The 279,538-nt window shown below is 47.4% G+C and overlaps 3 protein-coding genes and 1 non-coding gene across 6 annotated transcripts; 2 read left to right on the top strand and 2 right to left on the bottom strand.

The window, feature by feature from the left end:
* Nucleotides 1-21,012: 21,012 nt before the first annotated feature.
* Nucleotides 21,013-22,431, top strand: LOC115320402. Its single transcript, XM_040211342.2, has one exon. It carries the CDS (start codon nucleotides 21,029-21,031, stop codon nucleotides 22,328-22,330), a length of 1,302 nt encoding a protein of 433 aa, XP_040067276.1. The 5' UTR covers nucleotides 21,013-21,028; the 3' UTR covers nucleotides 22,331-22,431.
* Nucleotides 22,432-27,549: 5,118 nt separating this feature from the next.
* Trnas-gga lies at nucleotides 27,550-27,622 on the bottom strand. Its single transcript has one exon. It is a non-coding gene; the product is annotated as a tRNA-Ser (tRNA).
* A 27,656-nt stretch (nucleotides 27,623-55,278) lies between these two features.
* Nucleotides 55,279-263,293, top strand: LOC8052388 (rho GTPase-activating protein 7). 3 transcript variants are annotated; one of them, XM_029979522.4, is made up of 16 exons: nucleotides 55,279-55,319; nucleotides 225,015-225,086; nucleotides 232,840-232,921; nucleotides 234,655-234,715; nucleotides 235,376-235,763; nucleotides 241,539-241,784; nucleotides 243,363-243,501; nucleotides 247,760-247,998; nucleotides 249,354-249,665; nucleotides 250,535-250,665; nucleotides 251,379-251,570; nucleotides 251,857-251,970; nucleotides 254,632-254,792; nucleotides 259,675-259,800; nucleotides 260,279-260,458; nucleotides 261,332-263,293. In XM_029979522.4, the coding sequence occupies exons 2-16, from the start codon at nucleotides 225,077-225,079 to the stop codon at nucleotides 261,444-261,446; spliced, it is 2,496 nt and encodes an 831-aa protein (XP_029835382.4). In that variant the 5' UTR covers nucleotides 55,279-55,319; nucleotides 225,015-225,076; the 3' UTR covers nucleotides 261,447-263,293. The 3 variants fall into 3 exon arrangements, with proteins under 3 accessions (XP_029835382.4, XP_042145955.1, XP_042145954.1); XM_042290021.1 differs by lacking the exon at nucleotides 55,279-55,319 and adding an exon at nucleotides 71,657-71,677; XM_042290020.1 differs by lacking the exon at nucleotides 55,279-55,319 and adding an exon at nucleotides 164,587-164,844.
* Nucleotides 263,294-263,327: 34 nt separating this feature from the next.
* On the bottom strand, nucleotides 263,328-270,976 carry LOC8052383 (lipoyl synthase, mitochondrial). Its single transcript, XM_042289705.1, has 12 exons — nucleotides 270,972-270,976; nucleotides 269,604-269,760; nucleotides 268,486-268,658; nucleotides 268,281-268,374; nucleotides 267,004-267,084; nucleotides 266,767-266,923; nucleotides 265,988-266,045; nucleotides 265,765-265,893; nucleotides 264,971-265,116; nucleotides 264,167-264,237; nucleotides 263,975-264,086; nucleotides 263,328-263,429 (listed from the first exon to the last, which is right to left on the bottom strand). Exons 1-12 carry the CDS (start codon nucleotides 270,974-270,976, stop codon nucleotides 263,368-263,370), a joined length of 1,245 nt encoding a protein of 414 aa, XP_042145639.1. The 3' UTR covers nucleotides 263,328-263,367.
* Between the last annotated feature and the right edge of the window lie 8,562 nt (nucleotides 270,977-279,538).

The following is a 279,538-nucleotide window of genomic DNA, read 5'->3' as shown; positions in this document are numbered from 1 at the left end:
CATATCAATTTTGTTCATCGAATATGAAATTCGGGACTCGAAAATGGGTTTGGTGGCGGACCTTCTGAAATGCCTGTTGCTCACTGCAGTGCCATAGCGGCTAGAGGGAAGCTTCAAAATTGTGATATCAACGACCGACCAAGCAAAATGACAGCATACTTTCTGTTTCAAGGTGTGTTGGTTACGCTCATTGGGCTGATTTTTGGTAGCTGTACCACGTTTGCTTGGCGAAGCTTGATTGCTTGCATATATAGTCCTGAAATCCCCACTTTTGCAAAGACTTGAAGCAAGATTTCAGTCAACCCTCTGAACTTCCGCATCTGTATTGTCACACCATACAAAATGAATATACGTAGACATGTTCCTAAGATCGCCATGTCTGACATATGCGGCCATGGCTGATCATCATAACCATCGTAGCCTCCTCATCTGCTCATCTGAAGTTTTATATTGGCATATCCTAGTCTTACCTAGAGTGGTACTTCCAACTTACTTGAGGACAAGACTCAAGAACATAAACGTGGCGTTTGAGACTTCACCGGGTTTGTTGATCCTCGGAAATACCTTGATTACTGTTAAAGATAACCATTCTGGATGGCAGTGTTCACGGGGGTCGCCTTCAGTTCCAAGAACACTTCGGAGATTCAAAGCAGTCTTTGTATTAGTGTCTCCATGAAAACAATTAAGAAAACTTAGAAAAGCGCATGATGAGGACCGTACGTTTGTCTATACATTTATATAGTTTGATGTTTGAAACTGATTCATCGACGTCCCGTCACCATCACATTGCTAAATCCCTTGGCTCTTGTCACTGTAGCATCGATTAATAAATTACGCATTCGATGGACGCCGACGCACCACGGTAGACCATGTGGTCGTCTTGGGAAGAAGACACCGCTCCAGAACTATGGCTTCGTTCCCGTGCGAACGAAGCCACGGCTACAAGCGCGAGCATCTTGTCCTGAACAGTGCTTGCGCTGCACGAGTGTGTTTTGTTCTTGTCGCTTTGACTACAGTGGCACTTAAAGGAGCGGTGCAACGATATTCAATTGGAATGTTTTTCACTTGACACGACCTTACTGGCACTAGTGGGACTCAAGGATACTCACACGCAACGCCACTGGCCAAGAAACTCCTTTGGTGCGGTGTAATTTCAAGGACAAAAGCGATCATTTTCATTCAGTCTCTCCTTTGAAAAATTTGATGACGTAACGTGGGGATCGCAGTACACCCAAGTGACGATATTTGAACGCGGTTCATGGATTGGACCCGAGCATTGCGTGGGCACTCGACTTGGGCTCGTGATAATTGCCAGCTCGAGAAGCATTCGGGTAGTGACCCGTGTACAATCGCTGCAACGACGACAACAGCCGAGCCATAACAATGTCTGGAACTCAGCGCGTGTCCTGCGCTTTGCCAACCCCAGCGCGTGGCTATGATCAACACTGGCGGCATATAATCGGCTCCAGATCACGTGGCCGCTTGTTCTGGCTGCGAGTTGAGGGGGTGAACGCTGCTCGTTTTTCTTTAATTTTTTTCTGGGACTTCTATTGAGTGGGGTGAAAAACGAGCGCGTGTTTCATAGGTCGTTAACGTTAGGGATCCGTTTTAAGCGGTATTTGCGCAAATTACAAAAATTGTTGCATCGCTCCTTTAAAGCGAAACGGACTACTGTGGAAGATCGTCGCACCCAAGCAGCAAGTAGCAGGACGCGCAGGTATGGTTGGTCAGGTAACACTAAACTGTGCAGCTTTCAGAGGCATGTAACGTCCAGTACCTTTCGTGGGAGTGTTCAGGGTGCACGAAGAATTAAAAATATACATTTAAGGACTGCTTGACAAATGGGCGCGAGATGAGTGAGGTGAGTAAGAGATAACATGGAGCCAAGAACTAAAGTAATCAATATTACAAAGAAAAAGAAAAGCGTTTCATCGTGCCTCTAAGGATGGCAAAGATGTATGCTCTCACTGCCGATCAGCGTCGTCACGAGCCCACAGAGATTACTGTACGGCGAGCATGTGTTCTAAAGTGAGTCCCTGGGGCATCGAAGTGTAAGGAGGAGCACGCCAATCGGAGGGAAGCATACGGAACGCGCCCGGAACTCGCGATGACGATGCAGCCAAGCGTGCGCCGTCGTCGGTTCAGGCCGGGGGTAAACAAAAGCGCGTGCGCGGGTTTTGGGGGGTAAACAAACGCGTAAGGTGCGCAAGGGGCTGATGAACTTGCACGCCGTATACCCTGTTGCCGACTAAGAAATGCAGGACAAGCACCTCCCGCAAAGCCTTCTACTCTTACCACTTTAGCGAGCGAATGCTGAAGAAGAGGTGAGAAAGGGGGCGTGTCCACTTAATTCCTATCCAACGTAATAGCTATCTATCGTTCTGTCATTAAAATCAGTCAATAAAAAAGATACGGTACCTTCTAATGGATTCGGCACTTTCTAGTGGCAGTCATGCGTGGTACTCATGAAACGTCAATAATATCGTGCGGAAAAAACAAGTTGAATGTGGCGCTCTGTTGCAGGGCGTACGTAATTGTTCGACCAGTTCGGAGATGGCGCCACCGTCCAAGGGGGCGTCGGAACCTTGACGCGCGCGCTTGTTTTTTCTTGTTTTGGCTTCGGCGATATATCGATTTTCCGTCCGGCCGCCGCAATGGTCCAGGACAAGATAATCCCCGACCAAGTTTAAAACTGCGCAGTTCCGGTTTCTGACCTTAACTCGCGTACTCATTGGCCTCGAAAGGCGAGCAACCGTCCGGAAATCTACAACCAAAGTATCTGGACGAATCTTTTGCTCACTTGTGGAGAAGCAATAGGCAAGAGGGCACAACGAGCAACAATTTCTTTTCCCTCGCCGCAACTGTTTCTTCTGTTCGTCGAAGTTGCGTGGAACGGCTCCTTGCTCGGCGGGCGGTCGTGTATGGTCGGAGGCAATCTCGGGGTCATGTGCGTCTTCTTATGAATCTAATTTGGATGCAAATGCGGCCAAAAGAACCTTACGCTGCCCAGTGACCTTTCCTGAAGCGAGGGGTCGCGGGTGTTCCAGCCTCGCAAGGTTCGATCTGCGCTAGACGCGGAGTTAGATTTCCGCTGCTTCCTTCCGGAACATAGCTTCCGGATCAGTCCGTGTCTGGTTCGTTTGAAGATAAGATCTCCGGACGAAAAAACCCCCGGGTGCGAGCAAGCTAGTGTAAGTTAAACACGAAGAATGTACTCGAGACTAGGGCCCGCTAAAAGACGACGCACAAACAAAGGGAAGACAAGTCTCCAATTACGGCTCGGAGAACGCTCAAACGCACATTTGTGCATTTGAACATATGTGTGTGTGTTTGTGTCGTCCTTTACCCCTTGTATCGATGCTTTTTCGCTTGTTTTCCCCGGATTTTTTTTTCCCCCTAACGTTCTGTTTTCCGGTTCCAGCGCGTTCTTTCAGCTCTGTTTGATCTCGAAGCTTGACGATTGACTCGTTTTGAACATTTGATGGAATATGGCCTTGATTTGTAGTGAACTTCTTGTCAATCGAAGGTTCAACTCAGATGACGTAATACCACGTAAAATACAAGACCCCCCCCCCCCCCCCACACACACACACACAGACACACGCACAAAAGTTCTTATGAGTGAATGTGCGCAGCATGTGTGAGCATCGCCGCCAGCGCCTCTTGCAATGTCTCACGACGAGCGGGACGCTACCACGCGGTTTCGCCAAGCCGCGCGCCTCTGCCGCTCGGTGGCGTCTCTCGTCGAGTTTCGGCGCGTTTGCCGCTTGAGGCGGGTCCACTAACGATGACGTCACGCCTTGTCTTCTACGTGCTATGCGGAGCGCAAATTCGTTTGCTTCTTTTGCTGGGGCTGTGATGACGTCAGAACGCCGAGCTGTGCAGAGTTGGCTCTGGTTGAAGGTGGATAGTGGGTAGACCCCAAGGCAGCTTGCATTGAGGTCTACTCACTGTCCTCCAATCAGAATTCAGCGTCGTTCTGACGTCACCGCAACTCCTGCAAAAAAGAAGCAGACGAACTTTCGCTCCGCGGAGTTGCTTACAATGAGCGATCGATATCAGTCGTTAGCTCTCCTTGGGGAAGTATAGTATTGGAATCGAACGTGCTTTCGATGAACCACGCGGTGTTCAGCTGGGGGATATTGGTGTTCGCGGATTTAGAAGCATGAAATGATTTTCAACGCTACCGCCCCCCTGCCCCCAATCCCAAAATTTTGTCCGTTCGTGCATTTTCCGCTACATTTAGTGGGGAAAGTTGCGTCACGTGACGTCACCTGACCTCACGTCACCTGTAGCCTTCGGGGAAATTGACGGCACGTGACCTATACGTCAGCTCAGTTTCCCCGCTAAATTTAGCTGGAAAATTCACGTTTTGCCAAAAAACATAAATTCAGTTTCCCCGCTAAATATAGCGGGGAAAATCGACGTCACGTGACCTGACGTCATGTGACCTACAAAACCATTTAGTTTTCCCGCTAAATTTAGCGGGAAAATTTACGTCGTGTGACACACCAATTCCCTCACCAGTTGTATCTAAAGACATTGGGTTGGCTGTAGTATTAACTATCAGAGAACCCAAAAACAGTCAGAATATGACAGGATCACAAACAAGGCAGCGCTGGGGTGTCTCAAGGCGCTCGTGTATCTTCTCCGTGTCACGCCATCGGCTCGAACCTTGGGAAAGGGAGTTCCGTTCCCGTGGAATCTCGTTAGTTTAGGAAGACGAACGCCACGCGCTGTCGCCGACGTTGGATCGGGCTAATTCGTCGTTAATTGACACTTTGATCGAAACCAGGCGGGGGTGTTTTTTCTGCGCTTAACGTTTTCGTTTTGTTTCTTTGAAAGAGAAAGTTAAGTTTCCTAAGTTGTAGTTCTTGGGCGCTACGCGGTGCAGCCCTTTCGAAATGTCGTATATTTTCTTTGCGGTTTTGTTTATCCGCGACGTGCTACTATAGAGCGCGCAGCAGCCGCCCTCTATCTTAGCCCCCCAAAGTTGTTTGTGACGTCTTGTCTAGTGTTCGATTATTTCGGCATTAGGTGATACAGGACCAAAAGAACCGGGACGCGAACTGCGAGCTTGACGAAGCTACGGTACCCTAGAACGGGTCTCCCACCGGTTCGTATAGCATCCTACCCCCGCCCCTGCGTCCAAGGTGGTCCCAAAGTGGCGACAAACGACCTCACAGAAGTCGACGTGTGGTGCTGTCAGATGTCGTGATCCTGGCTGTCTGTGCCAGAAATCCCGCCAAAAAGACTCGGAAGAGTCCTCGGGGAGTCTCAACTCTTGGCTGCTTAAGTTTCCGTGGACTGTCAAGCTAGAGAGTAAGAGGCCTGCAGCAGGACAGGCGTCTGCTATATCCACTGCTGTGACACACTTCTTTGACGTCATCAGGCGGAGATCGAGGAACCACTTCTGAGGACGACGCGGGAAATACGCGATTCGGAGACGCGTAACAAAATATGTCGTCGTCATCGCAAAATTCAAACAGATATAATATAGTAAGGGTGCAGGCGACCTGGTGAATGTTAACCATGCTGAATAAACCTGAGACTGGCGCAGAAATGAACATATAAGTCCAAGGAACAGAAAAGGACAGGACGAAGGTTCTGTCCTTTTCTGTTCCTTCGACTTGTAGGTTCATTTCTGCCCTAGTCTCAGGTTTATTCAACATGGTTTTCAAACAGAGCATGGGACGTGTCCCGGGCTTCTGTAGAGTGTCTTGAGTCTTCTAACATAGACCATAAGGAAGTCCAATAGGAACATTTCCTTTAGTGGCATGTTACCTGCCTTCACTGATCTTGTTTTTATCTAATGGGCCCCACTAAAAAGAACATTGTTTGCGGGGAGTTATTTTGTAGCGCTTATCACAGCGAAAGCAGTGATGGAAGTGCTGCGCCAATTGCGCCGAATTGCGCCAAGGACGCAATCCTGCTACACGTAGCGCCGAATTCTCATTTTACCGAACAATTGCGCCATGCCTGCGCCGAGATGAGGTGTAGCAATAAAAAAGAAAAATTGAAGTCTTATCAGAGCGCGTGGCGGTACCGCGGTATTTTCCGCGCCGCAACTGTTACGCAAACCGAAACTGCGAGGGCGCATTATCATCATCATCATTGAAAGGAACAACGTTAGCAACATCTGAGACCAAAGCCGCAGAGGCTAAGCGAAGAACCATCCCACTGAGCAATCTATTTAAAAAAAAAGAAAAAAGGCAGAGCTTGTGGATGTTTTTAATGTTGGCCCGCACTGTTCCCGTGCGCTAGCTACCAGCGAAGTCAAAGCTAGCGCGAGCTCAATGCTCCGTTAATTCCTGACTCGCGCGTGGGCTCGTGCAGTGTGGGCACCGTTACGGGCTCCATGCGGGCGCTTGTAGCTTTGGCTGCGCTCGCACCGAAGCTGAAATGAAGTATAGTTGAGTTGCACCAAACTCTGGATGTAGTGCCGGGGTGCTGTGTTGCGCTTTTTGCACTCCCAGGAGACTTGGAAGAAGGAAGTGACGTCACCAACGCATTAGCTGCGTTGGTGACGTCACTTCCTTCTCCCTAGTCTCCTGGGGGTGCAAAAAGCGCAACATAGCCCCCCTGGTTAAGCCTCACCGTCCTTTTCGGAGCATAAAGCACTGCGCGACTCGCGCGACTGCGGTGTCTGCTCCGCGGGTGTCGCTTCTCTGCAGCGCGTCGGTGCGTGCCAAGGAGCGCACTCAACGGGTTAACTCGCCGTGATCCGATCGTGACTTCGCCAGCACATCGAAAATGAATCGGAATTTTTGAAGCGCTACGGATGAAGAGAAGGGAGAAGGGATTGCTGATAGCTAGTCGGGGTGTTCCCAGGCCACACTGATGATGTCTCCCGCATAGGAGACGAAACGTCCGATAAATTGTTGGTATTGTTATGCAAGTCGGAGGTATTTCTTTTTAGTCATGAATCCCGGCTTTTGGAACATTTTTGCGTTTAAAAGAAGTGCAGGCTGATAAAACTAAATATCCTCTACCATCAGAACTCGGTGTGATATATTTAATTGTATTTTTTTATCTGACGAGCAGATAAACTTTATTTAAAAAAAAAATGTTTTTTTTTGTGTTTACTTTGTTGAATTTTATATATCCTGTCTTAAAAAGGCGACAGGCGCTGTGCTCCAATAATAGAGATGGGCTTTATATAGCAATGCAGCATTATTTCATTTTCAATATGCCAACATATGCCGGACCCTGCTTCAAAAGGGCCACTACCTGCTCCAAAACAACATTTTGCCTGCTACAAGGCCTGCTCCAAAATGTCAAATGGCACTTCCATCACTGCAAAAGGCACAAAAAAAAAAAAGGAACTTTGCACGCGTACCCTTTTTGAGCTTCTCTTGTTGACTTCTTCCGGTGATCTGATTGGTGCGCCATTTTGCGCCAAACTGCGCGAAAGGCTTACCCTGCTACATTAAGACCAAAATGTGAGGAACTTGCGCCAACGTTGCGTCAGAACTTGATTTTTTTTTTTTTCGCTTTATGAATACTAGCTGCGTTCGATTTACCTCCGGTGCAGAAAAGTGTAGGGCGGTCTACTTCCGGTCGTATCTCAATACACGTACCGGAAGTACACTGGCGTACACTTTTTTGCCCCGGTGCTGAAGGTGCGGTTAGATCGAACGCAGCTACGGAACATATAATTGCTCAGGCACCGCTACACGTCCGGATCGTAATGGTAGGCTTGTGCGAAGTTTCGCAACTTTCGTCTTTAGCCGAAAATAACGTCCTATCCCATTTGGTCTCGCAGGTCAGTGCCAAACACTGACAGTGCTCGGAAGTTTCGCAACATCTCTTATGTTCCCAGCCTGCTCTGGCGTGTAAGTTAACACCTTGTTGAGTTCGCTTCTCATTGCACTCTTTTGCAGTCCAGTGAAGCGGAAACAGCGAAGTGGGCATCGCAATTTTGCTCATTTTGCTCTGCCGCAGTGCATTCGATTGCTAAAGGGAAAGCATTCCCCCAAGAGCGGGTCGTTAAACACGCGAGCGTCGCGTATATAAAAAAAAAAAAAAAAAGAACATCGTGAGTGTTAATGTAACAGGTCTTAGTTGTAGTGAAAATTTCTGAATGAAACTGCGGCTATTGTTTATGATAGACTGCGGTGTTCTGGCGATATCTTGTTCAAATTCGGAACGCAATGAGAGTATACTAGCAAGAATATTTATAGACCTTTTCATTTTTGTAGTTGCCTGACCGGCAGGTAGAGGGCGCTGGCGCACTCGCCGCCATTAGGTTGCTTCAATTTGGTCGGTTTCGGTTTCAACGTGCACGCGATTGTGACGCTGTTTCATGCCACTTTCGATTAATTTTACGATATAAATTTCTTTCTTGTAGCACGCAGCGAATGAAACAATAGTATTGAGCCACTTGGCAACCATGAAGTAATTTCGTGCCTAAATTGCGATCTTTTTTTACGAACACTATATGCGTCTGATTCCGTCCATCGTTAATTTCGGCCAGGTTCGGCGGTGAAACAACTGCGCTGATGCACAGGGCGGAGTACCATTGTCCACGGCCGTAACCGCGGACACTAATTTCCACAAAAAAAAATAAAGAGCAGGACAACCCCTTGCCTGCAGCGTGCGCTCGTTGCCTGCCGCCGTGCTTTGGCTGTGCGTGCACCGAGCGGTACGGAAGGTAGATAGCTCGCGCTCAAGTCAGATATTGAACTGATTATCTTATATTCCAACAGACTATATTGCACCAGTGTTTAGTGAAAAAGCAGGTCGACAACATGATTAACAATCTGCTGAATCACCAAGAACAGATGAGCTAACAAGTTTACTGTTCGATGTTTGGTTTCCGTACACCAACCTTTTCTAACTTCGAGACTGGAAACGTTTTCTATAATGACTAAAAAAGTTTCATATAATCATGTAGATAATATGAAAAAGTGATATGGCCTCGGCCTGGTTTTGTTTAAAGAAATTAAGCGCTCGAGAAATATTTTGATAGACCAGCCTAGGCTGACTAAAAAATTTCTTTAACTAAAGTACTCATTAACAGCATTTCAAAATATTGGCCTTATGAAATAAACTTTTTGTTATATGGGCATTTGCTTACGACGTTCTCAAGGTATAAGAATGATGAGATAAGTGAATGCCAGACTTCAAATAAAGTCTAATATTCATCTTCCGTAAAATTTGCCGAATGAAATTGAAGAGCGCAAAAGAAATGATCTCCGATAAGTTTCGCTGAAGTCGAACGCCAGGCGCCAACCAATGGACCTTTGTAGTAGGCTGTTCACTGATTTGAAACGATGCACTTTGCACATTTTGACGTCGCCAGCTACTGAAAGTAACTCCCTATTCACCGTCGACTACCGGCTGCACTCAAGTGATTTTCATGCAGAAGGATTCTTTTCGGCGTCACATTTTTTTTAATCATAGGCACTATCAAGCTGTCTGTGACAGTTTCTTACGCGGGGAGTCCAAATATTTGTGTTGAAATAAATTAATTGAAACTACATGGTTATATTAAAAAAATGACTTAAGCAACTATGGGACCAAGCACGATATACAATTCCGTGGAATTCGTAAATAAACCGATAAAGCGAGCGCTGATCGTGATTAAGAACGTAAAACAGATATAGGTGTGATATGGCGAACTAACAAGTCGCCTAATGTTAAGGTACCGTTATTTCTAGCATAAAAAAAAATAATTCAAACTAAACTTGGAATACATTTTAGCGCTCAAAAAACAGGGACAAAGAGGCGAGAAACAGACAGCACAGTGCGCTTCCAAAACCAACTAGCCCAGCAATCGACTCTACTCAAACTAAACGTTTGTTCCCGCGTCGTGTCCACAAGTTCCCTAGTGTAATCAAAATAAACTGTTTTCGATCTGTTGTAACTACAAAACACCATGCTTTGAGGAAAAACACGTGCCTAATTACGCTGAGTGTTTTTGTTTCCTTCCTTAACACCAATGCGCACTCATATATATAATAACGTTGGGCTTCCTATTGCAAACGTTCCGCCCTTATTAGTAACCAAACCACAGTTCTCATAAATTATTGGTTTTTGAACCCTCGAGGCTCTCTTCAAGTCATATATGTATTCAATGTGCGCAAGGGCTAACAACTATAAAGCCTTTTCACGCGTATCCCGCACGCCCACAGTAAAAAAAAATATTCAAAACGTGTTACAAAATTAACTACAGAAGTTGCGCGCATAATTTTGTAATGCAATTGCATGGTAAGTATAAGTATCGGACGACACTTAACGGAGTAAGCAAGAGACGCGGTGAAACGCGACGAAAAACACGAATTCAACGCATCCGCCAAGGCGCGGACGGGAGAGCGGAGCAACAAGTTGAAGCAACCTAATGGCGGCAGCATCACGTGATTCCAAGATGGCAGCGCCCATGCGGCGGAGGGTGAAAAGGTCTATATGAACTGCTCTGTAGGTTTATTTTTATTTGAACCCCGTTGTTTAGTTGTCACCTGTATATATGTTTTATTTGTTCGAGGGACAATCAATGCGGAGGGCAAGTTCGTCTGCTTCGTGCGCAGGGGGCAACGTTACTAGATTACCTCAGTTGTGGAACTCCCGCGGAGGGGGGTACCCCCCCTCACTCACTTCAATCCGCCAGCCGTCGTTCGAAGTGCCATCTATATTTTCGTTTCATTACTGTGTGTTCCAAAGAGCACAGCTGAAGCGACAAATGGCGACTACAACAACGCCATTTTTCCCTCAGCGGTCATTCGAGGAACTGCACGTGACATCTATTTTAGCTTCAATCGGCCATTTTGGAGCCGAAACAGATACGGTGGAAAGGGTTACAGGGTGCTACCCCAGCGGACGCGCCGCGGAATACCACTGAAGTTAAGATGCGCCTAGGTCGGGACGCGCTACCTGAAATCGCCGCTGAGGCATGGTTGTATAAAAACAATATCAGTTGCGCTGCAAAACCTTCCAAACTAAAGATTTTAGAAAACATCACGCGCCCCTCATTTTGTACTAAACTCAAATAAAAGTTACTACAATTTTTTTTCCCCGTTGGTTTTTACGTTTCTAGTAACGTTGAAACGTACGTATCCCGATTCAGTTACCGAAGCGGCCGTCTGGCGGCGCGTCGAGCGACACCGGGCGAGTCGTGGTGAGTGAGGGGGGGGGGGGGGGGGGTGTACAGCTCGTGCATGCAGCGTCTATGAGCAGTTCCGTAACTGAGCTAATCTAATAACGTTGGCTGGGGGTAGCGGTGACGTCAGAACGCCGAGCCCTGATTGGCTGATCGCGACCCCCTATCTGAGCGTAGTGTGCTCCTTCGCAACGTCGTCTGCGTCTGTCTTACCCAGGGTGTAAGATAGACAGGTGGGGAAACGAGAGCCAAACGAGCGACCGGATTGTGTCCCCCTCGGGTTTCTCTTTTTCTGTGGCGCCATCTATGTGGAGCACCGCGAACTCTAACTCCGGGTGGGCGAACGCTGGCGACCGACTAAACTGACGGAGATGATTTCTCTTGGATTTTCAATGAAGGAATGTCGTGATCTCGGTTTATTTTACGTGCTCTCCCATAAAGTTCCATGCAAATTCAATTCCAATTTTTTTCCTCTCGCCGCAGCGCCATCTGTTGCAAATCGGCGGTACCCGCAAGCTGACGAGTACACAATCCGGTCACGGCGCTGCGGTAGGTTTCTATGGGCCGTTTGGGCCGTTTCGCCACCTGTCTATCTTACACCCTGGTCTTACCTTTCCCGCGACTTCCGGAAGTGCAGGTCTTTACGAGCGAGCTCGACTTCGCTTTTCAGAGAGGGCAGACGAAATAACTCGAGCGGTACGTTGTTTTTGTCTAACAACTAGCAGACGTGCACCAAGGAGGGAAGTCAAAGAACTCACTGGCGAGGTTTCCCGAGGCGCCGAGGTTTATTTGCTAAGAACTGATTGGGGTGAGGGTGGTTAGAGTCCGCAAGTTCCCTCCCAAACACCTTTTCCCTCCTTTCGTGTGCGGCGAGACTCCTCATTCTTTAACGGCGTCGGCGGGTTGGCGCGGTTAATGTCGTCTGCTTTACGTCTGCTAGTCAAAGCGATGGCTGCTTTACCGTTCCTGCGTCTGTCAGAGATTCACCGCTTTTTCACCGGCGAAAACGTGGAATACATTGCACGTTTTTTAGTTGGATAGGCCAACAGACGAATCTTAACATATAATATTCACGGCGGTATGAACAAAAATGAAGTGTGTGCTTGTGCTCTGAGAGTACTTTTTGCTGCTCCATAATGGACGTTTGCCTGCTCCAAAGGGTACTACAAAATGACCCGGGTTACTCGCCTCACTGCTGTTTCTAACTTATTCCTCTAGAAACTATCATCGGGAAACTTGTGACATCACGTGCTTCGAGCTAATATTCGAAGCAAGTTATTATTGGTTCGCAGGGAATACTTCACACACATATGGGCTGTTTCGTAGCATAGTACTATCTTTTCTCGAGACTAAGCAATCATTATTTTTTTGTCGAATGTATAAAGATTAAAACGATGATGGTTCTAGCTTAAACATGCGAGCTGCAAACAGCTAAGGAAATAGATGCACGACATGTAGTTGTACCACCCCATCGCGATTATCGTGCATTCACCCGGAATCGCTCTTCGTTTCAACCCCGTCGATTACGCTTGAATTAGCGACTGTGTTTTTACACGGTGCAGATTTTGTGCAAACGGCGTTCCGAAGAAGTCTCGCACCTCTTTCTGTTATCTATTTTTTTTCCGAGAAGACAAAGGAATGAGCAATAAAGCCTATTGCAACACTTGCGTACATTACCGCATCCCCCTGGAATGGGGATTTCTTCACTGGCACAGGGAAGCACTGCGGGAAAGTTGCACGGATCCGTTCAATAATAATAATTAAAAAAAAAAAAAAGCTTTAACAGCCGTTATTATTTTCGAAAATGTTTTTTTTTTTTTTTTGTCACAGTTTATTTACAAGGGTTTAACGAGAGGAAACGCTGAACGCTCATTCAGTGGCAGTGCGCTCCCACGTTGCGTATTCACGCTCCTCTGCGACCCACATCTTCGTTGCGAGGAAACTCACGGAACTATCGGTAAGGCGGCATACAGCTCGCGGATCGCAACAAGTGGGCATTCCGATTAGACAATTACTGTCTTTATTTCCTATGGAAACGGGGGAGTATTTATGGGTCAGACGAAAATAATTGCCATTTTACCCAGAACGAGCCACTTCTACGCCCCCTTTCTTTTCTTTTTTTTTTTATAGAAAAAAGACACACTTGGGGACTGCCCCCCCCCCCCCCCCCCGTCCTCCTCCCTCGCTTAAAGGGATACTGAAATAAACATTTTAGTGTCCATAATAAGTGGCGAGCGACCTTTCCACGAGCCAGCAGCTGCCGGTGTGCGCGAACAGAAACAAGGAAATCGGCGTCATCATATCCCCCATTCTCGCTTAAGATGACAGTGAAATGTATGGGCCTCGGGCAAAAGGAGAATAAAGACAGGATTTTCATCTCCACAAGTGAAAGCTACGTTTTTTTTACGCGAATTAACCAGACCCCCCCCCCCCCCCCCCCTCCTCCCCCCGTGGAGATGAAAAGCCCGTCTTTATTCTCCTTTTCTCTGGAGCAAACACATTTCACTGTCATCTTAAGCGTAAATGGGGGACTATGACGTCGATTTCCTTGTTTGTGTTCGCGCACACCGGCGGCTGCTGGCTCGTGGAAAGAACGTGCGCCACTTATTATGGACAGTGAAATGTTTCATTCAGCATCCCTTTAAGTCCGCCATTGTGTGAGAATGCGGAAGGGCTCGGGGGAAAGCGCGGAGGTTGAAAGGACATCACATCTAAGAAAGTCTAAGAAAACAAGACCCAAATGAATTGGGATAAAAGATGCAAACTCAATTCGAGACTGGAGCGGGCGCAGTCTCGTTACCCCAGTCTGGGTGGAGCGACCGCGCCCGTGGCTAGAAAGAAAATGCGGATATTAGGGAACCTAGTACTGTAGGTGCGATCTTGGATGGGGAGAAAGGTGCGAGAGATAAAGCATTCATTACGACCGCGCGTACGGGTTTACTGCTTTCGCCAGCCCCCACGGGCATGCGAGCGTTTTGAAGGAAAAGCTGAAGAAAAAAAAAGCTCGCCATGTTTGTCTGGATTACGACGTCTTCCCAAACTACCGTGGAGTTTCGCGAGACTCGTTCCCTGGCGAATTATTTGAATCTCCGAGAAAGGCTCGAGCAGCTAAGGCGAGCTTTTCTTTAGGCGGGAGTTAATGCGAGAGCGATGCACCATACACACGGGGACGAATTTGCATCCGTATGCCCGCGTTCTTGGTCGGCCGATTCGCCGAAACAGACTCCATGTCGATTCCCCATTTTGAAATTCGGCGTCCCCTCCCGTTCTTCCCTAAGCTGATAGTGCGGTGGGAGCTATGCTCTTGCCGGGACCAATCAAGCGCCTCCTTCTGATCACGTGACCCCGCACTCTGCGCGTGGTTGTGGGGCGGGAGCGCGTGGCATGGCATGGACGTGTGACTGGCCCGTCGAGCGCGTAGCTTCCTCGCCACCGCGGGCTAAGGTGCGAACGGACAGTGATCCACGAGTGGTGTCGCTACATGTACGGCGGGTGCATTGCTAATGAGACTGTGTCTCGAGAAACTGTTCCGTCATTTTCTGATTTGGCCGCTTTAGTTCGGGAGTTCGGACGAACTCATTGAATCGTCGGTATTGACCCAACGGAACGCTTTGAATCTGTACTTTTTTTTCAGGGATTTGAGACGTAACTTTAGTTTCCTCTCGTAATAACGGCGGTTACCATGGCTTCGTCTGACATCGCATCCATAGTACTAAGCTTTCCGAACCTCCAGACACCGTTACCGGTTGCAGGTCTAAAAAGAAGAGGCCAGTGATGCGCGTGCAAATGTCTCTATTCAGATACGCTCATATTCGTGCCTTGCACGGGATGTTACATCACACCGTACAGGCCGCCATTCCTTTCTTACCATGCAGCAGTGCCCGCACCTTCTGCGGCATACACATTGCAACATCTACTTAGTTTTTCTCGACAACGTTCGCCGAGAAGAAGAAATTCGATGGTCCCAAATGCACGCTACAGAAGCCGGTGCGGGCAGCGGAGCACTGTCCGTAGCAATGGCGGCTGACGTGAGGTCGATGCAAGCCATGTCTACCAGCAGCAATGACTGACGTCACGAGCAAGCGAGTGAACACTTGCCCAACACCGCCTAGATACCAACGCACTGTTTACAAAAGCAAGTCCGCGTATGCCCACACAACACCTCCTAGACAGCTTTGAAGCCTGCGCGTCACGTGACATCACGTCACGTCCCTGAGGCGTGGACGGACGCTGATTGGATGCGAGTGCCGCGTCAGCCTTCGCGTAGGACTATGATAGGAAACGAGTCTCGCGCGAACGCTGACGCGGCGCTCGCATCCAATCAGCGCCCATGCAGGCCTCCGGGAAGTGACGTCATGTGACGTGACGCGCAGGCTCTGAAGGCTGTCTAGGTGTTGGCCTACACTGGGTGTGGGCACTGGGCGCGCGCAGAAACCACATTCGCGTGAGGTGCAGCTTCTGCGCATGCGCGATGGCGGGACGTCAGGCGTGAGAGCGTAGCCAACGCTACGGTCCGATGAAAGCAATCGAGCGTCGTCAAAAGTGCATCGTCACGGCACTCGTCGCCTTTCGCGCGTCTGCTTACAATGGTTAAAGCGAGAACGCGCAGTCAATGCGCCGTGTTCCCCCGCTTTCTTTTTTGTTGTTGTTGCGAGTGATTGGTAATTATGCCCTGCTCGGTTGGCTCCATTGGCATTCTAGCGTCGGCTATGCTCCGACTTGGTGAGAGCATAGAGATGGAACGCCGAGGGTGGCGAATTTTCTACGCCACCGAGTGAGGACCGGCGGGGGTCGCGATTAGAAGGGAGCGCTGTGTCTCAGCGATCGGCTGCTGCTCATGTTCTCACTAATCGAACGCTCCAGCTTTAGCCGAAACCTGACGTAGCTCTCGTGTCTCGTCCGTTCCTCCACGTCGGCCTGCATCCGGCTGGTTTTACGTGGAAAATGCAGCACTACCGTGTTCGATCTATACTCGCTGTCACGTTTAGTGAAAAAAAATAGAAACAAATAAATAACTACTGATAATAAATAAATTTTTCGCATTCTTTATGCGCTGCACGAGGTAGTTTTCACGAAATTTAGTTGTCGGGGAAAGAAACGATCCTTTTGGCGGTTGGAGCGTGTACAGTCTCCTGCAGGATATGGAAGATCCACTGGAAGCGCGTTGCCGAGGCATTGGCCGGCGGAAACGCTGTGCGCTTTCCTGGCGATTCCATTCTGTCTCCTCTAGGGAAGGACTCCCTCGTGTAGGTGTGAAAAGCCTGGCCCTTTCGCGTAGAGTGGTGTCATGGCGTCCGAGATTTTTCTCGCACTGGCTGAGCTCCTCAGGCCATTGCATTCGCGCGGTAGAGACTGTTACTGCGAGGCGCATGGTGGCGTTCGCAACAAAACTGAACTAAAGCAACTAAACAACACAAAGGAATAGCCGCGAATTATCAACATTACCATTATTGTCGGTCTACGGAACTTTAAAGCAGCGCGCAATGTGCTTCCCGCCTCTCGCCGCAACACACACCTTTGACAAGGAAGGAGTTCATTGAGATTTGAAGGTGAATCTTTTCGATGCGCGAAAGGTGTAGAACAAATGCTCGCGATGTTGTTTTCGAACAAACTGCTCGTCTAATCATTTCAGTAAAAACAGGGAGTTGAGTCAAAGAAAATCAGGAAGGCGAGTCAAAATATAGATTCGCACTAAATAGTGATCGTGATTTATTTCGGCTCAGAAGAGGCACGGCGCCTCAGAAAGGCAAGTCGCCCACTCCACGAAGGCGTGCGTCGCCGCGTCCAACGATTATGAGATGTTAGAAAACATTATTGCGCTTTGAAGACTGGGACATAGGAAGAACAGACACCACAGAGCACTCTGTGGTGTCTGTTCTTCCTATGTCCCCGTCTTCAAAGCGCAATCATGTTTTCTAACGTACCATACCAACTCGCCCAACAATCAGCACTTGTCGATCATGAGTTGGTATTGCAAAGATGCATTTTGACAAAAAAAAATTGCGATGATCATTTGATTGGAGATTATGGACGAGACTGGAGGGTTGATGATGCGATTGAAGAGGGTTGAGAGCGTTAGGCTTGCAGCGGTCTTCGCGACGGTGGTCTTCGTGGGGCCGCCAAGGGGCTGCTGACTTCTAGCAGGCCGGTCTCGAACGCCTGGCGAGGGCCCCCTGCGTGCAAGTCCAGCACCCCCGTGGTGGGGCTCCAGGGGTCGGCGCCGGTGTTGGCCGGGCGGCGGTCTTCGCGAAAGCGGTCTTTGAAGTCTCCCAGCTTGTGGTCTAGCTTCTGCCGAGCAGTGTAACCACCCTGTCGATCGAAGACATGGTGTGTGCCACTGGTCCGGCTGGCTCTCTGGCGATGGGAAAAACACGTCTTAAGCCCAGCTGGCTCCCTCCTCTTCCGATTTGAAGTATCCTGGAGCGAAACAGCGCAAAGACCGGAGCAACGAATACAAATTACGAATCAACAGAGATAGACTTACCTTTCTCTATTCTGGTGCTGAGAACAATGAAGACGCGAGCTTCATGCTGCGGGTTCAAACTTGACAGCGTGATGTGAGGCGACTCCGTTTCTGGTTCGGTTCTAAGCGCCGCATGCGGAGATCAAGAGGACTGACTCGGCTCGCTTTTTCTGCTGGGCAGCCGAGCGTTTGGAAAGGCCGAAGCGGAGCGCGGGAAAATTCTCGGAGGCCATGGCGGTGTGGTCCCTTCGCGCGTTCATGCCACTAGGGGTAAATTTGGCGCTTTACCTTGGGGCGCCGTACGCGGTCAAGTTGCTCCATGGTAGAGTGTAGTAAAACACCTTACCCCTTCTAGAACGCCTTTTCGGTAACTCCTGAAGCTGTCAGGCTTACGGTCGCATGCAGTGGTGTTTACTCGGCTTTCTTGTGGTGGTATGCCACGCCTTCCACGAAAAAAAAAGAAAACGCAACGCTGGTGTTTCGTGCCGGGGTGCGATGGATGATACAAGCCGTGTTGGGATAAGCTATCCCTTTTTCGAGCACTGAGAAACCCCGACGGGTTTCAGAAGGGGGACCACGCTATCTCCAGGGCGGACAAGCCTCTCGAAGAAACAACCGCCGTATCCGAAAGACATTTTGACGGCAGGTGGGTACATCTGCGCAACGCCTCCCGCTAATGAAATAGGTTTAGTCACTGGAATTGTTTTAGCAAAAAGCAAAAGTGCGACGTTGATAGCACTCACGAAAAATAATACTCCCAATGTTAGGTAGGCCGATGTAACCAAGAGCTGTAAAACACACGAACAATAGCAGCCGCTGCGCTTTCGCTCGCTGCGTTTTCCAAGACGTTTACAGCGCCCTTCTCCAAGGCGCCACCATGCGGCTTCCGGGCGCACCAGGACCAAGCTTCGGCCTTCGCTTTACACACCACCCCTTCTAGATTGCCTTAACTCGGGGCTCAGGTAAAGCGCTACGCGCGCTTATCAGTTGCTAGCTTCGGTTTCGTGGCGGGGAGCACTTCGTCCACGTCATGCAGCCTCTCAAGAAGGAAAGCCGAACTACTTAAGAGAATTGAGGACTACAAGTTCGACATATTACTCTTGCAAGAAACACGCACTGATGAAATTGACCTCTCTGGCTACCACAAGATAGCAAACCCAGCAATAAAACGCGCCGTTCCTGCGGGGCGACGTAACAATGATGGGGAAAAGGAGGTGAAGGCTCAGGTTAATGTGTTTATCAGTCGAAAGTTAGCCTTCATTGTCATAAATACAGACAACTGGTGCACTGACTACCAAGAGGTGGTAGCAGTACGAGTCGCACTCCAGACCACTCAAAGAAGACTAACGATTGCATCTGCATACGCCTGTCCCTCGAAACCATATGATCACTCATGGCTTAATTATCTCAAGGATCAATATCCAGACGACTACCTCATCATGGGAGGGGATCTCAATGCCAGAATCGAGGACTGGGCTAATCTACAGCAAAACCGCAGGACCAAAGAACTTATGGAAGCAATAGAAGCCGGAGGTCTCGAACTCATCAACGATGTTACTAGACCAACGAGACACTCTCTAACTAGCTGTCAGTTAGACACCATAATCGACGTCACCCTGGCCACACCGACAACAGCTCGCAAGATAACCTGGGATATGACGCAGGACGCTTGGGGCAGCGACCACTTCCCCATCATTACGGACGTCGCCATTGGAGGCAATAATCTTAAGCAAAAAAGGCCAACGAGAACAATAATCTGGGACAAATATAGGCAAAACCTCAAAGAACAAGGAGATGTCTTGGAACCATGTCAAATCACCGCACTACTCGCAACAGCTACAAAGATTGCCACAGAAGTAAGGCAAGTCTATGAAGACATGCCAGAACCAGACTACCATCTCCTCGCATTATGGGACAAAAGGACCAGAGCCTTAGAAAAGTACCGACAAGGGAAAGAGAAAAAACACCTAGACAAGGTCAACCGTTTAACGGAAGAAGCAAGCAAATACGCAAACAAATTATCCATCGACAGATGGCTAGGGTATTGCGAGTCCTTCGACGAGAAAACCAACCTTAGAGACGTGTGGAAGACATTCAACTCCATGTCAGGAAAAAAGAAAGGAGTCAGCCCTGTCCCGGTCATCGCACTCCTCTCCAATGAAAAAACTGAAGAAATTCTCAACAAATTGGGAGACATCTTCTTTCCACAACCCCCAACGAAACCGGAGGAAATCATTTACCACCCAACCCATTCGGGACCTGCACACAAGCCGGAAGACTTCCCCTTCACAGAGTGGGAACTCGGAGCGGCGATACAACAGTGCAGAAGCAAGAGTGCACCTGGAGAAGACGGAATTACAGTGCCCATGCTCAGAAACGCACCCCTGGCCACCCGTCTTGTTATCCTCAAATGGTTTAACGAAATCTGGGAAAGCGGGCAACTTCCCGAAGAATGGAAGGTGTCCCTGGTCACACCAATACCTAAACCAGGGAAGCCAGCAACTGACCCCAAAAACGTCCGACCTATTTCCTTGACCTCAATCATGGGAAAACTTATGGAAAGAATGGTACTCGCACGGATTCAGCACAACGCTGAAACCCTCGGCATCTTTCATCCAACGCAAACCGGATTTAGACCGAACTTGTGCATACAGGACAGTCTGCAGATGATATACACAGACGTCGTGGACATGCACCCAGGAAAAAAACAAATGCGAGTGATTGCATCTATCGATATAAAGAAGGCTTTCGATTCTGTCCCCCATCAATCAGTCATTGGCAAGATGGAGCAGCAAGACCTCACGGGTAAACAACTAGACTTTGTGAAATCATTTCTCTCGGGACGGGTCTACAAAATCCGAGCTGGATATGACAAAGAGTGTGGAGAAGGAACCCTTCAAGAAAATAACATTGGAGTTCCTCAGGGCGCAGTGTTGTCACCTACACTTTTCAACATCGTTATGGCACCACTCCTCTGGAAACTTTATAAAATACCCAACCTCAGGGCGACGATTTACGCAGATGATATCACGATCTGGACGCATCAAGGGCCTCCCGAAGCCCAAGTTGTCGCCTTGCAGAAGGGACTCGACACCATTGAAGAATATCTTGCTGATGTGGGAATGTTCCCATCGCCAGAAAAAACTAAATATACCATCTACGGCCGCAATCAAGACAACAAAAACCTAGGTCTTACCTTTGCGGGAGACCCAGTCCAAAAAGCGGACTCTGTTAAAATCCTTGGAATTAACTTTGGGTACAAGCCAAGAATAAGCAAAGCTTGGCTGGCCGAGATCTCCAAGAAATGGAAACAAGGTATCAATCTCGTCCGAAGAATATCCACGAAAATGGGAGGAGCCGGGGAAAAAACAGCCAAAAAACTCGTGACTGCAGTGCTAGTATCCAAAATAGCCTATGCGGCGAGATTCTACCGGCTCACGGAGACCCATCTTTCCAGATTTAAAAGCATGATCAACGGAGCAAGAAAAGCCATCCTTGGGCTCCCACGCCACACTTCGGCAGAGGAAGTAAGCAAGTGCATCTTCCTCCCAGAACTCACAGACCTTATGAACCAACAGAAGGAGGCTCAACTATCCCGTCTACAACATACAACCGAGGGAAGAAAAATTGCTAAGTACATGGGAATCGAGATACAAGAAGAGGCCCCCATATCGCCGAGCAAAGCGCCGTGGGAACTCATTGACGTAACTCACGGGTGCAAACCTCTCCCAAGAAAGATGGACGCTGCGCGGCACAAGAAAAGGCGAGAACACTACGCTCGCATGCACAAGAAGGAGCTGGCTAAGCTTGTTGAGGACGAAAAAAACATGATCGCCTATGTGGACGCCAGCATCTCCTCTATGGGTTGGGCAACAGCAGCCACATACATCCAAGGGAATGCGACCTGGACAGAGACTCAAGGTAACCCTCGAGGCCACCACACGCCGGGCTTCGCCGAACGGGTGGCGGTGTTGCAAGCCATCCGAGGGGCAGTACCCCATCTACAAGACGAACAACAGCTAATCGTCTATACCGACTCGCAAGACACCATCAGAGAACTCAAGAAATACAGGTCCTCTTCTAGCCCCACCATTGACGCTATCTTCGCCTTCGCAATCTCACTATACAGATCCAAGAAAATTCAAATTAATGTCAAGTGGACTCCCGGGCACGAAGGCATTTCGGGCAACGAGCTAGCCCATGAGGCTGCACAGCAGGCGATGAGGAATCTCACACAACCGTCCCTGTTGTCTCAGTCCTCCACGGCAGGCTCAACACCACAGCAACAAGACTCTGAGCTTCCCCCATACGATCCAAGGGAGGAACTCAGGTTAGCCCAGAAGACACGAAAACATCTTCTGGCAAGATCATGGACCCCAGAACAACATCCTCTCCCTAGGGAAGAATTCAAGAGAAAAGAATCGGTGATCCTCCGCCGCATACGCACAGGAGGAGCAGTCACACCCAGGTTCAGATACCAAATGGACCTGGCAAGACTTAAGAAACAACAACCCTACGCTGTCCCTCCCGACCCCAGATGCCAGCGGTGTCAAGCCGAGGAATCCATTCCCAGACTTAAACACATACTCTGGGAATGTGTGGCCCTCGCCACCCTCAGAACACTCATCTTCAGTAAGATGGCGAATGACGAAAGACCTTCAAAACTGCAGGACTGGACGCACCCAGCGGGCGACACCTCTCGCAAGACCAGGATCCTCAGATCTCTCTTAGAGTATATTTCTGAGGGAGACCTGGGAAACTCCATCTAACACCTTTAACCGAGGAGACGATGCCAAGCCTTGAGGCCACCGCGTCATGAAAACTTCGAGTCTCCAGAGATATATATATTTTTTTTCTCTTTAAATAAACGTATTCACCACCACCACCATAGTTGCAACCGCATTCTACTTCGGCTGCATTTTTTTTTATAACGAACGAACACGCCTTTTAAGGCACTTTCTTTTTAAACTTCGTTCATTTATCAGTGCCTCTTCTGACATTTTACACCCAAACAACCGATAAAAAATCGGATAGTGATGACTATGCTTTTTTCAAGCTTGGGCATGAGGCCGATGAAGCGCGCGTTCCCCCGCCTGAGTGTCCTCCCCTCGAGGCGGAATAGAATCACTAGGAGCGCGCGCAGCGCTCCCGCCTCCCGCCGTCTCGGCCACGCGTTCCCAGTCGGACTGTACGTCTTGATGAAAACGAAAAATTCCGAAGACACCTCAGCACTTCTTATGAGTTGTGAAAACGAAAGCAGGAATGTCGTTCTTTCCGCTCGCGTAGTTCGTCTGCGGTGTACTGGCGTGGACGGACACGTTTTTACTCCCGAGGTTGCGGCTGCCGACAATAGGGAGTTGTAGTAGATCGTTTTGCTCCTCCGCTACGGTATCCCCGAAGAAAACGCCGCAGCTGCGCATGCGCGCCGCCAGCCTTGTCTGCATAGTTCAAGGTCTTGTGGCGGATTACGGAGCGCTATCCGGGTGCTTAGCGGGCTGCGGGAACGGTCTACTACAATGGCTCAATATAGATACCTCAGGCGCGCCGAGAAGCGGCCGCAGTACCCCCTCCCCCCTCTCCTCCGGCAACGCCTGACACGAAAGCGGCGCCCGAGCGCGCGCTCTGCTGAAGTGGCCGCCAATGGCTATCTAGGAGCCGTTTCGCTCAGCCAATGGGAGGATGGGCATTTGTTTCGTTTTTTTTTTTTTTTTTTTCGGTTACACACGCCGTCGGCTCCGCTTCGTGGGATTGTTAATGCTTTCGAATTAATAACGGCAGATCATCGGCAATTTACCCACGTATCTTAACTTCCCCCACAGAGGAGTAAATCAGTAATTCTTTGCAAGAAGCCGTACTTTCTTTTTTACTGTGTTTGCTGAAGTGAATGCGGGTATAGTTGGTGTTGACATTCCAAGGAAAACGTCTTGGCGCAAGAGTAAAATTTTTTTTTTTTTTTTGTATTTTTGCGCATTAGCATTGTTGCTTTGAACCCATGGTTTTTCTTCGCCCGGGTTGAAGGTCGCTTCGTTTTGCGTTTATAGCGAGGTAACGTTTTCCTCGTTAGCTTCTTAAGGAATCCAACTAAAATAAAATTGTTACTCTTGGTTTTTCTTATCTTGGAGAGGGGAGGCTAAAACAAAGCCGATCAGATGTTGCTTTACAAGCCTCTGCCTCCTCTCATAGTAGCAGAGAAAGCAGCGTGAATATACGCGGTGCTCGAAACAATAATACACTTACAGACAAAACTATAAACGAATATGCAGGTGTATAGAAAAAATAACATTACGCGAAGGGAAAAAAAAAAAAGAAACGTAGGAGAATAGTGCCGAGAAAATAAGAATCAAGAAAGGAACAGATGGTCAACTACAAAAAGGTGGGCGGCATTGTTGAAAGGGAACGCGTGCCAGCGATCTGCATCGTCTCGGGTGCATACGAATGGCGTTAAACTGGTCGTTCTGCCTTGCAATGCTGCCCTCGCGTGTCCCTTGCCGGTAGAATCCCTGAACGAGCGAAGAAACGAGCAGGGTGTATACGATTGAAACGGACGCGTGAATATAGGCGAAAAATGCGATCGCACAAAGGCGCCGCCTTCACCTTCGCACATGCATGTGTGTGTGTGCGTGTGTGTGCTTTTGTGTGCGCGCGCGCGTGCGTGTGTGAGCGTGCGCCTCTGTGTCTGTGCGTGTGTTTCTGTCTGTCTGCGCACAAAGGCGCCGCCTTCACCTTCGCACATGCATGCATGTATGTCCGTGTGTCTATGTGTGTGCGTGCGTGTGTGAGCGTGCGCGTGTGTGTCTGCATGTCTGTCTTTGTGTGTATGTATGTGTGTTTGAATGAGCGTGTGTGTATGTCTGTCTGTGTTTGTACGTTTGCGCTGTCTATCCGCACGCGCGCGAGGGCGCGCGTGGGTTTGTGTGTTTGATAAAGAGGTGAGAGTTTTTTCTATATTGTTTGGAGCCTTTTTTGCACGCGGGAATTCATTTCGGGATGCTTCGCAGTTTGCCTTTTCTGGGTCTGGAACGAAGGGATCTTGTTTCCTTCCAAGACGGCTACATTTTGTTGCAATAAGCACGCTTTTTGTTCTTTTCTCTCCGGCAGCACGAAGACCGAAATTGCTACACGTTTGGATCAATATCGTTGAGACCTTGTGTACGGGGGTATCCGTCTTCCTTCATGTTGTCCGCCTTAATTAAAATGTGGGTTCTATGTGTGTCATGCACGTGTCTTCTAAATTCTTGGTGCATAAAATACCCCCTCTTGGCCCCTTTAAAAAAAAAGTGTGCGAGGTTTTTTTCTATGTCTTCTAATGGACATACGACTGAACTTCTGCCTTCCGTAATATCTTTCATTTCATTTGCCTAGTAATATCTAATGTGCGGAAATATCCTTTTTCTTACGTATTAAGCGGTTGTTTTTTTCGTCCATCTTTTTTCCTTTAATTCCCTCCTCGCCTACTCAGAGTAGTCTGCCAGTAGCTTAAATGAGTAGCTCAAGAACCTAGCGTAGAGCGCTTTTAATCAATCAGTTAATCATTTGATCAGTTAGTCAACCAATCTATCATCACTTAATCAACAAACACACCAATGAACCAATCGATGTTTATTTTTTTCTTGCTCTTACCAACAGCTTGGAAGCATTCACGATAAAGTACACAAGCATGCATAAAAGATTTCCTAAAAAAAGTATCGATGTTATAATGACCTGCGTATCAGAAACGTGTTGGATTTGGAGTACCTGCATGTGACGCTTGCTGCGCAACACGTGGTAGCTCTTCTTACGAGTTGCTTGAAGAGGCAGTCACCTCTTCTCCATTGTTTTAGGAACCCTCATTCGCTACGTAGATGTAAATTCTATAGCATTTCTGAGTGAATCTTCTGCCTTTTTTTTTTGTGTGTGTGTGTGTGTGTGTGTGTGTGTGTGTGTGCGCGTGCGTGCGTGCGTGCGCGTGCGCGTGCGCGCGCGCGCGCGCGCGTTTGCACCCTCTAATTAACGAAGCAGGCGGTGCGCCTTTGTTACACATACCTAGTTCAGTTATGCGATATGATATATATAGTTACCAAGGTCCCGATTTTGTTTATATTGCTACGGAATACTACAGAAACATTTCAATCGCAGTAATGCTACCACAGAAGTCGTTCGTTGGCCTTACAGAACAGAAACTTGTGGGAATTGGGTTGAAACGTGACAGGAGACTTAATAAAACGTCGACAAAAACATTCCCTAGAGGTTAATAATAATAATAATAATAATAATAAAAAAAGAGAAACGTTTACGCGGTACAAGACGCGTGCAGATATGATATGGCATTTCAACGACGGTCTGCGATGCAATTTTGGTAACAATGTTTCTGTTTACGTGTATGTTTTAAGCCTATAAAGTGAACTGTGCGATAAAGTTGAGTGCGGTCTGCCAGTAGCACCTTTAAAAATCAAGGCCTGTTACTGCCCCAAACGTCATCACTAGTGGTTCCACGCAGTTTCGCCTAGACGCCAAGATAGTCTCGTTGAACTTCTTTGTGTTTGCCGCTTGGTGGGTGGGGGTCCGAGATGCACAAACGATGACGTCATTCGGAGGCCTTGTGTCTTGTAGGTGGTGCTGTGTCTGCTCGCTTTGTCCGCGCCCGGAGGCGGTGTCCTATCAGCAGTAGGAGAGAATGGACGAGCCCAAGATTGCGATCAGATAATTGAATTCGGTGAATAGTTTGTTCGCGAATTCGGTGTTGCCAACCCGATCCAATTATATACCCGGAGCGTTTCTCGGGAACCAAGGAGCTAATTGCCTGGACGTGTGGGTCATCGACCCGGCGATGGCCCGATTGGAACACCACTTCTGAATGTACTTTATTCAAAAAAGCTTTCATTATCCTCGGGGTTGTAATCGCTGCGTGCGGGATAGAAATTACGTGCTTCTTAAAATTTCATATTACATTTTTTTTTTGTACCATTGTGATGCGAAACATTTGCAGTCTTCCTCATTTGCATATAACATTTCAGCTGTCATATTCACTATACAATTTATTTGCCGTTACCGCGGATAGTTTGTGCGCCCGTCTTCCTTAGACATATGGATAGTTGGGCGAGTCGGTGGGAATTCATCGTGCAAATGGCGCGAAATCTTCTCGCTATTTAGTGAAGCGAGGGCTTCATCTGAAAACGAATGTGAGATCATTTGTGCGTTAAATGAGATCGAATAAAGACTCTATATAGTCGGTGACAGGTTAATCACACGGTACAAGCTCCGCCTCCAGCGCGCGTTCGTTGCCTTCCATCGTGCTTTGACTGCGCGTGTGACGAAGCGTCATCAAAGGCAGGAAGTTCTCACTTGGTCCTTACCACCGACAACAAGAACGTTTCGACATGTAGTCACTGACGGGATGAGAACTGCAGGGCGTTTCTTTTAAGGAGGTCCGGCCTCAGGCATGCGCTCCTTGCCTTCTGCCGTGCTTTTGGCTGCGCGTGCACGCTCGAAGCTCACCGGTGGCCCGAGTGTTACGGAAGGCAGGAAGCTCTCGTTGGAGGCCGTGACAACGGAAAGACCTCTTCGCTGTTGTCATCCTTTCGGCGACTGTACCCGGTCCGTGGCGGAAAACGAAACCCTGTTTCTCGTTTATAAACTTCGCGTTCTGGACAGCCGAAAATCCATCAGCATATCCCTCTTGTGGTGGTGATACAGAATGCGAAAGTTCGAGAACGTGACTTCGCTGGGATAAAAAAATAAGAGAAAAACAAATTATCTATATCTGCCAACTACGTTTTGTGCCGACGGCCAACTTAGCCTAATAGTCGTCAAAAAACAAAATATTGCAAGTCGTCTTTTTAGAAAAAATAAAGTTTGACATTAGAGAAAGACAATATTGTTTTCTTTTTGATTGAGATGCAGTTCAATGCAAAGATACAAGCGAGCTGGACAAGAATGTCAAAAATAATCCCTGGAGAAGGGGAACAAAGGACAAACACAGCTAGGTGAGTGGTGCGCGACCGACAATATCCGCCCGGTCCTGGTATCGAACCAGGGACCTCTCCATTTCCAGTGGAGCGCTCTACTAACTGAGCTAACCAGGAGTTAGACGTGAGTAGAGCAAACGGGTTTCATCGGCTGCCACCAGTCTAACACCAACAAGGGTGAACGGCTCGCATTTCTAAGGTGGCAGCTGATAAAACCCGTTTGCTCTACTCACGTCTAACTCCTGGTTAGCTCAGTTAGTAGAGCGCTCCACCTGTAATGGAGGGGTCCTGGTTCGATACCAGGACCGGGCGGATTTTTTTCGGTCGCGCACCAGTCACCTAGCTGTGCTTGGAAATTTGTGTTGGTCCTTTGTCCGCCTTGTCCCCTTTCACCAGAGATTATTTTCGTCATTGTTTTTCTTTCCTGCTAGCAAATGGGGCTTTTTTTTCCCTTTTTTAAATTAAAATACGCGCTACAGGCACCCACAGTTCCGTGGTTAGGTTTTATGAATATTAGGCGGCAGACGTAGGCTCTCAAAAACACTTCGTCTTTTCCCTTTCGATCCAGTGCATTGTCAGACCATCGTATTTATCACCTCCGCGAGCGCCACATTCACAAAGAGTCTCCGCCTCGTTCGATGTGGATTTTACGTATGCTTGCCGAAAAACCGTGTTCCATTTTCTCCCACGAACCGGTATGTCTCGAAAGACGCTTCATTGTCTGTAACAATTCGGAAATCGAACGGGATGGCGCATCTCTTGGAGATACGAAAGCGGTCGATAGATCCCCCATTGTTCTAAAAAACAAAATGTAAATAATTTTCCGTTTTCGTTTTTTAATGTTTCTTTCGTCTGCCGGTGTAAAATGACTGTCTCCCCCGCCTCCTTTTTTCCGATACTCCGTTTCATCTTACGATGGACCGCAGTGGACGCTACGAGCCATCCCAGCCAATCCCGCGCGGTGAACATGTCACGTGACTACGCATCCTGTTCGTCGATGCGCCCACCCTCCCGAGGGACACGCGACACTCACACGGCGTTGGATTGGCTTTGATGTCTCGCAGCCTCCTGGGCGGTCCATCGTGAGGCGTATACGGAGCGCAAGTTCGTCCGCTTCTTTTGCAGTGGTTGTGGTGACGTCAGAGTGCTGAGCTCTGATTGGCTCGGATCGACAAATAGTGGGTAGACCTCAAGGCAGCACCCCCCTCCCCCGAAGTGGTGTGTCACCAGAGCCGTGCGGTGGTGTATATACTAGTTTTTGTTACGTCGATGCCGTTCATTATCTTTCTTTATACTTCACAGGCCCGTTAGCATTCGTTGCGATTGAATTGGATTGTGGCGGCTTAACCTCTTGTACCGGGCGAGCGCAATGTAAAAAACTGGATGTAGAAAAAAACAAAACAAAAAAAAACAAAAAAAAAACAACAACGAGATTTCAACGTTTGCAGTGTTGCCGACTTGTCGGCAGGGCTCCAAAGTAGAGAGCCTGATTATAATGCAATTAGTTGCAAAGGTGCACGCGAGCTGGACTAGAATGACGAAAATAATCCCTGGAGATTCGTGTTTGTCCTTTGTCCCTCTCGTTCCCCTTCTCCTAAAATTTTTTTGTCGTCATTGCAGAGCCTAGATTGAAGAAAGGAAGCAGCTCAAACCGTGGGCAGCGTTTGCAATTGAATGGCGGACGTCTCATCCGCAGATTGGGTGCATGTGCGCGTGCGCGCGTTGTGGAATGGCGAGAAGGATAGCGGGAACGGAAAGACTGGAGCAAGACGGAGACGCTTGGAGACACTTTCGCGGCTTGCATCGCAGACGGGAGTCCATAAACCACGTGACCTCGGTCCAGCAGTCGGGAAACCCTCTGACATCTAGGCACGCTAATCCAAGCTCTCCACAGCGGTCAACGTCCTACTTAAGAGGAGCTTTCCCGTTCTTCCAACGCCGCAGCTCTCGTATCTTTTCCAAGCTTTCCTAATGGGCCAATCGCTCGCGGATCTTTCTGCGTGCCTTGGCGGGGATGCGTGTCTTCCCCGGGAAGCCTTTGTTTCGACTCGGCCCTCTCGGACCCTTTCGGAGTCTTTCTCCCATTTTCGAGGCCGAGTGTTGTTTTGCGAAATGGCTGCTGCTGCTCGCTGCGGAATCCTCCGGGCTTTGCGGTCAGCGCGGGAACCTCGATGGCGCTTTGCGGCGGGTGAACGACACTTGGACGCGTGGCACACCGTTTTTATTTATTTCGTTTACTTTTTGTGTATTCTGCACTGGCGCGGATATTGTTGCGCAGCATCCGTACGTGTTTTGAAATTTTTTTTGCAGAGTGCGCGCGTAGCTTTCCGAAGTACGCGCAGTTCTCCGAGCTTTAGAACCCAAGGGACAATAGAGTGGTATGTTTCGCTCGGCCAGGTTGCACTGAAAAAGCATGCTTTTTTTCTTCTTTGGAAGGGTAGAAGTTTTAACGAACATGAACGAAATTTTTCATTTTTAATTTACATTACGTTGCGTGTGCGCAGCCGGCGAAGTTAAAACTGGATACGCAATTATATTTTGCAAGGAAAAAAAAAGGGGGGGGGGGTTAGAACGTATAAACAAATTGTTTTCTTCACCGTTTAATTTTGAACATTTTGCACGGGACGTCGGGTGCTCCGACGTTACGGTGTGACGTGGCGACGTCACGGTAACAATACAACTTGTTACCATGACGTCACGTCTCCCAAGCATGTCGCTTCACATGACGTCAATCAATGAACATTATATTCTTCTGCACTTCCAGATGTAAAGCGATATAAGTACTGCTTGCCATGCGTCGGAGAACTTTGTGCAGCTAAAGGTCGCTGCCAATTGTTTTCTTTATTAATGGCGTGCACAGTAGCAAAGCTGCGTCTAATGTCCATCGAATCTCGATGCGTTGGACATTGACGGGAGCGTCTCTTGCAGTCTGTATGCAGGGTGTTTCAGGAAACTCCGGCAAAGTTAATTTTGCAAAATCTACGCATCGCACACAAAAAAAAAAAGTTGATGTTTTTTTTTGGTTTTTGTTCAAGAAAATTAAGAAAGCTCAGAATACCTTAGTCATTCTAAATTACAAATAGCGCTAAGACAAGGACAGATGAAGAAGTGGACAGGACACGCGCTAACTTACAACTGACGTAGAGTCACTAAATAAGATTATAATGCAATTAAATGCAAAGGTGCAAGCGAGCTGGACAAGAATGACGAAAATAATCCCTGGAGAAGGGGAACAAGAGGGACAAAGGACAAACACAAATCTCCAAACACAGCTAGGTGACTGGTGCGCGACCGAAAAAATCCGCCTGGTCCGGGTATCGAACCCGGGACCTCTCCATTACAGGTGGAGCGCTCTACCAATTGAGCTAACCAGGGGTTAGACATCGGTTAGACCCGTTTGCTCTACCGATGTCTAACCCCTGGTTAGCTCAATTGGTAGAGCGCTCCACCTGTAATGGAGAGGTCCCGGGTTCGATACCCGGACCAGGCGGATTTTTTCGGTCGCGCACCAGTCACCTAGCTGTGTTTGGAGATTTGTGTTTGTCCTTTGTCCCTCTTGTTCCCCTTCTCCAGGGATTATTTTCGTCACTAAATAAGCTACGCTTTCAGGGTACCGCATTCCTTTTCTTTGGCATTTTGCCGACAATACAGTCGCTCTATCCAACAATATTCGGATTCGCTGCGGCGTCATTGGTCAGCTGCAGTCACGTGAGTCGCTATCATCATCATCGCGTTTTCTCAGCGCCACCATTTTGGGTCCAGCGGTCCTCTGCCTGCTGCTGTTTACTGTTTAGTGCGCGCGCACGCTGAATTCCGTCGCTCAGCACGCTTGTTTTCCGTGTTACGTCGAGATACGAACAACTGCCGCAACCGCCAGCTGCGGTTGCGGCAGCTGGCGGAGGCGACGGCTACAGCTCGGCTTGACTTGGCTAGAGTCACCCCTCCGTCTGCGCGTGGACCCAAGATGGCGGCGCCACACACAAGCACAAACAATTATTTTTTTTGTGCTTGTGTGTGTGTGTGGGGGGGGGGGGGGAGGGGGGAACTAAAGTAAGACAAACAGGTAGCCGGTTGCGCCTTTTGTTTTAGCCGCCGCAGAACCACACTGCGCCGACAGCCCCTAGATGTGCGCCGCTGCGCCGACTTATTGGCTCCAAAACGTGCTTTGGGATCACCGCCGCGGACTTCAGTCTCGGTTGAAGCGACGGAGTGGTTCTCCAAGTTCAGAGTACAAGTGTGCCTGCTAGGGTGCGACCTACCCTATTTTGAACCCTCGTCCTTGAGTACCGAGCCTTCTACCATCTGGCAGGCCGGTAGTCGGTTTTATTTCGAAAAAGGGGGGGGGGGGGGGGGCGGCCGCCCCCGTCGCCCCCCCTCCCCCCCCCCCCTTGGATCCGCGCCTGCACCGAACCCACACCGTGCAGATCAAACAAACGGTCGCCATATTTGTTTCTCCGCCGCCCGCCGCTGGGCGCACTATACGGCGAGTTTTAGTAGACCGTGTTTCCCCCTCCGCTTAGCCGTTCCGCCACCCGTCTGCAGCCAAGGCCATCGGCACGCAAAGCGCAATGGCGGTTTCTTCGTTGCGGAGGGTTAGCGGAGGGGGAAACACGGTCTACTAAAACTCGCCAGATTGGAGCGGCGCCGCGCCGCTTGGCGCGTACGTCACAGTGACGTAGAGACGCCAGCACCGGTTGCGATGGATACTGCCGCGCTGCGCCCGTTTTCATCGCTCGGCTCGTGTGTCCCTCTGCTTTACGAGGGGTGCGAAGCTGTAGCTTCGCGCCTCGGCCACAGGAGGGCGGGACTGTTGGCGCCCAAATGCCAATCTATGTCTATAGACTGTCTATCTATAGATAGACAATCTATAAATAAAAAATCTATAGACAATCTATAGATTGCCTACCTATAGATTGTCTTCGGCCCACCGAAGACAATCTATGTTGTCTTCGGTGGGCCGAAGACAATATAGATTTAATAAAGCCATTGGGTTTTAGAGACAGCGAAGGAAAAGTGGATTTCAAGACAGTAGAGATTACCAAGCAAAGATTAAGTGAATGGTGGCAGAAAGCGAGAGAAAACTAGGTATTTTCTTATTAACTAATGGCAATGGGTTTTTATAGCCTCACTTTCTTTTCATTGCGGAGTAGATATAGTTTTCACATTTAAATATTCTAAGCTTAAATGGCAAAACAAAATGGTTAGGTGGCGCAAGCTACCGCCCGACCCAAAGGGCTCAGCCGGATTCATTCATTCATCCATCCATGCATCCAAATGCATTCTGATGGTTTTGGTGAACTCGAGTTTGTCGGAGTTCGTGAAGCAGCCTGCATATCAAGCCACTACAGGCACTGACAGCTTAATGAGATGCGGGGCGTAGTTTGTTATGTTCTCGCTTTCTGATTTATCGTTCGGCGTTCTACTCGGCTGTTCCCCCTCATGTAATGCCCCTAAATGAGGCCTTTAAGGCTACAATAAATAATCAAATAATGACGCCGTAATTTCATTGGCTGCGAAGCGATAAGAAAATGCTCGGCCCTCGCCTCGCCCCGCGTTTCTCAAGTTATCAGTGAGTTTAGCAGATGTGCACAGAGTCGGCGATACGGAGCTCCTAACGCGTTTTTCTGTTCAATCGATCGCGTGGTTCATCATCCGTCGCAAAGTTTCCATGATGCATAATCTCGTTACGAAGATCTTGATTGCCCATATTTTCTCCTCCTATAAAGAAAAAAACAAACAAACATTAAAACCGAGCTATAAACATGTGGCTGTCATTTGCAGCCATTTTGTAATACTTTGTGGAGAGCTTTACTCGCTAGAAAGTGTCACCTACGCAGCTTAATGCCGAGATGGATCACACGTTAGCCTCTCTTTTGTTATCTTTTCGTGTCGTTTTACGTTGTTGCAAGTATTCGTTGTATTTTGTTTTTTAATCTCGGAAATTTCGTTATTAACCCTCTCCTTTATGTAGCCTCGAAGGTCGTCAATCACTGTAGACGGGAGAAGGATTGGGGGGGGGGGGGGGGGGGGGGGGGGGGGGGGGGGGGGTTACGAACGAAGGAGGACATGCAAGAAACGTAAATTAAGCAGTTCTAAATAGTATTAGTTTTTACAAAAGAATAAGAACAACGACTAAATTAAAAGATGAACGTAACCTCGAAGCTCGTAAAAATAGCGAACGAAAAGTGTAAGTACGTGAAACTAGATCTAAATTTCGAAATTTCCAGAACACTTTGGAACGCGAGAGTTCAGGTCTGATGGCTGTACAAAAACCTTCCGTTTAGAAGGAATAACAGGATTGCTCTTCGAAGCAGGACTCGGCGAGAGACCGTCAATTAGATTTGTGTGAGGGGGTTATTTCTTTTTATTTATTTATTGTTTCTGCCAGGCCGTACAGAGCACGAGTGGTACAAAATTGAATACAGAACGCAACGAGGGTACTTATTTCAGGCATAGAAAATATCGAGTTCTTTGGTGAATGACGCGACATCTTTTGAATTAACAGCACAGGACGGTAGCTTGTTCCTCCATTCATTATTACATCGAACGAAAATGAGTAATGCTAAAGTTGAGGCTTGGGCGAGTTGGTACATACTTCGGAAATTAAAAACAGCGCGGAAAGACGAGGACCAGACAAAGAAGTGACACGGACGCAGCGCTACGTCCGTGTCACTTCTTTGTCTGGTCCTCGTCTTTCCGCGCTGTTTTTAATTTCCGAAAATGAGTACTTAAAACGATCTGTTGAGCACCAGTACGGTTGGATATAGCGATCATGCTTTGTTCTTTGCAGCATAGGCTTGGGTATTGTTATATATAATAGTAGTAGCATTCAACGCCTACTCTGTACGCGATATATGGTAAAGTACACGGGCTTCTTGTGTGGACTGCCGAGCATGTGGGTTGAGTTGAGGAACACCGAAAGAATAAGAGACAGGTGGGACGAGGAACAACTTCTTTCACAAGTGTGCGAAGGAAAGTGTACCTCTCTTATTCTTTCGGGGCTTATTAGGGCTCCACATATTTTTTCCGAACCTGAATTACTGAACCTTTTGTCACTGCGAAAAAGAGAAAAGCGCCGAGGAGTATTAGTTTTCTAAGAGTGCCTTGTGTTTAATTTGCTTAATGCCAGCATACTGATTTTTTCTTCCTTTTTTTTTTAGGGGGGGGGGGGGTTGAAGTATGGTTATCGTTGAACATCCTTGAACGTCCCCGGACACTCCCTTTTATGGTCAACGTGCACCATAATTGGATCTGCCATTGCTGGGTGTTTTCTTGTTTTTATTTTAAGCTTTTTTACCTTTTTTTTTCATACGCAAATAATTATTTTATTGTCGAGTAGATTTTGTCCTTTGTATCGGACGCTCGCTTTTGTGTAAGTGTATACATATATTTTTTATATGGGGATATAAGTAATATTTATATAAACGTTTTCCAAATTTTTCTGCATTTTTTTTTAAATTTATTGTGCAGGAAGTACAATCTCGACGGTGGCATCCCACAAGCCTCTTGGAGGCTTCGGTGCACACGTTTCTCTAAGTATGGCCTATGTTTGTAGGAATAATAATAATAATAATAAACAGCGCCGCGCATTTAGTTCCCTTTGCTCTGTTTTATAATTCCACCGCCAGGCCGAGCCAGCTTTCTTCTGCACTCTTGGGCAGGTGGTAGCTCTCCGCTTCTCTCGTTCAGGACTTTTCCGCTTGGCATCTTCTCATCTAGAGTCGGAAATAACCCATGCTGGTTTTTGTTTTGCTTTTGTTTCTTCAGATAGCTTTTTACACTTTCCGTAAAATTAACTTAAGAATAATTAACCAGCACGTGGCCGTTTTTTTTCTTTTTCTCTCTGCATTATTTCAGTTGATTAAAAAAATATATATATCGTAACTTGTCGCATAAGCCTCGAATGCGCGTCTCTTATATTATCCGTGTAGCGTTTGGTTCTGGAATAGCTGTTTATAGAAGCAACGATGCGTTATTTTGGCTATATTTGGAGCCTTACAAGCGTCGTGCGTTTCAACTGCTGAAAGCGTTCTTTTTTTTTTTTCTTCTTTTTTTAAAGCTGTGTTATTTTAGGGAAGGCGTTAGCCCATCCTCCAAGAGTATTGGATGGAAAGTAACCGTCGACCGTTAACAATTAAAAAAAAAAAAACAAATAAGAAAGAACGTACACATTAATATATATATTTCTATGTCCGGAGTCAAGACGATGCTGAATGTGAAACAGGCTGGAATGATTACGATGAAAAATAATCAGTTAGGGAAGGCAGCAGCTGGAGCGCGCCGATGAAGGGATCTGATAAATGGGGACGGGGAAATTCCGAATTCAACTACGGACCGCCCGATTGGGTTGGAGAGCACGCGTGGGAGTTACATCGATTTTGTGTCACCTCAGCGTCAGAGGAAAAACAGGCCGAGCCTCCTTGTCGCTCCTTTCTTCGAAATCCTCGATTCATTCGCTGTTACAATCCTGTCGGACGTCTCGAACATCGCTGTGCACCACAACGAAAGGAAGGGTATGTCTTTGTGTGTGTGTGTGTGCATGCGTGGGAGAGTCTGAATATCTGTATGTGTGTTTGTGTATATGTGCGTATCAGTGTGGGCGGTAACGCGTTAAAAGTAACGGCGTTACCGGCAACAAGTAGTTTTTTTTTGGTAACGTAGTAACGTACTGGTTACTTTTTCAAAACAGTAACGGGTAACGTACTTACGTTACTTATTTTAAGTAATGGATAACATAGTTACGTTACTGGTAACTTCTTTTCCCCAAGATTAAAAAACAAATTACACTTCAATTGTTTTCGTGTTTTTAGGCACCAAGCCATGTGATTGTAGAGATTTTGGAGTCTTTCTTTGAGTTTTTTCCGGTAAATATTTAGGTGAAGCCGTAAAAAAAATGGAAGTAATGTTTCTGCATGAACATAATGCTTCTTGAAATACGGCGCTTCTGCATGTCTGTACCGCCACAAGAGGGAAACGTTTTAATTAATATTAAAAAAAAAAGTGAAAGCCGTTTACAACTTCCTGTAACGCCGAATTGGAGCGCAGCTCTTGAGGAGGAGGAGTGGAGGGTATATTCCTCCTCCTCCCTCGTGATCATGCCTGCTAGTCCTCCTCCCCTCCTGCTCCCCCTCCCTCTCCTTTACCACCTCCTCGTCCTTCAAGCTCCTCCCCTCCCCTCGCCTCCGCCTCCTCGTCTCTCCTCCCCCCCTCCTCCACCTTCGTACTGCTTTCCTCCTCGCCGCTGAAGTCATGTGACCCCCTCCCCCCGAGGTCACGTGACCCCCCCGAACCATACTAGACAATGAGGGGAGGAGGAGGAGGGGGAGGAGGAGGAGGGCAGAGGTCCGGGGGGTCACGTGACCTCGAGGGGACGGGATCACATGACCTTGGGCGGGCCGTCACGTGACCGGCGGGGGGAGGGGAGTCACCCCCCGGGGTCACGTGACCTTGGCGGGGGAGGAGGAGGAGGGGGAGGGGCGACGCCGACGCCAACGCCGACGCCGCACAGGCTGGAAACGGGTCATGGGACCCCCTCCCCCAAGGTCCCGTGACCCGCCCGGACCATACTACACAATGAGGGGAGGAGGAGAAGGAGGGGGAGGAAGAGGAGGAGGAGAGGGAGGGGCGCGGTTACGCCGACGCCGACGCCGACGCCGACGGCGACGCCGACGCCGCTCAGGCTGGAAACGGGCCCCTAAGAGCTGCGCTCTAAAAGTGACGCAGAAGTAACGTGCGTTACTTTTTATCGGTAGCTGTAACTCGTTCCTTTCTTTTTGAGGTAGCGTAGGTCGGTAACGGGTTACTTTTATTTGCAAGTAACGGGTAACGTATTTCGTTACTTTTTTTCCGGTAGCGCCTACAACACTGGTGCGTGCGTATGTATGTGCGTGCGTGTGAACGTTTGCTTGTGTGTGTGTGTGCGCGTGCGTGAGTGTGTATATGTCTTTGCCTACGAGAAAGAAATATTAGATATAAAGAGAAGAGAGAAACGATATTGATTGTGACGTCGCCAGCGTTCCTCTGACACGCGAGAATCATTAAACAATCATACACGTCTATATATAGATTTTCTCTGAAGTTACTTACGTTCACGTGACGCACATAGAAGTAGGAACGATAGAAACTGCTAAAAGTAGCAACTACAGGCCACCTGTCACTGGTGTCACGATAATTGACCCGAAGGCATTACGTTCTCAAGAGCTTAGTTTTTGAGTCTTGAAACTTGACGTTACCTGCGGGCGGCCCTCGTAGTGACGCGCCGATGCTACCTGGCATAACGCGAGCATTCACAGTTGATTACTGTCGGCATAAGTATTACGACTGTGGTCACGTGACAGCTTCCACATCTTGTCGTGTACAATATTGTTAAAACGGTGCACTGACAATTATTTTTTTTAACAGACGAGGGACAGGCAGTTTGATAGCTATCGCTGGCTATCACCATTGTAATAAATATATAATGAAGTAAAGTGTATGGAGATGTGGACAACTGCAGAAATGTAGCCGACCATTTCATTATCATTAGAAATGGTCTAGCGTGTCACGATATCTTCGACAAAAATGCAGGCGGGGTGAAAACGTACCCCACTAACTAGACCTAAAATACAGGTTAGGGTAGTGCCACTAAATGAGCTACGCTTCAGAGTAACGACACTTGGCCATATTGTGGCTTAAAATCATGGTTGCCAGTTATCTGAAGCTTTATCTGAAATCACAGGAAAGGCTTTTCCGTCCTCCGCAAATGTTTAAACAGTTCGCGACAAGGCGAAGCAAAATTACTCGAGCTTCCTAACACCGAATCTGATGCTGAGGAAGTCGCACTTTTGAATCATGACGATCGGCAGTTGCGTCTGCTGTGCACAAGCACCAAAATGGCGGCGCCCACAACAATATCGGGAAACAGAGTGTCGATACTCTAAGCGCAGCTCATTTAGTGGCTCTAGGTTAGGTTATTCTGAGCGGGCTCGACTTAAAGAAGCGTGTACGAGCGGTTTCTAAAGAACAGTGTCGGTTTACGAAGAATGGATAAAGATATTTTACGAATTTTGGTTCCTTCGGTTTTCGCTCGAATTAATTATTAATCTCTCGAGGCTGTCTTTGCAGGTTCTCGTTGTGTGTCGTCTCGCAAGCGCGTGCATTTGACAAATTAAGTTCGCTCGTTTTTCCTCAACATGGTTTTTGGGATAAAGGGACGGGTTTATCGACATCCTCTTGTTTACTCTCCCTTTCTCTTTATCTCTCTTTGTTTGCTTACTTGACACAAAGCCGAGGTAAAGAAAGAAGAAAAACGATACCGATGTGGCAGTCGATGTGCTTTGAGCCCGAATGTCAGACCGCTCCTTCTTTTCTCTTTTTGATTTTGTCGGGATGAACTTTCTCAGCGGAACGCGACCTTTTCCAATCGTCGATTTTTGAGGCTTCTCCTCGCTTGTTGTTCTATGATTATTATACCCTTTTTCCTTCTGCACTGCGTTCCGATAATTCAGGTGCACGCTTGCTACTTCTCTTTTGTCATATTCTCTTCATTTTATTGTCGTTATGACGATTAAAAAAGAAAAGATTTCTACGGTCCGTTGCAGGTTAAAAATAGCAGACAAGCTCGTACGACGAAGCCACCCACTTTTTCTCTTTGCCAGAGCGAACGTTGGAGAGGAGGCGTGCTTTTAAATTTCTGCTTCCCTTAATTTTGTTTTACTGCTTTTAAATGCGTCTTGTAAATTTATTTTCTTTTTTTTGTTTTTTAGGGTGGGGAAAAAGGGGGGGGGGGGGGTCGGTGATGATGCGATTGGATGCCATACTCCGTTTGACTTTAAGTGTGAGCGTAGCGAAAGCTACAAGAGCGAGCTCCGGGCTTTCAACGTCCCTGCCAAGCACGCGCGCTCGTGCAGTGCAAGCGCTGTTCAGGGCCACATTCTCGCGCTTGTAGCATCGGCTGAGTCTCGACTGAAAGGGATGCTGAACTAAACATTTCAGGGTCTATAATACGTGGCGCACGATCTTTCCATAAGCCAGCAGCACGGTGGCCAGCAGCCGCCGGTGTGCGGGAGCACACGCAAGGAAATTCGCGTCATAGTCGCAGGTGGGTGGGGGAGGAGGGGGAGAGAGAGAGAGCGCTTTGCAAGGTTCGACACTGCAACGTCTTCGTGATTACCCTCTTCCAAGGTTCAACATGCAACAAAAGAGGTCTTGGATTGGCCTTCAGATGACAGTGAAATGTCTGGGCTCCAGGGAAGAATAAAGACAAGCTTGGACATCTCCGCAGTGGGGTCTGGTGTAATAGGTAACCGATTAATTGGTCTAACAAGCACGTAGTTTTCACTTGTGACGATGAAAAGCCTGTCTTTATTCTCCTTTGTCCCGAAGCCCATACAATTCACTGTCATCTTAAGCGCGAATGGCGGACTATGACATCGATTTCGTTGCGTGTGCACACGCACACCGGCGGCTGCTCACTCGTGGGAAGAACATGCGCCATTTATTATGGACCGTAAATTGTTTGGTTCAGTATCCCTTTAAGGTGAAACGACGTAGAGCACCGACATGGAAATGTCGTTCCTATTGGCGACATGAGCGATCAAAAGCGTGGGAGTGGTCGGCCTGCCACGATTGACCGAAGGTTGACTATGACGTCAGCAAAGGGTTTCTCATCGACGGGAATAAGTTTAATGTAAGAACTTCAATTTCGACGGTGTTGGCAGTGTTGGTCTCAGTGCACTATGATTTGAAGCTTCCGCTATGCTCATTACAAACAACATCGAACTTCTGGTTCGCAAGATAATGACGTCACGAGAGGGAACCATAGGAGGGCGCCACCAATAGGCACCGAAGATTGGTTCTTGGTTGTTTATGTTTCACATATTGACGTTGGTTTATATCGGAATAACCCCAAGGCTGCTCGTTTCATTTGTTCTGACTACTCTCCATTTTCCAGTGTCACCGGATAAAAAAAAATCAAGCTGAGTTCCAAGACCTATCACGCCGTGGTAAACATTTCCATCTGCCATTATTTCACAAGCTCTATCGCCATGCATCGCTTCACGGCGATTTTTTTTATAATCACACCCCATGCGAATCACATGCCACTCATCTAGTTATGCACGATCATTCATGCCACGAACCATAATCCACTGGAACAACCTACCGGCTCACATTGCAACTGAACTAGATACATATAACTTCCAAGAAATGGTGCGCAGTTATACTAAACTTAGAATGTTTTTATTCCTGTTTTTATATTGCTTTTGTATGCTTTTTGTGTTGTTTTTTGTGTGTACTGTGATATATTTGCTCCCCCCTCGGGCCCCCTCTATGTCATACCCTCTTACAGAGGGCGTTTAGGTGCATTTTGAATAAATAAATAAATACATCCGGCCGTAAATTGGGAACAATCTTTCTTATTTAACGTGCAGTTGAAGTCTCCCAGTTGAAGTAATTTTCTATCGGTTCTAAAATATGGTTCCATGGGGAAAAAAAAGTCATTACGTGCATTCACAGCTTCGGGAGCGTACACACAGATTATGCACTATTCGTCATTGCAATAAGTAAGATTGCATGCAATGAAGCGCCCCTCTCAATCGGTGGTGAGATCATTAGCAATCAACCCGTTCTCGTTTTCAAAAAAAAAAAAAAAAAAAAAAAAAAAACGCTTTAGGTGTTTGTTTTATGTGTGACACACAGATCGAAATCATTTAGAAACGCGATTTCGCTTTTTTCCTCGCCGGACAATTTTGTTTCTTAAGTAGCCCATACATCAGCCTGCTCAAGGGATACAAGCTAAAGGAGGCGGCACTGCTTTCGCGTAGATCTGAGACCTCTCACGTTGGGTTACCCTGCTTCTCAACCTCTCTGGTTGCTGTGTTTCGTTGATCTTCTGTGAAAGTTTGTCCTGTTTCTGTTGTATCAGAAGTTGTCGGTGTTCTTTCTTGGGTGATAGGGGGGCTGGCAGGTTGATCTGGGAGAGTGGGTTCAGTTGGGGGTGGCCGAGACGTTGGACCTGGAGGACATTATGGGAATGTCTCCGCTCGGTTGAACAACCTCGCTGGCATCCATCGGGTGTCCCGTGGTTGAGTCATGCGCTGTCCCGATCCTTAGCCTGTCGGCGTAGGTTGGGACGCAGTCAGCAATAGTCTGTTTCCGTACCTTTGGCACTTTGTGCACCTCGGAGTCCGACATTGGCGGCGGATGTGGCCCACGCGGTTGCATCGCGGGCACAAAGGAGGTCGGCAAGCAGCAAGCTCTGGCACCACTAAATAGTCGGTAGGTGAGGAATCTTGCTCACGCTTATATCGTCTCAAAGTGTCAGTTGCACCTCTCTCTATCCATGCCTTCCATTCCTTCGCATTCCGACTGCTCTCGTACCATAGAGCGCACGGTACCGAAGGGTTCTAGCGCCTGAACAACTCTCCGGGTTTCCATGTGCCGCAGAGGTCTGAGTTTCACCTCTTTCCATTCTGGGTCTACAGCGAGGCATTTGCGTCATTTCCCCTTGAGCTCTTCGCAGGCGACGAGCTTTGCTTTTCGCGAGGGAAGTCGCACATGCGACCATTCAGACATACGACATTTGGTATTGTCCCGTGGCAATGATGTCCTTTCGGTCAATTATGCCACTGAGGGCGTCTCGAAAGCTCGGTAGAATCGAGCAGCGAGATCTCCATGCAGGAATACTGAATTAAGAACGAGGTTACCAGTAGGTGGCACCTCCGTTCGATATTCATCCGTCGAGGAAATGATAGCAGCAGCAGCAGTAGACGTAATACCTCAGTCGGAGGCCGCTGTTTTCTTGGGCGGAGAACATGAAAACGCAGCCGTTCGAAAGGGCGTCATCTTTTTTCTCTCCGGCCTCCGATGCCCCCTGCTCGGAGAACGTGATCGAGCAGTGGCGGGCAGGTGTTGGCGCCGACTTTTGAGAAGGGTCTATTGCTCTGCACCAATTTTGGGTCGAACTGTGTTAACCTTGACATCGACATTTCTGAATATTATGGTGAATTCCGAGCCTGGAACGATGTTGATATTTCACGTTGCTATGCTGACACTTTTTCGTACGCAGTTATCTGTAAGGACTGTTCAATCCCCCATTTCAAAATCTTATGTTCTCCTTCTTGCGGTACTTATTTTGAATCACTGTTACTTTCGTTTGGCCGTATGTATACAAGTCCTTGAAGGCGTTGACGAACCAGCGTTGTACCATACGATTGTCCTCCTCCTTCCATATTAATTTTGATTATTATAAATACTCCTTCCTTTGGTCGTTTCTAAGCACGAAATGATATTGATTCTCTCTTCTTGATTATTCTGAATCAAGGAAGATCGAGGATGGGATTTTGCTTTCTAGCGGTAGAGTTTTTTTTAGCCCATAAGAAATGGCGGAGGATACTTTTATGTTTATGCCACGTTACCAGGTTCCACTAAGTTTTATAGTCGCTTGGCCGGCGTGTCTTGTAGGCGGTGAAAGTTTCCCGGGAGGAGACGTTAGGGCCGAGTGACGCATCGCTTCTCTCCCACAATCCGGAGTCTCGTCTCCTATTTGTCCCACACAGAGAGCCTAGATTTAGGAGAGGGAGTAACCGAAACCACAGAGACCGTTTGCAGATCAAAGGGACCGTGAAATGACCTTCTTTACTTTTGCCCAAATAACTTTTTCATTAAACCTTCAATGTTCACTGAACGCCGAACAGGCATCCGTTTTTGTTTCGGTTTATTAACTTTTACACGAAAACTTATTGAAATATCGAGTTTTTCCTTCCTCTCCAACTCACCGAAAAACAAGTCGCGGCGTAATTTTCACGGTCGTGACGTACTATGGCACCGTGCAGTATATAGGAGAATGGGAGCGTTAGGGGCGAGCTGGTGGTGTGTTGGTAGGTTTTACCACAGCGTTTTACTGCGCTGATGGCGCCGATGTCACGATATATTTTTTTGTCGGAACCTCTCATCACTGCCATAGGCATATCGCAGCTGAGCGAAATTCAATCAGATATGTCGCGCTACAGCGACAGCATGGGACTGGTCCCATACTCTGGTACGAAGCGCAGCAGGTCGTCAGCACGACAGCCGCTTCTCCGCCGCCGTCAGCCGTTTCCTGCGGTAACTCTAAAGAAGGGAACGCGCTGTCACTCACTGGCGTAGCAGAAAATGAACAGAGTTTTCTACGAACTTCAGCGTTATTAACTTTTATTTTGTCAGGATAGGCTCGCAGGGCAGAGGGGATGAAAAAAGAAAAGAAAACGGCGCAGTTCATCGTCTTGGACGATCACCGCTTTAAAACACGACTTTACTGATAGTACAAATCTCGCCACACGCCTTTTCTCCGATTGCAAAAGACAATGTAATCTTAGCATAGATATAGCAACGTAGAAATATTCTTTCGTCATCTCATAGATGTTGCGATCGTCCAAGGAATGCTACACTAATCACTTTCCTCGGGCAATGAAAACGCGTCGAAATTCGCATTCTTCATACACGCCTATAAATACAGTACGCACCAGTAATATCTTGAATTTGAGCACACGCATGGAGTGCGCAAAATAAGAAATCCGGGCGATCTTCGAGTAGACAAATGCTAAGGAAGCACCGCTGTAGTCGAAGTAAACATAGACGGCGGCACGAGCGTTTCTGCTGTCTTGAGAGTGCCGCCACAACATCACCGCACGAGTAGGTGGATCTTCCCTTCTAGGACGTGCTGGGTTAATCATCGGGACACGCGTCGAGAATTCAGTGGAGGATAGCGCTCTACGCGGAACGATGAGCTTCCACCACGCCGACCACGTCAACGATCACAACCGACGCCATGTTTTTCAGCAAAGCAGCGCGAAACAGCGCAGCCACATTCTTACCTTTCTCTTGCTTTGTTTACTACGCGATAGATGGCGCATAGCTAAGAGCACTATAAAATTGGGTAATTTCCGTCACATCGGTAATTATTCAACAAAATGTGGATCAGAACAAAACTTCTAAGAAGCATTTGCCGGCTATTTATTGTTTATTATCGCGGTGCTGGTGAGGGAGGCTCTTATCCAATAGGCGACGTGAATTTGGCTGAGATGCCTTGGCACCGCGAATGAATCGCAGTGAAAAGGCAGGTAGCTTTCGAAAGAAAGAAGGTGTAAGAGAGTGCGCTTTTCCTTAAAAAGTTCTATAGCGATTTTTTTTTTTTGGCTTTGTACTTTTGTGTTTTTTTTTTCTCACATTTGACGACGTGCGGTGGATGAAATTCGATATCAAAATCGTTTCATGGTCCCCTTAATGTCGGACACCTCCTTCCGCGCAGACTGGTTACTCGTGCGCATGCGCGCGTTTCCGTGCTTTAAGTATGACAGCGGGCAGAGCGACCGAGCGAGGCTTGGAGACGATCGCAGACGATGCGGTTCACTGACAGCCGTAAGAAACCCGGGGCGTGGCTCGCGAAGTTCTTGCTTCGTGGTTGGTTCCTCGCCGTGCTTATTGGCTGATTCCGCTGTCTGATTGGCTGCGGTAATAAGATGTTTGAAACTTTTTTTTTTTTTATTTAAGTTGCTGTTGGTGAATATATGGACCAGAATTGTTTTTTGCAGCGGAGCTGTTAAGAGCTAGTTTTCCCAGGATCGTGTCCCCCGCAAAGAAATGTAAACACTGAACTCTGGACACCTATCACCATCTATGGGCGACGGCGGCAAACCCCGTATCTGGTTGCCGGCAAGGCGGTAGCCTTTCCATTCTGGCTTGCCAACTTGCGGCCGGCCATTACTTTCCATTGTACAGCTCCGCTGGTCTTCCTTCTTCACCAGGGTGGAAAAGCTGAAAGTTATTTTTTTTTTCTCGACATTTTAGCAGGCGGCCATATTATACCGACTGGGACGCCTCCCGCCGGGCATTTCGCGGGGAGTGGGGTTTTGCAGACATGTTCGCCGTCTTCGCTGGCGTGAAAACCAGCGTTAAAAACCGCGCCCGGTGTTAAAACCGCACACGAGGAAAAACATAAACGGCACGCACAAGGTAATCGTAAAGGCTGTGCGTACTACTGCTCACCAGCGATTTCGGCAGTCTCCCGCGGCACAAGTGCTGTCCAATGTCTTCAACTGCAAAAGCAATAAAAAAAAAACGGTTTATAGATATTTTTTTTAAGGGCTCTTGTCCGGTTTTATTTGCAGTGTTGTTACATATGGCGTGTGATTTGCTCAGAGCTGGCAGTAATGTAATTACAGTAGTTTAATTACTTGTTCCAGTAATTAGTAATGTAATTCATTAGTTTTTGTAGCAGGTAATTTAGTAATGTAATGAATTACTCCAGCCACGGTAATTGTAATTAAATTACCTAATTACTTTTTCGCACCAGGCATATGTGTTGTGTTCACAATACACAAGAGCGCTTTTCTTTTTATTTTACTTTTTCTTTTTCCACTACATCTTTCCAAAAAACGCTCTTTGGCCGCCGCTATGTTGCTGATGCTAATGCGGCTGGTGCGACTCTCACGCCCGCTATCAGCTAGACATTTTCTGCCACTCTCTTGAACTGTGAAAACCCGCTCAGCGCGATTCTCTACCTATGTTTTGCGGTTTTGCATTCGACGTTTTCTGGCCCCTCTTAAAGCTTCCGCTTACTTTTTCTGATGCATGCTGCGTACCCTCTCTGTGTTATCTTCCACTGTGAGAAATAGGGCTGGTAAGTGCCTTCCATTCGAGCTTTTCTGCTCGACATTCTCGGGAAACGAAGGAGGGGAAGTAGGTCGAACTAAGGCCCCTGGTGGAACGGCCCTCGACAATGACAATTGTTCGCCCCCCTCCCAGAGATAATCCGCGTAGGGCCCTCAGTCATTTCCAAAAATAGTTGTCCGGGTTGGGGTGGGAAACGGATCAGTCGCGTGCGTTCCTCTGTCCATCGGTAAACATGCAACAGAGAGTTCTAGCTGTGTGCCATGAACTGTGTAAATAATGTAAATAAAGTTATCTCTAAAAGGAACTTATCAATAGCTCCTTTATATTTAAAAGTATACAAAAGTAATGCGAAAGTAATGCCATTACTTTTACAAGTAATTTGTAATGGTAATTAATTACTTTCTGGCTGTGGTAATTTGTAATGTAATTTAATTACACTTCAGCAATTTTCAGTAAAGTAATTAGTAATGTAATTTAATTACAAAATATGAGTAATTTGGCCAGCTCTGGATTTGCTCGCGTTCCAAATCGACGAACAGGCGCGTGCTGCACTAAGGAGATCGCACTCTGGACTGCTGACTTGTAAATATCGGAATGGTATCTGTAGATCTTTCCAATAATCGCGTTCTGGACGCTGCCATATTTGTCTTGTGGGCTATGAAACTCATCCTCGCAGCTTCTGTGGTAAAGGCGAGCCATGAACCACGTGATCTCGATTGAGTGGATGGAAACACTCTCAGATCTAGGCACATTATTGCACATTATTGCACATTAGCGCCTTTTCCTGTTTCCCTTCGTCTGTGTCCCTGTATATTTTTTCGGCGCTTTTTTGCTTCCATTATTCCCACGTGTCCTGGGGGGGCCACACTGTTCTGAAACAAGAAGATAGAAAACGGCGAAACATGTCCCCCCCCCCCCCCCCTTCCCCCAAGGAAAAAAAAAAAGCGTTTTGTTAGCGCCCAGAGATTCTCGGAGGATTGTAATATTTGCTCTTTCGCTTATCCAGGCGCGCATTGCAGGGTGAGTGAAAAGGTTCGTACTTGTTCCCACTACCAGCACCGATACACGATACAGTCTGGTTCTTTTTTTTTTAGTTCTTTATTTGCTCGTGAAAAGTGGGAGGACAATGGATATCACTCGTCGTTACCTTTTCTTTTTCGGTGTCTCGCTTGATGCGAAGTTTGAACAGTAAGAGGAAATACCGGGGCGCGTGCTGGAATTTTTTGAGCTGGTTCATTCTTTTGCGCTTCTCCCCTTTGTACTGCGTCCTGTGCGGAGCAATCGAGGCTGGAGAGAAAAGCGATGTACTCGTATGGTAACGCTGTCGGTCACACCAAAACGACAATTTTAGAGCCAACCTTTAGGGCTGTTGAAAAAGAGAGGGGGAGAGCGTGCGCGTGCGTCTACGTGTGTTCGCGTGTATGTGGTTGTGTGTGCGTGTGTGTCCGTCCCAAGAAAATATAAGGACGCGCTCAAAGTTCATTTCCGCGTCTTATATAAGCCCACGTGTCCCCCGAAAACACGCTAGGAGCAACGCTTTTTTTTTTTTCATTTGTGGATACACAAAATGATTTTTCGGACTTTATTTTATTTACAATGTCCGCGCATCACGCGGCGTGCCTCGCAATTTCTTCCTTTCTCGCTCCTGGCTGTAAATGGCGGTGAGGTATATGTTACCGGGAGTCCTCGGTGCGCTCGGCAGAAGAGCGATATTGAAACCACGTAGCTTCACCTCCGCCGCGGACAGACCGTCGCATGGCGCCCAGCGCTCCGTTGTAATAAGCACGGACGTCGTGTCCGCCTTGTCTCGTTGTTATTTTCGCTTTTTTTTTTAACGCGCACACAGCTTTCCTCGCACATTCCGCTTGTTGCTTTCGTTTTTTTTTTTTTCGGAGGTTATTGCGGTCGGCGACGTTGTTGCGAAACACGTGGTCTATTCGAAAAGGGCAGCGGTTGTTTTCAGGTATTCGCACTCTTCGCTTGTCGAGAGAGCCCGAAGCATGATGGTATGTCGTTTATTGAAAGCCGTTGTTCCGCCGTGGCTGACCTTTCGAATAAACGCTACCACGTACGAGCAACGGCATCGAATCGCTCCGCGGACTAACCGGGAAAGGCAGTAGCCGTGACGAGTCACGTGACGGGTGGCCGTCGTGGACCGGAACTGTGAAGGATGCCCGCGAGTGCCGGGACCGGAATGGAGGATGTTGCGGCAAGGGGCCGTGACGAATAAAAACGTTTATTTACGTACGAACGTGGGGTTAGGAGTTCACGCTCATCGGGAGCAAAGAGAGTTCTCACGCTGCGTCTCCAAGCTTCGCGTCTTGGCGTTCGAGCGAGAATTCACATCCTCCAGTGTTTTGGAACGCCGTCGCCGAGGGCCGTCTTCTTTTGGCCGAGGTCAGAGATCGAATGCCGATTCGAACGCCGTGCACGCGCGCTTCGCTGGTGACGAGCGCTTTGCTGGTGACGAGCGCTTTGCTGGTGACGGGCGCTTTGCTGGTGTCGGGCGCTTTGCTGGTGACGGGCGGTTCGCTGGTGACGAGCGCTTCGCTTGTGACGAGCGCTTCGCTGGTGACGAGCGCTTCGCTGGTGACAACGCATCGCTGGTGACGAGCGCTTCGCTGGTGACGAGCGCGCGCGCGTCTTCACCGTGTCGCCGCGCTGGCGGAGGCTGCGTATCTGCGTCTCGAGAAGAAGACTCGACCTCTGCTGGGCCCAGGAGTGACGAATCAATCGTCGAACGCCGCACCAGGCATGAGTTGGCAATCGCCGGTCGCAGGATGGCCAGGTGTGTTAGCGCACCGCAAATCGGGGCATTTGAGCGAAAGCTGGCGTTGCAGCGTCCTAACGTTGCAGCTGTCGTAACGTCTTTTTCTGACCTTTCTTTAAATATAGCAAGACTGCGCGTGCACAACTTTGATAGACGCGCTGAAGATGCGGGAGAGCGGAGATTCTTAAAAACTCTGGACATGACGTATTGCTGCGGGAAGGGGAGGGGCTTGAGCGGTACTTTATAAATAATCTTCTGCAACCTCCGTGTGCACCGAGTTAAAAAAAAAAATCTCGATATTCGTGATTCTGGCGGCCAAATGAAGACGATTTAAGTGTTTTTCCTCAAATGGATAACCGCTTCAGTTTTCCTTTAGGCTAGTGGCCGTGCTGCGCCCGCTGCATTTCTCATCTAGTGCTGAGACACCAGACGGCCACCGTGACTGACCCACTTCCCGCTGTCTTAACATACACACGGCACAATTACATTTTCTCGGCGAATTAGCGCCGGGATTATCTCTGCGCCGTTGCTCTGTGGGGCTAATTGGTCGCCCTTGCCGCGTGTCGTCACGCGTAAACACGTTGACGAGGGATAGAACCTTTTTTGCCCAGTCATTGTATTTTTTTTTACGCCTGACCTTTTCTTTTCGGTGTCCGGACGTCCCCGTGTTTTCTTTTTCCTCATCTTTATTTTTTAACTTCAGTGTCTGAGTTAAGCTGCGGTTGTTATGGCGGATAAATACGAGCCACTTTAATGTGTGCCGTCGTGGGCGTTCTCCCGAAATGCCCCAAAGCAACGAGCTTGTCAAAAATTGTTTGGGGACGATGTAGGTGAGCGGTGAGGCAGGCGATTGCCGACGTATGTTGTCCTATTGAAAAAAGCAATAAAAATAAAAATAGTTTTGTTTATGTTGTTGGTAAGGTCACGTATGTCACAAAATGTCGCTTCTAATATATATATATATATATATATATATATAACGGGCATGGTGGCGGGAGGCCGAAGGCGTGGGTATAAAACTGAGAAGAAAAAAACCCTTAGTGAAAAACAGCAACAACGGACGATTTAATCTTCGACGTTTCGGCCGGAGTCCGGCCTTCGTCAGGAAGGCCGGACTCCGTTATATATATATATATATATATATATATATATATATAACGCAGTATTTACGCCGCGAGACACGTTATGGGTGAGGGGAGGTTCAGGTATTTGTTGACGTTGCCTCGAACTCGAAGCGTCTTTTTGTGTTCTGTCCTAGATACACGCGACCTAAAAATATTTTGTGAGAGCCTGAATCGCAACGTATGCGACAAGCGGCCGCATTGCAAACCATGTCCCTGTTAAATTTCGCCGAAAGTCAGGTGTGACGTGACCTATAAATTAGTTCAGTTTCTCCGCTAAACTTAGCGAATAAATTGACATCACGTAAACTAAGCAGCAATTCAGTTTCACCGCTAAATATAGCCGACAAACGGAACAATAGTTTCCTTTTCTCCTCCCCCCCTCGCCCCCCCCCCCCCCCAAAAAAAAAAGGAAGGGAGAAAGAAATGAGAACTACGCTTCAGCGTTTCCTAAACAGACTTAAAGGATCGCGCCATGAATACTGCATTACATGCAGTATTCATGTACTTTTGTACTTAAAGCCTAGACGGCTTTAAGTACAAAAGTCTCTGCCAATAGTTTTGTTTTTCTCTTAGATTCACGGGGGCAATGTTTTTGTTTTTCTTTTTCTCTTACGGGAAGGCTGACAGGAGTCTGGGGAGAGCTTCTAGGGATAGCGGGAACGCAGCGGGACGAGGTTTGAAGCTTTTCGCTCGTTAGGAGCTGCCCCGTCGCACGCTTCCTAATTAAGCCTAATCCGCGGCGGAGCGCGGCAGTCACGTTTTCGGTTCTGGTATAGTGTGCCTAGAATGTCAGTGTTCCCGATTGCTCGATCGGAATCACGCGGTTTATGGACCCCGTTTGCCACGCGTGCTGCGAGGAACAGGCCGAAGCGTCGGTCGTCTGCGTTTTCGTCTGCGAGAAGGAAACGGAACTTTGCCTAACCGCTTTCCTCCTCGCCCCGGCCGACAATGCGAGGCATGCGCACTTGCGACCGATCTTCCCAGGAGGCGTCCGCCATTAAGCGGGAGCTCCGCCGATTTCTAGAGCTGCCTACACTGAACAAATCTTCGGAATACCCGGACTTCAACCTTGCCGGGAGGCTATTCATTATCTCTATATTTAAAATGGCCATTGAGAAAACTGCAAATCCGAGCTTAGCCAAAACCAGCATTGAAAAAAAAAAAAAAACTTTGAACCTTTCCACTCTCTTAAAGGGCAACTCCGCTTGATTTCGGAAATTTTGAGATAGTGGATGATATAAACGTGAAAAGTACTTCAAAACAACCCTAGACCGTTTGTCTCATTAAAAGCGAAACATTTTTCGTGCGATCTTGTTATCTAGCATAATCGCAAACCGAAACTGAAACTTCGGCACAGCCGGGCAACATCGTACCCTCAACGTCAGTTGCATACGCACCCACGTGGAATACAAGGGGTCACGTGATCTACTAGCGGTAACCCAAGAAAGACGCGGATGCGAGGGGAAGGGCGAGGAGGGAGGAGGGAGGGCGGGCCTAGCCGCGGCGGCGAACAGGCAACGCAAGCAGCGACGAAGCAGGCTATATAGGCGGCAACCCAGGCGGCTAGTCGGTTGGCACCGGTTGGCAGGTGTGTCAGCGAAACTCATCCCGTACAACTCTCTCTCCCTCTTTTTGTTTCTCTTGTTCTCATTCTTTTTTTTTCTAACTCGCCCACTGATCTTTATTGTAGTAGGCTCGCCTCTTTGCTTGCTCAAACGTGGAGCGCGTCCGTAGCGCCGCCCGGTAAGCTCTCCCTGAAAAAGAAAATACTAAGAAAAAAACTGCGTATGCAACAGACGTCAGCCACAACGGAAATACAACGTTGGCTGCGCCGCACGTCGCCCGCTAAATTAGCGGATTTTGGTGACTTCGCGCGTCTCAGTTTTTGTCGGCCGGTTTAATGATCTTTTAGGCGGTATTACGTTATAATATTTGATATTCGGTCTCTCTAGATGATACTAAAGAGAGTCGCAGTGTTTGGTAATAACCGAGAATGAAGCGGAGTTTCCCTTTAAAGAAAGAAGACCAGCGAAGCCGTACTATGGTGGGAATGAAGTAATGGCCGGCCGCAAGTCGGCAAGCCAGGGTGGAAAGGCTCGAAAAGTTGCCGCCACCAATGAGCGACGGTGTCAACCAGACAACCGGCTTGCCGGTTGTCTGGTTGACACCGTCGCTCATTTGTCTGATTGCCACTATCGCTCATAGATGGCGGTAGCTGTCCAGAGCTCGGTGTCATCATTTGTTTGCTGACGGACACGATGCTGGGGAAACTAGCCCTTAACAGCTCCGCTGTAAAACTTCAAGGCTGGTTCGTGGGTTTGAATACCATCTAAAATTGTTAAATTTTTTCTTTAAGGCAAATTAATTACTTTATAAAGTGAAATCATTCGAGCCATGCGGGGACCTTTAATTCGCATTAGCTGTCATGCTTTTTTAATCACCTCCATTCCCTGCTTGATGTCTCATTTCACGTGAGCGTTCTGGCTTGTTTGAAATTCCAGCGCGAGGTCATGTGGCTGTGACGTCATGACCCTATCGACCAATCCTGGATTTCAGCGCACGCCACCGACGCCGGATTTTCTGCGACGCGAGCACTTTAACGCTTTCGCGTGGAAAATTCTCCGCGCACTCCGGTCGGGTGACGTCACATGCTGCGTAACTTGCAATTCGAGTAGGCAGTCTAGAAACATAATATTTGTTGCGTGTTTTTTTCTCCTTTTTGTCTGGCGTTAGTCTTTAGCACCCATTTCGTACCATTCAGCTTCCTCTAAGCCATCAGGAGCGAACTGTATCACAACATTTGACGTCGCGTTTTCATTATCGCCAGTTGAGCCGCTGAGACACAATTTGACAATCGAGCAACTTCGCGAAAAGAAATATAATGTGGCTCGTACTTTGGGTTACCAGTTCCAATGTGTCGAAGCAATTTTGAGGCAAATGAGTCGCTATCAAATTTTTGCCGGAGCTCTTGTAAATTGCACATGCTCTCTTCTCTAAGGTTTGAGTTGCTCGCTCTTCCAAATTCATGCTCTCTATTCTGATACAGCGGCGCCTGCGCCAATTGATCCCCAGTCAACTCATCGCAAAGCGCTTTTCCGTCCGAGCATTGTTTGTATGCCCGCAAGGGGGGGAGGAGGAGGAGGAGGAGGAGGAGGAGGAGGAGGAGGAGGAGGAGGAGGAGGAGGAGGAGGAGGAGGAGGAGGAGGGAGGGAGGGAGGGGATCGTGTCGTGTCGGTTGGTAATTTCGCTTTTTTTTTTTTGTTTGTTTCTGTTCTTGAAGGAGCGCCGTCGCGACCTGCAACTCTCGTAATGAGCTCGTGTTTTGTTCGAGCCATAGTTAGAAAGTGCGTGCGACAAGTTTCGCGCGGTTTTCAAGTTTTCGAGCTATAAATTAGAGGGGAAAGCCGAGGTGGATGTAACCACGGGTTTCGATGCGTCTTAGAATTCTCAAAGTGCTCGGGGATTTTTTTTTTCTTTTTTTGTGAATCGTGTGTATGGTGTCTAATACCTACGCGTCTCAGGTAGCGAAGCCCTAGGGCTGTTCGTTTGATGTCACTTCCCTGGAGACCAGGGCGGAGCGCTGATTGGTCTCGAGCGTTCGGCGGGTACTCTTGCCCAATCAGCGATCGAGCAGATGTCACAGCAGAACGCTGATGGAGCGCTCGTTTCAGACATGTGCTCCGTGTTCGCTCTTTTTATGCGACATTGGGAAATGAAGCAGGACGGCCACGCTAGCTAGGGGATGTTGCTTGTACTTGACTATCGATTTGTGGAAATTACTACTAGTACTATTACTACTCTTACTACTACTACTACTGAAGACGATAATTAAGCATAATACTGGTGTTGATTTCTTAATTTCTTACTAGAAAGAAAAGTTGGGCTAGTTGGTAATAATTCATATTGAAAAACAGCGCGAAGAACATACGGACAAAGAGAAGAGAACACACAGAACCAGGCGCTGACTATTAACTATCTATTATGAAAGCATACATAGAAAATCACGCGAGGACTGCTTCTTCTTTTTCCTCTTCCACCAGTCATTCGTCATTTAGCGCTCAACGTTACAAATCGCATAAAATTAAAACTCACCAGCACATTAACACACCAGCACAAGGTACAAGTCATCTCGTCTTATACCCTGTGCTTCAATTTCGAGAATTGAAGATCGAGATTGAAGATCGAAGGAAGAAGAACGAGACGAGATGACTTATACCCTGTGCTGGTGTGTTTTAATGTGCTGGTGCATTTTATTGTGGTGTGATTTATAATGTTTCGCGCTAAATGACGAATGACTGGTGGAAGAGGAAAAAGACGAAGCAGTCCTCGCTTGATTTTTTTTATGTTTGTTTTCAGAAGAGATAGTTGACAGTCAGTGTTTCGTCCTGTGTGTTCTCTTCTCCGTGTGTTCTTCGCGCTGTTTTTCAATATGGGTTAATTTCTTGCTTATTTTCTGAATTTTTGAGGTTCCCCTTTGCAAACGGCCCATAGGCGTATCCATAGAAACATGCGCTAATTTTGACGACTGCGCAACAATGCTGTAATGATTAGTACCCTAGAAATTTTTCTTTCGCTTTCTGTTTTTTTTTTTTTTTCAGGTCTGAAATTTTTCTTATTTATTTTTATTTTACATATTGCAGCCCCGTGGGGGCTATAGCAGGAGTAGGGGAAAAAATCACAGTTCACAGAATTCAATATTGAATGAGAGAGAAAAAACAAAACATCGTAAAATAGGATCAACCGCTGTGAACCGCACACAGAAATTCGTCTGGAGGTAATGAACGAATGTTACCAGGTAGCAGATTCAATGTTCAATTGATCTAGGGAAAAAAACTGTATTTGAACACGTCGGTGCGTGCATAAAATGGTGAAATGTTTGGGTCGCGAGCGTAAAGAAGAAATAAAAAAAATTATAGTATGGTTGAATGTGCTCATATTGAGTGCCAACGTAGGTGGTAGAATTGGATAGTCATCGTTATCATTTATGCGCCATACCCCCTCCCCCCCCCCCACCCTTTCCCCCGCTTCTTTTTTTTTTTAAGCGCCGTTATGTGGGCGGTATGTTGCGCATTCTACACGCAATGTTTCATCGCTACAGCTAGACATTTTCGGCCGAAGCGTATTATATGCAACATAAGGGAAAAAGCTATACTTATGTCCAAAATACTTTATGAAGTAAATTGTAATGTGGGCTTTTATTTCCGACATACACTCGAGTTTGAAGCTTAGTTTATTCTTTCATTGCAGGTCTTCATTCAAGCGAGATCTCAGTCGGCGAAAAACATCAAAGGTGAGTTTTTCTTTCTTCCTTTCCTCTTTAGACGCGGCTTGCAACATGCGTCACGACGAGTTATCTTTACCTTCGAATCTAGTCTCGCCGCAGACGAGTATCGGGGTAACCTGCCTGATTTTCGTTAGTTTAAAACCCGTGCCTCAAGGAGCCGTCCTCAACGACCATCTCGTGTGCAGCTTCGAGGACGGGATTGATAGAAATTCTCGCGCTTTGTCGGGCGTTCTCTTTGTAATGAGAATTTGGATGAGGGTTTCTCGGCAAATATATATATATATATATATCTTGCTCTATCTGTTTTTACATTTTTCATGTTGTCTGGATGTTTTGGTTTTTCTCTTTTATATGGTAGATTTTCTTCCGCATGCCAGTAATGTGATTGCAACACGTTTTTGTTTTTACTTTCAATTAAAAAAGAAATACTTTCAACTTTTTGTTTCTTATAGCTAAATTTGAGCACCCACTTTTCCTAGTCTTCACTTACACACACAAACGTACACGTGTGCACACGCACACACGCACGCACGGACGTACGCACGTATGTACGTTCACATTTTCACACACAGACGCACACCGACGCTAAAGAAGAAAGCAAGCAAAAACGTGATGAAAATAGATTGGTTTCCTCAAACTTTATTTGAGGAAAGAAAAAATGTCGCCGTCTGATGGAACACAAGGGTTTATCTGCTTGTCATTCTTTGCGGTTGTTTGATTTTATCCTTTAACTCGCTCGCTGACGTCGTGACGCGTGTTCGACGTTTATCGCTTTTTTTTTTTTGTTTTAATTACCGTTGTTATTGTACCCCTCGGTATTGAGCTTCCATGTATTGTGCAATACCTTCGCCTCTTTTTTTATTTTGTACCCTCGTTTTGGTGGTGAGTTGATCGTTGTACACGGTCATCATGTGTGAGTCTGTTGGTGCTTGACGACCTTGCTTTTTGAGTTGTATTATCTTTAGCGTTTTTCCTAGTCAGTACAACTTAAAGATAGTTTAACACAGAGCAAGACGTGTGCAAACACATCCAGGTTATTTAGGGAGACCGCCGCCATCTTGAACGGCTCTTTGCAAGCGGAAGGTTCGAGCCAAAGCGACGTTTGTTGAGTGTGGGTCTCGAGTCCTGTACACCGAACAATAACACTCGGAAGTGGTGTCGTCACTCACACGTGCCTTAATACAGAGAGGGGATACCGCTATGATGGCGTGGTGTAATACGGGTTCAGGCTTATGCGATAAAGGCCAACTACGTAAATGCCAGGGTGTGAGAAATTGTTTTCCCCAGAACTACGGTTTCTTTTAGGGGCCCTAAAAGAGTCCCTAAAAAGAAAAAGAAATGTTTTTTTTTTTTAACAGTTTGGTAGGGACACGCGTGTCAAAAAACAAATTTTAGGCGAAAAAAAAAACACACACTTTATTTATAGAAATATTGACGGCGCGAGACGCGATGTAATCGGCAGTCACCTCGTCCACTTGTTTTCTTTATCGGCATTTTGGGCGCGTGGAGGAGGGGTGGAGCAGCTTCGCCTTCACGACCGAGATGGTCATTCCGGAATGACCCGTGACGTCATGGACTTCGCGCGCAGAATTTCAAATAAATCCCTTGCCGTCAATATTACTCTAAAAAGTTTTTCTTCTTGCAAAATTTATTTTTTGACGCGCGTGTCCCAATCGAACTGCTAAAAAAATGTGTTTCCTTTTTTCTTTTTTTTTGCTTTTTAGTGGCTTTTTAAGCTGAGACTAGAAGTTCCGCCTTCAGCCTGAGCTCGCTGGCTTCCGCAGTGCTTTGGTTGCGCGTGCCTTCTAGGGCAGAAAGCTCGCGCTGAAGGTGGAGCTTCTGGTCTCAGCTTAAGGATGAGCGGAGTATAGTGGCGGGGAAAACAATAAATTCTCAGAGACCAGGGTGTAAGATAGACAGGTGGAGAAACGGCCCATAGAAGCCTACCGCAGCGCCGTGACCGGATTGTGTACTCTTCCGCTTGCGGGTACCGCGGATTTGCGACAGATGGCGCTGCGGCGAGAAGAAAAAAAAATCAGAATCGGATTTGCATGGACCTCTATGGGAAAGTGCGCAAACTAAACCGAGAGCACGACAGTCCTCCATAGAAAATCCACGAGAAACCATCTCCGTCAGTTTAGCCGGTCGCCACCGGTCGCCCACCCGGAGTGAGAGTTCGCGGTGCTCTACATAGATGGCGCCACAGAAAAAGAGAAAACCGAGGGGGACCCAATCCGGTCGCTCAATTGGCTCTCGTTTCCCCACCTGTCTATCTTATACCCTGTCAGAGACGTAAGTCAGAATGAACTGCGACTATTCCGTATTCTTCAATACTGGCAGTCCGTTAAGCGCTTTTACGCGGTCCGCTGGCACTCTGATATTCCCGGCAAGCTGTGCTTCGAGCTAAAATATACAAATCGACATATATATATATATATATGTGACGGTAAATCGCGAAACGTACAGACATCAATAGTGTTGTGGAACGCCCAAGAAAGCAGTACGACTACAGGCTGGTTCACACAGCACTCTGCTCTTGCGTTACGGATGAGTCACCAAACCATACGTGTCTTGAATGTCGCGTGCCAGGCTATCTCCTTGAACTAGTAGGCACGTTGAAGATGCCCTGGTGACTTGTACGTAAGCTTTCCTAACGTAACCTAACATTAGAGCACCGGGCTGTCTGAACCAGTCTTACTATAGAAGTTCTTTCGGGGCCCCCGTAAAGGGTGCACCGCCGCCGACCGACCTGGAATGAGGAAAAGCCGACTTTCGCGAAAAAAGTACTTCGCTAAAGTTGGCTATTCCTCATGCGTGGTGGGTCGGCGGCAGTGCACCCTTTACAGGGGCTCCAAAAGCCCTTCTGTCGTTGTCTCACGTTGGATAACTTTATTGTTGTCTGTACGTTCCGTGACTGGGCGTTGTATATACATATCGATTTCTGCAGTTAGTTCAAAGTACAGTTTGGCGGGAATCTGAGGTTAGGGAACTGATTGCCAGCGGAACGCGTAAAAGCGTGCTTCGGGGTGCCTCTGCATGGAAAGCACTGCTAGGATTCGACCATAGGGAATAGCCGTAGTCTATTCCATGGCAGGGACACCCTGAAGCGCGATTTTACCCGTTCCGCTGGCACTTAGTTGCGCAATATTTGCGTTGTCAGGCTCATCTCGAGTGAAGAGAAGTTTCGTACATTGCTTCTATTTTGACACCTCGTTCCAAGATTGGTGTAATAACGAGAAACCCGTCGCGTTACACATCCGTGTTGCTTTCACCTTTTGTATTTCCGAATTTCATTTACTGTACAGTGACGTGCGCAGCATGATTGAACAATGCACTTGTTCGATGATTAGATCACCCAGAAAATACTTCGGGTCAATTTACTTGCTGCTCTAGGAGCCCCAACGTCTCCTGCATTCGAACTGTGGACGACACAAACTTCCCTACTAAAAAAAACGATACAAAATATATTTGGAGGCCATGCCTCCTTTTAACATGGACACGCAGTCTGTATCAAGTTCAACCCCATCCACGTTCACAAGCAACTTCCCAAGCCATCAGCACTCCCAACGGCAACGAGTAAAAAAGAAAAAAAAAAAAAAAGAAAAGCTTCCGCTTCAAAAGCCTTTGTTTTAGGGATGGCGTGCTAGGCCTTTTGATAAGACGCTCCGTGAGATAGATGACAGATGGCGCTTCGCCTACGTTGCGCCCCGGCCGGGATCTTTGTCCCCGAGGGAGCGCCATTGTGCGCGGAGCCTGGGCGAGACGCAATAACGTTACAACGTCTCTTTCACCGCGACGACGGTCGATCCGCCGTCGTCCCTAGACAACTTGACTTTTGGAAGATTAATGAAGAGTGGGAAAGGAGGATGGGGAAAGTGTAAAAGTCACGAACATTGTTTGCGAAGAAAGGGTTTCTGTAGACCATGGCAAACGAATGAGAGGGGGGAGGAGGATGTTGAGTTCGTATTTCATTCCCCTCTAAGCTGACAGTGCGGCGGAAGGTACGGGGTTGTCGGACCAGTGTACGCCTATCTTTCGCCACGTCATCACGTACTTCCCGCGCACAGCCACGCGCAGAGATCACGGGGTCAGGCGATGAAAGAGAGGCGTCCGACTGGATCGGCGTGCGCGTTGGTTCCGGCGCACTTTCAGCTTTGGCGGGGAAGGGACGGATAGAAGAAGGCGCTATAAAAGGACGGTGCGAGGAGGAGAAAAAGTCAGGGACGCTGCGTTTCTATTTCTGCAGGGGCGGCGAACAGGAAGATGGAAGATATTCATTCCGGCTGATTCTGCTGGCGCGTTCCGTGTTGTCAGATCGGTTGTGGTCGGGGAGACGCGACGAATGCATGATGCATTGTGGCTTTCCGTGCGGAGCGCGTTCTGGTCTGGATCCCACGGCCGTGCGTATCGGGATCCGCAAATGGAAAGCCGATGGGGCGTCCATATGCGATGCTCCCTCGGCTCTCCCGGTGCGAGAGAGTCAGTCAATGGATTAGGTTTGGCCTCTTTCTTCGTGACGTCGGAACTGGAGAGGCCAGCCAGCAGGAATCCCACGTGACCCGTCACTCTTACACGGCAGTAAAAATAGTGATACAGAATGAAGTTTGAAAGAATGTTTTGACGGTTTGTCCAATGATCTGGCAATACCCTAGAATCATCTAGGTGACAGCGTAACAAAATGGCTGTCATCTGGATGCGTTGAACATCAGTGGGCGGTTCGATTTGGGACTCATAACGAATTCTACACGTGTTTAATGGGAGTGACTTAATAGCCCCACAAAATCTTTTTTTTTCTTTTTTTTTTAATGTGAGGAAGGTGTAAGTGAGCGCCGTTATTGCGATGTCTATCATCGACGAACTGGGAATCGCGATTGTCACACCGCGTTGCCACGTTCGCTAAGAGTTGCGAACTGTCGGTTTTTGCGGGTTTAACGGATTTACGCGTTTTTAAAAGACGGCATGATTGTGCGCGGCTCATGAATGGTATCATATAACTTCTGGTGCCGAAGTCGGAGCTTTTTTATATGTACCTATAGTATAAGTTGTAGGCGGCGTTGTATAAGATATGGGTTTAAACGCGTAAATTTAAAACCTCGACCCGTATGAGCAGTCGTTAGACCTAGGATCCAGCTAATGTAGTGCAACATTGAGCTCTTCCGAAGGCAGAGTGCAGGCGCTTTTGTCCAGACAGTAATGGCGTAGGGACTCCGACGTGAGTGTGCGCTGATTCACTCTCCCCCCTTTTCCCCTCCTTTCTCCGGAACTTTGCGTAAGCGAGGCTGCGCGCTAGCAATTCATGTTGTAGAATGACCTTTCAAGAGCAAAACGCAAAGCCGCTCCTTTATTTTGTCTAGCTTGGCGCGTATTCGCGAGACGCTGCATTTTACGGCATTTCATGCGTGGATCTGAGGTCGTGCGTTCCTTCGTAGCCATTATCGCATCTTCTCTCGTCGCCGACAGCTTCGGTCACCCGAGATGTGACCCATTTCGTTCATGCTTGGCGATTCGTTCTTCGGCATTCTTATCGGCTAATGCGTTTGTCTCGTTCCCCGCTGAGAGATCGTAAGATGCTTTTGTTTTTCTGGTTGTCCCGAAGTTTTAATGCGGAGTGCGACTTTGCAGGCAAGCGTTGGAACGACGTCTTCGTGCACTGGTTCCGTTGACTGACGGTTACCGAAAGGAAGTAGTGATGAAGGCCATGTCTCGATTGGATTCAAGTTTTGTTCATCTCGAAAACGGGCGCGAGCGTCTGTGGGATGATAGAGGAGAGGGAGAGATAGGTCACGGGAGAGACCGCTGCGAAAAACGAGGGACGGTCTTTCCAATTTCCTTATACTTAATTCTTTTATGTTTATTTTTCATCGGCAAGACTAAACTTTTATTATTTCCCTCTCTCTTTCTGTTTTTACTCGGAAATTGCTCGAGCGAAAATGTTCCGAGTTTTAGATGGATTGAACGCGGTTTCCGTGTAGGGTAATAGGAAATGTCGGGAAAAGAGAAAGTGGTAATTCTTGGTGGTTGATGTATAGGAAGAAATATCGGTCGGTTTCCCTTTTTCTTTTCGTTGTGTGTGTGTGTGTTAGTTTTTGATCGGGTCTCGCGAAAACTGCAGTTTTGTACAAACAGTGCAAAAAAAAAAAAAGGAATCGAGAGTCGGTGCTGTGGGCTTTGCACGGTTCCGCCGACGACCAAATGTCAGAGGTTGGTTCTTTGGCGCGTTTTCTTGACGTTCGTGAGGGCAGCCTTCGAATATTAATGTAAGTTTTAGGCGGCACATTGCGACCCGCGCGAAAGAGATTTAAGGTATCTGCGGTTCCCAAGATTGTCCAGGCGTATGTAGATATATATATGCATGGTCTGTTGACGGGAGGGGCAGGATGATAAATGTAATATTACTTCCGCTAGTATTGGTTTTTTAAATTACCTTCTATTACTATCTGTATCGATAAAATTTGTTGGAGAAATGAAATAAAAACAAATAATAAAAAAGACGGACCGAAAAAAAAAACCACTGTAGCTAAATAATGGTTTTTGAAAGGATGAGAACTGCAGGGCGTCTCTTTCTGATGCCGTCCTCCAACTCGCACTGTTGTCCTTCGTTGTTCTCTGTCTGCTTGCGCACGCTTCTTGAAGGTAGGAAGGTAGAAAGCTCGTGCTGGAGGCGGGATAATTGAAGCGCCTTCCTGCCGTTCTAACCCTGTCGGGTACTGTCCTAGTATTGGTTTCCATTTTAGTTACGTGCTTGTCATTTGATCGTTATTTTTTTTTATCTTTAACGTTCACGGAAATTGGCCAAGAAAGTAAGCTCTGGTGGATACGAGTGGGAAAGGACCGCCTTTTTGTAATCACAGGGCGGCTGTTCATTCAATTATTTGACGAATCACTCGACCAATTTTTATATTTATTGCGCATACCAACAACTAGGAGGTCTTTGCGGTAATGCACACAGACACACTTTAAGAAAATGGAGGGATACACCCCTTGTCTCATATGTAACACCCCAAAACAACAATTCGACGTTCAGTGCACAGGCGTCGAACTGAAGATACTAACTTTCAAGAGCGGCTTGACAGTCGAGTGGTACAACTTATTAAAATAGCTAATGTACGCATGAAAGGCTACCATCGCTTCCAAAGCGATGGTACAATCGAGGTTTTTTTGGCCCTGCTGCAAAACCACAGTGCTTATTATTTTTCTAGTCTTTGATACACACATTAGCTATTTAGTGCGTTATATTGAACAGCTATCAAACCTCTCGTAAAAGTTGGCATCGGTAGCCCGACGTCAGGGGACTGAACGTCCAAATCTAGTTTTGGGGTGTGGGACAAGGGGTGTACCGCGTTTTAAGAGTACAGGTATATTCCAACTTCATAAATTGCAGTTCTTAAAGGAGCCCTTATAAACGTGGATGTTAGTCAACTTTGCACACTGGTTACGCCGACACTCGCAATTTCAATTCGGGTAACGACAGTAACCCTCAATGATGATCGGTCGGGTTTACACTGCAGATTCTACTGAGGTGTTCATTACGATTGAATCGAATTGTGCTTGCTTTCCTCTGTTTTTAGCGTTAACTGCGTCAGAGGTGGCGGCTTTCTGTGGGGGCGAGCGTTAGGGAATCACTCAGTGCTCCGAAATGATTGGCGACCCATTTGGAAGCGATGGTAGCAGCAGGTTGAGAGAGGGGGGTTACATAACTGCCGATGATTCGCGCAGATTGCAGCATAGAGGCAGCCATTGTATTATAAACGACCGGATTGATGGTAGTTGGCTGTGCTCTCTGTAATAGGTGCAAAAGCCTTAAGGTCGTGTCTAAGGCGATGTGTCTTCTCGTTTATTCTGCTTGCATTCGTTTTTTCAACGACATTGCATACATTCTTTTTTTAAATTATTATCGCTGGAAATAGAGAACAACACTTGAAATGGAACATTCTAAGTGTTTCGTGCCATTAAGAGAAACGAAAAGGAAATTCTAAATTTGTCTCGAAAGACCGGGAACGAAGGTCTCGTGGCAGTATTTTTGGTTTCGCTTTCTGTCTAACCGCGTACCATCCGAGCTGCGTGAGTTGAGCAGCAGTATTTTGCCTCCATGTGCAATCTCTCCAATGGTACATCGCAGCCAGAACTTTATCGGTTTCAGTAATATAATGAGCTAATGTTTTTCTTTCAGAATAGAAACTATTTTGGTTTAAAGAAGGAGAAAAAAAAAGTGAGCGATAGAAAAAAAAAAAAAAAAAACATTTTAAGACCCTTCAGAATTGTGGTTTGTCTTAGGGGTCCTATCACCGTTTTTACGCGAATTCGAGGTTTTCTTGCCTTTCAAACATATTTGTGTTTTGCTTGACGTCATCACATTTAGGTACTCTGTTCGCACGCTGTTATTAAATGCGTTGTTTTTTTTTTCTTCTTTCTTTTTTTTGTATGAGAGGCCCGCTCCCGACGATCGAACCTACGAATAATATCCGCAGGAGTTAAGACTCAAGCGATCTGGCGAACACCCTCATCGATGGGCCTAGGGTTTTGTTAGTACTCGTTGCCTATGTTTACGTTACCGATGAATAATACAACGTCCAGGGATCACAGAAGTTTGAGAAACAGAGAGAGAGAGAGAGAGAGAGAGAGAAATCCCAGCACTTGGGTTATCTGTGAATGGGTAAGTATACCTTGTATCGAATTGCGACGCATAATTAGCAGGACGTCGTCGGACGTTCCTTTGGTCACGTTTCTAGGCCTCATCGACGGAGACGGGGAACTGACACTTTAGCGAGGCAATCGGAAGACCCGGCCCATGATGTTAATAAAAGAAAGACAAAATAAATGATTCAGTAAAGCACTATGAAGGGGCGACACGTCTCCAGGGAGGTGGAGTCTCTTTCGGTCCGGCCAGATTTTGCCAGCTGCTTCGTCCGATATTGAGCGAACGCCTCAACCTTCTGATTACTGTCTTCGCCGGCTCGTGTTTTTTTGTTTTTTTTTTTATAGTTACAATATCCGTTTGGGGTTATTTTCTTTGTTCTTGGACCGGTCGCGTTTTCTTGGCTCACACTTTTCTGCCGCAGTCCCTATTCTTATTTGGTACGTTTTCTCGTCTCCGATGAAAGCTTCCGCGACACCGTCTCGCTTTGGCAAGTCGCAATTATTTCTGCTCATTCTTCTTCTTTTTACGTTGGGTGGGCGTTTTGTTTCTTACTTGGTCATTCACTGGACGAAAGTGATACAGAGAACAGTTTGGTACATCCAACTAGAAATCGACGACGTAGTCCTCTAAATGCGGTGTTACAAGCCGAGTCGCTCGGAACTTGGAGATTGCTATTTACGGTACTGGAACTTGGGTGAGGACGGCTTCAGCACTTCAACCCCCCCCCTTTTTCACACGCACGCACACGCACACACACACACTAAAACATGCAGTTAGCAAACAAGAACAAGCTGAGGCCGCGTAACACAAGGAAGGACAGGGATGCATTTGTCCCGTTCTGCGTATTCCCTGAATTCATACTTTTCCGTTATGAAAAATTGCCACTTTGATTCCCGTCTGATTGCTTTTCAAGTGTTTTCTCTGCGAAGGCGCAATCCAAGATTTTGGCGGTCGGGCGAGCCCACTTTCCAAGAAAGCAATTTTGACATAAGATTTTTCCTGCGTTTGTGCTCTTTTTTAATAGCAAAACTAATCTCAGTGATATAATTGCTGCGCCCTTTTGCGTCAAACTGCGCGAAAGAGCTCGCCCGGCTACATTCTGCTATATTTTGCCAAAATGTGAGCTTATTTGCGCCAACATGGCGCCGAAACTTTTTTTCACTTCGTTAATATTGAAAATGTAACAAAACGGGCCCTCGCTACACGGCTGGATCGCTGCGGTAGGCTTGTGCGAATATTCGAGACTTTCGATGATCGCCTGAAATAACGTCATATTCGATTTGATCTCTGCGTTAGACATCGACACTAATCAGAAGGTTCGCAGTAGTTATCAATTTCGTTGTCCGTTCTGGCTCGACAGCTAACATCTTTGAGTGCGCTTGTCACCACGGAGTGTTGTACTGCAGTGAAGTGACACTCGCGTAGTAGGCGTCGCAATTTCGCACATCTTGCTTCGCCTCAGCGCACCCGTGTGCTAAAGGGAAAGCACCACTTCAGGATTGGAAGGTTACGCAAGGTTTTTCAATAAAACTGCGGCTAGTATATTTATAAACTATGGTATTCTGACGATATATGTTTTGACATTCGAAATTCATGAAGGATACTTCAGTATTGAGAGAAAAAATTTATAAATCGCTCTACATGTTTTTTTTATGTCATTTCTCGAATTAGTTGTTACCTTTATATAGATGTCATCTGAATGGTGGCACAGCGAATACAGTAAATTAAATCTAGATTAGCTGTAACAGTAAATGCAAACCTGGAATTTTTTTCTTTTTTAAACAGTAAGTATTGTTAGGTGCTGATAGTTCTTATGAAATTCAACTTATATAATATATTTCTTGTTTATAAGAAAATGACAAAAGCTTTGCTTTCTATCTAAATTAAGAACTGCCGCTTTATTACAACTTTTAGAACTTGAAGAAGACATCACTTTGTGTTCGAAATCATCATATTCTAATTCTAACATTATTTCACTGGAATAGGCGATTTGGTTTACGTTTGATTTTATGCCATGGCTAACCATGCACAGCAGTTCGTACGTATAGCTCAAGAAGCATCTTGTTACCGTGCCTTGTGCTTCTGCGCGCAATTGAACTGTTAGTCGGGCAATCAAACCTGCCGTGCTCTTCACACCATCAAATGGTTGCGCGTAATCGGGAAGGCAGAGTAGACATAAACACATAAATATTGACATAATATTCGCGCTGGTGTGAATAAAAACTACACGCGTATGCTCCAAAAACACTTTTGCTACTCCAGAATGGACATTTGGCTGCTCCTTAAGGTGCTCCAAAAATTACTCGCACCAATCACATCACCCTAATCTTTATTTTGACGGGTTTACAAAGAGCACGAAACCTAAAAAGTGCTTCACTGTCACCGGAATAGAAGAAACAAACACGTACCGAGCAGAAAAAAGAAAGAGACAAGCAAAGTCAGAATCACGCACACACTAGTGGCTCGATTGCTCGTCGAAAAGTGTTGAGGCTCTAATAAATTTATGCATACGTAAAAAAAACACACACAAAAAAAACAACACAAAGTTTAGTTTCTGTGTTTCGGATTTGCGTGGTATTTTTGGTGGGATTTCAATCAAAATATTGAAACGGCGGTTTTTCTTTTTGTGATAATGGAAATTGCATGGCGTTCCCATGAAGAAACCGATCTTTCCATTTTTACGTCACTGAGGCAGCAGGGCGTGGGAGGAACTTTACCGCATCGCCTAGCCAACATATATATAAAAAAAAATCTACAGCGGCATCGGTCGCGCTTTATGGGGAATGCGTTCATTTGGAGGGCTTAAAAATATAAGCATTATGCAGTTTTTTTTTGTTTGTTTTTGTTTAAGCTTTACAGATTTGTTTTAAAAAAAGCCGTGAAAGTTACACATAAGCGGTTTGTGCAAGTGAGTTGTACGGCCAGGGGGACATTATGTGGGTGGCTAATCTTTGCGATAAGCCGGCTAATTAGTTCAAGTTCGTTAATTAGCTTTTAATTAGTCAAAATAGACATGGTTACAATTAGAAACGTACTGAGCGTCATCGAAAACCACTAAATCAACTCTTTTTAGAAGGACTTAAAGCTTGTGGGAAACTCAGGGGCGGGCCAAAGTTACCACTCGTGAAGCAGGCGCAAAGCTAGCAGTGGCAGAACGCAGATGATTATATCATTATCGCGTTCCGCCACTGCGAGCTTTCTGCCTCATGATCCTCACGCCCCTCACACTCACCGTCCTCATGGCCCTCACGCACTCGTAGCCCTCACGCACTCATGGCCCTCGCGGCCCTCACGCACTCATACCCATCAGGCGCTCATGGCCCTCACGCCACTCACACTCACGCACTGTTTAAGGTGGAAATCGAATCACTCACCGCCCTCACGCACTCATACCCCTCACCGCCCTCACGCACTCACGGCCCTCATACCCCTCACGCACTCATACACCTCACGCCCCTCACGCACTCACCGTCCTCACGCACTCATACCCCTCACCGCTCTCACGCACTCATGGCCCTCACACCCCTCACGCACTCATACACCTCACGCCCCTCACGCACTCATGGCCCTCAAACCCCTCACGCACTCACCGTCCTCACGCACTCATACCCCTCACCGCTCTCACGCACTCATGGCCCTCACACCCCTCACGCACTCACCGTCGTCACGCAGTCATACACCTCACGCCCCTCACGCAGTCATACACCTCACGCCCCTTACGCACTCATGGCCCTCACGCACTCACCGCCCTCACGGCCCTTACGCACTCATGGCCCTTACGCTACTCAGGCCCGCTTCGGACGGGGCGATTTCGCCCAGAAACTTCATGTTGCAACACCAGCAACACGGGCTGCCCGCCTTCACACGCAGTGACCAATTCTTGCAATTTGCCATCATCATCATGAAATTTTATTTTCCTTGCACTATTTAGACACAATTACGCGCTATAAACGTGTTTTTATGCATTTAAATCTCGTTGAAAATACTAATGCATCTTTCTGAAACGGTTTATTTCCAAAAACGATTAATTTCAAACCAGAACCAAGAGTTTTGTGGTCATCATCACCGGCCCGAGGTATCACGCGAAAATATCGCGTCTCTAATTGGATGCAACCGCTTCAAACGTCTTCGAATCGCTCCGAGTTGCTCGCTTGTTTCGAGCCGGACCCGATCTCAGCAATTCGTGTCGATCTAGGGAAAGCTTTGGAACAACCCGCTAAGAACACCAAAATTGCTGAGAATGTTGTTCCGTCTGAAGGGGGCCTCACGCACTCACCGCTCTCACGCATTCATGGCCCTCACACCCTTCGCGCACTCATGGCCCTCACACCCCTCACGCCCCTCACGCACTCACCGCCCTCATGGCCCTCACGCACTCACGGTCCTCACAGCGCTCACAGCGCTCACAGCGCTCATGGCCCTCACTCGCCCTCAATTCATGAATTTCCCTGGTTCAGAAACTCTTTCACCCCCACCTTACCTCTGAAGATGAGGGTGAGTGAGGGCCTTCATGAGTGAGGAATGCCGAAATATGATTCCAGGTAAAAAGATAATTTTCTCGGAATCGGGACCGCATTAGTTGTGGTGGCGGACGTCAGAAAATGCGCGATACTTACTATTTAGTTCGCCAATTAATGAAAAGTGACTAATTAACCGTTTTAATTAGTATAAGGCTGGGGCTCTCACAAGAGACGGAAAAACGCGCGGGCGCCTCACCGTAACCTGTACCTGTATACCGCCTTGTATCTGCTAGCTATATATAAATATATGTGCTTTTACCTTATTCTTTTAACAGTTCGGTTGCCATGGAATCACAGTTGCCATATTCCTTTATCGCGTTTCTGGGAAAACCAATCGAGCCCCGCAATAAAAAAAGCAAAAAAAAAAAAAAAAAAACGAATAATGCATTCATATATCTTAAGACCATTCGTATGCTTGTTGTAAATCATGTTTTTTTCCCCGCTGCGTATTATACACGCTCTTCGTATACCTGTGCAAGATGCAAGAAGCCGACGAGTTTGTTTAGAGACATCTGTGTTCTCCCAAGTCTTCTATGCTTTTTTTTAGTGCGGACAGAAATATTAAAGTAATCTCCAATTGTGAATGCTCTATTGGTTATAATCACAGTTTGCCCGTTCCGTTTTCACATGCCGTCTAAATACGTGTGTGTATAAATACATAAAGTGTTTTTTTTTATATTAGAATACCACACTGGGGTTTTGCTACGCCTCTTTCAATCGCACCCATCTTTAAGTATTAATAATGCCTTTTTCTGAAGTAAGAAACCTGTCAGATTTAGTCTGCTGTAGATCTTGGATTTAGTGTACCCCACTCGGGGTATAGTAAGCTCTTGACTGGGAGCCAGCGAGCTGCAGTCACCTGTCTTTAATGTGAACCAAGTTAATGTGAACATCCGTCTATAGAGACAATTTTCGGGGACTAACTGGGTGAATGCATGCATCCCGACTGGTTATTGTGGACCACGTACGTTAGGAGGATTTCTTCTTTCTTTTTTTTCTTTCTCGGAGGCAAGGGGGAGGGGGGCGGAGATGTCCACATAATGATATAATGCGCACGCAAACACGCCGGCAGAGTATCGGGTATCGTTATCGGAAGTATCGGCGCGATCCAATAAAGCTCCCTGCTAACGAGGCGCGACTGTACTGCGTATTCCCAGATCGTTACGCCGCTCGCTACGGGAGCGGTACGCAGCGCGAGCCGCCCTTGCCCGGGGGTCGAGTCACGTGACATCCAGCCCGTTCTCTTCTCCCCCCTTCCCGTGGTCCTGGCTCGGGGCTTGCCTCTAGCGGCGGGTTCGGGAAGCAAGTCCGAGGAAGCGGGCCGCTTTCATTGCTTCGCCGTTCGCTCATAAAGCCCGGCGGCTCGCGCCAGCCCGGTCTCTTCCGCCGCTTGCGCATTCAGGAGTTCGGCTCATCCGGATCGCTTTGGTCCCTTCTTCGGACGGCTTCGACTTGGCGCTGCCCGTGTGCCCAAGTTTGTTGTCGTTGTCCTTCCGCTCGCTCGGAGTGTGGTGGTGGTGCTTTGACGGCGACGGCGCCGATGAGTTGGCAAGTGTTCTGCTTTCAGCGTTGGTCTGTTGTGGCTGGCTGGTCGATTCCTTGCCACGCTCGGAGGTTCGACGGATTCGGTAAAAGTTAGATTGGCGTCGCTAGCACGTGAAACTACAATCGTCCCTCTCTCTTTTTCTTCTTTTTTTATTTGCGCGTCTGGATGACGGATAGCTTGCGCTAAGGCAGCTTTTTCGCTTTTGTGGTGAGTCTAGGGAAGTGACTAGTTTTGCCTACAGACGAGGTCTCTATAACTCGGCTTTTGATCGAAATGCTGTGACTTCCTGGCGAGTGCGAGGTGCGCTTGTTGTAAGTTTGTAATTGAAACACCGGCGACGACTGAAGGCCCGCACGTTGACGACATCTCGAGCACTTCGAAAGCGAAACAGTCCGACTAACTACGAACGCACGAAAGTTAAAGAAAAAACAAAGAGAAAACATTTTACGAACGCGAAGTTGTCAAGTTGTTCCGGAATCGTGGTTACTTGCTAAGAGCTCAAGTATTCTCCTCATCGTGGACCCTCTCAACCTGATGATCTCACGGGAAGTAGTGGACGAATCGACGCTTTGACATGTCATATCATACTCTCGGATTACTGGGGTATTCCTGCCTATTAGAGATGGCTCTGCGTGGTGCTAAATTGAACTCTCGGACTTACATATCCAGTTTGTCAGCACCTTGGTTGTGTGTAGCTCGAGATTGCGTTCAGACATACGAGGACGCAAGAAGAAGTATTTGAAGAATCAGCCTTGAAGTTTCACCCTCAACTTTTCGAGTCAAGAATAATAGAGTACGGTTAGGTCTGTGGTGCAACTCTGTGCCATTGGGGGTGCGTAGAATACTGCAGGAGTCTTGGATTGTGAACATCGCAAACTGATTTGATTGCGCCTTGATACACTCTATCCCGCTATCGGAACTCCGTCGCACTAGGCTGCTGGTCGGATTATTCTCAAACGCCCTATGGAACCTTCTAGAAGACAACGTTGAGTTATGAGACAGCTAAGACTGGCGGGAATGCGACTGAGCGACGCGCTGAAACAGGCTGAATAAGACTGATAATAAGCTTTTTAGTCTTCTACGATGGTTCTTGCTTGAACAAGGAGTGACTGGGCATTACTGCGATTCCCTGCGCTTCTCGAACTTATAACAACGCTCGCTCGGATTCCCTCAGTATGCACGACTGCGATCGTCCCGGAAGACTATAGACCCTTTTTGACGCTTGCGACATCATCTTAAGCCTCAGAAATTCGCTTTCCTGTGGGATTTCAGAACCGCTCTATAAAAACGTTGGTCTGTCCGAATTAACAGGATGCACGGCTTGCAGCGTCCTAGAAGGCCACAAGCTTAAGCCGTTACCTGAAGCCTTTGCAAGTCGCTTCCTTGAAGATTTAGATTGGTGAAAGGACCTACTCTAAAGTCAACATGAAGACATCGTCAGGTCGAGCTGTGGCTTCGCGAGGTGACGAACTGGGTCCTCCCGAAGAGGACCTGAGGCCTATCGAGGAGCGCGTGAGCAGCTCTCCTCGAGGATCGATTACGTGGGTGTCCGCGCTGATGAACCACCGCTTCGTGCGGAGCTTCAGCGAGCGCCTGGTCGGAGGCAAGAGGGCCAGAGCGGAGTCCTGGTGGCGAAAACTCCGGGCCCAGAAGCTAACGGGTGAGTCTTTTTCGTAGTACGGTGCCTGGAACGGATTTCCAATATTTACTCGATCTTACTCCAGGGTAAGGGTTTTGTGCCTTCACGTTCGAAAGCCTAGCCGCGTCCAGCGTTGTTCTGCGTTGCCACGTGGCACGACCCGCCGGAGTAACTCGAATCTATTTGAGTAAGACTTGGAACACAGCCAGCATCCCGCTTCTGTGATGTCATAAGGCGGCAATTGAGAAGGCCGTGAACGCACCTATCGGAGGCTGGTTCCGACGCCATAGTTCATACGGGGACCCCTTAGAGATGTCTCTCCAGGTTGGCTTGGGACTGGCTCGTGACGCCTCCTTTGGTTGGCGGTGTGGCCGGTAGGTGGCGCCATGGTCGGACGGTCGCTTTGGAAAGCTATACATTAAGCATACAGTTATTGTCAAAGAAAGCATTTATGACAATTCTAGGGGAAGCTCATTGTTGTTTGAGGCAAGGACGGGTGTTTTGCGAACCAGAACATACAGAGTGAAGTACCAGGAAATGGATACAGTGTGCGCTGATTGTGGAGAGGAGGACGAGACGGCTCAGGACTTGATACTCTACTCTAGAGGGCTTCACCCTATGCCTACCGAAGACAAGATAGATTTAATAAAGTCATTGGGTTTTAGAGACAGCGAAGGAAAAGTGGATTTCAAGACAGTTGAGATTACCAAGCAAAGATTAAGTGAATGGTGGCAGAAAGCGAGAGAAAACTGGGTATTTTCTTATTAACTAATGGCAAGGGGGTTTTATGGCCTCACTTTCTTTTCAGTGCGGAGTGAGTATAGTTTTCACATTTAAATATTCTAAGCTTAAATGGTAAAACAAAATGGGTAGGTGGCATAAGCTACCGCCCGATCCAAAGGGCTCAGCCGGATTCATCCATCCATCGATCCGCTGATGTGTCCGAAGGAGGTATATTGATTCGGACGTCCGCACAAAGGACTCAAATGTTGCGGATGCCAGAAGTAGTTGAAAGTGATGCCAGAAGTGCGCAGTCGAGCTGGTGAACGTAACTAACGTCTGACGCACCACTAGGAAAAAAAAATGTATGGCAAATTTTTAGGTAATTAGGTTGCATACGCGAACGTTTTATCATCACAAACGTTTAGCGATGCTCTCGCGACGCTCTTCGTTAAATCGTTTAACGTGTACTACGTGCATACTTGATAGTAATTCCTAGAATGAGGCGATACTACCGCTAATCTTACATTCTCCCGAGCTCCTCTTTCTCAGTGCGCACAGGTGGTCGAGCTCCTCCTTGCCTACCCCTCTGGTCTCGTGAGCTTCCTCGTTAACCAATCAAGCATCGCGGAAACGCTTATCAGACTTCACGAAATGCTGAACAGGTGGCCAAAAAACGTGTCACGTTAAACGACACGCCGTCTATGTATCTGAGAGTGCGCATCTCTGGCCTTAGCTTCTTTTGGCGTGCCGTCTTTCGCCTAGCGTAGTCTGAGGTCTTAGTTGCCATAATTAGATACTCGTGGAAGCTCGCCTTAAACTAAAACTTTATGGAGTTGAACGTTTCGCCACCGTAAGCGTCGTTTCTATTGCATATCTTCTTTTTTTTTTTTTTCACAGTATTTTCAGGTTCGAATACGACAGTCTTGACAAAAGAGGCCCAACATACTGAAGATGCAGACAGAAATGATTTAATGTTTTTCCACTTTTTCGTGTGGTAACTTCAAAAATACATTTTCGCGAAAATTTTGACGAGCGTGTTGGAACAGAAGTAAGAGTAAAGCGCCCTCACACATATGCAACCGAGTACGACTGAGAGAGACCAGACCGGTTTTTAAGCCTCTTGCGACCTCTTAGGACCAGCTCCGCTGCATCGCATCCGGTCCTAAGACGTCGCAAGAGGCTTAAAAACCGGTCTGGTTTCTTTCGGTCTTACTCGGTTGCAAGAGTGTGAGCGAGACTTAAGAAAGCACAAAACGAACAGAAGGACGAAAACACACCTTTTACAAGTTTTCAATTTACAGCATATTATATGCTCCTTTCAGATGCTCCCTTAGCATCTGGGAAGAGCTTTTTTTATTTTAGTTTAAGCTTTTAGTTTACAACAACATATGTTGTTGTAAACTGAAAGCTTGTACATCTCTGTTTTCGTCCATCTGTTCGTTTTCTGCTTTCTTGCTGTTATATATATTTTCGTGTAGTTCATGTTTTTGGATTATATGTTTTCATGGTTTCACGTCGATTTTTGGTTGTGCGTTAATTCGAATGTTTTTTTTTTGTTTTTTTTCGTTGCACTGTCTTCTGTGTCGATTTTTTTTGCATTTTGGGAACAAGAACGCATTGGAATAATGAGCAGTTGAAATGTTAACCAGTCATAAACCGTACATGTTATCTCTGTTTGGTATTCAATTTGTCTTGTCGGCTTTGTAATCTTTTGGATATTGTTATGGAGGTCGGGATTTTGAAGCTTGTCTTTGTTGTTTTTTTTTTAACTTTCATGGTGTTTCTCGCTTTTTCTGCAATTTTTTTTTTCAGTCGTCTTTGCGCTAGTCAGATTTGGAACAATTTATTCGACAGCAAAAAAAAAAAAAAAAAAGATCCACGGCTTCAGTTATTTATTTATTTATTTTTTTTTTTTTTTGCGAGATGTTCTCAACTTTTTTGTGGCCACCATCCAACGTGCCTCACCGCAGTCATGTTCTTGTTCTGCTTATTATTTTCTTACGCCAGCTTTATATAGGAAAAACAGAACAGCATTTATATAGCACTCTCGATCGAAGGGCGCTTAGGTCTGCGAAGAAGCACGTTTTTTCGCTCATGCTCAGCGATGGAGAATTCCGCGTCATTTCTTGCATCATTGCGGCCTTCAAGACAGAAAAGGTGGGAGGGGCATCTTTGCGTGCGTACGCGTATTTTCACGCCCATATGTCTATGCTGGCACTCAGCGGGGGAACCTTTCGGAAAGTTGGGCAGAACTGGAAACTATTGGGAAACTCTTATTTGGCGCATGGAACACGGCACTCCACTCGAGAAACGAGGAATTGCATTGACGCGTAGTCGTGTTCTTCCAAGGTTTCGCTTTCGTCCTTAAAGGGGAGTGATGTGGGAAAATTGGGAGATGTTGTAAGGATATTTCTGGATAAGGGGGAGAGAATATTCATCCCGACGAAAATGTTTGTGACAAACGCCCACGCTGAGACATTGCTTTTATCAACGGCAAAAACCTTGACTTTTAGGTGCTTTTAGGGAAGTGTCGCCAACCTAAGAAGCGTTCAGCTGGGGTTGTTAGAGAAATTGGTGGAACCATGTTTTGGTAATTTGAGGGAAGAAATTGTCTTTCCTCGCGTTCTTTTATTGACTTATGGATACAAATTCTAGTGGACGAATCTCACGAGAGGAAAAAGAAATAACGACGAACACTGTTTTTGCTAGGTGACAGGACGAGATTTAGTTTTATGAGGATCTGGACAATCAACAACACTACTACGCGATAAAAAAAAAAAAAAAAAATCCAGGTTGCTTTTTTTTTTTTGGTGCGGGTTTCATAACGATAACGCTTAGGAAAAGATTCTAGCGAGGTGCATTTGGCGTATCTAGAAGTTGTGTTTATCGTTCTCCTCTAATGGAAGCACTGGCGAAAACTCAAGAATTTTGGAAATAATTACGGTGGCCAAAATGTCTCGGAACGTTTTGACTGGCGGTTATAAAAGGCTTTGTTTCCACAATATTGCTGGAAGAGTTCGGTGAAATCCAAAGTGCAATCGCGCTTGACGCTTCGTCGGGTACTGACGAGACTATGCGGACACGCAGATCGAATGGTACAAACCGGATATCGCCGAAATAACTTAATCGTTGTAAGGAGTGCACTTGAAAGCTTAAGGTGCAACCCCACCTTGAATTACGGTTTGGTGCTTTTTTTATGTTTTATAACTTTTTTGCTACGTACTCTACTGTCAAAGTTGTCAAATCAAAGAAGTATTTTATAGTACACTGTACCCCACGGTACAGTGTACTAGATCCACGGCTATTTTATGGCAGCCTGCCGCCATTGCGCTGTCCGCCATATTACTATGATGGCTAGAGATAATATAACTCTACCAAAAAGATGGCCGACCGCGGCCGCATTCCCGTCCATAGGCGGAGCTGGTCAAACGCGATCCAGCAAATAGACATAGAGATCAGTTGTGTACCCAGCCTGGCTGGTTGAAATTGGTCTATTAGAAAGACAGATCTAGAGGAATAAATAACCAGAATCGTCATCATTACTGCCGTTGTTTAGCTCTAATTTTGTTTTGTGCAAAAAAGGATAAACAACAATAAAAAAAATGAAATTTAAAGCTTTTTTTTTTTTTTTTTTTCAGGGAACATTTTAGTTGGGGACATATATTCGCACGAGTAATGAAAAGCGATTATGTTTCTGCGTTTACTTACCTCTTCGTTGTGTTTTTTTCTTTAATACAAATTGGGAAATTTAACGTAGAATGATTCGACGTTGTCGATTTCTCAATAAACATCCTGTTCAAATATGCCGACTAATTTAAAATTCTTACGTTCCACAATAGCTATCTGCGCACTGGGTTCTTCGAATGATTTTGGAAATGATCGCGATCACCGGAGTGGAGCTTATCGGAGGCTGTCCAATCTTTCGGCGAGGCTTTGTAGTTCGGTGGCACGGGGCAATCTGCTGGGGCTTTGCGACACTCGGTGTCGGGACTCTGTCGTAATCGAGGATCGGTGGGGGCGGCCCGGTACCGTCGCTCGTCCAACGCCTCCGCGAGTCTGGGTGCGGTTAGAGGATAATGCTTTCGGGTAAGTGGGCGTTGTGTCTCTATTCGTGTCGTAGGTGCGCTCCGCTAACGCCTGGGTCTCGGTATTTTATCCTCGCTTCTGCCTCCCAAGAAAAATGCCATTTTTATGAAGAGATCGCCCGCGTTGGCTTTGCTATCCTAAGCTTGTCGCGTAAGCTTTTTGCTCATAACGTTTGGTTGAAAATATTTGGACGGATATATAAAAATCTATCATTTCGGAAAGTGGTGCGATGTCGAACAGAGACAGTGTCACTACTTCTCTCTAATTGGAGGAATTCTACTAAAAAAATTAAAAAACAGCAAGAAAGATGGTATCTCCAAACTCAGTATTGTCTAGCAGGATTTCCCAACTCCCACCTTTTTGTTTTTCCTCGATATCGAATCGTCAGGCTCACGCCACAAATGAATGGAACACCCAGACTGTCCGCTCTGTCCCGGCAGAAGGTCGCTGGGCCCGAGCTACACTAAGTACAGCCGAGGAGCGGACCTCATGTGGTTGCCACACCAGCCGTCCGCCGCCGACTGTGACCGGCACCGACGGACGAAAAGTGGCCGCCTTTCGGAAGCTCGCATAGGTAAACACATCAGGGAAGATCCGGCGCTGTTCCATCTCACGGACACGGGGGATGAGAGCACTTCCCGCGCCGGAGTGCTGCGCCGGTGATCGAGTGAGAGCGGCGGCCCGATGCCTCCCTCCGCGACGTCGGTACTCGCGGTTCCCCCCCGGGGCTCGAGTCTGCTTCAGCGCGCCCACTTCATTCCCACTTCACTTGAACGGATCCGAAGGACGAACGCGGTGCGGCCATACACCAGCTCAACTCTCTGACGTCACGGTGCTGCGGTGGCGCTGCTGGACATGCGCAGACGCTCCCCCCTCTCGAATTTGGTTTCTGCGCACGAGCAGCGCGCACTCCTGGTGTGGGCAAACGCGGGCTTTGCAGCGTGCTGGTCTACAGTCGCGGAGAACTTAAAGGCCGACCACCAGACTCGAGATTCTGCAAGGCAGAAGATCGTCATCGCCATGGGGGTGGAGGAAACAGGCAACAGTGGACAGGGTAAAAAGGGGGAGAGGAGGAAGCGAGGGAAAAGTGGAAAGTGGGAACTGGTCGTCGGTCTTTAAGAAACGAGGGGGGCGGGGCGAGCCCCGTGCATCTCATTATCGCTTCTTCGCAGCCAATCAGATGGCGGCATGAGCCGGTCAGAACGCCGAAGGACGAATCACGAAGCGAGATGGGTGAACCCAATAGGGTTCCGAATTCCACACGGAACCCTCGTGGTAGTCGGGCATCGGCTGTTGGAGACCGCGCGACGTCAACGAACGAACAAATGAAACAATTTCAACCTCATCCCTCTCTTCTACCGTTTTCTTTTCCTTTTTTCACTTCTTTCACCTTCCCCTAATTTTTTTTTTTCTGTCTCTTTTTGTTGATGCGTGCAATTCCGCTAATGTTTGTAGCTCGGCCAAATCGATGGCAGTTCTCCAACGGCACCGTCTCTTTAGCGGGCTTCCGGTTTCAAGCTTCCTATACTCCGTTGACCTTTAAGCTCGGAGTGCGACGAATGTTACGTGCTCGTCGAAACAGTCGTGCTTCTCTTTTTCTCCGCCTGACCGCCCGGCCGCCCATATCCAGGCTCGAGAGCGGGATCGTGCGGTGCCAAGAGGCGATGGATTGGTCGGCCGAGCTCCTGGCTCGCACGCACTGTCAGCGCAGTGGTGGAATGAGTTCCCAAGTTGCCTTTGTTCGTTTCTTTCTACTTCTCTCCCGAATCAGACACGTCGATCGACGTGACCACCCCTAGCCCGGATCGATTGATTGGTAGCGGTAGCTTTCAAGTCGGTCCTAGCCCGAGTCTCGTGAGCCGTATCCAATGAGCGCGACACATTTGCTTCATGCTTTCGACGTATCCTTCTTCTTTTTCTTTTTTCCCGTGGAGGTTCTGTTACTATACGTCGTTTCAGCTTGAAGGCCGACGTACAACTTCGGTTTTTGCGTGAAGGATAATTTTCTTAGCGCTCTCATCTCCTAAGCTTCGAGGGGAGCCAGGTTGGGGCAAGGGGAAAAGTGGAAAGGATATAGGGAAGGGGGAGTCGGGCGAAAGTGGAAAGCGCCAAGTGTGCATCGGCCTTAAAGTCCAGACTCAGGCGACGCTACGAGGAAATCGGACCAATCAAAGAGCGTCAAAAGCGCGAGTCATGAGGCGTTTTCTGTTTATGATCGGTTCAGCGATGGTAGAACACGTACAGAAACAGGAGGAGCACCAAGGTGGTGCGTTTTTGACGCCCTCTGATTGGTCCCTTTAGTTTGTAGCGTCGGCGGCGTATGGACTTAAAGTGAAACGAGGTACACGAAGAAATCATTTATGTGTGTGTTATAGGAAAAAAAAACAAAACTAGCGATGCACGGGTAACGGACGTGTTCGCAACGAATACTATAGAAGTCCATAAACCATTCCAATCATCACCTTCTGCGCGCTGCCATCTTTGTCTGCTCAGCTGTGGAACGCGTTCTGCGCAGTGTATGTGCGCACGCTCAGAACGCTGCGGGAGATTAGAAGCCGCGGACGCGTCGATAGCCCAGTGACTCTGCGTTTTTCGCCTGGATGATCAGCGCTGGAAAAGTGCCTAGCCACTGACGGCTTTAAAGGAAGCTGAAAATATTCTTGTATGAAAAAAAAAAAGCTCTTTATATAGACACCTTAAAATTGTCGTAAGTTTCTTCGTTGTCGTTTCTCTTCATCCTCTTAGTGGGAGAGCCGTAATCGTCGATGAAATTTCGTCGTATCTCGCCCGTTGCGGCGTGCCGAGCGGAGGAAAGTTCGTGAGTGGAGAGAAAAACTATCAAAAGGGATGTCATCGGCAGGGTCAGATAACTCTCGCTCGCCACTATGCGGAGAGCGAGGCGTCTGCTTCTTGCTCAGGAGTGGTGGTGACGTCGGAACGACGCCGACCTCTTCTTGGCTGATCGAAAACAAATAGTGGAGAGACCTCGGTGCTCGATGCCTTGACGTTCCACCCCACAAGCGTCACAATCCGATTACGAGGCCTCGCCTATAAGGCGCCATATGGCCGCGCCCAAGCGCACCCCATCTGAGCAAGATGGCAGCGCCCCGAAGCGGGACTTGCAAATGTGTATGAGCTGGCTCGGTGGAGGCCGACGATGACGTCACGACGCTTTGCACAGATAACAAGAGGCAGAGAGGCTCGCCGCATGCGCTGCGGCAATCGCTGCACGTATGTCGCAAAATAAATTCGGTTTACGTTTCCTTCTGCCCAAGTTAAAGACCAGAGAACAACCTCGGTATTCTGCAGGGAAGATAATTCCATTAGCGTTTCCCTCTCCTAAGCTGCGAGCATGCTTTTAAGTGCGCGCCCGTTTGATGCCGGGACCGCGGGGCGCGCGCTTAAAAGCACGCTCTAAAGGCTCCGGTAGTGCGGTACGCGGAACGCGGTAACGGTTTGCTAAAAGTCCCCGATATACAGAGAACCGTCCGATCGAAATCAATCGTTCCCCCGGTGGCTCCAGGAAGTGTCGCGTTCTCTTCCCCACGGCACTCCCTAAGCGGCTTTGCTGGCTCCTCCGTTCGGCCACACTGATTGGGTTGAATCGGACAGATCGAGAAAGGGAGCTTTGGGGAGAAGGAAGACGAACTTCTCTTCCGGACGAGAAGCCACTCTTTGGATGGGTTAAGGAAGGATTAAGGTGGGCTTGATCGAGGATTCGAGCGTATCAAGGTCGCCCTGGGACCGCTTTGATGGGAACTATCGATCGTCAGCGGTGATTGGCGGTTCGTCGAAGAGGATGTTGCTCGAGAAAAAATGCCCTTCTAATGGAAACCTGCGGCTGGGCCTGTTGCGGAGCTTACCGTGGACCGCAGCGGACGCTATGGGCCACCCCCGGCCAATCCAGTGCCGTAAATGTGTCACGTGACTACGTCGCTGCGTCCCTCCCCAGGGTCACGTGGCACTCAGACGTCGTTGGATTGGCTCCGATGATTCGCGGCGCCCGCTGCGGTCCATCGTTAGGGGGAATGTGCACTGTTGTCCCGTTTTCTAGATTTTGCTTCGCGTTCTTCGTTAGCTTGACTTCAGTGTTTCGTCAGGTTTGTTTGCTTGTATGGCGGATTTTGCGGCTCTAATCTTTCTTTCCTTGTGTTCGAGGCTTAGGCGCTTAAGCTGTCGCGGCGCAGTGGCGCTAAATCTCCGCTTCCGCCTCTTCCCGTATACGTGCAAGACGGCGGGCTCCGGCTATAGTCACTGTTGTCACGGTGCGGCTGGTTATGACGGTTTTGTTAGATTAAGCGGGGAGGGAACAATAAAAGCAAAACAACTTAGTGTGGCAAGCTGTTCGTTAATTATATTTTCTTTTACAACGGATTGTTTTTTGGCGCTGTTTTTCTTTTCTTTTTTTTTCCTGGGGGAGGGGGGGGGGGGCGAGCATTGGGAATCTGTAGTTGTAAATGATGGATGCTTGCTTTTTAAAGAAAAATGAAATTAGAGGCTTATAAAACAATTGGGTGAGAATCTGTACTAGGACTGTAAACTGGGCCTTGATTGGAAGGTATGTAGTTCCTAATGATAATGCAATTAAAGGCAAATGTGCAAGCGTAGTGGACAAGAGCGACGAAAATAATCCCTGGAGAAGGGGGACAAAGGACACACACAAATCTCCAGACACAACCAGGTGACTGGTGCACGACTGAAAAATTTCCGTCTAATTCCATGGTTAGCTCAGTTGGTAGAGCGCTCCACTGGAAATAGATCCCTGGTTCGATACGAGGATCAGGCGGATTCTTTCAGTCGCGCACCAGTCACCTAGCTTTGTTTGAAGATTTGTGTTCTCCCTTTGTTCACCTTGTTCCCTTTCTCCAGGAATTATTATCGTTATATTCTGCGAGCCTGTAGTTGTTAGATGAGTTCTACGGAAATCATTATGGACGTTCGAAGCTTCCACATGCATCTCAAAAGCTTCTGCAGTGCTTAAAAGGGCATGGCCGCGAGCTTCTGACTTTGGTACGTGCCTTCTGTCCTCGGGTTCTTGTACAAACAGCATTTTACTGAGCTAGGCTCACGCACCTGTGCCTTTGTCTGCACGGCTGACGTTTGTTCCTGCGGTACAGTATGTCTTTTTTTCCCCCTTATCAAGTTCGTTTCTAACAAATCTTTTAGCTAATTTTTTGTTTCGAGAGAAACTCGTTCAAGTGTTTGTTACCGTTGTATAAAAAGAAAATTCCGTCTTCGTTCTTCTGTTTTGTGTGTCAAGGAGGACTACGAATAATTGTGTAATGTAGTAATACTAGAATAGAAAAACAGCACAATGTAATCATATCGTAAAAACTTTATAACATAATTTTACTACAATATGATAATACTCAAAAATATTAATTTTATATTTCAATATAAGGGTGCCGTACTGTAAAGCAGTAGAACAGAACAAGACTATCATCTTAAACTATAATGTACCCGAGTCATGACAATAAGGAGTAGGACTATTTTTGGATTCCCTTCTGCTTCCCAGCGCATCTCGGAGCGCCGCTTGGCCAGGCGCTCACACCTGTCGCTTTCCTGCGGCGGCGTGCTTTGTCCGGCGCTGCGGCTCCCGCCCTTCTAAATATAAGAAGGCCTCCTTCGCAGGCCGCGGCGTCGGTGGGTATCGCGGGCAAAGTGCGGCCTGCACGTTGCGGCTAGAGAAGGAGTTATGCACCGCTCACCTCGAAGCTGATAGTGCGGCCGGAACTACGCCTTCCCCGATCGAATCAACCGCCTCCGCAAGTCTTGGCGGCGTCTCCTGTGACTGTTCCAACGAGTGGATACTTCCCACCGTACCGTCAGCTTAGGGTGTGAGCAGAATTGTACTACGATCACTCAGAAACCTGGGGTCACACTGCTTATATCATTTTACAAAAAAACAGTCTGCATACTCATTCGAACGCGAATCACCGCGAGGTCCGTGCTTGGAATGCCGTATGGCAATGAGTTCAAGGAGAAAGATTGGCAAGCGGCATTCGGACCAGGGATATTGCGGTGACTCGTGTTTGGAGACTGTCTCTTGTATGATGTACCAGCAATAGCGCCTTCCTTTCATCGCCCGACCCCATTCTCTGGGCGTTTGTCTGGGCGGGAGCAGGGTCACGTGGCGAAGGGTGAGCGTGTGACTGGTCCAAGGAGCACGTTGTTTTTGCCGCGCTGTCAGTTTAGCGGATGAGCAGAGAGTCTACACCTCGTTCAGAACTGAGCTTACAGTGCGGCTGAAACTACGTGCTCCTTGGACCATTCACACGCTCAACTTCCGCTACGTGACCACGCTCCTCTCATACTCAGGCGCAGAAAGTGGAGTCACGCGATGAAAGGGAGGCAGCTGGTTGGTCCGTTGACTGCGTAGGATTCTCCGCACCGTCAACTTTGGGGTGAACGTGGTATAGCCGTCGAACCCCTTCGCGAGGCGCCGTGGCGCGTGCAGGAGTTTGGGTCGATGCTCAAAAGCACCGCGTCCTCTAGTTTTTTTTGTTTTTGTTTTTTTTTGGGCGGGGGATTGTAGAGATCTTGTGGGCGTTTTGAGCCCGCGCCGTGCTTCTTGAGCGAATGGGGGCCTCCGCATTGCGCAGTAAGCAGATGGCTCGTTTCGCACGAATGGTCCCTCTCGGACGGATTAATCGAGGTTGGCGGCGGAGAGCCCCACCCTTACTTCTGGATTTCCAAACGTCTTTTTGACGAGTCAATGAGGTCTTCATGGAGGCTGGGGTAGACGCATCCAGCGACTTTTTCCGTGGTGGCTTCTCCGAGCCCAGGTCTATCCGTCAAGTTTTTCGAGCGATCGGATTGGTTGATTCCTGACGTTGGCAGCACGCCTCTGGTACTTCACTTTGTCCCTATAGGGGAATATTTGCCATGTCGTGACGAAACTATTTCAGACCACGTGGCACGTAATCAAAGGCCTATAGTATGTTGGGAGTACTGCCGGAAATGTTTGTCCTGAGTAAGGGACGGCCAACTTTTGTCAATTTTCTATAGAAAAAAAAAATAGCGAAATTTATTTTTATTTTAGGGATGAAAACAGATTCTGTTTTAGCGCCATCCTTCGAGGTTTACCATTTTTTTAGACCACCTGAGAGTGGGTGAAAGAAACAAGACGACGACTCGAAAAAACGACGTCGTCTTGTTTCTTCCACCCAGTGTCAGGTGATCTAAAAAAATGGTAAATCTACAGCAGCTCCCCTGCGCCCTAACTGTTTTTACATCCTTTGAGGTTTGTGGTGAACTGAAAAAATTTTTCTTTTCGTTCCTTTTTTTTTTTTCTCCACGTCAAATCACTTGATGTGGTCACATGACATGCTCACATGACATGCCCACACGCTTCCCGCCCGTGACGTAGATCAGGTTTGTAGAGTCCGCAAGTCGCCTCCTTGGTGTGTGGTGGCCGTGGATTCGATTCCTGATAAGGCACTTATAAAGCCTTGTTTTTTTTTTTGTTTTATTTCATTCTATAACTAGGTTTTCCGAATTATATTATTTTCACGTATTTTCCTCCGAAGTATGTATTAGCAGTTTTCGTAACGGTCTTCATGGAGTTCCTTCACACTTTTCTCGGTGATCCCTGCCCTTAAATTGGCTCGGTGTTCACACTATCCTAAGCTGTAAGCGCACTACGCTCAAGCTGTGCGAGCGAAAAGAGGGATTTGCGAATATTTCTTGGTCGTTGCTTCGTCGCCAGCCATCGAATTTGCCTTAGGTGCGCCCGCATGCTTGAAGTCTTTTCTATTCATGTTTTGTTGAGCGTGTCCCTCAAACGGTCCTCTGCGTCGGCAGCGCCTCGGTGCCATTTCTGAGAAACGACGGCGCTCTGAATTTGAAATTCAATGTGCGCCGCAAGCCTCAGCCGAACCAGGGCTGAAGCCGCGCCGCGAGTGGTGACTCTTCATTCGATCAAACTTTTAAAGTGGGCTGCTCTCGACGAGTGTTTTGGAGCGATGGGTCACGCAAAGCGATGTGAGATCTGTCACTCGGGCAAATGCCAAGGATATAAAAATGTGACAGAGAGACATACGGTTGGGAAAAAGAAATAGTGAAAAAAAAAAAAAAGCAAGGAACGCCAGGTATTTGATACTTGTGTATAGCTCGGTTTGGTTCATTGCCGATGTTTAAAAGTGCGGGTAAAGTCTTCGATTCGAGTTACGATGAATGGATTACTGTCAGTGGGGCGCGATAAGTAAGAGATAAAATAGTCAATGCTTATTTTACTATTTCAGCTTTGCCACTTTCTCTTACTATTTTCGCTTGAAAGTAACGATTCTGCGTTCCCTTTTAGTAGTGTTCTGTTGCTTGCGTGAATTATTTCAGTTTTGTGCGCTTCACCTAGCCGAACAGTTCTTCCCGGGCCCAGTCGGTATAGACGTACGATTTGGCTGGTGGATTTTGAGGCCCACAGCGCGTACTGCCTTCAGTATCTACGAACTTCGTAGTGCTGTCGATTCACTTAAAAGGGTTAGATCGCGCCAAAAATAATATGCGAGATAACTACTGCTGGGTCCCATTGGATGTTGCTATACTTTCGCTAAATTTGTTTTTAAGTGGCGCGCTAGTTTCGTGGATAAATCGAATCCACCTCATTCAGAAGACCGCCATGTTTGGTGGGTCGCTGCACGCAATCGCAGGCTTGACTCTCTCATCGTCTGGCGCTTCAGGTTCCTGATTACTTTCCGCTTTTCGAACGTACGCTTTTGAGACGATGGCGTCTACGATATCGCTTACTTTGTCGGGGTCTTCTAGTTCTGACGTGCCTGACTGATCGCAGCGGCGATGAGAGTGACTGTTATCCAGAGGTGTTGGGAAGCTGGTCATTTTGTCTTCGACCCGCTGGCAATCAGCTCCAGCGAGGACGACGAGATCGTCCCGAACGATGTCGGCGACCTCGCAAATAAGAATACTCGGTCCCGGGAATGGATCGTTCTCGCGGCCGACGGGGCCCAGCCATCGCGCGCGACATTACGTTTCCATGCCTGTCATCGCGTACGATTCTTGGCAGCCGAAACAATAAAACCGGTAGCTGATTTCTTCTTTGCATTCCGACATACCCCCGAAAAGCAGACTTTCGCGCGACATTTGGAACTGCTTTCGCGTTGGACGCGAGCGTTCTTTTGACACTTTTGACACCCAACGCATGTCATCCGAGAGGAAACCGGCGACTTCAGCGTTGCTCGAGGCAGAGGACCGGAGGGCTGGGGGTTGAAAGCGGGACTAATTTGAGCAACGACGTCGAAATTCTTCCAGTGTTGTCTGGTCTCCAGATGAAAATTGTCAACATTTGTAACTTATTGCAATTACTCTAGAGTCCTAACAATCGCGAAACTTTGTATATGTGTACTCAGTAACGTGTGATCATCCCATTTCACGATTAATCTACCGTTTAAATTTTCGAGTGCCAACCACTTTGAATATGTGACGCGCGTTAAAAGGGATCAGGTTAGTAATCGTATTGGTCTCCCCAAAGCAGCCATTATTAACGCAAATGGGGGACAGTGCCTTTCAACGGAGACTGGCTTGTATGCTTCACTGTACACCGTTCCAATGATCGTCTGCTGCAGTTTTGTCTATCTGGGCTGTGCGAGGCGTCCTGCGGGTGCAGTAGCCCTCTTTAGCTGAATATATCAATCAGACACCGCGCATCTGTCCGCAACTTAGGGACCGGGCATTTTTCGCTTGGGACGTCACCTTTGGAAAGTTATACGCTCCGTTTCTGCGTAACTTGGCAGAGAACGAACGCTACGGCACCCCCGGACCAATTGCAACGACGAAGCGGATCACGTGACAGCTTTCTGCAGGAGGGGTGGATGCCGACGTTCTGTCGATGTTCTGATTGGCCCGCTGTGGTCGTAGTGTCGCCGCTTGCGAAGTTATGCTGAAACAAAGTATTGCCAAAGTGACTCAACACGCACCGTATTTGGCTTTTTTTTTGTGTTTTTGTTTGTTTGTTTTGGTGGCGCTCGGAAGTACGGACAGTTTCAGAGCTCAAAGTGAAGTACAATCCTTGCTTTTTATTCGGTTCTTTCTTTTTTTTTTTTTCGGCTGTTCACCTTCGAAGTTTGCGACAGCATCTAAACTTAATGATGCAGTTTCTTCCGCCCAAGTCAAAATTGTGGTATTTCGCAATTCGTTTTTGTTTACGGCCCTTTTTGCTCAATCTCCGCAACCTGACTCTCTTTCGCTGTCAAAAAGGACACGCGCGGCTCTTTGCTTACTTTCGACAGAAAAATTCTCCCGACTCTCGGAGGCTCATAAAATCGGGGACAATTCTCTCTAGCAAATATATCCTTGACGCACTCAAAAGAAGAAGAAAAAAACGGGCTTAGGTTTTCTCGTTTAGACGGAAACAATGCTGCCCCTCATGGGACCGTCGGAAAGTGAACAGGAGCTTTGGTAGATCAAGCGGGCAAAATTCTCGTTTTAAGTGACTTTCCAGCAAGGGTTATTTGGGAAGACAAACGACCCAAAACTCACTTCGCATTTTCTTTGTAAAAAGTTTGAACTTTTTTTTTTTTTTAGGCGGGGCTGCCTTCTTTTGGCTTCGCGATTTCTCTCTCCTGATGCTGGTAGGGGATTACTGACTATTCGATGAGAACGCGCGCTTGCACGGCCAAGGCGACAACAACAAAAAGCGCCCCAGGGCCGTTTCAAATCCACGACCGGTGTTCCCCATTAGTGTCGTTCAGAATTCGGAACACGTGGAGCGGGCATGAAATTGAATTGGGAGTGGTAAAGTCGACTTTTCTCATGTTTTCCCAGTCGCGTGGGTCGCAATTGAACGTTATCGAGACCTTTGAGTTTTGCGATATCTGCTCTTTTGGGTTAGTTTCGCGCGTGACGGATCATTTTTCTGTGCGCGCCGGGGGGGGGGGGGGGGGGGGGGCAATTCATAACAATCAGTAGCGTGTCTCCGCCACTTTTCTTTCCTATTCGGTATTATCTTGCGGTCATAGCGTGTGTTTACCCGTAGTACCCGATCAACCACCCAAAAGTTTTAGTTCGTTTGATTAAACGTTGTGGGCCTTGTATTTTCAGGGTTATCATCGTCGATCCCACCCAGAAATGCGGTAAAAAATTGAAGAGAATCAGTTGAAACAACGAGATATAACTTTAATACAGAAAACAAAGCGGTTACGTCTTTTGTAATTTCGGTTGGAGATTTTAGCCAGACGTTCAAATAACGGGAGTGCACCATGGTGTCTTTACTCGACGTTCGTGTAAAATTGGTTAACCAAGGTGCTGGTTCCTTTAGGCATACCTTTGTACGAGGGTATCTTTATGTACCTTTGCTGGGGCATTTGAGGAAGGAATGTCGTAACAAATTTAAACAAACTTTCTGAAATCTCACAAACAAGCTTAAGATCAAAGTGTACGTGCTGGAATACACGCAACGCCATATTATGGAATGTTTTCGCACAGTGGTTTATTAACCACACGTTAGATCAAACTCTCTTCGAGGACGATACGTTTTCATGTTAGGTCAAAACAGAACGAAGCAAACCGTTTCGATTAACCGCGGGAAGAGTTTGGGAACATCTAGTCATTAGATGGTGACGTCTCCTCAGCATCGAATTCGCAGGCTCGCTCGTGCTCGTGGCCGAGTGTACGTAAGCGCGAACCCAATGAGTTCCGACAGTCAACAGGTGATTCCACAGGGGCGCCTAATTATCTCACTTGGAGCGCAAGCTCATCTACGTCGTAATGTACCACGTCGTCTGAAACTGGTATTCTCTTCCCTGGGATCGATTTCTGGCCGGCGATCGAGTCAATTGTCTTACATGGAGCCCGACATCTGTGCTCTTTGGATGAGTCACTGATGCGGCACCATTCCCTAATTCTGCGCCCGAGTGCCGTTAAAACGAGGTTAGTCTTAAGTTGACGAAAGTAAACTTCAGTGGAGTGGCGTAGATATGGCTTAGTGACTAGAGCGCGATCCCTCCGTGGGTACTGCCATAGTGCACCCCCATCATCTTTTGAATCCTCGGGTGCACAGTTTTGTGGAAATTTCACTTCAGTTCGTCTGCGTAAATCATGTTTGCGACTTCGTCGAATCTTTAGCGAGCCTTCTCGGCAACAACATGTATGGAACGGTTCCCAGAGTTGTGAGATATTTTTCTGTTCACGAAATTGCGATGGTACTATCGCTTTTTTGTGCTCCGCCATGGAAGTGGGGCAGAGCGGGCCGTTCACCTGTTATATAGTATAGATTTCTCTAGATGTGTTTGTGTACCTTGAATACAAAATATTTGACCGCAAGCTTAAGGTACTTGGTTAACAAAAAAATACATCACCAACATTAAGCTTGCATTTGTCGACGTTACATTGTATGCCTGAGGGTGTAATATAAAGTAAGGTAAACAAATAGTGATGTTCACACTTTCTCTACTCCTTAATGCAAGTATAGCTCTAGCACGCTGCTAATCATGTAACACATTCTTGGGAACGACCAGGCTCTACTTTAGCCCGAAAGTTTGGTGGAATCGGTAGTTTCCGTCGGGAATTACAGCGACCAATGTCCGCTTGTCGACTTCCTGTGTGGCAGGGATGGGCAAAATACATGCAAATATGTATCGAAATACAAATACAAAATACCTCGTCAAAATGTATTTAATTACAAATCTAATCTCATTTCCAAAAAAGTATTTAAGTACAAGATACAAATACAACCAAATGTATTTAGTCTCCTCCAAATACTTTTCCAAATACATTCCTCAAAATTTGCGTCAACGACTTCAGGGCACCCGCAACGGGTTTCTGGGTATCTCATTTTAATTTTGCATCGCACACTCGGGAGTTAGTGTGCGAGGCTCTAGTAACGTAATAGAAATATAATAAAAAAACATGTAATCAGCTTGGATGTAATAGGTGAAAAAAGTAGAGCTTGAAGCAGCTTTTTTTGTCGACTACATTTTGGTATAGACCAACAAATAACCGAGACGACCGAGACGACCAAGACACGCAGCACTAGCTAGAGAATATTTTATTGTTGCAACTCGCACCAGTTACGAAAATCTGGACGACCCGCGCATTTAGGATGTTCCAGGCAAAAATATGGATGGAAATCAGGCTGGAAAGCATCACAAGTTGTCACAGGCACTTATTTAGCCAGTCTGACTGTGAACGTCGATTTCGTCAATGTTCTTGCCCTGGACTAGCACCGTAATCACACAGTCACTAAACGCTTGTGCTTGATTGAGAGACACTGCATTCGGTGCAGAATGTAGTTTTCTTCCTGCTCTCGATAGTGCCTTTGAAATAAAGCCGGAGGGGAAAAGAAAAAAACCCCATGGCCGAATAAAGGATGGAGACTATATCTTAGAACCACATGCATAAAAACAAGATGCATTTTCGCCCACAAAATTGTATTTAATTACAATTGTATTTGAAATACCCACGTTTTAGTATTTAAATACACACGTCAAACACATTACCCAATTTGTAATTAAATACAAATGCAAAATACACAAAGAATTTGAAATACGTATTTCAAATACTTGTATTTGAAATACTGCCCATCCCTGCTGTCTGGTATGCAAAAATGCGTGCTCTTTCTGTTTTCTGTTTTCGTCTTGTTTATGATGTTATAGCTTTTCATTAAGGGATTCCAGTACTGGAATTATTTGTACTGTCTCTACTAAGAATGTTAACTAGGTCAAGCTCATCTTGGGCGGCCAACGTCGAGTAAACTCGAAAATCGATATCGGGTTGCTTCAACGTTGAAAGTTTACCGATCGTCCGTGCTTTTTTTTTTTTTTTTTTGTTATGTCTCGGAATTCCACGAGAAGGGATTCCAGGACTGGCATCCTTCGTAAATACTGGAATGTTTAGACTAGAGATTCAAAAATGTAGGAACAGCTCTACTTATTTAATCCCTTCAACGCGTACCGGAATTTCTAGACTGGATTATTCGAGTTTGTAGGAGGGATAGCAGAAGAGGAAAATTTTAATTCTTTGGGGAGGGATTCCATTAGATCAGTGGTTCTCAACCACTGATGTTTCGCGGACCCCTTGAAGATCGGCGGAGATGATGGAGGACCCTTTTCGTGGTGAAAGGAGAGGAAAGTTAAGGTTAAATATAAGAATGATTTAATAAATGGATATACCTAAGGGATAGAGTGAAGTAGACATCGCTTATTGACATACACATGAGGAAACTCACCCCAAAATTAAGACGTCTATTCTCAATCTTTAAAAAGGACAATTTTTATTGCCGGGAGGCAGGTGTTCGCGGACCCTTAGGATGCCTTCGCGGACCCCAAAAGGTCCGCGGACCCCCATTTGAGAACCACTGCATTAGATAGTAAGGATTCTATTGCGATATTTCCTACATAGTGCTGTAATTTAATTGTAGCGGGAATCCAGCAGGTATGGTGTAATAGTTTCAAGATGGGGCTAGTCGGTGCATATTGACAACAGAAGAAAGCAGCGCAAAACACCTCCCCCCCTACACACACACACACACAAAGGTCAAGTAGGCGAAAGACACAAACAGAGCGATGTGTTTGTGTCTTTTGTCTGTCTACTTGTCCTTGTGTCTTATTTGCTATTCGCGCCGTTTTCTCCTCTTACCGAGTAGATAGGAAGGATAGTACTGGAATCCTTGCTATATACTGTAATTCATTATCGCGGGATTTAGGAATGGCAGTACCGGAGTACTTTATAAATACTTTATGAATACAGCAATTTCTTGGATTGGTATTCCACTTTATAGGATGGCTCGTACCGAAATCTTTGGGACATAATTCCTTGGAGTTGAATTCCTGTACGTAAGAAGGATATTACAGGAATACGTCCTTTATACTTGAATTCCACTATCTGGGTAGAAGGATACTGGAATCGTTCTTACATATCGGAATTCCTTGGAGACGGATTTCACAATGTAGAATGGATTGTGCTGGAATCCTTCCTACGTGTGCAATTCCTCAGGGCGGGATTTCAATATGTAGGAAGGGCTGTACTTAAATTCTTCCTAGAACCCGAATTTCCAGTAGATGGAAACAAGAGCAAAGTTTCTTGGGGAGGCGAACGTTGTCTCGCAGGCTGACTATTTGCCACTCAGAAACTAATAAATTAAAATACACAAAAAAAAAAAGAAAAATTGGAGAGCAAAACAAAAATTGCGGTGCGGCCTTTTCCCACCAAGTGCTACTCCTGCGTGGTTAGAGATAAGGCAAAAGCGTTTTTTTTTTTTCTCTCTCTCTCTCTCTTTCTCTCTTTCTCGGACCGAGCGATGTGTTCGTCGAGGCAGCACGTTCTGCTGTGCTCGGTTCTGCGCATAAACGCGTCTTACCCGGAAATGGACCACGCGACCCGTTGAGCGCTTCGTTCCTCCTTACGATGGACCGGAGCGGACGCTACGAGTGTGCGTGCCGCTACGCGGCGACACGCGGGACGCGTAGTCACGTGTTACGTTTGCAGCGCTGGATTGGTTGGGATGGCCCGTATAGCACCCGCCGCTGTCCATGGTGAGGAGCAACCGAGTATTGAACGGAAGCGTGTGCCGTGTGTATACAGACTAATGCGGCTAGGTAGTCACACCGGGGACCGATTGGAACTCTAGCCTGATTGTGGATGGATCGAGAGAGGCCTTTCTTTTTCAGTGCGCAGAAATCGATTGCAGCCACGCCGGTTTCTGTCGTAACCGCGTTAAATTCACTCCGTTTATCCGTCCGGGAGCTCGACATTTGTAGTCAAGTTTTGTTTCTTTATTCATTTCCGACACCGCGGCAGTCGGGCTATTGTTTCGAATGAAACCGCTGCAACGCTGTTAGAGTATTTATACATAGACCGAAAACGGTATTTGTGCTTCTAATTTGATGCCGATATTTTTTTTTTTGTTGTTGTTCTTCGCCTGCCTTTCGATTTTTTTTTTTCTGTATTGTTATTAACGTTTCGAGCGACACTCATATTAGTTTGAACTTTATGCAGGATTCCTGTTTTGTCAATTTTCCTATCTGTACTTGAACGCAGTTGCGTTTCGCACATCTGTGAATCGCGTTGCCAGTCTCCTACCGCCTATACAATAACGAGGACGGTTGTATAATGTAAATCGTAATAGTAGTTATACGCTTATTTTCCACAGTCCCTGACAACTTAAAGAAATGCAGGGCGTGGCCTATTGTGCTTGCGCTTCCTGATTGGTTCTGCGGCGTGCTTATCGGACGATGCCTCAATCTCATTGGCCGCGGAGCGATAATGAGATAGATGCCCGCGGACTCGCCACGCCCCACGTTTCTTAAGTTGTCGGTGGCGCGCAAGTCCAGGGCGGGAAAAGCGAGCATTTTTTCCTCGACTATCCTCGTTGGGACAACGAGAGAAAAAGATGAGGTTTTGCGCATTATTCGCGCGTTACACGAAGTAGTTTTCTTACGAGATTTGGTTGTAGGACGAAAAAGCTATATGTCTTTTGGACGTTTGCAAAGCGTACGTTCAGTGAAAATAACGGCAAGGTAATCTAAAATTAAATCCCATACATATCTTGATTCCCCGCATAAAGGAGTAAATCAGCGATGCTCCCAGAAAAGTCGGACTTTTTTATTATGGTTTCTGTGTTGTATACGAGTATAGCTTGGAGGGTCGTTTGGAGATTGAGAACGAGGATGCGTTTATGCATTATAGCTATATAAGTAGAGTTATAGTAACCTGGATCCTGAAAAAAAAAAGTGGCCCCAACCTCGTCGTACAATCGTCATTTTGGTTCGTGAAGTGAGCAATTTCTCCTTGACCTCCCAGCATTCTTGCTGACCCGATCTAAATTCCCCGGTGACGGGCATCTTTGTGGGGACGTTTCTCGTATAGTACCGATATTTAATTGTCCACATACAGGCATCTTCAGACCGCCACAACGTGCGGTGTCGGTGCTTGCATGCATTGAAAAATAATGTTCTTGTCTCGATATACGCAAGAACAATATAATTGCCAGATATCCGTTTTGATGACAATAATTGATAAATTGATTGCGTACATGGCGCGAAACACACTTATATTGGCAATGAACGCCTTCAGTATATCGATGATCCTCCATGGTGATCTTGTTGCCACTGGTTTAGAATGACCCCCTGCAAGCTTCGAAGATTTGAATGGGCTGAAATAGCGATTGCCGTTGTAACGGAGACCGATTAGCCAGTCGCCTTTCTAGGTTTTGGTTGTATGTGTGTTAGTATATGTTTGTGTCCGGCTGGCAATCAGGGAAGGCAATTCCGCTACCTCCCCACGATCCGGTGACTTCAACCAGAGTAGAAGACGCGTTGCTGTTGGCACGAATGAGTTCGCCGAAACTTTCTTGAATTTCAAAACTGTCTAACACATTTGCACGCCCGTCACTGCGGGAGAAAAGGCAAAGTTTATTACTTTTTTAATTTATTTATTTTCATTTACACCCTGTTCAAAGCTTGGGGAAACTGTGTGACCTATTTCTGCAGTTTTCGTCTTCTCTTGTAACCAAACTTGTCTGATAGCTTACTTTTTTTTTCTTTTTTACAACTTTGTTTTTGTTATTGATTTATTTCTTTGAGAAAGACTGCGGTTCTGAACTGAGGGCCTAAGCGGGAAATGGAACGTTTATTTTTTTTTTTTTTTTAATGGGCGTAAACATAAGCAAGACCCCAAAGGCAGTCTACATAGGTCTGCGTATCGGACTGAAACCATAAAAGGAACAGTTTGATTTTATCTTAGTCAAATGAACCGCAATTGGAGGTTTGTCGTGCCGATAACGATACGATGCTGGCGCAAATGTGCCGGTGAAGCATCGGGTGTCATTAGCGGACTTATCGAAACGATCTACTAAAACTGCCCTATGACGTCATCTGGTGAACTGGCTTTTTCGATTCCCTGGTGGCCAGTCTGCAGGGCGTCGTTACTGCGGGCTGCCCGGTCCTTTTTTACAAAGACACCCGGACTACTCTGGTTCCGTCAGATGGAGACGACCGGTTGATTGCGCGGTTTCGGGAAAGGGACACTTCCCCTATTGCCTAGCGGAGAAAAGCGACGAGCTCGCCCTCGGATGCACCTGATTGGATATCGCGATAACCAATCGGGCTCTTCTGGGACAGTGCGAACCATTCTATTCTTCTCATTGTCACGCGAGTGGCACGATGCGTGCCGTTAGTGCCAGCTGCGCCCCTAAAACACCCGCGGTAGATTATTATTGCGCTCACTGAAAGAGTTCCCCATCTAATTAAATTGCCCGTTACCGTCCATATAAAGAGAATCGGATGGCCTTGATTATCGAGAAGCTTTATTGTCCCAAAGTTGGTTGGTGCGCTTTCTTTCGCACTATTTTCAGCTTTACTCGAAGAAATCTGGGGCGTCTGCTTTCCCGGAACGTACTTGGGAAAGACAATCACCGCGATCTACGACGGGAGCTCGGCCAATGGCGAGGTTGAGCGTTTATGTTAAGACCTTAAAAATAATGGAAAAAAGTGTGTGCTCTTGCACTGAGCATGTTTTCTCCGTTGATTGCTGCGATTCGAGGGCGATTGACACACTTGCGGTGAGTCCGACAGTGTGCGAGGGTTGCTATGGCACCAGCTGCGTCGGCTCCAACAAAATTGGGTTAAAAATAAAAACGGCTTTGTTGAAGCCGACGCCGCTGTTGCCATAGCAACCCTTGCACACTGTCGAACTCAGCGCAAGTGTGTGAATCGCCCTTTAATCCCCCAAATGCTTTGCGGATAATTAGACGATCCGGATTTATTGAAGTGTCTGGGAGGATGGCGGGGCGTTCTTGTGCGTGCTCACGCGCTTTCCGAGTCATGAACACTGCTATGGTCTATAGGGCCGCCCACACTAGCGAGAAAACGCGCGTGGCACGCCGATCGCGGCAAGTAACAAAATGTCGCCGAAGCACAGTCAGCGCCACGAGCGCGTGCAGAGACACGCCCTTTATCTTCCCGCTTAACCGATTTATCGGCGCGCCGGGCGCGTTTTCTTGCTAGTGTGGGTGGCCCTTTACACTGTGAGCGTGGCGCTGTATTTTTGGAAGTTATTTTTTTCTATTTGCTAACACACACAGCCACAGACACACACAGACATTCGGATGCGCACGCACGCGCGCACACACACATTGGGACGCGCATGCACGCGCGCACACGCATGCAGGCACACACACACACACGCATTCGGACGCGCACGCACGCGCGCGCACACATTCTTTGGAGCGGCCGATATCAGTCTGGAACTTTTCGCCGACATCTCGGTGTCGCTCGGATTGTATTTCTCGCCGTTATTTCCGCGTTTCTTATTTTCTTCCATCGCTCTGCTTGATATGGGTTAGGCGCATAGGGGATGGCTGGACCGTATGATGTCGCGAAAAGAGACCTGCGAGTAGAAATGTTCTCCATCTGCCTGGGGCAGCTCGACTTTTCCCCCTTCTTCACCTTCACTTATGCTCGAATGCTTGTTCTCCTTTGCGTATCTTTTATTTACTTCTGTCTTGTTCGAACTTAAAAAAAGAAAAAAAAAAAGAATATTCAGAACGCTTTTTTTTTTTTGGGGGGGGGGGGGGGGGGTGGGGGGGGGGGATTGTTGACGTTTGGTCTGAAAACACCATTTTCGGATGGGCGGGGTGCACTTGTATTACTCTGTCGTGATGCTATCTTTCTCCCTTGGATTTGGATTTTTCTTCTCGTAAAACTACTCTTCCACTTTTTTTTTTTTTTTTTTTTTTTTACGGGGCTTCTTTGATTTTGGGAGATTGAAACGGATAGAGACGACACGGTCTTTTTCTTCTGGTTACGGCACTTTTATTTCTTTCCGATTTTGGTTTGTGGTAATCACATCGAATTCGGTGCGCTTATCTAGGACAGGAGCCTATGAAATACGTTTTATTTTTATTTTGCGAGTGACGGTGTTGGTGTCAACGTTGAACTTCTACCAGTTTCGGCGCTGCGCGCAAAACCACGGTCGTTGGGTTGAGAGAAAGAAAAAGTGATTCTCGAGGTGTTCGGGGCACGGCGGAACAAGAGAGGGGTCTGAGTACGAAGACGGTCAGCCAAGGCGGAAATAGTTTGCTCGGGCTTCGCGCATCTTCCGGCAGGGGCTCCTGTCGGTTTAGATTTTTTTCTGTCAGTTAAAAGCTCTTGTCGGTTTCGGGGCCTTAGCGCTAGCGTGACCGCGGGCCTCGAGGCGTTGAAAACATGTAGGTGTTTTAAGGCTCGTTTACACACTTGCGACGTCTTAGGACCGAGACTGCCCTGAAACCTCTTAAAATCTCTCACGACGAGAGGACACTCTGTCACCACCTCGGGTACTAGTGGAACACTTGGCAGTCCCGTATATTTTCTATTTCTTTCGCTTATCAATTTTTTGTTCTCGGCTCGAAGAAAAAAAAAAAAAGATTTGGTCAATGTTATAAACGAACATTGCTCATAGTAGTGCAATGGCGGATGCAGAGGGGGAGGAAGAGGGGGGGTCCGGGTGTCCCGACCCCCTCTTGAATTTTGCATTTGCAATTATCTAATTATAAACAGGAAAATGGGGGGGGGGGGGGGGGGGGGTTCTCAAGCATATGATACGCCCCCTCTTCTGAAACTACCTGCGTCCGCCGCACATTTGAGCTCGCAAGTACCGTTAAACCTTCGCTGTAGTGAAATGCAGTTCCAGGGTCACCGCATCGACGGTGAAACCGTGCCAGTGTCTTGTCTCGTCGTAGGAGGATTTAAGGCACTAAGGACCCGCAAGTGTGTGAACGGGCCTTTTCCTTACTCGTAGGTCTCTTACTGCCCGGAGGGCCTGGCTTTAAGTGAGAGAGGAACTCAAACTATGGAGAACGTTTGAAATTTAATAGTGGGTCATCCGACAAGGACGAAAGCGGGCGCAGAGCTGTAGACGCTTGCGGACGATCGGCGCTTCCGTCACCTTCGCAAAGCTTGAATCGCGAACGCGGCTCATCAACCACCCGACCCGGCATTCGTGCAGTGTGGAACGCTGGGAAATCTAGCTGCACTACTACTGCTGCTGACGTGCTGCGCCATCTCACGGCGTTTGTCAGAAATGCGAGTGAATTCCTCAGGCACACTTGTTCCAAGGCAATGCGGTGCCGTTCAGACGCATCTCTTTCTCCAAAGTAGTTCCGGGTATCTTTATCGTGTTTTTGATTCATTTTTAAAACCGACCTCGTCTAGCTTTTTTTTTTTTTTTTTTTTTTTTTTATACGAGAGGCGTTTAAAGGGTGACTTACAAGGTCGGTTTTCTGCGGGGAGGATAATCCTCTTAGCGCTGCCCTCCTGCGAGAAGAGCAAAGTTGGGGTTAGGTAAAAAGTTGGGCGCAGGAAAGGAGGAGGCGGGCAAAAGTGGAAAGCGCGAAGTTTACCTCGGCCTTTAAAGGTGACCAAAATGTTTTTTGTTGGTGTTCTTTGTAAGACATGGCTTAACAAGCGCAGCAAGACGAAACCTACGAAGACGTTAAGATATACTCCCTCTCAAATAACCGGCTTCCGGAATGACGTATTTGACGCTTACGCCGAAGTTCCAGCTGTCATGGGTACGGGCAATGTGTCTCCAGCTGCAGAGCCGCGATGCGCATTTAAATTTCTCGTAAAGAAGAAATTTAATCGGGCTGAAATTTTTTGATGTTTGCGAGCGTAGTATTGGGAACCGACGATCTCACGCACATCAGTGTGCCAATGTTGTCAGCAGTTTGGCAAAGGACAACTTCGGACCAATGAACCGCAGGAACACGGTCGTCCGATTTCAGTTACGCAGCGCAGTTCTTTCCACGAAAAAGGAATCAGAATCAGCTCCCAAAACAATGGCAGCGGTCTGTGTCTTTGGAACTGCTTTAAAAAGAAAACTAGTGTTGCGCTTGCGAGATTTTCTTTTTCCCGTAGAAATAAAAGTGCCGATCAACCTTAAACCTCTCCTGGTGGCTCAGTAAGTCAACATATAAATGAAGTTGGTGACGGGATAAAAGGAGAGAACTGGAGAGGATTCGGAGAATGAAGCGTTCGATATGTAGTCCCGAGCCCGACGCTCCACGAAGATGAAATTAGGAGAGGTGCGGCTTAGCAGGTCGCGAGCGTGATAACTTCGTTTTCCCTTGGGAAGGGGAGGGAGGAGCAGAGGGGAGGAAAGGGGAGGGGGGGGAGGGAGGGGAGTTTGTTGGCACCTCGCCCACGCCAGTCGGTTCTACCAAAACAAATAAATAAAAGAAGTACCGAAAATTAGGATTAAAAAAAGAAAGAAGGAAGGGAAGGGCTTGCCGTCGGATCTAATCGGATTTTGGAGCACTTACGTTTTGTTCTTTTTTTTTTCTTTCCCCGTTTTGCCCCCGAGAAAATTGACTTTATGCTTTGACTTCGCGGCTTTTGTTTTCATTTTTTTTTTTTTTTTTTACGAAATTGTTTTACGCTTTAATCACTTCTGCCGATGTATCTCTCCGAGATTCGAAAATACGATTAGAGGAGATTAGAAGGACGCCGCTTCCAGGATTCGGGAGTTCTAAGGAGGAGTCGGAATCCTCGTTTTGTGTTTTGAGATGGCGGCAGTGCGATGTACGCCATCCACTGGCGTCCTCTGGCTTTTCCTAGAGACTCGGCTTAGGCCTATATCGCTTTCTAGGAACTCTGCTATTCCTCATTTTCTTTTTATAGGACACCAGATCGTTCGAGTCTCTCCTGAGAAAACACACACCACTTGTGGCGCTTTAGATGCATTTATTCTTTCGCACGAAGACACCACCAAGCGGTGGACATTGGAACTAACTTCGGTGGAGGAGCTCTGCGCGTTCGAAGACAGGCGCGGGCTGCTTTTGAGGAATTGACCTCTGGCACTGACTTTGGGAGCAAATGTCATCATCCTGGTCGAAACAGAGTTTTAGGAAAGAAAGCAGTGCCAAAGCTGTCGCTTGAGCGTTGTAATACGGGCAGGTCGTGTCCCATGAGTTTGGACACCAAATCTTTGGCAGTGTTTTAAAGGGATACTGAACCGAAATTCGGAGCTCACAAAACATGGCTGGAGCGATAGGCGGGACGCTGCAAGACCCCAGAACATTCCTCATGGAGCGATATATCTCTAACGGATGGCCGTCCTTTTGGAAAAGAAATGCGCGATTGAACACGGCCGACGAGACATGCTACGTCACGATTTTCATTCCCTCCCCTCTTCGCTTCGTCCCGTGGAGCTGGTGAATCGAAGCTAGGAGGAGAGAAGCGAGGCCGCTTCCCCTCATTCTCAACTGTTCCGGGGGGGATCGTGACGTCATAGTCCTCGCTTGGTCGCGCACTTCGTTTACCAAATATACGGTCATCCGTTTAAAATATCGATGTACGAGTGGTGTCTTAAAGTTCGTAGCGTCCTTTTAACGCTTCTCCTTTCGTTTTCTTCGACATCTAGATTTCGGTTTAGTAGTACCCTGTTTTCTCCGTTTCCACCGAAGCACGTACGGGTCTCTGCCGCTATAGGGGGGAGCAACAGCTTCGATATTTCCTGGAATCCTGCGTGTCACGAGATTCATAACGCCGACCTCGCATGCGGCTTGTCCAGCTTAACGTAATATTTTCTACTTAATGTTTTGTTGGAACTTTTTTTGTATAACACATTAGAGCGGTATAAGGTTGAGTATGCCGCCTCCATCTTGGATCCCGGTACCGCCCATTTCTCTGACTCGCTCGAATATATTCGAGGCAGATTCGTGCGTTTTGTCTTTGCTGTCCATAGCCTGACGTCACAGCGGTGCATGTCCACCGATAGTGGGACTTCATTGACAAAGACATTACCACTACGCAGTTTCGCGCATCCCAATAAAAACTTTTGTTTTTTGTCTTTTTCTTTTTACATATACAAAATATTCCATTCACCGTATTCCCAGATATCAGCTAGTCACTCCACCGTCATTTCCTTCCGCACATCTTGATCATCATCGCGAAGTAAGGATCTCATCTTGGCACTATGATATTTTTTTTTTATCATTTATCCCGAGAGTTTTAAACGCTTATATTTTCTTATTAGCGTCACTTACGTTAATTTTTGATCGCAATTTATTTTCTCGAAGCGTTAGTAGCCACGCGTACTTTCTTTTTCATTATTTATTTATTCGGAATGCGTCGCTTTAAGAATGCATTATTGCGAGGGAGGGCTACACATACATTTGACAGGGATGGACCTGCTGCGCCATTTGCGCCGATTTGTTCCATGATCGAAAGTTTGCTACATCTCGCGCCAAAATGTAATTTTCGTTAAGAATTGCGCCACACCTTTGCCGAGATAAGCTTAAAGCAAAAAAAAAAAAAAAGAATTGATCTTGTATCGTTGGTCGATCGTAATATTCAGAAAAGTAGAAGGAAAGAAAAATTGTACAAATACGAATTTCACAGCGTCTCTACTCTACTCGCTGTACAGTTTGTTTTGTCTTAGGTCAGAGCACAGTCGAAGGCTCGAACACATACAACTCCCCCCGCCGCCCCGTACATGAAGCCCTAGCCCCGCTGTCCCCCACTGCACCTCGCGGTTGCAGTGCAGAGTCGCAGGGGGTACGTGACGCTGTCGTTCTCTATAACCAGCCAATCCTGCGCAACCGCCGTCCTTCGTTCACACGCTGACCTGATCTGCTCGCACCAGGGAGGGAATGTTAACCCCGTGGGAAAGTGCTGAGAGGCTGCACTCACCGTGCTTTTGTTATATATATATATAACCGTCAGTTGCTCACGCAATTCTTCCGAAATCAGCGTAGCTACAACGGCGATATTTTTATTATTTCTTTTTTTCAGTCGTCACGTTCTTTTTTTTTCTTTCTTTTTATGAGTAGTGGTGTGGCAGCATGTAGCATGTACCTGGTTTTGTCAATACCAAGGTAATTATAATGTATGCTGTTATCAAATTTTAACTGCCTTTTCTGGAATAATGAAATTACAGCAAGTTCTGTTTTTAACCGAGTCACACTCGATCTAAAGATAGAATTACGGGATATGCGTTTTAAGCCGCAGTCCCCGTTCATACGCCATAAAAAAAGAAAGAAGCAAAAAAAGGTCACAGCGTTTTCTGCAGTTTCGGATGAGGGAACTGTCCACGGTCACGTGTCAAGCACATTCGAAGCTCATACATACGTATGCTTCGCATATATCTGCAGGCGGGTTTTGTGTGAGCATTGGGAGAGGTCCGTCGTACGAGGTAGGAGCACGCCTCGGGCTGTGCCAGCAGAGTGTCTTTTGTACGCATTGGGATTAACGGTTCTATATGTCGTTTTCCCCTTATTTCGACCACTTCGCTCTTTAATACCCCCATCCCCTCAGGCAAAAAAAAACAAAAAAAGAAACTTAAATATGTTTATATATATATATTTCTTTTTAAAGAGATTCCTTTAGACGTATCCCCCGACGCGTAGAAAGCCCTCTCCAAAATTCGCGAGCTCGCCTCCCTGTGTGCCTTCAATACCTCTTGAGAAGATGTTAGCGGCGCACACAATCGACTCAGCCGGCGTCGACACGGAACTTTCAACTATCTCGAGCAATAAAGCTTGGGTTTGGGCTAGTTGGCTTTTCATTATTTTGTCTTCTGCGCTGCTAAAGTTTACAATCTGGAACCGAAGAAGGACGAAACTTTTGGTCGTTAAATAAATACGGTTCAAAGCCAAAGCAAGGGCGGCACTCACACACGAAAGGCGCTACTAGCAACTGGTTTATTTTTCCTTCCAAACAAGCATGGTTGATAGAAAAGAAAAAAAACACCTTTTAAAGATGAAAGAGGGACAGACATAATCAGATCCAACGCAGCCGTGCAGGTGTAAACACGTCTCTTGATTAGATCCCGACTGCGGCGGTCAATGCACGTGTCGCTACCCATCATGATGCGGTATCTTTTTTTAGCGGGTCTATTTCTCTTTTGTTAAGAGAAACCGACGGTTCACTAACGCACATTCCCTGCTTTTCTGACGTCCTGAAAAAGGCCTCATGATTTCTCGCTTCGTCCTTTCACCCTATCTTTCGAAGATAGACATTGCTCCAAATAACGCATCGGAAGGCATCTAGTACAATGTGCTGCGAGATTCCCTAAAGCTTGCCACTGCTGACACGCGTATATCTGCTCCCGTAGCCTCTCATTTAAGCGCCTGCCCGTTTGCGTTATGTAAGATTTTCCGCACGATGAAGGTGTTTTCTACACCACACCCTCAACGCGCTTTACAAACTGGCACCCGTGTCGTACTTGACACCTCGGTTGACCCCCCTCGCGATATCCGGATTTATTGACCATGTGACACAACCCTTTAAGCTTACGAGAAGCGGATAACACCACACGGACGTCGTGGTCTCATGCGATCTTTATTGTCATACGATATGAAAATATATTTCACCTATACTCGTTGTCACGCGAAGGGGGAAAAACGACAACAAACAAACAAGTTTTGCGCATTGTTCATACGCCACGCGAGGTAGTTCTCACGAGATTTGCTTGTTGTAAAAAGAAGCGATGCTTTTGGTAACATATATGTAATCTGAAATGCGTCTACACACGTCTTAATTATCCGAATAAAGCATAAAAAAGTAACTCTCCGCCAAAAGCCAAACTTTATTTATTTTTTTAATGCGGGTTTGTTTTTTTGTGTCTAGACACATTTTTCAGCCTCATCATTTACTGAGCTCCCCGCATTCTTTAAAGGTACACCGACTGGCTTGCCCGAGCGCTTTCCAGAAAAGCAGACACTTCAGGCTTTTTCGAGTGTACGGCTTCGCTGTCTCGAAGGTGTCGCACGAAGCCGTCTTTCGTCCGAGTCGGTATACGTTTAGTGCGCGCCGGTTCCCCGAGGGCGAATCGCCCGACGGCCATTGGCAGCTCCCTCGCCGATTGTCGCATCGCCGCTGCGACGTCTTGCGCGTTTCGGCGAACCTCGTGGGCGCTCGTTCGGGTAAGTCGGCTTAGTGGAGGGAGGGTGTGGGAACGGCTCGCGTGGACGGTCGTTGCCCAGCGCTGATCGCTTAATCGATGCAGTGAGCGCCGCTTATCGCTGCCCGCCGGCGTCCCTGACACAGTTCGGCCCTTTCTCCCCCGGCACCATCTTCTTTCTTTACGAGCACGTTCGGAGCTTTCCCCGTGGCGGCTTTGAAACGGGCTACTTCGGCGAAACCGAGTGTGGCGCTAAATACTCTCGCGCATGCGCGTTACATCGGGGCGCTTATTCGTCGATGCTCTCCACGGACCATTTCGATAAGGGCCTTCTGCCCGCTGCTATCTCGTCGACTGGGCTGTCCGACGCGGCCTGGGTGTGCGCTTTAGCTCCCTGCGGCGGAGTAGACCAGACGCCGCGCGCATCCTCACCGACGGGGCTCGGTGTATGAAGAGACACAATAAAAACAATTCCAGATCTTTTCGTTTTGCTTATTTAGAATGCATCTAGGCAAAAGCGACGTCGGCATTTGCGTAGCCTTCGTTTCGTCGTGTCACGACGTGACGGAATCGGCTTAATTTAGCGAGACGCTGCATTGGATCGCGTGGTAGCGTAGTTGGTGCCACCGTGGAGCACGTGGCTGGTTCCTCTGCGGGTCATGCGACCACCTCACGTCCCGCGCCGGCTACGTGACGTCACGGTCTCGCGTCACGATATCAGGTGACGTCGCGCTGGATCACGTAACTCCCAGCGCGACGTCACGGGGTCGACCGTGTAAAAACAGTCTGCGTTGTAGGACGTGAGGTTTCGGCTCACTGTCGCTGCGCAGCTGTTTTCTTGGGTCTAAGAATATTTTCAGCCGCGTCATTCGCCCTTGCGTAGATGGCAGCGATCGGCTCTCTCGAGAGCTTTGCGGGGAAGTAGACGCTCCAGGTTCGGTATGGCCACTGACGACGTAAGGAGCTCGGAACCTGGCTTTGTGCGTTCACGCTTCGTGGTTTGTCCCCGGCTGTCCTTGTCTGCTAAGGCCGAACTCCCATTGGCTCCGGAGGGGTAATAAGATGCTGGGGACGCTAGAAAAGTGTATGGATAGGCTCGGGAATCTTGTTCTTAGCGCAGAAATTCAACGTCCGCTAACTTCCAACATGGCGCAATTTTTTTTTGTGTGTGTGTGTGTGTGTGTGCGCGTGTGCGTGCGCGTGTGTGTGTGCGGTCGTGGTCGTGGTCGTTGAGTTTACGTTCGTCCGAAATGTTTGCGAAACAGTGCGCGGGTCTGCGCGGACTGCAAAGTGCAAACAGCAGCGTAAACAAATATTGACGCGTCTGATGGAGGAATTGTTTGCTCGCATCTCGTGGTCTCCCCGAGGTCTGTCTCGGACAGCGGTGCGACGTTCGATTCCTCCACCGTATCCGAGAAGGGCAATTTTGACGGTGGCGCTCTGCACCCCCCCCGTTTCTTTTCCTCCGAGGTGCTGTAAAACCCAGCCTAATCCAAACTGCGCAGTGCTACTGCGCAGTAGCCCTGCCCAGTAAAGGTGTTACACGGGCGGCTTTCCCTGCAAAATCGAAGCGTGACTGCGAGCAGGAGCTTTTAACCTATGTTTATCGCGACGTCGGAGCATGATAAGGTTTTCTTTTTGTGTTTGTATCGGTTTGTGTCTGCGTTTTGCCGCGTCTGCAGAAAGGGGGATTTTGTGACCAAAGTCTGCTTTGTACTTTATTTTTAATTTTACGCTTACATTTTATGCGTTCGTCTGTGTGTGTCTGTGTGCGTGCGCGCACGAGCGCACGACTCATACACAGAGCGGGTTGTGCGTGTTCAAGCTGAGGTCTGCTGATAACTTTCCGTGTCTTTTATTTGGTATGTGTGTGTGAGAGAGAGGGAGAACGTGGTAGGACTTCATTTATACGCACTTCGCAAATATTGATTTCGGACTGTAGGGACGAACTCTTTCGAGCGAGCTTTTCCCCTTTGGGAACTTAGAGTGCTGGGTACGTTTTGATTGAGTTTTGGAGACTGCAAATATTGCCGCATTAAATATAAAAAAAAAACTAATTTGGTCGCCACGTGTTTCTTTTTTCTCTATTATTAACAGCCGTGAAACTTTCTCGTTTTTTTTTTTTTTTTTTTTTTTAGGTAGAGGGATTAGTTACTTGTTTTTCTTTTCTTTGTGATTCGTTGGCATTAAAAATATGTAGCTCTCTCGAACTGGATTATTTTTTTATTTGTTTTGTTTTCTGCAGTTCTATGTCAGTCCTTGTTATCGTCGGCTAGAAATCTCTGTTCGCCCCTCCACCACTTCTAACGAAGCGGTGGTCTGGCGAGACATGACTCGCAAAAATAAGGTTGATTCCTTAATGAACTACTTGAGTGCGTAGACTAAGACGCTGTTACCTCCGTTAAATATGACATTATCATCCGCAGATGATCGATAATGCCAAACCAGCTGAGGGCGGGGAAAGGCTTTGGGGGTATCTTATTTCTGATAAACTTCACGTCGCGATTAGTTACATATTCCTGATACAAACTTCCAACTGGTGTTCTAGCCATTCTTTTTTTTTAAATTTCCTACACGAAGATTTTACATTTAATAGGAACTGATTCGAAATGGCTCGCCCAATAGCGAATAAACGCGTTCTCGTCAAAGTGTGTTTTTATATTGAACACGTCCTGCAGAACCCAGGGATCCTGTTTTCGATCCCCTCCCCTCCCCGTTTCGATCTGGATGAGCGTCGTATTGGCGTGCGGTCGTGTATCACTACTGCGTGGTGCACGTTAAAGACCCCGAGCCACCGGTTGTACTGCACTGGATAAATTGCTCGTCTACACCTGAGACACCGGACGCCCATTGGAGCCGGACAACTCTCCGCTGTCGAAACGTGCGCAGCGCCTGCAATTACTTTTTATGTGTCGGTAGAATTCGGGGGGGATTCTTTTAGGCGCAATCGCGGTTCTCCGTCGTGGATCCATTATTGGCTGTGGTGAGAAATGAGAGACAACAGTTAAAAAAACTGAGATCACAGAATGAGCGCCAGTAATTTAAATAAAGATAATCAACATTTGGATAGCAGAATGACGACATCAAGGGTGTAACGCGAATTGGTTCCGAACACGCCTTGACAGATACGTCGATGTAAATACAGGCACAGGCGGCAGCGAAACACAAATACAGTAAAACTAATTAATATTCTCTTCCGCATTGGAGGACTGTGGTGTTTCGCCGGCCCACTCAGCCCGCTATAACCTCCACTGCACAAGAAGGAGCTTGCGCAATATCAACGAAGCAGTCAGAAAGATCGATATCTGTATTACTGTGCTAGGCGAATAGATGCGTCTGTTAGTTCGCTGCCCCTCCACTGTGTTGGTTTTCGTACATGAATGTGAAAAAAGTAAAGAAAACGAAAATCAGCCTTGAGCTAACAACGAACGCATCTTCCGTTGTTTTTTACGGAGGGTCTGTTTAGAGGTATGGTTTCATAGAGCGAGATGACTGAGAAAAAAAAAAAAGTGTAACGCAAAAATCTAACACACTAAAGTGAGCGATGAGACCTGATCAGATCCATAATTATACACCAATTTAATTTCGCGCCGAATTTAGTGCAACGAAAGTACGCTAAGGTAATTGAAATTTAGCGTGATTCGCAAGAGCACGAAAGCTAATAAGCACCTACCGAAGCTCGAAACACGTTCTGTCTCCCCGATTTCAGGACTAGAATATATTAACAAAAAATGGTCAGGCTGCAGGCGAGCTGGTGTATGTTGATGATGATATTAAAATCCTGAGACTGGGAAGGAAACTTGAAAAAAAAAAAAAAAAAGAAATGGAAGAAGACACGGAAAAAAAAATATTTCTATGACTTCTTACACTTTTTTTATGTTTTCTTTCAAGTCTCAGGATTTTAACATCATGATTGAGATATATTGCATTTTTTGTCTTTTGTTTCATTTTCTGCACCAACGTAAACGATCGCTTTTTAAAAACAGCATTTCTTAAAATTATTTTAGATCTTCGTGGTTAATAGTTGCTGCCACATTTCACCGCTTGCCCTTTTCTGTTCTCTCCCCACCTGTTATGGGGACAATCCGTTGTACGCGTCTCCTAGTCAGCGCGCCGGCCGCTGTGAGTGGAAGACCGCGTGCAATTCCAATTACCCCCAGAGAGCCCTACCCTAGAAAACGAATTTCGATCGCAGAAGAACACGACCCTGAGTGTATACTTCGTCGGCGGGAGCTTGCCGTACCCATCAACCGTTTCGCTTCCATCACTGACCCCGCCCTCAGCGCGTGCCTGACGGCGGGAAAAGCGTGATCACGTGGCACCAGGCAGGCGTACGGCTGGTCCAAGGAGGACGTAGCTTCCACCAGACTGTCTGCTTAGGGGTCGACGAACAGTATGCACTTTCTCGGGGAGCATGCGCAGGTGCAATCACTGGATCTGCGGAACGAGCTCCGCGAACGACGTGCTGAAGAAACCTTTCGCCCGAACACTGGAGTTTGCGTCGCAACACTCGACTTGGCGCCAGCAGCGTGTCATAACCAGTCTCCCCAATTTATTTTTTCGTTCAAAATAGGGATTAGTTTTCCCGCGTTGTTCATAAAGTATTTGCGCGGAACGTAGGTGTTTCCAGCGTGTATCCCGTTAGACGGGGGAAAAAAAAAGGGAGGGGGGGGGTGTTTGTAGGGAAACAGCCGGGAGAGGTTTCACAGAGGATTGTCTGTTGCGTTGCTTCGTGGCGGGTAGATGCTCAAATCTGTTTTCCGCTGAATTTAGCGGCAACATTTTTCCCCGCTATGTTTAGCGGGAAATGTTTCACCACTATGATATACCGGGAATGTTTTTGTCCCCTCAATCGAGTTATTCGGTTACGACGACGATCAAACACCACCGATCACTTCGTTAAACGTGAATTAAATGAAATGAAATTAAACGTTAAATAACCGTTCATACCGTGGTTATTAGTTTGAACAAGACATTCTACGACCCGAGACGGAGGTTTACAGAGGGACAAACACAAACGTCTATTTTTGTTTGTCCCTCTTTGTAAACATCCGTCTCGGGCTGTAGAATGTCTTATAATACCCAGCTCGCCTGACTAAGCTGGGGGACTTTGAACAGTTTAACGCGCGAAGAAAAACAATCGAACTGCTAAATCGGGTGTTCGTTCTTCTCTTTTAGCACAACTTGACTTAACGTAATGTTATACGTAATAAGGTACTCTCTCCAGGGATTATTTTCGCCATTCTTGTCCAGCTCGCTTGCACCTTTGCATTTAATTGCATTATAATCATAAAGATAAAGTGCGTTTTGCGTTACTAAAACCTGCATGGCGGTGGTGAATGTCTACGTGCGTTATGATTGTGCGATTGCGTGCAGTAGTCCTCGCGGTTCATTCGCGAGGACTACTGCACGTCCAAAAACCTAAATTCTGTTGTTGTTGTTTGTTTTTTTTTGTTTTTTTTTTTAGGGGAAGATTTTGAGGAGGTTGTTCGTTATATTCGGCGTATACTGGGCTAAAGAGAATTTGAGCTGTCGGTGTTTTGTCTTTACTCTATACTATCAAAACATTTAAAAAAATTACTTCTTGCCTTAATTTTTTTTTTTAGACACAAAGTTTAGGTTAGCTGAAAAAAAAAGCAAGTTTGTTCTGCATGACGAGACTCTGTTACCCGTTTATATCACTCAGCGGGCATCAACAACGAAACAGCAGAAAACAATCAAGAAATGAAAAAAAAAACAGTAAAACAACAAGCCGTATCAAAAACGCACCTACACATAGCAAGTTTGAGACTTTAGGGAACCGTTTTTGCACAAACGATACGATGCGATCGGCTTTCCGGTATGGAGTGCGCATGCAGTAGGTCACCGCTGCCTTACCGTAGTCCAGTGTCCGAACCGTAAGCTCTGATCGTGTGCTCAAATCGGCTGATATCAGAAGCGTCCCGACTTGTTTATAGAACGGCTGTTCCGCGGTGGGAAGAGGCTTACCGAAGCTTCAAACGTGAATGAAGGCATTTGTTGTTGTGCCCGGAAGAAATATCGTGGTCGCGGTGAGAGAATCAAGTCGAATTCACGACAAATGAAACAGAAAACAAACGAAACGTGAACCAGACACCAATGCTTTCTTAGAATCATATCGTTCGTTTGTCTCAGTTTGCGGGGTATGGTGGCGTAGCTCAGTTGGTTGAAGCGTCGCTCTCCCATTGTGATGAATGCACCGACGACATGGGTTCAAGCCGTGCCCGATGACCTTCTTCTAACACCCGATCCGTTAACGGCTGATAGTGGATCGGGTGTGCGACGTTTGCAGCGCGGAGCGGAGGTGAGTTACGTCGTCTTTGTGGAGGCGAAGTTTTCGTAGCACACCCACTTCATCTATCAACGGAAGGTCGAACGCGCCTAGTCTCGCCCTCAACAATCTCCTCCTTTGTATACGGTGGCCAAGTCCAATAATGTGACTTTTTCTAAGCTTTTCTCGCCAGGTACAGCCAATCCGAACTCACTGCCAAACAGTCACGAAGATCGTCTGCTCCTTTAGCAGACGAGCTCTTCTGTCAGGGTGGGGACGCCGCCGCCACATTTAGCGCTCCCATTGTAGCAAAACGAGAGAAAATATGGTTAGTTCCACAAATTTGGCTTCAGGATATTTGTGAAAAGGAAAATGTTTTCCCTTCAGTGCTGTGAAATCACCAAACACATTGCGCATTTCCGTTGCCAGGGGGCGCGACTTGCACCGATCGTCTGCAAACGCGGTTCTCTAAAAGCCGCTTCATAGAAAACGATCGTTCCGAGCTCCCAATTCGAGGTACCGATCGTTTGGTCTATCGACCGTGTTTTATTCCGGTTCATTAAAACTTCCTAACATATACAATGGTTACTTAAAACAATTATCTGGGATTACACACAAAATGGAGCACGGGGTACAAAATCAAGAAAACTAAGTTAATTGCACTTCCATATTCTTTTTCAATGGGGCGTGATAGAAGATATGTTTACGCTGTTTTTAAGGCTGCGTCTTGAGACGCAGTCCTGCATAATTTCTAGAGCTTATATCGGGAAAGCGGCATTTCTCGAGTCGTTCGCATTCTAAGCGCCGGTATTGCGAGGCGATCAGGCATCGTCGAACCCGGATGGAGAACACAACTGTGCGTTATAAGGACCTCTGTCGTTTAACGAAGGCTACCAACTTGGAGTGAAATTGCGCTAGAGCTGGGAGCTCTTAGAGGGCGTCTTCAGCTTCGTTAAGTAACTATGAGTAATGTAAACTATTACAAATGGGAAGGGGGGGAGGGGGGGGAGGTTTTCAATACGCGTCTAAAGGTCATGGACGAAGCCTTATTACTTGAGTGTGCACAGAACCTCACTGACCTTTGAACGTTTTTATTGGTGCGCGTTCGAGGTTATGAGACGCGAAGGGATGGCGATATTAATTTAGATTGCCGTTGATGTTGCGGCCTAATGGTGATACTGAACCAGGACTTCCAGAAAAGCTAGTGGATGGCTCCGAGCCGTTTGGCTTAAACTGCACTGCAGTCGCTTAGAGGGCGTGAGTATGGAAGTGTTCATTTATGTGTACATAAATCTTCTCCATTGAGAATTGCCCCTAAACCATTTGCATCTAACCTGTATCACGATTAGGCTAATTGTCCAGAAGTTTTTTTTTTTTTTTTTTGCGTATTGAGAAAAGCGGACGAGCTCACTTGAGGTATAGTCCCTGGAAGTATACAAGTAAATCCAAAATGAGCTGGTGTGTTGACAAAAAAAAAAAAAAAGCCGATTTTTTTTTTATAAGTAAACTGTAGGCATCGAAGAACGCCCAGTATCTGGCCACATGTAGCGCAAACGAAACCGAACATAATGCCTAACTTTAAAAACTTGCCCTTATATAAATAAAAAAAATTATAACAAAAACAAAATTGGCAAGGAAACGGGACGCGTTCCTGGTAATATGGTGGAAAGTTGGGCGAATTGGTGGTAATGATTAACGAAAAGTTTGATTTCTTTGTTTGATTAACAAACGAAAGTAATGATTTATTCGCGCGGATAAGTCAGGCTCTGTGTACGAATGTACAAGTTCGATATTACGGTGCGCACAGGCGCTTGAATCGAGTTTGAGATGCTCTACAAGCGCTATCTCACGATCGATAGCCTCGTTTGTTTGTTTTTCGTTTCCCTCGTTCATTATTCCTACGTGACGTCACCCCAGCTGTCACTCGAGGCCGCCATGTTGCGGTGTCGCTTCCATCGCCGAAATAGCTGGGCCGGCTTTTTTTATCCATCGACTGGTGGCGTGTCGGGCGCCACGTCCACGAATAGAAAGTGATCGCCATCAACGTGTGAGATATGTTGGCTACAGCTCTTTTCTTTTACCGCTCGGATGCGACGCGCGTGTTCAAAATGTATTTTGGGTGTGGAGTTAACGAGATGCTCGCGTGAGAAAGAAAAATGCGAAAGGGGCACGAAATCAAGCGATATATCGATCACTCTATCGAGCGCGTTCACAGCAGCTGTCCTCGACAAAACGGCACTTTGCCTTTTTTTATATATATGTATTTCATTTATATGGCCATCTCTAAGGGTTTTCGTGTCCGCGTCTGGGTTGTAATCTCCATCTTGACGTAACATCGATGGCGTCACATGTTCCCAACATTTGGTGTTGAGGGAAGGATGTCTCTGGTCATCTTTTTTAAGGGAAGTGGCCACCGAAGTCACGTCACGCATCACCATGACGACACATAATACTGCCACGTCTTGGTGTCGTGGCCTAACGTTTCGTCACGTCGCGTGACATAGCGTCATGTCAGACTATGACGTCAGGTTATTCAGTCGTACGACACGGTGTAAGGTAGCCCGTTCTCAAGACACGTGGTCGCTCGATAAAACGCCGCGCGACACCGTGCCGCCAGGTTACATCGTGTCCGGCACCATGACGTCATGTGACACTCGCGGTACGTGTGTTACGCACAGGTGGTGCATATTTCCTATAAAATTTCCAAAGAGGAAACTTGCCCGAGGAAAAAGTAAAGAAAGAAAAAGGCTTAGCTCCTGTGGAACCGGAGCGAAGCCACCGGTCTTTAAACTATAGGGCACCCTATTGTGTGAAGACCGGTGGCTTCGCTGTGTTTCCATAGGAGCTGAGCCGTTTTTTTTTTTTTTTTTTACTTTTTAGGCAAGTTTGCTTTCTTCAAATTTTATAGAACAAAATGCACCACCTGTGTGCCACGCTGCAGAAAAGATCGTAGCGCGATAGGTTGAGAAACCTATTTTCGCGGTCGATTTAAAGAGCCTGGCCGCTATTTGAGACACCCTGTATATCTAAAGAAGCGATGGGAGAAGAGGAGACCAGAGCGAGCGCGTTCGAATGCGTTCGAAAAGTGAGTAGCGAGTGCGACAAAGATAGCTAGCTTTATGTCTACCCACACTGCATTCCAACCCAGCTCTCTTCTCCTGGCTTTTATCTGCCTCAAACAACTTGTTCGAAGTGGCAGTACACATGCCTACATGTTTCCTTTGATTGCGTCTTGTCGTGCCTAGTAAAATCCTTTTTGGCTGCAGTCGGAGACGAGTATTTTTACACAATCAAGGACAGTAGTAATTCTCCTCACGTGGGCGGCTCTAACAAACGTGGAATTTTGCTGGCTCGCTTAGCATCGAATGGATACTGGGGTGAAATATATTTACGCTCTTTGTGCCTCCATATTAATCCTTAATTTTCTGGACTACTAATGAACGTTCGTTTAGTTCCTCCGTCACCGGGTATTTTTCTTTACTAATTAACGAACCCACGCAAAAAAATATGAAACAAACACGGGCACGTCCTTTTTGGGCAAACTGCATTAGCGTGGCGTCGTATTTATTATTATTATTTTTTTTTTTGCGCGGAAGACTTGGCAAAGTGCAGTCTTTATTTTGGATCGTCTTACTCATCTTTCTCCCGGCATTTTGATTGGCGGGAATAAAGCGGAGATAATTAATCAAAGAAGCTGACCGAGGAAGGAACATGAGGCGGGCTGCAGCGTCTCTTCCCACAGTGAGGCATCAGCCGGAATTTCGAAAGCGTGTACCGCGGAGTTTGTAATTAATGAGAATCAAGTTCCTTCGTGTTTTTTTTTTTTTTTTTTTCTTGTTCCGTTTTTAGCAGGCCGAAGGCTTTTCGCCGTCTCGAAGTCTTCGTTTTTCGCTGATTGCCGAGTAGCTGGAACTCGGTGGTGGCTGAGCAAAAATCCTTTCTAAGCATTTTAAGCGTATAATACGCAAGGTGTTTTTGAGGAGCTCTGTGTGTGAAGCAAACCTGCACCCTCGTCCCGTTTTGTAATACGCCAGGTCTTGCTTGAAATTAAGATGGTCCCAGGTCCAAAAACAAAGAAAAAGCGCCCCTGTGAAAGAAACGAGACAAAAATTACACGTTTACTCTAAATTTGTTTCTCTGGCTTTCAAGGGAAACGGCAACCAAAAGTTGCCAGTACTCTTTGGCTCGAGGGAGTTAGTTTGGGATGTCCGATTGCATCTTCAAAATCCCTTTATAGTTTGGATTTTTGTTTTATATGAGGATAGTCTAACAAGCACGACTGTCAGTCTGGCAACAAGTGACACGTTCCCTCCACTATCTTGTGTTTTCCACGTGCACACCTTTCCCACAAGGACGCAGCCATCTTGAACGTCGTCACTTCTAGTATGCGTTAGAACATCGTTTTAATCTCTCCACGCCGCTGGAAGGTGTTTACGAAAAATGCGTTATTGTTTCGCATTCTTGTTTTGCCTCACCTATATTTTCTCGCATATTTCAGGTTGAAATAATCGTAAGGGTGCAGGCGAGCTAGTGAATATTAACCATGTTGAATTAACCTGAGACTGCGGTAGAGAAGAAACATCAAAACGTAGAAGGGAAAGAAAATAAACAGGACGACGTCTCAAACTCAGCTCACGTTTTGAGGTTTCTTCTACGTTTTGATGCTTCTTTTCTACCCCAGTCTCAGGTTAATTCAACAGATTGAAATATCTATTATTTTTTCGTCCCGCATACCAGATACGGAACCCACGTGACGGACGTCTCTCGAGAAGATGGCTCGCCATATTGGTCACAAACTCCGCCCATCGACAAAACTCGTAGTGTCTGGCTGAGAAGGTAGAAGAAAATTGCCATTTTTCATATACAATTTGTTCTCAGCCGAGATCTCTTTGAGGATACAGCTTTGTTGGGTGGGTGTTCCATTTTTGCTTATTAAACGGAACAAAAGAAGAAATGTTAATTTCTTCGGAAGCCACTCTACGTGCGACTTTAGACTTCGCTGCACATGAAGTAAGCTAACAGTTACAAAAAATCCTAAAACAGGTCCAGAAGAATGGGCTCATGCCAAAATGAGCAAGATGATAATGATAATAACAATAATAATTATAATAATCGTTTTTCGCAACGAAGTTTAAACGTGGTCTAGAGTTAGGACTGCTCAACGCGGGAAATATTTTTGAACTAGGACTATAGCAACATCTCTCATCTCTCCTTTTCAGTGCTCACGGAAGAAAATATCGTAATAATAATAATAATAATAATAATAATAATAATAATAATAATAATAATATATTTATTCACGAGAGAAGAATTACCAAGTTCAGCTTCGGACCTGGTCAAAGCCGGCAAGGGCTTGTGGGACCAGATCCAGCAAGAGAAGAATCAAACGGCGAGCTCGCATATTGTCACACAGTATGTAAAAATAAAAGAAGAGAAGAAAATAATAATAATAATAATAATAATGAAAAAGAATGAGTGGTCCCGTGGAACGTTCCAAAAAAGTGCGACCAGAAAGCCCCGTAGCACGCCTCTCCATTCCGAAGCGGAATTTTGCGCTTTGGCTCGAAGAGCGTGGAAGCGCGGCGGCTAATTTAATACCCGAGGAATAACATCGCCCAGCCGCTGTACACACCCCGTACTTCCCGTGCTCACAGTGCGGTGGGAGCAACGCGCTTGCCGGACCAATCATTTGCCTCTCTTTCATCACCTGACCCCGCTCTCGGCGCGTGGGTGGGAGCGTGATCGCATATCGAAAGGTGGTCGCATGACCGGTCCAACGAGCTCGTAGCTTCCACCGCACTGTCAGCTTAGGGGCGAACCTAAACTGACCGCCCGGATAGGGGACGCAACGAGTTCCCTTTGTTCCCGTATCGATTCCAAGGCCTTCCGCTCTTCCTTTACGGAATGTTTTCACGCCGGCGGCGATAGGGAGTGGGCACTGTGCGCGTACTACCACATTTGCTCACGGTCACCGAAGCGCGACAGCGAGATTGCTCTGGGCTCGAATTGGCTCGGTCGGGCTTGACTGGGCTTGTCTACGTTCGGCTTGGCTTCGCCGGACGAACCTGGAGTACATTTAATTGGCCTTGGTTCTGTATGGTTCGGTTGGTCGGCGGGTGGAGTAGGGTCCTGTAGGGTTGGGCCTGCTCGGCTCGACTTGGCCCGACTCGGCTCGGCTCGGGTCGCATCGGATTGGGTCGGCTAGGCTCTGCTCGGGACGAACAGGCTCGGCTTTGGTCGTCTTGGCTCGGCTCCGGTCGGATCGGGTCGGGTCGGATCGAGTCTGGTTGGATCGGGTTCGGTCGGGTCGGGTCGGGTCGGGTCGGGTCGGGTCGGGTCGGGTCGGGTCGGGTCGGGTCGGGTCGGGTCGGGTCGCGTTGGTGATAAAATAAACTAAGACTCGTTTTTTGGGCTATTACATGCCTCGTAACTTAAAATAAAACACTGTCTCCAGCATGCTTCCGTAAAGATATCCCTAGAGCAAACTGGCCCCAAGCAATAAATTCGGTTTCACGGAATCCAAATTTTTTTTCTCTGAACGTTCGTTGCGCAAATTGCGTGGCCAAACTTAGCTACGTATCTTTAGGAATCCGATACCTCAGATGCATTGTTAAGCGAAACCTTGGCTCAAAAGTCTTCGAAAAGCTCTGAGGCTCGCCCCGTCTTTTACGTCGTCTCGGGGATCGGGTTTTTCATTGTTCCTTTGTCTGCACGGGCCACTTTAGCGTTTGGGCAACTAGAAAGACGAACATCGGGCAGTTGATGAAAGCGGTAGACTCGAGGGCGTAGAAAAAGCTAAATTAGAATAAAGCATAGGCCAAGATGCTAGGTAGCGACGACGTCATTAGCGGAGTACAGGGGGTTGTAATTACAGTACTTTTTCTTTTCTCTGTCGTTTTTGATAAAAGGTGTGCCATTGACGCCATTAAGATTACGTAGACCAGGGCCGTTTGTATGTTGGCCTGGAACTCCGAGCACCAGGTCGTTGTTTTGTAAGATGTTTCTGGTCTAACTCCTGCACGTGTTTGAAGTCGAGGTTCGAACCAAGCAGACCTGTTAAAAAAAACCAAGACATACGTTGATTGCAGTTTTCCAGAGGTGAGCGCAAGTTCGTCTGCTTCTTTTGCAGGGGTTGTGGTGACGTCAGAACGGCGAGCTCTGTATGGCTCTGATTGAAGGACAGTGGGCAGACCTCAAAGCAAGCTGCCTTGAGGTCTACCCCTATCCTTCATTCAGAACCAATCAGAGTTCGGCGTTCTGACGTCACCACAACCCGTGCAAAAAAAGCAAACGAACTTGCGCTCTGGATTGCCTCCACTGCATCCTCCGAACGCATTCAAATGCGAAAGCCAAGCGCCGGACGCCGGCGTTCCGTGTTCTTAAGCGTTCGGCGAGTTCAGTGGAAGCGAATGGAGCTAGCTTTAGGTATACCCAGTAATCATTTCAACGGAGCTTCTGCCGTGTTGCGGCGATTCTCGTCGAGCTTCAGCACGTTGGCCGCTTGGGGCAGGTCGGAGATAGACGAATAATGACGTCATGCGCACGTCTTGTCTTTTATGTGGTATTGCTACACATCGATGCTGGTTGTTTTTTCTTAGTGAGGCGACTCCAGATGACTTCCATGGTATTGTTAAATGGCAACTCCGGTCCATACTTTCGATTTTGGGATTATGACTGTTCTTAGTGCAGTCATGCGTCCCTGAATTGCGAGGTGTAATTTTTTTCTCGTTATTGTGCGTAGTTCGAAAGATATCGACGCCTCAAAGTTTTGTTTGGGGCGCGGCCAACAAAACCGAAACTAGCCGCTCGAGGCCCCGGCAACACTGGAAATCAGCCGCTATGTGAACGTGACGTCAGGATCGTTCTCGTTCAACGAGTAGGCAGGCCGAGCGACACCTACCTCTGTTGCGCTAGCCGTCTAAAGATAGGAGCTAAGCTGATTATGTTTTAATTCTGTATACGTGGTAGTGATCCAGCATATGTCAAGAGTTAGTGCGTATACCCAAAAGCTAGCGACCGGAAAACCCGTGAACTCGTTCGGTGCCGTACTCGGCGGCCGCCGCCGTGCGTGCGCTATGCCGTACTCGTCGCTTGTATACCCAAAAGCTAGCGACTGGAAAACGAGCGAACTCGTTCGGTGCCGTACGCGGCGGCTGTCGCCTTGCGTGCGGTTTTCCGTACTCGTCGCTAGGCCTAAATTGTCATCGGGACTTCGTGGATGGAGCGGCGTTGATCTACGTCGCGCTGCCAGTGACGTACAGTACTGGGGGCCCTCTCGCTTTCGCGCTGCGGGTCAGTCCCAGACACGAAGCTTTGAGGCTCTCCGGCGTAGACCGTGGCGCCCGAACACACGTGTGCTGGGCTGCACGTCTGTTTTTTTGTTCTTTTTTCCTCGGGCGCGTAAAAGCCGAAGTCCAAAGTCCACTCGTCGAACAGCGTTCACCCACGCCTTTTCCGATTTCCGGTCCGTAGGAAACTTGTGAAAAAGCACCTCCGGGGTTGCGCAGAGGGTTGTTTGAGCAGCCCACAGCGCTAGAAGTTGTACTCGGCACCTTTCGAGAAACAGCTAGGCAGTCTTGGGCGCACCGAGTTGCTCGCTAAAACGAGTCTTGGAGTTCTCACAAGCAAATAAACAAAAGGCTATACCGAAGCTACACGGGCTACAGATTAAAGCAACGGCTAAACACGCCCATAACACGCCGAAGTAGCGGTGGTAGCGGCTCAAAGAAGCGCACTCTGCGCAACGCCCGGACCGGAGGAAAAAAAGAGAACGATACTGACGTCACGGCGCAATGTTGCTTTAGCGATCGGCAACCCGCTGGCCGCCCGCTAAGGAGCAGCGGCTCGCGGCGGGTCGCATTTTTATTGTCGGCTTTAGTTGAGAATGCGGCGTCCCCCGGACGTAATATTTTGGCTGAGGTCGTCTTTTGTGTCACTACAGCGATACCAGTAATTTATTTTATTTTGAGTTTTGGCCGGAGTTGCCCTTTAAGGTCAAGTCGCTCGTTGCTGGGGGGGGGGGGGGGGATGGGGAATGGAATAACTATGTACGGGGAATGGGAATAACCAGCAAGTTCTGGATGTATAGGGAGTGGGGACATACGGCAAGTTCTGGATGTACAGGGGGAATGGGGATGTACAGCAAGTTCTGGATGTGCTGGGAATGGGGGTATACAGCAAGTTCTGGATGTACAGGGGGAATGGGGATATACAGCAAGTTCTGGATGTACAGGGGGAATAGGGATATACAGCAAGTTCTGGATGTACAGGGGGAATGGGGATATACAGCAAGTTCTGGATGTACAGGGGGAATAGGGATATACAGCAAGTTCTGGATGTACAGGGGGAATAGGGATATACAGCAAGTTCTGGATGTACAGGGAATGGGGGTATACAGCAAGTTCTGGATGTACAGGGGGAATGGGGATATACAGCAAGTTCTGGATGTACAGGGGGAATAGGGATATACAGCAAGTTCTGGATGTACAGGGGGAATGGGGATATACAGCAAGTTCTGGATGTACAGGGGGAATAGGGATATACAGCAAGTTCTGGATGTACAGGGGGAATGGGGATATACAGCAAGTTCTGGATGTACAGGGGGAATGGGGATATACAGCAAGTTCTGGATGTACAGGGGGAATAGGGATATACAGCAAGTTCTGGATGTACAGGGGGAATGGGGATATACAGCAAGTTCTGGATGTATAGGGAGTGGGGACATACGGCAAGTTCTGGATGTACAGGGGGAATGGGGATATACAGCAAGTTCTGGATGTACAGGGGGAATGGGGATATACAGCAAGTTCTGGATGTACAGGGGGAATGGGGATATACAGCAAGTTCTGGATGTATAGGGAGTGGGGACATACGGCAAGTTCTGGATGTACAGGGGGAATGGGGATATACAGCAAGTTCTGGATGTATAGGGAGTGGGGACATACGGCAAGTTCTGGATGTACAGGGGGAATAGGGATATACAGCAAGTTCTGGATGTACAGGGGGAATGGGGATATACAGCAAGTTCTGGATGTATAGGGAGTGGGGACATACGGCAAGTTCTGGATGTACAGGGGGAATGGGGATATACAGCAAGTTCTGGATGTACAGGGGGAATAGGGATATACAGCAAGTTCTGGATGTACAGGGGGAATGGGGATATACAGCAAGTTCTGGATGTACAGGGGGAATGGGGATATACAGCAAGTTCTGGATGTACAGGGGGAATAGGGATATACAGCAAGTTCTGGATGTACAGGGGGAATGGGGATATACAGCAAGTTCTGGATGTATAGGGAGTGGGGACATACGGCAAGTTCTGGATGTACAGGGGGAATGGGGATATACAGCAAGTTCTGGATGTACAGGGGGAATAGGGATATACAGCAAGTTCTGGATGTACAGGGGGAATGGGGATATACAGCAAGTTCTGGATGTACAGGGGGAATGGGGATATACAGCAAGTTCTGGATGTATAGGGAGTGGGGACATACGGCAAGTTCTGGATGTACAGGGGGAATGGGGATATACAGCAAGTTCTGGATGTACAGGGAATGGGGGTATACAGCAAGTTCTGGATGTACAGGGGGAATGGGGATATACAGCAAGTTCTGGATGTACAGGGGGAATAGGGATATACAGCAAGTTCTGGATGTACAGGGGGAATAGGGATATACAGCAAGTTCTGGATGTACAGGGGGAATGGGGATATACAGCAAGTTCTGGATGTATAGGGGGAATAGGGATATACAGCAAGTTCTGGATGTACAGGGGGAATAGGGATATACAGCAAGTTCTGGATGTACAGGGGGAATGGGGATATACAGCAAGTTCTGGATGTACAGGGAATGGGGGTATACAGCAAGTTCTGGATGTACAGGGGGAATGGGGATATACAGCAAGTTCTGGATGTAAAGGGGGAATAGGGATATACAGCAAGTTCTGGATGTACAGGGGGAATGGGGATGTACAGCAAGTTCTGGATGTACAGGGAATGGGGGTATACAGCAAGTTCTGGATGTACAGGGGGAATGGGGATATACAGCAAGTTCTGGATGTACAGGGGGAATAGGGATATACAGCAAGTTCTGGATGTACAGGGGGAATGGGGATATACAGCAAGTTCTGGATGTACAGGGGGAATAGGGATATACAGCAAGTTCTGGATGTACAGGGGGAATGGGGATATACAGCAAGTTCTGGATGTACAGGGGGAATGGGGATATACAGCAAGTTCTGGATGTACAGGGGGAATAGGGATATACAGCAAGTTCTGGATGTACAGGGGGAATAGGGATATACAGCAAGTTCTGGATGTACAGGGGGAATGGGGATATACAGCAAGTTCTGGATGTACAGGGGGAATGGGGATATACAGCAAGTTCTGGATGTATAGGGAGTGGGGACATACGGCAAGTTCTGGATGTACAGGGGGAATGGGGATATACAGCAAGTTCTGGATGTACAGGGAATGGGGGTATACAGCAAGTTCTGGATGTACAGGGGGAATGGGGATATACAGCAAGTTCTGGATGTACAGGGGGAATAGGGATATACAGCAAGTTCTGGATGTACAGGGGGAATAGGGATATACAGCAAGTTCTGGATGTACAGGGGGAATGGGGATATACAGCAAGTTCTGGATGTATAGGGAGTGGGGACATACGGCAAGTTCTGGATGTACAGGGGGAATGGGGATATACAGCAAGTTCTGGATGTACAGGGAATGGGGGTATACAGCAAGTTCTGGATGTACAGGGGGAATGGGGATATACAGCAAGTTCTGGATGTACAGGGGGAATAGGGATATACAGCAAGTTCTGGATGTACAGGGGGAATGGGGATATATACAGCAAGTTCTGGATGTACAGGGGGAATGGGGATATACAGCAAGTTCTGGATGTACAGGGGGAATGGGGATATACAGCAAGTTCTGGATGTACAGGGGGAATAGGGATATACAGCAAGTTCTGGATGTACAGGGGGAATGGGGATATACAGCAAGTTCTGGATGTACAGGGGGAATAGGGATATACAGCAAGTTCTGGATGTACAGGGGGAATGGGGATATACAGCAAGTTCTGGATGTACAGGGGGAATGGGGATATACAGCAAGTTCTGGATGTACAGGGGGAATAGGGATATACAGCAAGTTCTGGATGTACGGGGGGAATAGGGATATACAGCAAGTTCTGGATGTACAGGGGGAATGGGGATATACAGCAAGTTCTGGATGTATAGGGAGTGGGGACATACGGCAAGTTCTGGATGTACAGGGGGAATGGGGATATACAGCAAGTTCTGGATGTACAGGGAATGGGGGTATACAGCAAGTTCTGGATGTACAGGGGGAATGGGGATATACAGCAAGTTCTGGATGTACAGGGGGAATAGGGATATACAGCAAGTTCTGGATGTACAGGGGGAATGGGGATATACAGCAAGTTCTGGATGTACAGGGGGAATAGGGATATACAGCAAGTTCTGGATGTACAGGGGGAATGGGGATATACAGCAAGTTCTGGATGTACAGGGGGAATGGGGATATACAGCAAGTTCTGGATGTACAGGGGGAATAGGGATATACAGCAAGTTCTGGATGTACAGGGGGAATAGGGATATACAGCAAGTTCTGGATGTACAGGGGGAATGGGGATATACAGCAAGTTCTGGATGTACAGGGGGAATGGGGATATACAGCAAGTTCTGGATGTACAGGGGGAATAGGGATATACAGCAAGTTCTGGATGTACAGGGGGAATGGGGATATACAGCAAGTTCTGGATGTACAGGGGGAATAGGGATATACAGCAAGTTCTGGATGTACAGGGAATGAGGATATACAGCAAGCTCTGGGAATTAAGCGGGGAACTTTCTGCACGCCCAGCGAACCCTCTCCGTCCGCGGCTACAATCATGGGGAGACCTGCCTACCCAGCTCGAGACAAGAACGCTTCCGCTGAAACAACACGATTCTTAAACGGCCCGGTATTCGTGCAACTCTCTCTGCAGGAAGAACAAAAGCAAAGCAATGCTCGATTCTGACATCATTTTCCTGTGACGCTATTTGTCAACGCTGACCTCACTTCGTCTTGAATCTTCGCATTCGTTGATTCTGGCGTCGGGTCTCAAGTTCTGCCTCCTTGCCACACGAAGGTGCAATGGTACTACCGTGACTCTGACGTGAGGTCTGGAGTGCTACTTCCTCACTACACGACTGTGCAATATAGTAGTGTGTGCAAACATAAACGAGACACCCCCCGCTATTACGACGGCGCTATAGTATCGCTTGTATGGCGAGCCCGCTCGGAAATGCAATATGGTATTGCCGCGCGCAGGGCCGAGAAAGCAACGCGCGGTCACGGGCTTCTATACTCCGTTTCACCTTCCGTCCGAGCACAGCGGACGCTAGGAGCCGTCCCAGCCAATGCGGCGGTGAGGGAGTGTCATGCGACCTTGAGCTCCCTGCGTCGCCCCGCCTTACCGGCAGGTCACGCGACTTTCTCCCGGCGCTGGATCGGCTGGGATGGCTCGTGGCGTCCACTGCGCTCGGACTGAAGGTGGAACGGAGTATAGAAGGTTCTCGTTTATTCTTGCTGCGGACGTAACTTCTATCGTTTATTCCTGCTTCCTTGTTCTAGAAAGTGCATGTTCATGCTACTCCCGAGCTCGAGCCTTCTTCGCCGAATCTTCGAGATAGTGACGCACTCTAGATAAGAGGCCGCCGCGACCTTGTCCGGTTAGTCTCGCCCCAGCGTTCGATCCTGCTGTTTCGCCGCCATCGACACTAGCTTTTTTCTATTTTGTTTTGGGCACAAGTTCGCCCCATTAAACGTCTAGTTTCTTCAGTTATCGCCTCATCAATTGCCATTTGTGACAATATGCCTGTATCCAGCCGGTGCTGGCGTTTCCCAATGCACGACTTCGCGAAAGCATTCCTGAACTTCGAGCGAAAACAAACGAGTGCTGGGTCACCGTTCGGCGACGACTCGGATCCAATTACACGCTTCCTGCCCAACAAATGGCGAACCCCAATGTTGCTTGTATGGTTTTCTAAAAGGGTTTCATGTCTTCAAACTTTTCCTCTTTTTTTTTCTTTTGGTACCTATCTTTCAGTAGGCGCCTGTTGCCATTTCGTCTAGTTGCGCGTAGACACGCTCGAAGTTCACGAGGCGCCCAAGTGTTCGAACTTAGGTATATCTATCGCGCTGGAAACGGTACCACCCCAAGACCTCCCTTGCCGTCCTGATCCTTTCCGTTTAACTGACCCTCTGGTGACGTCAGCCGAAATTTGCCCATTAATTGCTCCATCTGTTTCTTTTGTTCGCTTCATTAGTGGGCGCAGACTGCTTCCCTTTGTTGGCCAAGACCGGAACCGTAGCCCATGAGGGATCCCTCAACGAGCGGGCCGTTGGCACAGGCCCTTTTGGGGTGTGGGCGGACAGAAATTACCGAGGCCGCATTGTCCGGACGTGCCGTGTTCACAGACGATCGGTTTGAGCGAACAAGCGCGTGCGCTATTCGCACAACCTGTCTTTCTCACCCGTTCTTCACTTATGATCACCCCCAGCTTATCGATAGGCAACTTTCTATCTAAGCAAATATCTGCCGAGGTGTCAGTTGACCGTGGAAGTTAAATGGGTTCGAGTGGCACTCCGCCCGTACGAGGCCAGCGGTTTGCCCTCTGAATGTTGCTTGTCTCGTCCAGTTTGTCAGTTCGTTCTCAGCACGCTTGCGACTGGTGAGTGCCTCGTTGAGCGGGGTATCATTGTAACCGCCGTATAACGTCACTTTAAAAAGGGATTGCCCGTAATAAACGCCCTAATAACACTAGGTGGTGGACTGCACTAGCTAAATTTCTCATCTCCGGCGGAGGCACCAAACATCCATTGGGAATGACCAACTCCTCGCTCTCTATATCACAATTACTAACATTTAGTCGCAACTGAAAACAAAGACGGCTGTGGTTGTACTTTGCTGGTTCGTACAAAACGAAGGCTCTGTACGCCTTATCAATGCAGGAGCGACTCTTTCTTTCTATAATAACACTTCCGGCTACATGTCCCACGCGATCGTTTACTATAACCGTAGAATGGTGTGCCAAGCGGTGCGTACAGTATGCGGCCGACAGGCGTGCGGCCCTGCTGCGCTGGAAGGAGAAGGGCGTTCTAATGATGCCGGCAGGGCGGGGCCCCATCCCCGTTCTCGACCTCGGGTCAACGGTCGTGGCGTTCTCGAGGGCCTCTCTCGAGAGAGTTTCCGAGAGTCACGTGCTCACTCCGTTCGAGCACGCACCGGGCAACAACGCCCGAGCGGAAACCCTCGACCTTTGGGGTCACGTGACATCGATGGCAGTCACATAACTTGAGAACTTCAAATGACTAAACAAAAACCTTTTTTTTTTATAAGTGGCACTGTTTAGACATTATGCAAAAGACACCCTGTTCTCGGCTGACACAATGACGAAATTAAAGGAGCTGTGCAACGATATTCAATTGGAATGTTTTTCACTCTACACGAGCTTACTGGCACACCTGGGACTCAAGGATAGTCACACGCAACGCCATTGGCCAAGAAACTCCTTTGTTGCGGTGTAATTTCAAGCACAAAAGCGATCATTTTCATTCAATCTCTCCTTTGCAAAATTTGATGACGTAACTCGGGGATCGCAGTACACCCAAGTGACGATATTTGAATGCGGTTCATAGATTGGACCCGAGCATTGCGTGGGCACTCGACTTGGGCTCGTGACAATTGCTAGCTCGAGAAGCATTCGGGTTGTGACCCGTGTCCAATCGCTGCAACGACGGCAACAGCCGAGCGATAACAATGTCTGGAACTCAGCGCGTGTCCTGCGCTTTGCCAACCCCAGCGCGTGGCTATGATCAACACTGGCGGCATATAATCGGCTCCAGATCACGTGGCCGCTTGTTCTGGCTGCGAGTTGAGGGGGTGAACGCTGCTCGTTTTTCTTAATTTTTTTTTCTTGGACTTCTATTGCGTGGGTTGAAAAACGAACGCGTGTTTCATAGGTCATTAACGTTAGGGATCCGTTTTAAGCGGTATTTGCGCAAAGTACAAATATTGTTGCATCGCTCCTTTAACTGAGGCTTCAAGCATGTTTAATCGTGTTTGCTTCACACATACGTGTGCGTCGAACATGTCTGCAAACGGTTTCTTCTTATGATCATGATAGTTAGGGTGAGAAAATTGACTTAGAAGGGCGGGAGGAATCGTATGTTTGTCATTTTAGACTTAGGCTCGGTGGCGCAAGCTACCGCCCCTTACAAAGGGTGCAGCCATTAACATCTATCCATCCATCCATGTCACACGACCGCCATACAGAGAAAAAAGCAAATTGTTGTGTGTGTGTTTATACAGCCGGAAGTTAGTCTGCCTCGGTGGGCGTCTGGTGTCTCAGCTGTAGATGAGCAATTTAGCCAGTGCGGTACAACCGGTAGCCTGGGGTCTTTAATGCAGTAGTGATATACGACCGCACGCCGGTACGACGCTCATCCAGATCGAAACAGGGAGGGGTGGGGATTGAACCCAGGATCCTTGGGTTCTGCAGCGCGAGCTTTCGCTCCATGTGCTCCAAGCTGGTGTGCGCCGGCTACATTAGGGAGTTTTAGTAAATCGTTCCGACTCGTCGATACCTCCGTTAACAATCCCCGTTTACGATGCCACGCATGCTCAAAGGCTGTGGCGGAGTATCGTGTACCGTTATAGGAATGATCCGCTAAAACATCCGGTAAAGCCAGAAAGAACTCAGACACGGGAGAGGAAACGTGAACGCAGATTAAATAGGAAGCGCAGCGACACGCACCGGCAAAAAAAAGGAAATTAACTTTCGCCGCCGTTAATTTCCGCTGGAGATTCCACGTCTGTCCGGATGTGTAAAGGTCAGAGTTGGCCGTTAAAGGTCGCCGCGTTAAAGGCGGCGCTCTCGTTTAAACTCCGTCTCCTTTTCCTAATGTGCGACGCATAAAGAGCCAATTTGAGATGAGTGGACTTCGACTGAGGGGGCCTGTTTTTAGACCAAACGGCGTTTCGCCTCTGACCGAGTATGGAGGTTAATGAACTATAATAAAGTGTACGATTAAGGAAGAGGCTGGAAGGCTCTACACGTGTCTCGTCGTATTCGCAACATTCGCGACCTGTGGAGTGCGCCTGTCAAAGATGGCGAGCTGTCATCCGGATGATCGACGTGGCTAGTTATTTCAGTTAATGTATTTTGTCGCGGAGGCATCTAGCGGTGCATCCATGACGGTGAATGCATCGCTGGTCTGTTGTTGTTTTGCTGTCAACAGCTAAACGCGCAGCATTGTGGCGCCATCTTATATTCCGACGAGCGCCGTGACGATGCACTTTTGGTGCTGCTTGAGTGGCCCAGTCGGGTCGTAGTGTTGGCTGCGGTCGCACTTAAGTAAAACGGAGTGAAGCGTTCGTTATATTTGAGTAGGGAGTAAGCGTCCGACAAGACCAAATTAATGTTTTTGTATTTTTTTGTATTTTTTTGTTGTGAAGGAGAGAGGGGGCGGCACTGTATCTTTAAAGACTGCCTCGTGCAAGTCTCTACGCAAGACGTTCGCCAAGAAATGGATTTGCCACTGTCAAAGAAGCCCGACTAAAAATGTCGACCTTCCACGAACGCTTTTCAGTGAGCCGTACGTCGTCGACGACCGAGCACCCAACTTTAATTAAAATTTGTAAGGTCACGGTTTGCGCCGAACGCACCGGGTGTGTCGGCGAACGTTGTGATTAGTTTGGGAGCTTATTCGGCGGATTTTGGTCGTCGTTCGGCTGCTTCGTTTAAGTTCAGAAAGTTTGTCTTTTTCTCTTCCCAAAAGCTTAGAACGAGCTCATTAGTTAGGGACCCCGTGCTTTGAGGCCGCGCGTTCGATACTACCATGTCACTAGTTGCGTGCAGTACCGGCGAAGGCAACGCCAGGCGAGAAGAGAAAGGGCAAGCTCTAGGAAGACGGGGGAGAAGGACATAAACCTCCTCTCTATCGTTCCTAGTGCTCTCACTTTCTCCCCTCTTCCTTCTCTCCCGTCCCGTCTTCTATAGTGCTCGCTCTCTTCGCCTGGTGTAGCTTTGGCCTGCACTGCACACAACTAGTGCAACGTCACTGCGAACTGCGCAGTGATGTTGCACTTTGGAAGCTGTTTGATTGACTCGTCGGCTTCTAGCGTTGACCGTGCTCCGAGGTTCTCTATCTTGCGGAATGTGGAATGGCTCGCACGTTCCACGACGCCAGTTGTTTCGCCACTGTGCAGCAGTTCCGGCCTTCCAATAATCCGCACCTGACTTTCGAAAGGGGTCTGTATTGCGCTTTCCCTCGAATAATTGACGGTATATTTTCTGAAGAAAGGTGCCTCGTCAACAATAAGTACACCCTTAAAACGCTTTCCCTGCAAAGCTTGGCAAGAGGAAGACTTTCTTGTAACGTTTATTCTGCAACGAAGTAATTCTATTTAGTCACAGCAAGGGGAGAAGGGCGGGAAGGAGAAGTCCACTCCAAATCCAACCATAGCCTTCTCTATCCTCACAAAGCCTGGCAGTTCGACGACGGAGCCATAGAGTGCCCGGTCGCAGAGTCGGAGCGCGAGGGTCTAGTAGCACAGAGCATCAAAGAGCCATTTCTCGGGGAACCTGGACGTCAGCGCACAGCTTTTGTAGGAGCGGCAAGGACCCGAAACACACTTGTTCGCTCGGGAGAAGTGTGTTTCGGCGTCTCGCCGCAGCGGGGCGCCGGTTACGTGGTTTTCCTCTCATCCGTTGCCTGCCGCGCTCCACCTTTTCCATTTCGGCGGTCGCTTCTCGTGGCGATGTGCCTGGCTTTGTCAGTGTAGAGGAGGCTATGGTCAGCATGGTCGACAGCGCATATTGCAGCGTCTCACAACAAACGACGCTAGCAGCGCGGCGACGCCAAGACGGTTGCGCTGAAGCTCTCGTCGAGCTCCGGCGCGCTTGCCGCTCTGGGGGGCGGGTCGGGCATGCACTCACGGTGACGTCATGCGCAGACATGACGTCATCGTTTTCCGTACTCACCAACGTTTGTACGTATACGCGTTGTTTTTGCGAAAGGTCAGCCAAAGTCTGCGCCGTACTCGAAGCGGTGAGGTATTCTGAAGTTCTTGAACGCACCGACGGCTGAATGAAACGCGCGGCGTGTGCGTTCACGCTTTCTGATTGGTTCGTGTGCGGTCTTGTCTGCTCATGCCGCAACCTTATTGGCCTGCGGAGCGATAATGAGATGCCCGGCATTCGCCACACTCCGCGTTTCTTTAGTTGTCAGTGACTGCAGTAAACTTAAGATATGCCTTAAGTATTCTTTGGTCAAGTGGGTCAAAAAAGTACAAAAGTTTTTTACTTTTTTTGGTATACTTTTTACGGTGCAATATTCGGAAGTTTGCGAGAGTATTTCGGTGAATATCGAAAACCAAAAGTTCCTTCTGATCCTGACCATCCGGGACGGGTCCGCTCGCGGGATACAAATTCCATCGGCGTTTCATCCTTCAACCAATTATTGTAACGCCGTCTAATTTCCAGTTTAATCACGCACACGGTTTTCGAAAGCGAGGGATTAATCCGCCCTATCCAAGACGCAAATCCCGCCCAACTTTCTAAGCCCGTATCTGTCTGGCAGCTCTGTACAGTAATTGTCGCGTGGGGCAATACATGGCGCGAGGTAACCCCCTAATGAGCACGTCAGGGCTAAGAGGCCGTCGGCGTTAAAACTTAGCGGAGATGTCGCGAACTTGCCGTGGTTCGAATTTGACCAGGTTCGACTATTGCGATCTTCTAACGCGAAAGTCGACGAAGGTTCGACAGGAATTCGACTTCTATGCATATCCGCGAAATTTGGAAAACGAGTTGACGCCGCCTGACGGAGAAAAGGTGCAATTATTAGTTGGGTATATTGTTTGATGGTTTACTAGAGCGTTTTCCGGATTATAGTTGGCACTCGGTGTATAGCATGCAGAGGAAAATATGAGCTGAAAGAAGAAAATGTTTTCATTAAACAGTCCGCATACGGTGTTCGCACCTCATGCGTAGTCAGCAGGTAAAAACCAAGCGCAGCGTACCTTCGCAAGCGCTTGGTTTATCAGCTCACAAAGAAGCTTTTATCGTACACAAAATCATCATTAACATATTTTGCCATACGAAGGATTTTAAAGAAACAAATTCTTGTATAGTCAGCACTCCTATAAATATTCCGCACAGCCTACAATTTCAACTTTTGAGCATTTATTGTCCGTGAAATATGAAAGCTACAGCATTAAAGGTAGATATTTCGCTTTTATATTGCATAGATGTTGGTTATCAATTTATAAAATATAAAACAAACCTTCCAAAGTTCAAAATTTTTGCATTAGAACTCGAGCAACACTCATTAGTCGAACTTCGTCGAATTTTGCTAAAAGTTCGAAGGCGCGCCGAACCTGTCGAACCTAAGTTTCGACATGTCCGCGAAACATTCCTAGTCGTTAGTAATGCAATCGGCGATAACGAAGACGCTGCCGCGGTGTTTACGTATCATCGTGCGGCCCACTGCTGGGCAAGTGGGCTCCTCGAGTGCTGAGCAAACAGCTGCGGGATTATCTCTCCCTCGAGCGTATTTTTAGCGCTGTTTAATCAAATTAGTTTTGTTTGTTTTCAGTTGCAACGAGGGCAGGCTCTTTTGAACTAAATGGACTGCTGCCGTTATGTGGGGAGCGTCCGTTCCATTGGACGCGGATTTGGGAGTTCTAGATTAGCGTGGCCACCTGGTGGCGAGTCTACGAAACTTGAGGGGAGAGGGCGATATTGAAAGGGAGGAGGTGGATTTGCGTATTGCTGTATGATGGATTGTTTGTTCATATACTGAAATACTTTAAATGTCCTTTTGGTAAGGACATTACATAAAGAATAAACAAAAAATATTTCGAGGGGAAAAAAGGTGCTGCATCCTGAATTGTTTTCAGGATTTATCTAGAATTTAAATAATACCAAAGGATTTTAGAGCGCAGCTTTTAGGCGCCCGTTTCCGGCTTGAGCGGCGTCGGCGTCGCCGTCGGCGTAACCGCGAGCCTCCCCCCCCCCCCCCGAGGACCTCAGGTACCCTCGGGGAGGGGGGGATCACGTGACATTTGCCCGCGGCCACGTGCCCCCCCCCTCCCCGAGGTCACGTGACCCCCTCCCGAAGGTCACATGACCCCCCCTCAGTACCCTTCCCTCCTCCTCCTCCTCAAGAGCTGCGCTCTAATTCGGCGTTACAGGGAGTTGTAAACGGCTTTCAATTTTTTTTAGAGCGCAGCTCTTAGGCGCCCGTTTTCGGCTTGAGCGGCGTCGCCGGTGGCGTCGGCGTAACCAAGGTCACCCCAAGGTCACGCGACCCCCCCCCAAGGTCACGTGACCCCCCTGAGGTCACGTGACCCCTCCCAAGATCACCTTAAGGTCACGTGACCCCCCAAAGGTCACGTGACCCCTTCCTAGGTCACCTCAAGGTCACGTGACCCCCCACTTGACCCCCAAGGTCACGTGACCCTCAGGTTACGTGACCCCCCAAGGTCACGTGGCCCCTCCCCGAGGTCACGTGACCCCCCCTCCCCCGAATTCACGTGACCCCCCCCCCCCCCCCGAGGTCACGTGACCCCCTCCTCCCGAGGTCAGATGACCCCCCGGAGCATATTAAAGAATGAGGGGAAGAGGAGGAGAAGGAGGAGGGGTCTACCCTCCCCTCGGTACCCTTCCCTCGTCCTCCTCAAGAGCTGCGCTCCAATTCGGCGTTACAGGGAGTTGTAAACGGATTTTTAATATATGCAAACCTCGTGGAAATATTTACGACGAACATGAAAACGAATAGTTTTGGGTTTACTCAGGAAGGCTGTGGCATTTAATATTGGCGACGAGATGGTATGGTTTCTGTCTCTGATGTCACGTCCAGGATTATCGATATCCAGCTTCATTTTTGATGGTGTGCGTAGAAAGCGCGGCGGAAGCTTGTATCATGGCGTCTTTAAGCCGTCCAAGCTGACATTTTGACATTCCTCTTATTTTCATGATTGAAGGTAGAATTCATAATTCTCAAGATGTCATACTGAGCGTTTAGCCAATCGTGGAACGCCGACCACGGCGATGCTTTCGGTCGCGCACGTCGCCCAGTGACTACCCCCGTGTTTGGCGCCTGCAGCGGCAACGACGCGTTCCTGTCCGACAGGCGATACGAACGTTCTTGTCAAAGTCAATCCCCACTGTCACGGTTGCCGTCTCCTCGGCGAGTGTCACCGACGCATTCCTCTGCGGCTGTCTGTCCTCTGAGCCGAGCGAGCGATATCCACTTTCGGCTTCCATTGATCACTGGAGCGCGAAGAAGAGAGAAGTCAATAAGAGCCCCGGAAAGCTCTAATGGATGAAAGGAAAAGTATCGGGTCGAGACGACAGATGTCGCTGCTTTCCGATGCCTTGATCTCGATATTGATCAGTGCGCCCAGTGCGCTCGAGTTGAAATAGGTCCGTGCGGGACGGGTCTCCTTCGCTTTTTTTTTCTTCACCAATTTAAACGTTTCTTTGCCACATTTTTTTTTTTCTTCTTGATATAGAGTTGGTACGCCGAGTGGACTGCTTTGAAAGACTTCGTTGGAGGAATTCCTTTGGGATTACTTCCTGGTGACATTAGGCTCGCGCTAATGATTTTCAGGTCATTAATAGAATGAATCTCCAGATTCACGCGAAAGAAAAAAAGAATGAGGCGTATGTTTATTGTTTTTTTTTTCGATTTTGTTTCAATTGGCTCGCTGAAAACACGACACGTTAGTCGTTTGCTGCTTATACAGCGGGAGTTTAGTCTGCCAGAGCATTGCGACATCGTTACCCTCTATAGATGAGAAATTTGCCCAATGCAGTGCGACTTCTAGCCTGTGGTCTTTAACGTGCATCACGCAGTAGTGATGCACGACAGCACGCCGCTGCGATGCTCATCCAGATTTAAACGGGCAGGGATTGCGGATTGGAGCGATTGAACCCAGGATTCCCATGTCCTTCAGCGCAAGCTTTTGCTCCACGGGCTTCGAGCTAATGTGCGCTAATCCACTCGGCCACCGATCCCCCTGGCTATCTGAATCACTGTGCATGATTTAACTACCTGTGAGACTGAAAAAGAAAAAAGAAAATGTAATTAATACTGTTTAAATGGAACCGATCTGATGTGAAACGATATGCTGTATTCGTAGTTTTGTGTAAAAGAAAACTGTTCACTTTGTATGTTTTGCGACAGTCAGCGTCTAAAGAAAGTAATGTAGTTTTCTGATATGGCGGGAGTTAAGGATTTGCTCTAAAGGTACTTAGCGAGATTCAGAGGAAATGATTCCTGACACTTTTTTTGTATATTAGATTAATTTCTTGAACGTATTAGATTAATTTCTTGAATGATTAATTTCTTGAATTCTAATATCTAAGCTAGATATTAGAATAGTACTAACCCTCCGACACTGTTATCTTAATGTCAGAGTCTTACGTTTTCTTACGTTATACGTATAAGAAATAACGTACGACGTAAGTAATGCATCCGTATTTCTTCCCTTATATGGTTGAAAAATCTTACAATCACGCAAAAATTGGCGATTTACATATTCTACAAAACAAATTCAGATCATCAGTACGTACATGCCAATTATAACAAGAACATGCGCATTCCGCCAGACCCATTACCACCAACCAAAGAACACGAAGAAACTATGGAACACAAATATTGTCTCATCAAAGCCCAGAGCTACTAAGCACCCAGAAATACTGTCAGTGAATCATAGCTCCAAGACAATATACGAATTTAAAGCCATTTCGAGAGAATTTGTGCAACTTTAGCATAAACTACTCAAATAACCCTGGCATGCAAGAAGTGGTATTGTACGTAGTGTTTTATTTTTGTTATTAGCATTTTCATGTTGGTTAGTATTTATATGGAGTGACGCTTTTAATCTGATTTTTTTATTATGCTGCTGTGCTGTTAAACTGTTTAGGGGAATGGAGACTAGCCCGGCGACATTAGTCGGCTTTTGCCCCATCGTCCTAGGCGTTTGTCTGAATCAAACAATTTCGAATCATTTTGAAAAAGTGACCAAAACATTCGTGTCTAAAATATCGCGTGGAAGGTTATCTCTCTGAACTGGTAGCCATGGTTAATATAAAGCACGGATGTCCCAGTGGCTTATGACTGAGGTTCCGTGCTTTCGGATAAATCCTAGAAACTCCGAAAACCTCCGAATTTTGATTTGCCAATGCAACCCAAAGACGGCATTTTACAATTAAGTTTGATCAGCGCACAGGGACAATGGTCCTCGAAAAGTGCCACCACACTTATCTTTCGGATCTCGGACCATTGTCAAAAGGAGTCTTACCGCTTGGTTTCTCTCGTTAAGGTTCATTCGGGAACACAGGTCATTGTACTTTCGGGTCAGGACAAATGCCACTGTTTAGGTTTCTCATTTGGGCCATACTATTTGTGTTTTAAAGCAAACCTCCAAACCCCGGCCCGCGAATGGCGGCAGTCTTCCCCGTGACGCCCGGCCCGCTGCTTCAAACGCAAAAATAAGCGCGTATAAAAAAAAAAACAAATTGATGAAAAAACCGGCGCCACGTCGCGCTCGTGAATATATAAGAAATAATTAAAGAAAATATCTATCGAAATCCGGGTTCCCTTGCCATAGTACTCGTAGTATACACATTGTCATCGCAAGTCTTGCTATTCGTAGTTACGTGTTTCATGTCTGCTTAACTATATGATATCTGTCATAACCCTCGCGCATTTGAATCATCAGATCTAGCATTCTCGTTAGTCTTTTTCTGCCCTGTGTTAATATGTCGAAGTTCTTATGCGTGTTGATTTATGCCTCGTGAGTTCTCTGGTCGCAATTATTTTCTAATGTCATAATTAGAAACGTGTTGCTTTTAAAAATAAAGATGTATTCATTCTCCTTGCATTTTTTTCTAGTTAAAATGTTTGCATTCAAACGCTTATTTAGGCCTTTTTTTTTTACTCATTTATGTAATCGCATCTAGTTTCTGGCCCTTCAGACTGCGACAGGTCCCTAATCCGGGCCCTTAGCCAAAATTGGAGACCATTGCTTTACAAGAAGGAGAGATTTTGCTTTTGTAACTGTGAAAGCTGGACCGTACAGATTGCATAAAATGGGTAAGAGGGGCAGTTGAAACTTCGTCCCTTATGCCCGTGTCCCACTAGAGCGACAAACAGAAACAAACGACAACGACAAGCTTTGAACACATGCAGCACGCTGGCGATGGTACCTTTGTCAGGCGTTTAGTCGCTCGGTGCTCTTGAAGTAAGCACGAGTGATTGCAAGCCTGCCAAAGATACGCTCGTGTTTGAGCATAGCCTCCTTTATTCCACAAAGCCTGTCAAATCGCGAAAGGCTCTGGTTTGAGGCTTGTCGCTGTCGTTTGTTTCTGTTTGTCGCTCTAATAGGACTCGGGCATTACAACTCCACCTCGCGCGGCCGCGGAGTATAGTTGATGAAATAGGATGGGATGAATGTGAGCTTCCCGGCGACGAACTCCGGGAATTTATTTATTTTAAAGTATCGATGTTTATCGAAGCAACACTTGCGGATAACTTTTGTGGTGGGACAAAGTAGTACTGCCAATGGCAATGTCACCAACGCCAAATGCAACTTCTTCTTCTTTCAAACGTCTTTATTTACAGACCAAATGAATGAGCGCCCTATGCGCTCTTAGTACAAGCGCGTTTTTTGTTTTTGTTTAAATTTAGCATACGTTTACAAGGATACTGTTTATTTATTCATTTATTTTTAATATTAAGCACTCCGAAGTTTAACTCCGAATTTCGGACAATTGGTAATGAAACAAAATAAACTCAGAATTTTCGGCAAAAGATATCCGAAAAAGACCTTCCGACTTTGACGAAAAATAAACTCTGAAAACGCGGAATCCTACCTATGACGTAAGCAGACATAAGCTTTCGTAATTTAGCGTAAGAAAACGGGGTTGTTTGAACCAGCCTTTGGATGTCTACACAGCGTGAGTTCAATATGTCTTCGGGGTGCGGCGACACTCTTACGCGCCGTAGGTTTAGCCAGTGCAGTACGACAGGTATCTTCTTCGTGCTTGAAGCTGAGGGTGTAGCAATAACAAAAAGGAAGAGAGACAAAGAGCGACGACCACGAAAGGAAGAAGCACAGACACACAGCGCTGTGTGTTGTGCTAATATCTTTCGTATTTCTCTCTAATTTGTGCTTTACTGTCCATTTCGAAGCGTGGTAGTGCAACTATAGCTCAAGCTTAGGCCTGAGAAGACAAAGTTCAGCTGGAACAGAGAAAGTAAGGAGAGAAAGAGAGAGAGAAGAAAAACTACAGGTCACTATGGGAAGAGCACAGGCACCGCACTGGTCACAGGGAGGAAGTCATCGTCATCTGTAACAACGGACTATTAAAGAAACGCATCGCGTGGCGAAAGCACGGCATCTTATTGCCACTCTGCAGCCAATGTTATCGCCAAGGAAGAATGAACACAAGAGACACGCCTTGCGTTTATTAAGCTGCCAGTGAGTGTATACAAGCGATAGTTCATGCGTGTTTCTCCAAGAAAACATAGTCGACTCGATGACCTTGAGACTCTTCTTGTGACAAGACGACCAGTACGTTCACAGCGAAAAAAAAAAAAAACAAAAAAAAAAACGATTCTTTTAGCGATGTTTCAGTCGACCGTAAATTGTCTCCGCCCTCGGTCACGAACGCTTCCCCAAAAATGTTTTTTCACACATTTGTTTCACGGCAATGGCATATCGCAGAAACCATCTCATCAATGAAGGCTGCGTGCTTTGAGTACGGAGAAAAAGGGGGGGAAAGTAGTGTGCTTAGAGTACAGAGTGTTTCCGAGTGCTCGATCGGAATCACGTGTGTTACGGGCCCCGTTTGCAGTATACGCGAGCTACGAGGAGGTGAGGAAAGCGTTGGTCGTCTGCCAACGTCTTTGCCTATATCCGCCCGCTTTCCTTCTTGCCGCGTGACAACGCAACACACGCGCACTTGCAACCAATCGTCTCAGGGGGCGTCCGCCATTAAATTGCGAGCGCCCCGGATGGTTTGGGTCGCTTCCCCTCGGAAATCTGGGCTCTCTACGGTAAACTGCTAGGATCCGAGGGAGAGTAATCCTATTTGGCTTCCATATATCTGCGCGCACGTGCGCACACACGTTTCAGTAAACAGCTTCCCACCGGGTTGACATCGAAATTTCTGCTCCGAACTTGGGTAGCAGTAACGCGTTTCTTGTCGTAGCGGTGTTCGAGCTGGTAGCTAGTATATATATATCCCGAGGCTTTCTCGGATGAAGGCCCCCCGAATAAATTATATTCGACAGACCGTGTTTGGTTGGACGCAGGCGCTGGATGAGCGAGTAAACGAGGTTTCGAACGAAATGCGTTTTTCTTGCTGCTAGTCTGCATTACTCGCTGGGCCGTCTCGATGCGTCCATTCTGGTTTCTCGGGGAGCGACCTCGTCTCGGCGTCTCTTAGAGGGGTTTGCCTCGGGGCCCGTTTTTATTGACAATATTCGAAGGCTCCGTACGGATGGATGGGTTTGATACAATGAATGAAGTTCGACCATGCCTGGTACGCCCCGATGACTGTTCGATGCAGATCCGATCCGAGTGAGCAGTGTGCGCGAACTGCCGTCCGAGCCTCATTAATTTCTCCCTAACAGTATCCATCCCTCGGGAAAGAGGCCGGCCCACCGGCCACAGATGTTATGGGACTTGACGGCGATACTTTGAGCCTCGCGATGTGGATGATATCGGTTGATTTAGAGCGGTGGAGGCGTAGCGGATGTATCGGTGTGACTTCGTAGCAGACATGTACGCGTTACCCGAAAAAAGTAACTAGATATCGTTACTGGTTACTCGCTCGAAAAATACCTAAATACGTTACCCGTTACCTATTCTCAAAACGAACGCGTTACGTTACCTCTTGTGGTGGCCGCCGCCACACTGACCGCGCCGGCAGAGGGCAAGGCCCCCGACGGCAGCGCCACGCGCCGGCAGGGCGCAGCTGGGGGGGAGGCACAGGGGCATTCGGTATCGAGACGGGCATTAAAGAAGACGTGAGAAATCCTTCCTTGTTGTTACGTGTTCTTCCGGGGTGGACCGCACGGACGAGAACCCGGGGCTTCCAGGCTGTGGGCAGGGAAACCTACACTCTAAAGTAGCGAGTTACTTTTCTCGTTCCTTTGACGACCAAATACACAACTGCTTTTGTTTCGTGGCTCATTGTTTTCTTTTCAGTAGGCGTTGCACTTGAACAGTAGCTGCCTCTCGAAGTTTTCATCAGATGTGTTTCCCCGCTTCCTTGAGAATGAATCTCCTGCGAGCGCTCAAGAGCCGTTTTACTGGCGCGCTCGAAGAGACGACACTGTTGTGCTGCATGAATAGCTGCTGAATCGGGGATTCCCCCCTTCCCCTCTCTCTTTCTTTCTTTCTTTCCTTCTTTGACAATGCATTCTGTATACGTTCCCTTGTTGGCAACCTCCGGGCTTACATTCGGTCTGCGCACGATTCTACAAGGTTGAACCGACGAACCTTATTGTGTTGTCTGGGTGAAGGACATCCCCAGCTAAAGAGTTCGACTGACGTGGTCAGCGATAAATGTTGCTACATTGTCCTACTGTTTAGGTAACTGTCTTTCGGGTTGCCCATCTGCCTTTGTCGCAATAGATGCATACTCAGGTTAGGTTTAAAACGAGCCCGTTTTAACGGCGTTGTACACGTTACTCCTCAAAAGTAACAAAATACAGTTGCTCGTTACTTGACCTTAAAACTAACTTACTCGTTTCTTTTCTAAAAAAAGTAACTAAATGGATTACTCTTTACCGAAAAAGTAACATCGAGTCTCGTGCATACAAAAACATAATAGGGCGAAAATCCTGTAGTAGCCTGCCGGCTGGTATTGTAGGCATACGTTACGTATAGCACAATAGGGACCCAATTATCCTCGAAATCCTGTCAACTATAGGCTGTGATTAAACCTTTCCACCAATCCATTTGTCTGTGGATGGTGGGCGGTAGTTATATGATGAATTGTGCTTACAAAGAGGCAGACTTGGTGCTCTTCGGTCCGTGATGATGGACTGGGGGACACCTTTTCTGAGCCTTACAGGTTGGTGGAGGGAAGCGGTTTTCTACCCTGCGCCTCCACCAATCTGTAAGGCTCGGGGCGGATGAGTTTAGTACATGGAGTGAGGTGGGACTATGATGGTTCGTCCACGGTGACCGTTCGATGCAGATCCGCTTCTTCTTTCTTCCTATAAGTATCTCTTATTGACGGTATTTATCTATTTACCCTAAAAACCCTTTCGGGCATTACATTGGGGGGGAAGGGGGAGGGGGTATCATAGACAAACGTAGTGCACTTAGTGTCAAAAAGATGATGACGTTGGTGCAAGATATGATAACAGAAGAAAAAAAAAAATGCTTACAGAAAACTAAGTAAGGAAAAACTGCATTCATTGTTATAAATTGGTTAGGGCGTAGGTTAACATCTGGGCTGAGGTGATCGATATAATATCACTGGGTTGAGGTGCAGTGGAACGTAAGCGGAATTTTTATTATTTTTATTCCCGTGATCTGCTTATGCGTGGAATATGATGTCGGATCCTCCGATTCACCTAACGTTATACCGCAGCCCACAGTACGAGTCATTGGAGCCAAAGCGGTGGCAATTAGTTCGTCGAACTGCGTTTCATATACAGGTTGTTTCGTAGACGTGCGACGCTTCATCGACAGTTTGTTTCATAGAAAGGCATTCCGCGTTTGTTTTATTATCGACACACCTTGCGACGTATTGTCAAACACAACCCTGCTGTTTACTTAACAAAACTTTGCGTCTCACCTGGTTTACGGGGGAAGTGAGAAGAGGGAGGTTTAGGTAACCATTTCTCCTCTGTGAATTCCACGCTAGCTTCCAGCGGCTTCCAGATTTGATTGCACTCAGTAATATAATACGCTGTCGACAATACGTCGCAGTATCATGGGTCCACGAAACGTCACCTTGTCGACGAAACGCGTGTTCATGAAACCTGTGTTCATAAAAAGTTGTCTACGAAGCGTATTTTCCACGAAACGAGTTTCCACATAACGATACGGACCCAATTCCAATGCAGTATGAGTTTGACGTGACCTTTGGAAGGGGCGCGAGACGCTGAACACGTAATACTTTCACTGCGCTGGATTGGCTGGATAGCTCGTAGTGCCCGCTGCGTTCCATCGTAATACGGAACGAAGTAGAGCTTCCTTATATCGACTTTCCGTCTATTTTTTTTTTCTTCTACGAAGCCTTTCAGGGTTGGTCAAGAGCATGTTTCTGCGTGCCCGGATGTCCGTCTATCCGCTCTGATAGGAGCGCCTCCGATCAGCTCGGTGACGGCTCCGAGGTATTCACTGGAAGATGGAAGTTGCTTCGCCTTGCTATGTGTTCGGGAATGGGCACATCTTTGCCAGACCGGAAACGCCCGTAAGCGAATATTGCGTTATCGGAATATGCGTCCAGCGACGCAGTCGGCGTTGCTCGCTCGGCGTCGTTCCGGTCTCTCTCCGCGTCGCAGATATATGTCGTACGTTGGATCGCGGGGATGGCATGCTTTCTGCGTTCATAACCGTAAATTCGTCTTCCTGTTTTTTTTTTTTTTTGTATTTTTTTTTTGTTTTTTTTTTGTTATATAATAGTGAGGTTGTTGACGCCATGATGGAGAAAGGCGATAGGGCGTCGGCGCATTTACTGGATACCCCGAGAGAGTAGCGACAAACTTCTATTCCGCGTTGAATGATACTGTTTTGCTATCGACACTCCACCTTCGTACGATTATGTCCACATTGCTTTAGACTCATGACCGTGGGTCAGCTCGGCCGGGATGGGAACACTCAGCCTCTGTGAAGGTTTTACGCATAGTTCACGCTGGTCCCTGAGTAGTTCGTGGAGGATTTAGTAACAAATGAGTGGTGTTTAGCGCGCATAGAAGTAACGCGCCGCGAAAGCCAAACTTGTATCACTATTTTTCTTGGGGCGAAAAGAAGTATAGGGGTACCTAGAACAACTGAATGTTTCTGAACCACCGAAACTCCCCAGCTTCGTTCCAGAATCGCTTGCGGCGCTGCAATCGATGACTTCGAGACGACGTCCTCTTGATTTCGTTTTCCCGGATACAGAACGGCCGACGTCAGCCAATCGGAGAAGTCAAACGGCTCAGCTCTAGTTCTCCGATTCAAACGGACGTGACGAAATGCGGCACTCTGTACACATTCGGTGACTGTATAGAGTCGCCAACGCAGGGATGAACGGACGCAGTCGGCTGAAGCCCTTAAATCGGGCGTCGGCTCGCGCCACCTGGCCAGTGTTCTTGGTATGAACATTTAACCTCTACCTAATACACAAAACACGAAGGTTGAGCCTTTTAACGTAAACTATGAAGTCGTTTCATTTTGAGTCGGGCGCAGCCGGCCCTTCGAGCTGATGGGGCCAATGAGCGCCGAAAGTGTACACCATCATGGCGTCCGTCCTTTTCCTGCGCTCTCATTGGCTACCTTGCACTTTCGTAGCTTAAAAAGCGGAGGGCTCTGCGCCGAATGAGGTCGCATGCAGCGTTTGCTGATCAGAACGCCCAAGTCCGAATCGCGTGAGTCTTAAACGCATGGACGTAATAAGCCCCGCCCCGCGTTTCTTAAACTGTCAGTGACCTTAGGCGGTGTTGGTACGTCGCGCTGCTGCGGTGGCGCTGCTGTCGGTACTGCGCATGCGCGGACGCTTCCTCTTCTGGATTCTGGCTTCTGCACGCGCGCATAAAGTCCCTCTATACGCGCGCATGACCTGGTGCGCCCTAACGCGGAGCTGTTTGTAAACATGCGTGTTGGGCTATTTATCGGTGACGCCTTATTTAAGAAATTCCGAGGCGTCACGTTGTTATGTGAAAAGAGTCAAAGTACAGGCTAGCTGGTGGAAGTCAACCATTTCGTCGTTTACCCTGAGACTGGGGGGGTTTTTTGAAGAGCAGAAGAAACAGAAAAAACAGACAGGTCTCAAACTCAGCTACACGTTTATTTCAAAAACTTCCTCTTATATAGTTCGTTTTCGTCGTCAACAACCAATCACATACGACTTGTCTCGACTTGTCCTTCGCACCGTGACTTTACAGGTTCCACTATATCACAAAAGAAGCGGACACTCCCAACGTTTCCAAGTGAAAAGGTTCTAGCAGAAGATATGCCTCACAAAGCCCCAAGCAACTCTTTTGTGTCCTCACAATAAACAGGACAACAGCCAACAACAACATCCCACTCAAAACTGGTCACCTCCAAAATTGTAGAAAACAGACAATACACACCGGTACACACCACAGACAATACACACCAACAAAGCCTTTCAGAATGACTGACTAAAAAAAAAAAAAAAAGCACTTAAAATTGTAAAAATTGCTTGCAGCGGTTCCCTATTTGCATGGAAGGTTGACTAATGCAATTTCCCAACGATCTAATCCTAATTGTTTCTCTTACCACCCTTTTAACATCGTTCCTTTCCTTAACAACTACATCCGTTCCAGACCAATCCGTTGTGCAGTTTCTACACTCCTCCAGATGCTTAGCCAACTCCGAATTTGCTGCATTATTTTTAACATTCCTTTTGTGTTCTGTTAAACGATCGTTTAAACACCGAGAGGTTTGGCCTACATACTTAAAACCACACGCCAAAGGAACCTCATACACCACGCCTACGCTACACGGCACCGACTTTTCCCTATGCGCCTTCTGACAGCCCCTCTGAGCCGTTTCAAAAGGTGTCAATCTATCTAACCTAAAATCCGTGCTGAATACGACATCCACGCCATATTTTTTTTGCACATGCTCTAAGATTGTGGGACACCTCGTGAAAATACGGAACCACAGCGTACCTATTCCTGATTTCTTGCGTCTTCCCCTTTTTCTCCCTGCACTGACACCTTTTGAAACGGCTCAGAGGGACTGTCAGAAGGCGCATAGGGAAAAGTCGGTGCCGTGTAGCGTAGGCGTGGTGTATGAGGTTCCTTTGGCGTGTGGTTTTAAGTATGTAGGCCAAACCTCTCGGTGTTCAAACGATCGTTTAACAGAACACAAAAGGAATGTTAAAAATAATGCAGCAAATTCGAAGTTGGCTAAGCATCTGGAGGACTGTAGAAACTGCACAACGGATTGGTCTGGAACGGATGTAGTTGTTAAGGAAAGGAACGATGTTAAAAGGGTGGTAAGAGAAACAATTAGGATTAGATCGTTGGGAAATTGCATTAGTCAACCTTCCATGCAAATAGGGAACCGCTGCAAGCAATTTTTACAATTTTAAGTGCTTTTTTTTTTTTTTTTTTTTTTTTTTTTAGTCAGTCATTCTGAAAGGCTTTGTTGGTGTGTATTGTCTGTGGTGTGTACCGGTGTGTATTGTCTGTTTTCTACAATTTTGGAGGTGACCAGTTTTGAGTGGGATGTTGTTGTTGGCTGTTGTCCTGTTTATTGTGAGGACACAAAAGAGTTGCTTGGGGCTTTGTGAGGCATATCTTCTGCTAGAACCTTTTCACTTGGAAACGTTGGGAGTGTCCGCTTCTTTTGTGATATAGTGGAACCTGTAAAGTCACGGTGCGAAGGACAAGTCGAGACAAGTCGTATGTGATTGGTTGTTGACGACGAAAACGAACTATATAAGAGGAAGTTTTTGAAATAAACGTGTAGCTGAGTTTGAGACCTGTCTGTTTTTTCTGTTTCTTCTGCTCTTCAAAAAACCCCCCCAGTCTCAGGGTAAACGACGAAACGTTGTTATGTGCCCACTTCGTGCCCACTGGTTGCTATACGTGATTTGTTCCCATGTGTTCTTATCTGCTAATGCCGCACTCTCTTTGGGCTCCGGAGCGAAAGCTTAATGATCGGTTATCTTTTCGCCCCGCCTTTCTCAAGCTGTCAGTAAGCGTAGTGTTGGACGGAGCTGCGACTCGATACGACGCACATGTATGACGACGTCCCACTGGATCTGCAGCGCGCCCTTTCCACGCAACGACGCACCAGAAAACGAAACCGACCGCCGTGAGTAGGGCGGGGAGAACGCGTTGAGAGCTTCATTATCGCCGCTCCAACGGCAACAGGTTTAATGAGCGATAAGTGTCCGGCACCCTCTCTCACCCACTCACTATACGACTGGCCAATTCGAGTCTCTTTCGGCAACACCAAAGGAAATGCCGACTGCACAAACTGCTCCTCCGGCCCCGCAGCGAGAGCCGCAACTCTTCCAACGGGATCGACGAATGCCACCTGTACAAGACAAGGCCCGAGCGTCTACCCCTCCAAGCGTCATCGCTAGTGAATTAGCGCAGCGCCGCCTATAGTTGCGTCAGCATCGCCACCACCGCGTTTTGCGGCGCCTTACAACGCCCTTGACTCTATGCGGACAGCAAGTTCGTCTGCTTCTTGCAGTTGCGGTGACGTCAGAACGACGCCCAGTTCTGATTGGCTTGGATTGGAAGGATAGTTGGTGCACCTCAATGCTAGATGACTTGAGGTCTAGCCACTATTTATGTTTTCCAATCAGCCAATGAGAGCTCGGCGTCGTTCTGACGTCACCGCAACCGCTGCGCAAGAAGCAGACGAACTTGCGCTTCTCATAGAGCAGGCGGCGACGCCAAGACGGACGCGTCTGCTGCTTTGACGCGTGCACTCTCGTCGAACGTCTTCGCGTTTGCCGCTTTGGGGCGGGTCGGGGACTCACTAACGATGACGTCACGGGCGGGCCTTCTCTTTTAGGCGGTACTGGATCAACGTGCGTCGCCCGAGTGCCCAGTTTCTCCTTTCCGATTATCAATGTCGTTATCGTGAATTATATATTTTGTTCGTTCGTGGCGACGTGACCTCTTTGAAGGCGGTAGGCTCTCGCAGGGGAGGAGGCCTCTACTTAGAGGCGCGCGATAAAATTGGGACATAATAACAGCTTCGAGTTTTGGTGAAAGAAAAAATGATTGTGGTTGCGAAAGCCTCGTGTTAAGAGGGGTGAATGACTCTGGTATGGTGATCGTCTCGTTCGGGTGCGGTGCGCTCGCGTTTTTGCTCGCGTTCCTGGCAAGATTTTTTTTTTTTTTTTGTCGTTGTTGTTCGGTGTACTGGAACGCTACATGTTTATGGGGGTGTGGTGCGTGAAACTTGAAAGCTGTTCTTTTTTATCGATTTGTTGCTGCGTAGTTGAGTAGTGTTGAGTCAGAACGCGATCGCTGGTTAATGGCTCGGTCGACTCACGTTGATGGTTAGACTGCGATTTCGTTTCGCACAGACTCCGAGTGCCGCCCACGAGCTGGCGGAGTAAACCGAAGCAGCGCCATAAGTGTATTGTCAAAGCGCTCGTCATTTTGGTGGCTATACCATCACTAAACTTAAGAGCAAGCACACACAGAAACAAAACAAAAAACACGCGGCGTCACGGCGCATTTAGTATGCGTGAGTGGGTTAGCGGGTGATAGACCACGCCTAAAACCGACGAGTGCCTCGACCGTCCGCTCTTCACGCTGCCTGATTGGCTGCATTCGATCGTAGCGTACCAGCTGTGGTCGAACTTTGAGTGAAGGGGACCACTGCTAAAGGGGCGGTGCAACGATAATCACCTGGAATGTTTTTTCACTTTACACGAGCTTAGTGGCGTAAGTGGGACTCAAGTACACTCGCACGCGACGCCACTGGCCAAAAAACTTCTTTGTTGCGGTGTAATTTCAAGGACAAAAGCGATCATTTTCACTCAATCTCCCCTTTGCAAAATGTGATGACGTAACGTGGGGATCGCAGTACACCCCAATGAGGATATTTGAATGTGGTTCATAGATTGGACCCGAGCATTGCGTGGCCACTCGATTTAGGCTCGTGATAATCGATAGCTCGAGAAGCATTCGGGTTGATCATGTTGATCACAACCCCAGTGCGTGGCTGTGATCAACATTAGCGGCATATAATCGCCTCCAGATCACGTGGCCGTTTGTTCTGGCTGCGAGTTGAGGGGGTGAACGCTGCTCGTTTTTCTTTATTTTTTTTTTTTTCTGGGGCTTCCATTGCGTGGGGTAAAAAAACAAACACGTGCCTTATAGGTCATTAACGTCAGGGATCCGTTCTTAACGGTATTTGCGCAAAGTGCAAAAATTGTTGCGTCGCCCTTTTAAATGTTTATATCTTTTTGTCCTTTTTTTTTTACATCTATTTTACAAAGATTTAGGAAGTCATAGATCCCGGCTTTTTCCAGTAATTCCGGGCGTTGCGGTACAGACCATTTTAATAATCGCTTTCCACGAGCGGCCATCTTTGTTTATACTGCGCTGTGGATTGCGTTATAAGCATGCGCAGTAGTTCTCTTCTTGGAAATATTTCTCGTCACTTTATCCCGTGGCCCGGTGTGCAAATCCGCTTGCAGCGAAACCGTTCCATTATTTCGCTAAAAAATAAAAAAAAAAAACGAGATGGCGTTGGGCCCAATAAACTGCAGTCGTACGAACGGGGAACGCACGACTTAATAACTCGGAATTTTTACGGTAATTATATTGCGTTCTAGCCCTCGTACATAAATTAAGAACGCGCTTTTTTTAATACTTTGTTAATGATACGTCTGGAATATGGGGTTATTTAATAGAAACAAAATCCTAGTTTAAAATTAATTCGCCGTTTTTTTTTTGTTTTTTTATTTCTATTATTTCTGGAGCACATTATCTTTTCTCCATGCACGCCATGCAGTCCTGTCTGGGTTTTGCCCAGTTAACGAATGGTGGTTCTCGTTGGGGTAGAAAATATGAAATAAGAGAGAAGTGCCTGTCTCTGGGTCGGGCATTTTGGTGCCGCTATTAGTCGCAATTGGGTCACCCACTTCTGCGCACCGCGGCGACACTGCGACGTTCGGAGACCGCATTCTTGTCGACCATCTTAATTGAGTCCTTTGCTCGCTGTCTTCTTGTCCGAGAAGTCTTCTGCTTACTTTCAACTGGGCAGAATGCTGCGTTTTTGTTTACACTGCATCGGTAGCATCCCGGGAGTTACCGCAGTTTTCCTGCTCCCCCGAAAATAATTGGGCCGAATTTTTATTTTTGGTTCAGCGAACTGGCATAACTACTTATGTTCCATCTCCTAAATAAAAGAAAAATTTTAAAAATTGGGGTGTGTATATATTTATACAGCATATAATTTAGTCTTCCTCAACGGGCGACGAGTCTCCCAGCTGTAGATGAACAATTTAGCCAGTGCAGTACAACCGCTAGCCTGGGGTCTTTAACCTGCACTACGCAGTAGTGATCCACGACCGCACGCCGGTGCAATGTGCTCATCCAGATCGAAGCGGCCGGGGGTGGGGATTAGGCCTAAGGTCCCCGGGTTCTGCAGCGCAAGCTTTCGCTCCACGTGCTCCGAGCTGGTGTGGGCTAGAACACTCGGCCACCGATCCCCCCTTGCATCTCCTATTAAGCAAAGAGCATACCTCTAGACCCGCACCCGTAAACTCGGTTTTATCGAACTGCCATATTAGGGAGTTTCACAATAGGGAGCCCCAACGCTTCGAGTCACCCGAGTGGCTTGGGACGTTGCACACGGCGCAAGAGCGAGGGTTGTGCGCATGCGCAGTGCGCCGCCCATGCCGCCTCGCGGCTCAAAGCATCGGGGGTCCCCTGTCCTAAAACTCACGTTCCGCCCGCGCTGCCAACGGGTGCTTCATCGTTCTTTGTAATATCTGTTGCGTCTACCATTCATGTTGTTAAGGTCGAGAAGACCCTTTCTAAAGCGCGCGTGTGTATGAAGGCACTCTAACCCTTTCCGAAATTCAGTGCCATCTGGTGACTCAAATGTTAATTTCACTTTTACCGTACTAATGGTGGCGATGAACCTGTGGTCTGCAGTACTGTATAGGGCACCGTCACTTACGGAAGTCAACGGTGAATGATAATGCGCGCGTCACTGACCAGTTCTTTTTAAATCTCTTTCAGTGTTGATGGCGAAAAAGGTCCAACCAGTCAGAACGAAGCGCCAGCCCACATAGACGCCTTGATGAAATTCTGTACATCAAGGGGCTTTGAAGCCGAGTGTGTGCTACTAACAGATTGACTGGGCCCGAGTTAGAAATGAACGCTTACGCAGCTCTTGCATCCGATTCCTGCTTCACGTCACGCTAACATCTAGAAAGTATAGGAATCGAATCATCTGCTTAGGAGCATCGTCAACTTCTTCTTTGATCACTAAACAGATGGCCGCCATTAGTGTAGCACACATGCCATTTTTCAGATGATGATAGTGATTAATGTTGCCAGTCTGAATTCCGGAAAGGGACTATTCTGCTTAATGATCTACCGAAAGTCTCGTTTTTGTGTTCCTTTATTCTTCGTCCCCGTTCCGATGCAACCATCGAATTTGCGGCGACAAACCGACGACCTTGGTCCACGGGCGCTTTCGCTTTGCGCTCTGCGCGTCAGTCACTGTTTTGACGTCACGCGCGGAGCGAACTCCGCTGGGGGCGAAATTCGTCGCTTGTTCGCAGCGTATTCGCTCCGCGAAGCCGCAGTCCCGCTGATCCTACATCACATAAACGACACCGTGTTCGCTGCACACATAATGACAGTTACCGGCGGACTGGCTTCAAGCTTGCTCCAAGCGTGCTTCATGCATCTGTATGCTTCCAACACGTCGGTAGGCAGTTGCACAGTTTGTCTTCGGACATTTCCTCGGGTAATGTCGGCATTGATGTGTTCGCAGTGGGAACGCGGCTTAGTATAGCGTGGATTGCTCCCAGCATATTAATCTTGTTTAGCGAAGCGTTTGGATAAATCTTCTCCGTGAAAATGGGCCCCTGCTAAGTAATCTGGCGGTGCGTAAAGAAGCTCGCGCTCACCCGGAAGGTGAGACTGTAACTTCATTTGATTTGATTTCACTTTATTTGACTCTCGCACGAAGTTGGCCGTTGCGGTGTTTGAGGCGCGTACTGTCTAATTAGTAAGGCCGCGCTACGTACTGCGGTGCCTCGCCTATTATTAAACTGGAAGTGCGGTGGTGTTTTGTTTTTGTTAAAAGGCAAGGCAGTTTCACGTTGGATATCTTCATAGTGCCGCGCGCGTAGCTGGCCAACTAGGCAGCGCGCGCGTGGCCTAACGGTTATCGAGAAGAAAAAAAAATCCTAACGGTTATCGCGCTTGCCTTCCACGCAGAACGCCAGGGTTCGAATCCTGGCCGCGGCTACACATTTTTGTTGACACTGTAATGTGATGTTCTGGTGAATTCGGGAACCGTCTTGCTGATTCGAAGTTAGAATATTCTACGCGCCGAACCTTCTACGCCGAACGATCCAGAAACCCACGAGGCTACATAAGGGATTCCGCCAGGCGAGCGGTGTGAGTTTCGCCTCAGCGTTCGATCGTGCTGCCTCGCCGCCTTCGACGCCCGCGACGCTCTGTTATTATCTTTCTTTCTCCTTTTATTTTTGGGCACAAGTTCGCCCCATTAAACGTTCAGTTTACTCAGTCCTTCGCCGCCTCGTCACTTGTCATACGTGACAATAGTTTGCCTTTTATTATAGGAATTACTATCCCACAGACGCCCGGTTCGGATGGAGGGTTAGAGCACTAGTTTAACTTCGGGACTATCATAAGCCTATTAATGAATACTATAAAGAAACAAAAAAAAAGATGCTTTCTTACTTACACGTGTAATCTGTAAGGTAAAACTTTTGAGCCGTGGTAAAAACATGGCGTCTGGCAGCGTTGAATATTTCGACATTGAAAAACAAGCTGCGCGTGTGTCCGGCTAGACTGACGCAAACATGCTTTCGTAGGCGACTTCCAACTGACGGCTAGAGTGGGAGGTACCGGCGCTTATGGAAATAGATTGGCAGCAGCCATCGGGTAATCCGTCCCTCCGGCCGCCTGGTATCCCGAATGGGGAACGAGGCGACGGAGGCATTCCCCCCGGGACGTGAAAGGATAATACTTGCGTGCATAGACACGCGTGCTTGCTTTGGCACATTGTATTTTGTGTGTCGTTTTTCTTTTTTTTCTGTGTTCCTTTCTTTATGTGTTATAAATAGCGTCTGCTTCGAGCCGGCATTTTGACTCCGTCGCGTGGATGCATCCTACTGCGCGACGCATTTCGTGCGAACACAACGTCGCTTGGTGCTCCACACTATAAAAGAAAAAAAAAAAGAGTTCTCTGAGCTTAACTTTCCTGGAGAGGGCGGAAACAGCAAAACCGTGCGAAAAATAAAAGCATCCCAGCGAACGACGAAGGTCAGAATACGACCTGAAAAAGGCGATATGTTGTCAAGGGTACCGAGCGAGCGAAACCGCACGCTCCCTGCGAGCATCGGATGTTTGTCGTATAATCGTATTCTGAGCCTCGCCTTTGGATGAGGTTCAGGTATTGTTCGCCGTCATTCGTCGTCGTCTCCGTGCTCTGTTGGAAAGCGAACCCACTGACCTTTTGTTCACAATGTGTTTTCCTTAAACAAAAAAAAAAAAAATCCTTTTCCTAAATCCACCCTACTCCGCGACACAATTCGCGCGAACGCGGTTCATGCCGCACAATATATCATTCCACTGCGCCACTGCCTTTGATCCCATTTGCTAGCAGCTGTAAAATGGAAATCGAAAAGAAAAACAACGGCGATCGCTTCTCTGCGCCCATTGTGTAGCGCTCTTTACGTTTTCTCGGTGTTCCAACGATGCTCCGGATATCATACTCTGCGCAAGATGGCCGTGTGTCCAGGAAGGGAGAGGAGGCTCCAGCTGGAGCTCCCGACACGTCGAATATTGACTGTCTGTGGGAACCCGGCTGGAACGAGGCACTCAATCGACGGCTGTTTCGCGTTTTCCGGAAATCAGCGTGCCACTACTCGGACACTGCGATTCCAGTCGAATGAGTGCAGAGTTGACCTAGAGACTCTTTAAAGTTTGAGGCATCCCTAGTGACCTATATGCAAGGCGCGATAATCGATATCATTGCTATGTTGCTTGATAACCCGCGTCCTTGTAAAGCGAGTGTTGTTGGGGAAATATGTTTCTAACGGTATTGGGTTTATTATAGAGTGTGCTAAGACCACTTGATGTGTATGGGTTCGTCTTACACTGGTATCGTCGAATGCGCCAATACACGAGGTCCGTGCCTCGTGCTGCCATTTTAAGAAACTTGAAGCGCGAATCTTATCAAGGGGCTTGAATGTGTGCCTGCCGGTTACGCCACTCGGCAGAAAAGACGCGAAGGAGGAAATAAGGGGACCTTCCGCCTGTCCAAGCTTGCAGCGAAACCTGGCGAAATCTGGCATCCGAAACTGGAAAAAAAGAAAAGGAATTAAACGCACTGCGCTGGAGGTGCGAATAAGCCAGTCTTTCAGAAATCAAACAATGACACTATATGAAATGGACAAAGCGGATTTTACTGCCTTCGTTCCACTACGCAACTTGCTTTTGCGTTTCGCAAACGGCGACGTGAGAATTTCTTACGCAAGGTCCAGTGTGTAACACCAGATACCTGCCCCATCACTTACGCGAAGTACCTTGTTCCATTGAAGCCAATGTTACGCCCGTCGGCGACGTCAAAACCAGAGAGAAAACACAGAACCTGACCTGCAGGTGTGTTCTCGCGGTTCATTAGTGCACGCTAAAAGCGGGACATGTATCCTTTTTCGTCTGCAAGTGGACGCCTGCGCTGCTAAAAATAGAATTCCAGCTTCGCGTTTCGATGCAACATTAGGCTGCTCATTTTTTTTCTTTTTGTGTGTCTGTGCTTATATATGTGTTTGTGTGCGCGTGTGTGTGTGCGTGCGCGTTTTTGGTACGCGTCCGACGCCTCGTTTATTTCTCGCTAAGCCTTTGAACTTTTTTTCCTAGAAAGCATACCATAGCGAGGGCACCGGGATGGCAGTTCATTTTCATTTTGCTGCGCAAACGAGAGTGCCGCGTGCGGTGCCACGCGGTATGTCTCGCCTCGGTTCGTCGGTGCTCCTGTTGCTTGGTGGTGTGTGTTTCCGAAGGTTCGGTGTTTCCGACTGTTCGAACGTGGTAGCGTGGTTTATGGGCCGCAATTGCCGCACAGGCTGCGAGGAGGTGACAAAAGCGTGGATCGTTTGGAAGCGTCTTTGCCCGCTTTTTACCTCGGCACGCGCGACGTCCCAGCGCATGCGTGCTTGCGACAAATATCTGCAAAAGGGTCCGCCGTTAAATTTCAAACGCTCGCTATGGTTTGAGTTGCTCCCTCTATGATATCTCGGCTCTCTACTGTTGCTATGCGTCAGCTGCCGCTGCTCAGGCCCGCTTCAGACGCGGAAATTTCTCCCAGCAACTTGACGTCGCAACACCAGCAACACGGGCCATCCGCGTTCGCACGCAGCAACCGATTTTGCTGCGATTTGCCATTATCATCATCGTTCTATTTTCAATTTCTCGCACTATTTAGACAGGCAGTTACGCGCTATAAACGTGTTGTTGTATCTTCGGATGACGTTAAGAATCCTAGCTCATATTTCTGAAAAGGTTTATTCCAAAACACAATCCATTTCAAACCAGAACCAGGCCTTTAGTTATCATTATCACCGCCACGGGAGTGTCACGCGAAAATATCGCTACCTGACTGACTGAAAATAACGCTTCCCTGACTGACCAGGTGCGATCCAAGCAAATTCTTGTTGCAGCTCTAAGATCTAGGGAAAGCTAGGGAACAACTCGCCAGCAACACACAAATTGCCGGGAAATTTGCCTCCTTTGAAGCGTTCCTTAGCGTGTTCGCGGACATGCGAGGCAGCTCGTATTTGCTCTAAAGTTTGCAGCAATCGTCTTGCGTGTATATATATATATATATATATATCCTGACGTCTTCCTTAGTCTTCCTGACGAAGGCCGGACTCCGGCCGAAACGTCGAAGATTAAATTGTCCGTTGTTGCTGTTTTCACTAGGGGTTTTTTCTTCTCAGTTATATACCCATGCCTTCGGCCTCCCGCCACCATGCCCGTTATATATATATATATATATATATGCATCATTTTTTCGCCATGAGCTCCGAATAATTCTGACAATATCACCTCCCAGCGACTATTTCTCATAAATAGTGCGTAGATTTCATCGGGAAAATACCGCAAAAAGCTTCGACCTAGTTCAGGACTGGAAGTTGGTTACGGATATTTGACAGATGGCACCAGTGCCTCATGTTCTCGTGAGCAGTCGGACGCGGTCATAACGCAGTCGGTCACAACCAGTACAGCTCGCTCTCGAATGCAAAACGTCTTGACCAGCGTCAATACATGTACTCGAAGGCTGCGTAAAACGGCTATGAACTTCGACCATAGTCTCAAATCTTTCGGCACGTTCCTGGCTGACGTTCTGCGATTAAAGTTTAACAATGATATCTTTCAATCTTTTTTTTAATGTTAATTGGCAGTGCGCAACCGGCGGGAAACGTGTGCGCCTCTTTACGCCTCGTAAATCCTTCGAAGTGGCGTTGACGGAATCCCGCCCGCACGCCTTGCCGTATTCCGTCTCATGGTAACTTGCCAAACAGCGAAGGCTACACTCCCAGTTGGCCAATGTGGGCGTCGGAGAGAGACACTACGGGACTAAACTATCTCGCTATAGTCGGTGGCAGGTTAAAGAGTTCGGGGGAAACTGCTCCCACCTCTTTTCACCTCAGCAGAGCGAACGCTGGAGAGGAGGTCGCCTCTCTCAGCGTTCGCTCCTCTAAAATGGAAAGGAGTGGGAGGAGCTTCCCCCGAACTAACGTCACTGGCGGGAGAGACAAGAGGGCCATTTTTGCGGGGAATTTTGAACGACAGGCTTATCTCCGAAGGGGACAAAAGCGACCTATAAGGAGTATTCACTGGGCGCCATATTTGTGGATGTTGTCTAGAGCGCATGCTCAGAACGAGCCCACATTAATAGGCTCCTAAGACCTTGAGGGTGCGGAATGCGCGTTGCAAAAAAACTGTGGAAGCTCGCCATCAGCACGCTCAGCAGTCGCGCACACAGCTATGGCCGCCAGTGAATACTCCCTATTGGACACACAATACACTGTCCGGTTGAGGGGAGGAGTCCCCACTTCCCCAACCGTTTGGGATCCGCTGTCGCGCCCTGTACTTTTGGTAAGGGCCGTCACGTCCTTCGCCTCCGCCGCTCTGATTGGCTCTAAGGGGTTCCGTACCATTCGCTCTTTGCCAAGTTACGGTGAAACGAGGTATAATCCCTCAAACTTCAGATGTAGGAGGAAGAAAAAAAATGCGAACAGTTAAAATCCCCCCCAAAAAATGTAAGCATCTGAGCCTTCGTCTCTATTTTTGTTATGCGTTTATTGGATGTAATCATCGTACGTTGGGCTTCATTTCCTTCGATGTGGGCATTTTTGTGTTCCGCCAGGCGTCGTGACTATTGAAGCGACCCTCGAACTCAAACCCTGCCCTGGGGCTGTTTACCCGGGGATTTCGTTTGATCATTTATTCGGTTTCTTTCTCGGTTTGTACCCTTTCCGATAGTTCACTCGTTAAAATTTTATCGGAATTTGAATGATAGTGCGTAACAACTTAGAGGAGTCGTCGCGTGTCGTCGACGGGGCCGGTTACTGTAGCCTCCAGCCGAGTAATACGATTTTTGCGATAGAAGCGTTGCTCGAGCGTTAATCTGAACGTTGACTTACGGCGTTCGAATTCACAATAAACGAAACTTTACCGGTGCGGCAAAATAGTTCTTTTAAGAAAAAACGAAGGTTAAATTCACGGTACTGCTGCGTGTAGAGTTTTTTTAAGCCCCTGTCAGAAGGACATACTATTAAGGGCCTTCAGAAGGAACTCCTCTGAAGAATCGGCGAATCAGCTCGCAATCTCGCGCCTCTCGGCGTGCACTTGTTCGCCGACCCTTTAAAGGAGTTCGTTCTGAAATCCCTTAAGGTGCCCGTCTGACAGAGGTGTTAGGATGGTTTAGTCGATAGCTTCACGTGCTGCAATACTAAAAAAAAAAAAAAAGAAAATGTTTGTTTGCATTTTTTAAGTTGTTTTCCCCTCCCCATTGGAATGGGGAGGGTGGTAGGGAAATGAAATAACAACTCAAATATCAAGCATAAAAAAAATAAAAACCGAACTCACAAAAAAAAGAATAGTCCGAAGTTTACAACTAAGAGCAAACCAAAAAAAAAAAAAAGGAAAAAAATGAATATGTTCAGCAATACACAATTGTCTTGACAGAGAGTTCGGTGAATATAACCCGCACAGGTGATTGATTGATTCGAGGGCGTCAAGCCAGACATAAAATATGTATAAAAAAAAAAAAACAGCGCCAGTTATTGTCGCAAGTTCGGATATTACAGCGCTGAATATTGTTATCCGTAGAATGGCTCGGTCTCGTATAGCTCCGCGTGTTCTATAGTCCCAGGTTAAGAAGCACGGGGCTCCCTCGTTATCGCCGCGCAGCCAATCAAATTGTGGCGTTAGCAGATAAATGCGCCGTCGAACGAACGACGGACCTTGAGCGTACTAAGCTCCCTCCCAGGTTTCTGAAGTTGACTTTAAGCGGCCAGGGTTCGTGGCATTTGACGTGGGTGGCTGGCGTGCGTCCCGATGCCGGGACGCCGTTCCACGAGACGCGCGTATAGTGTCGGTGATTGTTTGCCTCCGAGTAAATCGGAACGGCGGCTTTGCCCCTCCCCTAAGAAAACACACCGCGGCCACGGGAAGAAACAAAAGGTCGAAGGGCACTCTCGGAAATCGGCGCGGGAGCCGCCGAGATCCACTGACCTTTCTCGAGCGGTGCGGGGAACTGGCGGAGAGCCATCCTCTTCGTCTTACAACGCGCTTGAAAGGGACCCCTAAAAACACAAACACACACACACACACACGCACACACACACACACACACACATACACACACACACAAACACTCACGCACACACACACACACACACACGCACACACAGTCCCAACCTTTGCGTCAAAATAAATTAGGTGGATTATACTCGTTATCTAAAGACAATCTAGAAAACACTCGAAAGACTGCCGAAATGGAACCGGGCACGGCATACAATTCGTTAGACTTGATAGGGAAACAGACCAAAAGAATGTGTAGTTCCCCAAAAAAGATCGCGAACCTCATACACGTACGTGTTGGTGTGATATCATGAACAAACTAATCACCTGATATTGACGTATCATTATTTCTAGCCTCAGATAGAATGCAAGTTAAACGCTCGTTGCCTATCTCCCCTAGGAGGTCTCTCACATAATCAACAGAAGCCGTTTTCGATCTATTGTGAATACAAAGGACGATACCTTCAGGAAACACAGATAGTCTCCTATTCTTTACACCTTCCTATCCTAAATGCGCAATATAAATATACCCGCTTCTTTCTGCGGATGTGTCACCACTATTAGAAACAAAGCTCAGTTGTCGTAAGAAATTGGCCTTTGAACCCTCGTAATGCCTCAGCCGTCTACATAATCCATGTGGCTCACTGCTAACGCTGATTCTTCTGCCTCATCTTTACACACATTCGCTACGCCGACGGTTAAAATAGCCAAATAGCGCTACAAAGTGAACAGCAGAACTTGTGCACATTATGATGTAATGCAGTTAGGTAGTAGACATAAGTATGGGACTACACTTTACGAAGTAAGGCGAGAAAGCGCGCTGAAACGCGACGAAAAACACGAATACAACGCATCCGCCAAGCCGAGGAGGGGAGAGCGGCGCAACAGGTTGAAGCAACCTAATGGCTGCCCGTGATTACAAGATGACAGCGCTAATGCTTCCCCGAAGAAGGCCGAGCCCCTGGAACCTCACGTTTTCTAACACACCGTCGCAGGTTGGAAACGTGGTGAATCAGTATCGGGGCAAAGGCAAATATTTTGGAAGCTAAAAGCTGGTTTGCACATTTCCAACGGTTGCGTTCGTTCGTATGCAACCGAAACGACCGTAAGGATTAAAACACCGCAGCAACCATGACTCATGGATTGCTTCGCGAAGCCGCCCTTCGCATCGCTTGCCATGCTGTGTATGGCGAAGACTTGTCCCCGTGACTTCTTCGTTACGGTCGTTTCGGTTGCATACGAACGCAGATTTGGGAACCAACCGTTAATGCTCGCCTGCTGAAACCCGGGCGTTGTGCATTGAGCGGGCACATGCCACTGCACAACCTTTTTTCGACCTCCATATCTGCCAGAGAGGGGCGACCCGTGTAGATCGCTGAATTCGCGAGTAGCGGGAGGTTCGGGATAATGGTTGTGCCATAAAGAGGCTATATTCGGCGTCAGCTATTTTGGGAAGGTCGCACGAAGTTTGAACGGCATTGCCGTGATGGAATGCATTTTTTATTTATTATCTTTCTGTGATTACAGAACAAGATGCAAACCTAAGACGCAAATAACAAACTAAAAGGGGAAAAAAAAAAACAGACTGACAAAGCCGGAGTAGCTGGGAATGGGATTAATGTAGTTTTCGCGTTGCCCCTGCCGGTTAGACCGTCGGCTTTCCCGCTGGGCAGCCTGACAATGCGGGTCGGCGTACTTGCCGGAACGTGTTTTCCGGGTTTGAATCGGATAAAAATTTTCCGGTTCTGACTTTCGTTTTTATGCGTGAAAAATGATGATTTGTGCGGTTTCACTTACATTAATTTACATTTCCGGGTCTTAAAATTGACAAAATTTGGTAATGCTACTTGCATAAGATAAATTTACGAGACAGGTTTACCGATCAAACACTCCTTCATTTTTCACCCATTCGGTTTTATTTTTTTTTAGTGTGTTTATTCTCCGGTGATAGGTTTGTTTGTTACGAAGGGAGGAACATAAGCAACGAGAATAGAATGAGGAGAGCTTTGTTTCCACTCTGTCGCAGAATGTCTCCAAAATCGGCGGTAGCAGGACAACATTGTATTCGCCCGTTTGGATTCAGCGTTGCCATGGCTATAAGAATTCACCCGAAACAAACGAAATCCTCTGCCAATCTGGCCACGTTCCCCCCTTGCTATCGCAAACAGTATTGCGACTTCCACAACATTCCAGTACTATCGTTCTCCTTTACGCGAGAGAGAACAGGAGAGGGATAAAGTATTAGTGCCAGTAGTAGTACTGCGGTTATAGTGCTGTGGATTGCATTTTACCGCCAAGGGTTCGAACACGATGATTCGATTTTCATTCGTGTACAACTGTAGTTTAATAATGGGAACTAAAGAAAGGGAACGCTGCTTTCAATTTAGAAGGAGGCGATAGATGTGCGACAAAAAAAATTCCAAGTTTTATCTGGTGCCGAGATGAAGCGTAAGTCTTCGAAATTTTTCTGGGCCTGGAATGTTCGTCAGCGCGTTCTTTCCTCGATGTAATCATCATTCTTTATGACGTTGCAACACTCCCATCTTTTCCCAGCTTTCACTCGAACGTTCCATCGTTAATCGACCATCATTCGTTCGAGACATTTTGACGCCATTACTGCTTACGGCAGTTGAGCGTGAGGAATGGCTAAGTAAATACTTCTCCCGGTTAAAGACAAAATAATTGCACCATCGGTCATGTCCGCTATTTTCGTTCATCCATAACGGACCACTACATTATTTATCGTTTTTCTCTCAGTGTTGGAGCCCTCTATCCGCAGTACCACACACACCCGATGGGGTTCTTGCCGATTGCAAATTTACGAAATGAAGGTTACCGCTCGGAACGTGAGGCAATAAAAGTATGCAAACGTGAAACAATCATTATCTCTGCTGCTGCTTTTCTCTCTTCGTCGCTCTACTATTTTTGTCTCTTCTCCATTGGATTTCGATCTAAGAAATCGTGCATCGAATATCTCCGAGTGTACAGAGCGACCGATTGTTTCTCGTGATCAATCGTGTGCCCGCTTGAAGAGTGTATACCTTAACGTGATTGGTTCTTGGGGGTCTGCTGATTGATTGGAACTCCGGACTTAACCGGAGGATACCACACACGTAGACGAACACGAAAATGGACCGACAAAATTTGTTGAAAGAACTGGAAGGACTTTGCTTAGAACGTTGTACGCTCAAGTTGTACACTCCGCGACATTGCGAGCTCGAAGAAGTCATGGCCGGTTTTCTTTGTTTGTTTTTCTTTTCAGTAATGAAAGGCGGTCTTCAAAACTACTATAGTTATTGAGTGTTCGGTTGGCTAACTAATCTTAGTGGTAAAACTCTTTTCTAAGTAAAATGCGAAAAAGCTCCATAATCCAGTTAATAATAATAAGAAGAAGAATTAGCGCTGGGCAATGCTTTAACCGCGATTAACTTTTTTTAACCGGTTAGTCGTTAAAATTTTGACGAACCCTAAAGAAAGTAAGAAAAAAAAACGCTTTCATAACACAGACGTGGACGGGTACACCTGTATGAAGGGCAAGCTTTGGGCGAAATTTTAACCTAAAGTAAACTGTGGGCGAGATTCGTAAGTCCAGACAAGTGCAGAAGGTTACTCTTGTCCCGGCTACCTCAACGCCGTGCGAGTGCCTGTCTAGCGCCGCAGAGTCCATTGCGAACAACGAAAGGGGGTCACTCTTGCCGAAGAATATCAACAAACCCTTTTGTCTCGTGTCGTTTAAGTAAGAATCTATGAGTGTGAGGTTTTTTCAACTGTTTTCCACTACACATTAAGGTTGATTCATGATAGAAATTGTATATTGCGCCGTTAGATATACCCGCCAAAGGCAAAAAAAATAGTAAATTTGATATTCCAAAATATTATGCTTGGAAATGAACGAGACCGATTAATTGATTCATTAATCGATAAAAAGGGCGCCGATTAATCGGGTGAAAATTTTTCATCAACGCTTAGCCTTAATAATAACCTTTATTGGTTCAGAAGAGCCCCGGCACCGTAGTAAGGCAACAGCCCGTACCATGGAGGCCCACAGTGCCGCGTCTAGTGACGGTGATTTTGTGATGATAGAACATACAATGATCAAAACGATGTTGATTATGAGATGATATGTATAAGGGGAGGACGACGAGATCTTTTCAACGTTGCAAGCACCGGGGGCTGTTCAACTATGGTCTCAGATGGTGAATCCCTGGCGGTTTGGTTAGCGCGCAGCACTGGCTTAATTAATAATAATAATAATAATAATGGTTATTTACGCGTGTAGTTCACTTGATAGTGAGGCGGGTCTGTCAAAGCCAGACAAAATTCTTGTTGGACAAGACACCACAGTTTGTGATAAAAAAGCGTCCCCACACACGTAAAGTTCCAAGCTCAACATACATCACAATATAAACGATGATGGTCACACAAACACATGCACATACACATCACTGTCAAAAAGTTGCACTTTTACATCGGAGCACTTGCTTCAGTTTTTTTTAGTAAGTTCACAGTGTAAACATCGTCCGGTAGGCTATTAAGTATATAAGGAACATAGAAATTCCAAATTCTTTTTCCGTATTTTGTAACAACAAAAGGCATTTCATAGCGCTCGGTGTGCCGAAGGGATCTAGACACGACATGGGGTACTTTGAAATTATCACACCGGAAGTGTTTCAATACAACGGTATGAACCAATAAAGAGTGGAACAATGGCAAGCCCAAGACTGCTATGGTATCTTCTTCAGTTTGCGATATGGAACCATAAACAATGTTTTTAAATATTCATTTTAAGACTGAGTCAATTTTTTGACCCCATCGTCCTGGGCTGTGACCAAAAATAGTTATTCCGTAACGCAAAACTCTGTATGCTAAAGCGTGAGCCAGGCACGTAGTTAGGGGGGGGGGGGGAGGGTAGCCCATGGGGCCGGCCCCCCCCCCTCCCCCCCCCCCCCCCCGAAATCTTCCATTTTGCTGGGACCTCCCTCTCCCCCCTCCCCCTCATACAGCATTTTGTCATGGGTGCCCCCCCCCCCCTCCCCCCTCTCCGAAACAAAATCCTGGCTACGTGCCTGGCGTGAGCTATTGTCTTTTTCGTTGAATATGGTATTAAAGACCTTGTATTATACAGTACACAAGATACATTTCTCAGTCGTTTACAAAGTTTTGACTGATGGGAATTCCACGACAAAGCACTTTCACATTGAATTCCTATATATTTAACTTGATCTACATAAGATATGGGACAACAGTTACAAGATGTACAAAGAGAGGTATGCATATATATAGGATGGACAAGCTGAGTTTTAGACGCATTTATCGTAAGACAATTTGTCTTAAGCCAGTCTTGAAGTTGACTATTGTCCTTTTGGAGTAAAGCAATTGCTACAGGATAATCAAGATTTTTTTAAATCAACACTGTGTCATCCGCATATTGGAGCAATTTACATAATAATAATAATAATAGTAGTTCTAATAGTAATAATAATAAGGATAAGGATTAAGGATCTTACATGGGGAAATAATTATAAAGTGGCCTACAAAAGCAAGAACTCGTGGAGTCACAGACTGTTATAGAACGATGTCACTTTCGGCTTCATTTCTTTGAGTCACCGATTATTGCGGGGAAGGTTTCGGGAGACGTCGAATTACGCGCTTCCACTGGGTGATCATTGTCTTCCGTTATATGATACCGCAATATGGCTGCCATACGTTCCCGCCACACGTGCTGTCACCTGGCACTAGCTCGTTTCCTATCTTAACCTCTGTATAGCAAAATAAAAAAAAAAGAGAATGAGAAGCAGAACGAGATGATATTGCCGCGCGAATGGTAGCTATTCCTGTTTTGCAGTGGGTAAACAAGCGCAGCTTGTTCGATATTGCTTCGATCGCCATCTCTCAGCTGCGACGTATTTCGATTTCTTCGCTTCCTACGCACGTCTTTAACGTCATAGCACTCGTCAGGACTAAGTAAGAAGAAGAAGAAAAACGCAAATCGTCGACGTTTAAAAAAAAAAAAAAAAAAGCTACTGCTTTTAGATTTTGGAAGTATAATTTCCCCGACAAAGCGCTTCAAACCGCTTTCGAAGAAACGGCGTGAGGTGTTAAGGTTGAAAGTGCCTGCGGGGCTATTCCACGCTTTCTCTTCCGCGTGCGTAAAGATTGCGGGCATAGGCTTCGCTCAGCCCCCACTCTCGTCGTTGTTATTGCCTCGCACGCGCGGTTTTGTTTCCGTTTTACGGCGAGCGTGGCGGCGTTTCGGGAATGGCATGGCTTTATAGCCCGGACCGTTTTCAGATCGTCCCGCACCCGTCATATGTGGCTCCATCCGGGCTACCGCCATCTAAACGGCCGCTGCATTGTCTTAGAAAGGGGGCCATTCCTAGGAGCTACATCGCTTTTGTACGTTTGTAATCCATCGTGTGCGCGCGTACAGCGAGCGACACGGTTAGCACGAACACGCTTCATCCCCGTTTCAAATGCATGACGTTTCATACGGGGACAGCTCTTAGCGCTTCTGTGTTCGAGTGTGGGACGTAGCCTCAAGAGGACCTGCAATCGCCGATTGCTCTTGGAGTGGGGACTTTCCTCAGGGTGCGCTCAGCGCCAGCAAAGCGGGATAAAACGTACCATGCGGACTCTCGCTTGGAGCGAGAGTGACGACGGCGGGCCCATCAAGGTGTGAAGGGAGGGGCAAGGTGCAAGACGAGAGCGCTGGTCCCATTGGCGTCAGGAAGCCAGCTGCACTTTACACAGCGGCCGACCGGGAGTTCAAGCGCTGGTTGACGGACAATCCGTTCGGTGCGTTGTGTGATGTGCGCGATACTTTGTAGTTTCGGGCGGACATAAGCAAAAATGATGAAATACAGACGAAATGAACGCACGAAGGAGACGCAAAAAGGACTCTGTGTAGCATAAAATGCCGCGAGGTATTAAGCGGAAGCTGAAATGACTTTTGTTTTCTGAATGAGATAAAGCTTTTTGCTCCCGTAGTTTTCACTGGAGAACCCAAATATCACTAATTTCTTCTCTAAACAACGCTAAAAGGGGGAAAAAAGAATCGAAAAACATGCAGCCCCTCGCCTCCGCCGTACGTCATTGGTTGGTCGAGCCGTCACGTCCTAAAACTACCAGGTGCGATTCTAATTGCACCTTTCGCAGAACGATCAGCTGGCAATCCTTACCTCGTTTCGTCTCCGCTTCCCGTGCGCTCCTCGGATTCGCTGAGGTGCCCGCTTCTTCGGTAGGAAGGTGCTCGGAACTAACACACTGCTGAACTAGCAACTATTCTCTGAAGATAAAGCTCTCCTTCTTGGACTCTCATTATTTACGAGATATGATGGGTGTTGAAGAAGATTCTTCGTAAATCGTTGCTAACCCAGCAGTGTATTTGTCTTCTTTTCTTTCTCTCTCTCTCTCTCCGTGTATCTTTTTAGGTTCAGCTGGCATCTTTCAGAAGAATGAATCACTCACTACCTCAGTACCGAGGACGCACAAGGCTGGCTCCGCGAGTTGAGAAGCACGCGCGAGGAACCTTTCGTGACGCCATGTTTTCCCTTCTCCTTTAACTGCCCTCTCCCGCTACGGCGAAGGGGCGTGGTTTCAACGCAGCTGCGATGGCGTGTTTTTAGGTAATACGGGCATGAAATAGCCTACTTTTTGTGATAGTCGTGATGCTTGGAATCGGATTAAAAAGATTCAAGTATTTGTTTTATTAAATTCAAAACCGCTTCAGCTTCCCTTTAAGTTCAGCTGTTGCGGTACATCTTTTTTGTAGGGAGGCAAAAAACGCCAGCGTCTTGTGTGCGCGCTTTGTCCCTGCTGTCCTTCGCCTTTTCCCGCGCTGTTTTGCCTTTTTTTCTTTCTGGTTGAATGTTTTTATCAAATGGCACCGAATTATACGGTAAAGTTTCCTAACTATGCTGAAGTGTAGTATACGGGTAAAGGAATTCGCACGAGCTGTATCACATAGTGTGTATTCACAATTCCGGCAACTGCTCTAGAGCATCGAGGCGCATATTGTGCGGTCTAGACATCGGCACAGCACCTCTGCATTGCTTCCTTTTCAGATTAGCGGGGTTCGGGCTTTCATAATCCACTCACGTACTGCTGCTTACCGCGTTTATATATCGAAATTATTCATCGTACAGTTTTTTAAGCAGCTCGCCAATGGCATTCTACTTCCTCGTCCAGCGTTTATGATGTATATAAGCTTATCGAGTCATATATTAGACGAGCGTGATCGTCTGCAATGCAACGTTTTATACGTCGACTACGGAACGACACAAAATGATCAGACTGCTATGCTTCGTTTCGCCGTAACTCGGCAAAGATCGAACGCTACGGCCCTGCTTCAGCCAATCAGAGCGACGTAGAGAATCACGCGTCAACGCTCTGCAGGAAGAGAGCACTCCATCGACTCGTCACGTGCTTGGCTCTAACCCGCTGATTGGCCCACTGGGACAGTAGCATTCGCTGTTTTTCAAGTCACGATGAAATGGTGCGTAGTTGGTGTAGCGTGTATAATGCAGGTTCCGCTAAACAGATAATGACAGCTCGCCTCAGACCAAGTAATTGAATGATTTATAGATCCTAAACGGGGCACGTTAGGCTATAGCTGATGGCTACACATTAAAAAAGAGCTCGTGAAAGTAATGAATACGACACTACGGCAAACCGAAGGCACGAAAACACGCCCCTGTGGAGCGGCGCACGACCCAAGTTCAAAGATATCCATAAAATAGGCGTGTCACGACTTGGCGCAGCTTGCGCGTGCCTCTGTTCTCTGCCCGAAGCCGTTTCGATAAGAGCACGCGCTTTCTCCGACGACCTGGGCTACCAGCGGAACACACCCCGAGCACTCTCTCTTCGGGCGAGGGTTGAGCGAAAAAGTAAATGACGAGATAACCTAATAAAATACAGCCACATAGCCCACATGACAACGCGTAAGGTGCGCCGGCCTTGTGCATTGAGAGGAGAAATCCGGTCCGCCTGGGCTGGACGAGTGTTTAGGTAATGCCGTCCGCCATCAAAACAAACGCAAACCGAGCAAAGAAACTCGTTTTGCGGGCTGGCCACGTGATGCGCTGGTCACGTGGTCACGACGCAATCACGTGGTTCTCGTCACGCGGTCGGGCCGTTTTTGAAGAAAGAGGTGTTTGCGGTGGGCGAGTGTCTTGTGCGAGTCGTTCCCGACGTTTCGGAGCTGGCGTAGTGCGCTTTTTGCTTTCTCTGTCGACGGTGCGTTTTGTGGTGTGCAAGGAAGAGCGTGCTCTCGCGGGAGCGAGGATATACGTGCGCGTCAAAGCGTGACTTGGTTTCCTCACGTGCACGTGCGCGCGCGTGAGTGCGCGTGCACTATGCGCCGGGATGCTCGGGAGAGGGCGATGCGGCTACGGAGGATCGTGTCTGTGCTCAGAGGTGCGTGTCCTTTTCCTCGCGTTCTCCCGACGGGCTCACGAGCTGCGTTGTCTTCGAGTTGGCGCGGTTATGCCCTGTGCTCACTGGCAGCATGAGAGCGGCAGGGAGGTCGTACGGCGGGAGCTTCACCTTCGAGGCCACTTCGGCATCTCGGGAGCTTCCAGCGTGCGGCCAAATAAGGATAAGAAGGCAACGCACGGGTGTTGGAAGCCCAACACCCGAAAGAGACGCCCCGTTGTCCTCATCCTGGCAGTCCCGGTAGTCCCACTTGAGCGACAAGCAGCAACATCCGTCCGAGCTGAGCACGTGCAGCGTGCGCGGGGTGGTATCTTCGGCAGTCCTGCAGGCTCTCAGTGATCGTGAAGGAAGCGCGAGTGATTGCAGCCCTGCCAGATGCCTTCGCGGGCATGCTGCTAGTGCCTGAGGTTAATCGGCGTCGGATGTTGCTGTTCGTCGCTCAAGTTGGTATGGGATGCTGAACCGAAAATGTCAATGTGTATAATAAGCGGCTCACGATCTTTCCACGAGGCAGCAGCCGCCGGTGTGCGCGAGCACAGGCAACGAAAGTGACCTCATAGTGCCCCATTCACGTTTAAGATGACAGTGAAATGTGTTTGCTCCAGAGAAAAGGAAAATAAAGACGGGCTTTTCTTCTCCACAGTGGTGTCTGGCGTAAAAGGTAAGCGAATAGTTGGTCTAACAAGCACGTCGCTTTCACTTGTGAAGATGAAAGTCCTGTATTTATTCTTTTTTAGCCCAAAGACTATGCATTTCACTCTCATCTTAAGAGCAAATGCGGGACTAGTGCGGGACTATGGCCTCAGTGTGGTTGCGTGTGCTCGCGCACACCGGCGGCTCCTGGCTCGTTGAACTAACGTGCGCCACTTCTTAGGGACACTAAATTGTTTCGTTCAATATCCCTGAAACGAAACGACGTGAGCGTGACCTCTCTACTCCTCGCTTCAAAGTCGGCCAGCAAGAAGCGCAATGCGTATCGCGCTCGTCACGTAGTTCTTGCACGGTCAAGGGTGCCGTAATTGAGAGACTTGCCACTTGTTTGCATCAGCGCTTGACTATCTCGCCTAGTAGTAATATCCCAGGACTGTTACGCCCTATGCCCTATGCATATCTTGTCCGTAACGTCATTTGCGGCCATGGCGGTATTTTATATGCATCGAGCGTTCGGTTCGTCGTCTTAGTTTCCCGCCGCAGAAATAGTGTCTCGAGAGAACCAGTAAGTAGAAGTAACCGTCAGTACAAAGCAATGGCGTATGGTTAACCTGACAGGGGTCTTCGCATCCTCAGATCATGCCAGCTCCTTCCTAAAGTGCGCAAAGAACGGCGATCCTGGTGGTGTGGAATAACGCACTTTGCAGAAGCACTGTGGAGCTGAGACTTTAGCCAGACTAGGGTGCCTACATGTCTGTCTGTCTCAGGGTGAAGACATCCATTGTTGCCCTGCATGTGCCAGCGCGTGACGCTCTCACGCTCCCGGTGCGTGACTAGGGCGGTAAAATGGCGTCTATGCATTAGCCAAAGCTAAGCGCTCGAGCTGAGTGTCACCGGATTGCACGCACTTCAAAATGCATAAACAAACGATTGGGCGGAAAAATGGCTGAGATGTCACCACTCAAGCAAAAGCGCGCGTGTGTATGAAGGCACTCTAAGCCAGAGCCACAGCCACGAGAGCTCGAGGTCGCTACTTTGAAGCGTTATTCCACAGATGGATCGAGCGCTCGCGCCAGAAATGCACGTCTCAAAGCCAGGAGCGCGGGCGCTTGTAGCTTTGGCTGCAGTCCCAGCTTATAGCGTCCTCCGCCAAGTCACATTAAGGACTAGGTAACTCCACGAGAGAGCCATACTGCCGCGAACTGGCGCTGCTTCTGAAGAACTCATGACGTGACGGCATTCCAAAGGAGCTTCACGGACCGCCACCAGACGCAATTTTGAAATCTGTTCATTTGTTTTTAAAATTGGTTTTCTTGACTTCTCTTCCGGCAGCCCAGAAACACTAGTCTAGGCTAGTGTTTCTGGGCTGCCGGCATAGAAGTCAAGAAAACCTCTCAACCATATGCCGCCACCGCATGAGTTCCTAAGAAGCAGCGCCAGCTCGCGGCAGTATCGCTCGCCCGTGGAGTTGCGTAGTCCTGGCTATGGCTTGACGGAGAACACTGGCGCGTTCACTACGTTGTATGTGTTAAAGCGTGCACAGTGCTTACGCAACGTGCATTCCATCGAGATCTTTGCAGACGTTAGGTAGGAGCTGGATCTGAGGATGCGAAGACCTCTGCCAGGCCAATCATACCACTCTCCCCACCCCCCCTTCCCTCCCTCTCATGGATGCGAATATATGGCACCCAGTGAACACCTGATTCATGGCGAGAAGTTTGGATCGCCTGGTGGATTTTTTTTACGGCCCAGAGTGAGGATACATAAACTTCCTTTGCCGGTGCAAGCACGTGCAATGCCGAGATTCTGTGCATTATGAAAATTAAGACATCACAGCGTGCACTAACCATAGTGAGGAAAGCAGAAATGCCCCTAGCGAGCTCCTCACCGCGAATATATACATAGCTTACAGGTGTCGCCATTGCTGGGTACTGACGGTTATTTCTACTTACTGGTTCCCTCCTTTCTGCGTTGTCAAACTAACACGGTGAACCGAACGCTCGTTGCATATGGAATACCGGCATGGCCGCGAATGATGTTACGGGAAAGCCATGTACAGGCCACAGGGCGCAGAGTCCCTGGTTGTTACTACTAGTCGAGATTGTCGCGCGTTGACGCCACCAAGTGGCAAAGTGCCCTTGGCCGTGCATGAACTATTGACGTCCCGAGCGCGATACGCGTAACACTTCTCGCTGGCCGACTTTGAAGCGAGGGGTAGAGAGGTCGTGCTCACGTCATTTCGCTTCCGTAACCCCTTAAAGTGTGTCAGAGCAGGCCAAACGTAGGATGTAAATATGCGCTGTGGTTCTGCAGCGTCTGAAACAATTGATGATAGAAATCATGGATAAATCTTGCTCTGTGCTCCATACAGACCTCCAAAATTTTGATGATCCACTGCTCGCTTGGTTCAAGCTTTTGTGTCCTGTTTGTAAGCGAAGTTTGTGGTATGTTCAGAAAAGGTCTGATTTGGGAGTTCAACGTTGCAAACCAGCGAAGCGCAGTTGGAACGCCTCACCGAAGGATTGAGGATTAACTCGGACCACCGAGGGATCGTTCGACGTGCAACCGAAATCCCGGTTACACGGCGCCTTCCGGGCAATAAGCCTCCGTCAGATTGCGAATACTTTGGGCGGGATTCGCACCCGCCGCCTGGGATCCTTTGGGCCGGCGCGCTCCGCCTCGGCGCACCGACGCGACTTGTGTGCACCACTATTCTTCTATGCTGTAAAAGAGACAGCATACCAAAAACCATTCTGTTAGGCTTAAGTAGAAACGGCGTAGCGGAATAGTTTTTGCTATCGTGTTTTTATTTCGTCATAGCTGAAATAGAAACATCTATCAGCTATGCGCGGAGAAAGTCAAGGAGAAAAGGAGACGAGAGGTCGTCATCTGCAGCTGGTTCGAATGATTAGTGGGTAGACCTAAGGTTCGCTGCCTTTGTCTCCGCTGCTCTCGTCAGACGCATTTGAATGCGGCAGCCAAACGCCAGACGCCGGTGTTCTGCATTATAAAGCGTTCGACGAGTACGCGGTGGAGACCCAGGTTCAAAGACCCAAAGGCAGCTATAGCTTTAGGTCCACTAATCATTCCAACCAGAGCTCGCCGTTTCGACGTTTCGTGCTTTCCTATAGCTTTTCTACGCAAAAGATTAAAGACGCGTGTAGACAAAAGTTTCTTCTATTTCCCGAAGGCATGAGGGTGCGTACATAGGTCGCCGTACTTGGCTTTTCCACTTGGTTGTGGACCTTGGCAGGGGTCCTTGGAATGACTCAGGCGGTTGTGCGTAAAAGGAGACTGGAGGATACAAGGTACGGGGGTGGACGAGGCTACGTCACCGCGTGGGTGACGCCGCCGTTAAACATATCCACGCTCGCTGTACTTCCTGTATAGCTTTAAAACTAAAGGCGCATTTGAATCGGCAGAACTCCGAAATACGCCAGGGGTGATGAACTGGGAAAATACCGCTCTGCTTGAAATTCGTGCGAGTTAAAAAGAAATATTCGTTTTAACGCATACTTTGTATTGTTTGCGTCCTTGAGGAATGTCGCGTGGTAAAAAACGAATTGACTAACTAATCCTTAGACTTTTTTTTTTTTTTTGCGAGTCAACACTATTTGTGTACAGAGCTTCATTTCATATCATATATTATTTCCCTAACGGTCATTTTCCAAGGTGATCACAAGCTTAACGTACAGTCTCCATCAGTACAAAAGACCCATTTGACTAGGCCATTTTCGGCGGCTGTTCTGGATTCGCTTTGGCCTTGCCCACGTGGCTTGGGTAAAGAAATTAAAGATTTGCGCCTTGCTATCTCTTAAAGTAAAGTGCCTTTAACCAAAGCACGCTTATCGCCGTCACCTAAACTGCATCGGCGAAAGGGTCTTCGCATTACGGGGACACATTGCGGGGGACTGTACTTACGTATGTTAGATATGACATGGCTTCGTGAAACCGAAGAACAGCCAGTAGCTGCATGCGTGTTCGCATTCGAGGAAAGTCCGTCGGAATATGGGTACGACGTTCATAAAATATCGAAGGCAATTCACAATCGAATTAGTTCTGCTTAATGAAATTTCTTTGACATCAAAGCGCCATCAGCTTACTTCTCTTTTCCAATGCGAAACACTTTTGTTTTAAGAACATCGTATGTTCCGCGGTCTCGAAGCAGCGTACAGTGATCAATGCAGGTGTTTTATCTTTCCCTCGCACCTCAGCGGGAGTCTTATTTGCTCATTTTCGCTCGACCTTTTGGGCGAAGTGTAATGGACCACCGGGAGTGCGAGATTTAAAGCGGTTCTGGATTTGATTAAAAATAACTGGATTCTTTTTAATCCGACTTCAAGCATCAGGAATGTCGCAAAATGTAAGCTGTTTTATGCCCGTATTGCCTAAAAAGACGCCTTTGAAGTTTCGTTGAAATCACGTGCCTCCGCGGCAGCGGGAGATGGGAGTAGAAGGAGAAGGGAAGCGATGACGTCACGAAAGAATCCTTGCACATGCTCCACGGTTCATAGAGCCAGCGGTGTGCGTCGTCGAAACTTTGCTAGTTGGTGATTCATGCTTCCCAAAGATGCCAGCTGAACCTAGGAAGATTCACGAAGAGAGAGAGAGGGAGAAGAGGACAATCACTGTTGGACGAGCAACCAATTTTTTTTTTTTTCATTTATTATTGATAAATGTAAAGAAGTCAAAGAGATTAGCCGGACGACTTCTCATTACTGGCTATTCTGAATGGGAAAGGGAGACAAGGGATTATACGGATAAAGATAAAGGACCACACACAAAAGAAAAAAAAAAAGAATTTGTACTTGTGCAGTTTTAAAGTGTCCTGCCGAGGCCTGTCTCTTGAAGCGCAGTCTTCCTTTTTTCTGGGGCCTAGTATGATTTGCATGGTGAGGGCTGTTCCAGGCGGTAAGTTGAGCTGTTTATGCAACTCAAGTCGTTCATACAAGTAGTTAGGGCACTCAGTATATGTCTGCAGTCGCTAATTCCTTATATACTGCAGCTCGGAGAGTCGATCTTCCGAATGTAGTAAATGTATCGTTTCGTGTATGCAACTTCCAGGCGTATCCGATGAAGCACAGGCTCACGTCGACACGAAGTCTTCTTCGACACTCATTAGTTTCCTATCTCGGAACTAATGAGCGTCGAAGCAGGAGAGGTTTATCTTCAGTAAATGTTTGTTCCGAGCACCTTTCTACCGATAAAGCGGGCACCTCAGCGAATCCGAGGAGCTTACGCGAAGCGCAGAGGAAATGAGATGAGGACATCCAGTTGATAGTCGAGCGACTGATGCAATTAGAATCGCTCCTGCTCAATTTATGACGTCACGGCTCGACCAACCAATGACATTTGGCGGCGGCAAGCGGCGGCATATTTTTTTGATTTTTTCACTTTTAGTGTTGTTTTGAGGACAAATGATAGTTATATTTAGATTTTCTAGGGAAAACTACGCCGGAAAAAAAAAGCCTTAACTATTTTTTTAAGCCGTTTTAGCTTCCTTTTAGCGCAATCGGTTCATCTTGCACCTCGAAGAAAACGATTTAATTTCACGCTTCGTAAATAGGTAAAAATTAAGTTTTCTCATTTTAGCCCTCTACACAGCCACCAGCTTACTCAAGAGCATATGCACGACCTTCCTGTGCAGGCCAAACTGCTGGAGTTTGTTCTAGGCGAACCCCTTTAACAAAGAGGGTTTCTTCCGATCTAATTATTCGTTAAACGACCCGGAAATTTCGGCATAATTGCTTTGCATTGTCCGTTTTTGTCCTAATCGAAGTGCGTTAGTTCTTGCGGAAGTGTGACAACAATTGTAGCGTTCTTGCGCAGTAAACGAGTCAGGCTCGTTTTGAGCAACAGGTCGTCGTCCCGTGAGAGTTGGTTTGCTCGACGTTGGCCGCTTGCAAAGGGCCGCGCTTAGCCGGAGGCCAAATCGTCGCGTTTTCCGCGGGACTCTGCGAGGGGGACGAGTCGGTTCCGGTCGATCGCCGCTTCGGGCTCTCCTCCGACGAAAGTGGCAGTGGGAACAAAAACGTCGATCGTTAAAACAACTCGCGCCGCCTGGAGCCTGCCTCTTGGAATGTTCCGGTTACGTCAAACTGGGGAGTCCGGGTGGACGTGTTCGCCCCTCACTAGGCGGCTGACGTCACGCCGAGTTGGCCCCGCCCACATTCTTTAGTCACGTGATAAATGGCGAGGAAACGCGCAGAAGGACGTGGGTTTACGGGAAGGGCAGAGACGAGGGAGCCGAGACTGAACGTAACGGGACCATGAAATGATTTTCCAGCTTCTTTGCGAATCAAAACCCCAATTAATCGTCAGTGCTCGTAAAAGCCGGAGCGGGAATCCGTTTTCGTTTTATTGCCTCCGGTTTTGCACTAAGAGAGATAAAAACTCGCGTCTGCTTTTCTCCTCGACTCGACCGGCGGGGACTTGGCCGCCAACATCTGAAATCGCGTGACCGTGATTTCTAGGCCTTTCTACCGGAAACGGAAGTTCTCCCATCCTACCGAGGGAGCCGCGTCGGTCAAGCGTCGCGTTGCGTCGAAACGACGTTTTTGCGTTGACGTTTCGACGCAAGGACGTCGAAGCGACGTCACCTACTGCGGTTTCCATGAACGCCGATTGCCTCGTAGGACTCGTTGGTCCGCGACGCTTATGCGGTCAACGCCAAGACCACGGATAAATTGCGGCTGAGTGAAACTTGAACCGGCCCGACGAAGGCTGTAGTAGTTCGGCGCCGGCCGCAGAGGAGCGGCGATTACTCCGTACGCAATGGTAGGTAGGATCACATTTCGGCTGCGAACGCAAAACGTTAGAGACGAACCTCTCGTCCTCTCGTTGACGCTGCGGCTTATGCTGCCGGATACTAAACTCGGTCATTTCCGTTGAGGGTATTCATGGACAATTTCATCGTTTGTGAGCGATACTTGTATCAAAACGGCAGCTCAATTAAACTTTCGTGCTCGGTAAAAAAAAAGGGGGGGGGGGGGGGGGAAAGACTTCGACGTTGTGGACTTTGCGGTTACTTTCCCCAGCAGCACGGATTTTAGCTAAGCAATGGCCAATGTCTGGCGATGGTCTTTTGGCCAGTGGCCAGTGAGTGGCGATTCATTGGCCAGTGCTTGGCCGATAGCTGTTGGTCAGTGGCCATTGGCCATTGGCCAGATAAAGGCCATCACCGGCCAGTCTCTGGTCACTGTCTGGCCACTTGGCCAAGGACCATTGCCAGCCATTGGCCGATGACTGGCCAACTCTGTGCTGCTTGGTTTGCTAGGTGGCGCAAGCTACCGCCCCATACAGAAAGTTTCTCCACAACTCATTTCTTCATCCACCGATTCATACACTCAGCTTCGTTGCGAGCGTTCGGTGGAGAGAGTATAAGATATGCGCCTTTATTTGCCAAAATTTCATGCCCAAAATTAGGATTTAGCCTTCCTAATCTCGCATGTAGTTTTCTTTTGCTCCCATAAACGATATGCAGTCAGTAAAATCTTGCCTAAAATCGTTTCATGGCCCTTTTAAAGGAAACGAAATGACGTGAGCACGAACTCTGTTCCCTTCGCTTCAAAGTCGGCCCGCGAGAAGCACCTTATGTATCGCTCCCGTGACGTCAATAGTTCTTGGTGGCGTCAACGCGTGACAATCTCGCCTTTTAGTAATATCCGAGACTGTGCGCCCTATGGCCTATACATAGCTTGCCCATAACATCATTTGCGGTCATGCCGGTATTTTATATGCATTAAGCGTCCGGTTCATCGTCTTATAGTTTCACACCGCAAAAGTAGTGGCTCGAGGGAATCAGTAAGTGGAAGTAACCGTGAGTACCCAGCAATGGCGTACGGTTGGCCTGACTGAGGTCTTCGCATCCTCAGATCAAGCCCCTTCCTAAAGTGCGCAAAGAACGGCGATCTCGATGGTGTGGAATGCACGTTGCAGAAGCACTGTGGAGCTGAGATTGCAGCCAATGCCACACCCACGAGAGTTCGAGGTCGCTGCCTTGAAGCGTTATTGCGCAGAACGATCGAGCGCTCTTGCTAGAGATGCACGTCTCAAAGCCAGGAGCACGAGTTAGCTCGCGCTTGCAGTCTCAACTTATGAGCGACCTCCGCCAAGTCACATCCAGGGCTAAGTAACCCCACGAGAGAGCCATACTGCCCCGAACTGGCGCTGCTTCTTAGGAACTCATGGCGTGACGGCACTCCAACAAACCTTCACAGACCGCAACCAGACGCAATATTGAAATCTGTTCTTTCGTTTTAAAATTGTTTTTTCGACTTTTCTGCCTGCAGCCCAAAAACACTAGTCCAGGCTAGTGTTTCTGGGCGGCCGGCACAACTTTGACCGCATCTAAACAAAGAAATAAAAGTGCAAACATTTCGTTTCTTTACCCCTTCAAGTAAGCGCGCTTCAGTGGTTTCGCCGCTACGTTTTTCAGTGGGCTTACTCGACGGTGTACTGCACTATTAATTTAAGATTTACCGAATAAAATTCGTTTCACGAATGTTCTCGCATCTCGGAAACAAATGTGTAAGACAAGTGAGGTCACTATGGAGATTTGTAAGCGAAGTTTGGTGTTGGCATCACAATGCTATTCCGTAGATTGTGAGTCCGAAGCGCCATATCTAGAATTAATTCGACACTCTCGTCTCTTCTACGAGACGAGCATGAACTTCCTCCGACTCTTTTTAAGTTATATAACGCGGTAATATGTATGCAAAGTTTCCCGCCCGCAATATGTATGCAAAGCTTTAGACGTGCACAACGGCCGCGGGGCATGCTACACAGAAGCCGAGCGCCGATGATTCAATTAGCCCTCGCCGGGGAAATGCTGATAAACTGCGAACCAAAATTGGAGCCCAGACTGTTGACGCAAGCCCATATTCGGCAGATGCTAACCGCCTTCGCTGATTACCGCTTTCTTAGGAACGCGGACAGGGATGGAGTGCGTGTGTGCGGGTGTGCGTGCGGGCAGGGGCAGAGGAAACGGGCAATTAGGAGGAATGCGTAAATATTCGGTTTCAGAAATTCGGCTGAAACCGAAAAGAAACACCGATCAACATCTGTGAAACGTGTCAGAAATACCAAATCGGTTGTATAAATTAAAAAAAGAAAATGATTTCTCGATAGTTTTTGTTTTAACTAGGACGTTTTGTCGACACCTTTTCACCGATAGTCACCGTTTTCAGGGTCCGTCCGAAACTGGTCCCCAAATGCACCGATATTCTAACAATAAATAGACGCCGAAAAGCATCTGCCGATTTGCCTTATAAATAAACACCAGAAAATCTACGTCCTGGAGCTTAGCCTCTTGTTTACTTCTGAAGAAAAAAGAAGGAAAAACTAGAGTTCCTGTATAGGATCCCTACGGGAGCCAGAGTTGCGCATTCGTTTTCCCCGCGCCGCCACGCCGCTATTCGCCGAGATCCATCACGTGAGGAGCAAAGCATCCAGTGGCGTGCAAGAAAGCCACCTTTACGGTCGCTCCGCCGACGTTTCTCTTGCCCAGGCATATGTTTCCCTGCTTTCCACCTCCTTTTTCTCCTCTCCTGTTTTCCATGCGCGGCGGCGCGCGCGGCGCCGCTATTCGCCAAATTTAGTCACGTGAGGAGCAAAGCATCCAGCTCGTGCGGGAAAGCCGGCGCTACGGCCGCGCGCCGAGGCTTAATGCGCAACTCTGCTACCGTAGGTAGCTATACAGGAACTCTAGGAAAAACTGATTAGAAGCGACATCTATAGGCATCTCTGGAAGGGCATCCGAAAGGTCGAGGAAGCCGAATTGCATGTATCCTTCCGGAACGAATGCGCGCGCCAGACTTTTTCGAGGTCATACGGGAAGTGGTGTTCGGTCGCAATGTCGTGCTGCTCAGCCGTCTGTTCTCATTCGAGTAGATAACCTGTGGAGCGGGCCTTCTTTCGGTAGTGCAATCAATGAATGTTGGCACCAGACTGCCGCCATTCATGACCCAACTGATTTCAAAAATGCTCTTTTTGGCTTTTTTTTTCCCCGTGGAATTGACTTGTATGTGTATGTGTGTATGTGTCATCATTTTCCATGCGTTCTGTTGTCTACTCCTCTGTATAATGTCATAGGACCTTGAGGATACATAGATAAACACACCCAATGCCGGGTGAGTGTTACATGACCTTCGGGTGGGGCGTGTAGTCACGCGATGTGTTCCACGCGCTGGATGGGCCGAGAATGGTTCGCTGCCTCCGCTGCGGTCCAGCGTTAGGCAAAACAGACTCGTCCCTATCTGCTGGGGCTTCCCCCCAGAGGAGAGGCAAACGCGTCACTGACTTATTCATCCCTCCCCGCGGATGCCCATCCACTTGTGCGAGTTCAGAGATCGAGCTTCTCGCGCGGCCCTTTTTTTTTCTTCTATTCTCGGTCCCTCGGCCGAGTGGTGGCGGCGACCTTGATTTGATTCGCAGAAACGCCGAGTCGTTATCCCCGCCTGCCTCCGGGCCACATTGGTCGTTGGGTTTTCTCCCCTTGACGCCATGCCCCGCCCGCGCCTGTTCCCCAGAACGGCTGCTCGTTCCTTCCCAGGACGCTTTTCTTCTCGGTAACAGTGCGCGGACTTGGTGCTCGCTGCGCCCACTTGCCTTGGGTCATTGAGAGACGCGCCCGTTTGCTGCGAGATTTGATTATGCTCTTTGCTCGCCCAACGCCGCAACCCGCTTCCGCATTGCGCCCGTAGCAGCGCGCCTCGGCTCTGGCCGGGTTCGCCCTCCGTTGCGGTGAGATCCGCGGTTCGGTCCACGAGGAATCCAGTTGTTCTAGGGGCCAACTCCCAAAAGACGTCATCGAAAAAAGAAAAAAATTCTGGCACAATTTATTTAAGATGTAGGCGTTTTTATCCCCTAGCATCGTGTGTGCATGTAGCCTGGCTGGTTTGGTTCTTGCCGCGGTTTGCTGCTTCCTATATCACAACGTTGCTTCTTTATATATATGCGAGTTTGTATTCTTGTCGAAATTCGGCTCGATCCTCCGGTAGGATCGGTCGGAGCGCGTTGCTCATCACAACGCCTATCGTGCATTCCTTCGAGTGCCTTATATTCCTGATGCCACTAAGTTATAGACAGTTATTAGATGAATGCCAGTCTCATATGCTGAAGTCAGACTATCGTAACTGGATGGAGCTCTCTACTGCCTTGCTCCTCACCTTCTCTAGCTATCTCTCTTTGTCTCTCTATCCGATATTTCTTTAATATTCGGAAAGCGGGGATCCTAGACTCGTCAAACACAAAGTTGGGGCCGAAGTTTACGGAATGTGCCGTTCGGAGTCTCGTGACGATGATGGTGCGCTTTCATAACGGAGGTCCAGTCGGCCTGCTAAGCGAACTATCGGTTCCAACTTTATTTCTGACGAGACGAGAGACCCTTTCAAAAAACAAGAAGATGCCCCGCGCTGAGGCCACTTGCGTCACGTCACATTGCTCCCAAAGCGAAAGCCGTTATGGCATTTCTCTAGAGGGAATAGACACGTCTGCAAGTCCGGCCTCAGGCCGCCGCCATCTTGCTTGGTTGGTGTGTTCATAGACGCGTCATAACCCGATTACGAAGCCTCGGTAATCGGATTAAGGCGACGCCCAAGTGCACCCCAACTGAGCAAGATGGCGACGCCCCGAGACCGGACTTGCGAGCCCGGCATCCGGGCGGCGCCATCTTCCTCGGTTGGGGTGCGCTTGGGCGCGACATAATCCGATTACGACGCCTTCCTAAGGCGTTGTAAGCGGATTATGTCCGGGCCCCAACTGAGCAAGATGGCGGCGCCCTGAGGCCGGACTTGGCAGACGTGCATACGTGACGCAGGTACACTGGGAATTGCAGCTGGACCCTTTTTAACCGCAACGGCTCGGCGTGGTATGATTGCCCAGCTTTGTTCCGTTTCTATTTTCTGAACGCGTGAATGCTGCGCTTAGTGAAGCTAAGGTAGAGGAACATACGAGAATGCACCGAGCTCGTGTTAGAATGATTCCTTCGGAGACGGCGAGCGAGCTGCTTTCGTCTGGAATCACTGTTCCATCGCGAACGCCGGCGCCATGCGTTCAGCGTCCCACCTTTTCGTCTAACCTTCTCTCCCCTTGTGATTCGATTTCTTTCGACGAATCAGGGATACTTTCTTCTTTTTTGTTTTTCTGATTGGCTGGTATTCTTTCATCGTTCAGAATCGCCCACGGATTTTTGGGTCACTCACTAGCCTGGGACTGCACGCTATTATTTTCCTGGATTTTTTTTTTATTTTTATTTGCGCGTTTGCGTGCGCAGGCGGGTATTGGGTGGCAATTCCATGAAAATTGCCGGTATATTCCCTATGATTACTCGCCCTAATAACCCACTATACCCGGGCGGTTCTGGACAGAGCGCAATTAATTTGAATCCGGGGATACGCATTCACGGTTTCTGTAGGGGCGTGTGTGTTCGGCTGCTCGTGATGATTAATTGCGAGACACTGTTTTCGCAGAGTGCCCACAAACGTGTTCCTTGGAGCCACCGTAATGTTTGTGCCGGAGACGATCTTTTTTTATTGAATGTTGGGGATACAATAATGAAACTAGTGCTGCGTATACTCCGATTGATTTTGTTCATTGGGGTTCGTAATATCTGCTTGGTATTTGTTTTTACTTAGTTCGACGTGAGCGCGTTGGTGAAGTTAAATAAAAACAGAAAGAATAAACATAGGTGCTGTTCTGTCCGTCCCTATGTTTATTCTTTCTGTTTTTATCTGTTTTGTTTTTTTTTTCGCGATGCTGGCTGCGGGCATACAGTTTAACTATGAGTTCGTTTCCACGCTGAATATCTTCAGGAGATCGAAATTCATTCCGAATATTTGGCTAGCTGTACCTCCCCCATGCTGCTGGTTGTATTTGGTCACTAACTCGAGGCATATTTATAGGGCGAAGGCGAAGGCGCATTGATTTCCTCAGCCAAAGCAGGGTGACCAAACCGATTCCGGCGGAGCCGCTTCAAAGTGTTTCGTCGAATGGGTCTTTCATCTTGCCGGAGTCTCTCCATGTGTTTCATGCTGCATGCGTGGTCACCGTTCTGAAAGCGGCACGTTGTTTAAAGCGGAACGGGAAAACGTGGAATACGCAGCCGAGTCTGCCGTCCCGAAACGATATATAGCTTAAAAATGTGGCTGCGTTGTTGGATTGCGTTCTCAAAAACTGAAAGTGAGTTGTCACTGGTAACCTGACAGTCGTTGCCGTTAAGCTTTACCTCTCTCAACGCAGTTTGACCTCTTCGAATTTCTCAGTAAAATATTCTCTCCCTCTCTCTTTCTCTCTCTCTCTTTTTCTAGTGAGGAAATAGAAGCAAAGAGCAGAAAGGAAAACAGGGACTAGCCAAGGTCCCGATTGAGGAAGGAGTCAATAATGCGTAGTTAATAAGCGACTACGTGTTGTTAAACCAATGTGTTGTGTCATTCTCCGAGATATATCGCTCCGAGGGAAATCCAACAGGTTGGCATAGGATATCCAACGAGAGGGACAAAATAAATAAAGTTGACTCGAAGATAACGGACTAACTACACCCTATTAATAAAGTACACTAATACATCGCCTATTCATGATTTATTTAGTCACGTCTGTAGACACGTCGGAGTAAAAACACTACCTGCGCGCCTTTGAAATGCAGTATAGCATGACAATGTTAGAGACCAAAATTTGCGGAGCGCGACGATTGGACTTCGGCGACAAAAGTGCTGCGTCATATTCGCCACAGTCTAATGGGCACGCTCCATAAACTTGGGGTCCAACTTGGTGTTTGATGAGTTCGCACCAATGTGCGCTAAAGCTTCAACTGTTTTAATCGCGGGAAAACGCTTGCGAAAACGCGGTTTCTTTATCTGCAAGTTCAGTGTAGGCTACGCTGACACCTGCTGCGCCTGATCCTTTGATTATGTCAGCTCGGATAATCTCCCTAAAGCCGGGGCCACATTGCTCATACATCATACAAAAGACAGTCTGCATACAGGTTCGAACGCGAGCCACCGCGACATCCGTGCTTCGAATGCCGCATGGCAATGAGTTCGAGGAGGAAACTCGGCACGCGGCCTTCGAACCACGGATATTACGGTGACTCGTGTTTGCAGACTGTCTGTTATATGATGCATGAGCCGGCCTTACGGTCTGCTATCCCTACGTCTGGCTGCAACAGTACACGTGCTGAACCATGTCTTCTAAAACGCAGCACTAACTCGCCCAACAACCATCACGGTCTCAATTGACCCACGCACTTCTTTTTGTTTTATGTATGATGCGTTTTTGCGTCTTGATCGAAGCAGCAAAAGCACGTTGGGCACGCCGCCGCACGTAACTCATCGTCATTGGCGTCGGGAAAGGGCGATGACGATGGCGATGGGAATTGCTCATCCGCCGAAGATCGCTTCGTGCGAAACACCCTTAAAGCCACTCTCGATGGTGATAATTTACGATGATGACTATGGGTCGAACCACGTGTGTTTTCTGCGAAAGATGGCTCCCACTCTCCAACTCGTAGCACAGAATCGCTAGCTGCTCGCTTTGCTAGGGGGCTCCGACAACGCTGGTCTGGCCCGTAGATAGAAGGAAAGGAGAGATTGCTGCGATCAGTGATTGAGATAAAGTACTTGATGAACAGCTGTAAAGCGGACCTGCGCGATCAAAAGAACTTGTAGCTTGGACGAGGGCTGCCGCTATGCGGAGAGCACGTCGTCTGCTTTTTGCGCAGGGGTTGCGGTGACGTCAGAATGACGCAGAGTTCTGATTGGCTTGGATTGTCAGGATAGTGGGTAGACCGGAATGCGAGATGCGTCGAGGTCTACCCGCTATTTTCTTCGATCAGCCAATAAGAGTTTGGAGTCGGAGATGCACACCAACGCGCGCGGCTTTGACGTCAGACCAGTGCGGTGGCGCTGCAGTCGGCACGGCGCATGCTCAGACGCTTCACCTCACCACAACCTGGTCCGTGCCCACACCTTGCGTTGGCAAACGCACACAGCTGGAAGCCACGTTCGTTTCTGGCAACGTGCACTAACGAAAAAGAACAGCGAGATAGTATGAGGATTGTACGTTGCGAGGAAGTGTGTGAGGCTTAGTTTGGATGCAGGCAGCTCGGATGTGTTGGGTACGCGACCCGACCAACGAAATGTCGACCCTGCGGGCCCGAATGTGCGGCCGTGACGCTCGACAGCAGCGCTCTTTGTGCGGCGTCCGAGCGAGAGACCACTTCGTTGTCGGATGGACTCCGTTTATTGTTCGGCTCAACGGTAAACGGCGATCTGTCGCCAACAGAAAAGCGGTGAATTCAAAACAAGCTTTCAAAAAAGAAAAAAAAAGCGCTTTGGGTTGTGCTCTGGATTTTCATTTTCTTTGCAAGAGGTCGGAGTGTACACCTCGCCGAGTGTAACTGACAGCCGCAAAACTGCGCGCGGTGAAGACCACACACACACAGACACGCACACAGACAGTCAGAAAAGAATTCGAAATGTTCTGAACCGCATACCGTGTTTTTGACACGCATTGCCTTCAAAAAAAGAGAGGAACTTGTAGAATCGAGGATTCCAAAAAGCGGTGGTTAGTTTTCCAACGAATGGACCAACCGACGACTGCGTGGGACAACAGCTCGCAGGATTTTCTGTTATATATTTGTTTCTGTTATCTTATTTTCCTTACGTCGAACGCGGACATCATTCTTTCTTTTTTTCAGCCTAACATACATGAAAGAAAGAAAACAAAAAAAAAACTCCAAAACTTTTTTATATTCTGTTTGAACTCACAATGGATCGTGGAGGGCACAACGAGTTACCGATGTCGTGCCAATGCCGTGTGAGTTCTGCGTGACCTCGGGGAAGTACACCGCGATACGCGGGGATGTTTGAGTCACGTGACACGTCCACGGCGCTAAGTTGGCTTGCTCGTAGCATCCGCTATGGTCCATCCTAAGCTAGAACGGAGGATGCAAAGAAAAACGGGCTCAAGAAAAAGAGAAAGCGTCATCCCGTTTATTTCTCACGAAGCACTTTCATCCGATCTCCTTACCTGGAATGTAGCCCGCTACATCCGGTGCGCGGCGTGACGTTGGCACGCGCTTCCGGTTTTTGCAGGAGGGGGACGGCGCCTGGATGTTGTTGCGGGAGAGCTGTACAATTGAGGACGACATACTTTTTGTTGTTGTTGTTGTTTCTCTTCTCTTTTTTCGGAAGAGAGGGGGGGGGGGGGGGGGGGGGCAGTCGGGACGTGTGTCTGGATGTAAGCTCGACGTTGCGACCTTGTCATTCAGTTTCCGGAAATGGAAGACGACTTTGTTTCATCTTCATCGCCTCCGCATCGGAAGCGCGCCGACACTACGCTGCTTGCATTTAATGTGCTTGCCGGAAATCAGAAACGTATATATCTGTTTCGCCGTATGTCTGCGTTTTTGTGTTTCTTTATTTTCGGGCTACCCCACCAAAAAAGGAAGTTACTGTACGATACCGTACGGTAAGAGGCTGTGCGGTGTGTGATCGTACCGTACTACACCGCAGGTTACGCGGTAGTGGTAATAAATCTTGTCGTTGACCCTTCAGTCGGTACCGCAGTAGTTCTTGAATATACTATATAATTTTATTCTCGATTTAACTCGCGCGAATAGAAATAAATTACCTTAGAAATGAAAAAAATTACGACTGTCGGGCGTTTCTTTCGTTTTACTTCGCAGTCAAAAAACAGCGCGACGGGAACAAAGAAGACATATGCACGGGACCTGCGCTGTCTAGCAACATAGTCAAGATAGACTAGCAATATGGACAAGTTCGTAGTTTTTCGTAGTGTCACCAAATAAGCTACGCTTCAGAGTAACGACACTTACCCATCTTGTGGCTTAAAATGATATAGTTGCCAGTTATGTTACCCGTCCGTCCTCCACAAATGTTTAAACAGTTCGCGACAAAGCGAAGCAATATTACATCAGCTTCCTAACACCGAATCTAATGCTGAGGAAGTCTCACTTTTGAATCATGACGATCGGCAGTTGCGTCTGCTCTGCACAAGCACTAAGATGGCGGCGCCCACAAAAATATCGGGCAACAGAGTGCCGATACTTTAAGCAAAACTCATTTAGTGGCTCTAGTCTTTCGCTACGAACGTTTACCAACTCGCTTAATATGTCCATTCTAATTTGTTTGACTCGTCCAGAGTGCCGGAAAAAAAAAAAGAGCCAAAAAGTCGAACTATATTATTAATGTGGAGCGACCACGTGGCTGTCCGATATACCCCGGATCTTGAGTCGCGGCCCAACACATCACACGACAGTCTGCAGATACTCTTGGTTTCTTGCAGGACGGTCTATTGCTACATTGGTCATGCAAAAACTGTATTTTTAGACTTAGGCTAGGTGGCGCAAGCTACCGCCCGTTATCAAGGGTATAGCCATTAACATCCATCCGTCCGTCCGCAGACGTCTTCGAAGCATACACGTGTGTATGCAGCAAACATGCCGCGAATACGTATCTATAGGTGTTCGCAGCGCGATAAACAGTTACATCTTGATGATGTCGAGCGCGGTCTGAACCGCCGCCCCGAAATTTTCTGGACGTTTTCGAAGCAGTACACTCCTAAAAAGGCGCATGAAATTTCACTCCGGGTTTGTTCTAAATTCTAATAGAAACACTAAGTGTTTTTTTTTTATCGTCCCCACCAGAGGTGGGTGATTTTTTTGCACACTATTTTAGTCGATGCTACACGATTGGTCGGCCAATTATTCGGCCTATTGATAGAAGCAAACTGCAGGGATGTTTTGTCGGGCTTTAGAATAGATACGGACGAAATAAAGGAAGGCATCAGACACCTTAAACCGAAGTTATCTACTGGGGTAGATAGTATTCCCAGCTTTATAATTAAAGGTTATCGTGACTTGTTTGCACCGGTTTTTGAAACACTTTTTCAACCCGTCACTTGACTCTGGTGTGTTCCCATCGTTATGAAGAAAGCGGTTGTCGTGTCAATAGCGACTTTTAGTAGACCGTGTTTCCCGCTCCGCTGAGCCCCTTCGCTACCCGGAACTCTACAGCCAAGGCCACCGGCGCGCAGGCGCAGTGGCGATTCCGCGCTTCGCTCTGCAGAGCGGCTGCACGAAAACGATCTACTAAAACTCCCTAATGTTGAAGGGGGGCGATCCATCGGTTGTCAGTAATTATCGGCCTGTTTCCCGTGCGGTCTTTCTAAGGTGTTTGAGAAAGTAATTCATAAACCTGTAACTTATTAATTTCATCAAATATAAACGGCTTCGCGGCACGGGTTTAGTACGGGACAATCATTTGAAACCAACTTGTGCTCATATTTACACTTCGCTGCACCAATTGCTACGAACAGGGGACAGGTAGGTGCTATTTATTTTGGCATGCCTAAAGCATTCGATAAAGTTGATCATGAACTATTGCTCCACACATTATCGTTATACGGTTGTTCTTCTGAACTGCTTCTCTGGTTTCAAAGGTATTTGTCATGTCGTTCGAATCATGTTCGAATTTCTAGTGTCCATTCTAAACTATTTTGCTCAACTTTAGATGTCCCCCAGGGATCTATTCTTGGGCCTCTTTTGTTTCTGGTATTTGTGAAGGATATAGCCTCATGTGTAAAAAAATTAAGCGCTTACTGTTTGCGGATGACATTAAGATTTGTAGGCTTGTTGCTACTCCTCTTGATTGCAGTGCTCTTCAGCACGGCGTGGATAACATACTGCAATGGTCTTTGTTGAATAATTGGCTCCTAAATCTTACCAAAAGTAAGGTTCTCTTTTTGAGCAAACGACACGCTGTTATGTATTTTCCTTACCCTTTGGAAAGAATCTCCAATAGAACGTGTGACTGTAATGAAAGATGTCGGTGTGTGCCTTGATAGCGCGTTGTCACGCAATGCTCATGTTTGTTTTATTGTTGGCCGTGCGATGAGAACTCTCGGTATTATATCTCGTATAACTCAAAAGTTCATACAGCCTGCTTGTAGGGTTCGTTTCTTTTGTGCTTTAGTTCGTTTATGGCTTAAATTTGCTTGAGTGGTTTGGAATTACCTAACACGTACACAGTCGTTAGGCATTGAATCGGTGCAAAAATGGATCATGCGCATTCTGTACGACAGACACTTTCAGCGTCGCTTTTATTATGATTAGGAATTTCTTCTTAATAGTATTTTACTAAGGTCTTTGTCAAATAGAAAATTCAAACGTAATTTGACTGTGCTAACCTACTTCTGAATTCTGTCGATTTTCATGTTTCTTGTCGCGTTACCAGAAATTTTGCTGTATTTTAAGTTCAATCCAGGTCTAAACTCTCACGACTGTCCCGTGTGCAAATTTTATTTAATATAATCGCATCTTGTAGCTTGGACATTTTCACGGATCCCTCAGTTTTTCGCCGGGACTTGGCGACTCTAGCTGAAAGTTGAAACGGTGGTACATTTTGTACGAAATGTATACCACTATATTTGTAGTCATGTTAATTTGTACAGTTGATGCTGTGCGTGTGATGTGTTTCTTCTTTTTATCTTCTTGTGTGTGCCAATGTGAATACACGCGTGGATGTTTTTGGGCACATAAAATTTCATTTCATTTAATTTATTCAACCCTTAAAGGCCCAATGGGCATTGCATAAGGGGGGGGGGGGGGGGGGGGCAAGGAATATAAAATCAAAAATACAGAACACCGCACGAAGCGAAAAAAAAACAAAAAAAAAACACATCAATTATACATTTGTACACGCTATAAAAATAGCAGGGAAAATCCACACAGAAACAAATGAGGTCAAAAATCACCAACATATCGTCTATGTAAGCACTCGACAAACAAAAAAAAAATGATAATATTAAAAGAATAAACAAAATAAGAAATATATAATAAAATATAAAAATAAGGTAGCCAACTATGAAAACAATGTAGAAATCGCCTCACGGAACAGGCCGGTGTCACTAATGTCGACTATGGTGTTGGGAAGGTCGTTCCAATCGCGGATGCCTCGCGGGACAGCGGAGTTAATAAACGCATTAGTTTTACTGGTTAGGTGCTTGAAACTTTTGCTATTAGTGGTTTGATGGGAAGATCTGTTAGGAGGCTCAAGAAAAGGTATATTATTATCGTGATAGTAGAGCTTATGAATGAGGCACAGAAGAGCAATTTTACGGCGGTTTTCGAGTAGAGGGAGAGAACACTGATCTTTTAGAGTAGAAACACTTATGTTATACGAATAACTCGATGTTATAAAACGTGCCGCTCGATTTTGGACGGCTTCAATACGTTTGGTTAAGTAGACTTGATGAGGGTTCCAGATTGGTGAGGCATAATCAAGTTTTGGGCGAACGTAAGTTTCGCAGGCTAGTTTACGGAGTTGAGGATGTGCTGCCTTGAGGTTACGCTTAATGTATCCGAGGGTGCGAGAAGCATTAGCAATTACGTTGTTAACGTGGGTGATCCATGAGAGGTTAGAAGTGAGGTGAACTCCCAGATATTTGTAAGAAGAAGCAACGCTAACAGGCGTGTTACCAAGAGAATAGGGGAATGAGGAAAGGGTCTTTTTGCGAGTAAAATTAAGTAATTTGCATTTTGACGTGTTTAGGGGCATTAACCATTTGTCACACCAATTATGAATATTGTCGAGATCTCGCTGAAGGATTAGATGGTCATTCGGATGATTAATTTTTCGGTATAGCACACAGTCATCTGCAAACAAACGCATGTTAGAAGACAGCGAATTAGGAAGGTCGTTAATATAGATAAGAAACAGAAGAGGCCCTAAGACGGTGCCTTGAGGAACTCCCGAAGTTACGTTAGAAATGTCAGATCGAAAATCTCCATTGACAGTAAACTGAGAACGGAGAGAGAGGAAGTGTCGAATCCACGAGAGAGTTAGAGAATCAAGATTGAGCGAGGAGAGTTTAGATATTAAACGACAATGAGGTACGCGATCAAATGCTTTAGAGAAATCAAGAAATACGGCATCGGTTTGAGAGTTAGTGTTCATATTAACATGAAGGTCATGAGTGAATTCGAGCAGTTGCCTATCACACGAGAAGCCTTTTCGGAAACCATACTGATATTTATAAAAGAAATTGTTAGATTCAAGATGTGATGCAACATGAGAGAATATTATATGTTCCAACAACTTACATACAACACTAGTTAGTGATATGGGACGGTAGTTTTCCGCTGAATGACGATCACCGCTTTTGAAGATCGGAACGACCCTCCTAATTTTTTTTTTTTTTTTTTCATAATTCATAATAAACAATATTATATTATTAACACCTTTGAGGCGTGTTTGAACATACTTCTGTCTTCCTATTTTTTTTTTTTTCATAATGAATGATTCATGCGACTGCGCTAAAAGCGCTAGAAAATCCGAGAATTCAGGTACTGTGATAAAGCAAACGCTTCCATCGCATGATTTTTTTTTTATTGCGTAAGGAAGTTAATGATTAACTCTCAACCCCCCCCCCCCCCCCCCCCCCCCCCGACCCGAGAAATAAAGCTCTTAAGTGCGCGATCTAACGTGAATCTCGTACTGCCAACCGGTATCGTCCTGATGTCAATGACACCGTCGTATCTTTGTCGTGCAGCGACGTTTGTCCTTTTTTTCTTTTTTTTTTTTTACGTTCGTATATTTCTCATTGAAGTCTCCTTACACATGAAGATATAAAAAATATAGCCCACCCGACCAATATTCGCAGTCATATGTGGTGATAAACGAACCGAGTGAAAGAAACGATAACTCGAGAAAATAAATTGTAAAATTGTACGAAAACTTGAGCGGGATTATATACCGCGCATTTCTGTCACTTCGTGCCGCTATTGTTCCTTTGCGAACAGTATTATTTTTGTTTTTTTGGCTAGAAAAGAAGGCGTATTTGGGGAAAAAAAAAAATAAGAAATTTGAAATCGACAAAACGCGAGAAAAAAAATTATGAAAGGAGAAAACACCTGACATAATTTGGGACTGGTTCTTCGAAATCTGGAGAGGATTACCCAAAGGGCTTTGCTCTTTTTGTGCGCCTTCAAATACTGGTATAAAAGCGCTTAAGCTAATATTCTGTTTATTCGTTTGCTCCTTTTCTTATTATTTGTTGGCGTGTTCGCTTTGATTAAGAACGCGTAAATACAGGCGTAGCTTTTTGCATAGAATCTCAACAATAAATTTTTAGCCAGAAAAAAAAAACATTTGGTGCTTTGAAATAACCGTAACGTCTGATTATTGTGCGACGTGGGAAATAAAATAAAATAATTATTTTTGCTATCTTAGCCAACAACTATACGATCGTCAGCAGCCGCGAAAATAGAAATTAAGCTATCGCTTAAAAAAAAAAAAAAAAAGAGAAGTGGTAAGTAATTGTTACAAACATCCATTCTCTTCAACATTTTGTTTATTTTTTTTAATTATTAGGCTAAAATTTGCACGAACGGCTACGAAATATAAGCAGATAAACTTTCACGGTATTTAGGCGCCAAACGACTATCGTTAGGTCCGTTGTAGTCACCGACAAATTAAGAACGTCGGGGTTGTGTTTTTTTTTTTTTTTTTTTTTCTGAACGCCTGGCTTCCAGCACGTGCTCCTTGCTTTCCGCCGTGCTTTGACTGCGCGCCCGAGCTGCACGAGACGCGGAAGCATTCTCGAAAGTAGGAAGCTCGCGTTGGATCATAGTCTCTTATATACTGACAAAGCCTGGCAGATCGCCACGAGAAGCGGCCGCCGAAATGGAAAAGGTGGAGCGGCAGACAACGGATGAGCGGAGAGCCACGTGACTGGCGCCGCGCTGCGGCGAGACGCCGAAACACACTTTTCCCGAGCGAACGAGTGTATTTCGGGTCCTCTCCGCTGCAAAAGCTGTACGCGGACGTCCAAGTTTCCCGAGAAATGGCTCTTTGATGCTCTGCGCTACCAGGTCCTCGCGCTTCAAATCTGCGACCGTGCACTCTTCTGTCGTCGAACTTCCGGGCTTTGTTAGTATAAAGGAGGCTATGGTTGGATTTTGGACTTCTCCTTCCTGCCCTTCTCCCCTTGTAGTGACTAAATAGAATTACTTCGTCGCAGATAAAACGCTGCAAGGAAGTCTTCCTCTTGAAAAGTTTTGCAGGAAAAGCGTTTTAAGGGTGTACTTATTGCGGACGAGGCACCTTTCTTCGGGAAATATGCCGTCAATTATTCGAGGAAAAATGCAACAAAGACCTCTTTCGAAAGTCAGGTGCCGATATTTGGAAGGTCGGAACTGCTGCACGGTGGCGAAACAACTGGCATCGTGGAACGTGTGAGCCATTCTATAAGCTAACCTCAGAGCGCGGTCAACGCTAGAAGCAGACGAGCCAGTCAAAGAGCGTCCAAAGTGCAATGTCACTGCGCTCGTCAACTTTTTCTATGGGTGTGTTTTTGACTTCGTATCCAACCAAAGGCGTAAAGTGTGCCGTGACCTTGAGGTTTTAGTCCGTCATTGCGCGAGGATTTTACGGCTGCCAACATTGGGTTGTCTTTCGAAACGGGTCTATTATACAAGTCGCCTTCTGTGAATAGCAGGTTCGATGAGCGGGTATTCGGTGGACCGTGTACGGGGCCAGCCTTCGAGAACGTTTCTGACAAGGAGGGCGACGGCGCATGCGCTGCACTTCTGACAAGGCCAAGATTCCGAGACATTCGGGCTAGTTTCAAAACTTCTCACCACGCGGCGCTCAAAGACCAACCTGCAGAATATTTTTCAACCAGAAAAAAAAAGTTCCCCTCGCCACACTTCCCATTTCCTCCTCTCCCATAGTTAACTTGACGGCGGGGAGACTCCTTTTGTTGCTTCATCTCGGGGCCAGATAAGCCAAGCTAAGCGCATAATGGGCGATTTGCGGCGGGAGGCACAGCGACCCCTTTCCTCCGGCGATACCAGAGAAGCGCCCGAAACCGAACTCTCCTTTCTGCAGCATTTCAGAGCCTAGCCTCTCGGGTTTGTCTCTGAATTTTTGTTTTGTTTTGCGATAAGCATGCTTGGCTACTCCGAGCATTTGACTGCTTCTGCCGTCCATGTAAAGTGACCCAAGGCCATGTGAGGATGGGCATAGGCCAAGAGCCATCGTCCAAAAACCCTAGAGTTCGAAGGAACTACCGCATTTTCCGGACTATAGCCCGCACCCGGTGCATAGTCCGCAGGGAAATATTTTGCGTCAAAAATAAAAGTGTTTTCTTAGATAGTCCGCACCCGGTACACAATCGGCACCCAGTGCAAAGCCCGCACTTAGCACCTAGTCCGAACGTAAAAAGTATCATACTCAGCAGATCTTGACAAACGCCTACTGTAATAGGTCACGATGAAGCTTTATCGTACGTAAATTAACATTAGTATAGTCCGTTACTCATAAAATAAAATTCATAGTGAAGGATCTAGAAAAATTAAATCATTGTATTGTCCGCACCTGTAGATATTCTGCATCGGGTGAATTTTCAACTTTTAAACTTGTATAGTCCGGAAAATACGGTACTGCAGAGTGTATTGTGACCCTGGGTACTTGAAGAGGAAGCGGCGAGCCTTACAAAAAAGTGTTTACGGGACGGGAACTCATGCCAGCGTGCGTACTCTAACATGTCCGGTGCTTTTACCCCAACCCACCTGGTGTTGCCTAAATGGGACACACGTTGAAATAAACAGTGCTGGGGGCTGTCAAACCGTTGTTTTTTTCTGAAATTTGACCGAAACTCCAAATATTGAGATCTGCAAAAATCCATAATACGAAACAGCCTTTTCTTTTTCCCGGTTCCTTGCATTTTTATATTGCGTTTTGAGACCCTACTAGTGACCAGTGCCGCGTTTAGACGTCATATTGCACGTGGCCACACCGGTGACTAGAACTCACCCTTCCGTAAGCAAAAGTTTAAAGTACAAGTTCACCCGTCAAATTTTGGAAGTGTAATTACAATATTTCGTTAATTTTTCTCAACTCAATATCTCTTCTCGAAATGGTTAATCACTTTAGTACAGTCGCCCTCTTGAGATTTCTAGGCGAGAGATGGCAAAAGCACTTTCCAAAACTAACTGCTTTACATTACCGATTCCTTTCTTAAAAATCACTAAAATTTAATTATATCACATTACAAATTACTGATTACTAAAACTCTGGGCATTCTCTTCGTATTACATTTAATTTTTGCAGGTAGAGTTTGCTTGTCGATAATGAAATATCAGTCTGCTGTTGCAAACAGTGCAATGTAGGCGCAATATAATATATTACTGTCATGCCGCGAGCTTGTTCAGGAAGCCGCCGATGACAACGAGGTTTTACGATGCGCTAACGACACCAAAGTGTCTGAATCAGTGGTGTCGTCATGCTGTACTACAGCGCAACATATGAGATGAGACCATAACCGTGCTCTCGCAAGCTCGTTTTTAATAAAAAAGAAGGTAATATTTTTTTCCTTTAATTCTCTACTTGTGCTTGTAAGTTGCAACACAGCAAGAGCTACTCAAGTCTATTGTAATGTATCACTGATATCCGATAAGCTGAGGTGGCGTAACCTGTCGAGCCTAAAATGCTTTGACGGAATCGTTTGTTCTTAGGATCACGCGTGAGGTGCGAGCTAACCTATATACTTACAGCCAAGAATAAAGGCTCCGAGCATTAATTTGAATGCGACGGAAGCACTTCGACTTTCCGGACTGTTGTGACTATATCTGGAATGACTTCTCTAATCAAGGTGAACACACGCACGCATATACCGGAGGCACTGTTGAAGTTTCAGGGGCTCGGGTTTGCGTAGAGATTATCATTTGCGCCGATACCCGGTTTTCGCTTTGCTAAAATATTTCAACAACTGCCAGTCTTGAACGGGTCAACGAAAGAACTGATCGTTTTCACGTAGTTGGGTTAAAACTATGTGGTGCTACTGTATGGGTGCACTACTAAAACCAATTATAATGACATCTAAAGCGACAATCACTCTCATGTGTACTTTATCTCGTAAATAACACTTTTGCGATTGACAAGTACTTTTGCGCGCGTGCACCGTCGGCAAAAGTCGCACCATTAAATGATCTCCCTTCTTTTTCTTTTATTTTTTTCTGAGCGAGAAGAAAGGGGGAGGGGGAGAGAAGGTTGTTGAGGGTAAAAAATGTTGGAGATATGTGCTCTGATTGTCATGATTGTGCATTTTTGATCACCTAACCTTTACAGCTCCCACATGAACGCGACGTCCCATGATGTCAACCGCAGAAACAGTTTGATCACTACTCGTACATCAGCCTCTGCGTTCGGTTTTCAGGTTATTGTGTACCTTGGTGCGTGTGTGTGTGCGTGTAACTTTGATATTTGTATCTGATGTTTGCGAGTGCATATCTCGTAATATTTTCTAGATAAAGTGTTTAATTTTTTTTTGTATATTCTTTCCGGAACGGTAAATCATCTAAAATATTTTTTTACTCGAGTTTATAACTGAAAATATTTACAACGCTTCAAACGTGCTTCAATGTGAAAAGTTCCCCAACTTCAGCGTGCAATTAAAAGAAAACTTCGTTTTTCTTTTTATCTCGAGGAAAATATTCTACACTATATCGCGTGGTGTTCCATTAACATGTTGCATTATTTTGTCTCCATGCAAAATGCAGCGCTTCGAAATACACGAACTAGGCCACTTTGAAATTTTTACCCAATATTTGTGAGTTGTTATCTGGCAATGTCTTCAAGATATAGCATTGAACTATTTCTAATATGTTCTTCCCAAGAGGGACTATCACCTACATGAAAATCATTGCACTAACTAATAACTGGAGAAATGTACAGTGCGGCAAACAGCTCCCAGGGCCGAACTCGGTCCCAAGCAATAACAAAAGTTGCAAGTACAAAAAGAAAAACGGTACTGACATTTTCAGTGGCTTTTATTTCTACACCACATAGTTTTATTGTGTCCAGAGTTTGCGAGCTCAGGCTGAACTCAAGCAGGATTTACCAATGAACCACTCTAAGCGATCCATTATTCGCAAACACAGAGCAGCGTAGTCTGTTACGATCCGTTCTACCTTAAAATGGACCGCAGCGGACGCTACGAGTCATCGGAGCTAAATCAGTTCTGAGTGTGTGGCACGTGACATGCGCTGAGTTTGGAAACACGCGGAGCACGAGACCAAATGAAGCGCTCGCAGCGCTGCGTTGGCTGGAACGACTTGCAGCGTCCGGTGTGGTCCATCCCTGGGTATACAGAACATAATCTTGTACCAAAGCAGTATGTCTGACTTCCCGGATCACCCCGAAGACATCTCCAAGCAGCTCACAAAAGCGTCATTGTATATTGTGAGAATGTCGAACCGGACAAAACCATTGTCACGGAGTACCTTCCGCACAGGACAAGGCGAGGCGTTAAGTGCTCGTTCAAGCGTTGTGAGAGCCAGTCCTTTGAAGACAGGATATAAAGCTACGACCCTCGTGAGCCAATCGGGGCATCGGAGCAAAGCACTTGACGATGTACCATTGAAACACGATCCTCCCACGGAGAGCTGTCTCGTGCGTCGCTCCTTTGCTCTGATTGGCTAACGGGGATCGTAGCTTTCGCCGTTTATCAAGTTATGGTGAAACGGAGATACACTCAGTCCGTGTAGCTTTTCTATCTGATCGTTTTTTCTGTTCCACGTATTTTTAAAGTCCAATGTAACGGTTTGAGCGGAGAACGTAACGGGGCTTTTCGAAGCTACTGGAGAATCCAGTGCATGTCTGTTATCTGTTTCAGCGGTCGTTTACTTACAAAAGCAAGCCGGGTCTTCCTGACAGAATAAAGTGCTCCTCGCCGACATTTACGATTCTGCCCCATTCCATGATCAGTTTAAGAAATAATCCAAATCCGAAAGCCCCGTTTCCATACCCCTGCCGCAAACCCCCGCGTTATGTCACACATCTTCAAGATCCCCGGCTTTTAAAAACCAACGCCCGCTTAACAATTCTCCAAGCTTCTCCCCTTATATTGCTGTCAGCGCGTTTCTTCCTACGCATTGTATACATGATTAAGCAAGGGATAGAGTTGACAACGCGACCACAATTACTACTTTTGTGTACTTGTTTATCGAATGCGCTCTCGTGGCCCGAAGTCGTTATAGAGCGGAAGGTAAATACACTGCCGAAATAGTCTGTACATCTGTAACAAATAATTACTAATAATAAACAGAAACAAAAAAGCAGGTCACGGGCCACCGCAAAAACGTCACTGATGGCATTTCTAATCAAGATAGGTCATGGATATTATCAACCAACCAGATGAGGTGGTTTTATCCGTGGACTGAGCAAGGTAAGAAAGATGAACTCGTATTTCAAATTAATGATGGTGATTGGGTCCGGACACTTCATCGAAGGCCGTTTCATCGAAGCCATTTCATCGAACGTTATTGAATCAAACGCCATTTCATCAAAGCCGTTTAATTGAATGCTTTAAATTACTATTTGGAGATCGTTTCTCGTTTTCGGAAATAGTTCCTTTTGCATCGAAGGATAACTATATTCTATTCCATATTTTCAATTAAATGTCAGGACGAAGAAAAGAATTGCTTTTCTCTGGCAATATAATGGTAGTCGCATGAGGACAAGCACGCGTACACTATGCAGTGCTGACTACCCCGCGACAACCAGAAAGTTTCTGGCTCAGTGACTTGGTGTGCGCCGCCTATTTGTGTCACACTTGGGCTACTAAGCTTGTCTAAAGTAGGGAACATCCAAGCTCACAATTGTTTTAAAGATGTCGTTTACGCACGAGAAAACCAGAAAGTTTTAGATGAGGCGATGAAAGGGATAAAAAAAGGGTACAAATATTTTCGGACATTTCATTATGCACGTAGTTCGTAGCTCAGGCTTAAATCAATCACGATTTCTACAAGAAGCTGTCTGGTTTTCGAAGCTTTCTCCCAAGCCTCCCCGTTATTTACAGACTTGGGCTTGAAACATTGAACCCAAACACAAGAAAGAACGTAGTGGAGTCTCCTCTCCCCCCCCCCCCCTCCCCCCTCCGCCTCGAGCGCCTCGATACCATGAGACATCGGAGGTGACTCAGTGCTGGGAAAAGTGACACGTGGCATTCGGATTTGGTGCAGCGATGCGCGCCAAAAAGCGAGAAGTCATATGAAACTTAGGGAGCCTTCATGTGCGCTTTGCTAATGAAACCCTCACAGCAGTGCATCGGCTGGAACAGCTTGTAGCGTCCGGATGTCCTACTTCCATCAAGCCCCACCTCAGCGACCCGAAGGAATTCCCCAAGCAGGCTCTAAAGCGACCACCATTGTGCGTTTCGAAAACCTTGAACGGGGCAATAACGTTATCACAGAGTTCCTGGTATACTGAACAAAGAAGAATGATAAGTTCACCCCCCCCCCCCCCCCCCGGTCCTCGCTTTCAGCATGAATCACACACACCCCGTTCCAGTATTGCTTGTTTTTGTTTTGTTTTTTTTAATAAATATTTTCAAGCGCGGGAGGCATGGGGTAGTGCGAGAGCGCCCTGTTTCAACGACCGCTCTTGTGAAAGTTTGCATAAGTTTTGTTTTTATATATTATTATGAAGCCGCGAGTCGCTGCAGTTATGGCTTAAATCTCTGATGAACCCGGATACTTGGCGTTTTACAAATTTAGAAAAATACAAGGAGAGTCAAATGGCTCTGTCTTTATTCGCAAGGTTGTTGGATTCTTCAGGCTGGGGATCCGAACAATTCAGTGTAGGTCGTTTCGGTGCCGACATTTCGGAGCACGGACTTTTCGGTGCAAGGACTTTTTGATGCATGGAGATTTTTGTGTAAATAGACGTTTGGAAGTTCAAATAGCTGAGCTTTCGAGCAGGCATTGCGGACATTTGAATGTTCAAATATTGTGGCGGCAGTGGCGCATAAAATATAATGGATGTAATTATCAAGATGTCTTATTTGACTATGTTTTTCCCCCTAATGAAAATAAACGATACGTGTAATTAAGCAATTATTTGCCTGTGTGATCCAATGAGGACATGTTCATAGAAGACGTAAGGTAAACGGATATTTCGGTGTAAACGGCCCGTCATTTCTGGCAATAGCATGCTTTAATATTCTAAAGGTTAGAATATACGTCTAGGACATCTTTATTAAGATTTGTCATAAATATGTCTGGATGATAGGTATGTAACGTGCATAAGCATACGCATATGAAGTTATTCACAGGTGTGGCTTGATAATAATCTATTCTGGAAAGAATGCCAGTTTCTAGCCCTCCCAAATACTATAACGCCCACGTATCACAGGTGAGTCGTCGTATACGTAATAAAGTAAGAGTCTGAGGCCAGGTGCCTTCAAAAGAAATATAATCATGCACAAAGGGTAATGTGGACCCCTTTTATTTACAAAACGCGTGTGCTCACTGCTCTGTGACCTAATCGGCGTTGCTAGCAACGCTTCTGAGGAATCGTCGAGCATCATTGCAGTCCCTGATCCCGGCTTCCCAAAAGACGCTACACGGGGGTGCAAGTTTATCCATTGTGGTCGGAGGCGAGAAGACACATGCTCTAACGCCCGTGGGGCGGTGGTGTCTGCTAAAAACTCGAGCAGAAAGAGAAGATGACATTTTTTTATGAAGTTCGGGCAAACAATACTCGTAAAATAAGGACAAAAGCGACTCTTTGCGTCGCTTTGTGTTCCACGACCATGCAACAAAAACTTCGCACACCGAATATTTCGAGCACCGAAATGTCCTAGACTCTTCAGACTGCTAGATGAAGCCTAAAACAAATCATTGTACTATACATGGGCTGCACCTACGCCACAAAAGGACGTCGCACGCCGGTGTCGACCATGCTGGTGGTTGAGACGACCGCGATTTGCAACAGAGCTATGGAAGACGGTGGTGCGTTGGGCTGCAGCAAGCGCTCGCGCAACAAAAAAGAAGCGGAAACTACACGGCCAGCTTCTACCGTACTCCGGCGATCGCAACGTGCACTGCGACGGAGATGCTGTCCAGAAAAAGAAGGCACGAATGGCATGCAGAGCCGGCTCAGGACAGACGTCGATGATGCGGCCGCTCATTATTGAGTTTGCGGGGCGCATTTATTTGTTAGCGGTGTGTGACGCACTTTCATAACGTGTTTGTGAATGCTGTCAGGGCCAATGCGACACCGACGCGCTAAAGTTAGTGGCCCCAGTGATGACTTTCCACTACACCATAAGTTTGTGTGGTAGAGAAAAACAGTCTAGTGAGGTGCACCTTGTGTTGTTGAGCAGCGCTTCGCAAACTTGGAACTCAGAAAATGTGGTTATGGTTGAGTATGAAGTCACTTCCTAATGTACACAACTTCACCATTCGACATAACATACAATCTCGGCTCCTGCACCCAGCCGATCGTCAAGTGGTTCTGTGTGCTTTAGAGTGTTTGCGTACAATAAAGCTTCTTTTTCGGACAAGGTAATCAATCTCGTGACATGCGCTCTACTGGTCATGCGCTCTTGTGACGTGAACTCTAATGGCAAGCACGCTCCTATCGCAGCACTCTCGAGTCGCGCGTTCTAACGTCGGCCCTCTAGTTACACTGAACTAGAATATTGGGGCAGTGGAAAAAGTGTCGGCGGCGTCCCATCGGCCGTGTGAAGCCAGAAGTGCAGACTGCCGCGAGTGGCGCTGTTGTCGAAATCCGGAGGACATGGCTACTGTAACATGGGATATGGCGTCGCGTACGTTTGGAGAGCGATAACTAAATAAATTCTGGGCCGCTTCAAAAGCACTCGGGCATACGTGTCATAGACCTAGCGGAGATTCCTTATAATGAATTACAGACTGCTGAGCATCGCCATTGATGGTACAATTGACGGCGCGTATGCCCGAATTTGTGGGAAACGCCCCCTTTTTGGCTGATTTTGGCGTCTGAGGCAACATTTGGAGAGCGATAACTAAATAAATTCTGGGCCGCTTCAAAAGCACTCGGGCATACGTGTCATAGACCTAGAGGAGATTCCTTATAATGAATTACAGACTGCTGAGTGTCGCCATTGATGGTACAATTGACGGCGCGTATGCCCGAATTTGTGGGAAACGCCCCCTTTTTGGCTGATTTTGGCGTCTGAGGCAACATTTGGAGAGCGATAACTAAATAAATTCTGGGCCGCTTCAAAAGCACTCGGCCATACGTGTCATAGACCTAGAGGAGATTCCTTATAATGAATTACAGACTGCTGAGAGTCGCCATTGATGGTACAATTGACGGCGCGTATGCCCGAATTTGTGGGAAACGCCCCCTTTTTGGTTGATTTTGGCGTCTGAGGCAACATTTGGAGAGCGATAACTAAATAAATTCTGGGCCGCTTCAAAAGCACTCGGGCATACGTGTCATAGACCTAGAGGAGATTCCTTATAATGAATTACAGACTGCTGAGAGTCGCCATTGATGGTACAATTGACGGCGCGTATGCCCGAATTTGTGGGAAACGCCCCCTTTTTGGCTGATTTTGGCGTCTGAGGCAACCTTTGGAGAGCGATAACTAAATAAATTCTGGGCCGCTTCAAAAGCACTCGGGCATACGTGTCATAGACCTAGAGGAGATTCCTTATAATGAATTACAGACTGCTGAGTGTCGCCATTGATGGTACAATTGACGGCGCGTATGCCCGAATTTGTGGGAAACGCCCCCTTTTTGGTTGATTTTGGCGTCTGAGGCAACATTTGGAGAGCGATAACTAAATAAATTCTGGGCCGCTTCAGAAGCACTCGGGCATACGTGTCATAGACCTAGAGGAGATTCCTTATAATGAATTACAGACTGCTGAGCATCGCCATTGATGGTACAATTGACGGCGCGTATGCCCGAATTTGTGGGAAACGCCCCCTTTTTGGCTGATTTTGGCGTCTGAGGCAACATTTGGAGAGCGATAACTAAATAAATTCTGGGCCGCTTCAAAAGCACTCGGGCATACGTGTCATAGACCTAGAGGAGATTCCTTATAATGAATTACAGACTGCTGAGAGTCGCCATTGATGGTACAATTGACGGCGCGTATGCCCGAATTTGTGGGAAACGCCCCCTTTTTGGCTGATTTTGGCGTCTGAGGCAACCTTTGGAGAGCGATAACTAAATAAATTCTGGGCCGCTTCAAAAGCACTCGAGCATACGTGTCATAGACCTAGAGGAGATTCCTTATAATGAATTACAGACTGCTGAGCGTCGCCATTGATGGTACAATTGACGGCGCGTATGCCCGAATTTGTGGGAAATGCCCCCTTTTTGGCTGATTTTGGCGTCTGAGGCAACATTTGGAGAGCGATAACTAAATAAATCCTGGGCCGCTTCAAAAGCACTCGGGCATACGTGTCATAGACCTAGAGGAGATTCCTTATAATGAATTACAGACTGCTGAGCGTCGCCATTGATGGTACAAATGACGGCGCGTATGCCCGAATTTGTGGGAAACGCCCCCTTTTTGACTGATTTTGGCGTCTGAGGCAACCTTTGGAGAGCGATAACTAAATAAATTCTGGGCCGCTTCAAAAGCACTCGGGCATACCTGTCATAGACCTAGAGGAGATTCCTTATAATTAATTATAGACTGCTGAGTGTCGCCATTGATGGTACAATTGACGGCGCGTATGCCCGAATTTGTGGGAAACGCCCCCTTTTTGGCTGATTTTGGCGTCTGAGGCAACATTTGGCGAGCGATAACTAAATAAATTCTGGGCCGCTTCAAAAGCACTCGGGCATACGTGTCATAGACCTAGAGGAGATTCCTTATAATGAATTACAGACTGCTGAGTGTCGCCATTGATGGTACAATTGACGGCGCGTATGCCCGAATTTGTGGGAAACGCCCCCTTTTTGGCTGATTTTTGGCGTCTGAGGCAACATTTGGAGAGCGATAACTAAATAAATTCTGGGCCGCTTCAAAAGCACTCGGGCATACGTGTCATAGACCTAGAGGAGATTCCTTATAATGAATTACAGACTGCTGAGCGTCGCCATTGATGGTACAAATGACGGCGCGTATGCCCGAATTTGTGGGAAACGCCCCATTTTTGGCTGATTTTGGCGTCTGAGGCAATATTTGGAGAGCTATAACTAAATAAATTCTAGGCCGCTTCAAAAGCACTCGGGCATACGTGTCATAGACCTAGAGGAGATTCCTTATAATGAATTACAGACTGCTGAGTGTCGCCATTGATGGTACAATTGACGGCGCGTATGCCCGAATTTGTGGGAAACGCCCCCTTTTTGACTGATTTTGGCGTCTGAGGCAACATTTGGAGAGCGATAACTAAATAAATTCTGGGCCGCTTCAAAAGCACTCGGGCATACGTGTCATAGACCTAGAGGAGATTCCTTATAATGAATTACAGACTGCTGAGCGTCGCCATTGATGGTACAATTGACGGCGCGTATGCCCGAATTTGTGGGAAACGCCCCCTTTTGACGGTTGAGGCAAGCTTTGGAGAGTGATAACTAAATAAATTCTGGGCCGCTTCAAAAGCACTCGGGCATATGCGTCGCAGAACTAGAGGAGATGCATTATTATGGCTTATAGAGTGCTGAGTGTCGCCATTGATGGTACAATTGGCGGCGCGTATGCCAAATTTCTGAGACACGCCCCTTTTTTGCCTGATTTTGACGTGTGAGGTTGTGATGACTTAAGAGATACTGGGCCGTTTCAAAAGCTCTTGGGCGCACGCGCAGCAAACCTACATAAGATTGATTAATTAGCAGTAACAGCGTGCTAAATGTCGCTATAAATGGTACTCTTCATGTCGCGTTGGCCAAAATGTCTGGACCACGCCCACTCATTTTGGCATTTTAATTTTTAATACCATTCTTGGGGGGGAGGGGGGGAGGAAGTGGAATAGCTGGTGAAATGAAATTTGGACACTTTGTAAAATATAGTTCGGATCAAAAAACGTTTTGACTCCTTAATTATTCAGCGCTTTAAGTAGAATGTATTTGAGCTAATTACGCGATGAGAACAAAAAAAAGAAAAAAACCTGCATTCAGGTTCCGTGTTTATCAATTAAGAAAATATTCAGTGTAGTTGCCGTTTTGTTATACATTACATATGTTGCTAAAAAATGTATTTAGGAACGCAACAACGTCACTGAATCCTGGAGTCTCCTCACCAACTGCGGATTCTTTTTGGTATTTAAAGTCCTGGGGAACCACTTTAAATTTAAGTAATTTGAAAATAAAAAATGTTTCCATGGAGCTAGAGACATTGGCTATATATATAGCAAAATGCAACTAAATTGATGGTGTGGTTCTCTTAGGGTTTGCATTGAATGTTGAAAAGACGTATGATTTTTCTGCGGTTCGCCATAGGAACCAATGAGTAAAAGTTTGGTTGCATTTTGGCCAGCCTTAATATAAACCCAGGACCACGAAATTTCTCGTGGAGGTTGAGGGCAGCGTATTAAAACGTGACAATAAAGTGCAAAGCGATTGAGTGATTAGTTTTCTTTGTATAAAAAAAGATCGCTTTGGTCCATTGAGTTACGGGCGCCGGCGCAACGGCGGCCGATAGATGGCGTAAGTAGTGGCGGCGCTCGCCTGTCCGAGAATCTTGGGGTTGATGGAGTCGAAAGCGAAACGCCGAAATTCGACTCGCATTGAAGTAATCATTCTCGATTCGTTTTAATTTCCACCTGTCTGCGGTAAAGAGCGAAGGTCGTTCCGCTTTCTTTATAAATTTTCTCTAAAACTGCCGAGCAGACGTGCTGAATGTCATCACCTTCTTTCCTTCTTTGAAACTCGCTGTATCGAGTCGCGATCGATTTTTTTTTCTCTCTCTCATTTTTGAGACCATTCGCTAAACGGAGATGTTTTTTTTAATTCCTTAAATTCTTCTTTTTTTTTTTCTTTTTTTTTGCTTTTTTTATGGTTTGGGAGTGCGTTTTACTAAGCCTGCTCGGTTGATCTTTTTTTCGGGGCATCCTCCGGCTCGCTTTACTTCTGCGAAAACGATCTCCAAAGATTTTTGTTTTCTTTTTTAAGGTGACATCGATTGAGTGAACTGTTTCAATTTTTTTTTTTTTTTGTAATTTTTATTAGTGTATTTTTTGCTTTTCGATTTCTGCGTCGTGCGTACGCTCCGCGTGCTGTATACGAGGGCGACATTTCCGCAACCAACCTAAACTTTTTTTTTTTTTTAAATAAAGTGTGTCATGCGAGAAAAAAAAATACAGAAATGAAAGCAGATGAAGAGTTGTCACCCACGCGCTCTCTTTCTTCTTTTTATATCCTACCAGTCTCTAGTTTTTAACTCTCCTCTTTTCGTTTCGTTTTTTTTTTCCCCTCTTTTTAGCATTTTTAGCTGCAGAAAACAGTTCCGCTCGGAACCATTGTTCTCAGGTTGAACGCTCAATTCAAAGGCTTCATACTACTTTGGGAGGCGCTTTTTCCATTTCGCGCCGGCTCAAACCGAGAAGTCGCCCGTGCTACGACACCCGTTTTTATTAGAGTGGGCCTCATGTTCGCTTTGAAGCGGGACATGAAGGCAGCCCAGGTTTTTTTATTGTCGCTTTGCTCGTCAGCGGTCTTCAAACAAAAGAGGAATACGAATTTCAGTGTCCCACACCGGCAGACAACGGCGATCCGGTCGTGGTCGTGATCCTACGGTTTTTTCAGTTTAGTGATTGGTTGAACCGGTAATAAGCAAGCGCACAAAACGACGGGCACCGTCGCGATGCAGTTTTGGCGCTGCTTGATGCGCTCTTATCGCACATAAAGCCCCCAGACAAGAGGTTCCTACATATTCGTCGAAGCGCCGACTGTGTGGCGATGCAGGATTTAGGAAGCGAATGGGCGGCGCACAGCAGAGGGCTGAACTGAACGCCGCCACTTTGTTCCAGCGGAATCTGCTTTGTCATTTGTATCGGTTGTCGTTACTCGTAAATGAAGTGTAAAGAAACCTTATTCGCACCTAACGTGTGAAACAAACTGTAATAAACCCCTTTCGAAAGTCACGTGCCGATTATTACGAGGTCGGAACCCCTGCACAATGGCGGAACAACTGTAGTGAGGAAAGCGCAAGTCATTCCTTGATGTAGCGAACGTCGGAGCACGGCGAACACTACAAGCCGACAAGCCACTCAAACAGCGTCGAAAGTAAAACGTCACTGCGCTGATTCCGTGGGTGTGTTTTTTTACAGTGTGTCGTGGGCATTGAGGTTTTAGTCCATCATTGTGCAGGGACGTCCCACCTGCCAACAGAGGGCAGTATTTCGGAAGGGGTCTATGACGATTCACCTCATTTTATTGAAGTTCCTGCTGTGAAACCGAGCGCGTTGTGGTCTGCGTCCCATCGCAACCTTTTTCTTGTCGACCATTTGCCGAACCGAGGGCTTTCCGAAGGGCGGTGTTGTACGCGTAACGGCGTTCGAAGGAACGACGTTCGTTTTTAGGAGGCGCGGAGGAACGGCGCCGTCCCGTCTTGCACCGGGGGAACTGAAACGGGGAGCGCGTTGCGTTTTCGAGGGCGGACGGCGTTCCTTTTTCTTTTTCCTATAGGGCTGCAATTACACCCAGTACACGTTTAGGTTTATTTTATTATCGACTATTTATACCTCCGACTTATAATTTCACTCGCTCGCTTGATTTTATCTTCAAATCATGTAGCACAATATCTCCTTAAAGTGCGCAATCGTGAAGTTAATGTAGTGACACGTTCCAGTTTTAAAAATGTTACGGAAACGCGTTCTTTTCGAACCACCGGAACCTGTAACGGAAGCTGTAGCTCTCAAGTTTGGCCAGTGCCCCTGGCGGGCAACGTCGAATATTTCTCGGGCGCGTTTTCTTTTGCGTCTCATCGCAGTTTTGGACGTTGCTCGCAGACGCTAAGCTGGCAGAATTGCATCGATAAATAAACCTTTAAAAAAAATTCTCTATTTTGGGAAGGTGGTTGGCCAGCGAAGCTATAGAGCACCACCACGCATGATTCACCGTGAGACACACAAAAGCACTTCACCAAATGTTTATTTACAGTATATATACATCATTTTGAAACGGTAGTGATGATTGCTTCGTGGTCACTACGATATACGCTAATGGGTTCCATTATAACTTTGATGAGATTCTTTGCTCAAGATAAATCGATACATATAATTCTTAACATATATAAAATCTGCTGCTTTTATATATGTAAAGCGGTGACGGTCACCCGACTCGACCGGGAGAAGGCCCATTTGTTCTCGGATGTGCCTCCATTATCACACGTTTCGACGTCTTTCAGTATCAAAATGCATATCGAGGGCGTATATGTATTTCCATAGAATGGAGCGCTTTTACGTGCAATTTCTGACTTTTGTTTCTGCACACGGATACCGAAAATGCATTAAACCCGAGCCATATGCAGATTCGCTGAAAAAAAAAGAAAGACAAGTACAAAAAGTAAAATAAAACACTCATTGTTTTGATAGGACAGCGTGAGCTGCATTTTTCTTTGGCGTATATAAGCCTCTTTTAGCTCTTCAGGACACACTCTCACCACGCGTGAAAAGATGCTGACGCACGCTTGTAGAAGATCGTGGCTCGTGCGTGATCGAACGTTGCAGTGCCGCTTTATGTTCGACCCAAGCATTGCATGGGCGCGTCTTGCGTTGTGCTACGTAAAGTCCCTCGGTGATTCTTTTTGCAAAGAGCGACAACTAAACGAATGACGAAGCACATTCCGCTGGAACAAGATGGCGCCATTCAGTGCAAACCTGTGCTGTGCGCCGCCATTCGCTTCCTAAAACCTGCACCGTCACGAAGTCGGTGCTTCCAAGAATGTCGCCTCTCATAAGAACCCCTAGAGAACTTTCGTGTTACGTAAAGTCCCTAAATAAGAGCGTCCTACAAATAGCGACATTTCTTCGAAGCGTCGCCGACTGTGTGACGGTGCAGGTTTTAGGAAGCGAATGGCGGCGCACAGCGCAGGTTTGAACTGAACGCCGCCATCTTGTTCCAGCGGAATCTGCTTTGTCATTTGTATTGGTTGTGGTTACTTGTAAATGAAGTGTAAAGGGACTTCAGTGTTACGGGTGTGGCTCGCGCCCCCTGGCCGGGAGAAACGGGCTCATTGGAACGGAACGAGAGATTTCATTCCTGTTTCGGAGAAGCGTGTTGAACACTGCTGCAGGGCAGCGCACGTGAGCGCTTGTTTTCTCAGTGCGTGGCAACCCCTGCGCGGACACTCGCTCGGTTGCCTCGACGGCTGATGTCAGGGACGCTTTTTGCGCGCCCGTGTCCTTGCCGCCCGTGTGTACGTAAGTGGCTTCGAGCCTTTCGTGTAACAACTGCCTCCCCGGCTCGTTTCAAGGGTAGAGGTGTGACGACGGGTTTCGTAATCGGCCGCCGTCTCCCGTTTCGGCAGTGATTGGATTCCCTGCGACGTCAGCTGCCTTCCACCAAATGTCACGAAAGTTAAACGGAACCGGCGGATCGTGGAGCACAGGTGTACTTTCGCCAAACCTGCCTGACAGTTCGAGTCGGGCGTTGCTTGGCGTCGCGCAATTAGAAGTCCCACGTCCGTGGCGTGAATCTGTTCGAAGCTTCTACAGGGCGTTTCTCTGCAGTGCTGCTACTACGTGACTGTCGTTCTAAAGCTGTCGGTTCCTAGAATCGGCTCAGACATTTTGATGCGATGGCATTATTAAGCTACTCGCCACAGATTTATGTCTGTATATCTTGTATATGTCTGTATGTCTTGGATGTTGTTGATTTTCCGCTAAATTTAGCGGAAAAGTGACTACGCGTGTTCTTTGCACCAATTCAGGTTCCCCGATAAATTTCACGGAAAAATTGACTTCACGTGACCTATGCACCAATTCAGGTTCCCCGCTAAATTTAGCGGAATCAGGTTCCGCGCTAAATTTGCGGGAAATTTACTTCACGTGTCTTATGCTTTACACGTGTCTTATGCTTCAAGTTCCCGCTAAATTTAGAACCGAATCCTGTGTGTGCAACATTAAATGCTGTCGCATTCATAGATAATCACCGTTGTGGTTTGTGCAAACTTGCTTCCACCATCATATTTTTTTTTTCTTAACTTTGTTTAAATGATCGTAGACATCGGGGCTGAATATTTTCGAGAGGCCTTTAGAATCCGAGAAAAAAAAAATGGCGTCATTGAATTCACTGTCTCTTCGAGCGTGGGTCTCGGACTGTTGTGAGTACTGCTGCCTGGATTGTTCGGTGTTACTCTTCGTTATGCCACGGCGGTAAAGGCGGAAGAAGTGAGCGAGAACGAAAAGACAAAAAGAGGAAGTAGAACAACGAACGCCTTTGGCACACACGCCTGGCTGTCTCGCGAGATCTCGGGGCTCTGTCGGAAGAGAAGGGCCGCAGTTGTCGTGCCCCAGAGTGTTCGGCGCCCGTCATGCCAGCAGTGGCGTCCGCCATTACCGATCAGCGTTGCTCGCCTGTCAGTTCCACTGCGAAGGGCGCCGCCTTGATTATTGGGTTGGGCTTCCGACGCGTCCCTTCTTCTCTGCCGGCACGACCCGCTGAATCGCCGCTCGAGGAACGCCAAGCAAGAACCAAAAGAACAAAAAAAGTTCATATCAGCGAATATGATCGGAAGTCCGCCAGCGCGTCCTTTCCTCAAACTGTTTGAATTCGGGGCGCGTTGCCATATTTACGTTAGGATCGTGCACCAAACCCGGAAATGAACGGTCTCCTCTTCTTCCCTTTCCTGGTGACCTGAACGTTTTCACGTGCTCACAGTGTTGGCCGTAACGCGTCACTTCTTTTTTCCGGTATACATGTAACGTATTCTTATATTTTCAAAACGGCAACCGGTAACGTACTTACGTTACTTACTTCGAGTAAAGTGCAGCGTAGTTACGTTACTCGTGTTTCCCAATACGTAAAAAAGTTACACTTCAATTTTTGTGTGTTATTAGGCGCCAAGCCAAATACACTTTTTTGCGTTCTTGTGCGTTTTTCTTTGTCCAGCGTCCCTCCCTCCGAGAGCGCTCCCTGGACTGCGAGGGAGCGCTCTCCGAGGGAGGAGGGGCGCCCTCGGAACGAACCACGCGATGACGTCGCCGCACTCTTTTTCCACCATCCGATCTGGCGTGCTCTCGAAAGAGCGCTCCAGAGCGCGCTGAAAGCACCAATGGAATTCACCGTGAGCAATCGGACACGAGCCCGATGGCGAGCGCCCTTCGACGCGCTGATTGGACACGAGCAGCGCTCCTATCCAATCCCCGTCTTCGCTCGAGGTCACTCTAATGACGTCATATCTCTATACTGGTCAAGCCTTTATTATTTTTCTAGCTGCTGTCGGCTCCGCTGTGGAGATTCCACGCGGGGCCGTGAATTTGTGAACTTGGGAACGGCGAATGCCCATGATGTAGTATATCGGATTTGGCGCCCCCGACTCTATCTTTCCAAGTATAGCTCTTGTATATTTTAACGAGGGCGTCGCATTTTAGATGCCACATGTCAGCAGAGTCACGGCACGCGCTTTTTGAAAAACACATATTCTGCATCAGTTTTTCTTTTTCCTTTTTTTTTTTTTTTTTTTTTTTTTGGAAGGTTGGAACGGTGCATGTGAAGCCGCTTATGCAAAATCGATGGGTGCTGCCCCGGGTAGTTTTTTTTCCCGGGACCGCAGGTGGGAAGGGACACGGGTTGTGGGCGGCTGCCGCCGTCCCAAAAATGGACTCAAATGCCGGGCTGTTTGCGATGCCCTCCTTCCGTTCCGCTTCTTCAAATATTGAAAATTTCAAAGCCTGGGAGCGGGTTCGTGTGTAGCCGCCCTGTTTTTATTTGTGGAAACAGCGAAGAACTTGTTTTGCGGTCTATCTCCAACGTGGCTTTCTACGATAACTTTTTTTCTTCTTTTAGTTTGCGGGAATGCAAGTTTCTGCTATTTCCTAATGGACTCGGGCTTTCGTGAAGCTAGGCGGTGTCCTTTCTATTCTTGCAGATATAAAAACTGGGTTTGCGCTGGATCCTATTGAAACTGGCGCCTATAATTTGTACGGGAAAAAAAAAAGTATATGTCTGATACGCTCTTCCGCTTTTGGTGAACGGTTTTCCGGAACTCTATAGCTGTTGTTTCTGAAGCGTTGTGCGCGGAATTAAATTTCGGTAGCATTCACTAAACAGCTATGGAACTGCCTGGCTCTAGCTACAAATAATATATGCCATTGGACCTCATTCTGTTCGAGCCACGTGTTTTATTATTTGCAGGTTAGGATGCGTAACAAATAGAAACATGAGAGGGTGCCATCGATTCCATCGAGTTAAACTTGGGGGGTTTCACGTGCCAAACCAACCACGGACATCTAGCTGGCACGCCCGAACGACGGAGGACTGAGGCTTAATTTGGACCCCCTGGGGATCTTTTGACGTGCAACCGAAATCCCGGTTTACGCGGCGCCTTTTCCGCGATAGGCCTCCGTCAGATTGCGCCGGGCACGTCGACCGGGATTCGAACCCGCCACCTGGGGTTTCATTGCATCTGGCAGTGCTTTTGATAGGGAAGCACGTATACTTTTGCGACGGGGCGTATTGAGGCGCATAAAAGAAAATGGTCGGATCAAGCTCCGATTTATTGACAACGGTTCTTCCTCCGTTGATTTGAGCCATCCGACCTGCCAAGTGCTTTGCAGGAAAGTAGACGAACTCTTAAGCGTGTTCTTGCCTCGTGATGCATGGCGTTCTGATTGGCTTGTGTGATTTGCCGCGGACCCATGACAGGGTTCTTGGGTGTTGCCTCGCCTTGTATTTCTTCATCTGTCGGTGGTCACCCGGTTTCTGAGGACCCGCCTCAAGTGGGTCTCCCTCGGTTTCGTCCAAACTCGTTTCACGGGAGCGCTTTTGGTGGGCAACTTTTGATGGACAGGCGTTTCATGAACACACGTTTCGTGGAGACACATTTCGTCGACACTGCGATGTTTCGTAGACACGTACTCCTGCAACGTTTTGTCGACAACTTTTATTTTTTATGTGGATTAACTTGGATTACTGATTTCATTTTGTTTCGCTGGAAAGCAGTTGAAGCATACCGGAACTTCAAGCGCTGACTCACACATGCGGCTCCGATATGGCAAAAACAATGTCGCGAACCCTAAAGCTTTCGTCGTACTGAGTACAGCATACAAAAGAACAGTCTGCTTAGAGATTCGAACGAGAGTCACCGGAAGATCCGTGCTTCGAATGCCGCATGGCAATGAGTTCGAGGAGAAACTTGACACGCGGCATTCGAAGCAAAGCTATTGCGGCGACTCGTGTCTGCAGGCTCTTCTTTTATGACGTGTGAGCAGCGTGACACCGGCTTTATTCCAGACTGCCAAAGAGTCCGCGCTACGCGCGGTCACACCTCGCTTCGCTCGGGGAAGCCTTATTATAATCTGAGGCCCGAGCTTGCACCAGAACTCATCGGAACCGCCAAGGGTTCGGCAAGCTGCAGGTGTACCATCCGGATGCCGGCCAACCGAGGCGATGTGCGCGGAAAGGTGCTTTCGACGCAACGTCGCAAAGGGCGTCGATCTGAAACGAATGCGGGAGCCTTTCGATGGAACGAACCTTCGATGAAACGTCGCAGTGTTGACGAAGCAATCTGTCGATGAAACGTCGTTCGCCCAACTGATTTCCAGCATTCTGAAGCACGTTCGAATAATAATAATAACAACAATAATAATAATGTTGCTTGTATGTTTAGTCAGCCTCGATGGGCGTCTGGTTTCTCAGCTGTATGCGAGCAATTCAGCCAGTGCGGTGCAATCGCACGCCGGTACGACGATCATTCAGATCAAAACGTGCAGGAGTGGGGTTCAGCCCAGGATCCCTGGGTTCTGCAGAGGGCGAGCTTTCGCTCCACGTACTCCGAGTAGGTGTGCGCTAGACCACTCGGCCGCTGGTCCCCATTGCTTTCGTATAATGTGTTTGCAATTTTTTTTTTTTTTTAACGCTTTGCTTGAAACAGTCTGTTCCCTCGTCCTCAGCGGTTGCGGTGCCGTCGATCACACTCGAAGGCAAATGTGTGAACCGTCCCTCGAGTTTGTCAACAGGGTAACAGCGGCTGTAAATCTTTGAACGCGCGACATTGTTTTCGGTGTAAGTATGCGGCTCTTGCATCGGCAAACGGAAAAGAGGGCTCGTGGAGCATCCCGCGTGTGCCATTAGGAGTTCCGAACCCTTAACCACCAGCGCCGTAAATAAGGAAGTGTCCGTGGCGTTCTTTGTGACGGTGGCCGCCATGTTCGACCCCTTGCTGCAGCTGTCCCGCTGGGCAGTACGGGTTAAAGAGAACGCCTGGTGAATTCCTTTCTACCCCCCGTTGAGTTGGACCGATGTGGAGAGCAAGTTCGTCTGCTTTTTGCGTAGGGGTGTCGATGATGTCAGAACGCCGAGCTCTTATTGGCCGATTGAAATATATATATATATATATATATATATATATATATATATATATATATATATATATATATATATATATATATATATATATATTGGGTAGACCTCAAGGCATCTAGCATCCAGGTCTACCCACTATCCTTCCAATCACAGCCAATCAGAGCTCAGCGTCCTTCTGACGTCACCGCAACTCCTACGGAAGAAGCAGACGAACGTGCTCTCCGCATAGAATCCCTTTTGGCCAATCAGGCAGCGCGAACGGACCGTTTGCATTCTTCGGCTGGTTTTAATCGCCGAATCAATCGATCGCCGGAAATGGGGCTATTGCGCTGGTTTTTTGTCGAGTATCTAATCTAAATGGCGTTGGTGCTTGCGTGCGCCGACTTTTATATGGGAGGTAAAGCGGGGTATTGAAAGGTCTGGTTGTTTCAGTTTGTTGACGAATTGGGCAGTGAGGGTTGCCAGCCGTCCCAGCCAATCACCTGACGTAAAGGTGATTGGCTGGAACTATTTGCGTAGCCTGAAGGTGATTTAGAAAATACGCCCTGTTGTTCCAATCTTCGTGCTCAAATGTTTACGCATAGTCCGTGCGAAGCGCGGCGTGCTTGCGTCGATATGCGATCCTTAGTGTTAGTGTTTTGTTGTCTCGGGTGAAAACTACTACTGTCAGTGACAATTTAAGAAACGCGGGGGTGTGGCGGACTCCGAGCATATTGTCACTTCTCTGCACCTCGCTGATATTGCGAGATTGCGGCATTGGTCGATAAGAGCGAATCACCGAGTTAAGACATAAATAAGAAGAAACAAGAGGTTTCCGGTGTGAAACTGGGCACGACGTTTCAGGGTGCTCGTTGCCACAACCTGGTTACGCCTTTTAGTTACATAGTTTCGTTTACACATACGTGTGTACCTTTCAGGTTTAAGCATTTATCAGCCTCGTCATTGTCCGAGATTGCAGTGATTGGCTTTCCGTAGATTGCAATGATTGGCTTTCCGTAGGTTGCAGTGATCGGCTTTCCCAAGTTCTTTGCGGCAGAAGGAGACACCCCCGATTTCTTGGAGCGTATGCAGTTCGAACCTATGCGCTACTACAATTTACTATGCATGAGCGCGCAATCCGCGCAAAATGCGATATCAGCGCGTGCGCGACGCTAGCAGCGTCGCGCATGCGCAGTGCTTCCGCTTCGTTTCCGTCCATCTCCTGTCGAAAAGGAGCGCGTGCTCGCCCACGACGGGGAAAAACTCTGGCAAACAGATCCGAACAAAAAGGGCAGGAGTCATTGCGGACTTTTGAGAAACCCCTGAAACCCGTTCTTCCGCCTCGTGTACGGGCGGCGCTTAGTGGCTTTCGCTTTCGCCCACGCTTGCCTCGGCGCGCGTACACGGATCTTGCTTTCGCTTTCCTCGTCAAAGCGTTTTTTTCTTTCTCTCTTTTCTTTTTGTTCGATGCGCGTACGAGTGAAGTGTTTGCTCGGCGGCGAATCTCTCGTTAGGGTTGTCCTGGCGTGAAGTGCGGCAGAGCGCGCGTGCAGTGGTCTGCATTCCTGCTTTTCCGGGATGCGCAGTTTTGAACGAGGAGTTTATTTACGAGGATGTCTCGTTATTATGGACATCTCCCCCCTTTCCTGTCTGGAAGCGTTCGTAGTTCTTCGTAATAATGGCGCAAAAAATGCGCGTATTTGCCCAGCTCGTCCCCGAAACAAAAATATACGGAACCCGCAGAGCACCATCTACGAAAAGCCCTTATTAACGGCGTCCGTGTTAACGCGACTGTATCGTTGAAGTGTGACCGATGTTTTAATTCCTCGTTCAGACATCCGCGTCGACTGCACCGCGATTCACGAGCACACTGTAGAGAGACACAGTAGGCGGCCGTCGGCTACCGGCTGCACTTTGCACTCGTGTCTCCGACTCGAGCGAAACAAAACGTGTTTGTGCGGTGCCTCGTGTATTCGACGAGATACGTGCTTCATTGGCAACTGCGTAAACACGGCCAGTATTTTCGTCGTCATCGCAGAAAAAGGACCAACCCGAGTGTTTACGGAGTGCAAGTTCGTCTGCTTCATGCGCAGGGGTTGCCGTGACGTCAGAATGCCGACCCCTGATTGGCTCTGATTGGAAGGATAGTGGGTAGACCTCACGGCGGCTAGCATTGAGGTCTACCCAGTATCCTTCAATCAGAGCCAATGAGATTCCGGCGTCGCTCTGACGTCAGGCAACCCCTGCGCATGAAGCAGACGAACTTGCGCTCCGCATAGGCACTGACAACTTAAGAAACAGAGGGCGTGTTTTGTTGACGCTTCTTACTTCGCGATGTGTTCACCGGCGTTCTGATGCCCCAATATCTTTGGCTACGGCGTCTCGAACGCGTTTCCGACCGGTCTAGGTTTTCCGTGTGCAAAAACGTGGTTCCTCGATCTCCGCCTGATGACGTCATAAACGTGTCGCACTGTCAGCGGCTGTCCTGGTGGCGTCGCAGCGACGATGGTGGATATGTGGCGGACAGCCGTTCTGCAGCAGGTCGCCCTCCAGCTTGGCTGTCCAACTTTCGGCAGCGAGGTGTTGGGACGCCGGGACGACGGCGACACTCGCGTTTGAGACCGCGCTTTTCGGGCCGAGACTTCTACGGCCAACCGCCAGGATCGCGACATCCGACGCCGTGACGTTGCGGCTTTTGTGACGTCATTCGTTGCCACTTGGGGACCGCTTTTGGGCGCATGCGCGGAATAGGACGCTAAACGCACCAGCCGGGAGACACGGGCACCACACCTTCGCTGCGGAGTAACAGGGTCTATTATGTTATCCCTACGACGACTTGAAGGCGAAACCCCAAGCGCCGATGCATTAAAGACACGATTTACTCGTTGAGTCACCCCTCTTAATCTGCTGAGTCATCGTTCTCAATATGCTGAGTCGTCATCTTAATGAGTGGTCACGTAAACGTTTTGGTACCTTTCGTGTCGCCGACGTGTTATCGCTCAAGGACTTTGAAGGGTGACTGAAAGATGAGACGTATAGGGCTTTCGCCTTAATAACATGGACAGACCGTGTCTCGCATTTCTGAAGCTGGTCATATCGACTATAAGCGACAAGCGCTGGAAAGGTGCACGTATGACCAGCAGCATGCCGGCCAAGAACTACCTCTGGTGTTCCAAGGACCAGTCATGCAACCAAGGGCCAACGCGGCCGCGCCCGTTCCGTTCTTTAACTGGTATCGCCTGGCCCGAGCGCGAGAATCCGACGTGGCTACCTCTGCCGTTGCGACAGGAAGCCCGCCCTGCGCCCTCAACGTCGTCGTCGCCCGAGCCAGCGAGCGTCGGCGTTTGGCGAGATTTTTAACGAGCCCACCAGGACGTCTCAGAAGCGCCGACGGGGGAACGTTGCAGGCCGGGTCGGATTCGAGTTTCACGCCTGACCCCCGCCCGCTGCCGTAATCGAGGGGTCAGCACCAGTCGTCGCCTGTGCGTCCCGGTTTTTATGGCAGTCGGCAACTGCGCAAGTTGGTTTAAAGAAAGACAAAGGCGCATTTTAAAGACCCGCAATAAAGTCAAATGACACTCCTGCTTCATCCGAGGAAGATACATAAAAATTCCCCTGGGCCCGTACCGTGTAAAAGCGGTGAGTAGGACAATACTTTAGGGTCGGTGCATTGTATACGCACCAAATGAATTGGGTCATAACGATATAGATTATTAATCGATTGATTCCGCTAATTTGATCAGGTTCAAAGGTCAAATGCAACGCCTCACCGTGTAACTTCTTGTGGGGCCTCCGGCTTCAAAACAAAAACTCGCAGCACCTTAGACATATAATGCTTATGCACAATGCTTTATTAAAAAAAAAATGGGTAAGTGTGAAACCCCAACTGGCACTCCTTTCAACGTTGTCTACATCCGTACAGTAACGTCGGAACAGACGATAGGGGCTGTCGCCCCCCCCCCCCCCCCCCCCTTTAAGCACATATACACACTCACACTCTCTCTCGCTCTCTCCCTCTCCGCCCAGCCATTTTCAATATTTCAACTAAACCACCACAACCTATCGCGCATCTAGCGAATACTTCGGACTATTTGCGTTCCTTTTTTTTGGAGCGGGAGAACGGAAGGACCGTCGCGGTTCCCTTTTTAATCCCCAGAACTCCCGTCAGTTTCTCCGGAGCGGATAAAGCCACTCAAGCCGCGCCAAAAGTGCATAGTCATGGCGCGTTCGTGGTCTATGTACACGTTTATTATCGCCGACTAAATCCATGAAGCACAGTGATGCGCCTCAATCCTGCGCCTTTTCTTCTCCGCGTGGTTAGGTGTAGCCGGTGATAGCGAACCCATAGAGACAGCAGCGCCGTGACGATGCACTTTCGGCGCCGCTTGAGTGGCTCCCTCAGATAGTAATCTGGAACTGTGGGCAGACTTACATATAGACACCAACACAGTGTTTAGAAAGAAGCCCGCTTTGCCTACACCAAGTGTGGGAACTGCGCCTGCGCAGAAACCGAATTCGAGAGGAGTGGAGCGTCTGCGCATGCGCAATAGCGACAGCAGCGCCACCTCAGTGGTGTGACGTCAGTGAGTTGAGTGTAGGGGCGCCGTTCACACTCCCAAGCACGATTGCGCGAAGTTAGTAAGATAACTCCTTGGCATTTTTTTTTAAATTTAGATTTTTTGAGTTGCAGGTTCCAAAATGCAGGGTGCGTCGTCTCGTTTCACTTCGTGCGTCCATTAAAATACTGCGTCTGTTTTCCCGCAAAGACTCGGGAGAGAATCGATCGTTCCGATCTGCGCAGGGAGCTCGACGAACGAAGATGCTGAAAACGTATTTAGGCCTAATAAGAAAGAACCAGTCTGTGCTGTGGCGTTTCATGCGCTTACGCCATGTTCGGTGTTACGGTGTTTTCTTTTTTTCTTTCTTTTTTTAACGTATTTTCAAGATGTCATTCATCGGCCGAGTTTCGTAGCGCCGATTGGCTCCGCCAAGTGCTTTACGCGGAAGTATTGGGGAGGAGGAGCGACCGTGACGCCCCAAGCGGTTAAATTAACAACTACACGGATGGGGACAACAAATACAATGACGCAGCGCTCGGCCGACATAACCGAACGCGGTGTCAGCGTTCGGCTGGAGTTCGTGTTCTCCGGCGAGGGGGAGGAGGACTCTTTTCTTTTCACTACGGCCTGCATGAACAATGCAGCATGCACGATCCCAGCTCAGCACAAAAGCCGAAGTGGGTCAAGCTCGCATTCTCTGAGAATAGATCCGGCACTTAACGTCGCTTCGTCGATTGTTAGTATTTTTTACATTACACTGTGCCCCGCGCTCTATTGTAGAAGATGACACGGCCATGACCATAAGGCCTGTCGGGATGTGCACAGGCCTTGTGTTGAGTAAACACCGAGCGTGGGGAAAACAAACGGGTGCCCAATATAGACGGACCGGATTGTACGAAGAGATGGCTCCGGAACAATTGTGGTTAAAGTACTACGATACGCTATGTTGCCGTGGCAGGAATAGTAAAGGCCTCACTCACGGAGCACCGTTTGCTTACGTCGCCTTGTGTTAGGAGATCTTACGTCTGCTCGCGTCGAGAGTCGCCGAGGAGAAATCCGAGGAGAACACGCGGCATACGAACCACGGATATTCTGGTCACTCATCATAACGTAGCGTAAGAAAACGTGAGCAAACGAACGACGTGGATGTTCCTTGCGAAAGAACGAGCAACGCTCTCCCGTTGCTGACCGTATAAAGGTACAAATAAAATATTTAGGGACTATGCCGAAAAAAAGCTCCGTGTGCCATTTTATCAATTTGTTTTTGAATTTATAAAAGGGAACGGCATTTTCCCCGTTCTTTGGGGTAAAGAGAACCACGGTTGCTACCGCTACCGAGGCGTTCTAAGCCGGCTTAGGACCGCTCCATAGCTGCGGTGCTGAGACCCAACTCGCGGCTACCGTCCCCGCAACCTTTCGCCGGAACAACAAAGGGACGCTTGGTGCGTATGAAAGAGATCTGACTTGTTAGCGCTGTTTACGTTCCAAGTTCACGTAGCGAAAAAGCTTCTGCTCTGCTCGCATTCCGAAAAGGTTTTTTTGTTGTTTGTTTTTTCTTGCCCGAATCTAAAGGTGCATCATTAAAGAAATCGAGCTGGATCAACCAAGCATGTAACTCTGACGACGAAAAAAAAGGAAGAACAAGACTGAAAAGGGGGGAGGCACAAAAAACACTACGAGCCATCCAAGCGAATCGTATCCCGTAAGAGTGTCCCGTGAGCTCCGGGAAGGGTGCAGCGAGAGCGTCATCACGTGATATATTCAGTGCGTAGGATTGGCTGGGACGGCTGCTCGCGTCCGCTGCAGTCCATCGTAGAAGCTAAAAGGGAACACAGATCGGGGTTCAGTGTTCCGTTGTGGACAACTGCGAATCCTTCCCCAGATATCCGACATTGTCCGAAACGGATGGCGTAGCTCTTCTACTCGATATGCCTTGGTACAAAAAGGAATCAAAATGCAAAAAAGAAAGAGAGAAGTGAAAATGGCCGCGGGAGAAACCCGGAAAAAAAGAGAAGACTGCGCGGCTAGTAAGGCATACATACGGAAAAGAAAAAAGGAAAAAGTCTGGGGTGGGGGTGATGAAGTCTGGGGCCTAAGAGAAAATCGAGCGGGTTGTTGTTTGCGGCGGTTTATCCTCTCGTCGTCGTCGGCGGCGGCCAGGAAATAGTGGCCCCCGGTAAAGAAGGACCAGAAGGGAGAAGAGTCTCCACGCTCGGTTTCATCTCCGTTCTGTTTGCGTTCTCGCTTGTTGGCGAGCCGAAGGGAGTCGTCGTCGAATGAGTTGTGGCGTGAGCCGTCAACTCCGGAAGCCGCCATTCTCTGGCCGCGGTGCTGGCGCTGCTGTCGGGACGGAGCACGCGCAAACGCTCTCTATTTGGACATTGGAGACGCATAAGGGACGATACAGATTGCCCTGTCTGCATCGTCCCTTATGGGCCTCCACTTTCTACGTGTTTAAAAAGCACCAACACGCTCAAATAGTACAAGCTGTCTACTTCACGCGCTATTTGGTTTCCCGCACGCGTAGTGCCCGCACTCCTTGTGGGCACCTGCTGACTTCTTCGCGAACAATGGGTCGGCGGATACATTCCGTGTAGGCTGGAAGAAAGCCTCTCTGTGGCTCTTGGAGCCACCACTCAATAAGGTGCTCTTTGGAGTAGCGACACTCCGACCACCTTGGTGCTTAAAAGCAGTTGCCCTCTCTCTGAAACTTGTATCTGAGATTCCAGGAAACGGTCCTCTCAGTGAATAAGCTATAGTAATGGCACCTCGGCCATCTTGGTGGCCAAAGTGTCGTCCGAAGCTTTTAGTCTCAAGTTTGAAGCGCATATCCGAAATCTCAGGAAACTGCGCTCCGTCTTAAGCAGCGGAGCAAAGCGATCTCGCCTGATCTTGTGACACCTTACATCAATAGCCCCAAAAGTCGCATTTTTGAATCGTAACGCTCGTCCAACGGCGCCTATATTCCTCCTTTCACCATAAGTTCGTGATGCTTATGTACTCGTTTTATCGTCTCCCAACCAATCGTGAAGAGAAAGGGCCGAGCGACTTCCGGTTTTGACGCTACTTGATTCCTCCCATTAGGGAGTTTTCGTAGATCGTTTCCGCTGTCCCGCAACGTCCTCCGCGACCCGCTACGAGATCTGGGACTCTGCAAACGAGGCTCGCGTCGCGCATGCGCAGTAGTGGCGTCTTCATTCCAGAGAGCGTAGCAGAGCTGGGAAAACGGTCTACGAAAACTCCCTATTATAGCTCGTAGCGTCGGCTGAGTGTGGACTTCATTTAAGCTGAAACGAAGGTTTAGCTAAGCCCCATAATGGTGGCGTCCGCAATATTGTAGTCTGGGAACGGAGTGTGGATACTCTAAGCCTATTTTTTTGGGCTATAGCGTGTTTGTCTGTCTAAGCTTGTTTCTCCGCCCGCGTGTATGGAATATTCTTTCCGGTGTTTCTTAGTTTCAGAGACGAGGGAGGTTAACCTCGAGTCGGTCGTTTTGCGTGCGTTGGTGGAACCGCTTCCGGCGTCATTTTCGCTTTTCCTCAAGCTTTTTTTTTTTTTTTTTTTTTTTCCGGGGGCCGTTTTTTTAAAGGCGCTCGACATTTGCATGCGGAGGAGGAGGCGGAGGATGGTTAGCGGAGCTGGCCTTCGAGTCACTGCGCGTGTACGCAGTTTCGGGTGGTCGTATATCGATCGCTGGAGCCTAAGTGGTTGATCGAATCGGTAGCCCGGGAACCAGTACGCATTTTCCGCACACGCACGGAAAGGAGGGCCTCGCTGATTGATCGCGCCGCTGGTTGATTGAGTAGAGTGGATGCAGAAAAGAACTGTACTCACGCCGCACACGCGGGAGGCCGTATTGAAATACTTCCTTTTCTGTACGTCTCGGACGTGCCTTCGTTTTAAAGCGGCGGGGAACGAAATTCCAGCGCTCATTTTCTAGCTTGAATGTGTTGCATGTTCCACCCTAACCTCAAAAACACCAGTCTTCCGTTGAAAGGCACGATAAAACTAATTTTAAAGCTAAATAAACCATCTTTCAATGTGCACCTGGTGGATGCATGCGGAGCCAATTTGAGAGGTAATCTATACCATACCTCGGCAAATTCATTCATGACCTCGCTCATTCACCTTCATTCATATTCACGGCTTGAATCTGAATGGCTCTGAATGAATAGACCGATCTCACAGCCAGTTTGAGAACGCCACCGCTCTCGCCATGCATCGTGGGAGATGTAGTCTTTCTGCACGCGCGACAACCCCGCTAAAGGCCTGCGCGAGCAGAGCACGAGGCGGCACGAGCTGCCTCGTGAACTGGCGTCTGCCTCCTGTGAACTACAGTGATGGCGACGTTACGCATGCGTGAAACCCTTAGTGAGATCGGTCTATTCGTGAAGTTGAAAAGAATCATGATGCGATGGTGAATGACTTCGTGAATTTGAATGAATTCGTGATCTGATGGTGAATGACTTCGTGAATTTGAATGAATTCATGATGTGATGGTGAATGAAGTCGTGATGTGATGGTGAATGACCTTGCGAATTTGAATGAACTCATGATGTGTTGCGATTGTAAATGACTTTGTGAATTGAATAGAATTCATTGAGATGTGAATGACTCAATGAATTCGTGACGTGATTGTGAATGGCTCGTGAGCACGATGAATTTGTGATGTGAGTGGCTCGTGAACTTGATAAGTTCGTGGTGGGAAGTAATACCGTGAACTTAATTCTCGACGTGATAGTGAATACGGGTATGAATTCAAAATAGGCGGAAAACATGTTACGCAGGTGCTTGCTTGCTTGCTGGTTGTTTTCATCCTTCACCGCAAACGACAGGGACCCATTCGACTTTTAGCGGTTTGGGCATCAGTCTCGCTGCGCGGCCGTGCGCGCCTCAGCGCGGTGGCTATTTGTCGAGCACTTTCGCAGTAACAGCTGTTTATAAGGGAAGTGCGGTGGCAGTACGGCAACGAAGGAGAGGGGGGGGGGGGGAAGGGGCTAGTTGTTTTCTTTGGCACTTGACATTTAATTTGGCCGTTGTTCTGGGCGGTTCCTCGCGAATCAATTGAGCTCCTTGCCGACCTTGTCCTTCCGTGTCTCGGGGCACATGGTCCGGAATCACTGAAGGCTCTCGCTGTGCCGTGTCGCTCGTGAGTCGTGCGTGGCGCAGCCGCGCTGTCCGCGCGCTACGTCCACCCAGACCTGACGGCGCCGACAAAAGGGGAAGCGCGGCGGGGAAAGGATAGCGCCGCACCGAAGTCCATGGCTCGCGTACGCCTCGGATTTTTCGAGCCTTCGCTCTTGAATTGGTGACTTGAGCTCATTGCCCTCCTCGTGTTTCCAGACTACCCGGCGCCGTTGCAGCCTCCTCTGCTGATTTGTTGTTAGTTTTTTTCACCCTCCTTTTTGTTCTGTATCTGAGAGAAGTGCTGCCGCGGTAGGTAGTGGTGGCGATTTCAAAGGGGGAGGAAAGCAGGGACGGCGGGCGTTTGCTGTGACAGACGATTTGATAGGTAACATTGAATGTCACCGTTGTCCTGAGCGGTTCCTCGCTAATCTGTGGGCTTCTTGCCGACCTTGTGCTTCCATCTTGGTGCAGATGGACATAATGATCTCCGCGGCGTTTGGCTTGTAAGCTGCTCAGCGATTTTAAATTGAAAATGAAAATTTTCAGTTTAAAAATTTTGTCGTACCTCTGAGTCTCTGACACTCGAGTGTACTGTCTGTGAACATTGAACATTAACTCGACGAAAGTTAATGTTCAAAAATAAATTCTCTGCAAATAAATTTTTGAGCGAAGTATTTACCCTTTGAAAGTTTAGCAATGAGGATATCCTCGTCCCCTGCTCTCACCCCGGTTTGGCTCGTTTCATGTTCGATATTCAAGACATTAACTCGCGTTCACGTGACACTGGTTTCAAGACAAACTAACATTCACGTGACACGATCGCAGCGCGGCATTGGCTGGGTTGGCGCTCTTTCAATGTGCTTTGCGTTTCGTGCACTCGAAATACCCCACTTCCCCGACGGATCAGGTCCTGGTTTCAAGTGGCTGATACACAAAGGCGCCACAGTCCTATTCCGCAAGAACTGCGAACTCGTGAAGGGCTACAGCCGTGAAGTCGAATTTAGTCAGAATGAACCTGAATGACTTCGTGAATTATGCGGAATTCATGATGTGATGGTGAATTCCGGCGAATTCGTGTTGACCGTGATGGTGAATAACTTCATGAAGTGATTGTGAATTCGGACGAATTCATGATGTGATGGTGAATTCGGGCGAATTCATGATGTGATGGTGTATTCGGATGAATTCGGGATGTGATGGTGAATTCGGATGAATTCATGATGTGATGGTGAATTCGCATGACTTCGTGAAATGATGGTGAATTCGGATGAATTCGTGAAGTGATGGTGAATTCGGATGAATTCATGATGTGATGGTGAATTCCCATGAATTCACGATGGTGAATTCCTATTAATTCGTGGTGATGGTGAATGACTTCGTGAATTGGTGATGTGATAGTGAATGACTCCGTGAATTCGGAGGCGGCGGTGATGTGATTGGGATAAATTCGTGGTGGGGTTGAACGCCGTGATGTGAAGGGGATGAATTCTCGGCGGAGTTTGAAAGCCGTCATCTGAAGGGGATGAAGTTTTGGCGCGGTTGAACGCCGGGAGGTGAAGGGCCGTGACTTTGGGAGGTCGGAGTACCTTGTGACGTGAATGCGAATGAATTTGGAGACGTGATTTTGTTCGGTGATGTGATCGTGAATGAAGGGGCTCTAAAATGCCGACCTATGAATCTAGCAACGTTGGGGAACTTGCTGCGTAATCGTGACGTAGCAGATTCCTCCGGAGCAGCGCCGCTCTTTGGAATTTCAACATTTTCCTTTAACTTTCCTCCTTAACTCACAAATCGCGCATTTTACCAAACGGTCCAAGAAGACGGAAAGGAAGGACTCCCCTCTAGCTCGGACCTTCGTTCGTGCAGCAGTACACAGCCATTCTCTCCCTAGAAGATTAGCCCGTCGCTCAAATCTCGAACAAAAGTTGCTTTCCCCACCCCGTTCAGCCCTAAGCTGACAGTGTTGTGGAAGCTACGTGCTCCTTGGGCCAGCCACACGCTCGTCACCCCACGGGTACTTCGAACGGCTCGGTTGTAACGCGCTGACGCTATTGACAGTTTTTGACACCACCACAACGCTGACAACGCCACTAAGGGCAAAGCTCATAACCACGGCTGCCCTGCTACTCCACGAAAGCGGGGAATCTTTTCTTTCTGTTTTTGTTTGCGCCGGATATCCCATGACGCATCGCGCTCTTCGTTCGCTTCTCTTCGAGCGCTTGCTCGAGTGCACCGTTTGGAACGAAAAATATAGCCAGTCGTTCAAAATACAAACGAGCGAATATCATTTACGGTTATTATCCGTCATGCTTGACTTATTTCCGAAGGAAATTCGAATATTTCAATTTTTGTTTCCGTGCCCCTTTAAACGTAATATACACATATATATATATATATATATATATATATATATATATTGTGGGTAGTTCGATGAGAACGTAGAACGCAGAAGCGAGACTGGTCACAGCAGAGAGCCACTGATAACGTGAGAAACGTAGGGTGCGGCGAGTCCTGGAGTTCTTATTATCGCGGCGCAGCCAATTAGGTTTCAGCATAGGCTGAGAAGAACGTCCAAGGACGTATCAGGTCGTAAGGGGCGTGAACAGAAGCGGCCACGCCCTACGTTCCTTAACCTGTCGGTGACTGTCGGGGCTCCCTCGGCGCCCCATCTCATTGGCCGCTGTAAGGGATCACGTGACCACAGCGAACAACCAATGGCGTTCGTGTCGGAAGTCGCAGTATGCCGCGTGCGTCTTGGTGCATAGAACGTTTGCACCGAGAGACTGCACCCCACGACAGGTTTACTGACCTAAGACCGCACATAAGGTATTCGACGTAGGATTTTGTCAAATAAAACCAAAACACTGCCGGAATTTTTTTTTTTCTTTTAGACTTGTGAATTGTGTTGTCATGTTTTCTCATTTACGTGTGGGGTGGTTTTTTTACCCGCAGCAACTGACACACATAGACATTACAACCTACATGCTGCCGGGAACGTCGCCTCATGAACGGGGAATCCCGCAGCAAGTGAAGAACAGTTATTCACGTCCTTCCACGTTCCCTGCGTCGCGACCATTCTATTAATTTTACTGTGCAACTGCGGCTTTTTTTTTTACTGTAAACATTTGGTTTTGTTTGTTGGGATACAGCGAGAGAAACGAAGGACCTCTAAATGCAATGCATTTAGAGGTCCTCTGTTACGTGCTGGTGTCACGTGATGTGACAGAGTCGCAGTGTACGTCAGATGACATCACGATGTCACATGGTGGTGTCACAGCTGTTGTCGCGGCGTTTCGTGATACGTCACTGTCCCACGTAACGTCATCACGCGATGTCACGGCGTCCCGTACACACGATGACCCGATCGCTTCTTCTTTGAGGACTCGTCACCGGATCCAGCACCACGGTCAGGCACCAACTGTCCCGAATACCCGTGACGTCATCAGCGTGACGTCACCATCGAGGCTACGTCCCGAATGTGCACACGAAAAATCAAAGAGCTAACTCTATAAATGCTACTCTGTAACACGTGAAATGATCTCATTTCCCAGATTTGATCGGCCCGATTCTCTCGCTGGCGGTTCACATTTCCGGCCGAAGACGCCGGGCCGGACAATTGCAGACATTGTTCCCGCCAATATCTGCGCGTTCTAGGCCGCTCATTGTTCCGGTTGGTTCCGCAATCGTTTCCTCTTGTCCGGTTTTTGTTCACTGCCGACATGGCCGCTTTGTTCTTTGGTCTCGGCTTCTCTCGATGTCGCTCCGACTGCACCAAGACCTCTCAAAAACAGCCCCGAGAACGTCGTCCCATTGTTTGTTTCTCTGGTCAGGCCTTACACCGAGCGATTGGCCCCTTTGTTTACCTATCGGAATATCAAACCCCCCCCCCCTTTTTTTTTTTTTTTTTGTGGAGCAATCGTAATAACAGAACGCCTTCGATAGAAGAGCACGCTGGACTGCATTCTGAACCGAACAGTCTGACGTAAAAACGCCGTAATTCTTTTTTTTTTTTTTTTTTTTTGTCTCGAAGTTGCGGAACCAATCTTTCCCAATCGGTGATCTTGCGGGCGGAAAGTATAAGGGGAAGAAGTAGCGCGTAAACGACAAAGTGCGCGGGAGGGAGCTCGAATGCCGTGGGCATGTCCACTGGATATAATAATTGCTTCCTCTTGTCTCGCGTGCGTTGTAGTGCTGTAGGTGTCTCTGTAACCGAAGTTTTGACGAGTGGGATTTAATAGCACCGCGGAAGTAGATATCGCTCGAGGTGGATTGACGGTACTTCAGCTAATGCGTATTTGAGGGGAGTGAAGTGGTTTCCACTTGTCTGTTTTGATGAAGTAGTGAAAACCAATCATGCACGCGAGAACAAAAAAAAATGAAATTAGGCGTAACTGGAGGGAGGTACGCGCGTGTGCCCGTGCTTTCAATTGCTCTCGCCACAATGGAAGTTGACATGTGTGTTTTTAACTGTTCTAGTTAATGACAAATACTTTGTTAATGGCTTCGATCTGTTTATATGTATGCTGAAATTGTTTGAAGCACCGAAAGATATTTACTATATGGTTCGTCATGGGGGTATTGAGAAAGGCCTGTGGTTTAATTGTACACGATAGACCTCACCGATCTGAAGAAAACAAGCTAAGGGATATTATTGTTCCCCCCTGGCTATGTCATAAGTTAGAAGCTGAAGGGACGGGGCTTATCCACGAGTCTGTGAGACATCGAAGCTTCTCGTAAGCGGTTACCTGGTTTTTCAGTGCCCAACTTTTTTCTCCTATACTTGTTAGTGAGCGCGTTGGTAATGATGTATGTTTTGAAAGAGTTGTATACGTAAAGACAGGGGACGGGACAACACATCCTTCAACGAACAAATGATTTATTGCTGGACGCTTCGCCTTCGGAGCTCCACTATAGGAGAGGGAAAGTTAAAAGGAGGGGGAAGGAGGGGGGCAAGACAAGGCCCCGGGGGAAAAACTTGGGGAAAGTTGGTAAAGCGCAGAGCGGGAAGGAGAGGAAGGAAGGAGGCATCCCGATTTCCCTCTCAGGAGCAAGGACCACTCGCCCGGCCCGCCAAGGCCGTCAACTCCGGTCTCAGGAATGTCACCTCTGACAGCGACAACGAGGCCGAGGAAATGTTCTTCGGCGCCTCTTTTATGACGTACGCCTCCACGATCTCGCGCCCGTAGCGGTTCCTGTTGGCCCCCAGAACACGCGCGGACGGGAACTCTGGGGCACATGGGGCGCAAACCTTGAGGTGAAGGGCCATGGGGTGTTGGGATTTTGTTGAGATTTTGCGGTCGATCAATCTTGATCAATCACGTGCTGAAAAAAAAAATGTTGCATATTTTTTAAAGGTTTTACAGGGATGGGGTATTTTTACGGTGAGAACGTGGTTCTCTTTTGACCGAAAGACCCCGTACACGAGGGCGTGAAGGATTGGCCCGTTTCAGTGCTTACGTGTGTGCTCCTGTGCCGTCACAGTATTGAAAGCTTTAAATATGTGGACCTCTCGATGGTTCTTTAACTGTTTGTTTGGTCCCCTTTGTGTCGTTACAGAGGTGGAAGCTGTCCACGCTTGCGAATGGCTCAGGCAGGCCGGATTCCCGCAGTATGTGCAGATGTACGAAGGTGAGATGCCGTGGTGCACTTTTAATTGCCGCATGTTCATGTACACTCTAAAAAAACAAAAAAGGTGAGTTTTATTTCTTACAGGACACGCTGATGGCCAATAACGGTGTGGTTCTCCTTAGGGCCACTGCCTTTGGGAGTTCCACGTTCGCGGCGAGACGCTCTACCGCGAAGCCGGTTCGTACTCGCGCGGCATGCTGCTCGTTGAGCGCAATCAGACACTAGTCACGTTGGTAACGGTGATAAACTCTGTTTATTTACAATAAAACAAATAACAAGAAAACAGCGGCTATAAGCTGGTGAACGCCGTCGGTGTTTAGATCGCCCACGGCCGAGCGGTCGTTCACAAAGGTACAAAGGACGGGGTAAACGCTCACCGGTGTGCCGGACGGTTCCTCGTTGTCGCCGCCGCCGAATCGAAGAAGGGAGCGAGATACTGCTGTTCGCTGGTTTTAAGATCAGGGTTGCCAGGTGTTTGAACTCCAACCCGCCAAACGTCTACGAGATCTAGCCCAAAAATAGCCAAATGTCGATCCAGAAAAATAGCCCAAAAATAGCCCAAAAGAAACTTATCATTTGAAACGTTTATTTTGAGCAGAAAAGACACATAATACATTTTGATCCATCAAATGTCCCAGAAATGGCGTTCCTTGCACGTTCGGCGAACTTCCTGAAACGCTCGTACAAGCGCATGACAACATACCTTGTTGCAATATTGGTGAAGCCTAGTCATAAAAAGTTTAAACGATTTTGTGCCCAGCGTGACCGCAGATCTGTCTAGTGATTGGTGCGCGTGACATGTCACGTGTGAGATGGATGGTTGATTGTAGAAGGACTTCTAGCAGGCCTGCGCGCGCTCCGTCCGGTAGGTTTTATCAGATCGAAAGCTAGACTGTGGTGTATCCTAGTGCCCCACAGCAAGACGAAGGCTAGCTACGGTCACGTGATGTGGTCACGTTGGCATGGTAAGTGAGGAGAGTAAGGAGGAAAATGAGAAAGAGGCGAGGCGTCAAGGGAGCATGGCTTGCGGAGGCTACGCGGCCGACGTCATGCCCTCTCCTACCCTTCTATCCTCCTTGACTGGGACGGGTGACCAGAATGACGTCAAGGGAGAACTATGCAGAATTCAGACAACCTAAATAATGCGCAGAACAGGTGCTGTTAAGGCCGCAAGGAATCGCGCCGTCAATTGTTGAGATGGAGGAATAACAGCACATGCTTGCATTCGGAGGTAAACAATTGCACAAGGCGCGCAAAAAGAAGACGAATTTGTTTGCTGTCGCAAACTTATCAGGGTTAAGGGACTGAAGCACCAAATGCTCACGTAACTTACTCTAAAAATACATTCGAACCTATAAACCCAAGTGCTTTCAGACATTTTGGTTCCAGCACAGGTCAGAAATTGCCCAATGCACAGGTCAGAAATAGCCCAATGCACAGGTTAGAAATAGCCCAATACTAGCCAAATAGCCAAATACCATTTTTTCCCGCCAACTGCAAATAAAACTAGCCCAATTTGGCTATTTATAGCCCAACCTGGCAACCCTGTTTAAGATAACGACGGGGGCGAGGTGGCCAATCAAGGAGCGACACGTCGATCTCCTTTGTGCGGGGGTTCGTTACGAAAATCGCCCTCAAAGGGGGAGAGGAGGAAGCCACTGACAGTGGTAAGCAGCGCCACCTCTCGCTACGTCAGCGCGGCCGCCACGGCGCGCCAAAACGCTGACGCGACAGAATGTTGAGGGATCACAATCCCCACAACGGGGATATGGTGTACTAGAAGACTGGGCAGTGTAGCGAGCGCCGGCGGAGGGGGGGCTCTTTCAGCGATGACCGGATCGGTGGCCGCGAGAGGGCGCAACGTGTAGTAGGCGTGCTGCCGGAGTGCGGAGCGCAGGCAGCGGTAGCGCTTGGCTGGCTTGGCGTTCCGCACGGGCTCGATTGTTTCGTATTGTTTGGCTAACTCTTTACGGTATTCATTATTTCTGTTGTTTCACATATTATTTATCGCACTAATTCGTTTCCAAATGCTTTGCCCGAGACGTGCATCTTCGGGCAGGACGCCACAGTACAAATCGCGACACTGCTAGCGCGAACAAGACATTGGCGCTTTCTCGCATTTACTTCGAAAGAGTATTAGTGAGGACGAACTTTTATCACCTGCATTATAGACCCGAATGAGCTTTTTCCCCAGCAATTAGAACTTTGCTGGAAGCTTTGGTTTCTCATAGAAAAACCGGCGATCGCTTGTTCGCGCTAACAATGTTGCGTTCTGAATAGCTGCGGGAAATCCATCCCCCAGGGAAACGTTCGGGAAGTCTCTTGAAAGAGACGTCCCAAACGTGTGTAATCCCCTGGATAACGTAGGATAAGCATGCTGATGGCATGATACCTAAACAAATGTGTGCTTTTGTGGCCCTATAATTTCGCTGTCGCTGTAGTTGTGATCAATGAAATCCGTGGTTGAAGCGCGCACTACCCTAATGAATTGTTTCAATATTTGGGAAAACAAAATGGGGCTTACAAAACGGATTATATCGTCTACTTCCGTAGGCTGCATGGAGGTGCCACTGTCGACTCTTGCAGCTGCTTCCACGGGCTTTCGAAGGAATTTCCAGCACTAGCCTTTATCGTATTTTCTGTTACTACGTAGGGTCTTCAAACAGGACTGTGCGCATAGTTAGAAAAATGTATCCACTCACCAGCTCTGGTAGTAACCACAGTGGATAGATTCTTATTTATCCACTGAGCACCAGCTATATTGATATGTGTGGGCACCAGGGCACACAGATAAATTTTTAATTATACACTGGGCGCCAGCGCACAGATGAGATTAATGAGGTGCACCCAAGGATTTCGGAGGCGATGGTCCGCTGGGCCATAAGACCCTTCAATTTTCTTGCGGTAAAAATAAAAAGAGGCCTCTTAGCGCCTCCTCATTGAAGAGACGGAGTGCTGGGCCAACCCTCATCATTTTAAAGTCGTTAGGAAAATTTTTGCTGATGTGAGGCTATAACCTTTAACGTCACATTTTCACAGACACTTCTCCAAGCCTTTCTAATGCAGTCAGCGTGCACAGGACCCTTCGGTGTGTCCAAACCAGTGTCAAACCGATTTAGCAGATACTTAGACTGCAAAAAGTCCGGAAAAAAAATGTAGAAGACGACTGCCATGACTGCCTGCATTACATGAAGCAGAGTCTCCCTGTCACTCCTTTTAATGTTGCGGGACGACGACTGACGCCGATCGAACTCGAAGAGGGGCACGAAAAAGGGAACGGGCTTCTTTGCCACTGTTGCCACTGTTGCAACCCGGCACCTGGCCCAATAATTGAGGTTAGGGAGGGGAGGGGGGGGGGGGGGGGCATTGAGAATATAAGAGTCGTTGCGAATTAAAGGGGTGCTTTGGGAAAAACAAGGGGGGAGTACACCCCCGTAGAGGGGTGTAGGGAAATCACTGCCCCGACACAAAACATGTCCCGTCTCTCTTGTCCCGCCGTTTTTCCGTCATTGCACGCGTTGTCTACATCCCACTGAACAGCAATGATCACAATCCATTTCACTCAACCATTAAAAAAAAAAAAAAAAAAAAAGAAACTGCAGCAAAACAAGGCGACGACGCGAACTACGCGATCACAAGCAGTACGGCCACACGGCAATCCGAGCGGAAAGGAGCACGCCTGTTACCCGCAGCGCCCCCTGGCGTCCTTGCGCTCCGTCATCGCTGCGCCGACCTCCTCCTTCCGTTGCTTCTCGGCGCGGACGACACACTGCCCAGTTCTAGAACACCATAACGGGGACCTCTTTAAAAATTCCAGCGAATCACGACGCTCAGAGTGCGAGTACACACACACGCACAAACCTTTGCCGGTTCCTTGCGTGTGCTGCGAATAAACTGCGGCGACAGCCGAGACGCTGCACGCTGCTGCACACTGTGACAACACGGCAGCGTTTATATTTAGCGAACGATGTTCACGTGACTCGATGACCACGTGACGCCGCAACTTCACGTGGCAGTAAATTACCGCTAAATAGGACGAATAACTTTTCACCCATAAATATAGCGAAAATTTCCCCCTTAATTTAGCAAAACAAAATGCTAAATTTAGCGGAGGAGCTTCTCCGCTAAATTTAGAAAGAAAATCTGGGACGTCATTGACACGACGCCACAAGACACTGTGACGTTAAAATTCCACGAAACTCTGATTCCTGAATAAATTGAAAAAAAAAAAAAAATGTCGGGATAAATTTAGCGGGCCACGACGTGTACGAAACGCACTCGGAATACGTCGCGAAACCTCGTCAATAGCGGCCATGGCTGCAAAGAAGCCATGTGCGCAAGGACATTGCGCATGACGTTTCGCCTGTTCCCCACTCACGTGACATTTGATGGTGGTATTCGGAGCTTGGTCATTCGCTGGGATCTTTTTGCCATTCGCCTTGATATGGCTGCCCTCGTGTTGTGCAGGAAAGGGAACTGGCAGACTTCTTTTTTTTTTTTAGAGTGTGTCAGCTTCATTAACCTTGCGAGTCATCCTAATTGTGAGCCCTTGGCTCGTGGGCTTCTACCGGGACTTGATCCTGGATTAAATTTCCGCGCAAGGTTAATCTCCCTTTTTGTGCTCGCGCTCCGCCCCCCCCCCCCCCTTCTTTTTTCGGTTATTTTTGTGCGTGCACGCTGGTCGGTTTCTAATTAATCTTGTAAAACAATTAATCCCCTCTCCTCCAGTAATAAAAAAAGAGTTCGAGGGTTAGAAGACAGAGATAGAATGTTTTTTTATTGCATTTAGAAGCCTCCTATTTTTTGTTATTAACTCCATGATTTCCGAGTAGCTTAGCTTCATGTTGTCTATTCTTGCTTTGTTTTCATAGTTTTTCTCCCTTGCTTTCTTTTCGTAGTTTTTTTCTCTTGCCCCTTTCCTTTGCCTCATCTCTTCGATTCACTTTTAAAATATTTTGCTAGTTTTTTTTTATATTCTTCTAGTTTCCTATTATTTTTTACCCCGTCGTTTCTTTGTTTTTTCTTTTGAACTGCAACTTCCTCCGGGAACTTCTTTTATATATATATATATGTATATCTGGATGTAAAATAGCCCGAGACTCGCGTAAGCAAAATAAAGGATTCAAAACTTTAAAGAAAAAAAACAAAAAAGAAACATACGTTCTGACCCCCCCCCCCCCCCCCCCCCCCCACACACACACACACACACCTTTTTAGCGCATCATGTGTTTTGTCATCGGAATTTTACGATAAAGCGCCGTTCACACTCTTGTGACCGACTTCGACCGAGAGAGACCGGACCGGTTTTTAAGCCTTTTGCGACTTCTTAGGACCGGATGCGCGGCAGCGGAGCTGGTCGTAAGAGATCGCAAGAGGCTTAAAAACCGGTCTGGTCTCTCTCTCGGTCTTACTCGGTTGCAAGAGTGTGAACGGGCCTTAAACCGTCACGAAGAACCGCCACAAAGTAGGTACTGTGACAGCATGACGTCATGTTACACCCTAACATGACGTCATGTGACGTGACACCGTGACGTTATGTGACCTCTACATCACGTCACATACACATGGCACGTACCCAGCTCATTCGCAACAGGTACGTCCCGCACTGCCCGGTCTTTATCAGCGTTATCGAGTTTGTGTAATTTCTTTTTTTTTTCGTCCATTCTACGAGGACATTGATTCTGCCTTCGAGTCTTTAGTTTTCTTTACTTATAAGCATCAAGTTGTTTTACATCTTAGTAAACTTGTTTTTGACGTCGTAGGGGGCTGCATGAATTGCGTCATGACAGACGTCCTCGTGTAGTGTTCTTGTTGCTGCCGCTTGTGGTAAATGGGAAAAGCCTGCTACGTTCAACCAGATGCTATGCACACCGCGAAAATACAATGGCCTTGGGGCGGTGTGTGCCAAGAGGCTTTGCGCGCCTTGTCGGGGACACTCGAAGAGGCGCTGCGGCTATCTTTGCTGTCTTGGCGAACTTCGGTGCGCCGGCGGCTGCCCTTTCCCTGACCATTTGCTCTGTCCCCCAAGCGCCCCGGCCCGCGCTAAAAGAATCATGGGAACGGTTAGTGATCGGTAATTTCGACCTTAACTTTGGTTGCACAGCTTTTCAGCGTAATTCGCCATCACCCTGAACAAGCGCCTGATATACCCCAATGACCTGTCACATCACTTTTAAAATATCTCTTCAATGTCATCATGTTTGATACTGCGCATGCTGTCCACCCTTCAACCTGGATGTACTGCAGAAATCTCTTACATTATTACCATTCTCGTACAGCTTCAGAGACGCTGATATTGAGTTAGAAACGCTAAAAATGCTATAAACACCCCTACGGACTCCGAGCTAAATCCCGGTTTTTGTTGATGTGAATTCTCGGCTTTTTAAGCAATTCCTGCGAATAAAAGAATCACGAGACTGATAATATTGTAAAAGATTTCTGCAGCTCAGGCCAGAGGTGGATCGCATGCACAGTATCAAAAATGCCGACATTGACAAGAAATTTTAAAAGTGATATGACAGATCCTTGGGGTCTATCAGGCGCTTGTTCAGGGCGACTCCGGATTAGACTCAAAACTGTGTAACCATGGAATTTGTCAAAATTACCGATTACTAGTGAGCTAAAAGAATACCGTTCCCATGATTCCTCGAGTGCGAGCCGGGGCGCTTGGGAATATTGCAAATGGTCTAAAACAGCGTGATCAAAGTACGCGATGCGCATGCGTTCTTTGGGAGGCGAAGACACAGCTAGGGGAGGATTTGGCGCTGTAGTCCAATGCTAATGAGCGGGGTGGCATGTGCGCTCCGTAGTTAGGTGGTTGATTGAACTCTGGAACCGCGCTTGGTTTTATCTCAGCTCGGAGCCGACCAACGGCTATGGGCGCTGTATAAGCGCTGTATAAGGCTTTCTTTAGGGACTAAAGTTATTTCTACCGTAAAATCCCGTAAGAACGCACACCCAAAAGGAACGGATAAATGGTAAAAAGCATAGGGGGGCGGGGGGGAGGGGGGGGGGGGGCTATCTTTGGGGAGGCGCCGGGAAAAGTTTATCAAAAATTAGTGATAAGCATCGCGGGGCACCCGTTACAAACCACGTGACACGGTAACTGATACCGCAGATCGCGGACACGGCGAATTCGCGTTTCATGTTGCTCTAAACACGCGAAAATTCGCTACGAGCTCTTGTGTCATGTGAAATGGCAATACAGGTTGCGGACGCAGCCGATTCAAGTTTCACGGCTCAATGAACCCGCGGGAACCCGCTACAAACTTGCCTGTCACGGGAACCGATATTGGACATACAAATCGTGTACAGAAACACGGGAGTCCGCTTCAAACTTGGTATGTCACGGGAATGGATATAGCAGATCGCGGACGCAGTAGATTCGCATTTCACGATACAGTATACGCGCGGCAACAACTCGCGTCTTACGGGAACCGATATTCCGCGCGCAGATCACGAACAAAAACGCGGGAACCCGCCACGAACTCGCTTGTTAGACGTACCGGTACCGCAGATCGCGCGGGTGATGCGGTTCCCGTCGGACATCGCGTGATTCGAGATATAAACGACGTTCCGATTTTTTTTTTATTTTTTTTTTTAGAGGTGTTTAGTTAGAAGATTGAGATGGACGATCTCTCGGGGCAGGGCGTCCTTGTGGGATTGTACGTAATTATGATAACCTACAAAAATTAAGTTTAGAACTTTGGTTTCCATCCAAGCCTAACGTATTCTTGCTCTTGTTTGCGTGCAGAGAACTGCTTTCCCATGGACATCTCGACGGTTCTACGGGACCACCCTAGCCTGGATCCGGACGAACTGCAGTCTCTGTTCAGGTGAACGGGAGCAAAACGTTTTGTTAATGATCGTGGAGTGACTTGTCTACGAGGAGACCTTGCACTCGCCTCGGTGCAGACACTGGGCGGGGCTATGTTATTACCGAAGAAATGACGCATTAAGACAGCTGCCTTTGATCTGTTTTTTGCTTAATACATTAGGGCTCTCATTCGAGCGTTCCAGAATCTTAAGATGGCCTGAAGCTGGCAAGCATCAGGTCGTGTGTTGGAACATACGCATACCCAATAGCAGAGGAGCCGGCGAATTATAACTGAATTTGTCTGTTTGGAAATTCTTTCCGACGTTGAAGATTTCGTTGAAGAAGCGTCGCCAGTTTGCGGGAGCATGTTATGCTTCGTAGAAACCTTCGTGCCAAGAACCCGACACGCAGTTATCGAGTGTTGTATATGGCACACTATAATAATGCAGCCGCCATTGATACACATTAGGTTGGACGCATGCTAAGGGCTGCGTACTGAATTCGGGAGGTTACTTACAGGTTAGTGCGATTTCAACTCCTGTGGTTTCAGTTTTTAGGACAAAAAATAAATGCGAGCTATTCACATCGTTATTCATAATTTTATTTAATTCTTTATCTTTTCATTATGTGGCGAGGGAAATAAAAAAAATTCAAACAGGATCTAAAAAAAAAGATTTATATTCAGCGCGTGAAAAAAAAAAATGGCGTCATTGGGTTGCGTAATTAGCGCTCAATGACGCCTTTAACGAACGGATCGCATCTTTGTTCCGACAGTGTACAATGCTCGACGCTGCTGGCATTGTGGTGAGTCGCACGTGAAAGGGCGCCTTTCCTGATGGGATATGATACACATGCACTGGACTCGGTATGGCACGGAGTCAGACAGATTGCATTGGGATATATCAATTTATTCGAGGTACGCTGGAAACAAATAGACAGTCCGGAGGGCTCATGGGCGCCTGTCTTTAGGACTTGGCTGAGCTAAGGTTTAGGGCAGATGCATGTATACTTCGTTCGACATGTGTCTTGCAGTTCTCCGATTGCTCTCCTCATCCTGTTTACACGGAAGTCACTTGCCACTCGCAGCAGTGCAACTGACACGAAAAAAAAAAGTTTTTTTTTTAAACAGCTTAATTGGGACAAGCATGTCACAAAACAAATCTTCCGCGAAAAAACAAACTTTTTCTAGCAATATTTACGCCGCAGGACGTAATTTAGTCGGAGTCACAACTTCTCCACATTTGAAACTCCCGCTCTTTCGACGCGCGCGGAGTGGCTGCTATACGTCACAGAGTAACGTATAGCAGCCACTACGTGACGTAGAATACCAACTTTGCGGCGCGCGATTTAAAATGGACGAAATAGCCGCAAAGTAAAATTAGACTCGCGCAATAAATATTGCTGTAAACAATTTCGTTTTTTTGCGGAAAATTTGTTTTGTGACATGCTTGTCCCAATTAGGCTGTTTAAAAATACTTTTTTTTTTCTTTGCAGTTACCCTTTAAAGCAGAACAAGCCTCTCCATTGTTCGCTCTGCTAAAGTGGAAATATTGAAGGGCTTTGCGGGATGGGCTTGTCCCGCTTTTCTTAACCTGCAATAGACTGTAGGTTATGTCTAATTGCTTGAGAGGTAGCGCGGATGCTTGATCAGTGGCATGCCGGGTTGAGTTGGATGATGTTGGGACTGCACAATTGGTTGGCTAGGAGGGCGTGTTTTGTTTCAGCCGACGTTTCTGAACACGCTCGTTTCAGGCGACTGAACACGCTGAACAAGTGTGCCCGGTTGAAGAACGACGGCCTCGTCAAGCAGACGGTAAGTCTCCCTTCTGAGAGCGAATGGAACATTGTGTGGAATCATATTCGGAGAGCGAGTCGTTGGCTTCTTGCGCAGGGGTTGCGGTGACCTCAGAACGACGTCGAGTTCTGATTAGAAAGACACTGAGTAGACCTCAATGCTAGATGGTCTACCCTCTAGTTATTTATTTATTTATTTTCAATCAGCCAATAAGAGCTTAGCGTTCTGACATCATCGCAACCCCTGTGCACAAAGCAGACAAAGTTGCGCTCCGCGTAGCTTAGATTCCTTTTCCTGTAAGGTACTGGTCAAAGGACCAGCGTCACTCTAGCTTGTGTTTTCCCGGATCCGTAAATTAAACGGACACGCAACTCCCCTAAATCCCCATCTGCTGAGTGCCTAGGTAAGACACGTATCTCACAGAGATTAACAAGATTGTTGGACATCCTTCGTCGTCACGTGGCCAGCGTGGGGCACTGATTGAACACGAGCACTGCATTAGCGCTCGGCCGAAACTCGTGTCCAAGAAGAACACGAACGTCAGCCGAACGCAGCACTCGTGTCGATTTCGTGTGTGGCGTTGGCCTCTAGTAGGCCACCGCAGGTGACGTAGAAACTGCAGCACCGCAGCCTCGTGGTCCACGAGCCGTTGTCCGAACGGTCGATCCGTCCGCGCAGATGCAGCAGGACAGCGACGAAGAGGAAGGCCCCGCGCTCAGCTACAACTGGCAGTTCCACCGCAGCAGTCGGCGATGGTCCAGGGTGTCGCCTCCGCTTCCCGTGGTCGTGACGCCGACCAACGGCGCGGGCTGCCGGGCCGCGTCGGCCCAGGGCAGCGCCCAGGAGGCGTACAGTTCTCACGACAGCGTGTTCCTGGACGAGCCCCGGAGCAGCCCGGAGAGCCGACTGTCGACGAGCGACGAGCGAATCATCGGCCTGGGAGCTGACGAAGGGTCGCCGGGACACAAGCTTCGCCGCAGCGGCTCCGAGAGGATCCGCGACGCCATTCTGCGCAGGATGGACAGCTTTCGCGGCAACCGGAGGCGGAAGAAGAGGGGACCGGAAGGTGCGTCATGGCGGCCGCCGGAAGCGCTACGTCACGTGACACGCGCCCCGTGTGGGATTGGCTGGGCGAGGGGGGTGGCCTTAGCGTGAGCGATGATTAGATTACAAATTTACTTATTTAAATACCTTAAGGACCCCCTTGGGGGGTGGGGCAGAAAGGGTGAGAAACACAAAAAAACGCGATCTCATAAAAAAATATTTTGCTTGAAAAAAAAAAAAAAAACAACTCCATCACACCTAAAATTTGATTTCACGTAATCGCATTTTAAATTATGTTGAGTCATGAGTAGCTAGGATGTTTTGGAGGGAAATGTACCAATCGATGGCAGTACGTGAAAAAAAAAAATCCTAACTGAAATTTGACGGTTCGGTCATTTTTCATCGAAGTTACTCCCTGTACGGTGGTAACGGATGAAATTGGGATATGATCAATAGGAGCCGAAGGTATATATATATCGTAATTCGGATGAAATCGGATTTCTTTCCATTTTTCCATTCAAGAATAGCGCCTCATTTTTGTCCACCGCTTTGAGGGAAATGGGAAACCCAGGAGCATACAACTCGGTAATGTACGCAGTGTTACAAAGCTGGTAGAATATTCCGCCCATTTTGTCAGACTATCAACACTGAAGGAAGGAGCAACACTCAGTGGCGTCGGAACGGGGGGGATCGGGATCGGTGAAAACGATACTACCCATATTACAGTCTTGGGTAAGTTACTTTAAAAATGTAAATCGATACAGTTACAGTTATTTTCAGAAAAAAAGTGGCGAAGTTACCGTTACAGTTACCACAACAAACGAGTAACTCGTTACAGTTACAGTTACTTTTAAAAAGTAACGACGTTACTTTTAAGTTACTTTTCTAGAGCACAAAAAACATTTAGGAAACACTATAAAACACCCCTCACCAAGTTTTATTGCATAAAAAAAAATATGCTTTTTACTTTATATTGTAACCTAGCAGCAGTTACTTCTCAAAATTAGTGTGAAAGTTTTTCCTCGTTTGATGGCGACCACAAAACATGCCCAGTGCGGAGTAATGGCGCTAATCAAAATACGAAATATGCGCAATGCACTCTGCGTGTATTTTTGCTTCACAATTGATTCACCCAATTGAAAAGCGTTTGCACAGAAAAAAAAGAAAAACCGCAACATAGATAGTGCTTCAAGTTACTAAGATGTAAGTGTTCAGTCACAAAGTACAAGCGCGTGTGCAAAGATAACTAGATTTTTTTGTTATTAAATCTACACGTGGGCTATATTCAGGTCGTCACTCGCGAGAAAGAACGTCACAAGTTTGTGCAAAGCCAACCTGACATTCGAAATGTCGGAACAGACAATTTGGAAAGTGCAAGGAATAGCGAGATTGTACGCGTTCAATGATACATTATTCAAAAGAAACTTTGAAGCAATGACTAAAGTAACGTCGTTACTTTCATTGTTACCTCAGAAAAACCAATAAATCTACAGTTACATGTTACAGTTTGAAAAAGTAACTTGTTACTGTTACAAGTTACCAAAAAGTACCAAAATTCCAGTAACGCGTTACTACCCAAGGCTGCCCATATATTTAAAAAAAAAATGTAATGCAAACAATGCGAGGGAGGGGCAGAAAATCGCGCACAGTCTCCCCCCTCTTCCGAAGAGTTCTGACGCCCTTGGCAACATTATTCCCGGAGAGCTGAGGGATTCCGAATCTCCCACCAGCTTTGCAACGACAACAGTACAGCCCGCTTTTTTATCGATAGCGGGAAGCAACTACAGTTACCGAGATCAAACTCGGCGTCTTCGTCATTACCTCGGCTACCAGCTGATCACAGATGTCTTTTTAGTGGGAAAGCATTAACTGTCCCAGGAGCAAACCGGCGTTATTAGCTTTTGAAGGGACGCCAAACGCCCCCTAAATTCCCCTTCCCCAATGGACCGAAGCCTGTCGTCTGTAGCAACAAATTGATGGATAAACTCCCATTAGCTGGCGCACGTCACAGTTCCAAGGAACGCCACCCCACGAGGAAGCCCTCTCCATGGCGCAGCGGCCCGGCCGCCGGTAAGAGGGAGAGGGTGGCCGGGCTCCGCTGAGGTCGCCCAGCTGGGCCCAGCACGGTGCGCAGCTTGTAGCAATACGCTACGTATCATTCCGACACGTTAGCAGTTTTAAGTGTCTCTAATTTTTTGATGCGTCACTGTAGGCAAGTTAACATTTCTCCTGAGAGCTCCGCGAACGTTCGTTGAAACGTGGCTCCCAGACGTCTTCGTCTTCCTAACAATAAAAAATAAAAGAGGACGTGCGAAGGAATGAATAATTGAGGAACGAACGATCCGCAGATGCCTTCGGATTCTCGTATGCATGGCTTGCACCTGACGTCATCGCACCGTGCTGGTGGTCATTCGCGCTTGTCTTGCCGAGAAAAACAAATCTGATGGTGCGAAATGTGGGCAGCGCAAGGTGGGCGCTCAGCGGGCATGCCACCAGAATGGCGGCCCGCTGATGTGACGTCGATCCAAACCGTGTATTGTGTGAACCCTGAGGCGGAAGCTGCGGCATTCCTGGACACGTGCTATTAGCCCCAGCTGCTCCGGCGGGCTGGTCCGTACACTCCGGCAAAAGCCCGAAGAGCTGAGTGATGTGCTTTGCCTGGTCATTAACCTCCTGAGGGTCGTTAGGGTCTCCAAATGGCACGCCTTTTCTTCATTTTTTTTTTTACTTAATCCTCCTTCCTCTTTCTTTTTTTTTCGCTGCTTCTTATCGAATCACGCCTTAGGAGTGGTGGCCCGTTTTTCCCCCTCTTTTTTATTTATGCTCATTTACGCGATTGTTTTAGCGAGGCAACTATTCCCTGTTTCGGACCTTGCGGTGGACCGCAGCGGGCGCTACGAGGCTCTCGGAGCCTATCCAATGCCGCGTATCACCCACGTGACCCTCGGGATGGGCACTGCGGGTACGCGAGGGGCACGTGGTCACGTGATACGTTCACAGCGTTTGATTGGCTGAGATGGACTCGTAGCGTCCGCTCCGGTCCGTGTCTTTTTTTGGCAACTTTTTTTTTTCATTTTCGCTCCCTCCCTCGGGGTCTTGGTGCTTTATTTTTAAGTGGGTCACTTCCGGATTTTTCGTACTTTTTCTTTTTCTTCTGTTAGGTCGTTTGTTTAGGAGACGAACGTTTGGATCACGCGCGCCGCAAAGTGGATTGCTTCCTAGGGAAATGTCGGGCCGGAACGACAGGGCGTCGTCTTCGTCCGAAAACTCTCGCGAAATCTACTTTTTTCGTCCCGTTTTCTATCTCTGTTTTTTTGTTTTGTCGTTCCTCACCCACTTTCTCCCGTACGCGTTCAGTGAGGTGCCGAATCTCCCTTAATTGCGCGTTGTTTGCGTTTTCCTTTCATTATTGCGTTTCAGCTTTTATGTGCTCTTTGAGTACGTACGAGGCGCGACATAGCTTAACGCGCTGCGCGAGCGATCGGCGGCGGAATTTTCTTCTGGTTTTCGCAAAATGTAGCAAGGTGGGAAAGTGTGGCACTAAAGGTTCGAACACGCGTTTTTTCGAAACTCGGGGTATCAGTTGCTGCAAGTAAGTTGCGTGTGTGGGTTTGTTAGTCACTACTCGTGTCGTCGAAAATAATCACTCGAAATCTACACGTACAGCCCCCCCCCCCCCCCCCGTTTTTTTGTTGTTTTTTTTTTTGTTTACACAAATGTCGACACGACACTGATTGCCGCCGTCGCTCATAGATGGCAGTAGCTGTCGAGAGCGTTGTGTTTGCTGGTTTTCTGCTTGCCGCCGTCGCTCGTAGATCACGGCAACCTTTCCAGCCTCGGCAACCAGACAACTGGTTGCTGCGAGCGGCGATGTGCGCAGTAGCGCGAATGGTTCCGCAGCCGCCGCGAAGCCGCTATCGCCTAAACTTTCACCCGTTGCACTGCGTCCAGCGCGTCGATTCCCTTGCGAAAGAAGAGCAGAACGCTCGCCTGGAAAGCCACCGCCGAGAGCAGAAGCTACAGCTCCGCTGCTCTTCCTTCTTCACCAAAACAAAAAAAAAAGTGTTTTTTTTTTTTTTTTTTTTTAGCGCGCGTTGCACAATTTACGTGCCGCGTTTTGGCACCCGATGTTTGCACGTCGGCGTCGCCGCGGCATCCAGGCGCGCGTTCTCTTTTTCGTTTAATTTTCAGTTTCTAAATCAACAAAAAAAAAAAACCGCAAAAAAAAAATCGCGCGTACGCGCGACGACGGCGCTGAAGTAGGGTACGGGTTCTCGCCAATGATACACGACCAAAGGTCGTGTATCATTGTCTGTCAGTGCTTCCGTCCAACACTGGCAATGCAACTCGTTCAACGTCTAATTTCAAAATTTAAAAAAAAAAAAGGAGGATCAGCGGAGCTGTACTCGATACACTGCCGCAACGCGCCCGTTTCCCGTTTCTTCTCGTCCGACACGCCGCCAATCGTGGATACGTCTCCGGCGAAATAGAGTCCCATGAAGCGCACTTGACGCCAAACGGGTATTCCACAAACTCCCTCCGGATCCTCGCCGTCGCGTCGGGAACTGTTCAGCCGGCGTGGAGTGCAGTCGTCGCCGGGCCTCGCGCTTGTGCTTGGCCTCCGTGGCACGATCGTCGTCCGTGGCGTTAGCCCGCCGGCGCCCTTTACATCGCTGGTTCTGTTCTCGGCGGACGCTTTTCAGGCGAGCGATGTGCTCTTCTTTGGCTAGGGAATCTGAAGCGTTCGACGCAGTGGAAGTCGAGGCGACAGCGGCTCTACGGCGGTTGCGGCCCCATTCGCGCTGCTGCGTACGTCGCCGCTCCCCAGTCTTCTTTCCCCCGAAAGGGCGCGCGGCCGACCGATCCTAAATACAAACCGAAACTGATAAGAGCGTAGGAAACAGCGCGCAAAACAGACGAGGACGAAGAAACACATGTGACAAGCGCTGCGTTCGTTACGTGTGCTTCTTCTTGGTCGTCGTCTGTTTTTCGCGCTGTTTCCTACGATGAATTACCACCAACGCGCCCAGCTAACCATCCTTCTACGATAGCTGGAAAGGTAGCCGCCACCTACGAGCAACGTCAAGCAGGTTAATATTTTTTAATGAGCCATCCGCAAACTGTCGCCACAAAGCGACGTAAACGAGGGAAAAGAAAGGCCCGGGGAGTCCAGGTGAAACAACAGTCGTCCTCCACTGCGCCTCTAGAAAGGGCGACCCCACGCCGGTAGCATGCAGCTGCATGGGCACCAGTGCGGTCATTTGTCGTGCGTCGCGCTTTCCTCTAAAAAAAATAATTTTTTTTTTTATTTTTGACTCGCTTTGTTGGTTATAAATTTTGTTTGCATTGACAGAAGCAAGACATAGCGTCTTAGAATGGGTGCTTGGGCGAGTTGGATATTCATACTGTGGGAGAAGCGCAAAAGTAAACTCACTCACACTGAGTTTACTTTTGCGCTTCTCCTACGATAAGACATAGCGAGAAAAGGCTCACAATGAACTAATAGTATAATTAGTTGGTACTTTACAAGGGCAGAAAGCTAGATAACGCAGGGTGCTGTGTTATGTCTTGTCTTTTTGTTATGTACCGGCGCCACCGGCAGGTGGACTAAGCAGCCGATGCCGCGAGCCTCGTGACAATCGCGTGCTAGTGAGAGCTCGGGCACTTGTTCCTGGACCGAGAACCGCGATGGACGCACCGTCCACACTCTAAAGCTGACAGTAAAGCTTGTATTTATCACTTTTGCAAGCATGTGTCTAAAAATCCAGTGGTGATCTGCACGCATTCACCTACGCAGGCGCGGAAACCGCGGAAGGATTTGGCGGCGCCAGTGCGGCACCGTGGTCCAATCACCTGGGTCCCGAGAATCACGCCCTGAGCGACTCTGAGTGCTCGCCCCAGCTGGCCCACAGGAGGAAGGCCGGTAGCTTCAAGGGCAAGCACCGCAACCAGCAGCCGCAGTCCAGGTGGCTCTCTGCCAACTCGGAACATGGCAGGAACAGTGTTTACGACAACGTGCCTGCAGCTGACTCAGCAAATCAGGGTGAGCACTGTGTTTCAATTCAGCCAAAATTGCCATTTCTGGTTCTCAAAGGTTTTTGTTTGGACAAAATCTCCGTTCGACCAACGTTTCAGTTCGACCAAAGTTTCAGTTGGGCCAAAGTATTAGTTTGACAGGTTTCAGTTTGGCCAAAATTTTGGGGGGGAAAAATCTCTGTTCAGCTAAAGGTTTTCTTCTAGTTCTTCGACTCCCTGCTTGACCTGCACATTTTGTGACATGTGACGTCACAACACTATACAGTGCAGGTGAATTTGAGTGTTTGTGGTGCGTTCACCTTAATTTTCCTTTTTCTCAATGGGCATTTTGAATTTAGAGAATATGGATAGCACACTAGAAAGAGTAAAGCCTAGGTCTTCCAAAATTACAGTTAGTTTGGGTAGCTAAAGAAAACTGCTGGAGCTCCCCTTTAAACCGAAGCGAAATTCCAGCGCTCATTTTGTAGCTTAAATGTGCGGCATGTTGCACCATAACCTCAAAAACACCAGTTTTTTGTTGAAAGGCACAATAAAATTAATTTAAAGCTAATTAAACAATCTTTATATGTGAACCTCGGTGGATGCCTATGCAGCTTAGTTGGAAGGAAATCCAGCAATGTTAGGAATCTTGCTACGTGTCATGACGCAGCAGGAACCGCTATGTAGCTGCACTAAACATTGGAGCAGCGCCGCTCATTGGAAGTACGCTCAACTGTTTTAAGCTCTCTCGGCCTGAACGCGATTGTGGATCCTTTGCCCCTTTGTGAAGGAACCCAACGAGATGCCATGATGGACTCCCGGGAAAGTCGCCGAGTTGTACCTGTGATTTTGCTGTACGGTTCCAAGCCGTTCTGCACTTTTTAATGTCGAGATGGCGCCACGCTGCTGAGAGCTGAGAACTGTGGTAACAACTTGGTCAACAGCGATATGCCGATCCACTAGTTTCTGAACGATAAGAAACTTCGTGCCCTGCGGATCCGACTCGCACGTCCGTCGTGTCAGACGTGGGTTTCGACGCCTGCTGCTCGCTTGTGTGCCAATCACTTTCGTGATGAGGACTGCGAGCACAGTCCCAAAATAATGAAGTGCTTGGGTCTGCCGGCTAAAAAGATACGACTAAAACGGGGAGTTGTGTCTTTTTTTTTCTCCAAGAAGAGAAAAACTGACCAGCTCACACGTGAAACGTTCGCACGACTGATCTCACACGTAAGACGCCCGTCGCCTCACGGGTACTTCGAACGGCTCGGTTATAACGCGTTGACGCCATCAGAATGCTAACAACGCCACCAATTGCAAAGCTCATAACCATGCCAGCCTTGCTACGTCACGAATGCAGGGAATCTTCTTTCTCTTTTTTTTGCGCCAGATATCCCATGACGCATCGCGCTCTCCATTCGCTTCTCTTCGCTTGCTCAGGTGCACCGTTTGGAATGGAAAATATAGCCATTTGTTAACAAATACAAACATGCAATTATCATTTACGGTTATTATGCGTCATGCTTGACTCATTTCCAAACGAAATTTGTATATTTCAATTTTCGTTTCCTTACCCCTTTAATCTGGGTGTTCTCAACTTTGTCTACAGGAGTCTGTCAGCAGTTGGGCGACAATGGCAGTGTGGGCTCCGGCTCACTTGGACGGGGTCAAGAAGAGAATGAAAAGCCAGTCTACAGCACCGAACGACGAGATTCCGGTGTGGGCTCCTCGCTCACAAGGGCTGGCAAGTGAGTTGGTGCCTTGATCCTGCTCTTCTTTTCGGTTTTCCTGAATCCTGAGTAGGGTTTGCTCTCTTCTTTTGTGGACCTGGATTGTCTTCATCTGGTCCCACTCGTTGAAATTATATGGGCTGCAAACACCTGCTGATTACAGGAGCGACCTCCGTGTCTCGGCGGCTGGCTTGCTCACTCTCAGTCTTAGAATATCTGTTGTATTGTGGAACTCCTCTAGTGTCAATCTGGGCTCTCTAACCTGAGCTTGTGTCTAGGTGTCAGGTTTGAACTTTTGCAGTAAAATAATGCACTTGATTTCTTGGACAAGAGTATATATACAGTAAAACTTCGCCAATTCGGATCTCATGGGACCAGCAAAAATGTCCGAATTATCGGAAATATCGAAAGGACAAAGAAAACTGCGCGAAAATGTTTCCCTGTGACATACCTTTATTTTGAGAAGAAATCTGTTATTGCCGCCTGCTTCCTGGACGACATTTGGGCTTGCGCCACCTGCCAAATTTGCCCGAATTAACCATAGTGAGCCACGTTCCCTCCGAATTAATGAGTGTTTCGTGCCATTGACTATTACACGCGTTTGACGGGACCGGATCGGCAGTTCAAATTATCCGAATTTCCGAATTAGCGGGGGTTGAATTAACGAGATTTTACTGTATTCCTGTTTTTGTGTTGCATTAATCTTTCCCAATCGTTTTTTACGAGGTTTAAACTATGTGCTATGGGCAGTGTTGGGAAGTAAATACATTGTACTTAAAGTACTACTTTAAGTAGGTTTAGAAAATGTGTACTTGAAGTACATTCTCTGAGTATGTACTTGCACTTTACTTAAAGGGATACTTCAACGAAATTTGAAATATTCCCGTCGCGTTCAAAAATAGGTTGAATATGATCCACAATATCCGTAAATGACAATCGCACATTTGTATTTTGAGCCTGGTGGCTGTATTTTTCGTTATAAACGGCCCACTCTGGCAAGTGCTCGGATAACAGCCAGCGGAGAGTTCGTGACATCCTGCACAATCATAACGTAAATTGTCTCGGGACGAGCAAAGCTACGGCGAGGCTGACATCCAGAGGATGGCCCAGTCGTTCCAGCCACCGAAGCGGCTGCTTTTGTACGAATTTGGAGTGACGGGTTAATCTTTTGTAATCTTGTAGGGGGACAATAGCGACTTCTGCGACACACAAAAGGCATTCTCGGGAAGAGGGGAGTTCCTCCTGCCCCTCTTCTCTCGTCGTGGCCGGAGGCGAGACAACCTCCGTCACTAGCTGTCAAGGTTCCTAGACGGGCATTACAAACGAGGCGTTAGCGACATCCACCAGGTGCTCTTTGCTGATCGTTTAATTTGTTATAAAATTCCTTTTCGTGACTTTTTTAACAAGATATTGGTATGTTCGATGTGATGCTGCTCCTTTGAACACATATAGACCAAAAAATGAGCGCCGAAATTTCGTTGTAATATCCCTTTAAAGCATTTTTTTCTGCTACTTTTGGAGGAAAGTACACCTCACGACTTCATATTCACATTCCCAAAATTTGAAAAAAAAAAAAGCCTTATTGTCATGTGAAAACGGGCTATTGTCTTTCGAGACGTCGTCTGATCATTTTTCCGAGTAAAGTAATGGCAGCTATAAGACCGACACAAATAAGTGCCTTATAAGTTGATTTGGTTAAATAGTTTGTCAGTGAGAGTAAAACAAATATTCTGTGGCAACTTCACTTTAACCAATAATTTTCTGGCGTTTCGGAAAATTGCTGATGCACCCCCATTACCCTTAAAACAATGCATACCAATCTGGAAAAAAAAAATGCTGTATAAGGGAATTAAATGGCATCATGAAAGACCATGTTAAACAGTACTTGTACTTTACTTGGAAAGTACATTGTATTTATAGTAGGTACTTTATTTCAAGTACATAGTGCCTGGTGTGCTTACTACTTGAAGTAAAGGAGTAAGTACACCAGGCACTGTGTACCTCTCATCTAATTTGTATTTTACTTTAAAGGAAAACTGAGGCAGTTCTGTATTTGAGTAAAAACACCTAAATCATCTTCATTTGGCCTCCAGGATCACAAATACTATCGAGATTATTTTTCAGTTTGGTGCATACCTGGAGGCTAGAGAAAATCATTTTCAAAGTACTGCTGAAGCCCCTCCTTCCCGGAGTGTTACGTCATAAAAGGAATTTTCAGAATCTCCGCTCTTGCGCAGTTTCAGCGCCTATCAAAGCTATGCATGCACTATTTTAAAAAAGGTCAGAAGACGTCACGACTGGTGTCAGTGAGGGGGAATATACATGGCAAGCTTGCAATTGCACGCGCTGCCCACGTTAGTGACATGCGCTTGGCGGCCGAAAGATCCTTTCATGACGTTATAACTGGTCGGAGGTTTTTCGTGTTTTCTCGCGTAACGTCTATGGGGAAAATGAACGTGATAATCAAATTCATGGGATAAAAATACTCTAAAGTTCACCTCTAACTTGGTATTTTCAAGAACCTCTTCAACTTTCCTTTAAGTACTTTTTAGATGTACTTTACCTATCACTGGCTATGGGGTACTTTAGGGCAAGCAGCTGTGGTGGCATTTGATCACCCAGCCATGAATTTGAATCAATGCTTTTATCTTGTGCTGTGTCAGTGTGCATTCCGAGATCCAAGTTCCTGACCAATGTTCCACATTTTGTGTAAATTAAGTCCAGATATATTATCAAAAACTGTGGGAATTAATTATGTAGCACCCAGCTTATCTAGGAGCTTGATTTCATTTGCCACCTCACAAACTAGTTTAGTTCGACATAGTGTGACTTTTCATCTCCTAGACTTTGGTAAACCATGAATTGATTGCTTGCTTGAAGTCAAGATTGATTGATTGTCTGGCGGACTAATTGATATGTAAGCCAAGAACTCGTTTAATTAATAAATTTCTTTATTAGTCGATCGCTTATGATACATTGATTGAAATGTACACCAACTCATCTTTACATACAAACCGGAGCGTGCCTAGCGGCATTCCACCGGTAATGCACATGCTGATGGGATGTGGGCAAGAAGCGTGCCGTCGCCCATAAACAAACCATTGGAATGCGATGTTGTTGGCGTCAATGTGAGTCCCTGTACTCTTTTTCCCATTGGAATTGTTGTTTTGACGTCTTCCTAACAAAGTCTGACTGCTTGAGCGGCCTCAGCGAAATTCATGAGGCTCGTTACAGTGCAAAACTTTCCGTGAATGATGTGACGTGCGACAATTCATTCCGCTTGAACGTTGCAGAACGAACTCTAAAGCCTGATTCACGTGATGAGATTCTGCTCATTATGTTCAGTTGTGACGTTGCTCGGGCTACAAAAGAAGCGTGGAGGGTAGCTGCGATGCTTGGCATCGATGCTGAAAATCGCAAGCAGGTTTGTACTATGTGGATCAGGCATAACAAGTTGGTGATGGCCACCGGTAGCAAGGATAAACATACCCTTGTACCCACCCTTTACATCGAACCTGCTTACCTCAAACATCCTTCAAATTTAAAAGTCTTTAGAGACCTGCACTTACTTCTTATTGCAATTACTGCGTCAACATGTGTTTGAATGTGCAGGCGACAGTTTGAACATGAAGACTCACTGAACCTGGTCCGCTGGTGGTCCAGACTTTTTTGGTGGCTTTCCGGCGTTCATTTTAGAACAAAACAGATAAATCGGATGACCGCAAGTCTCCATGAGTTTAACCCAAAATTCCTCCCGCACAAGCAATCATGATCCCACGGCGTCTGGTTTTTGCTTTTCACGGCACCTGTCCGCGTTCTCGGACGAACCGGGCAGGCAGAAAACACGTGAAAACTTATCTTGACACCCCTCCCGGCTCTTGGTGCAGCCCCAGTCATGGCATTTTGACGAAAAGTCAAGGTTTTATTCTGGTAAATTTCTTTCAAAACAACACTGCAATGCTGGTGGTGTTGCAAAACTTCTGCCCACATGCCAGACCGGAAGTGCGCCCGAAGCACCACCACCTCGACATGGCGTAACAGGGTTGAATTGGTGTATAGGTCTGTGACTTGTTTATTTATTAGTAAATTATTCAGTTGACATCGTGATTGACTGATTAGTAGATCTACTTATATGAAAAATGCAATTGAATTCAACTATTGTCTGATTGACTAGGTAGTTTAAAATTTGAACCATTTATGGATTGGTTAACTGACAAGATTCTTGCATTCGATGCCGTCAACTGAGTGCAGTGCTTTTTTGTTTCCCAATCCCCAGTGGCAGCCCGTGCAACCAGGGTTCCTCCTGGCACTGTTTTTCCTCCTCGCCCGAACAACTGACGTGCCTGTCGGCTTTGCGCTACGAGCACCTGTCAGCCTCTCAGCTGCTGGTGCTGAAGAAGCTGGCACTGCTCCACTTGACAGCACTCATGGAGCGCTTCTCGCCACCTTACCGGTCGGGCTGGGGCTGGGCGGTGCCAAAATTCATCCGCCGCATGCGAGCACCGGACTACAAAGGTGCGTGCTTCCTCGGAACACTCCTCGCAAGGATGCAGTCATTGCCTACCTATCCGTTATGCACAAATCCTGATTTCTGTTCAGAGGCTTGCATACACAGTGAGACACTGTTAGCAGGAACAAGCGTTTCCAGATTTTGCTAGTTTTGTTTTAAAACTGAACAGCTGCCATAAAAGTTACTCGTACGCCGGGAAACATTGCGATTAAAATTTCTGTTCGCAATGACCGAATATGAAACTGGAACGAATAGTAAGACTTACTTAGATCAACCCTATTATGTGTCTAGCCGGAATGATCATAGTCTTAAAATTGAGAGAGTACCGTGCTAGGACAAGCATGTTTGGCAATTCTTTTGTTTGAACGATTGCACAATGGAATCTACTCACGGAAGAACAATTCTGCTGTTTGAATAAAGATGTGTTTTCTCATCTCTGTGAACCCCTCTGCTCTAATGCCCAGGGGCACTGCGGGGTAATTATTCAATGAAGAATAAAGAAAAGCCCTCATTCAGGGCAGTAGCCTATGTGCTAATGCTTGGTGCTTATCAGTACTTTGTCCAAAAAAAATTGCAGAGAAGCACCGATGTCGTGTTTGCGCTAAAAATGTTGTGCAGTACATTCTCTGTGCTGGCTAACACTTTACTGGGGGGAATAGTAGACACTTGCCTTGCCTGCAGGAGACAGAGTTATTATAGAAGCGCTTCAACAAGAGGTGGCGCTAGCTCCTGCCACAGTCCTTAAAAAACTATGCTTACTGGTCTTGAAACTTTGGTAGTTTTCAGCCAAGTAAATGTTTTTCACCACATACTGAAAACTTTTCATAATTTTTTGTAAAGCAGGTGTACCACCTTTTACTTGGCATTTCATCTATTTCGAGCTAACATGTAAGCTATTCCTCTTGAATTACAGTGCACTGTGTTAAGCCAGTTGTTTTATGAAGTGCAGGAAGCAGATGCCAGAACACTCTGATACAAAGCTTCTCCGTCAGATGATGAGCTCTCATCCTCTGAATTCAATTCTGAGAAGCATTAAAAGTCTAAGTTAAAAGAGCCAGCACTCCGACTGCCACTACCGCCAGAGCACACACTTACGCGAAGTGACCATCTCGCACGTCTCAGTTGCATGGAGCATCTACTTTTGAAACTATGAAAGGCTCCAGCAGAATGGAACACAGTGCAAATACAAGGTTTATAGTTCACCAAGGACATAACGAATATTGACACTGCCAGAGAGCGTGAGGTTTTGCGTTTAGGCAGAAACTTTCGAACACATCGTCACGGCTGTACGAAAACGGCAACGACCGTCACATGGCTAAAGATGCGACGTTTGACAATCCTCCCAAACCTCTTTCTGCAGACAAGACCGTGTTCGGAGTGCCGCTGAGCGTGTCGCTCCAGCGGACGGGCCACGCACTGCCACCGTCAATCCAAAGTGCGATGGACTTCCTGCGAAAGAGCGCGCCGGAGGCCACGGGCCTCTTCCGCAAGTCCGGGGTGCGCTCCCGCATCCAGAAGCTGCGCTCACTGCACGAGACGCCTGGCGCAACGATCGCGTACGAGCAGCAGCAGGCGTACGACGTGGCGGACCTCCTCAAGCAGTATTTCAGGGAACTGCCGGACGGCCTGCTCACGGCCAAGCTGTCCGACACCTTCCTCTGCATCTTTCAACGTAAGCAGTCGCCAGAAATCGCAAGATCCGGGCTAATACGCGCGGTGACTTGTTTTACCGCACATTTTTTTTTATTTGGAGGTTGTCACTCGAAGCCGAGATTCGGTTTACTTCATTTCGCTGTGACTTTGCAAAAGAGTGAATGCGACGGCCCCTTTGAAAAGGAAGGAAGTGGGGTGAGGATGATCGTCTCCCCCCCCCCCCCCCCCCCCCCCCATGCCACCTAGACATTTGGAACATTTTGTGCGGAGAGAAATGGAGGGAGCGGAGGAAACGAGAGCGTGTGGCATCATCGGAGGACCGAGCTCATGCAGCATTTTGTCATGGGCGGGCCGCGTCCAAATTAAAATCCTGGCAACGTGCCTGGCCATAGCAGTTGCTGTTTGCCAAGTTGTGCTGGAGTGGAGTATGTAGTAATGCCACGATGGCTACTTTTACAAACTTGAGTTGTCCCAAAATCTTTCTATACTATCGTTCATTCATAATCAGAATAACAACGTGGTCGTAACTGATTAGCTAAAAAGCTTGCAGGCTAAGCAAGGGTGACATTTGGCAGGTTATGAAATTACAGCCTGAAATCATGACCTAAAGTTCTGCAAGTTGTGGGAGTCAATAGATACCTTTTGTTCATGAAACAAAAGCAAGCTTTTGTGTATAAGGCATTAAAAATTAACCCAGTAGTAATGTCTCCAGCTTTCATAAACACAGCTTACACGCTTTGACAACCTTGGACGACATACCACGCGCTATTTCTATCGACGATTCAAGATCAGTTACCCGAAGAAATGCGGCCTGTTTTACGAATAAAGCCCGATCCTATACTCTACCTCAGTGCAATGCCAATGACGCGCGTTCTCCTCTTTCCGCAGACATTCCAGAAGAGCTCCGATTGGACGCGCTGCAGGCAGCGGTCCTCCTCATTCCCGACGAAAACCGAGAGGTCCTGGAGACGCTGCTCGTGTTCCTCAGCGACGTCTGTCGGCACGCCCAAGAGAACCAGGTCGGTGGTTCCTTGCTGTGTACAGTCGAGACGCTGCGCAAGGTTACACTGCCGTGTTTAGATAACGCGAACGCTGTTCGTGTGACACTGTGACCTCGCACGACGCCACGACATCACGTGACCCTGTAGTGTCATGTAACACCAAATTACCGCTAAATTTAGAGAAGAAATTACGACGTCCCGCTTAACGGCATCGCCTGACTCTGCGATGTTGCAATGCCACAACACTGCAATTTCCTGGTAGATTCAGCGGAGAACTTTACCTATTATTATGAGGAAACAAAAAGTCCAACTAGGGTGAAAAAGGGGACAGGCACGGACACACAAGTCTCAAATGCTGCTGAAAATTTATTTGACAAGTAACCTTTTAAATGTATCTGAACACAAAGACAGGAAAGGACATGAAAGGCAGAAAAAGAACATGGAACAAAAAAAAGTATACTCCACCATCCACACGTCAGTTGCAACTAACCTGATCCAACCAAAAAAAAAAAAACCATTCTTTCTGTTCACACAACCTTCCGACGAAACATAAAACGAGCTTAATTTTTTCAGGTAGCCTCCGCATGCTGAATTTAGCTCGCTACGACGTACATGCAGGAAACTCACACGAGATCCACCATGAAACCTTGCCAGTAACGACCATTGCCGTAAAAGAGGAACCGGAGAGAGCGAGGTCTTGAATCGTGGTCCTTCTTTGGGACACTCTGCAGATGACCGTGGCCAACATAGCGGTGTGCATCGCTCCGTCCCTGTTCCAACTGGCAGTACCACGCAGCACGAGCGCGAGCCCACGCAGACGAGCCACAACAGTGGGCATTCCCGACCAGCGCGAGCTGAACGAAAACCGGGCGGCCCACGAGTGCCTGGCACGCATGATCATCGACCACAAGAAGCTCTTTCAGGTAGGACAACCGACCCAAGGATTAGTGTGTCTACAAAGGATCCCAGTGCCGTAACACAATCCGGAGAAATCGGTGCCCGGATGGCTCAAACTTTCACCTGAGTGTATTTAGGTGGTGGATTTTACTCGGTGAAATTTCGAAGTGTAGCTCCTTTCCTGTAGACGAGACCGACAAATTTGCGAGGTGGACAGCGGACGCGTTCGCGGATGGCTGTATCTTAGACTGTTGTAACTTACGACGCCATCTTGCACTATGTGAAGTTCAAGGTATGGCTCGTGGCTTTCAGATTCCCTTGGAAACTCTCCAGCAGTGCCGTCTCGAACAGCTCGAACCGATGACGATGGACGAACTTGGGAGCCTCAAGACTCACCTTGAGAGCTGTCTGCATACCCTGATCATGGTGAGCTAATTGCCGTCTCCTGGCATATCCTGCCAAGACACTCATTCTGTGCATCTTCCGGTCAGCTGGTTGTTGTTTTCATCTGCAAGTTCTCACGAAATCAGAATGGTGAAGAGCTGGAATATTGCGAGGCCATTCTTTTTAATGCAGAATTGCATTCTCTCTGAAGCTAGCTCGGATTTTAGGGGCACGTCGCGAGTATTGCGTGGTTCAGTGAAGAGAGTTGGCCAGCTGCAAAAATCAAACTACACGTCTCCGTTGCACGTCAACGTTTCAAGAGTCACCTTAGTCTGTATGTCGTCCTCGTACCCTCTGTACATGTTTTGCGGCAGACAAAGGGATGTGGTTGACGAGGAGGATGTGGCAGTGCTCTGAAAAGATGCAGTGGTGTGTGCCTGGACCGTCGAGACTGAACGTCGGCGATCGCTGCTTTCTTCATAATACACATTTCCGCATATGACGCTTTGATCAATGGATACAGCTACAATTTTTTTAAACATTTTTTAACCGTACAGTGTGGAGAAACAGAAGGACAGGACAGCACGAATCTCCAACATTGGAGATTTGTGTTGTCCTGCCCTTCTGTTTCCCCACTGTCCAGGAATAAAAACACTATGTCAGTTCTTAACCAGCGCGCCTGCATCCTTACATTAATTTCAATCATGTTTTTTTTTGCTTTTCTGTTCAGATTTTTACTTCCTCCTTTGCAGCACAATTAGTGAAGTAACTATCTCTTGATGCAATTAATTTTAATGCCATATTTTTGCCTCCCGTGCGGAAAATGTCATCAGTCAGTTGTGACGGGTGATCAACCTCAAGGGCTCTCTCGACCTAGCCAAGTCCGCAATACTTAATGTCCAGGGGCGGTGAATCCTAAGGTTTATCGCATTTGTATAGCACCGGGATCTGATCCAAGCAGGTCGGCCTCTCTATCGTATGTCCTAAATTTTTATGGAGGAACAGCATTATAAGGAAACTTTCTTCCTCATGCTCTTTGTCTGTTCTGGTTTGGGCCTCCAAATTCAATGATAGCTGTTCAGTTCCTATTTTGAATTGCGTCATACAGTCCTGGATAGAAAAACTTATAATTTGGATCAAACATCCAATATATATGTCTAGTAAAAATTCCAAAAACACCTAGGCACTTCTTATGAGTTGTGAATGCAAAAGCATTCTTGGCGCCGAAAGCAGCAGAAGCGGCTGCAGTGCCAGGAGTGCGGCGGTGCACCGCACAGACTGCCCTGGCTCGCTGGCGACTATAGACTGTGCCGCTGGGCGAGGCAGTGGCAGGAGTGGGAAGCTCGACGCACCGCCGGGAGTGCGAAGCTTGGCGTGGCGCATGCTGAAATCACGTGTCGTCTCATCATCATCATTGCCCTAGCTGCGGGTACCGGTTGACGGCGCTAGACCTCGGAGCGTAACGTTAGGCCTAACGTCAGGCCAGCACATACCCGCGTACTCCCTACCCGCTGCGCCGCCAACAGTTTGGCTGGCTCCTTAGGAGCGATGACGCCCCTATGGAGCCACATGAAACTTTGCAGCCAATGAGAATTTATGGGCCATTTCGCTGCTACATGCTCCATGAGACAGTTAATGCTTAATTTCGCTTTAAAAATCCAAGTAAAATGGTGCCCACGTAAGCAAATTCTTCGTATCTTGATTTTGGTATAGTATCGGAACATGTGATACATCAAACCACTACTATGCACGTCCAGCAAAGTTTGTTGTCAATGGGTTTGATTGTATGTGTGTAAGTGGAGTGCACGAGCGGACATTTCTGCATTGCATATGTTGTGGCTTATAAATAGGGTTCATTGTTTTTAGGGTTTATCTTTCCACCCCAGATTCGATACCTTTCAACTGCCTATTTTCTGTGTCGGGCAAAACAATCTGCATTTATCGGACCTTGTATCGAAGAAGCACAGGGATGAGGTTCCCCTACATCCTGGCAACATGCCCGTGATCCATATATAGACCTTTTCCGCTTACTCTCGCCCCCGGCCGCAAAAGTAGGCATATCCGGTATGGGCGACGAAAAAATATGAAAATGTTTTAACCTGCAAATAGTAAAAAAATAGAGGGGAGGCAAAACGAGAATGTGCGACGGTTACAGTTATGTCCTAAATGCCTTCTATCGGCGTGGTGACGGCAAAACAATGTTTTCACTCATACTGGAAGTGACGAGAATTCAAGATGGCGGCGCCATTGCGAAAAGGGTCTATATTAGTTGAAAAATGCCCTGCTGCCAATAAGAGTGGTTTGCGAAGAAAGCGGCCTCGGTGACGGCTTAATGCACACTGTGTTTGGAACCAACACAAAATAAAGCTATAGATAAAACTTCCTTCCCTTGAAACACGAGTGGTTTTTTTTTTTCTTTTTTTTTTTTTTGTTCAAGGACAGCTTTAATTCAGATTTTTCCAGCTTCCCCTGTTTTCGAAAAAAATCTAGCTCGAGCATTAATTTTGGAGGGCTGTCGACGCATACCAAAAGCACTGGACCCTACTTAAAACCAGATTCTACCGCTTGTGTTGGAGTGTACGGTCAGACATTTTGGAGTTGCACGTTGCAGTTTCCGTAGGCCATACTCTCGTTTACACCTTGTTAGGACGAGGCCACGCCCTCCTTCGGAGTGTGACCCGAGGTGCTGACTGCGCTTTGCAGGAGGCGCGTGAGAAGAGCAAAGGGTGGGCGACCGTGCAGCACGCCGAGGTGGAGCTGGCCTTCAAGAAGCTCGGAGACGGGCTTCCTTTGAGGCTCTGGCGCTGTGCTGTGGAGGTGGAAGCACCGCCCGTGGAACTGCTCACCAGGATACTGCGAGAACGGTACTGTCTATGCTCAACTTCCCAGTGTCTTGACGTGGCTCCCTTTAGTGACAGTGAGTGGGCGGTATGTGTGGGAAGCGGGCGAGGCCAAACCGAACTAGACTCCAGATGAAAGCCTAAGTCTTGTGCCACCTCGCGTTTCGCCAGCCAGAAAACCCAGCGGCTAAGATGGTAGTGTCGGCAAAGTTCACGTTCACTGTTCAATGCACGCGCCGAGGCTCGTGCATTGAACAGTGAACCGGTATCCACGTTGCATGAGAGAGGGCGCGGCTTGACGAATAAAATATTTTAATGTTTGTCTCACGAACAATTCGGTACTGTTTTCGACTCCTTTGCAACGAATATCGGCGCACGGAATAACTTGTACGCGACACTTTTTGAAGGCAAATTATTCGAGCGAGTGGAGCTCGTTTTCCTAGTTGAAAGCAACTCCCACAGCTGACACGACCCTCATACTAAAGTAGGGTTTTCGAGGTGTCACCACCTTGGAATTCTCCGAGAGCTGTTCTCATTGTGGCCGATGATCATTTTGCTAAAATAATACTCCAGGGTTTCCACTGTGTGCACTGTCGATTGTGGTACAGTAATCTTTCGTTATAACGAAATGGCTTTTTTCGAATTATCGCTTTTATCGAAGTTCAACCTGGTCCTGACCAAAATGTACGCATTTTTGACCGGATTATCTGAAGTGTATCGGCGGCCGACCATGCTTATTATGATGGCCGAGGTGCCGAAAGCATGCAAGCCTACACGGAGATGCACAGAGACCCTTGCATTCCCCCCCCTTCTCCACCAAGGCAAACGGAAAACTGGGAAAACGGGTGACGGAGGGAAGAGCACGCAGAGCTGGCAGAGCGCCGCTTTCGATGCCAATGTGCCGACGAGCAGCGAGTGCAGCATCAACGTTCCGATGCTACACACGGTGCCCGCGGCTGACGCTGCAAACCTCCTGTCAGAATCGGGTCAAGAGATCGATGGAGCTTGGAGGAAATCATCCCTACGAGAGCCCCCAACATGCGCGCCTGCGCGGGCGCGCTTGTGGCATACTATACGCACATGTGCATCGAATGGGAGATTGGGAGCGTTTACCGAAAGTCGCTTAAATCTGCAAGGTTGAAAAAAGTGGCCGGCCCAAGTCCAAAATCCACAAAGAATTCGACATTCCGGCATTGGCTGTTCGACACTGTCCACCATTTTGCAGAACATGCAAGGCATGTTGGACGGGTTTGAGAAGTCTCTCATGCAGGAGAAAGCGTGCCCGTGACTCGAAGATGAAAAAACGCCAACTGCTTCGCACATGTTGGATTTTCTCACGTCATTGCCGAGCCGGCACAATGATTTCCAGAGCTGCAACGATCTCTACAGGAGTGTGTGAAAACATGTTCGCAAAGCCACCGAGGATAACTTTGATTCGTTCGCACTTGTTGATGCGAACGTTCCCATTGTTGCTCCTGCCACGGATGCTGTGATCGTAGACCTTGTGTGCGGCAAGGGTAAACACCGAGCGACGTCGAAGAGGCACCTCAGGAAACGCCAATGGCTGGGTTGACGCAAAACATCCTACGGCTGCTTCGAAACAAAGTGGAGTGCAGCAGCGGTGACAGTGTTCTTGCGATGCCTGGAGCAGTTCGAGGAGAACTGATGGCCGGATGAAATTATTGGCAAACTCCACTTAATTATTTTCCTCGGTAAAACTGCCGTGAGATGTTCATAATCACGGTTTATTTGGTTGAATATACGGTCCGAGCGTTCTGCAGTGTTCCCGTCCACCTTCAAGGCTGCTGACACTGTTTTGTTTTTGGCTCCATCGCTTTTATCGAATTACCACTTATATTTAATTTTTTTGCCATCCTGTTGACTTTATAACGAGGGATTACTGTACCTTAAAACACGGCACTGCGCAGTTTCTGCCGAGAGAGACGATAAAGTTCAGCGATTGGTTGCTTTGCGGCTGCGGTAGTGCCAATCCATCGCTGGTAGAGCTGCGAGATTTCGTGCACAAACAGACGAATGTGCGCAGGCGTTGTGAAACTGAGGTATTCCGAGTCGGCTTGATTACTCTCGACAGCATTTCTTGTCAGCTACAAGCATTTTGCTTTCACTGTAAGCTTGAGCTTTGCTCACTTATTGGCATTTTCATAGCCAACATTAGTACAGATTCACGTTGCAATGCTGGATAGGTGCACGCAACCCCGTGCTTTGCAGTTTCGTGCAGAGATCATCTTGGTGCTGGTTGCATGTTTTGCTTCCTCTATGTGAATAATTAGCAGGCAGAAAAAGTTTTTAGTAGTGACTATTTCGACGTCCACTTTGAAAAAAATTTTTGAATATTATTTGGATGTCCGTGACGCCTCCTCCTGAAGACGTAAAAATGCTTTCAAAAACATTTTGACATCCCCCATCAAAATACTTCTGTCCTTATTTTGACGTCTCAAACTTCGAACTTTAGAGATTCCGAGCCCAGACTGGGGAACGATCAGAGCTGGCGGTCAAAAAAAGATCATCTTGCTTGCAGGCAGTGTCGCAGTTGAACACACATTTTTCGAAAATGAATGTCATGCAGTCGACTGCTGTTTTAATGACCTTTTAAATAATGTGGAATGCAGAAAAAAACAAAAAAAAAAACACTCTTTTAAGTATATACATTAGCTATCAGGCCGCATGTAACGTTTACTTGGTTGTGCCAAACATTACAGAAAGCAGCACCGCTGCTTTTCATGATTTATTTCACGTGATTTCCGTAGACAAGGAAGCTGAATGCCGTGCCATAAAAGTTGCAGTTGATTGGAAAATGCATGTATCTCGTACAACCGCGCCAGAAGCTTTGTTCGTTCGCATCGGTCAAGAAACACACCAAAGTGGCAACGTTTGCATTCACAACGTTTTATTTAACATCCCGATTTTTTCGTAGTTAACCCGCTGGTGAACCAAATGAATCTTGAACCGTGAACCAAACAAAAAAATGAAAGTCGCTTACAACTCCCTGTAACGCCGAATTAGAGCGCAGCTCTTGAGGAGGAGGAGGGAAGGGCACTGGGGGGGGGGGTTAAACTAACCCAGGGGGGGTCACGTTACCTTGGGGGTCACGTGACCCCCAATGCCGATGATGTCATCACTGACGTCACTGATGACGTCATCAGTGACGATGACGATGCGGGTACCGATGACGTCATTAGTGACGTCACTGATGACTTCACCAGTGATGATGACGATGACGATGCGAATGTCGGTGGCGTCATCAGTGACGTCGCTGATGACGTCATCAGTGATGATGACGATGACGATGCGGATGCCGATGACGACATCAGTGTCGTCACTGATGACGTCATCAGTGATGATGACGATGACAATGCGGATGTCGGTGACGTCATCAGTGATGATGACGATGACGATGTGGATGCCGGTGACGTCATCAGTGATGAGGACGATGACGATGTGGATGCCGGTGACGTCATCAGTGATGATGACGATGACGATGTGGATGCCGGTGACGTCATCAGTGACGATGACGATGCGGATGCCGGTGACGTCATCAGTGATGATGACGATGACGATGTGGATGCCGGTGACGTCATCAGTGATGATGACGATGACGATGTGGATGCCGGTGACGTCATCAGTGATGATGACGATGACGATGCGGATGCCGGTGACGTCATCAGTGATGACGATGACGATGTGGATGCCGGTGACGTCATCAGTGATGATGACGATGACGATGTGGATGCCGGTGACGTCATCAGTGATGATGACGATGACGATGTGGATGCCGGTGACGTCATCAGTGACGATGACGTCATCGGGGGGTCACGCGACATCGGCGGGGGTCACGTGACCTCGAGGAGGGGGCCACGTGACCTCAGGGGAGTCACGTGACTTCGGGGGGTCACGTGACCCCCCGCGAGGTCACGTGACCTTGGTGGGGGGCTCGCGCGGTGCATTATGGGACATTTCCCATGATGCACCGCGCGGTTACGCCGACGCCGACGGCGACGCCGACGGCGACGCCGCTCAAGCCGGAAACGGGCCCCTAAGAGCTGCGCTCTAAAAATCTAAACTAAACAATGAACTCACGAAACCCGGTTAACAGGGCGGGAGCCCGATGGAAAGCCAGACTGCAACCATACAAAGATGCGCTCGCACGATATAAAGGGACAAAAAGAGAGCCAAATTTCTCAGTGCTACGTAGTGTACGCAGTTACTATTGTTGCGTGCAGGCAAGACAGGCATATCCAGCTCGTCTTTGTTGTGGATTCAAAATTTTAAGTGAGACGCGTGCCGAAATTACATGAAAGCTCAGAACCTCGCTTGTCAGGTCTGAAAGGATCAACTGTCGAGCTAGTACCACACACACGCTGAATAAGATATTTTCACTGCCAACTATGACCGAAACTTTTTAGGCACGCAACACTTGAACCGGTCAAAACGTCAACACACCATCATCAGAAACTAAAGAGAACGAAACCACAAAACGTCTACCACTGTGCCGGCTGTATTTACGAGGACGTCACAATAGTAAAGCCACTATTTTGACGTATACGGAATTGATGTCACGGACTTTGAAATAACTGTAGAGATATTTTGACGGGAGACGTCGCAATAGTCACTACCAAAGTTTTTCATATCCTGCAAACACCCAGCAACTCCGTAGTCACGGACAGTTTAAATAACGCAGTGCGTGGCTTATAATATTCACACTCCTTGCTTCGTAGGTCATCCTTTAGTGTTCTCGTCGTCTAATGCTCTAATCTCAATGGTTGCGGAGCGATAATAAGATGCCTGGGAATCGGCTTGCCCTGCATTTCTTAAACTGTCAACTGCCGTAGAAGTTTCAGAGTAATCGTAGCAAAAGTTACATATATATATATCATTTCTATTTTAGGCATGTGTGGGACAACACACTCCTGAAGTGGCGTCACATAGCCAAGCTGGACAAGCAGAGCGAAGTCATCCAGTACATCTGCAGCTCCATGAAACCCCAGGCTCCACGAGACTTCTGTGTTCTCAGGTAAGTCAACTCAAGGGTTTCATTTTGTGTGTCTGTTTTGTGCATCAAAAGCATCAGTTTTAGTATTACCTTGAATTTAAAACAAGTCATTTTGTTTTTTGTTCAAAGCATTATTTTTTGATAATGGTCAAGAGGCTTTTCATTTCTGAAGGCATTTCTTCGATAGATGAACAGTGAGAGCTGATATCCGCATTTTCTGTCTAGGTTTTTGCAAGACTGCGTACCATTCAGGCTCACTATCGCTCATTCGTAGCACCTCCCGTGTGGTTTGACTGGTTCAAAAGGAAGGCCAGCTCTTGTAGCCCCGAGAAACGATCCCAAGCTCGGTTAAAGATATGAATTGGCTGAAGTTTGCGTATAAGTTGAGCAAATGCATTAAAAAGATAGCCAGCCAACCCACTACTTAAGATTTCTTGGGTACCGTAAAGGTCAAACGCCGGCAGTCCCCGCTTACGGCCCGTCCCGCCGACTCGTGCAGAGCTTGGCGAACTGAACTCGCCAAGGGTTCTTGCGCTCTGGTGGAGCTGTCCGTCAACCACACGGATGCCACGGTGCTCCTGCGTGGCGTCAGGGCGGTGGTTCTGGCTTCCCGGTACCTCATTGAACCCTGCGGTGCCGGTAAATCGCGCGTCACCCACATCAGCCGGGTGGACCTGAGGTGAGCGGCACCCTTCGTGCGTCACGTTCTCGTTGCTACGCCACCTATAACGCGTCTCCCAGTGGCTCGTTTGGCGTTCCTTTCCGCCCGTGCGTCGAAAGGCGTCCCGAAGCAGCGACAGATGGCGTCCCCAGAGCTGGACTGTCGTGCTGTCAGATGTTACCGTCCTGGCGCTTAAGCGTTTAAAGTTCTGGAAAAAAGCGCGAGTGTCGCCGTCATCGCGGCATCTTGACTCCTGGCTGCCAAAGCTTCCGCATCAGTGCTTATTGCACCAGTGCTTACCGCAGCAGTGCTTACTGCACCAGTGTTTACTGCACTAGTGCTTATTGTGTTGTACTCGCTATGTGTACGTACCAGAATCCACAAAGTTGCACGAATAAGGGTTGTTTCTGCAGCATCTCGCGTGGTTACCAAGTTCCTTCGATTGCATCTTCTATGGAAGCAACGAGCTTTGTGGTTCAGGCGGGAATTCCTGATTGTGGAGGCTCTCATTAGCCGCTCGAGTTACCGTCGCAAAATTTTGTTTTAAAGTGTCTCTACAGTCTCACAAGTTAATTAATTTAAATTATTTCGAAAAACAAGCTCTATCCTAAGGTTGTTTTACTAACAAAAAGACTAGTATTTTCTGTAGTTGTTACAAAATAGCATTCATTTGATGTGAAGCTTAATATTACGGCACATAACACTCCTCTCCTCGAGTTATACTCATTATTTGCACGATATCTTTCTGTACGTGTTGTCTGTGCAGAAAAAGTCTGTCATAAGTGTACGGATAACCCTGTTGATGTGTTATCCGGGGCACTGTGGCAAACATCCGTGCGATCCGGGGAAACGCAGAAAACAGTAACGCCATTTTTCTTCTTTCTTTCACAGGGGTCGAACACCGGACTGGTACCACAAGGTTTACGGAAGCATGTGCGCCCTGTTGCTCATCCGACTCCGCGACTCTTTCGCTCAACGCGCGGAGGGCCCCGAGACGAAAGTATGACCCGCGCTCAACGTCGAAGGAAGGCCTCGCTGTACATATCCCGACGCAGTCAACGCTTCCCAGAGAGCCCTTCCCCCGACGAGACACGGCAATCGCCACGCGCAGCCGCCCCTAAACAGGAGTTGAGACGCGCCCGGTTCGCATTTGACGTTGAAGCGCGCCCACGAGAGCCGTACAAAGACGGAGGATGGAACGGGAGGTTTTTTTGTCCGCAGTTTTTGTTTGGACGGGACCATCTGCCAACCGCCGTCTTATTCCGCGTCAAGATGTCCGACGCCGTCTTCAGAGGGCCTCCGAATTTTCGGGGCGATGCCAAATAGTTTCTTTTTTTCCTTTTTGCTGTTGATTGTTGTTTGTGTAGTAGCAGGGGTAGTTCACATACTAGGTGGGTTTACGACAGAGGCTGTTCAGCTTCTTCGAACGATTGCTTTTTCGTTTTCTGATTGCACAAGTATCTCGTGGGATGGAGACCAATAGGCTTTTCTTTTTAAGAATTTGTTGGCGTTCGTAAGCGATCGAACCGATGAAATGTCAAAAAGTAGCGATGTGGGTTGTTGAGGGCGTCTCGGATAAAGTCGTTTGCCGATCAGTGCGGTACAATGGGTCTCGTTTTCGCGATCCAAACGCCCGCCTGTCATGAAACAAGCATATCGCTGCTAATCATATCGATGGTCCTGCCTCGCTGGTTCTTCCAGCAAAACGTCTACGATGAGCTTAATCTCAAAACAGACTTTCAGCCCAAAAGAAAAAAAAAACGCAATGTCCCCCTTTTATTTTTAAACACATATACCGACCAAATGACGACTACACCAAAGCATAACAACGTGCTAAGCATAATCTTTCTAGTAACTGTACATCTGGTAGGTTTCTTTTCATATTTCTTTTGGTCAAAACATGGAGCAGGCTTCCACCTCTTCACTAATTAATCGCCACAGTCACTAGTTTCCGTAGACGCGTGTCCCGGAGCATAATTGAAGTGTGGAGAAAGTTGCGTCTGAAACCTTTCCGCTAAAAAGGCTGGCCTTCTTTGCAGATAGAACCCATCACATCATTGCATTTCTTTTTTCAGAGACATTCTGATTGTTGGGAATGGGAGTTGACATTTTCCTACTTTGTACATACGTTACCAGCACTTCACAGGAATGCGCGAGTTTTAAAGATGTGTTTGTTTATTACCGATAGGGGACCAGGCCTTCATATGTTCACTAGTCATGTTAGTAGTACTACTATACAGAGCACAGCACCCCCCTCCCTTTGGTTCTCACGTGTAATACCAATTCAAATGGCAGTTTTTGTTTCCTCCTGTTTCTCTTACCTAGTCAGGAATGAATGAATGGTTTACTGGTATGCCTGCATAATAATTTATTTTCGAGTCACTTCATTTGCACGGAGAAAATACAAGCTGGGAGAGCGATGAAAGTTGCCTTCCGTTAAGTTCAACGTTTTATGAAGGCATTGCTTGCGAGGCTCGTTCACAATTCTTAGATGTTTTTAGATCTTTAAAAGTGATGTCTGTTGCCTGATCACTTTGAAACAATCTTTGACAACCCTGCGGCAGCATTCTTTTTTTCTCCGGAGAATAGAATTGCGAGGTCTAACGATGACAAAATGCTTGGAATTTCTAGACTACAATCTGCCATGTGATCTGGTGGTGTACTGTTGTGTACTGATACATACGTTGTTGACTGTATTTGTGGACAGTGTATATAATATGACATGTTGCATTCACGAGTGGACAAAAAGATAATAATGTAGAGCCTTTATGTAAATAGTTACAAATTAATCGGTGGTTACTTGAAAGAAATAAAGAGTACTATATATATATATATACCTATATGCTCCACGAATGCCATGGTTGTTTTTCATCTTGATGGACGCATATAGTATCCTCAGAATTTCTTGTCCTTTATTGAAACAGCATTTAGGATGGAGAAGCCACACTGTCCTTTCTATTCTTCAGGAAATTGGAGACAAAAAGTTCACCTGAAAAGAAGCATCGCATAAAATGGCCAAATATGTCGGTAGTTAATATTTCGTTTTTGGGGAACCCCCCTCTGATTGTGCATGCAGGTTTCAAAATTGCAGAAAGCACTGAAGGCACCAGGGAACAAGGAAGACAGACGGGGCGCTTCTTTTCAGTCCTCGTTCCACGGTGCTTTTGGCACTTTTGCGACGTAACAACTGGCCCAGCCCTCCGTCTAACTGCAATTCGTTTCAAGATCTACCGTCCTCTGCAGTCGCCAACATATTAACAAACACAAGGCGTGGCCATCTTATTGCTCCGCAGCCAATAACATTGCAGTACTAGCCGACAAGAACGCCAGAGAACGAGTCGCAAAGAAAGAAGCCTGAACGTAGTAATAATTTGCGCTTTGCACCTCTTCTGCTGGCAGTAACTATAGCTGCATTTCCGTAGAAAATTAGTCAAGGTCACTCCGATGCATGCATTCTCAATTCATACCGAAGTGCATGCGGGAAATTATTGCATAACCGTTAGAGCGTCGTTGGAACAAAGAGTGTCAGCCCACCTGCTTTATAAGAGGATCGTACCAGGGGTCCACTGGCTGTGTATAAGAACCCCAGCTTGTTTCCGTAGCCTTCCCAGTGCATAAACTTCTCCGGAGTGACGTACTCCACAACCTGATAAACGAGTCGACCATCAGCACTTCCCTAATGGTACGTACGAATTGCAGAGTTAGTCTTCTCGAAATGCATGTCACCTTGAGATGGCGTTTCGTGGGTTGCATGTACTGTCCCAGCGTGAAGCAGTCCACGCCAGCCTCCCGAACCGCTGCAAAACATGGACATCTTTGTACGTAAAGGAGAGTGGATATCCTATACAGTAAACAACCTTCTTTTCCGCAGGCTCTCGACATTGTGAAAGGTTTTGCTAACAAAATTCCACGATTGGGAGTAATACGCTATGTATTGGTCACCATGGGGTGAAGTATTCGCTCTATCACTTTTTTGCTACAATTTCCAGCCACAAAATTTGCAAACATTGAGTTGTTTATAGTATTCTATATCGCTGCACTTGCATTTGCTGTGCGGTCTTTCATGAGAGTGTTCTATCGATTTTACGAGCACAAGTCACACCCACAGATATGAATGCCAATAAAGGCAGAAATTGTGTAAACGGCGTGCTGAAAACCAGAAACCCTATAAGTAATTCACAAAAACAAACTCGAACTCTGTTGCTCAGCAACATTAAATCTGTGGGGGTGTGCCAGTACTGCTAATCGAATAGTGCTTCAACTTCTTCAGCTTCAACACTCCAAAGAGAACTGGCGTGTCATGGCTTACCTTTGTCTTGTGAAAGCTATGGGTGACTGAGCACTATTCAATTCGAACCAGTTCTTGCGCTACTTTATAAATCTGTTATGACAAAGCCTGAGAAGTCGAAAAGACTCTCATAAGCCACCACCATTGTTACACCACCCGGTGATTTAGGTAAGGGCGCTTGTGGCATAGGCACCCTGTCGCTGCTTTGCATTTTCTCAGGATTGTGCTTTGCCGATGCATACCTTCCATGGTCTTCATGACTTGGCTGTCACTTTCTCCAAAGCCCAGCATGAGTGAAGTCTTGGTGATGACTTTGGGGTTCACTTCCTTGGCATGCTTTAGCACTTTCAAGGACTGCTCAAAGTTTGCCCTTCGGTCTCTGACATGACTGTTGAGAAACATCTTTGGAGATTAGTACTTTTGGAAAAACATTGGTACCAGAACGCTTTGTCTAACTTTGTTTAAGTGAATTTTTGAGGATCTTAGGAAAACTGTTTACTCACTTGAAACATCACTATATTGGGAAACTTCAACGAAATACAGAATTTAGACAGCAGAATTTTAAGAACTTTGTTATTGAGAAGTCTCTTCGAAAGTGTGGTTCACTCAAGCAAGGTTGTACGGTACATGACTTAAGTGATGCATACGTCGTATCCCTGCTGAAACAGCTAAACTACTCCACAAGGTTGCAAATTTGACTAGTTTTCTAGGATTATACTTTTAACTTCTGCACAGTGACTTAGTAATTGCAGTTCAAAGCAAAGCATCATATAAAGCTTAACGGTGTCAAGAGTTTGACATCGGTATTATATTAAAACCGATGTCAAACACTTTTTAATAGAATCATCTTGAAACTTTGTCGGCAGTTGTGACATACACTCAAGACATTGGCAGTAAACAGAAACGAGGTTTTTGAAAAGCTCAATCAATATCTGAATCTGGAAAATATATTTGACAGTATTAGGCATTCACAAGCACTTCTTCATTGCCTGGCTTAGGATTTTGCTAGAAAGAAAAAGAGGACAACCTTACTTACGCCTGGAGCTCAGGAACTGTCTCAATGTTGTGAGCATACACGTCTAGGCCGGAAGAGGCAACCTCAGCGACAGCTTTCATGTCTCCTGCGAAATCTGGCGTCAGGCATTCAACGAGTATTGACGGCTTCCTGCAACATAAGGCCACAAAAAAAAAAGAAAACGTAAACAACACTAAGAGCATTTTTGTGTGTATCGCAGCAAGTGCAAAAAAACGCAACCAACCTTTGCTTGATCTGCCGGACTGTTTCTGCGAAATGGTTCGACCCGCCATCGGGCAGATCTGAAAATTTCGCAGGTGAGGAAATTTGTATGTTGGGGCAAAGTACAGGTTCCATTAGTTATCAGGAAGCCACCACAAAAAAAGGTAAGTACTAAGTAAAAAAAAGTAAATAGGTAATTCTCTGACAAATCACTCGAGCGAAGCATGTACCCTGCGTGACACTGTTAGCGCGAACGTGACCAACGCTTTCTCCCATTTTACTTTAAAACGGTATTGGCGGTCAAATTTTACCACTTAGGTTAGTGCATGAAATGAGCACTGTCCACCACACTATACTCGCGGTCAGCTTTCTGTGGCAATGCAGTCAATGCTAGGGGAGAGGATGCACCAACCGCTGCACACAAGCTTTCCTCCTTTCTTCGGATTGCCACAGAAAGTTGACTGTGAGTATAGGAGTTCTTATAACAACTCTTCAATCCTAAGAGACAAAAAAAAGACGCTGATAGCATGTTTGCGCTAACAGCGTCGCGCTGTGTGCAATTTTTCTAACCTTTTTCGCTCGGAGACATATTCCCTACTTTAAAATAATTTCATAGAATTGGATATTTCATCGAGCAACAACGACAAAGTTCCTAAAACTGAACTCGAAAAATCAAGACTGGGATGGAGTGAATAGCCCCCAAGCTAATATTGCACAATGTTCAAACAGAAACTAGCGTTGCCATGTAGTAAAAGGTTAGTGTGTGCGGTGATGCAAGACACTAATCGCTTCTACACTCACCGTCTCTGTCAACTGACGTGATCACAATGTAGTCGAGGCCCCATTCCGCTATGGCCTCGGCCGTATTCAGAGGCTCGTCGGGGTCTGGGAGCGGAGGGTGGCGCGCTGTTTTCACCGAGCAGAAACGACATGCCCGCGTGCATGTGTCGCCCAGGACCTGAAAGAGAATGTGCCTGAGACGCTGCAAGTGATGTTAAGACTCTCGTATTTCATTGTCGAGAGGATTTTCGGGCGCACCATGATGGTTGCCGTGGCAACGTGGTCCGGGCCTCCGTTCCAACATGTTCCAATGTTTGGGCAACGGGCCTCCTCGCAAACCTAGTGGAGAAATTTAGTTTAGAAAGAAGAGCTGAAGTTTATGTCTATGTAAAAGTAACCGTGTTGCATGTATGTTTAGACAGCAGTCGGCCACAGTGGACGTCTCGTGTCTCCACTGAAGTGAGGAATTTAGCCATTGTGATGCACGGCCTATGGTTTAGCGCAGCCATGCATCACACTGGCCATGCTACCAGACGCCGGTACGACGCCCATCCAGATCAAAACGGGCAGGGCTGGGGATTGAACCCCCGGATCCCTGGGTTCTGCAGCGAGAGCTTTCGCTCCACATGCTCCGAGCTGTGGTTTGCTAAGACACTTAGCCAGTGATTCCCCTCCTATGTTGATGTCAGTAAGTAGGAAATACTGAAAAGGGAGACTGCCCGTTACCAAGAACTTGATCCAAGACCTGCCTGCCACAAAAACCTTTCTTTATATTTCATCTAATCTATTTTTCCCTAAGTTTCCTGGGGTGTTTCAGTTACAAAATTACTTTCGATTAAGAGGACACTGAAGTTAATTTTTTATCTGAAATTACAATGAACATTTTGCAAAGGTATGCATCTTCCTAGAGGTCACCACCAGTACATAACTGGTGGTGACAAGCTTCGACGGTGGCCACAAATTAAAAACTGCCACCACAATGAAGACAAGTTATGCGGGTGAAGAAAAGGACATTTTGAGCACACCTCTAACAAACTCGCATCTTCGACAAGAGCTTTAGCTGCACATTTAATCATGCGCAAGATATGGCTTGTCCACGTTCATTCCTGTCGAAAGACTTTCCATAGGAATCATTTAAATTGTAAATCACAGCAGCAGCATTTCTGATCAGATGACGAGGATAAAAATGTTTTGTTTTTTTCCCCACTCTGTGCAGTTTTTAAGAACCCTTCTTATTGAATGAACATTTATTTTAAAATTCCCTTAAAATAGCCTTGTTTCCAGACTGGCTCAAGATAAAAGAAACATGTCAATAATAAAAATATGTCGATCGGGGTGTGCTGTCCCTCCTTTAGCATGTCTTCCATTTTCCTTCCCTGTCTCGGGTACAGTCATGTCAAGTACGAAGGGGGGTGAGCACCAGCTTGACTGTGCGCTCACTCTTCTTTCAGATGTCGATTAAAACAGCCTTGAAATTGACTTCAGTACATTCTTAAAGGCACTACTTGGAAAGCTAGAAACAAAACAATGTTTACAGTGTGTAGCTTCTTTCCTCGTAGAGATCCTTTCAGCCGAGCAAAGTTTGTTCCTTTCGGGATTTCCACTTTGAGCCAAGGCGGCAGCTTCAACCTTCACAAAAAAAGAGAGAGAATGGTAGGCAGGTAAGAGCACGTGTGATAACTCAATAATTGAAAAAAAGTATATTAAAAAAAAAGAAAGATGAAAAAGCTTTCAATGTGCCTTTCTGTTTCTCCTGGTGCCCGCTTCAGCTTTCCCTTGTAGTCGCTGAAGGTGCTACCTCTGGGAATGGCTCCGGCAATAAAGTCTTGAAGGCCCGGTCCGTTCTGAATGCCGGCCTTCTGCTCGCTTGTCAAGTCGCTTTTGTAACAACACTGTGCCGTGGACACCGATTGCTAGAATGGAAAAAGAGCGCAGTAAGGCGGCTGCAAAGTCTAAGATGGAATCTAATACCATCCTTTTTTCCTTTCCCTTCAACAGTATCGCATGATTTTGAACTCCACCTCCATAAATAGAGGGGAATTGTTTTCGGAGGTCCGCCACTTCCTAAAATCCCGTGTTTGAAAGCTTGAACTGACGGCTTTCGTGAGAAGCCTAACAAAACAAGAACTTTTCTTAATACATTCTTAGCACAGGAGCATTATAAACAACGTCGTGTACTATGATGACAATTCTTATGTTCTAAATACTTAAACAAAGTAAAAAAAAAAACCTACAGTATTGGTTTGCTAAGTTGAATTGTAGTTAACGATGTGACGTAAGTAATGCCAACATCCAACATTAATAATACATTACTGCCGTTTAATTTAATAGTGGAATAGACTATGGCTATATTTTTTTTTCAGGAGATAGAAACCATTTATTTTGTAATGGCACGCTCAAATGCAAGCTTCATAATTTCCTAATAAAAATGCAGGCATCTGCCGCGTTCCACGCATAAGTCAGTGTTACCTTGTGTGGGATTTATATGTGAACTGTATTTTAAGAAGCACATAAAGATTGATTGACTGATTGAAAAGATGTGTGAAACGATGTTCAGATGTTTGGAAAACATTTTATATTCAAATTCAATATTTGGTTTTCCCCTGATGGGAACTCAGCTTCCGAAGATTGATTGCCATTTTAGACCCCCCGGGTAGTCAGTTTAAAAATCTACCCCGCCCTGCAAAATTCGAGCAGTGATCAGATCAGATCAGATCAGATCAGATCAGCTGATCAGATACTCACTGAGGAGTATCTGATCAGCTTGTTATCGCCGACTCGTCGGTCACCTTGAAAAGGCAAGCCGCAGTCAAGCGCATACCGTAAACTAAATAACGAGTGGCAGGTCATAACCTCACCTGTCTAAGTGCCCTTCCATACCGTAACGGACCAATGCACTGCTTGAGCATGATGGAAACTACGGCGAGATTATTGCCACGAAGTGGGCCCCCACTCCACACACGACAGCGCCATGACAGAATTGGAAGTGGATTGTGTTGGATTGGATCGTTTTGGCTAAAAGTTTACCCTTGTGGCCAGATTCAAGCACATTGTCGCTGGGCTTAGCCGGTAGTCGGCTCCGTTTTCGTTTGCGTTTTAGCGAGTTCGTTTCACGGCACTCGTGCCCACGCGTGCCCACACGCAGCGTGGAGCGGGTTCGTTTCGGCCGGTACTTCACGTGTGGTTGCACTCCGAGTAGGGAGCCTACATACTAGACCTGTGCGCCGGTCAGAAATTGGCGGCGGCGGCGCGCCGGTGTTTATACCTCCGGCGGCGGCGTGTTGACGGCGCGGGGATCAACGGACCGGCGGCGGCGCGGCGCGGAAGAGAGAGGGGAGGGGGGGGTGTAAATTAGAGAGTGAGGAGGAGAGAGAAAGGAGTCGTTTGAATTTGGAAATCAAGATGGAAATACCATAAAAAGGAACACACTTTTTTATTTTATTTTTTTTCTGTGAAGAGTGCGTCCGTTAGAAGAATCAGGTACTTCGGCGTCTTGTTTATTCTCGTTTGTAAGAGAATATGTCGCCGGCTGGCAGCCGCGGCGCAAGATCCTCCGCAAGATGAGGACCGACGACAACAGGTATTTTATCACCGCGTTCCATCTCACCACGCGCTTGTCGCACGCCCCGTGCCTATCAAGTCGACCGAGCACGTCCTTCGATTTATAGAACTCGTACTCTCATTCGATACGCCGCAAGCCGTAATCACCGACAACGACAGGGTCCTAACCTCTCGTTCGGCTTCGCGGTACTTTGCCGACAGGCATATTCAGAGCATCCCTAACAGTACTTTACGCTCCCGAAGCTAACGGCTTTGTCGAACGCGCCAACGGAAAAATCCTTCCATGTCTGCGCTAAAGAACGTCAACGGCGACATCGATTATTGGAGCGATTATCTCCAGGCAACCAGCTTTCAAGTGAACCAGCAGCCGTACGCCGGACTCCAGGCATCAGCGTTCGAACTCCTGTTCAACTTCGTCCCACGTCGACCAATGGAATTTTTCCTGCTTCCCGACGAGGGCGGCGACGTCCGCGCGAACTGCGACGCTGCAAACGCGAACCTCGCTTACCTTCACGGCATGAAGCGTTCCTACGATGCAAAACATCGACCAGCTCCATTCAGGGTCAGGGACAGGGTATGGTACACGAACGGCGTTCCTTCCTCGAAACTTGGCCTGCTTTTCCACGGACACTTAATTCATCACCAACGTGAACAATTAAACCTACACCATTTCCGGGTTTACCCCTCAAGGCACACCGGATTGCCGCCAAGCTGCCGCACGATAGATCTTTTTTTTTTTTTTTTTAACAACCTGCAGCGATTGACGTCGATTTCAACCAACTCGCCTTGCACCGCGGCAGATCTTCCGATTACAAGCGCATCACGCCGACGCCGCCCTCCACGATGGCTAGACGCATAACAGAGGATCATGACAACATCAACAAAATGTGCGAGGGTGCAAGGATTTTGAGCTCGGGAGTGTAAGAAAATACGCTGGCGGCAAAGACCCGTAAGGAGAGCCTCCCCGACTCGACCGGATGGGGGCTCGACTTCGACCCCCGATGCTGGATCCCGGCGTGGAAACGAGAAAGAAGGACCCCTAGAAACACGATGTGACAGGAACAAGCCAGGCGTGTGGATCAAAATAAAATACGTTTGAAAGAAGCCTGAAAACGGACGCGAATATAGCCCTTCTGTATCAAATTATTTCACAAAAATTTCATTAAATCGTTTTGCGGTCTACAAAACCGTTCATTCCGTTATTACACTTTAAAAATACAGGCGAGCTGGTGAAGAACTTGGGAGACACGAAACGATAAAAATAACGGACAAGACAACAAGTCTCAAACACAGCTTTTATACCCGTTTTCACGTCAAGAACTCTCGTAAAAAGAGTCCGACTCCTTGCGAACCATTACTAATTTCCATCTTTATGTGGAGAATTAAGATATATGTAGCTGGATTCTACTATATATATGTTATCAAGACGTACACGTTCCAGCGCCAAAATCATTGCTTTTTTCTCCGACAATCAAATCTCGTAAGACTTTGTGTCGCGCATACGAACATCTTTGTTTCATGTATGTGCTCTCCCCCTCTGTAATGCCTTCGGGCCCTGAGGGTACTTTAATAAATAAATAAATAAACGCTCAAAACTTTCTTTTTTTCTTGAAAAAACGGGTATAGTTTTTTTGAACAAGGAACGCTCTTATATATACGTCAAGGCCCTCACTACCAAAAAAGTACTCTTAAAAAAAATGGGTATCACCATACACCCTTTTGTCCCATATAACGCACCCCAAAACTTTAGTTTGACGCACAGCGCACAGACGGCCACACATTTTACAAGGGGCTTGATAACGGAGCGATGTAACTGATTAAATAGCTAAAGTATACGTACCAAAGACCACAGAAAGAAAACACTGATGTTTTGCAGCAGGGCAAGAAAACCCCGATTATTATTATTTTTGTAGTCATTAAAACGTACATTAGCTATTTTAATAAATTGTACCACACGGCTATCAAGCCTCTCGTGAAAGTTAGTACCGTCAGATCGACGTCTGAAGTTTTGGGGTGTCTTATATGGGACAAAGCTGTAAGAATACACCCTTTTTTTTAAGAGTGTTGGTCACTGAAAGCCAGACATTCAGGCAGATCCAAATGATTCATGGTCACACTAGGGTGCCTTCATGTGCGCTTTGCTTAGGGTGGAGACATCTCGCCATTTTGTCCCACACTTTTATTTTTATTTTTTGTTTAGAAGCGCGTGAAAGAGCGTGTCCCTGCACGCGTTTGTGGCGCTGACTGTGCTATGGCGACATTTTGTTTTCATCGATTTCTTTGTATTTTACCCGTGAGCGCGTGCTGTCGGCATCGGGTACTACAAAGGGTGGCATCACCCTAAACAGAAAGACATTGAGGCACCCTAGGTCACACCAACCTGCCACCCAGACGACCCCGCTTGACCAGCCATATATGCGATAACAGGCAACTCCATCAGAACCCTTACTAATTTGATACACGCGTGACGAGATGTCCCTACAGCGTGCAATTCGCTTAACGAGTGTCGATGAAACGATCGTGTCGACAAAACGTGTGTCCGTGAAACGTGTGCCCATGAAATGTTGTCTGCGATACTTAATTCCACGAAACGAGTTTCGACGAAATGAAAGGGTCCCGTACACCACTCCTGCCTGAAAAGTTACATCTGGGTTCTTATGTTTTCTTCTGGCGCACCTGAAGACCACCAGAAAGGGGGTTGACCTTTCTAATTTGTGCTGAGCTTTGAAAACTAAATTTACACCGAACCTATTCGCCACTGATATAAAGGTATGAGAGATTCCATGGTAGTAAAGCACACACACAACATTCTTCACCACCGGTTTTTCCACAGGAGCCCGATTAAACCTTCAGCACCTTGAGCACAACTCTAACAATTACATCATGGTGATGGCCCGCTTCCAAACGACGCATCTTTTGCAACTCAACTGCCTCACCAACCCAAAACATACGGGATTTTTTACAAGCGTTATCCATCGCAGACGCAATTACACCACTCTTAACTATTTTCAAGTGACAGCTCAGCTACCAACAGAGGCTTGGCTGATCCCTTGCCGTACATCCAGCACAGCTAGGCCCTTTACCGTGTGCAACCAGGGGCGGATGCAGGAATTTCCTGATTGGGGGGGGGGGGGGGTCAGGTACTGGTCAGCGTACCATATGTTTAGAAACCCCTCTCCCTCTCCCTCGTTTAACGCCCTAAATTTCACACATGCAGAAATCTAGAGGGGGGTCAGGACATCCGGACCCCCCCCCCCCCCCCCCCTCTAAATCCGCCCCTGTGTGCAACAGTAGGTCTATAAGCACTTAATTCGACTGTTGTGATGGCAGGGTTGTGCGGTCCAATCGACAAGGACCGCACAACCGTGTCAACGTGTACATAAGTCTCGTTTTGAAAAAAATTTCGGACAACACTGGAGAAATTCACGACCCGATACACAGTACACACACCCTGTTTTTGAATAAAAAGAGAACCATCAAAGTCTACGGCAGTGGACTCTAAATGAAACTCCAGAATGCTGTAAAACTATCTACATCATTCCCATTGGCAGACTGCAACTTCACTAGATTATCATCACACCACCTCCTGACCCTTATTAACAGCTCCGACTAATCCATAGAGTAACATAAGTCCTTGATGTCTACAGTTGTCACATCGCACCTTCCCCCATGATGCGGATTCAATAGTTCAATCAATTGCTCAGAGTTTTTGAGTGACAATGGGCTGTTGCTCCACTCCTGTCAGGCATTTCTAGATAAAAACCGACAACACCTTCTGCCAAGCTCAATTTTCGTTCACAACCATTTGAACAATTACACCAGGATGGGATTGTTACAGTTGTGCTCAAGGTGTAAGGAACGTACGTTTAATCCGGCTCCTGTTGAAAAAACCGGTTGTAAGGAATGTTGTGTGTGTGCCTTACTACCTTGGAACCTCTCATAACTTTGTATCAGTGGCAGAGAGATTCGATGTAAATTTAGTTTTTAAAGCTCAGCACAAATTAGAAAGGTGAACCTCCTTTTCGGGGTGGTCCTCAGGGGTGCCAGAAAAAAACACGTGCACAACACGTGCCGCAACTATTGATGGCGTCCGCCTCAATTATCTCTCTAGCAGTCTTATCTTTTTGCCTAGCGAGAACAGTGGATGAAGCAAATAATGGTTTGCACCTGCAGTCATGCGTGGTTTCAATTGACTTTGCAGAAAAAGAGATAGTGTATTTGCGGTCCGCGGCGGGCCAAGGATTGGTTGCGATGTGGTGCGATGACGCAGTGTGTATCTACGCTGAGGCGCTTGGATTAAATCAGTTGAAAGTAAGCGCTCTGTGGTGTTCTTCCTCTACGTCTTAAAGCGCGATAATGTTTTCTCACGCACAATACCAACTCGCCCAACAATCAGCAATGGTAGGAGAGTTCTGAGGGAGACCATGCATATTTTGACCTCTGGTAATTGAGTAAGCACACCGTCCTTGGCGTTGGACAGTGATATGAAGCGTTTTTTGTATGTTTTCTAAGAATTGTAAGGGCTGTGCTGGAGCTGGAGTTGCCTGTTATCGAATGTGGCTGGTCAGCCCTCAAGGGAGGTCATCAGGGTGGCTGGTTGGTGTGAATCATTTAGATATGTCTGAATCATGAATCCTATGGGTTCTGTCTGAGTGTCCGGCTGTCGGTGACCTAGTGAAGGGGAGGTGTTTCTTTTTTGGTGGTGAGGGTTTTGAGGTATATGTAACAACGCTCGTTGTTCAAATAAACTACAAACGGTGTTTGAGACTTGTTGTTTTGTCCGTTTTTTTATCATTCTGTGTCTCCGTTTCTTATGGAACTACATTTATTGATATATTTACAGGAGTAAAAATGAAAGGCAAAACAATCTATCAATTTTTTATGTATAATATAGTAGGTAAAACTCACATAGAAGCAAAAAAAAAAAAAAAACACCAATACCCCCTCATAAAAAAAAAAAAAAAAAAAAAAAAAAAAACGTGGCGACGCCGGCGGCGCGCCGGATTTATTGTGCGGCGGCGGCGGCGGCGTGCTGGCTCTGGGGATTCCGGCGGCGGCGTAGGGCGGCGAGAGCGAAACAGGCGGCGGCGGCGGCGGCGGCGCGGCGCGGCGGCGCACAGGTCTACTACATACTCGCCGACTCCGTCGGAGTCGGCGAGTATGTAGGCTCCCTAACTCCGAGCTCGTTTGAGCCACTGATCTCTACACTATAATAGAGATCAGTGGGAGCGGACGACAAGGGGTCGTCTGCTACGATGCGTCATCGTACAGCGGAACCGAAAGGTAAATAAGTAGTTTTTCTGATAAAAATTGTGTCCCGCGGGCAACGGAATCAAACACGAGCTTGAATTATGAGCATCTGCTTTTTTATGAAGCAGCAATGGACAACCCGCGCTTTATTTGCGTTTTTAGTCGCTCTGTTGCCGTACAGACGCTGAAATATGGCAGTGTGTAAAGAAATGCTCAGAACAAACGCATCAGCGGCCCTCGAGATCTTTATCACCATCCGTGCGCGGGTGAAAAATTGAACATTTGCCGACAAAGGTCCCCCAGAAGAAACCTCTGACTGCCCAATACGCCTCCGAGAAAGCTAAACATAGTGACTTTACCCGAGGCTTGGGCAACATCATCATGTTTAACATTTACCTACGTCAGCTATCTTGCCCCGTCGTATTTGTTTGAGGAAGCTCTCGTTCTCGACGCCACTAAGGCTAAAATCTGATCCACCTGTAACTAGATCGAAATCAAAAGTCCCACGAAACGTTTTGCTGGATATTCCAACAGACTAGTTTTGAGCCGTACCCTTTCAGTGGTTCACGCATAATACCATGCTCAAACAGATCAAGGGTCTGCGCGGACAGCATCATCAGCTTTCTCCAGTGTAAACCCCGGCTGCTTTGTAGTCAGCTGGTTGCGGAAATTTACGCCGTCTGTAAATATCTCTATGACAGCCGAGTTGCTTCAAGTCATCGCAAATATAAACTAGAGGTTGCAGCGACCAACGTTTACAGATAAACGTTGGCAGCAACTGCACTCTCGCATTCCCACCCATCATGTCGAACAGAAAGGCGCTAGTTTCGGTTTGAGATCGGTACTCTTTCTAGAAGATAGAGGGTGACAACATCTGTCTTTTGCACTCGGTGCATTTGGCAAGTTTGTTTGAGGCCAGTTCTCCGTGCGACACTTTGCGAGTGCGATGCATTCTGGGAGATAACTCGATTGGTGCCAGTGCGTGTGAAACGAACTCGCTATTACACATGAGTTAATACTCGAATCAACAAGACAGAAATTACGACTCCGTTTTAATTAAAAACGAGATACTATTGGTATGGTGCCCGAAGCGCGTTTTCGACTGGTATGTTTTGCGTCCTATGCTTCTCATACATCAAAAGTGGTTTCCTAAGTTGCAACAAATGACGTCACAGAGGCCGAAGTGTCATGCTGTTGCATGTCGCGATCCTGGCGGTTGGTCGTAGAAATGCTAACGAGAAGTTGCGAGTAGCACAATTGAGCGCGAGTGTCGCTGTCGTGACGGCGTCCCAGCTCCTGGCTGCCGAAACTTCCATGGTCTGCCACACCGGAGAGCGACCTGAAGCAGAACAGGCGTCTGGCACATTCACCACCGCTGCTGGGACGCCGCCAGGATCACGACCGGCGACAGCATGAAGTTCTATGACGTCACCAGGCGGAAATCGAGGGACCACTTTTTTGGACGCGGTAAACACACCAGTCGGAGACGCGTTCGCACTACATTTCACCACAAGCCAAAGAGCAGACGACGCTGTCCAATCAAGCAGTTTAAAAAAAAACAAAAAAAAACGCAACATGATGGCGTTCATCGTTTTTCGGTGCAGGAAGCGAGGAGCGTGAACATACGAAACCACATCCACTTTCGTTTTTATCTGGAAGCTTAGCGACCTACCTTATTTCTCTCTTTCCGCAAGCAGATTCACTCGCTTGACAGAATTAGCGGACGATGATATGCGAATAAAAATATGCTTCAAACGCCTTCATATTTGTTTTAGTTGTTTTATTTGTTTTGTAGGGATGGCTCTAGCCCATAGCTTCACCTTGAAACGCTGTATGCTGTCAGATATTTACAATAGTGTGTATGTATGAAAGTGTTACGAACAAAAAAAGATGAATAAGTCGAACGTTATTGACGAAAACCCCAAAACTGGGACGAGGAGGGACGGACAAACACAAAGTATCCGGGTTACAGTTCAACCATCACCAGCTCACTTGCGCCCTAACCTTCTGTTCATTATATATTTTATTTTATTTTTTCTTTAATAAGTCGCTTAGTTCGGCAGTGTAAGATAGTAGCCGGATGACGACCGGATAACTTTATCCTAGGCCTGCGTGCGCGTCGTCAACTTCAGCCGGTGTGCATCTGGAACATAATTTTGTGTGTTTGCTTTCACTGTGGGTCGTATGGCACACGGGGATACAATTAGCAAACTGCGGGGATCGACCGAGGAAATGAAACCCGCCTTTTCGGCGCGCATAAACTACGCCTCAAAGAAAACTGAAACTCAGTGAGAACGGGACGCTAGCGGTGCTAATAAAATGTGAAAGTTTGAGCACTTGACGTTACCTCGATCAAAAAAATAAATAAATATTAATGATAATTCTCTATGAGCCGACGTCCACCCGAAGCGGAATGTTTATCAAGGCTGAATGTGACAATGTGGGCGCCTAAAACACTTAATTTATAAAAAAAAAAAAAAAAAAAAAAACTTGTCAGCAAAATTCAAAACAATGTCCTATTTCTTAAACAAGTTCTCTTTTTTTTAAAATTCAAATAAAGGTTACAGGCGCCCACGATCTGATATTTACGGCTTGATGTTTATCAGGCTTAGGTAAACGTCGGCTCATAGAATTTTTTTATTTATTTTTTATTTTGTATATTTTGAATTAGGTAACATCATGGGCTGAAACGTTCACAGTTTATTACCACCGCTAGCGTCAAATTCTCACGGTCTTCTTTTTCTGCGATGCGTAGTTTATATATGCGGTTCGAAAAACAGGGTTTAATTTCTCCATCGATCCCTTATCTTATGTAGATAATTGACTGGAAGGCACGAATTTCTTTCGTTGCCCCCTTTCTCAACGTGCAAGAACTTTCGGTGGCGAATAAAAATATGTGTCTCCCGCGAGGTTTCCCCTCCGAGAAAGATTGTTGATAAACACGCGTAATTAGGAACAGAACGGCAAATGTTAGAAAAGCACCACCATTGTGGGCGGCACCCGTGAGCCAGTTAAAGAGACGGAGCGAAGTGCTCGTGACAGATTTCTCAGGAGTACGGGTTGTCCCCCCAAAATGTATTTACAGGGTTTTTTTCACCGGAAAAATTAAACTATGCGTCACCTGACGCTCATAATCCGCCCAAATGTAGCCCCAGAGGTCCGTACCATGCAGATGCCAAAGTTTCAGCACCAACCGTTGTCTTATTCAAACGCTATCAGCGATTTTCTGAAATTTTCAATGGCGAAATGGCGGCCGATGAACCTCTTTGTAATGCGCACGGAGCTCTACGACGCCCGCTACCGAAAACTGGCGAAAATGGGCACCATCTTCCCGTTGAAAATTTAACAAAAAATCACATAACTTTTGAATAAGAATAAGACAGCCTGAACCTTTGGCGTCTTATTCGGACCTCTAGCGCCACATTTAGGCCGAGAATGAGCGTTCAATTAGGGATAATTTATTTTTGCAGAAAAATAAAAAAAAGTAAAATATTTTTGGGGGGACACTATGTTTATATCAGGACTCCAACGGTACGTTGTCCCGTGCCTCAATACGACGCTATGATTGGCTCAATGAGGCACTAGTTTTCGGCATTGGTGAAGTTTTGCTGGCGCCGCTTCGGAATCATCGGGATTCGCTTGCACGCATCCCATAGCTGAATAAAAGGAGCATGAAAATGTACCTACTTGCGTTGCATTTATGCTTAGCGAGCAGCAACAGTCAGCCCCAAAGGGCGTCTGGTATCTCCACGTAGATGAAAGAGTTAGCCAGGTTAGTGTCACTGCCACGCAGTACTAGAGAGTTTTAGAGAAGCGTTTTTGCGCATCCGGTAAGGTACGGTGGACCTTCCGGTATGAACTGCGCATGTGTACTACCGCAGAAGACCTCCATGGCCATCGTACCATATCGGGTGTGCGAAAACGGTTCCCTAGACCTGTGTAATGATTGCACGACCTCATGCCGGTATACGATGTTCATCCA

The sequence above is a fragment of the Ixodes scapularis genome, unplaced genomic scaffold (assembly GCF_016920785.2).
Source record: "Ixodes scapularis isolate PalLabHiFi unplaced genomic scaffold, ASM1692078v2 PGA_scaffold13__105_contigs__length_92229423, whole genome shotgun sequence".
NCBI lineage: Eukaryota > Metazoa > Arthropoda > Arachnida > Ixodida > Ixodidae > Ixodes > Ixodes scapularis.
The sequence above is the reverse complement of the archived record's forward strand: the minus strand, read 5'-3'. Positions and strand labels throughout refer to the sequence as shown.

Coding starts and splice junctions, on each gene's coding strand:
- LOC8052388 (XM_042290020.1), top strand. CDS start 164,784: ATGCGCCGGGATGCTCGGGAGAGGGCGATGCGGCTACGGAGGATCGTG. Junction 164,845..225,014: donor GATCGTGTCTGTGCTCAGAG/GTGCGTGTCCTT, acceptor GTGTCGTTACAG/AGGTGGAAGCTGTCCACGCT. Junction 249,666..250,534: donor CTTCCTCTGCATCTTTCAAC/GTAAGCAGTCGC, acceptor CTCTTTCCGCAG/ACATTCCAGAAGAGCTCCGA.
- LOC8052383 (XM_042289705.1), bottom strand. Junction 267,085..268,280: donor GAGGAAAGAAGCTACACACT/GTAAACATTGTT, acceptor TTTCTCCACTAG/GTTTGCGAGGAGGCCCGTTG. Junction 265,894..265,987: donor GTCCGGCAGATCAAGCAAAG/GTTGGTTGCGTT, acceptor CTTATGTTGCAG/GAAGCCGTCAATACTCGTTG.
- LOC115320402 (XM_040211342.2), top strand. CDS start 21,029: ATGATCAACGGAGCAAGAAAAGCCATCCTTGGGCTCCCACGCCACACT.